The 212,556-nt window shown below is 54.1% G+C and overlaps 55 protein-coding genes and 5 non-coding genes across 60 annotated transcripts; 24 read left to right on the top strand and 36 right to left on the bottom strand.

Moving 5' to 3' along the window:
• Window positions 1-2,898: 2,898 nt before the first annotated feature.
• Window positions 2,899-4,209, bottom strand: BZA05DRAFT_386829 (uncharacterized protein). Its single transcript, XM_051482519.1, has 2 exons — window positions 3,184-4,209; window positions 2,899-3,131 (listed from the first exon to the last, which is right to left on the bottom strand). The coding sequence occupies exon 1, from the start codon at window positions 3,848-3,850 to the stop codon at window positions 3,575-3,577; it is 276 nt and encodes a 91-aa protein (XP_051342942.1). The 5' UTR covers window positions 3,851-4,209; the 3' UTR covers window positions 2,899-3,131; window positions 3,184-3,574.
• Window positions 4,210-12,177: 7,968 nt separating this feature from the next.
• On the bottom strand, window positions 12,178-14,532 carry BZA05DRAFT_386826 (uncharacterized protein). Its single transcript, XM_051482518.1, has 2 exons — window positions 12,963-14,532; window positions 12,178-12,910 (listed from the first exon to the last, which is right to left on the bottom strand). The coding sequence occupies exons 1-2, from the start codon at window positions 14,330-14,332 to the stop codon at window positions 12,343-12,345; spliced, it is 1,938 nt and encodes a 645-aa protein (XP_051342941.1). The 5' UTR covers window positions 14,333-14,532; the 3' UTR covers window positions 12,178-12,342.
• Window positions 14,533-14,662: 130 nt separating this feature from the next.
• On the bottom strand, window positions 14,663-16,561 carry BZA05DRAFT_386824 (26S proteasome subunit RPN7-domain-containing protein). The gene is made up of 5 exons (XM_051482517.1): window positions 16,421-16,561; window positions 16,320-16,364; window positions 15,981-16,261; window positions 15,148-15,909; window positions 14,663-15,097 (listed from the first exon to the last, which is right to left on the bottom strand). The coding sequence occupies exons 1-5, from the start codon at window positions 16,485-16,487 to the stop codon at window positions 14,867-14,869; spliced, it is 1,386 nt and encodes a 461-aa protein (XP_051342940.1). The 5' UTR covers window positions 16,488-16,561; the 3' UTR covers window positions 14,663-14,866.
• Window positions 16,562-17,823: 1,262 nt separating this feature from the next.
• BZA05DRAFT_t33 lies at window positions 17,824-17,908 on the bottom strand. The gene has a single exon. It is a non-coding gene; the product is annotated as a tRNA-Arg (tRNA).
• Window positions 17,909-18,798: 890 nt separating this feature from the next.
• On the top strand, window positions 18,799-19,575 carry BZA05DRAFT_441605 (uncharacterized protein; the record flags this gene model as incomplete). Its single annotated transcript, XM_051486679.1, has 1 exon — window positions 18,799-19,575. One exon carries the CDS (start codon window positions 18,799-18,801, stop codon window positions 19,573-19,575), a length of 777 nt encoding a protein of 258 aa, XP_051342939.1.
• Window positions 19,576-21,024: 1,449 nt separating this feature from the next.
• On the bottom strand, window positions 21,025-22,706 carry BZA05DRAFT_386818 (uncharacterized protein). Its single transcript, XM_051482516.1, has 4 exons — window positions 22,521-22,706; window positions 21,851-22,458; window positions 21,374-21,782; window positions 21,025-21,279 (listed from the first exon to the last, which is right to left on the bottom strand). The coding sequence occupies exons 2-3, from the start codon at window positions 22,433-22,435 to the stop codon at window positions 21,495-21,497; spliced, it is 873 nt and encodes a 290-aa protein (XP_051342938.1). The 5' UTR covers window positions 22,436-22,458; window positions 22,521-22,706; the 3' UTR covers window positions 21,025-21,279; window positions 21,374-21,494.
• Window positions 22,707-23,656: 950 nt separating this feature from the next.
• BZA05DRAFT_t47 lies at window positions 23,657-23,742 on the top strand. The gene has a single exon. It is a non-coding gene; the product is annotated as a tRNA-Arg (tRNA).
• A 500-nt stretch (window positions 23,743-24,242) lies between these two features.
• Window positions 24,243-24,708, bottom strand: BZA05DRAFT_441602 (uncharacterized protein; the record flags this gene model as incomplete). The annotated part of the gene is made up of 2 exons (XM_051486678.1): window positions 24,243-24,483; window positions 24,566-24,708. The coding sequence occupies 2 exons, from the start codon at window positions 24,706-24,708 to the stop codon at window positions 24,243-24,245; spliced, it is 384 nt and encodes a 127-aa protein (XP_051342937.1).
• An 810-nt stretch (window positions 24,709-25,518) lies between these two features.
• On the top strand, window positions 25,519-25,590 carry BZA05DRAFT_t48. The gene has a single exon. It is a non-coding gene; the product is annotated as a tRNA-Arg (tRNA).
• A 2,430-nt stretch (window positions 25,591-28,020) lies between these two features.
• On the bottom strand, window positions 28,021-28,106 carry BZA05DRAFT_t32. The gene has a single exon. It is a non-coding gene; the product is annotated as a tRNA-Arg (tRNA).
• Window positions 28,071-29,877, bottom strand: BZA05DRAFT_368237 (ankyrin repeat-containing domain protein). Its single transcript, XM_051481583.1, has 2 exons — window positions 28,710-29,877; window positions 28,071-28,660 (listed from the first exon to the last, which is right to left on the bottom strand). Exons 1-2 carry the CDS (start codon window positions 29,750-29,752, stop codon window positions 28,450-28,452), a joined length of 1,254 nt encoding a protein of 417 aa, XP_051342936.1. The 5' UTR covers window positions 29,753-29,877; the 3' UTR covers window positions 28,071-28,449.
• Window positions 29,878-30,037: 160 nt separating this feature from the next.
• On the bottom strand, window positions 30,038-36,014 carry BZA05DRAFT_163169 (putative AAA family ATPase). Its single transcript, XM_051479109.1, has 3 exons — window positions 35,922-36,014; window positions 32,690-35,797; window positions 30,038-32,633 (listed from the first exon to the last, which is right to left on the bottom strand). The coding sequence occupies exons 2-3, from the start codon at window positions 35,733-35,735 to the stop codon at window positions 30,499-30,501; spliced, it is 5,181 nt and encodes a 1,726-aa protein (XP_051342935.1). The 5' UTR covers window positions 35,736-35,797; window positions 35,922-36,014; the 3' UTR covers window positions 30,038-30,498.
• Window positions 36,015-38,929: 2,915 nt separating this feature from the next.
• On the bottom strand, window positions 38,930-40,964 carry BZA05DRAFT_332123 (calponin homology domain-containing protein; the record flags this gene model as incomplete). Its single annotated transcript, XM_051480629.1, has 2 exons — window positions 38,930-39,739; window positions 39,789-40,964. The coding sequence occupies 2 exons, from the start codon at window positions 40,962-40,964 to the stop codon at window positions 38,930-38,932; spliced, it is 1,986 nt and encodes a 661-aa protein (XP_051342934.1).
• Window positions 40,965-45,272: 4,308 nt separating this feature from the next.
• BZA05DRAFT_163144 (uncharacterized protein) lies at window positions 45,273-46,132 on the top strand. The gene is made up of 2 exons (XM_051479108.1): window positions 45,273-45,498; window positions 45,626-46,132. The coding sequence occupies exons 1-2, from the start codon at window positions 45,372-45,374 to the stop codon at window positions 45,949-45,951; spliced, it is 453 nt and encodes a 150-aa protein (XP_051342933.1). The 5' UTR covers window positions 45,273-45,371; the 3' UTR covers window positions 45,952-46,132.
• A 180-nt stretch (window positions 46,133-46,312) lies between these two features.
• Window positions 46,313-48,053, top strand: BZA05DRAFT_441598 (uncharacterized protein; the record flags this gene model as incomplete). Its single annotated transcript, XM_051486677.1, has 3 exons — window positions 46,313-47,622; window positions 47,684-47,881; window positions 47,939-48,053. The coding sequence occupies 3 exons, from the start codon at window positions 46,313-46,315 to the stop codon at window positions 48,051-48,053; spliced, it is 1,623 nt and encodes a 540-aa protein (XP_051342932.1).
• Window positions 48,054-48,962: 909 nt separating this feature from the next.
• BZA05DRAFT_415677 (uncharacterized protein) lies at window positions 48,963-50,022 on the top strand (the record flags this gene model as incomplete). The annotated part of the gene is made up of 6 exons (XM_051485329.1): window positions 48,963-49,037; window positions 49,078-49,150; window positions 49,477-49,601; window positions 49,712-49,755; window positions 49,859-49,880; window positions 50,005-50,022. The coding sequence occupies 6 exons, from the start codon at window positions 48,963-48,965 to the stop codon at window positions 50,020-50,022; spliced, it is 357 nt and encodes a 118-aa protein (XP_051342931.1).
• Window positions 50,023-50,633: 611 nt separating this feature from the next.
• BZA05DRAFT_471098 (L-cystine transporter) lies at window positions 50,634-52,017 on the bottom strand (the record flags this gene model as incomplete). The annotated part of the gene is made up of 3 exons (XM_051487942.1): window positions 51,634-52,017; window positions 51,182-51,580; window positions 50,634-50,993 (listed from the first exon to the last, which is right to left on the bottom strand). The coding sequence occupies exons 1-3, from the start codon at window positions 51,721-51,723 to the stop codon at window positions 50,634-50,636; spliced, it is 849 nt and encodes a 282-aa protein (XP_051342930.1). The 5' UTR covers window positions 51,724-52,017.
• A 252-nt stretch (window positions 52,018-52,269) lies between these two features.
• On the top strand, window positions 52,270-57,389 carry BZA05DRAFT_163105 (uncharacterized protein). The gene is made up of 5 exons (XM_051479107.1): window positions 52,270-53,384; window positions 53,439-54,480; window positions 54,536-54,703; window positions 54,765-55,603; window positions 55,655-57,389. Exons 1-5 carry the CDS (start codon window positions 52,531-52,533, stop codon window positions 57,180-57,182), a joined length of 4,431 nt encoding a protein of 1,476 aa, XP_051342929.1. The 5' UTR covers window positions 52,270-52,530; the 3' UTR covers window positions 57,183-57,389.
• Window positions 57,390-58,675: 1,286 nt separating this feature from the next.
• Window positions 58,676-60,117, top strand: BZA05DRAFT_415674 (uncharacterized protein; the record flags this gene model as incomplete). The annotated part of the gene is made up of 4 exons (XM_051485328.1): window positions 58,676-58,709; window positions 59,011-59,131; window positions 59,185-59,591; window positions 59,651-60,117. The coding sequence occupies 4 exons, from the start codon at window positions 58,676-58,678 to the stop codon at window positions 60,115-60,117; spliced, it is 1,029 nt and encodes a 342-aa protein (XP_051342928.1).
• A 2,322-nt stretch (window positions 60,118-62,439) lies between these two features.
• Window positions 62,440-63,560, top strand: BZA05DRAFT_162973 (Cupredoxin). The gene is made up of 2 exons (XM_051479106.1): window positions 62,440-63,001; window positions 63,064-63,560. The coding sequence occupies exons 1-2, from the start codon at window positions 62,660-62,662 to the stop codon at window positions 63,406-63,408; spliced, it is 687 nt and encodes a 228-aa protein (XP_051342927.1). The 5' UTR covers window positions 62,440-62,659; the 3' UTR covers window positions 63,409-63,560.
• A 164-nt stretch (window positions 63,561-63,724) lies between these two features.
• On the bottom strand, window positions 63,725-67,446 carry BZA05DRAFT_368219 (tRNA synthetases class I-domain-containing protein). The gene is made up of 5 exons (XM_051481582.1): window positions 67,225-67,446; window positions 67,103-67,171; window positions 66,851-67,039; window positions 64,587-66,787; window positions 63,725-64,538 (listed from the first exon to the last, which is right to left on the bottom strand). Exons 1-5 carry the CDS (start codon window positions 67,247-67,249, stop codon window positions 63,846-63,848), a joined length of 3,177 nt encoding a protein of 1,058 aa, XP_051342926.1. The 5' UTR covers window positions 67,250-67,446; the 3' UTR covers window positions 63,725-63,845.
• Window positions 67,447-68,002: 556 nt separating this feature from the next.
• Window positions 68,003-68,735, bottom strand: BZA05DRAFT_386777 (60S ribosomal protein L29). The gene is made up of 4 exons (XM_051482515.1): window positions 68,508-68,735; window positions 68,350-68,434; window positions 68,261-68,291; window positions 68,003-68,195 (listed from the first exon to the last, which is right to left on the bottom strand). The coding sequence occupies exons 1-4, from the start codon at window positions 68,551-68,553 to the stop codon at window positions 68,160-68,162; spliced, it is 198 nt and encodes a 65-aa protein (XP_051342925.1). The 5' UTR covers window positions 68,554-68,735; the 3' UTR covers window positions 68,003-68,159.
• On the bottom strand, window positions 68,736-72,736 carry BZA05DRAFT_386775 (uncharacterized protein). Its single transcript, XM_051482514.1, has 5 exons — window positions 72,583-72,736; window positions 72,086-72,513; window positions 70,533-72,034; window positions 69,955-70,492; window positions 68,736-69,897 (listed from the first exon to the last, which is right to left on the bottom strand). The coding sequence occupies exons 1-5, from the start codon at window positions 72,698-72,700 to the stop codon at window positions 69,130-69,132; spliced, it is 3,354 nt and encodes a 1,117-aa protein (XP_051342924.1). The 5' UTR covers window positions 72,701-72,736; the 3' UTR covers window positions 68,736-69,129.
• A 319-nt stretch (window positions 72,737-73,055) lies between these two features.
• On the top strand, window positions 73,056-75,402 carry BZA05DRAFT_441591 (CASP C terminal-domain-containing protein; the record flags this gene model as incomplete). The annotated part of the gene is made up of 3 exons (XM_051486676.1): window positions 73,056-73,221; window positions 73,287-73,454; window positions 73,517-75,402. The coding sequence occupies 3 exons, from the start codon at window positions 73,056-73,058 to the stop codon at window positions 75,400-75,402; spliced, it is 2,220 nt and encodes a 739-aa protein (XP_051342923.1).
• A 179-nt stretch (window positions 75,403-75,581) lies between these two features.
• BZA05DRAFT_162764 (4-aminobutyrate transaminase gata) lies at window positions 75,582-77,673 on the bottom strand. Its single transcript, XM_051479103.1, has 4 exons — window positions 77,236-77,673; window positions 77,136-77,149; window positions 75,891-77,050; window positions 75,582-75,804 (listed from the first exon to the last, which is right to left on the bottom strand). Exons 1-4 carry the CDS (start codon window positions 77,512-77,514, stop codon window positions 75,761-75,763), a joined length of 1,497 nt encoding a protein of 498 aa, XP_051342922.1. The 5' UTR covers window positions 77,515-77,673; the 3' UTR covers window positions 75,582-75,760.
• Window positions 77,674-81,904: 4,231 nt separating this feature from the next.
• BZA05DRAFT_423979 (Metallo-dependent phosphatase-like protein) lies at window positions 81,905-83,115 on the top strand (the record flags this gene model as incomplete). The annotated part of the gene is made up of 4 exons (XM_051485890.1): window positions 81,905-82,084; window positions 82,204-82,605; window positions 82,668-82,967; window positions 83,020-83,115. 4 exons carry the CDS (start codon window positions 81,905-81,907, stop codon window positions 83,113-83,115), a joined length of 978 nt encoding a protein of 325 aa, XP_051342921.1.
• A 3,355-nt stretch (window positions 83,116-86,470) lies between these two features.
• On the bottom strand, window positions 86,471-89,517 carry BZA05DRAFT_162614 (cellobiose dehydrogenase-like protein). Its single transcript, XM_051479102.1, has 4 exons — window positions 88,986-89,517; window positions 88,283-88,931; window positions 86,819-88,221; window positions 86,471-86,757 (listed from the first exon to the last, which is right to left on the bottom strand). Exons 1-4 carry the CDS (start codon window positions 89,172-89,174, stop codon window positions 86,527-86,529), a joined length of 2,472 nt encoding a protein of 823 aa, XP_051342920.1. The 5' UTR covers window positions 89,175-89,517; the 3' UTR covers window positions 86,471-86,526.
• A 2,177-nt stretch (window positions 89,518-91,694) lies between these two features.
• BZA05DRAFT_433635 (major facilitator superfamily domain-containing protein) lies at window positions 91,695-93,610 on the top strand. Its single transcript, XM_051486271.1, has 2 exons — window positions 91,695-92,810; window positions 92,863-93,610. The coding sequence occupies exons 1-2, from the start codon at window positions 91,772-91,774 to the stop codon at window positions 93,408-93,410; spliced, it is 1,587 nt and encodes a 528-aa protein (XP_051342919.1). The 5' UTR covers window positions 91,695-91,771; the 3' UTR covers window positions 93,411-93,610.
• Window positions 93,611-93,732: 122 nt separating this feature from the next.
• On the top strand, window positions 93,733-95,333 carry BZA05DRAFT_386754 (oxidoreductase; the record flags this gene model as incomplete). Its single annotated transcript, XM_051482513.1, has 4 exons — window positions 93,733-94,098; window positions 94,155-94,286; window positions 94,344-94,841; window positions 94,899-95,333. Coding segments are annotated over exons 1-4 (1,022 nt in total), but the record flags the coding sequence as incomplete, so codon positions are not given.
• BZA05DRAFT_386753 (uncharacterized protein) lies at window positions 95,334-96,563 on the bottom strand. Its single transcript, XM_051482512.1, has one exon. It carries the CDS (start codon window positions 96,511-96,513, stop codon window positions 95,584-95,586), a length of 930 nt encoding a protein of 309 aa, XP_051342917.1. The 5' UTR covers window positions 96,514-96,563; the 3' UTR covers window positions 95,334-95,583.
• Window positions 96,564-99,079: 2,516 nt separating this feature from the next.
• BZA05DRAFT_441584 (uncharacterized protein) lies at window positions 99,080-101,048 on the bottom strand (the record flags this gene model as incomplete). Its single annotated transcript, XM_051486675.1, has 3 exons — window positions 99,080-99,298; window positions 99,373-100,508; window positions 100,592-101,048. The coding sequence occupies 3 exons, from the start codon at window positions 101,046-101,048 to the stop codon at window positions 99,080-99,082; spliced, it is 1,812 nt and encodes a 603-aa protein (XP_051342916.1).
• A 10,422-nt stretch (window positions 101,049-111,470) lies between these two features.
• BZA05DRAFT_162420 (uncharacterized protein) lies at window positions 111,471-113,462 on the bottom strand. The gene is made up of 5 exons (XM_051479100.1): window positions 112,751-113,462; window positions 112,443-112,698; window positions 112,312-112,381; window positions 112,132-112,257; window positions 111,471-112,073 (listed from the first exon to the last, which is right to left on the bottom strand). The coding sequence occupies exons 1-5, from the start codon at window positions 113,294-113,296 to the stop codon at window positions 111,551-111,553; spliced, it is 1,521 nt and encodes a 506-aa protein (XP_051342915.1). The 5' UTR covers window positions 113,297-113,462; the 3' UTR covers window positions 111,471-111,550.
• Window positions 113,463-113,817: 355 nt separating this feature from the next.
• On the bottom strand, window positions 113,818-116,969 carry BZA05DRAFT_162398 (uncharacterized protein). The gene is made up of 5 exons (XM_051479099.1): window positions 116,804-116,969; window positions 116,326-116,744; window positions 116,065-116,269; window positions 115,908-116,012; window positions 113,818-115,853 (listed from the first exon to the last, which is right to left on the bottom strand). The coding sequence occupies exons 1-5, from the start codon at window positions 116,876-116,878 to the stop codon at window positions 114,000-114,002; spliced, it is 2,658 nt and encodes an 885-aa protein (XP_051342914.1). The 5' UTR covers window positions 116,879-116,969; the 3' UTR covers window positions 113,818-113,999.
• Window positions 116,970-117,499: 530 nt separating this feature from the next.
• BZA05DRAFT_386739 (uncharacterized protein) lies at window positions 117,500-118,027 on the top strand (the record flags this gene model as incomplete). The annotated part of the gene is made up of 1 exon (XM_051482511.1): window positions 117,500-118,027. A coding segment is annotated over exon 1 (247 nt), but the record flags the coding sequence as incomplete, so codon positions are not given.
• A 199-nt stretch (window positions 118,028-118,226) lies between these two features.
• On the bottom strand, window positions 118,227-119,509 carry BZA05DRAFT_433629 (uncharacterized protein; the record flags this gene model as incomplete). The annotated part of the gene is made up of 4 exons (XM_051486270.1): window positions 118,227-118,596; window positions 118,651-118,920; window positions 119,003-119,103; window positions 119,272-119,509. The coding sequence occupies 4 exons, from the start codon at window positions 119,507-119,509 to the stop codon at window positions 118,531-118,533; spliced, it is 675 nt and encodes a 224-aa protein (XP_051342912.1). The 3' UTR covers window positions 118,227-118,530.
• A 413-nt stretch (window positions 119,510-119,922) lies between these two features.
• Window positions 119,923-121,664, bottom strand: BZA05DRAFT_386736 (uncharacterized protein). The gene has a single exon (XM_051482510.1). It carries the CDS (start codon window positions 121,472-121,474, stop codon window positions 120,296-120,298), a length of 1,179 nt encoding a protein of 392 aa, XP_051342911.1. The 5' UTR covers window positions 121,475-121,664; the 3' UTR covers window positions 119,923-120,295.
• Window positions 121,665-121,960: 296 nt separating this feature from the next.
• BZA05DRAFT_368201 (mitochondrial carrier domain-containing protein) lies at window positions 121,961-123,481 on the bottom strand. Its single transcript, XM_051481580.1, has 2 exons — window positions 123,142-123,481; window positions 121,961-123,085 (listed from the first exon to the last, which is right to left on the bottom strand). Exons 1-2 carry the CDS (start codon window positions 123,234-123,236, stop codon window positions 122,101-122,103), a joined length of 1,080 nt encoding a protein of 359 aa, XP_051342910.1. The 5' UTR covers window positions 123,237-123,481; the 3' UTR covers window positions 121,961-122,100.
• A 7,887-nt stretch (window positions 123,482-131,368) lies between these two features.
• BZA05DRAFT_471078 (uncharacterized protein) lies at window positions 131,369-132,377 on the top strand. The gene is made up of 2 exons (XM_051487941.1): window positions 131,369-131,788; window positions 131,858-132,377. Exons 1-2 carry the CDS (start codon window positions 131,519-131,521, stop codon window positions 132,143-132,145), a joined length of 558 nt encoding a protein of 185 aa, XP_051342909.1. The 5' UTR covers window positions 131,369-131,518; the 3' UTR covers window positions 132,146-132,377.
• A 5,874-nt stretch (window positions 132,378-138,251) lies between these two features.
• BZA05DRAFT_386713 (uncharacterized protein) lies at window positions 138,252-140,016 on the bottom strand. Its single transcript, XM_051482509.1, has 3 exons — window positions 139,359-140,016; window positions 139,142-139,258; window positions 138,252-139,005 (listed from the first exon to the last, which is right to left on the bottom strand). Exons 1-3 carry the CDS (start codon window positions 139,964-139,966, stop codon window positions 138,732-138,734), a joined length of 999 nt encoding a protein of 332 aa, XP_051342908.1. The 5' UTR covers window positions 139,967-140,016; the 3' UTR covers window positions 138,252-138,731.
• A 2,804-nt stretch (window positions 140,017-142,820) lies between these two features.
• On the bottom strand, window positions 142,821-145,133 carry BZA05DRAFT_162244 (putative hexose carrier protein). The gene is made up of 6 exons (XM_051479097.1): window positions 144,926-145,133; window positions 144,825-144,860; window positions 144,406-144,672; window positions 143,846-144,335; window positions 143,404-143,792; window positions 142,821-143,326 (listed from the first exon to the last, which is right to left on the bottom strand). Exons 1-6 carry the CDS (start codon window positions 145,007-145,009, stop codon window positions 142,970-142,972), a joined length of 1,623 nt encoding a protein of 540 aa, XP_051342907.1. The 5' UTR covers window positions 145,010-145,133; the 3' UTR covers window positions 142,821-142,969.
• A 458-nt stretch (window positions 145,134-145,591) lies between these two features.
• BZA05DRAFT_332152 (amidase signature domain-containing protein) lies at window positions 145,592-147,582 on the bottom strand (the record flags this gene model as incomplete). The annotated part of the gene is made up of 6 exons (XM_051480631.1): window positions 145,592-145,755; window positions 145,816-145,909; window positions 145,971-147,011; window positions 147,094-147,198; window positions 147,252-147,275; window positions 147,337-147,582. 6 exons carry the CDS (start codon window positions 147,580-147,582, stop codon window positions 145,592-145,594), a joined length of 1,674 nt encoding a protein of 557 aa, XP_051342906.1.
• A 280-nt stretch (window positions 147,583-147,862) lies between these two features.
• Window positions 147,863-149,297, top strand: BZA05DRAFT_162247 (uncharacterized protein). The gene is made up of 2 exons (XM_051479098.1): window positions 147,863-148,338; window positions 148,404-149,297. Exons 1-2 carry the CDS (start codon window positions 148,121-148,123, stop codon window positions 149,059-149,061), a joined length of 876 nt encoding a protein of 291 aa, XP_051342905.1. The 5' UTR covers window positions 147,863-148,120; the 3' UTR covers window positions 149,062-149,297.
• Window positions 149,298-152,662: 3,365 nt separating this feature from the next.
• Window positions 152,663-153,254, top strand: BZA05DRAFT_415650 (uncharacterized protein; the record flags this gene model as incomplete). The annotated part of the gene is made up of 4 exons (XM_051485327.1): window positions 152,663-152,899; window positions 152,936-153,053; window positions 153,109-153,136; window positions 153,200-153,254. 4 exons carry the CDS (start codon window positions 152,663-152,665, stop codon window positions 153,252-153,254), a joined length of 438 nt encoding a protein of 145 aa, XP_051342904.1.
• Window positions 153,255-155,340: 2,086 nt separating this feature from the next.
• BZA05DRAFT_471073 (Intradiol ring-cleavage dioxygenase) lies at window positions 155,341-156,719 on the bottom strand (the record flags this gene model as incomplete). The annotated part of the gene is made up of 5 exons (XM_051487940.1): window positions 155,341-155,670; window positions 155,758-155,906; window positions 155,961-156,036; window positions 156,102-156,244; window positions 156,389-156,719. 5 exons carry the CDS (start codon window positions 156,717-156,719, stop codon window positions 155,341-155,343), a joined length of 1,029 nt encoding a protein of 342 aa, XP_051342903.1.
• A 3,410-nt stretch (window positions 156,720-160,129) lies between these two features.
• BZA05DRAFT_348047 (uncharacterized protein) lies at window positions 160,130-161,140 on the top strand. The gene is made up of 2 exons (XM_051481224.1): window positions 160,130-160,761; window positions 160,827-161,140. The coding sequence occupies exons 1-2, from the start codon at window positions 160,172-160,174 to the stop codon at window positions 160,951-160,953; spliced, it is 717 nt and encodes a 238-aa protein (XP_051342902.1). The 5' UTR covers window positions 160,130-160,171; the 3' UTR covers window positions 160,954-161,140.
• A 1,597-nt stretch (window positions 161,141-162,737) lies between these two features.
• On the bottom strand, window positions 162,738-164,843 carry BZA05DRAFT_441568 (uncharacterized protein; the record flags this gene model as incomplete). Its single annotated transcript, XM_051486674.1, has 2 exons — window positions 162,738-164,179; window positions 164,231-164,843. The coding sequence occupies 2 exons, from the start codon at window positions 164,841-164,843 to the stop codon at window positions 162,738-162,740; spliced, it is 2,055 nt and encodes a 684-aa protein (XP_051342901.1).
• A 941-nt stretch (window positions 164,844-165,784) lies between these two features.
• BZA05DRAFT_386682 (uncharacterized protein) lies at window positions 165,785-166,866 on the bottom strand. Its single transcript, XM_051482508.1, has one exon. The coding sequence runs from the start codon at window positions 166,429-166,431 to the stop codon at window positions 165,979-165,981; it is 453 nt and encodes a 150-aa protein (XP_051342900.1). The 5' UTR covers window positions 166,432-166,866; the 3' UTR covers window positions 165,785-165,978.
• BZA05DRAFT_162081 (uncharacterized protein) lies at window positions 166,551-167,692 on the top strand. The gene has a single exon (XM_051479096.1). It carries the CDS (start codon window positions 166,768-166,770, stop codon window positions 167,494-167,496), a length of 729 nt encoding a protein of 242 aa, XP_051342899.1. The 5' UTR covers window positions 166,551-166,767; the 3' UTR covers window positions 167,497-167,692.
• A 9,487-nt stretch (window positions 167,693-177,179) lies between these two features.
• BZA05DRAFT_386675 (uncharacterized protein) lies at window positions 177,180-177,967 on the bottom strand. Its single transcript, XM_051482507.1, has 2 exons — window positions 177,438-177,967; window positions 177,180-177,366 (listed from the first exon to the last, which is right to left on the bottom strand). The coding sequence occupies exons 1-2, from the start codon at window positions 177,664-177,666 to the stop codon at window positions 177,284-177,286; spliced, it is 312 nt and encodes a 103-aa protein (XP_051342898.1). The 5' UTR covers window positions 177,667-177,967; the 3' UTR covers window positions 177,180-177,283.
• Window positions 177,968-186,010: 8,043 nt separating this feature from the next.
• BZA05DRAFT_441565 (uncharacterized protein) lies at window positions 186,011-186,670 on the bottom strand (the record flags this gene model as incomplete). The annotated part of the gene is made up of 3 exons (XM_051486673.1): window positions 186,011-186,060; window positions 186,114-186,232; window positions 186,300-186,670. The coding sequence occupies 3 exons, from the start codon at window positions 186,668-186,670 to the stop codon at window positions 186,011-186,013; spliced, it is 540 nt and encodes a 179-aa protein (XP_051342897.1).
• Window positions 186,671-191,503: 4,833 nt separating this feature from the next.
• On the bottom strand, window positions 191,504-191,611 carry BZA05DRAFT_t31. The gene has a single exon. It is a non-coding gene; the product is annotated as a tRNA-Leu (tRNA).
• Window positions 191,612-192,348: 737 nt separating this feature from the next.
• Window positions 192,349-192,963, bottom strand: BZA05DRAFT_317251 (uncharacterized protein; the record flags this gene model as incomplete). The annotated part of the gene is made up of 3 exons (XM_051480399.1): window positions 192,349-192,445; window positions 192,498-192,709; window positions 192,763-192,963. Coding segments are annotated over 3 exons (510 nt in total), but the record flags the coding sequence as incomplete, so codon positions are not given.
• A 944-nt stretch (window positions 192,964-193,907) lies between these two features.
• On the bottom strand, window positions 193,908-194,597 carry BZA05DRAFT_386671 (uncharacterized protein). Its single transcript, XM_051482506.1, has one exon. The coding sequence runs from the start codon at window positions 194,319-194,321 to the stop codon at window positions 194,046-194,048; it is 276 nt and encodes a 91-aa protein (XP_051342895.1). The 5' UTR covers window positions 194,322-194,597; the 3' UTR covers window positions 193,908-194,045.
• A 930-nt stretch (window positions 194,598-195,527) lies between these two features.
• Window positions 195,528-197,286, bottom strand: BZA05DRAFT_161968 (uncharacterized protein). The gene is made up of 2 exons (XM_051479094.1): window positions 196,497-197,286; window positions 195,528-196,297 (listed from the first exon to the last, which is right to left on the bottom strand). The coding sequence occupies exons 1-2, from the start codon at window positions 196,899-196,901 to the stop codon at window positions 195,746-195,748; spliced, it is 957 nt and encodes a 318-aa protein (XP_051342894.1). The 5' UTR covers window positions 196,902-197,286; the 3' UTR covers window positions 195,528-195,745.
• A 2,588-nt stretch (window positions 197,287-199,874) lies between these two features.
• On the top strand, window positions 199,875-200,255 carry BZA05DRAFT_332234 (ParB/Sulfiredoxin; the record flags this gene model as incomplete). Its single annotated transcript, XM_051480639.1, has 1 exon — window positions 199,875-200,255. The coding sequence occupies one exon, from the start codon at window positions 199,875-199,877 to the stop codon at window positions 200,253-200,255; it is 381 nt and encodes a 126-aa protein (XP_051342893.1).
• A 781-nt stretch (window positions 200,256-201,036) lies between these two features.
• Window positions 201,037-203,623, top strand: BZA05DRAFT_441560 (uncharacterized protein; the record flags this gene model as incomplete). The annotated part of the gene is made up of 3 exons (XM_051486672.1): window positions 201,037-201,351; window positions 201,488-201,975; window positions 202,066-203,623. The coding sequence occupies 3 exons, from the start codon at window positions 201,037-201,039 to the stop codon at window positions 203,621-203,623; spliced, it is 2,361 nt and encodes a 786-aa protein (XP_051342892.1).
• Window positions 203,624-204,053: 430 nt separating this feature from the next.
• On the top strand, window positions 204,054-205,359 carry BZA05DRAFT_161981 (uncharacterized protein). The gene is made up of 3 exons (XM_051479095.1): window positions 204,054-204,328; window positions 204,413-204,806; window positions 204,869-205,359. The coding sequence occupies exons 1-3, from the start codon at window positions 204,208-204,210 to the stop codon at window positions 205,314-205,316; spliced, it is 963 nt and encodes a 320-aa protein (XP_051342891.1). The 5' UTR covers window positions 204,054-204,207; the 3' UTR covers window positions 205,317-205,359.
• A 440-nt stretch (window positions 205,360-205,799) lies between these two features.
• Window positions 205,800-206,475, top strand: BZA05DRAFT_386608 (uncharacterized protein). Its single transcript, XM_051482505.1, has 4 exons — window positions 205,800-205,932; window positions 205,982-206,020; window positions 206,075-206,190; window positions 206,284-206,475. Exons 1-4 carry the CDS (start codon window positions 205,911-205,913, stop codon window positions 206,335-206,337), a joined length of 231 nt encoding a protein of 76 aa, XP_051342890.1. The 5' UTR covers window positions 205,800-205,910; the 3' UTR covers window positions 206,338-206,475.
• BZA05DRAFT_386605 (Sin3 associated polypeptide p18-domain-containing protein) lies at window positions 206,476-207,697 on the bottom strand. The gene has a single exon (XM_051482504.1). The coding sequence runs from the start codon at window positions 207,340-207,342 to the stop codon at window positions 206,653-206,655; it is 690 nt and encodes a 229-aa protein (XP_051342889.1). The 5' UTR covers window positions 207,343-207,697; the 3' UTR covers window positions 206,476-206,652.
• A 748-nt stretch (window positions 207,698-208,445) lies between these two features.
• Window positions 208,446-210,326, top strand: BZA05DRAFT_423966 (uncharacterized protein; the record flags this gene model as incomplete). The annotated part of the gene is made up of 5 exons (XM_051485889.1): window positions 208,446-208,499; window positions 208,568-208,612; window positions 208,734-208,881; window positions 208,936-209,004; window positions 209,059-210,326. 5 exons carry the CDS (start codon window positions 208,446-208,448, stop codon window positions 210,324-210,326), a joined length of 1,584 nt encoding a protein of 527 aa, XP_051342888.1.
• Window positions 210,327-212,556: the final 2,230 nt, after the last annotated feature.

Raw genomic sequence — 212,556 nt, 5'->3', positions numbered from 1 at the left:
CATGATCACCGACGTCCTTACAATCCACGTCTACATACTCCTCCAACCCGTCTGACACATCGTTATATAGTTAAGCAGAGGACGAACCCCTCCGTAACATACATATCATGCACATGTACCCACCAGCGTTCGCCGTCATCTTCCTCCGTGTTTCAACGTTTTTTCCTTTCTTTTCTTCTTCGCGTTGCTGACATCGCCGTTCTATAGAGTGCTCTAGTGAGCCACCATGCCAGGCTAGACAAGGCGTCGTCGTCTTCATCAATGACGGCGATTGCTGACACCGGGAAAACGAGCGCCGAGAACCGAGCGCCCGAGCGGTCGTTTTCTCCCTCAGACTAGATATCGGTAGACAGAAATCTCGTTGCAACGGCGACACGGCACGGAGGAGGGTGGCCGTCGAACTGCGGGCTGATCTGGATTTTGGATTACATACGCAAACTAACGAAGATGGAGTCGGGACACGCAAAAATATGTTTCCGCCAAAGCATGTCGGAGTTATGGAGCGGCCTTCGTATCATCCACGATTCCACGTGGAGCTACTCTGGAATAGTAAAGATGCAAACCGAAGAACTACTCTGTGTATTCGGGCCACAGATGATTCGGTGGGGATGTATGAGGTATGTACTCTACTCTACATACATTCGGTCCCCCCGCGGTGTTGTCTGCCACCACCATGAGAGGAGAGATATCTAGGGGATCAGATAAGATAGGATGAAGGGCTAGCCGGATCAGGTGGTTCCGAACGTTGTAGGCAGCGGAGGAGAGCCATGTTCGATGGCTCTTCGAAGTTGAATAGAACCTCAACTTCTCCATCATCCTACATACTCGCCATTTCCCTTCCAGGGCGACATCACGCGGCCCCCGCCAGGGAACCGAAAACTGCGAACCCGAGAGCTCTCATAGTATCTACCGAGTTTGGTGCACGTGATCTGTCATCACCATCATCATCACGATCAGAGACTGAAACACAAGCATAGGCAGGCAGTTAAACGGGGATGCAGACCGTCACCGTCACTGGCATACATAATAGTATTCTACATAACCATCCATCTCTCCATCCGTATGCTAGTTACCAACAGAAATCTGATCGGAAAGGATCCCACCAGAGTACCGTATCTGAAGCGGGCCCTTTCGAGATCGGCCATATCCATATCGACACCAATTTGTTGTAACATAGAGTATGACTGGCATCATATCATTCCCACCGGCTTCTCCGAACGTGTTGGTTTTTTTCTTTTTTTCCTTTCTTTCCCTGTTCATCTTCTCTTCCAAATTCCCAATTGCACGCACGCGGTGGCTAACTATGGGTCGGGTATTTTTAGGCACGATTATTTGCATTCTGAACTGAGCTCGCACCAGGCGCCCATGGAGTCGACTGGTAGTTACTCGACATAACCAGTTACCTACGGGTGGGCGTGCGTACGTGCGTTCTGCGTTCCGTGAGGCTGACACCCACTCGTCTAAGTGGGAGATGGGAGATGAATTTCCGCGGGCGATATCTAGGTAGAGTATCTAACTACCGTTGAAATCGAGTTCCGAGCCGGTGGAGTGGAGTGGGGGGAAGGGAGGAGGAGGATCCGGATCGCTACGTAGGTAGCCTGCGCTGCGCTTGAGCCCCCTCCACAATTGGCCAAAGTAGCGAAAAAATAATAATCAAAAACAGGGGAACGGCCAGGAGGATGGATGGATGGATGACTGCAGTCGTGTCGAGTTGCTGTGCGGTAGGTTCAGGTTCAGGTTCAGGTTCGGGTTCGGGGGCCCGCCCGTAAGTTGGTTGGTTGTTCCACTACGGTACTGGGTATAACATCCTCCCAGCTGGTTGGGTGAATCGAGCTCCAGGCGGCTGGACCCTGCGGCTGGAAATTGCGATCCGCTGGGGGGTGGGAGGGGGGAGAAGGGGAGGGAGGGGGGAGAAGGGGAGGGGGTGGTAAAAAAGCACCTGCAATTTGGATCCGGCCCGAAGCCTTACGGGGGGAGCCTATCGAGAGTGTGTGTAGTATCGCGAATCCGAAGCCCAGCAGCGGGCTCAACTCAATTGATCAATCAAGCACCAGGTCACGCAAATCCACTCCACTCCCTCCACCCCACTCAACTCTACCCTGCTCCAGACACAGACGACTACGGTACGGAGCGGCAACTGCGAAGTCCACTCTCAGTCCCACTCCCATTAGTCTCGACTCTCCAAAGCCCGGCTACGGACTATGGCCCGTATGTATGGTATGTGCGCAGACGATCCCCCTCCCCCGGGTGCCCGGCCAGACAGGGCAACGCCGACCTGACCTTCCTAAATCACATTCAGCCGGAAGCCTGCCACACACACAAACCTCAACTCTAGAGCACCGTACCGTACGCAGAGTACTGGCATGGAATGCGACCAGACCAGACTCTAACTGTTGCGGACGTCGGTCGGTCGGACGCTTCCTCTTGTGCGGTCGCGTCGCGATGTGCTGCCATGCCATGGCGGTGGCTTGCTATTGAAACCGCACGAGCTTCAGAGCTGGTGGGGGTTGCAGGTGGGGGGTTGGGGGTTGGGTTGAGGCCTTCCCTTCCCTTCCATTCCATTCCAGCATGGAAGATGTGCCGGACACAGATAACTCTACTCCAGAGCACCTACCTGATCACCTGGTTTCGGAAGGCCCGGGTTTCGGAACGACTCCTGATGCGTTGCGATGCGATGCTCAGGCCGCTTCGCCAATCTGTTGGTATTCTGCTCGAACGGCGGTTGTCTTGATAACCAAGGTACCAGTACTGGTGCTTACACCTCGAACCACCGAGGACGGATAATCGCCGCTCGCTCGCTCGCTGGAACTAATGAAGATTGTGATCACCGGTGATGGACTCTCTCTCTCTCTCTGATGATGATTATGATGATGCTGATGATGATGCTGATGATGATGCTGATGATGATGCTGATGATGATGCACGGCGAATGTATGCATAGGAACACCGCACATCGTTTTAGGGAGTTTACCTTTTACTCCAAACTCTACTCTACGTACATACATACGCGCCTCCTTGTTTGTGGGGAATCGGAGCTTTTCACGTGTGGTGGTCTCGATGCACGATGCAATCGACGAGATCGGCTAGTTAGCCGGATGAAAACAAAGCCGTCACTACCTACTAGGACTTAGGTAAGTTCGTACTAGGTACACGACGGACGGGCCTGACGTTTGGGGTGGGCAGCCGCTGTTCCACGGTTCGCAACTACCGTACGGTAGTCTACGGTACTTTACTAGTTGCGCCGCGCAGCTGCGCAGGTGCGGCGGCGGTAGAGTCACGATACCTCCTCACGTGCACCTTACCGTATGATTAGTACACCGGTACTGGATCCGATAGATAAGCATCCGAAGGCAACGAATCGATCTCCTACCTACCATCCATCCACACATCTCTACATATCCGCCAAAGGGACTACCTACCAACGTGTTCGTCGCCGTGTCTCAGGTCTCCGTCGTCGCCTGGAACCATCTCGTTCTCCACCAGCCATTCCCGCACGTGCGCTCCGGCCGTTTGCGTGATCGCAGCCTAGCTTTGCTGCACGGCTATCATGTATCTACTGCTAGTATGATAGCTATTACCGGTAGAGATCTCCCACGCGCCAGCCTTGACTCTTGACTGTTGAGCTTGTTGGAGTGGGGTGGGGGGAGTCGTTGAGGAATCGTTGAGGTATGCTACATATCATACCTGGTATGTACATGCATACATAGGGGAGTGGGAGTGAGCACCGCGCTACGACGGCGGCGATGAGGAGGAGGAGAAAGAAGAGGAGGAGAAGATGGAGGAGAAAGTCCAACAATCGGGACAATGTTCTCCTTCTCGACCATTTGCCGAAGGCCCGAAGATGCATCATGAGGGTTTTAGATACGGGAGGGTGCCGTACTACTACCTAGTATATGGTACCGGTAGGTAGTGTGAGGTACATACCGTTACTATGTAACTAGAGTACCAGTAGATATGGCAGTATCCGTCCCGCGTGCTCTTTGGCACGGAAGAATACCGTACTGCTAGTACAGGTAGGCATCGTTACTTTGTCCCGCGTGCTCTTTGACGAGAGTTGAAGCATGGTTACCGGTATGTACTACGGTATGGTACTAGGTATACGATGATGGTCCTGAGATTCTCCTCGTCCTGACCATAGAGCACGCTACATAGAAAGCCCTTCGGAGATATACTTACGCGGCGCATTGCTTTTAATTTTTAATATTTTTCCTCCAATTTTGTGGATTCGGCGCCCGGAACATCACCCGAGAACCACGAACGCCTGGCTCTAGCTTGCGACGGACAATACGTAATGTATGGTTGGGGACGCCTAAAATAGGAGTGAAAAAATGCCCAACTCCACCCTCGGTTTAACTCAACCACAACACCCAGTAAAATTAAAAGAGCTCTATAGCACGATAGAGAAAGGGTTATAGTAGGTCGCTATAGAAGTAAAATAAAAATGAAAAGCGTGGTGAATTAATTTAAGCGGGTTGAAAAAAACTGATTTGTATGGGGAGGATTTTGGAATGTCGCAAATGATAGCATGCATTAAGGCTCTAGCGCTCTTTTATTTTCTTCAAGCGACAATACGAGTGACAGATATTGAACCTTAATCCAGGCCTTGGCGCCGATTGATCCTTGCTCACCCCAACTGAGCTCGCGCATGAGTGCTGTTCGACTTGGACCTCCTCAGGACACACGCAAATAGGTCAAAAATGGGGCCATACGGCCCAAAAATCTTCACAATTACGAGAATTACTTGCTCTGTATTCGAAAAATTGCCTGCGCCGCACTTCTTGACCCTCATTTTGGCGTAGACACACTTACTCACTCGTGATTTGTCAGCGAAATGAATGTCGCATTTTACTCCGGTTATAGGCGTCCCCAACCATAGGCACCCTTTTTTTCTTTCTTTTTCTTTCGTTCTTTCCTGTCGGCAGCTGCTGGAGGGGAGCTGAAATGGCGCTTCCGGAGCTCACTAACTAACTGACTTAAGCACCTAGTAAAGCCCTGTAGGTTCGGCTCATGGATCACCTCAAATCCGGGGCTCAGACTACAGGCCAGGGGGGGATCAAATAATCGATGCTGAATGGAGCTTCCGCCTGCACACGTCAGGTTTCCATACCACGCCCACCCTCCCCCCCCCTTCCCCGGCGGGTCGCTGATAATTATTGACATCTGCTGCTCTGTGCGACCCCCTCCACCACCGTTGTCAACGTTCGTGCATAATGAGCTAGTCTCGAAGCGCCGATATCTAGCGAAGCCAATACTCTGCACAGCTCTGCTCTCCTCTGCCTGCGCTCATGAGGCAACTTACTCTACCACTCTACATACTTGCCTGCCTGCCTAGCGAATTTTGTGACCAAACCTTTTTGCTACATACCGCACATACCGTACCGTACTCTACTCTACCTAGAGGGTACCTACCGGCTCCTGGGATTCATCATCATTCGACGGATTTTCTTCGACCGCTGATGCCCGAAACTTGATATCTATGCCTGATTGGATCTGATCGCGGAGACGGTGTTGCGTGTCCGAAATAGGTCGCTGATTCTCGCCATGTCCTTGCCCTTGCCCTTGCCATGCTTGGCAAGGCTCGTATCGTGTCGTGTTCGCCGTTGTTGATTGTTGATCATCGATAGCTGAGCTCCCCGAGCTGAGCTGGTGGGTGCCCCGTGTGTCGTTGTTGGTGGTGATGGTGATGTTGGTGGCGGCGACACTGCGACAGTCGGTTGCAGGTTCCACGCAGGCGCACGGTTGCATTGCAAACACGGCTCCTCCGTGATGTGATGTCGTGTTCTCGACACCCTCTACTCTAGATAGGTACTCTGGATACACAACGGGGAGCCTCAGACCGAGTCAGGATGTGCACTCGGACTCTCTAACGGTTGCTCATTTTCGGATAAGCGCGCGTTGACTGGGGGGGAGATGGAACAGCCAGATGCAGATGCAGATGCAGAAACAGAAGCTCACATCGAAGCCCGTGCTCGGTTGATAGTGGTGGTGGTGGATGGCTGTGAGTGATGCACCGTGTAAGCCCGGCCAACCAGACGAAGCCAACGGTTCGCACTCCACAATCACAATCCGTAATCCACATCCACCATCCGGCCCCTCCCCCTTCACCCCACTAGATGTGGGGCCTAACTAAGCACGTAAGCGCTCCAGCAGCGGTTAAGTTTTGGGAGTACCCAGTATTATGCGCAACCCACATAGGTAGTCATGGATGCTACTCTACCAGCCCAGCGCTGGGCGAAGTCCAGAGTCCGGAACTCGATGTCGGCCCCATAGGGCTCTCGGTAAGGTCGGACAACCGGACGCTACTAACTATACCTAGAGTAAGCAGTAGTAGACCTACATACATATCTACCTTTCCGAACTCCGTTTTCCCAATCCACTTCGCGCCAGTATGTAGTTGGATCAAATAAAAACGTGGCGGAAACGTGGGAATTGTGGGGGGAAGGGGGGCGGGGGGCGGGTCTCGAATAGGGTATCTATCGTTATGTGGTTACGGTACCGCATCTAGGTATGAAGTTACCGGTGAGAATCGAATCGAATCGATCGGGATGATGACGACGACGGGCGGCGGGCGACAAAGACGACGCTGGGTTGGGTTTGATGTGACAGCGAATTTTCCTTTTTTCCTTCTCCAACGCATACAACAACTATACTATACCTACATCATACGGTCGATGCGATCTGAACCTTCCGACGGACGGCAGGACGACAGAGGACGGACGGACGGACGACAGCGGACGGACGACAGCGGACGGACGGACGGACGGGACCGCCCCTCTCCGCCGCGGCCGCCCCCATCTCCTCTCCGCCATCTGCAGCCCGTCCGAATCGAAAGGGCTTCGAGATCCATGAGAGGGGTTTTTTTTATTACATGCCTGCGACTCTGCGACTCTCCTGCGACTCTCCTGCGGGATGATCCATTTGCCCGGACTTTCAACGGCGGCGGTGATCATGATCATTAGAAAAGCCGGTGCCCGGGGAAATAAGCATCGCATCTCATGCAAACGACAGGCGACATACCCAGGGAGGCAATACATTGACCGGTTCGCGAAAAACGCTCAACCTTCCATTAGATATTGGGGGGCTTTGGGGGCCGTTAGACGACGACGACTCTGCTTCGTATGTAACTCGTTTTTTGCCACCTATAGATGGATGTGTGTATGTAGGTAGAGTAGAGTGCTCACCGCGATCCCCCGGTGACGATCGCGAAATCCTCCGAGGCTACATACATACCTACATACCTACATACGCGCGCTTTCTCCTGCGCCGGCACAACTCCGAGGCTACGGCTTCGGATCGGAGTTGTAGAGTGGGTATGTGAGGCCTTCTGCTGTTACGTTCCAGAGGGTTGCCCCTGCCCTCGCAGTCTCGCACAAACATAGTCCGATTCCGAGGAGCCTTGGTTAACTAAGTAAGTAACTTAAGACTATGGCTAACTATGGCTGATCCATGATCCATCTGCCGCGTTTGGTTTTTAAAAACAGTTCGGGTGGGTGGGTGGGTGGGTGGGTGGGTGCAAAGATGTGCCGAGTGCTGGCGCATGTTTCACCTGCCTGGCACAGAAAACGGTAGGTGGAAACTTGAGACGCATCGAACGGTGTTCTCCGCCTATGTAGGTAAGATGTAGTTACCTGCTCGTGAGCCAGTGAACACCAGTAGCAGGAGCAGTATGTAGCAGCGGTAGCAGCGGTAGCAGCGGTAGCAGCGGTAGCAGCGGTAGCAGCGGTATTGCACCCCAAAGAGACAGCCGGCTGCACAACACCACCGCCGCCGCCGCAGCAGCAGCACCGTACCCGTCGGCGGTTTCTGGATCTTTCTTAACTACCTGCCAACCTGCCTGCCTGCTTACCGCTTCACACCAGCTCAGCCCAGCTCCGTTAGGCCGCAAGCCTCTCCTCCCCCCTCCCTTCCCTTTTCACGGCACTTGTGGCCTGTCGAAGTCCCTCGAGCTCCCTGGGGCCTGCACCCCACTCGCTCGCGTCTTCCTCCCGCTTTCCCTTTGCTTCCTTTTTCTATTCATCTAGGTGGAGTATCGCCGCATTTTGGAGAGTTAGGTATGATACTCTACCTCGCTCCCTTCGCTTCATTTTCCACCTATGCCATACGCTGCCGCTGCCGCTGCGCCGTCAGGCTCAAAGTTCAAACTCCGCTGGGCGTTCTGCACACTCAAGGATGTCCTGGAAGCTCCTTACACGGTTACCTGCGTATGACTGTAAGATGTATCTATCTACTGGGTCACTGCCTGCTTGCCTGCTTAAACGTACACGCGCCTTGCGTGTGCAGTGTACTGTGTGCTGCACTGACATTGCCGTTGCCGAGCCCGCCGACGACGACGACTTTTCCTGCGCGGTTTCATTTACCGTAGTTACTTAGAGCATGACATGTAACTACGGCCGGTTGGCCGGCTAGGGTAGGGTGAGTGGCCATGGCTATCAGTCAGAATACCTATCCCTTGATTGGTCGGTCGGTCCGCCGGTCGGTTTGGCTAGCTGGGCGGCGGGAGAGCGTCTTCCGGTACATACATACATCCTACATACATCCTACATACCTCATATCATACATACCTGGGCGCCTGGTGCGAGTCGCGAGTGATGACTAGTGCCCGCTACAATAGGCTAGCACACAAGAAGCGGGCGCCGGGCGGGTGAGTGCACTGCACTGCACTAACTACTACTAGTATAAATAAGTAGGATGTATGTAAGTAAGAGGTAAGGACTTGCTGGCTTGGTTGAATCATCTCTGAGTCCTTTCGTTTGTATGTAGATATTGTACATACATACGCCGAATTCGGCATGATTTACACCGCTGCGTCCCTAGGGTACAAGCAATGCGCTAATCACGCATTTATTGCACCCGGATTGTCGCAAAATGCGTTGCACATCGGTTTTTGACAGATACGCACTGTGATAATTGCGTTGTTGCTAGTAAATGCGTGAATTCTGCCAAAGCTTTACTCGCAGGTGACATACTGAGGGGGGACAAAAAACCTCGGCCGGGCAGGAGTGTAATTCGTACGGCGCCACACCATAATTCGTGACCATTCACCACGCCAAAAATTGGGCCTGTGGTGGTTACGACTATTGGTGCAGTGCCGGACCAAAGGAAAGCTTTTGTATTGGTCTTTTTACGTACAAGTGTCATCCGGAAAGCATTGGAAGAGTCAATCAACCGAAGTAGTTGGAGTCATTGAGGGTATGACTCTAATCAATGATCACGAATGACTCTAGTCATTGAAGGAATGACTTTAGTCAATTAGCAGGAATGACTCCAGTCACCGAGTAGGAATGACCAAGTAAACCTGCGAGACTCGAATAAAAACCCAACCTCAACAGTCTATTGAAGTTTATGTCGACAGCGCGATGATTTTGGCCTTCGCGATGCGCATCACGGTGATGTTGGAGTACTCCTGTCTACCTAGGTAAACTGCCGTAGTCTGGTCTCCTCTCGGCGCCGCTGTAGAGTAGGTATACGCATCGGCACTCCTTCTCCTATGTGAGGACATTGAAGAAGCCTCGTTCATGAGTAACTATTCAAAGGGCGAGAAGGTAGAGGGGGGGGGGGGGGGAGAACCTAAATTTCCGGCTGTGAGTAGTGTATAGGTTTAGAGATCCTTCGACCGCCCGCCGCGCAACCATATGCGCGTCCACCAGACCGTATTTGTGCCAACATCTCTAGGCATCCAAAGTTTGACACCTCCTCTCTCTCTCAGCATCATCATCATCTACAGAATAGACGATCAACCTCTACCTCATCCCTCTCTACATAGTACCCATTTCAACGAGAGCAACAGATCCATGGCGAGGATATTAGGTTATTTAGTCTTGCGAGGGCTCTTTTGTTGAAGCACCGGCGGCGGTAGGCCACCGTCGCTAAGTTTGTGGCCTCGTCACCAAGAAGTTAAGCTCGTTATCACACCGTGTCCTTTTGTACATAGTACACTCTCTATTTTACTTCTGTATCATACACTGTCTTTACATGAGCGTCAATACATCCATTGGCATCAATATCTTTTGCTGATTCTTCTCCAGGTCGACCGGCGTGACGAGGATGGGGAGCACACACAGGTGACAGTGGAGAGAGCACACACACAAGAGAGACCAGAGATGGGAGGTTGGCCGTCTATTAGATAGATGATGATCAAGAAGAAGAGAATCTTTGGGTGCCGACTTAGGTCCCCCTCCTCATTTGGTCAACCCGGCCATGCCCACCAAAGTTGATGCCCACTACTACCACATTCGTTTCCTCTCGCTGACAGCTCCTCTCACAGACAGCTCCTCCTCTCACAGACAGCTCCTCCTCTCACAGACAGCTCCTCCTCTCACAGACAGCTCCTCCTCTCACAGACAGCTCCTCCCCCACTTTCTCCTCTCGCCTACAGCTCCATCACCACTCCGCCACAACAGTGTACAACCCCCGGCGAGAAGGAGTTGTGTAGTGTCCCCGGCTGGAAGAGTGTGGGAAGACCAAAGGTTGACAGCCAGCGCAGGACAGCAAGAACAGGGACATGGATGACTACGGCACCAGCGGAAATGTGCTATCTGCCGAGACGGGTGGGGTATGGTATCCATGATGGGAGAGTCTGCTATCAGCGGCGGGGAGAGTGCGGTATGCAGCGAGGCAACTGTAGGAAGGCATAGGGGGACAAGGCACATATGGAGTATTTAGTATTATAGATTAATGCAACACATTTGATAACACTGCAAATTACCCAAAAGAACGCATTATACACCAGCCCATTTTGCGACATCGTGGAATCCCATTTTGCGACACCGTGGGCTGCATTTTGCGACACCGTGGACTACATTTTCCGACACCGTGGACTACATTCTGCAGCGCGTTTTGCGACATCGTGGACTACATTCTGCAGCCCATTTTACGACGTTAACGTATATCTCGGCGACTACGCATTCCTTGTACCCTAGGGCGTAGATCTGGTGGATCTAGTGGACCTAGTGGGGGGGGGGGGCTTGTGTGGTGTTGATTACACACTACTGCTGCTGTTAGTATGCAGAGTACCGCCGGTCTCACCGCCGGTCTGCAACCTGTCACTCGCCGCTCTCACCGCACTGGCACGGCACGACACGGTATGTACATACTAGAGTGCCTAGTAGCGGCTGCCGTAGCTGTGGCCTCAGTACATACCGGCCGAGCAAGGCTTCCGAGGACCGATAGTTCTTGCAAGTTACTCGTCGCGATCGCGAATTGTAGCTAGGTAGGTACCAAATTTGCACGCCCCCGACGCCCGTATACAGGCAGGTAGGTACGTAGTTACATAGGCACACACGATACGCCGGTACGGTACGGTACGGTACTACGGTTCACCCACTTTATCTATGTAGCTATAGTAATCATCGGCAGCCTTCGACGCATGTCGATGTCCTTCGCAATAACCAGTAACTAGTACCTACTCGAGTAACCCCCCGTGATTCGGGAAAAGATTCGGGAAAGCAAAGCCCCCAGATGTCTACTGTCCGCCGGCCGGAATCTGACAATCACACGGGATCACTCAAATTTACCGTTCCGTTCAGTGAAAATGTCGATATTTGCGCCCAAAATCCAACGATCGCGCAAGGTCTGGGGGTTGTCGCTACGTCACAGCAATTTCAAGAACGACTGCATCATATTTTCTGAATCCTAGGGGTTGAGGGCAGGATTTCATGTGGTGGTGGGGGGGGGGGGCAGTATGGTCGTGAAAAGCTGTGAAAATCACGCGAATTTGCACTTCTGTGTGGAAAGTGGGCCTTAAACCATCCTCACAACCACCATGAGATAATTGAAACCCTTTATGGTATCTAAAGAACAACTATATAGTTATAGTCCTAATCTGGAGTGTTGGTGGTGCGACTGGGTGGGTGGAGGAGTGGCCATTTCTGAGACGATTTGGAACTCTAGCGCGGTACGATCCATAGGATAGTATTTGAGCTCGTAGCTTGCAGCTTGGCTCGTTCCTTACATGGCTCCTTCTACGGCGGGCTCCGATCATTGCTAGAGAGTAAATAACGAGTGACATATGGTGGAATTGATATTCGATAATACGTCGTTCATTCTGCGTATCCTGCTCGTTGGTTGAAGGGATTTACTATACTGTCCTTCACATTGCTCGCCGTGACTGCCGACTAGACGTGAACGTTCAGAGACGGGGATATTGAGAGAAAGAAAGCAGGATGTAAAAGTAAAATTGTCCATGAATTCTTTTCTGTAGCTAACCCGCAACATCATGCGCCATGACTCACACTATCCCACCTTTTGTATTTTCGAAAACCGCCAATACTTAATCCCACAAGTGCAAATACTGTAGCAACCCCGTAACGACCAAAACGATTCTACCCCCATGCTCCGGCGCCTTCACAACGGTCCCCAGCGGCCATCCAACGCGCCAGTCGCCCTCATGATGCCCGCCCTACCCATCAACTCCTCACGGCCCTGCACCCACATCCTCGTCTTCTCAAACTCATACATGACGCAGTTCCTGCGTCCCGCCCTCTTCTCGCCAGTACCCACTTTCCTTCCGACGAAATCGAACTCCCAGACCCCGCCCTCCACACCCGCAAGCACCTCCCCACCGCCAGGGGATCCCGAGGCGAGCGAGTACACGGGCGATTCCCGTATAACAGCGTTGCGGGTGTTCCGGTGCGGCGTGTAGCGGTTGCCGGTCGAGCTGTGCAAGTAGGTTGCCCAGCCGTGGGTGCGCTCGTCGGAGCTGTTGTTTGCGTCGAAGGATGGGTGGTGCAGCGGGGAGCTGTAGGCGCGGCCGCCCGGCATGCGGATATCGAACACTTTTAGGAGACTGTGGCGGGCTCCGCCAGCGATGATCCTCTCGCGTCCGATCGGTAGCAGGGAATAGATCTTGGAGTTATCGATAGGGTCGAAGAACTCGGCTACGTGCAAGTCTGGCGAACGGAGGTCGTGGACTCTGCGGAATGTTAATCCACGGGAACCGAGAGGTGGAAAGGATGGAAACCTACAGTGTGGCACCGGTGTACCATCCCGTGATGAACACATCTGATTTGGCTCTGATGTCTGGGAAGGGCGCGATGGGATTCACTGAGGATGTCTGGCAGCCGACACAGCCCGAGGCATCGTACTTGCGTAAGAGCGTCAGTCCGGTCGGGGTGATGCTGTAAATAGCGAGTGGATCCTCGCTGCTCTTCCCAACCGCGAGCAAACCTGGCGAGAGCAGCTGGGTGCTCCATGGTTGATCTTCAGTCGACCATGTCGTGATTTCGCTCGCGATATCCACCATCACCTTCCCGCCACCCCCACCACCACCTTCAGGTGGTAGTCTATGCAGCGCAACAAGATCATTTCCCAGCACACTTGACACCAAATCCCCGAGCATACTCGCATTTCGTACCTGCTGTCCCCTAGTATTGAGGGACATATCGACCGCCACGGAGCCCACGCCACCGGCCGTCGCATCCGGCGTCAAAAGCCTTATGCACGACATCGTGCCGTTAGCTCTTCCGACCAGCGCTCTGGCCTCATCTCCGTTCGAATCCGCATCCGAAAATAGCTGCATCGCCGTGATATCGTCTTTGCCGGCCACGTGCGCCGCATCTGCATACACCCACCACTTCTCCTTGACCCCTCCGCGGCGCCTAATCAGCAGATCCTGACCGGCGCCCATACCCAGGGTGTTGCCCACAGCATGCAGCACGGGATGATACCCGACACTCTGCTTCCCGTCCTTGACCTGGACAGCCGCTGCCCAGCGATGGTACTGTGGCGCGGCAGGCCTCCAGTGCGCACCCTGGGCAGCCGCGCCACCCCTCCAATCCCCGCGAGTATGCCTCGCGGCATAGAACCTCAGCGGCTTCTGGATCAACACATCAGGATCCAGGACCTCTGCGACGAACGCGCGACGGTCGAAGTTGTGCGACAGCAGCGTCAGCTCCTGCGCGTGTCTCTGCCAGAACTTTGCGTCCGCGGCGACGGCGGCGACGGCAGCGACATCTTCCGGCGGCGATAGCGTGGCGTAGATCGACGGAAACCGGGCCTGCACGAAGATTTGCCAGCCGTGTTGGCGCGCGACGAACTGGTGGAGCGTCCGGCAGGTGCGGCTGAGGGCGGCGAGGGAGGACGCGTCCGGGATGTGTGCGATTACCGCGTGGAGGAGGTCGAACGGGAGGGTCGCGAGTACCGGCTGCGGCTTAATGGCGGTTGTGGTCGTTGGTTGGTTGGCTGGTTGCTTGTTGTCCATGTATGTCGTGTAGAGAAAATCGATTTGAAGGAGTTTGCAGGAGATGTAGGAGGTTAAGAATACGTATCTTCTGTACCTCTTGATAACAAAGGTGAAGAAGTAGGCGAGCAGCAGGGCTGCAGTCAAGTGCGTCATGGTCTGTTTGGTGCATGATGACAAAACACAAATCTATTTGTGGGGAGGGAGGGGGGGAGTCACAATCAACTGGCAACTTTGGATGGCTTCTGCAGAGCATATTGACTCTCGGGTGAGAGAGCTTGGAGAATCAAGGTCTGTTGATCGGTAAGTTTGGCGATCTATCTAGCTGCCGCCGGGCCGTACCGACAGTCAAGGAGCAGGGAGTTTTACCAGGTAAACGCACAGCGGAGAGCCGGATGATACGAGAACAATCCACTAGACTGCCTTTGTGGAATGGATCACCGCTGAAGCGCAGGTATCACACCGTCACTCAAGAATGCGTCAATCGCGGTTAGTGATTTAATTGCAATAGTCACCCAGCCAATTCTCCATTCATGCAACATTAAAAACAGTGCAGATGCCTCATGAAAACAACCCAGAAATTGTGGCAAAGGCAAGTTATGACACAGCACGACACCAGAAACATCAATCATGAAATGAGCCTTTTAACCTCCAAGTAAAACGAAACGCCCGAAAACCCCGCGGACCAGCCTATGTGAATCTCTCTAAGAAGCCCGGCGGCCGACTGCCGATAGCGCGGCCACCCTCTTGGAAAGGCATTCCTGCGTGATTCTGTCCTTTCACTCCTTTGACTTCCAGCCCCGCGCGCACCATGTTCACCCTCACCAACTTAAGCCGTGCTGCCCGTTCGTAGTTGCGTGCCATCGTAAGGGTGTCTTTGTGTACCGTCGCCCGCATGTCCGTTTCCTTCGCCACGAGGAGCTTCGTTTGTTAGTAAGAAGACCCCGGGAACGAAACATAGAACCACGTACTCTGTTTTTGGTATCAATCCGAGCATCCAGGATTCCTTGGCCAATCATGCTCACCAGCTCTTTCTCCAGTTGAGTCTCATTGGTATCGAACGCTTCGGCCATGCTTGCCAAAGTGACGCACGAAAACGGGATAAAGTATTGTACAATACTCTTGGATTGGATGATATCGTAGAGCCACTTCACGTGTCGCGTAAGGTGAATATCAAGTAGGTAGTCATTCCTGTACTCGTTTAGAATCTGTAGACAGTTGCTGTATTTTGCCGTGTAGAAGTATGAGATGGCATGACGGATTTGCGGTTCCAGCTCCAAGAAGGATCGAAAGTTACTGTTGTCAAGAACCTCTGCTTTGAGGGTGCTGCGGTCCATAGACGCTAGAGCGCACAGACCACCGTATACTGCGACATCGTTGGCCGAGATAACCTCGTTGAAGCTATTACCTAGTGTCGACGGGCAATCGAGGAAGCATCTTGCAGCGTCCAGGTAGTGGCTGTTACTGAGGTTTGCCAGTCCCATGGCGGCGGCAAGCTTCGGTTTGAGTTCCTCTTCCTCGTCCGGCGTCCTCTGAAGGTTCCCGATCTTTGAAACGTGGGACTGCACCGACATGTAGTTCCCCTGCTCAACACAAACGCGGATGATCTGAAGTGACATGTCGAGGACGTGTTTGGGAGCCGTACAGAAGTCGCGCATGCGGCTGTACGACTTGAACGCGTTAGGTAGCTCGCCCGAGGCGTAGTAGTGATTGCCTAAGTCTTCGTGGCCCATCTGCGCAAAGATAACCCGTCAGTTGCCGCATTCACAGAGAGAGAGCATGGGATCGGAGCGCTGAAAAATACCCTGATGCTTTCTTTGATCAAGTTATGCTTGTAGCTCTTCAACGCCGCCTCCATCTTTTCCGTCTCGGCCGCAACCTTACGTGTAGTCCTATCCGCCCATTCTTCATCCGGCTTCGCATCGGGATCGTTCGGAGCGATCTTCTGTAGGAACGAGACTGCAAGCCTGTAGCACTTGACGTCGGAACCTTGCTTGAGGAGCTTGATGGCGATCTTCACGGCTTCGACCGAGAGTGGGACAGAGTGCGTGGCGATATGGATCAGACGGCTGATTTGCGTACGGCCTGTAGTATCAGATACATCAGCTTCCAGCAATGGGGATGATGTTCGAGGGTGTCGCACCATGGTAGTTCGCGATGTAGGTCTCAAGGTCTAAACGTGGGGCGCCTAGTGGGGTTAACAAGACCTTCCCAGGCATAGAAAGAACAGATGAAGAAAGGTACCATGAACAACGGTATGGTTTGCAGCTGCCCGGCCTTCGAAGTAGGCATTTATTGGGTCGGACGACATGATTGGGGATGGAGGGAGGTGAGGGTGTGCTGTGGTTGAAGGTGCTTGCTCAAGCTGCGTGGGATAATGGAGGTTGGCGGCTGAAGATGGGTAAGCTAAGCTAACGATAAGATACATAGGATAGGGCCGGTGACCGGACACGTGACTTAAAGGTTCACTAGCAGACGCTGGACGGTGCTCGGGTGACAGAGAGTTGAGTGGATTCAATTTGGAATTTGAGGTAACCGAAAGTCGTCTCAACCCCTCGATGCTATTTCCGTGAGTCCATAATACCTAACAGCAGTCCTAAACATCTCTTGCACACTGTCGAGTAGGTATTTGAGCGGTAGATATTTGAGCGGTAGGTATTTGAGCGGTATGTAGAAGTATGATGTAAACTTTTACATACAAGGATGTTCTAACTCGTTACTCTGGAGAAACATGTTCTTAACTGCTCTCCATACCAGGACCAACGCTTTCACCGATTGGGACACCCTCCTGAACATGGCTACCGTACCAACATCCTCCACAGGCTTTGCGACTACAGAATCTTTCATAGCAACTCGAGGAACATCATGCACCTTATCTTCTGCTCTCAGTTAACTACCAAGGGTGTTTGTCGCCCGCATCCTCCTGATGTCTAATACCCGCAAGGATCCCTTCTGCCCCAACTAATGGACCAAGAAGAATGAGGAATCATTCAAGGTGGAGTTGCCTACCCGACGACTGATAGGCGAGGCCTCACCGATTCCGACCCCCCGTATGTGATGATGTACTAGCCCACTGGGAAATGCTGTCGGGATGCCATTCGTTCTCAGGACTGCTCTATGTGGGGATCGGCTCAACAAGATACGAGCCAGTACCGGGCTTAGTGACATGACAGAGTACCGGAGAAAGAGCACCGGTCTCGCTGCGGCCTTTGTACAGATTTGTCTCAACCAGCCTCGAACGAACACATCGGATGCTAACGAATCACTAAACTCGAACTTTCTGTTTGCAAAATTGCTGTACAGTGGCACTCTGACGATAAACGGAGATCACATGATCACACAATGCTAGCTCCCAGGCTTTCAATAGCTCTTCGTGACTACAGAAGAGTATCTCCCTGGACCACCACCGCCGCAATATAAACTCAAAGTCTCTCAGACGAAGGAAAAGTTTAATCTCCACCGGATAACCGTCGTCCGGAGGTTTCTTCCCTTTCCTAAGGCTCCCAAAACCGCCTCAAGGTCATCCTCTAACACTTTCCCCCTGGAACGGGGGTCTGGATTCTCACTCACAAAGTCCTTCACGTGCTCGTCCCGTCGCCCCCCACTAAAACACCAAAAAGATACATATTGGAACTGATGAGATCATATGACCACGGCAGGGATCGAACCTGCAATCTCTTGATATCGGAGTGTTACTCGTAGTCAAGCGCCTTGCCATTGGGCCACGCGGCCAGTAATTGTTTGTCTTGAGAGCATATTGTTTCAACATCAATTTGGATTTGCACGGTAGCTTCGGATGGTTGAGGTCGGTCATAACTTTCGGGGGGCGAGGCAGGCGGAAAGTTCCACTAATCGGAAAACCCCGAAGCCTACTAAGAGCTCACCAAACAGACCCAATTCTCATAAGGAGGCGAGGGACCTTACCAAGAAAGACGTGATCCGAAGCGGGCATATGTATACAGGCCGTGAAGCCTGAATATCCATAAGCTTGGGGACGGAATGGATCTATACGGGGTTTGACGCGGTCTTATCCCGTGTACGTCGCTTTTCCAGGGAATTTTCACAAGCTAGCACTCGCATGCGAAGTGCATCGCGAATATACTTTGAGTGTGAAAGGCTGAAGGTTTCTGGAGCTAGGCTTGAGTTCGAAAACGTTCCAAGAATAATAGCACCAAAACTTGCTATTCACGGCTGCTCGTTTGAAGGTTTGCTGTGACGGGAGTTCACGCCCTAACTCACATCTTAACTTACATTCCGCCTCGACCAACATCTCTCTTCAACCCACAGCTCTCCATCTTTCTCTTCAATACCTCTTTCTACCTATATCTCTCCTCAACCAACAACTCTCTTCGACCCACAACTCTCCTCAATATCCCTTTCGACCCACAACTCTCCTCAACCAACAACTCTCCTCAACCAACATCTCTCCTCTACCAACACTCTTTGCCCCGACCCATACTATCCACTGGCACCGTCGATACACTCGACTTGGATTTAGAACCTTGACTGCAGAACAACGCGCAGTGTACGTACATGCAACTTCCTACTCTGAGGGTTTGGACCATCGCTAACAGTAACTCCAGCTTTCCGAAGAACACATCCCCTGGAGAGCGGTGGGCGACATGAATCCCATTATCAAGAAACTTCGCGCCATGCTGGCCTACATAGCCAGTACGCCCTTCTACCGATTTTTCCGCCGGCTTTCCCGTCGGCGTCCCGCTCCATGGGAAAAAGCAAAGGCTGCCCGCGACGCTGCCTTCGCCAAGCAGACCGACGACAGCGTTGAAGCGCCTAATATCCGCGGCGCCTCTCTCGATAGCCAGATCGACGACAGCATGAAAGGCATTTCTATCCGCGACAGTCCGCCACCAGAGCCCGCCGACAGTCACCCGAACTACACGGAGGATGTAACCTTACTGTGCCAGGCAGACCCAGTCTACGCCTTCACCGCCACCACTACCACCACCACCACTACCACCATCAAACAACTGCCCAACCACTACCACACCTTCCACAAAGAATACGTACTTCAGCGCGTCGACTACGTCCTCATCCTTCCGCCAACAATTATTATCACGCCATGCGAGGACAACGATCCAGAATGGGTAGAGAGCAATTACCCGTACGAGCCTCCCATCCGGGGACTCCTGAGTCGGAATTGGGGAGCACGGAGGCATGAGACGTCGTGGCAGTATACGGCGTTCTGGGAAAGACAGGAGAGGTTGTCGCGGTCCCAGCAGAAGAGGCTGGATCAGAAGTATGGTGTTGGGATGAGAGTTGCGAAGCAGGCTGGGGAATTTAAGACCAGTAAGGGGGATGATTGTTACTGGACCGATGATGACGACGAAGATTCGGATGATGAGGATGAGGACGAAGATGATGAGGATGAGGAGGAGTAGGGCCAGGACGAAGATGATGATGGGGTGTATGTATCTGCTGGGGGTGGAGTACCCCTTGGAGCTTGAAGAGAAGCAATAAGGAGCATATACCCTTGAATCTACGGCCATCTCCTGGGGGTAATTTTTTTCATTCTTTTTTTTTTACTTAGGAATATAATTTAGTAATCTTTCCCACTACTGTTGTCTCCGCTGTCTTCCCCCGTGATCGTTCCACCTGAACAGAGGCTGGAAGAAGGTTTTCGTCCTGGACCACATGGCAGACGAGTGCCCTCAGTAACCAGTCGTTGAAATAATCAGGAGACCAAAAAAAGCTAGCTACCTCATTCGTTCCTACGAGATGAAAAGAACCCCTATCCCCGACTATTAACCATAATATGTACATTGGCCAACATCAGACCTTCCCTCTCAGAGCGGCCTCGCGCTTAACTCCTGGACAGTGCCTTGCTTTGACGGATCCAGCTCATAAACGCCATGTCCTACTCCGGCCTCGGGGTCACCCTGACTAATCTTCTGCTTCCCGCCACGCTTCCACGGTCTGAACATCTTCACCGCAAACGTCAGGTACGTGAGGTACAACACCCTTTCGCGAGTGACTGGAAGTCAGCAATCAATTGCCAGAACTCGCACCCGTGCCCGTACCCCCTCGGAAGGAATTCTCACAGCACTATAAGGTACCCAATGAACCGAGTAACATTCGCATAAGTAATTACACCGGTGCCGTAACTGGTAATATAATTCACCATGGAGACACCCGGCCAGAGTGAAGATTATCGCCAGCAGGCTCCATATCGATGCGATCGATACCGCGTAGGTGGGCCGTAGATGGCATTTAAAGAAGAGGATTAGGTCCAGTGCCGAAAGGAGGATGAACTAGATCTGGATCGGCCATCTGTGATTACTTTAGCAACCTATGTATCTACCTAGGGAGGGAACATTTGGCTAGGGAAGAGGGAAAATCGCACGTGAAAACATCAATGAAGTAGCCGTGGACCACTAGGTTGACGCCGACGGTCCCCGATGATTCTCCAGAGGATGCGGATGGGATTGTGGTCTTTCCAGCGCGGATCACCGACAGCCGGGTTTGAGACGAAGACGTTCTTGATGGGCATGGTTTTCGTTTCGTTTAAATTGATCGTGGGAATCATCTGTGGTGTGTGGGGTCGGGAACTACCCTCCTTAAATATGGCCTACACGACCGCCTTGACGACGGGTAGATGCATAGCCAATGCCCCCATGGATCTATTCGGGGAGCGGGATCGAATGGCGGTCTGGCAGGTGGTCACACCGCATAGTGAGTATTCGCTTGGGTTCTCCAACCGCGTGAAAATTCTTCAGCCGTGTCTCACAAACCCCACCTACATGCAGCACTTGAGCTGCCGTCCAATGGGGAAATATATATGTACCGGTACGTAGCTCAAACGGTGGTACTTACCGGTAACTAGTGCAACAGTTTCGACTCCGTCAAGAGGTTGTATGTAGGAGGCTGTTACTATTACCGGGGCACAATTCGAATATTGAACCAACGCGCCATGTGCATTGCGCATAAGCCAAGAATACAACAGCACTTCCAAGTTCCCCACCTGCTTGGAAGATGGATCCTCCCATTCAAATTTCACCGACTCTTTTCCCCACGATGACTACGGGTATTATGCAAGGGTTTCGTACTGGAAAAGATAGGAAGCACCGGCGTGTGACGGGCCGCGGGTAGGTACTCGAAAGCCAAGGGACTTGGATGATCGCTGGCTTTTGTCTTTCCTTTTTCGAGTATATATTTCTTTTTGCTGACAGGAGTGGCAAGTCGGATCATAGCCACACTAGCCGGATTGGGTGGCCTCGAACGGTGGAGGTATCATAGCTTGTGGCAGCAGAGAGCTAAGATGGCTCTTCAAAGTTGAATAAAACCTCAGCTTCTCAACTTCTCATTCATCTTCATTTTCGCCGATCCTTTGCCGCGCTACTTTATCTTCTCTCTTTCTCTTCCTACCTTCTCCTCTCTCACCAACATAGACACACACACAATCTTTCTGTCCACAAACACACGCACACACTCTACCTCTCTCTCCACCGACCTTACGCTTCGAACACACCGTCAAGATGCCTCGTGCAGAGAAAATCCCCAAGATTCCTAGGTAGTCGTCCAGGATCTCAGAGAAGCGGCAGCCACGGCAGCCGCGGCCGACCACCAAAGCCCAAGAGTTCAAGGCCGAGTAAGAATCACACCCCGCCCTCATCCTCAGTCTCCGCTGACCAGAATTCTCTTACCAACATCTTCAAGAACCTCGTGCTTTTTGCCGTTATTAATGGTTGGTGGGCTGGGGCCGACACCTACCATCTCCATCGGGAGCTTCTCGTGGGGCGTTGTCCCTACTTCGCCAGCCTGCTGTCGGCAGATGGTGAGGAAGCCTCTGCGTATTCCGCGAGGCTTCCCAATCCCGTCTCGTCCAAAGTCTTCGAGGCATTCGTGGGGCTCCTGTATACTGGAACCTACACGTTTCCTCAAGGCGCCACCAATCAGCTCCTCTTGCACGCGGAGCTGGCCATGTTTGCAGACGAGATGCTCATGGCCGAGCTCAAAGACGTGGCAACGAGGAACATCTCTTCGGCGCTTCGGCGTCATGCCTCTGGAGCTGATTGGGAGTACGAGATTGTTTTGTTGTTGGCCTACGTCTACGATGAGACCGAGGACGAATACGCCGATGGGGAAGCATGGCCAAGCCGCAAGGCCAGTCTCCGCGACATTGTCACGGAGCACTGCGCTAGGAACATGAGTGCATTGTTGAAATGCACCGTGTTCGTGGCGTTGGTCAAGGAATTCAGGGAGCTGGCGCACACCCTGTTGTTGTGGCAGACGCGTATACATCGCACCGATGACTCGGATACTGAGTGAGTTGAAACGAAAGTCCCCCCCGGTGTGCGTTATACTGATAGTGTGGTTACATGAATAGGTGGTGATCTCGGGAAACCCCCTCACCTTTTTTCCCCTTCTTTTTTCCCATAATTCGTCGATATACTATTGTTTCTTTTTCCTTTTCATTTTCATTGGCTTTGTTGGTTCATATTTTATCTACTGGTTCCTTGGTCTACTGCGCTCGATTATATCTTACCTAGACTTCCATTGCTGGCGTTTCTTCCTCCAATATATATTTGGTATTTTGTTGCGGCCCAAAAGAATGATTATGTAGTCACGTTACCAAGCGTTCGACCCGAGTCTTTTCCGCTGCGATCGGCGTCCGCAGCTGCTTCACCCCTTCTGAGGATGGATTCAGTCAATTGGATGCAATTTGATCGAGTCGACAATTCAGCGGCCGAGCTACACCACCCATCACTCATTCAAGAAACCCACTGAACGAAGTTAAAGCATGATGATGCAATTCGAGTACAGTACACCCGTATTCTGTAGGGTCTAGAGTGTTCTATACCTACGATCTGATGAGGCTACTCCCTTTGGATGGCCTCGGTTTTCAGTTCCAGTTTTAGAGTAAAATTCAGTTCCCCGTCGGGACACCGAATACCGTACTGTTCGGTTTCAGTTTCTGGAAAACCTTGAGGTAAACAGAGTGTTTGGCAGTTCTCAGTGTACTCGGCCATAAGTCTGAATAATAGGCTTCACCGGAACTTTAATAGCAGACACATTGCAGTCCCGCTTTTTTCTCCATGGTTGAAGTTAAAATACGGTACTGAGTGCTGGTGAAGAAACTGACCTCCAGAGGTTAGTTCCCGTTTCATCGCCGGGGCCACACAGTTTCGGTTTTTTTTCCTCAGTTTTTGTGCCATATTTAGGCTAAGATGTGGTGGTTGCGGGGAAAGCTTATTCGCTTCCTGGTTCGCGTTATGTAGATATCTAAAGGCCGTCACCACTCCAACTAGTGCACAGTCGTAAAAACCTTTGTAGAACAGCCGCCAGCTCGGGCGGCTCCGTTGACCCAACTGCAGCACTCATATTCTGAATCTATCGAACCGCCATGCATTCACCTGCCCCACGCCCAGACCGCGTCTATGGCCAACCCCAAGCACCTGCCCACGGCTGCTATGTCTAGCTTAATACTCTAAATTTTCCAGTTTCTCGGAGGCAATCATCACAGGCCGCGTGGCCCAATGGCAAGGCGCTTGACTACGAGTAACAACTCCGATATCAAGAGATTGCAGGTTCGATCCCTGCCGTGGTCATATGATCTCATCACTTTTTGTGAATATCTTTTTGCTCCTTCTGGTGGCTCATCAGGCATTATCTTTTGGTGTTTCCTCTCCATGGCTGATAAAGATCCTTTATTCTTTTCGATCACTCGGGTTGGTTTTGGAGCCTGATGAAGTCTGCAAAAACAGCATTCGCGGGCACTACATAGAGAAAATCTCGAAACCCCCCATTCTCGCCATTAAATAAGAAAATAATATCAACCCAGCATTAAACCTTTCTCGCTCAGAAGCCCCCGGCACCCGCCTCACGTACAGCGCCCTATTGCAATGGACCCAACCCCTGAAAAGAGGGTCCCTCTCCCGTCGCAGTCATCCACACTTGTCTTCTGTTTCCCACCACGCTTCCATGCCTAAACGCCTTTACCGCAAACGTCAAGTACGCAAGGTACAACGCCCTTCCGGCAGGACCAGAAGTCAGTACTTGCCAGCCAGTATCCGTACATATGTACGCATACCCTTTGGATGGAGAAAACTCACAGCACGACCACGGTAACGATCAACTGGACAATATCCGAATACCCTCGCGACGTGTGGTCGTACCAGAGGCACGGGGCAAAAAAAGACATACGGTAGGATGCCCAGCCAATACAGAACAGCGCAAATACGATCCATATCGATGCGATCGATACCGCGTAGGTGGGCCTCAGATGCTTCTTGAAGAAGAGGATCAAGTCCAGGGCGGAGACCAGGATGAACCAGCATAGGAACGGGGTTCTATGGTTGGATTCTCAGCTACTACTCAGGAGGACTGTCCAGGAATGCGGGGGGTGGGGGGTGGGGGTGGGGGATATCGCACACTAGGTTGATGTAGTAGCCTTGGATCACTAGGCCGATGGCAGAGGTGGCGATGATTCCCCAGAGGATGCGGATGGGATTCTGCGATTTCCAGCGAGGGTCGCCGACGGCCGGGGCGGGGACGAAGACGTCTTTGAAGAGCATGGTTTTCGTATCGGTGTATGTAGATGATTGTGAGGATTGTGGGGATTGTGAGGATTGTGAGGATGATTCGTTATGGGGTCAGGAAGCCACCCTTCTTAAATACAGTCCATACGACCGCCTTTTGACGTCTAGAATAAGATCACTGAGCAGTCTGCTCGTGAGAGGGGAGCGTAGAACAGATGGGCGCAGCATTGCTTGAGCTTCACGGGTTCCACCAGAGTCTCTACTTGTGCCTCACATTCTCCACCCAGGACTGCGTTGCCAAGTGCGCATTCGCATGCGATCCGATCGACTGGTAAGGTTTTGGCAGTGGATACAGTGCCTACGATATCGTCTGGCAGTGGTAGCACTGATTCAGGCTGCCCACAGTCCACCACAGGCTACGGTCTCTGAGACGGCGGGATCTCCGCGCCGATTGGGGCCCCGCGGGATGGTAGGAGATCACGGGCTTTGCAGGCAAGGTGTCCAGAACCACTCAGGTGGCGGAGCGAGTGTTCTCATGTGTTTCCAGGTGGTTTTTATACTACATTGTTGATTTACATGCGAACATTCGGGCCATGGGATGGCGTGAGAGTGTGTGCTTCACTCCGTTGATGGCTGCCACCTACTATGTATGTGCAGTCGCACAATCGTGAAAACTTTTCGGCCACGGTCACCAGCTCGGGTGGCTTTCGTCAATTTGATTGCCGCATGCGCGGTCAACCCCCCACCCCTCGCCAGACTGCGCCTACGGACGATCCCCAAGTGTCCATCCAAGCCATATCCGGCGTAGTTTGCTCAAGTGTGTTAATTCTGAGAACAAACATAATCGGCCGCGTGGCCCAATGGCAAGGCGCTTGACTACGAATCAAGAGATTGCAGGTTCGATCCCTGCCGTGGTCACTCAACATGAGTGTGAAAAATACCTTTTTGCCTTTTTTATGGGCTCCAGAGATATCAAAATGTCTTCAGTTTTCTTCCAGAAGATTAACGGCAACTTTTGCTGGTTCGGTCTCGAGATTCATATTTTCTCACATGCCCAGCTCCATGCATGCATGCTTGCCTACCAGATTGCGATCAGAAAGCGTGGGAAAACAAGAGTTACACTGCAAAATGAATAGTGGTAGATGTGTACATTTGTAGATGGGAACTTTGCAGAGTATGGTGGTGCGGAGAGGAGAGCAGAGCACAGCGGCGGCGAGATGAGAGCGGAGTGCAGCAGTACAGAGCGGAAAACATAGCATCGCAGTATAGACAGAAGTACGCCAGTTGTCGGTCTCCCTTACCAGGCCCTCCGACAGTGCGGTGACACTGGCCTCACGGTGATATGCGAGGGCCTGGTAGGGAAGACTAACAGCTGGTGTACTCCTGTATATACGGCCGTGCTCTGCTCTCCTCTATTCTCCTCTGTGCCTCTGTACTCAACCCTCCTCTCGACGCCGTTGTGCTCTGCTCCATTCTCCGCGCCGCTGTACCTATTCAGCTCTCCTCTCCTCGCCGCTGCCATATTCCGCTCTCCTCTCCCCTCCGCCACCACCTCAAATAGAGGCGCTCTGCCCGGCGTGGCCGCTGCCATTTTCTGGAAAATTTTGTTGCTCATGAATCGTTGTATATATGAAGTATGTATAGAATATGTACAATCATTCTCCCGAAGAATTCTTACTGAGTCTATACACACTAGTCAAACCGCTTATTTCCCGAGTAGTCTACTTTCGCTTAGCCCGCCTACCTGTGATCTCAGTTTGCGAAAGGTCTTTTTCGAGATCATTTGAGGGCTCGGCACGTTAAGAACTCGCCTCAGCTAGATCCCTCAGGGAGACTACCATCGGATCAATTGTGTTGCCACAGATACCTGCTCTACGATGTTCACTGTCTGGAGGCTACTTGAAGAGGATTTCGAACAGCGGCTTCCGGATATTCGGATTCTATTTGTTCCATATGATTCACACGGCCTGCAACTCTTAATCAAAGACGTGGTTGAGAAGATTCCGTGGTTTCAGATCGTCAGTCAGGGAGTGAGAAAGGTTGTGTCCTACCCCTATCGCGTAATGACTGAAGCAAGAAGCGAAAGATGTTTGCCGTAATGATGTAGTTGACGGCCTCGAAGAATCGCATACTGAAGATGTGCACCGCGGAAGTAGGACACAACCTTTCTCACTCCCTGACTGACGATCTGAAACCACGGAATCTTCTCAACCACGTCTTTGATTAAGAGTTGCAGGCCGTGTGAATCATATGGAACAAATAGAATCCGAATATCCGGAAGCCGCTGTTCGAAATCCTCTTCAAGTAGCCTCCAGACAGTGAACATCGTAGAGCAGGTATCTGTGGCAACATAATTGATCCGATGGTAGTCTCCGCGGGTAATAACTCCCAACTGCTCTAGGATCCAATTGGTGTAATTGCGTGCAGTGAGACTACGACTGCCAACATCTTCTGCCCTGTGAAAAAAGGTCAAACGACCGACATTGACGCTCATGCTAACGATACGATGCTTTGTGATGTCGGCGCTTTCGTCGGTGATGATGTTCAAGGCTCGTCCGTCTAGCATTTCTTCCACTTCGCGGCGCGTTCGTACTCCTGGCGAGTAGTGTTCATCGCATCGTCTGCCCCGCAAGCATTGCACCCCATCCGTGGGCACTTCAATCCACCCAGCCATCAGCTTTTGATTTCGCATAATGTCAAGCACCCCTATTAGAGCATATAGGTAGGTACCTTGAGGCCAAGCTTCATGGACTTGGTAAAAGCTGCAGCCACATCGCGGTTGGACTTGGGGTTTGGCATCTTCCTCAGTGAGTGTAGTGAATGGCAGAGATTTCACCCCACCCGCCGTCCGCCGCCCGCCGCCTGCCGCCCGCCCACTAGTATCGGCCATGATCGACCGGCCATGGCGGAGTCATGCGGATGGCGCAGTGTGGCGTGTGGCGTGTGGGGAGCTTGGCAGTAACATTACTGCCAAGCTTACATCGTTACGTGGACACTTTACCGTCACGGCTCATACTTTACGGTAATCCGGCATTCCTACAGGGAGTGCGAAAGAGCATTTGGGAAACGGTCATGTGATGGCGAAATTGTTTTTAACCATGCGTTTCTGCTACTGAGTGAAGCTGCGTGACCACGCCGCTGCCGGTCAGCAAGACGCAGCGTCGGACGTTTGACCGACACTCGAGCGGTGCACGGCGATTTCACGGCGGAGACAAAACCTGGGTTTCGGGATTCAACCTATCGGCCTCCACTAGCGTCCGTGAAGGATATCCCGCAAAATTCGTTTCGAGCACCAATACGGAAGGGGAAACACCGAAAAAGAAATCCGCAGGAAGTGTTAAGATCATATGACCACGGCAGGGCTCGAACCTGCAATCTCTTGATATCGGAGTTGTTACTCGTAGTCAAGCGCCTTGCCATTGGGCCACGCGGCCTGGGATATACCATGGTGACCCTGCTACACAAATCGTACCAAGCATCCTACGCAACCCGGCGGAAAAAAGCTAAGTACCCATATATCTACGCCTCTCCGCTTCAACACACTCAAAGCAATACGAAAAGACAAGCAAATAAGCAAACAAGCATGCATTCCGTGATTCGCCAGTACGCCGCGCACTCAAAATATCAGATAGGCCAAGGTAAGGTTTACATGGAAAATAGAACATAGGAAAGGAAGAAACTCGCCAGCCAACCGAAAAGAATAATAATGTGCTCTGTCTCTCCGCGTAATGCGATAGTTGTACAAAAGTCAATGTAGATGTAGGCGGGTGAATGATTTCAAGAAGAAGGAACCGCTGGAACTATGGGATCGGCCGCTGTCGTATGCAGGGTCAGAGTGACGTCTGGTAACATCGAGGGCTGTTTGTCTGCCGCATCCGTCATCACTGAATCTTCATCTTCGGTCGCTCCATCCCTCCTCGGCAGGGAACCGGTCTTCCACTTCTCGGCGAATTCGGTCAATCGAGTGGCCGTGTCGGTATGAAACAATCTACAAAGGTCAGCCTGTACTCATAATATCTATAGCAGAAGCACCTCACCCTTCCAGAGCCCTCTCCACATTTGCCCCAGCCTCTAACAGCAGCCTCAGCACACCCTCATGCCACTTGCCATCCACGGCCAACCTCAGCGGCACCTCCGGCCCAACATTGACTTCAGCTCCCCACTTCAGCAGATGCTTGACGACCTCGACATGACCCTCAGCCGAACTACAGCCGAGCGGAGTCCATTCACTCTGATCAATCTTGGCATCAACCGACGCTCCATTCTCCAGCAACAACTTAGCGACCTCGGCATGTCCGAAATCCGCCGCGCCATGGAGCGCCGTGTAGCCATCATCGACCTCGTTCTGCGGGTCCTTGCACATCGCATCGACCTCGGCGCCGTGCTCGAGCAGAAACTTGCACACGAGGTGATGTCCCTTCTTCGCGGCGGAATGCAGTGGCGTAACCTCCGTCTCACCGCGTGCCATGATATTCGCATTGTGCTCGACCAGCAGCTTCACCACCTCCAGGAACCCACCACGGGCGGCATAGTGCAGCGGAGTTCGCCCCGCGTCGTTCCGGACCTGGACGTCGGCGCCTGCCTCGAGCAGCACCTTAATGAGCTTGATGTGACCGCGGGACGCCGCACCGTGCAGGCAGGTTTGGTCGGCCATCGGGCCGTCGCGGAAACACAGATTGGGTGAGACATTGTAGCGGTGGATGAAGACGGAGGCAACGTCGGGATTGCCGTTGATTGCGGCGTAACGCAGCCCACGGGTGCCACCGTTTTCGCGGAGCGCTTGCCGGTAGAAGTCGGCGGTGCATAGCGAGTTGAGGTGTTTGTTTGTGCGCAGGAACGCTGCCCGGTCGCTCAGCGACAGCTCGTTGGCGACAAGGATGACGATTTCGTTGGGGATTTGAAGCAGCATTGGTGGTGTGTTATGGATGGTGGTAGTGGGGGCGGGAGTTCCGGAGTCAGAGCCACTGGGGATGAAGGTTGTGGAGACCATAGGGAAGCTTCTAGCGACGGCGGGGGTGGTGGGATCAGTAGTAGTGGTGGTAGCACTAACGGTAGTGGAGACCAAGGGAAGGGTCATCATTGAATCCAGTTCCCTCGCTAGTTTTGAAGCATGAAGCTGTCTTAGCCCTGGATAGCTGTGAAAGCTGATAGCTATCGGCCCTACCGGGTAGGTACCTGGTATGTCGATGGGATGCTCTGGAACGGAACTACTGGGCCTCTAGTTGGAGCTCTAGTGGGGGTGCCATCGCTAGGAACGAAACTTACCCGGCGTTCGTGTGATTAGCCATCACCAACCCACATCGCAAACATCACCAAATCCAGATTACCGATCATGCAACGTTAGAGTTCACCACAATCACATGTTCGCACCAGTTAATTGAACAAAATACAATGACCGAGAAGTAGAATAATCATACTGTCACACACACGCCCCCCTCAGGGAAGCAACTTGAAGCTCTAGCTATCGAAATACCATGGCTCGCAAAACCCAATCGCAGAAAGTCAATATCTGGGGGGAAAAAAAGTCTGTACCCATTAGTCAAAAACGCATGAAAAAAACTCCGGGAAAGATGTGAAATATACGGACAAAAAATCAACGGCCAGATTAACGATACAAGGTCCCTCCAGTTTCCCCAGTACGAAAATTCAGACCCCCCGAAAAGATGGAAAGATGAAGAAAAAAAAAAGAATACAACGCAAGTGGAATCGCAAATAAGTTTCCCAACCCAACGGACAAGTAGACAAATGAAAGGAAAAGTACACAGAATACGCACTCGCTCAAGGCCCAGAATTTTTTACAATGGGACTCCCAACTCATGAGCCGGACTATTCGAAGCTGCCACTAACAGCAAGCGTCCTCTGCAGAGACTGGATGTCGCCATTGACCTCGTTAAACACTTCGAGGGCCTGTCTGGCCACCTCCTCGCGGTTGTAGTTGGTGCGGGATTTCCAGACATAGTCCATGATCGCCGCGTTGACCTGCTCGAGCTGCTCAACGTTGTAACCGGAGGTGCCTTGCGTGAGTTTCTTCTGCACACCCTCCATGATAGCAGCCGAGCATTTCAACATCGGAACCGGGGGCGGAGGGATCGGCCAGACCTGCGACGGATGGGGAACCGAGGCGGGCGAGGAGTCCGTCTGCGAGTAGGGGAAGATGGGTCCTGTAGCTTGAGAAGCAGGTGTCGAATGTGCGTAGCCCTGAGAACTGTGCTGACCCTGCGACGACTGGAGGACCTGGGTAGCAGGCAACTGCGAGTCGCCTTTTCCAGGAATGCCGAAATCGCCCCATTGCTGCAGTTGATCATGCGAGTCTCCACCGTAGCCATTGCTGTTACTCTGCGGGTTCGAGTGCGGCTGCGAGCCAGTCCCTGCAGTTCCATCGGATGTGCGTTTGCCTCCAGAGGTAGTAGTCGAAGCGTCATTAACGATCACCGACAAGTCCGTCGTAGCCACAAGCGCCACACCAACGATGCCACCAGGGCCAGATCCCATCTGCGTGAGTTGAGTAGGCTGACTGGGTGCCATCATCGGACGATGGAGAGGCGGCGTATGATACAGGGAGAAATTCGAATCTCGGTTCGATTCCGGAGGGTGAGTGGTACCGCCAGTCGCAGCAGCGGAAGACGCAACATTAAACATTGCTGAGTCGTCGAAACCACTCTGCTCACCGAAGAGCCCGCCGACGGGCTGCTTCGGAGCAGGCGTCTTGGGAATCACGATCGGGGTCTCGTGAGGCATTCCAGCGATTGCGGTGCTTTCGGAGTTGCTCTTGGATCCCGGACGACTACCATTTCTGCTACCAGCCTCAAGCAACTTCTGCTGTTCGCCGAGTGCAGTCTTCTTTTGCTCCGCTCGCCTCTTCTTCTCAGAGGCTCTCTGCTTCTCCCTCTGGTACATATCCTCGCACTGGCCAACAAAAGCGGTATCCATCTCAATGTCCGCAATGTAAACCTCAGCATTGGTAAGCATCTCGTTAGCCTTGCGCTGGTTTTCCTTGTCCCCAACGAGCTTTGCGTCGTGTCGGATGCGTTCAACATCCATCAAGAACTGTCTCGGGGTAGAGTAAAATCCATTCGAAAACCTGTCCTCGATGATGTCTAGGTCCATGTTGTAATAGACCTTTCCCGTGAGGGTGTCTTCGACTCTTAGCACATTATCGGCATCCTGGTAGGGCCGGAAGCGCTCTGGCTGCGCAGGAATATCGGATTCGACAAGCGACGAATTGCCAGCCGGCGGGTCCAGAATACGTATTATGACTTCGTGCTCGATAACCGGCTTCTTGAATCGCCTATACTTCTGCTTCAAGTTCTCCATCAGATTGTTCAATCGGAGCTTGAGATGGTTCTTCAACTGGCGGTCCCGGAGAGCAATGGCTCGCTTCTCGTCGTCGGTTTGCTCACGCTTCGGGGGAGGCGAGGCACGCTCCAATTCAGGAAGCTTTCTCTTCTTCCGGTTCGTTGGATCTTGCGGGAAATCACGAGGCGACTTTCGGATGTGAGACATGACCTTGTCGAAGTACAAAAACCTAGCGCCCTCGTCTGGCCGCTCAAGCTCAAACCTGTCACGCTTAGAGTAGCCAAACAAATCCCTAGTGAGGTCTGGATCAAGTTTGTCCACCGGCACCTCAGAGATACCGAACAATAGAACCCTGTCGTTGGGAGCAATGGACTGCAGAAGCCCCTTGAATGCTGCGATCGCGGCCGCCGGCAGGGTGCGGTACCACACGTCCACATTCGGAATGAAGATCACACTCGGCTTGTGTCTCTTGATCTCCGTAAAGAATTGCACAAGAGCTGTCTCCGGGGTCCGAGTGGCATCGCTCAGCAACGTGGCGAGGTCAAATGACTGAACGTGGACCTTCTCCATGAAATGCAATACCGCCGCAGCGAGGTATTGCTGTCCCAGGCCAGAGGTACCATGAATCAGCAGTCTGGGACGATAGATGCGGGCACTCTCGAAGTCTGAAGAATCATTAGCATCGCAATCCACAACGGTGAGGCGGTGAACTGCTACTTACTCTCCATCATCATCTCCCGTGCGAATCCCTCCTCCGCATCCAGAACATCGTCCTCGTATTCCGCTTCCTCCAAAGGAGTCAGACGCTTGAATTCCGGGAAGATACCCTTCAGACACTCCTTAACACGTTCCAACTGTTTGGAAAGTAGTGGCACGACGTGTTCCGGCAACGGCGACGCACCGGAAGCGGTCGACCGTTCCGACGAAGGAGTAATCTTCCTTAGCGACATCATGAAATCTCGTGCCGTCACGATAACACTGTGCGGATCGACCTTAAGTTTATCCAGTGACTTGTAGATCTGCGGGTACGTGCGCTGCATAGCATTCAACGCAGCCTCGGTACACAGTGCTCTCAAGTCGGCACCTCCGTATCCTTTGGTGAGCTTTGCCAATTGGTCCTTGAACTCATCGGCTAGTGGCGGTTCCCATCCTTTCGAATGGATATCAAGGATGGCTCGCCTCGCCTCAGTAGTCGGCAACGGGAAGTAAAACTCTCGATCAAAACGCCCGGGACGACGAAGGGCAGGATCCACGGAGTCGGGCCTGTTCGTTGCGCCGATGACAACAACCTGACCTCTCCCGTCCATACCATCCATGAGCGCCAGCAAGGTCGACACAATGGAGGCATGAATCTGTTCCTGTTTACTGGATCGTACCGGCGCCAATCCATCGATTTCATCGAAGAAGATGATACTTGGCTGGTTGGCCCGTGCTTCGTCGAATAGCAATCGTAGCTGTCTCTCTGCCTCTCCAACCCACTTACTCAGGCAATCGGCACCTTTGCGCATGTAAAACGTGACCTTCTTGCCATCTGCTCCAGTAAAACTGGACGCAACGGCTCTCGCCAACAGAGTTTTACCAGTTCCCGGGGGACCGTGGAACAAAACACCGCGCGGAGGTGTGACTTTCTTGGCCTTGAAGATTTCGGGGTACATCAAAGGCAGCATGACCATCTCCTTCAACTGCTGGATACGATCGTCGAGTCCACCAATGCTGTCGAACGTAACGTCCGGAGAAATACCGAGAGGATCCGCATCGGCCAAGGCATTCTTTGCCGATTTAGTGACCTTTCCGAGGTTGGCGGGGGCACCAGCTTGCAAAGCATCGGCATTGTGAGTCTGAGCGACGGCAGGCAGTAATCCAGGCGCATGCGCTCCGGTTGGAGTCATTCCCGACATGCCACCAAGCCCAGTACCTCGACCGCGTCGGCGAATGGCTTCTTCGTCACTGCTGTCAGAGTCAATGTCTACAGGCGCTGTATGGCGTCCAAAGAACGGCACAACGTCGCCTCCGAAAGGGCCGTTGGTATCGAACAGACTCTTGGAGTGTGAGAGAGCATTGCCAGCCCTGCGCTTCGACGGAGTAGATGTCCCAGCATCATTATCGTCCAAAACAGCCGCCATCTCGGGTCGGAGAATCCGGTAATCCACCTGTCCGACACGACGTCTGAGACGCGGTTCGGTAGCAGTCGCACTCTCGTTCCCAGAGAACTGTCTGCGTTGGGTTCGCCTCGGTCGCTTGGGAGATGGTTGGAGATCTTCAAGCTCTTGCTGAAGCTCCGCCTGGGATTCAGGTTCTTCAGATCCCGGGCCTCTAGCCCGTTTCCTGGAACTCCTAGCGTCCGAGTATTCTCCATCCTCGCCCGAACTGTTTGCTTTTTCCTGGGGTTTGGCGGCAGCGCGAGTCCGCGATGACATGCTGTCGTCCGACTGCTCGGCCTCCTCGCCTTCCTCATGGTAATCCTCGTCCTCGCTTCCGGCCTTTCGACTCGTTGCGCGACCAGCTCTCTTGGCACCCCTTTTCAAGCGACGAGTAGGTTGAGAGTCCGGCTTTTTGGACTTCTCGACACTGCTCGTAGGATCACCAGCCGAGCGCAATGTTCTAGGAGAAGGAGTCGAAACTGGGCGAGAGGTGGCCGCTCTAGTTCGAATTCGTTTTGTAGGTCCGTCATCTTCATCTTCGTCGGCCTCGTGACCCGTATCATCTCGAGATATCGATTCCCCGACCTCAGCAGCGGCGGTAGTCGTCTCGGGTACATCGTCTTCCTTTGTTTGGTCGGTTTGGCTTTCTTGTGCTTCAACATCACCTTGCTGTTTGTTGCTAGCACCCGTGTCGTCATCACCTGATTCTTCGTCCGCGTTCTCAACTTTTTCAGGCACTTCCTCATCCTGTTCGTGCTCCCTAGATTCTTCAACGGAGCTCTCTTCAGGGATATCCGAGGGAGCAGTGGGTTGCAGGTTGCTCAACACGACGTGCTTGCCGGAGTTGCTGAAAGCGGCCAACGGTACGTCTGTGTGTGCCAATCTGCCCGACCTCCTCGAAGGCTCAGCGCTAGCCCCACGACCCCGGGTCGCCTTGTACCCTCCCATAGGACCTTTGCCTCCCACGGCCGGCCGCTGGGACTGAGTCTGAGACGGAGTCGCCGCAGCCGCAGCCGCAGGAGTCGCAGAAGTAGCCCTCGTTACCCGTCGTGTGGGCTGCGGCCCCTCAGGGTCTGGCGGATCCTGCGTCTGGGCAACGAGTCTAGACTTGTATTTCAGTACAATGATCGTCGTAGGACCAGTACCGGGTGCTTTGGCTGCTGCTGACCTCCTGGGATTCAACTCTTTATCACTATCGGATTCCCCGTCATGACTATTAGACTCGATGGACTCGGAATCGCTGGATTGCGCCATGACCGTAGCGTTTTTCTGAGCCTTGAGGGCGGCACCACGTCTCGGTCTACCATTCCGACCGATCGCCACAGGCTGTGTGGGCTCCTCCTCCTCCTCGGCGTCTTCCTCGGTGAGTATCTCCGACAGATCCGTGTCCTCGATATCGTCCTCATCCTCTGAATCGTAACGATTGGTCTTCTTGGGCTTTCCGCGACCTCGCCCCGCACCGCCAGCTGCGCCCTTCTTTTTGCCTGACGGCTTCTTCCCCGGCGTCTTGCGCGACTTTCGCGGACTACGCTCGGTCACCGCGTGATCGTCGTAATTTTCATCATCGGAATCGGACTTTAAAAGGTCCTCGGTCGTCACGTCTCTCTTGAGAGTGCGTTTCGGCATCGTGTATATTGGTGTGTGTGTAGGAGGGGGTTATGTTCGTCGCTCGATTAGACCGTGCGCGTCTGTCCGCCCAGAAGCCAGAAGTTAGAAACAGCTTGTCCGGTGTCCTTCCTCCATCCCGCCACGCCAACTGTCGGTCTCGACATTTCTCGACTCAAACGGCACGGGAGTGGGTCATTGTCTTACAAGGAATTTGATGTTACTTGAGTTCTCTCGACGCGTAAAAATGTGGAGCGGTGTTGGTCACTTTGGCAGCGTTGGTGGCGCGTGGAGCACGCGACTCGAGCGCGTTGGGAGGTTGGTGGATTTCGAGGGCGGTGATCGAATCCGAGAAGGGGAGTAGAGGGGGAGAGGTCTGTGTTGGGTGGCGGCGGGTGACAGCCAAGTGGACGACCAACACTAATAGCAGCTGTCCAGACAAACCATGAAGGTAAACTATTTTTCTGCGTGTAAATAGAAAGCCCGAGCAGTTATGATTGCTTGTTTCCAAGAGGTAAGAAGAAAGAAGCGAAGACGAGGAGTAGATTTGGTGATGAGCGAGTGTGTGGGTTGAGCGGATCCCTCTGTCAGAGCGAGAAGAATACGGTGGTTATTGGTGGTGTGTGTGGTGAGCAAGACGCGGCTGAGCAATCATCCACCCCATCCTCCGCGCCAAGCCACAAAACACCGCATCACCAGCAGAAAATCAAGAACCGAATCCACGGTTCCAGCCCGCTTGCAGAATTATGCTTAAATTCTCCGAGAGACCCGGACAGCGGGGCATGCCTCCAGGAGGTGTTCCTGCAGCATCCCACTTCTGCAATCTTTTTTTTTTCACAGCAAAATGAAATCTTGAGCCCCGCGATTTATATCCACCCAGCGAGCCTCGCAGCGAGAAGCAGCTGCGTCTTCTGCGTTCTCGATGATCTGTCTGTGCAGAATTGTGGTGGTGCTCATTCATCCCAAAGTCATCTCCAATTCGATCGTAACGTTTCCCCTGGAAAAGCAGATCTAGAGATTGTGGCCGTTCGCTTGACACAGAGCCGCATGCTAGAACCCACGTGACTCTCATCCGGGTAGGACCCGGTCCCATGCATCTCACTCGTATCGCCACCGATTGCAGAATCTGACGATACGGATTTCGTCCATGAAATCGCAAAGAACGCCTAGAAGAGCAAGTATTGGTATTCGAACCCCTAGAGAAAGAAAAAGAAAAAAATCATGAGGCATCTGCAGAGCAGAATGAGACCCATGTGCACCAAAAATCCTACGGAACAGAAGAAAAAAAGAACCATAAAGAAAGGAATCCGTACACCAAAGCGCCCACTGGTATTGTAACCAAACCAAAGAAGAAAAAAGAGAAACAAAAAAAAGAAACCCAAATCCAAACATGCGATTACTCAAGCCTTCTGCTGAACATCTCCAAAAACGGAGAAGAGTTGCGTCAAAATCTGCGACTTTGGCGTATCCACCGCCGCGCCTCTCCTCCTGCCAGTATTCTCCACATCCTTCAATGTAGTCATCAACTTTTCCGTCCACTTCTTCTTCGCACACAACTTGCGTCGAATGGAATCTGTGGTCGCGAACGACACCAGTATCCTCATGGCGGTCAGAAGAAGCTCGTACTGCGGGGTTCTCATGCTTGCCGTCTTCAACGTCTCGATGCAGTGAAGAATGACTGTGAAGATATCCTTCCCGCTTTTGCCAACTTGTCGGCCTGCGAGAACATTGCGACAAGAAGGCACGCGGGCGACATTTGCGATGGTGTCGATGGAATGAGTCAAGGTCCGCACGGCGGCTGCCATAGCGGTCTTCTGCACTTGCACGACCGAGGTATCGATGCAAGCCAAAATAGCAGCGAATCCGACTTCATCTCCCGCGACTATCACTGCGCACTCCGAAGATATCCTGGTCTTGCTCTCTGCAACATAAAATCGTTAGCTGAATTCGCCTCATGTACCGGAGGATAACAAACCGAGTACTGCGATTGCCCTAGCAAAAAGTGCCTTCTTCTGGACCATCTCCAAAGCCTTCGTGGTTTGGGCTCCAATGGTATCCTCCTCCGCAACCTTGCCATTCGAGATCTTCTGGATTCTCTTCCGAATCACACGGAGCCTAGGACCCGACTCCTTCCTGACTAGATATCCTCTCCAAGCACTCTGGATGACAACCGCTCGCTCTCCGAGACGGTTCATCCTGACAACCCAAGCCCTGGCCCTCCAAGCTCTCTGCAAGACGACCGCGGCCTTCGCAATCCGCTTCTTCTCGAGATATCGCATTTTGATCAGCGAGACACACGCAACCATGAGTTGATATTTCGCAGACAGCTCTCGGGTCAACACTGTCTCACGCCGACGCTGCTGTACGAATATAGTAGCGCTTCGAAGACGAACGTATTCAGCTCTGACCTTCCGCATCTCGGTTAACCGACGGTACCAAAACTGAATGTATCGGATGTCGACAACGCGGTCCACGCATTGGAGGCGAATAAGTTGACCGCGAGCGAGGCTTTGTAGCTGAACCACCGACCAACGAGTCTCCAAAAACAGTTGCCGTTCCTTCTTTGATCTAATGTAGCGCCTGAAGGCTCTCTGGATGCCTATTGTAGCAGCTCTTTGGAGCAGGTATGCATCTCGAGCTTGTCGTCCGACGATGACCTTCTTCCAGACTGCTTCAATCACCTTCACGCTCCTCTTCAGCCCATGAACGTTGTTCCTGGCTAGGATACCACGAATAATAGCCTGAACGCCGACGATCGCACCCTTCGCCACGCCAATTCGCTCATGATATTTCGCTTCGCGAACAGCGCGCCACCTCCGCTGTATAGCTGCTGCCGCCCAGCGCGCATCTTCCAGGGCGCGACGAGCCAAAACTCCACGGCCCAAGGATTGGAATGCAACCGTCGAACGAATCAACAACTCGATTTTCTTGTGAACATACTTTCGGAATGCTCGTTGAATGGTGATCGCCGCGTTCCGCTTGTTGATGATATCCGCGCAGTGGTGAGCTAGGATTACAAGTCTGATGCGTTTGTGCACATTCGCCCGAAAGACTACGTTGCGGTAGACTCGTTGAATCATCGTTGCAGCTCGCTGTTGGATCGAGGGTTGTACGAGCCTAGAACACAGATACGCCAATCCGGCGACAACAAAGTCTTTGGTGAAGACCCGGCCGCCATTGTCCTCAGTTTCAAACAAGCCAGCTAAAGAGAGTCATTAGCACAGCCGATAAATAACTTCAAGTTTAGGATAATCACCGAAATAAGAGTTGCATCCAATTCCCCGGAGCTTGATCTGTAGCGAAGCGGCAGGACCACTCTTGGCGTACGAAGGAAGGTATCGCTCGTACTCGCTCACAATGGCCGTGAAGACCTTGCCATCGGCAAAGCTAGTCGTGAGATTCGTGACGACAAGCCCATGCTTAGCTGCGATGCACGTCGCCCAGTTCTTCAAGAGTCCGACGTAATCCCGAGAATCAGAAACGACGTCGTTAGCCCTGTCTGAAGATTCCTTTGTTTCCAGCCGGGCGGTTTCGTTAATGACCGTATTCCAGTCCAACAGCAATTCAAGCCCCCATTGGCTCAAAAGACCCCATAACAATCCAACCGTCTTCTCTCGGTACCCATCGACGATGTCCTTTGCTTCGATGCGATGAGGCTTTCCGCCAGCGTTATCCAAAGCCGACAGCGCAAGATTAACGTTGTGCATTTTCTGGACACGAGAGGTGGCTGGATGCTGCAGATGGAGAGACAAGGGCCAGTCATCCTCCTCGTCGTCCTGCTCGCCGGATAATGATTGTCGTCCTTTCGAACGCAACAGCACCTCTGCCACTCTAGTGAGACGGATACCATCTCTCATGTCGACTGCGATGTTGTCAATCTTGTAGTCGAACTCCGAAAGCGGGTCTTGGACGGCCTCCAAAGTGTAATTGAGATGGCTCATTGGCTTGGATATATCGCCATGGGAGGGGATGAGCAACTTCGAAACCGCTCGCAACACCTCCAAAGAAGATTTCAGCGTTGATTCCTACTTTGTTAGTTAAGCCTGTATACACTCCATGCATTACGAGACATACCTTCTTGAAGAGACACTGTCTCCCGAGGGCACCTCGTGACTTCGCCTTATCCAGCAATAAAATAAGCATGAAGCTCCTGAGAATGGTCCGTCTGAGCATCCAAGCTGGAGTCCCTATATCCTCATCCCCCTTGGCGTTTCCTCCTAACTTGACACCCTTTTTAGGCACCTGAATCGGTTCAAAATGGGTCGAGAGGATATCCTCCGAGTTTATGAGATACCGGTCCATGTATGTCTCCAAAACCTTCTTCTCCGACTCGCCCGGCATAGCGTACGCAAACATCTCGCGCCCCACTACAACCTCCAAAGCCGTAATCAAGACGGACTGATCGTAGCTCTTCATGAATATCTCCAAGAATTTCTCTCTCGCACCAACATCGGTACCCCAGCCACTGGCTACGGGGAAACTATTTTTCGGCGGAACCCGAAACGTCCTTGCCACCGAGCTTCCGCTGAGCACATACTGTGTTATAGACAGCGCACCATACAGCAAGCTGGCATGAACACGGCCGTAAGTGAGGGGGAATGGCTGAGCAGAGTACATCAAAAGAAATTCCTTCCTCAAGGCTAGTCTCTTCTTGCCGGTCGGTGTGGGAGAGAATGTCGCGAGCAGATGATTCAAGAGCTGTGACACCGAGGACTCCTGTGCCGAAAGCCACGACTCCTCGTACATCTCACACCTTTCGATATCCTCCGCGAGAACTGGATCCAGAGGACGCTTCTTGGCCGGGTTAGGTTGGTATGAAGTGGTGCCTGGGATCAGGAATTCTGAGGGCGGCAGAAGATCGTTTTCTTCCTCCTGAGTGAGCCCCGGAGGCGTGGGAAGAGATGCAATTGATTTTTTGGCACGCTTCCTCAGTCGCAGGGTGCCAAAAGAATCGGTATAGGTACTACTCGATTGCGAGGTAAATGATGAGCCTTCATCGAACGAGATATCGTCGGAGTTCCGCTTCCTCGATTTGTTGGGATTTTTTGGTACTGCCGTAGGCGCGGGTGGTTTGACTGGAGGTGCAGCTTTTTGAGCTCGTCTGCGAACTGGATCATCGGATAGCCGAACTGATTTCCTCGTGGGCGATTTATCCCACTTATCTGCAGCACGTTTTCGGGTGTCGCGTTCGGTGGGCTGTAAGTTTTCCTTGCCACTATTGCGATCCCTCGCTCCACCGATCGGAGCCATCGTCTGGCGAGGCTTCGTGGCAGGCATCATGGTCAGTCGCTTTGGCGGTGCCTTAAGCTGTTTCTGCTCTCCTCCAAATAATTGCTTCTCCACTAGCTTGACCATCGGTGAATTCCGGGCCTTGTCGATGAGAGCTGTTGGTTTTCCGACTGCTTCATTGCTTGTGCGAGCTGGACGGCTCTCCGGTAGTGGTGCTCGTGCTACATCCTGAGCTGCCGCTTGCTCTAGGTTCTTCGCCTTCAGTAATGCACTCACTCTCCGACGAGAAGGCCGCATCGCTCCGAGTCCGCCTATCAGAGATCGTTGAGGCTGTTGCTGAAGCGCACCCTGTGGTCGCCGTTCCGGTTCCTGGCGATGCACTGGAGCTGCCTGCTGATCCTCCGTCGATTTCCTACCTCCTACCCCCGCATTCGTCTTCCTTTCCTTCTGTTGCGGCAGCGGTTGCGGCTCGTGGCGTACCGGCGGAACATAATTCGTGATCCTCCGCGGCGGTTCCTTGAGTCCCTTTCCCTCCCTCTTGCGCGTGTCCCTATTAAGGAACGGTTCGATGTCGGGTAGTGCTACGGTGAAGTCAATGTTCGCGGTGTTGTCGTCGTCATCGCCGGAGAGAGCGTCGCGGTATATGTTGAGAGGAGAATTCAGGAAGGAATTCACTGAGGTGGTCCGGACCGGACACGGTGTGCCATCCTCGTCCATTATTTTCGGCATTGTGCGACTTGCCGAGGAGTCGCGATCGATGGTGTCGGTATTTTAAGGGTTGTGGCAAGAAGCAGGTGGTGGCGGTGTGGGTGTTGTTGTTGGTGTTGGTCTTGGTGTCGTGAGCGTCGTGCGTGTCGTGCGTGTCGTATCTAGCGGTGTTTGTTGCCCGTGGGGTTTCGTGAATGGGGAACTTTGATGATCGTTGTAGCGGTGCTTGTTTAGTGCTAGCTCTCGGTTGCTAGGGCGACAGCCGGGATCACCTGCGCGCACCCCTTGTATTGAGGTTTCACGTGCCGTAAAATCTGATAAGAAGCCCGGGAACCCAGCTCCATGAACTGTAATCTAGCCTCTGCTTCAGTCGGTCTGATGCGGCTCCGGAGCTACCAGTCTAGAGATGCCAAGTCCACCAGCGATACTCTATTCATAACTCGTCACTCCGTCGATCGCACAGAATCAGCAGCCGAAGCCGGGCACATCTGTGAGACAGGAGACGGGTGCACATGGACCTAGATTTCGGATGGAGACTTTCGCCAACGGCCACACCGGGATATATAATCACTTTGCAGATGCGCCGGCCTATTCTTGATGGATCACAAAACTACCATCAATAAGCCGAAAGCATATGAATAAAGGATAAGATGCATCATCTAAAATACGGGCCCCGCTGCACCGCACCACACCGCCTTGTTGGTAATTGCAATTGCTGCATCGTGTCTATTGCCTTGTCTACACGCCGTACCTACTTTTGGAACTCGGAGCCACTCGTCTGAACGCCCGGATCCGATGGGCGCGCGAAACGAACGAACGGTACTGGTCAAGTGGTGGGGAGGATAGAGTAGTGGCTTCTTCTGATTCTTCCATGGGGCACTTCGAGTGTTTGGGCCGCAGACCGACCTGCGCGCACTACATAAGTCGGATTTTCCTGGTGAGCTGGGCCACACACCAGTAGCTGTCACGTCAAATTTTGTAATATCCGCACATATCCAAGTATCCAAGTATCCACCATCCCTACACAGCACAGCACTGCGTTTGCGAATCCCAGGCCTCGAGACCCTGCCCGGTTTGTCGTTTCTCCTAGCACTTTAAAAGCTACTTAGAAATATGCGTTCAACGGGCACCCGTTTCCCAATCCGGGATATTCGCCGAGCAATAACGAAGGATCCCTAACTTGACATGAAGCAGCCGGCGGCGTTCGGCAGCTGAGGAGGAGGGAGATACTTCATACTCCATACAACCCCGCATGATCCCAATGTATAGTCGTCGGCCCCGTACCTATTCGGAGATAGATTGAGTGGGGTGAAAACCGATCATCATACCTATCTTGACTCGCCAGCCGTCGCTTCCTTCACCCCTCGCGTTTACGGCCACTTAGGCTGCGCATAACTCCATGTAGCCCGCGTACCTTGCTTCCTCGAATATGTTGACCGGATGAAGTTTATGGGCTAGGCATCCACCTAGACCGGTATATGCGCTACGGTGCGGTGAGGTGCGGTACTGATGGCAGTCAGCCCTATCCAACAATGATGAATCTGACGCATTCTGTATCTTACATATCTCTGACCGAACCGTTTTTGAAACCTTGATAATTCTCCGGAGAGCTGTAGTTAGAGTACATAACAGGCGCCGCACCCGATGAATAGTACTATACGGCACACACACCGCACATCCAAGCCGTTCAGGATTTCTCTTCATGTCTCCGTGAGCTCAACCTTACCATGCGGCAAGCCGGGGCCAGGGGGGATGATGGACGGATGACACGTGAGATTGGAGCCGAAGAACTGCCGAATCAAATGGGCCGGTTGCTCTCTTGCCCCCCTCCCACTCAGCCTCACGGCCACGGAATCGAAATCGTCGTTCACCTCGCATCGTTCCGCTTTCGCTTTCCCAGATAGCTGGAGGATCTGTTGACTGGAAAGCCGTCGTCTTGATCGTTGCCCGAGAATTCGACCGTGGGCCCGTCTGTGAATCGAGCGGAATATATTTCCCTATATACTTCATGTACAAGGTAGGTGTACTCTACTCCATGATCCATCTACCATGCACGCCGGTGGTGCTGGACCACCTTGCCTCGCGGCGACTAGACGGTCACCACCATGACGGCGGTTTCTCTTGATCCCCCGCCTTCATCCTTGGAGCCTCAATAACCCGCATGTGCCTCAAACATATGCACTACTACGTACTTGCATTGTACCTACGTGGGGTACTCTCGAGGGCATGAGGGTCGTTTGGTGCTAGTGTAGCTGTTGCGGACGAGCTGAGAAGACGGACTGGAGATTGAACAGACGGTCAAGACAGAGGAACGGACATGGCCGCAATATAGAGCTTGATCTTGAGTAGTTATAGGGGTTTAGTTTCTTCTTCTTCTCCGTGGCATTCGTGTGCTGTGTTGCTGTACTGTTTGCAGTTGTGCTTCTAGGTTGGAGGATCAATACAATTGCACAGCCGCACAACCGCACAATCGCACAATCACATTGCGAATCAGACGCCCCGACTGCCGTGCCCAAGCGGGGCCATGGTGAGGGGAACCGAATGAGTGAGCTCGAGCACGATGAGCTATCTAGGCCGGTAGGAAGCTATTGTAATTTGGCACCTTAGAACTTATTTTGAGCCGCGTCCCACGCAGATTCGCAGGATGACCAGGCCCACCTAGAGTACTCTAGTTACTCCACAGCGGATTCGAACTAGGTAGGTTTTGTATGTAGCCATCCATCTCACTGGGCACCACCACCACCGCAGCCCCATAACACCCGCTCCCCTCCCCCTTCCACCACCCTTTCCTCCTACATATACGACGACAGGCAGCTGTAGAACAACTCTCTCACCTGGCAGCTCACAACCCCCCCACTTCCGCCTTCCTTCCCCTCCCCCCCTTTCTCTCTCCGAAGGCCGTCAGGGAGCCTTCTCAGAGTCCCTTGGGTGACTTTTCGTGTTATTGTTGTTATCAAGGCTGCAGTGGCTCGCACGGGCTGCTGCTTGCCAAAAACAACAAAAACTCGCGCCTAGTCTGTCATTTTTACCACTTGCGGATAGTCTTGGTCCCTATTTAAGTAGGTAATTGGTTACCCCCTCCAAAAAAAAACACACCCAACCCTCAAGCAGCGGTCGCGGCTCTGCTCTTCGACCTTCAGAGCCTCAACCCGCCCGCCCCATCGAAAGGCGAATCACGACCTGCAACTAATACTTAATCCGCACCAGAAATCACCAATACACACAAAAGGAATAACAGAAGAACTTGTACCCCACCCCCGATTGTGCGCGCGCTCAGTCGAGCCTGCCGACTGGAAACCCATCCGAGTTTTCCAGTTACGCGATCGCAGGAGTTCGTTCCAAACTTCAACTTCAGCCTCCTTCGACAGATCCCCGACACGCCTTAGCCTCCCTCCATTTCAGGCCTTCGCCACACGGTCCTCGGTAAGTTGCCTCCATGAATCCTCGCTCCGTTTCCATCACCTCCCTTCGCTCGTCGCTCGTTCGATGGTTCGCTCGGTCGGCTGTTCGTTCGTAGTACATGCGCTCGTTCGTTCGTCCGTGGCGTCCCTGTCTTTCGTGTCGTTCGTGTCGTTCGTTGCGTTCGATCCCCTAGTCTTTTCGCGGTCGCTGCGAGCCTCACGCACTCTACATAAGCGTTGATTTGAGATCTGCTCGCTTCATGCCCAGAGCCTCAAACCAGCCGCATCGCATGCTCGCACCGAGAGTGCTTGTACTCTTATGGAACCACGTCGTCAATTGGCTGCTTTCATATCACTTTTTTTGTTGGTTGAGCTGCGCGCTATGGCAAGAGACCTATCGCCTTCGCTGTTGTTTCTCCTGCGCTGGCCGCCCCTCCAACTCGTTGGTACTGAAACAGCGAGCGGCTGTCATGCTTCTTCCTTCTCCACCTTCACTACCCCCACCCCAAAATCTGCCTACGACCGGAACGATTGCTGAAACAGTGTGCTAATTGTCGTCCATGAGCTTTTCAGATCATTCATCGAGCCTCAGCGTTTTCTTCTCTACTGCGTATTCCGTCCAACCGCTTCCACACGGCCCGCACTTCTTAGGTCAGCACCAGCTTTCAGCTCGTCCACGAACCTCCATCCGCGGCGGGGGTTATTATCAGGCAGTGCTTTTCCCACTCGGCGCTTTCTTCTGCACTTCGCCTCCCTCCCACGGACTCGAGCGACAAGCGGTGCCACCGGTATCCCAGCTCTCCCAATCTCTTGCAACTACCTCGACTGCCTGTCGCGGTAGCATTCGGTCAGATAGCTCCTCACGAGGCTACGGTTACACAGAGCAACGATTGGGCTGACTGAGATCTCACCTGTCCAGTCACTGTCTACCCGAAAGTTGGACGTTCCTACAACGTCCTTCACTCCTCCACGACGAGTTCACATCAGAACCACCCCGCAAATTCAAATACAGACGAGAGCGAAAGCAGTTTTTTCGACGATTTCAAGGATTTCAGAACCGCAAAAATTTCCGCCGCAAAGACCCACAGACGCGGTTCCATCAACTCCGACTCAACGCTGTCGCCCGCGCCAGAAAAAAGACACGGGCTGGCATCACAGGGAGACGAAGTTCTCATCTCTTTTCTGGCTCCTGAGCATCCACATATAGCTCAATTGGCTGGGCAAGTCGCCTTGCCCTGCCTAACCGATAGTGACCACGAGATGGGAGAAGGAGGTACCGGCGGCGGCGCCGATACGGGAGACATAAATAGTCGCAGCCCGAGCCCGCGACCGTCAGATCTGGCAACCCAGCCGGCGAAGAGGGAGGGGGAGGATATCGTAATGACAGGGAGCGACAGTGATCAGACTCGGTCTGAGGGAGGAGAAGGTGGGATGACTAAAGCGAAAACCAACGGTGCGGAAGCGGCGTCGGAGGTCAAGGAGGATGGAGATATAACCCCGGCCCAGTTGGCGGATCCGCCAGTAGATCCGGAGCTTGTGAAACAAGGACTCTCGGAACAAGGCTCGAAGGAAAGTGTAGGGGGTGTTGCGGCTGATCCCATGGATATGGGTGGTTCGGAAACAGTGGGAGATACGGCTGCAAGCCTTGTTTCTCTTGCTGGTGGTGCTGTCAGTTACCTGTCTGCTGCGCAATCGGCAGGCAATGGTACGGGCTGGGGGCCGCATGGACTCCTTCCGTCGTCACCGGAATCGCCAAACAAGCGCTTCGGGCTCAGTTCGTCGCCGCTACCATCAATGATGATGGGTCAGGGCTCATCTTCGCCCACTGCAATTCGAGACGGTAAACACACCACCTTGCCACCAATCAACTCCATTGCAGATGTGCCGCTCAACTCGATTGATGTTCTAGCCGAGTTGGCCACCAAACAGGAGTCGCCGCAGCAAGGTGGCTGGAAAACCGGGAGTGTTGCTAGGACAGCTTTCCCGCAAGTCCAAGCGAATCTCCAAATTTCACCGTCTAACAGACCACCGGCGACAGCTCCCTCCCCAGGGTTACCGACTCCCGTCAGTTCCGAAGGAACACCGCGACCAAATTTACAACACATGAGTGTGCAACAACGTCAGCACGTAATCATGGCTCCGAACGAGACGTACTATCCCCATCAACAACCCCACTATCCCCCCATCAAGGATGCCTCGGCCAGCCCTAGATCCGGATACGCTGCTCAGCCTGCTACTCCTACATCGGATAATGCCAATCTGTTTGCCCGTAGTGGATTTGCTGGACCAGGTGCCGAGGGTCGGAGGGTGTCAAACTCGTCTGAATTCCAATACAACTCGGACCAGGCGACTCCTCAGGGACCTAGTACGGGCGAGACCATGGGTTCTGCAGCCTCGGAGGACACTATACCGCAGCAAGCACAACAACATCGGCAGCAACAATCACCACCGGTAGGCGCTCCACGCAATTCTAGCGCGAGAGGTTCGTCGGGTCCGATGGTTGCAGGGGGATTCAAGTGCGAATTCGAGAATTGTCGGGCGGCTCCGTTCCAAACACAGTATCTTTTGAAGTAAGATCCTTTCCCTCCTTCCGCGCGAATATTTGTACTCAGTCTCTAACCAACTCTCTAGCTCACATGCCAACGTCCATTCGTCTGCGAGACCCCACTACTGCCCGGTCAAAGGATGTGCTCGGGCCGAAGGAGGAAAGGGTTTCAAGAGGAAGAACGAAATGATCCGACATGGTCTCGTTCATGACTCTCCCGGCTACATATGTCCTTTCTGTCCTGATAGAGACCACAAGTACCCCAGACCGGATAACCTTCAGAGGTATGCTCAACCGCGTAAAACAGCCTTGAAGACCGCATTCGCTAACTCCAGGTATAGACACGTGAGAGTCCATCACATGGATAAGGACAAGGACGACCCTTCGCTCAGAGAGGTGCTCGCGCAACGCCCCGAAGGTGGAAACCGTGGCCGCCGACGACGGATGGCCCAGTAGCCCGCTACTCCTTCGACCTGGCCACCTGCGACATACCCCTCATTTTTTTCCCAAACCTATCGAGCGGGTTATGAGACAAATCAGGGCCCGTCTCCCAATATCAATTGCTGTTTATGGGGTGTCTAGGGGTTTTTTCTTGTTTGCTATCAGTCCACCCGACTAGCGAGTACACATCAGCGTCGGGCTCTTGTTTCTTTGGGAAAAAATGTTCGCAACGGTCGTTGGGGTTTAATAACCTTTTTCCTCTTATTTCTTCCTTCTCCAAACCTTTTTCCATCTCTGCGGCGTAGTGTGCTTCAGTCTTTTTTCTGCTTTGCTTGCTCTACTTTTTACCTCTGTTTCCCGAATTTGCTTTTCACCGTACGGAGTTTTCTGCTTTTTTTTCTCCTTCTTCTTTTTCTTCTTCTGCTGCTTGTCGTTGCTCTACTCTACTTAGGTATTTCTACTTCTACTTGATGGGGGGCTGCTTGCTACTCAACCGGGGTTTTAAAAGCAAAGAGCTTGCAATGGCAGGATTTGCAATTTGCATTTGCAGAATAAACACTTGGCTTTTCGGACTTCATACCTACATCTTCACATACTTCATACACTTTGCAAATGTCTCCCGTCTCGTCCCGTCTCGTCTTGTCTCGACTCCCGTGCTTCGGATGGGATGGATGTGCATGTGCTGTGGAAAATACTTACCTAGCAAGTAAGTAAGTACAAGTAAGTAAACAACACCCGGCAAGTAAGCACCATATGTACGGCTGCTGCAGCTTACGCCCCACCATCCCTATAGCTACCTACGGCGATAAGTCAAAGTGTATGTACACTGTAAGGCGTAAGGCGTAAGGCACGCCGTGTTAGTCGTGCTGGGCGGACAGTAGTGTGGGTGGTGGTGGGTGGTGGGTGGTGGTGGGATGGTACATAATGGCCTGGTGGGCTGGTGGGGGCGGCGGGGGTAGGCTGTGGGAACTGTGGTGCCGACTGGCTGGTGGGAGGGGGGTAGTTCGTAGACGGGGGAGGACGGCAGACCACCGTCCAGCAAGCGGAGATCTTACGATTTCCGTGGGCGGACGACGGCAAACTTGTCCATCCACCATCCAGATCGGAGCATGGTGAGTGAGTGAGTGAGTGAGTGCTTCGCAGGTTCGGTTTTTTGGTTTGAGACGATGCTCTGCCAAGTGCGAGTGAGCCTACAGGCGTGGAAGACTTTTGATCTTTGACCAGGTGGACGTACTATGTAATGGTTCAAGAGTGGGAGGGGGCGGGAGTGGGAAGGGGAGAAGGGGAGGGACGTGGCACGGGTGTGTGGTAGGAGGGAGGGAGGAGGGATCAGATTTGATTTGAGTGCTTATCGCGGAAGGCATTTTGATTTTGTTCGGGGAGTGTGTGTGCTTGTATTCTTTGAACGGAAACACTGGATACTGGTTGGTGGGCATAGCGAGGCGGATGGTGACGGACCACTCCACGCTCCTCCTCGTCTCCACCTCTCATCCAAGCCAGATCGGAAGATACACAGACACAGACACAGATACACAGGGGGGTGTGGACCGTATGGACCGTGTGGTAACTGTGGGAGTGTCGCCAATTTAGAACGGAGGGGAAAACTGGCAGACTTGACCTGACTTGGTTCTGATCTTTCTTGGTTCTGACTTCTTGACCGTCTGGTTTGACAGGATTGTTTGATACCCGATAATCATGCCTACGGTAACGAACTAGCGTAGGTACCCAGTTTTTGCCCATTGCCCAAACGAGCAGGACCGGACGGCGGACGACGGAGATCTTTTGAGCCGCGGTATATAGACTGTTGAGCTTGTACATAGTGTGGATGGGGGATCCCCCAAGGTGGGTCGAGTGTACTTGTGCATATATATATGGCGAGTTCAGCTGGCCGCTTGCATATGCGTCCGTAGGTTTTGTGATTGTGATTGTGATTGTGACTGTAACGATCCATGGTCTGCCATGGCAGGTCTGGTGGCAGGCCTAGACTGAATGTGGGGCATCGTAATTGCGCTGATGAAGGCTGAAATATAGTTGAAGGGTTGGTTCGTATGAAGTAAAAGGAAGGACGTCGATGGTGGATGGAACTGTATGTACATACAACGAGGGTAGGGAAATTATATCGGCTGGTAAGAATGTACTGCTTTGATCGGTGCCTGTGTAATTCTCCTCCCACCGGCGATAGGAAACAGCTGATGTCAAGCATTAGTAATGGAGGATACAGTGGAGATATGCGGAACTGTGGCATGTTGGGCTTTGACAGCTGTGATGCGTTTGAATGTACTGGTACCATGGTGTATCACTCGGCTTCTAGTGTACGAAGGGCTGTGAGATAACAGTGGAAGGGTGGTTGCCGCACTGAGACAGTGACTCGAGCTATGGACGGGAACGGGAGAAAATGTGCGCCGTCATAGTCTAAGGAGGCTGAATGAGAGTATGATCAACAAAAAAAAACCTGAAGATACACAGTTCACGTCCATCATCTTCCAAGCACTCATGTTCGCTCGACACGTTGTCTCCATTGTAACAATTTACCAGAGCACCCATTTCCATCGCCGCCTGGTATAATCTTATCGCACATTCCAGTCAAAAGTCCCTCTACACAGTCGCATCCCCACGCTCCTCCTGGGCCAACAACCCCCTCCTCTCCCCCTCCACCTCCTCCCCCTCTCCCTTGACTCTATAAAGCACGTAATGCTGCCACATAAACGCCAGGTCAAAGCCCATCGCAATCAATGACAGAAAGAACTTGACGGGGTTTCCGGTGACTCCCGACCAATCACTCTGCAGCGACGAGTCCAGCAGTAGCTGCAAGAGCGACAGCAGGCCGCCTGAGAAGTCGAGAAGGATGTTTTCGATCGACCACCCCACGGTGGATTTCCGTAGGTAGTTCAGCCGAAATTGAGGGGTGTATTTGAGCAGGCTGATGGCGAGTTTGAGGGTTGTTAGCGTGTAGACCTGTGTTTGTTAGCATAGGACGTCACTCGTTGATTGACATTTGTGATGAGGTGGAGTAGCGAAGTCGTAAATGTATGTGAGCGCTCTGGCTGTAAATAAGAATATTGGTTGGGAATATCCATCCGATAGCGCCTTGGAACGGGTGGAGCAGGATTCAAAAATCGCAAAGGAGAAGGAAAAGTACTCACCACGTCAATCCACCCCCAACTGTCACTGTCTACACAAGCGCAACTAATCCCTACAACCGCGAAGCACCCTGCGACAAATGCCTTCATAGGCCTCGACATTTTCTGTGTCGGATGCCTCTCATATCCCCACAGACTCGTCCAGAACTGCGACAACGTGATCATACTGATCACCAACGCATGCGCCGCAAACGCAAGATCATTTCCCCGCACCGTCGGCTCCGGCGCATCGGGGTGGCGATCGGCATATTCTTTGCGGACCACAGGGAAGAAGAGAAATGCGATACATGATACGGTGTAGCAGGCGAACCCAACCACGTTGAGGACGAAGTAATCGAGTGCGAGGCCTGTGACTGAACGCCGTTTTATGTTGCTGAGGAGTTGGGGGTAGAAGGATATGCCCTAAGGGATGTTAATGGCGTCGCAGGGAAAGGTGGAGCAGAATGGACATGTACCCAGCAGAGGACGTAGGACCAGCCAAGAACGCGCGAGACGGCGTGCGCCAGGACGGTCCACTGGTCGGGCTCTTGAGATGGAGGCGACATGGCAGCGTGGAGCTTGGGAGGGGGTGGCGGCGGATAGCTCGGGATATCCAATCACGATGGACTATTGGAGAACAAAGACGACTCGACAGATCGATAGCTCTGCGATCTCTCTTTCCAGATCTCGGGGATCGATTGTTACCGGCAGGCAGCTGCAGCTTGCGTAGATGCGGTGACACGTACTTACAGCACGGACAGAGGCGCAGACGCGGGCGACTAGGGAGTCTAGAGTGGGGCGGGTGTCTCTGCTTGCTTACCGATCTAGTGGAACGATCGCCCCTCGTCTAGCAACAGAATGATGGAAGATGAGGATGACGAAGGCAACTCTGATCGATATTCCATCTGTCTCCTCCACTGTGCCAAGGCCAAGAAGCGAAGCCTGACGCGGCTCTTTTCGCAAACAATCGCCCTCGCCAGACAATCAACCCGCCGCCTAACCGCCGCCATCGCACCAGCCAAAAGCAAAGCGCGACGCCCCCCCTGCTCCTCAGCCACAGCAAGCTTGCTCTGAGCCCCAAACCCAACCTCAACTCGTGCCAACCCCCTATCGCGAAAGAGAGAAGAACCGAAAAGAAACTCCGTACCGACACCAACTATACCCTACGTACCGACACAAGAGAGAGACGGAGCAGGAGAGAAGACGACAGGCGAATTCCAACTTAACTTGTGCTCGTGGGACGTGTCGCTATCGCTTTCACCCCTACACAACTCTACATGACCGGCGCCTGCACCGCTTCTTGACTGGACGTGTGAAGGAAGCCAAAGTCACGTCATCCTCCGCCGCCGCGATCTCCGGAACTCGCTGCAGCCATGACTTCGAACTCGCCCAAGACAACGCGTACGCCCTCACAGACTCCCGTGCGCGGCCGAGGACGCGGAAGACCGAGACTGTACCAGCGGGGAACGAGCACTGCGTCGAGGAGGAAGGCTAGCACGCCTGCCCCGAAGACGCCGGAAGGGACTCCTACTGGTCGTCGGCGAGGGGGAGGAGGAGTGGGAGGGTCCGGAGGGACGTACTCGAATGGCTACAGACCCGGGGGCGCTGGTGGCGGCGGACGCTATCTGCACCCCAGCACTGGAGAGGAAATCCCGGCTACGGTCTACAGAGATCTTATAAAGAAGATGAAGAGCGAGGGAGGAGGGGGAGGGAGCGGGGGAGGGGGTACTGTTGCGCGGAGAGCTGCTGCGGCCATGGCGCAGACACCGGTGATGCCTCTACCCAAGCCGCCTCCAGTGGGTCCAGATGGTGTTTACAAACCACGCGAGGAGCGCAGCTACACGGAGTTTCACCCAGGATTTGATGTGGATCAACCGTTGCTTGTGCTGCATGCGCAGGAGGTGGATGGGGAGAACTACAAGCCGCCGGTGTTGCCTGATGGGACGACGAAGACGGTTAAGATAGTCGATATAAAGGAGGAAGAGGAGATGCGGAAAGATATGGCTCCTGCCGGATCCATCAAAGAGGAGTCTCAAGGTGAGCGCAGTGCCTCGATTGCAGGCAGTGCTCCCTCCGAAAGCTCTAGTCATCGCGCGCGCAATACCACAGAGGATTATAACACAAAGAAGTCGGCAACCTCTCCGGTCTCGCTCACGTCCAATGGTGTATCTACTGCTACCCACACCGACTATGATCCCGTGTCGGCTACCAGCAGCAGCGCCAACAGGCACGTTGATCTGTTCCCATATGGATTGACGAACGATTTGCCCATTGATCCTAGCCTTACAGCATTGACACCGCCCCCACTATCGATGCTGGACCCGGCTCTCTCGGTTCCCATCGATCCGGCATTGTCGGCTCCAGATGCCCACCCGCCTCCGGCTCAAACACAGACGCCGGCTGCAACCCCCACCGACGGACCGCTGAAGGACGAATCCGTTACCTCTGCACCTACCCCACCACCAACTACACCGGCTGCGCCGGAGGTCGTACCTTCTCCTACCAAGAGGGGTTTGAGTGATGTGCCTACACTTGCATCGCTTCGTGCGCACCGTACAACGGCTGGCAAACCACCACCCCGTGCTCCCCCACCACCGTCCACTCGGAAGCCAAGGTCGCAGAACCAGAGTCAGAACCCGCACGAGAAGCTCCATTTGCGCGCACCGTCTTTCCGCCAGATCCAGTCTTTCACATTCGCTCATCGTGGATTGGGAGGCAGTTCTGGCAGCGGCAAGGGACCTCACAAGCTTGGTGGCTCTCAGCCCTACAATGAAGCGCCGATGTCAGACAAGATGATTGCCATTGGCTATCAGCATTCGACGCACTTTGAGTGTCCGCCGAATTTGATCAGAGACCAGCCGGACGTCACAGTAGACGAGGAACTCAGCGGGTTGGGACTCGACGTGGTGGAATACGACATGGACGAACAGGATGATAAGTGGCTCACCAACTACAATTCTCACCGAATGATAACCGGCGACGATCTGGTCGACAAGGAAATGTTCGAGTTTGCCATGACCAAGATCGAGAAGGAATGGGTCAACCTGGAAAAGAAGATGCCAAAGATACAAGCCAAACCACATGGTGTCGGGATGTCGAATAGGCGACGGAGTTCTGGCAGGGCTGGCGAGGAGGACGACGATGAAGGAGCTGAGGATAGCAAGTGTGCCATCTGCGATGACGGCGAGTGCGAAAACGCAAACGCGATTGTCTTCTGTGATGGGTGCAACCTGGCTGTTCACCAAGAGTGCTATGGAGTACCATATATCCCCGAAGGACAATGGCACTGCCGAAAGTGTCAGCAGATTCCTCGACAGGTCGCTGTATGTCTCTTTCCCTCTCTTTCGATTTGCTCGGGACCAAGCTAATATTGTAAAGCACTGTGTTTTCTGTCCCAACATCGACGGCGCATTCAAGCAGACCAACACGAACAGATGGGCACACCTTCTATGTGCGATCTGGATTCCCGAAGTTCGGCTTGCCAATCCATCGTTCATGGAACCTGTCGAGGGTGTTGAACTGGTACCGAAATCGCGATGGAAGTTGGTGAGCATTGTACCTATAGCCTCGGTCTGAAGGTCCCTAGCTGATATCGCTTATTTTTCAGAATTGCTACATCTGCAAGCAGAAAATGGGCGCCTGCATCCAGTGCAGTAACAGGAATTGCTTTCTTGCATTCCATGTTACTTGTGGACGTCGTGCCCGACTGCACATGAAGATGAAGAACACCAGTGGATCAGGAGCTCAACTCGAGTCGTCAGGCTTAAAAGCGCTTTGTCACAAGCATGTTCCGCCGGATTGGAGAAAGGAAAATGAGGTAGATGCTGCTACGGAAGACGCCATGAACTACTATGCCAACAGCTTCACCGGACGCGAATGGGGCGATTCCCATGCGGCTGCCATGGCCAGATCGGGCGCTTCGGGAGTTGGCGATTTCGCACGAGCTATCCATAAATCGGGCGACAAGCGGAAGCATGAATCCGAACAGAGGACAGTATGGAAACTTCAATCGGGGGCGCCAGTGATACCGGTGATTATCTTGGATGTCATCATCGATTCTCTTGTGGACTTTGGGATCTCAAATACCAAGAATTTTGCGGTCGAAGCTTGTAAATACTGGACTCTGAAGCGCGAAGCTAGGCGGGGTGCTAGTTTAGTCCGAAGATTCCAGGTGCAGGCCGATAGTAATAGTTTTACTTCGTCAGAGGTCATCCGGAAGAACTATGCTGCCCTGGGACACACTCAAGGCGGCAAGAAGCTGGAGCGCCGACGAGACTTTTCTGGAAGTCTTGAAAAGGATCTAGTTGGCATGATTGGTGTCGTGAAGGCAGTCGGCACCGGGGAAAATTCCATGCTCCGAGAGGCGGAAGTTCTCGGTGCCTACTTCGATAGGATGTACTTTCCGGAACTTCCTCTAATGAGAGAGGTCCTCGATGGAGCACAGAAGTAAGCTTTTCACCACCCCTTTGACAGTCACAAGTTGCTAATGAACAGCAGATTGGACCAAGAGACAATATTCGAGTATGGGTTCGGTCTCATTCGCGATCGCATTGAGGCCAGACTCTATCCCAACGTTTCCGCGTTCATTGCCGATATGCGGTCCGTGCTGCGCTCTTCGAGTACCGATCCACACCTCGAGTTCGACATCCGAGCCAGTCGTTACATCCAACCACAACTGCCGCCTTCTTCACGCTTGCTCAACGAAGAAGATGTCAAGACTATTGGTGGCAAGATCATGGATGCGCTGGAGCCTTCCTTCAAGAAGGCTTTGAAGAAGCAAGAGGAGCTGTGGGATGAGATGGCAGAGCGACCGGCAAAACGACCGCGGTTGTTGGAGCAATTCAACGGCACGCTATTCGACGTTCCTGTCAACGGCACCGCCGGCTCGTTACCAAACAGCCCATCGCTCCAGCTCGTTAAGGAAGCCTTACCGGAGCCACTCAAGAATAGGACCTCAATATATGAGCCTTTGAATCTGCCGAAAGGTGGCACAATCATTGGTGCTCTCGCGAAGACCGTGGCAGGAGAATGGATAGTCGGATCCATCGACACCGTGTCTCAGCCATGGCAACCCAGGGACCACAGCGCCTCCGTTACGGAGCTTGACAACGAGCCCTCGACTTTGGGAAATGGCAAATCATCTTACGGCTCAGTACTGGCGCCTGAAGTTGCGAGGTCCCCTTCGGCCGAAAATCCTAGTGGGGTTTTGCCAGACAAGCCTGTGGATAGTTCAATTGTTGACGAAGATCATGGAATGGAGGACGCACCTGCGGATGAAGAGATGGAAGATGCACCTGGGGATCCCGATGACGAGTTCTTGCTTGATGTACCGCCGACACCGGTGCCTACCGAACTCGTACCACCCGTACGCATGCCGGTCTTACCTCTGGATCTCCACGATGAGGACGCAGAGGGTGAAATTGACGACGAAATGGCTACGCAGTACACTGTCACCTCAGAGGTTCCAGAAGCCATCAATCCGGCGCCGGCCACCACCACCACCGCAACCACTACAACCACTGCAGGCGGCGCAACCGGAAACTTGTCTGATGTTGATGACAGCATGCATGACGGGTTTGCAACCGACGACGATCTCCTCGGTGGATACCGAGGCGAAGATCTTCCCTCGCCGCTCGGAACGATTCTCGGCTCCTCCGCTGTCGTACCAACATCCACCACGAAAGCGGCTGGCGCTGTTGCCGCTTCCTCCCCACCACGCTCACGCGGTGCACAGGCTCGAGATCCGATGATAGATCTACCGGACCTCCCACCGAACAATGGAAGCAGCACAACCGCCACCGTGGATCTGGAGGCACTTAGTAACACTAGTGTCCTCAGCGACTACCCGGACGATCTCGACGAGAATGCAGATGTTGGCGTGGGTGCGGGCTCGACCGGCGACGAGAATAATGAGGGCGAGAATGAGAACATATCCCCACCCTCCAGGAGCCGCAAGTCGGCCAGGGAGACGAATGGTAGGTTCGGGAACACGGGAGCGGGAACCTCGAGGAAGAAGAGGCGATAGTCCTTTTCCTTCCTATTGCTTTGCTGTGATTTGTACCTATGCTCCTTTTCATTTTGTTCGATTGGTGTTCTTTTGATTCTTTCTCTTTCTGGTTTAATTTGGAGTGAGACTGGTGAATACTTTCTTCTCGTGGGTTTGATTTTCTGGGTTCTGCTATTCTTATCTGTCTACGAAACGGTGCCTGTACTTTTTTCCTTCCTTCCGATATGTTCTTCTACGACTTCTTTTTTCTTTGCTTCAGGGTTTTATTCTTATTTGGTATGGTTTGGGATACGTTCTTGCAGTGTGATTGGTTTTCGGTGTACGCGGTACCAGTAGAGAGCGGGACTGGGAGGGGGTGTGTTGGGGGGAGGTGGAGAGGGAGGAAGTACAAATCTATCTTATGTGCTCAAATAATGCTCACGATATGAAGAATGAAGAGGATTGATATTTGTAAGGTGTACGACTATGTATTTTGGTCCTTATGTCAGTGGACGATACCGGTGGACAGTCCATCTATTCACCGACAAATGTCCCCATCTGTGAACTATATGAAGCATCTAACGTGTTCCATTTCCGCCGCCGTTGCAGCTTCCTCGAGTCACAAGGAGGCCAGCGTATCGTACTATACAGTGTCATTCACTAAGACCTCTTTTTGCCATATAAATCGATCATCTGGCTTAGGCCTGAAGTCATCTCCATCGAAACCCGCGGAGTGCCGGATCGCGGCGTGGGGTAGGCGGAGGCGGGAGTTGATCGACGCGTGGCGGTTTGCGGCTCGCGCTGAGGTTTTAAGCATACTAGAGTAGCAGTTAAGGCCACGGCTTGTGGAAGGATATCCAATCGATCTTATCGCTGGCCAGCCTCGCGCTTTTACTCTGCTCTGCTCTTCTCTGCGGCCCTCTCAATTCAATCCCCACGACAAGAAGGTCCTTCAACTCTCTCAACTTCTACGAGAACTGCCTCTGACTCTAGTTATTCTTCGCTCTCTCTCACTAACTCACTCGCTAAGATACCTGTTCACTGTTACTCACACTTTTGCCCTCTTTGATTTCTTAGCTCGGCTTGTTTGTTGTTCACCCCTTTTGGGAAAGGGCTAGGCAAGGCACTGTGCTGGGTCTTGGCGCAGAGTCGCCTCGTCGTCGTTCGCGCTTCTCCCTTTTTTCTTGCCACCAGTCCTCATCTCCTTCTTCCTTTCAACCACCATCACCATCGGACAGCAACTCCGAGCACCACCCTTTCTCTCACTACCACCGTCCTCCATCCCCCCACAACCATCGCCAACAACCTTTGACTTTGCTTCTGTTGTAGCCCCTAGGTTTTGCTCGTCGTCAAACCAGACGTTCCGTTCTCTTTGTAAGTTTTGCTTTCCTTCGAAGGAAACTCCCGGTCGCGTAGAGGCCGGTTGTCTTCGATTTCAATTTAAAACCACGAACTCTGCTTACACTCCTCCCCCCTCTCGAACAGGATAGTTCAACCCATCGCATTTTCGACAAACTACATTTGCCTCCATGATGGATTACGAAAACGAAAGCCGCGGCTACGATGGTAAGCTTTCCGACGGTGATTACCCCCACTCCTGTTCCATATGCTCGTCACGGGCATGAGCGCGCACGCACACCTTGTCCCCCATTTTACGTCACGATTGTTGCGTCAATATTACCTCGAGATTGAGTCCTCCATGGAGGACGCCGAGAGCCTGCACTGCATGGATTGGCAACTTCATCATTTCCTTGTTCCGAAAGGAGTGGCGCGTTGGACATCGAGCAGCCCTGGCTTGGAATCCCCTGACGCGTCGCACACGCACATGCATAAACACTTCTGCACAGAAAGCTGACAATGAGCTTAGATGGTGAGCCTCGCGACCAGTATGCTAGGGACGACCGCTCCATGTCTCCTCGTAGACGCGAGTCCCCTCCTAGACGGGACCGCAACCGCAGTGCCTCTCCTGGAGGTAGAATGGGTGATCGGTTTGTCTTACACTGCCTCTTTGCGTATACAGTTTGCTGACTTGATATAATAGCGCTGGTGCTGAGCGCGAAGATCGCCGTCCTGCTGGCGATGACGTGTCTAACGCGTCTGACCGTGGTGGTGACCGTCGTGGCAATGGCGGTGCTGCTGATGCCGCTACTAACACTGGTACCAACCTCTTTGTCACTGGTATTCACCCGCGTCTCACTGAGGACGACGTCATGCGTCTCTTCGCCAAGTATGGAGAAGTCGAGAAATGCCAGATCATGCTTGACCCTCACACTAAAGAGTCTCGCGGATTCGGTTTCGTCAAGATGTCGACCCTTGAGCAGGCCGATGGAGCCAAGGAGGGACTTCAAGGTGAATCCTTTGAGGGTAGGACCCTGAGCATTGAGAAGGCGAGACGTAGCCGGCCCAGGACCCCGACCCCTGGAAAGTACTTTGGACCCCCGAAGCGAGGTAGATATCTCCCGTCATGGACCAGTCCCACGATGTACTCTCAGCTAACTTGCCAGCAGATGATTTCCGCCGTGGACCCCCCGGTGGAGGAGGTGGTGGTGGTGGGCGTTTCGGTGACGACCGTCGTCCTCCCCGTGGTGGCCGTTACTACGATGACTACGACCGCCGTGGTGGAGGAGGTGGTGGTGGTTACTCTTCCCGCTACGATGACCGTGATGCTGGCGAGCGTCATTACCGCTCTCGTGACAGCCGTGACGACTACGGAGGTCCTCGTGGCGTTGATCGTTATGCTAGCCGTGAAGACAGATATGGCGGCAGTGGCGGTGCCCGTGGCGACGACAGGTACAGCAGCCGTGGCGATGATGATGACCGTCGTGCTCCCCGTGAGTCTTTCGCTTACGGTGACCGTGTTAGCGCGTACCCTCCTCGTGGTGCTCCACCTACCGATGCGCCTCCCCGCGCACCCGAAGGCGGCAGGAGTTATGGAGGTGGCTACGAAGACGACCGTGCCGGCTACAGGAGATAAATCGATGGTTGCGGCGGAACCTTTTGCTAACCATCATAGTACCGGACACTTTGGGGCGGCTTTTTAATACTTGTCTCCATGTGCTTTGATCGTCGAGCTGTGTACCCCTCTGCAAAATATGTTCAGTCCACAACCATTTTCAGCAAAAGTTTCTTACCCCTTCCTCGCTTGTACTTCTTAATTTGGCTTTCCTTTTCCTTGTCCTTGTCCTTGATTTCATTCCCACCTTGTGTGCTTTCTGTACTTTTTTTGTTTCATTTCCTTGTTTTTACACGCGGCGACGGCATTGGCGGGGATTTTCGACTACGGTGTGGTGGGAAAGGTTCGGGTTTTCAGAAGATCAGTTCAGAAGGCAACGTTTATCAGAGTCAGTCAAAGCGGAAGGAACACAAAACACAGAAAAGAAAACAATGCACGACTTCGGTGGTCTCAGTCTCTTTTCCTTTGGATTGGCAACTCTTCACTCTTCACTCTTCACTCAGTCGCTTCACTTCACTTCACAATCGCTTCGCGTCACGCTTCGGACTTCTGCAAACAAATCATACAAACAATAGGACGATGGTCGATTTCTTTTCAGATGCAGTAATTTTCGTTTCGTTGTCATATCGCCTTCGAAACAGTACGGCCCAGAAAACAAAAGCCATGGTTCAGTATTTCGCTCGCAAGCACGGCCAATCGGCAAATCGTCTTCGTCTTCCATGGTGTCGCCATCTCAGTATTTCAGTATCTCAGTAATCCAACTCGTCTCTTCTCTACTTTCGCCTGCGACATGATATCAAACAAACAATCGCTGGCCATGGTCCCTTCTCGACTCGCAATCGACGGGACTTACTGGTCGAATGTTCCACCATTAATCGCTGAACTAAGGGAACAATTCAACTCAACTCGTCTTGCCTGGGCAAGCCTCGGCCAGCAACCTCCAAAGTATAGCGGTTCACTGGAAGACGGTGACGCCTGGCCTGGCCTGGAGTGGCAGCAACTGTTATGGATATCATACGAACTACAATCGGATTACCTATACTGTTTGATAGGGTGCAGTTGCAGCTGCAGACGGGTGGAAATGACGGGATGTGCTAACGGGTGGACATGATGAATGGATGGGCTTGGTGGTTTGTGTTACTCGGATAGAATACTATAGAATACCTACTACTTGATACATACAGGATGCAGTTCGGGAAAGTTGATTGTGATGCGTGCGGCGCGATGCGTGATAAGTGAATGTAGATGTACATACCGTGAATGAGCTGTGAATGTTGTCATCTGGATATCTCGGGGCAAGCGATGGTCATACCTACCTATCTATCTGTTGATAACTGTTATTCTACTTAGTACTGAACAACCCCAAAAACTTTACATACGACCCAAAGCTCCAAAGCTGTACGCGGCCATACCTACCTCACTCTTGGCCATGTGACAGCCGAGCCCGGGGAAGTGCAGGATCCTGTAGGTACCTATTCCTCTGGAGTATGCCCCGTCTAGATACCTATTCAGGGGGAGAACAACACTTCCCTCTTTCTCCTCTAAACTCCTCCAACCCATATGTACACCCGGAAGTCGGCACCTCGTCGACGCTCGTCGGCATGTTATCCGGTGTTACCGTAGGTATGTAGGTACCCTCATGTTTCAGCATTCCACCAACCAACCGGATGCATTCGTGGTTTCCCCCTTGGTCATGATGCACTCGTGAGTCGTGGCGAAGGGAGGGATGCATAACTCCAGTCTCCAGCGACCCCGTACGGTGCGGTGTTGTGTAGAATGTGTCAGCAAGGTTCTGTAGCCATGGCTAACTAGCCGCTGGTGGTTGTGGTGGGGTGTAGGTTGTACCAAACTCTCTCACATGCTTGCATGCTTGCATGCTCGAAGCTCGAAGCTCGAAGCTCGTCCATGCAGAAGTGAAACTGAAACGTCGGTTTCGATTCCGCTTCACACACGCCGCAACACCAACACCACTTCGCCTACCAGGCATGCAGTATGTACTCGGACCCGGACCCAGACCCAGCGCCACGCAAAAATAACCGACCAACAACAACTGGTAGCATACGCTCTAGGTACTCGATGCACCCTCAGCCATGAACCCACGACTGCTCCCGGGTGGGGGTGAAGGTGAGGCGCCCATGGTTATGGTCGTACGGAAGGCGTGCGAGTTAGAGTCGAACAATCCACGGTTTTGAAATGTTGTCTGTCGTGCGGATGGAACAGCGTGTAACGTAACTGCGTTCCCTTCAGGCTTCGACGTCTATTATTGTTATTTCTGATCCTTATGCAAGGTATTTCGAGACTGTCGTCCCGGAGAGCTTGTCTCGGACGCTCCAGACCTGGAGATGGTTGGTGAGCGTGCGTGGGAATGGGAACGGAGGTGGGTATAAAGTGGCTTCGTCGTCGATTATTGGAATTCTTCAGACAGACAGACAGATCATCACAAGCCTCCTCATCCTCATTCTACACATACACCTACACCTTGTCCACGAAACAATAGAAAGGCAGACAGCAAGAACACTCCTCCCTCCCCACCACATCCACCACATCCACCACACCAACCAGCATGCATTTCCCCACGACCACCCTCGCACTCCTGAGCGCCCTGCTCTCGCTCAGCAGCCTAGCCAGCGCGCAATACCCCTCCGCCGCTGCCTCGGCCACCTCCACCGCGCCCGCCAGCGCCACTTCCGGCGCCGTAACAATAGTCCGAGTATCTAACGCGCAGGGCGCCTTAACATTCTCACCGTCGGAGCTGACAGCGCCTGTCGGCTCATGGGTCGAGTTCCGCTTCTGGCCGCGCAACCACTCAGTAGTGCAGAGCTCATTCGACTCGCCGTGCGCTCCACTCGCCAGCGGCAAGGGGATCTTCACGGGCTTCCACTCGGTAGCGGCGGGAACGACCGACGTAAGTTTCTTTTTGCCCCTCTGGCGGCCCTGGGGCGAGCACGAAGCTAACGGCGGACCCAGTTCCCGACATACACGATCCAGATCAACGACACGAAGCCGATATGGTACTACTGTTCGCAGGGCCAGCACTGCCAGGGCGGCATGGTCGGCGTGATCAACGCGCCCGCGGACAAGAAGCTCACCACGTACGTCGCTGCCGCAAAGGCGGCCTCGGCCAACCTCTCGCCGTCCACGGGCCCCTTCGGCGGCGTCAATGGCTCCTCGAGCACCAGCGAGGGTAAGGATCCCTCCGCGAGCGGAAGCGGATCCGCCGCGCAGCCGAGTGCGACCGGTGCGGCGGGTAGGGCCCAGGTGGGCGCGTGGGTTTTGGCCGCGGCGTTGGGGGTGGCTGTGGTGCTTGTTTAGATGGTCAATATGGGGACGGGGCGTGGGTACTTACTTGCATGTGCGCTTTGATAGCGACTTGGTCGGTTTTCGGAATTTGTACAGGCGCTTGGGTTAATAAAACATGATTTGCTTGTACTTTGTGTTATGAATGGATGGATACGTAACTCACCATTGTTCTCCCACTACTACTGCTCGAGTGATCACCAATGTCTTCAGCATATCGGTCAGTGGGCCTCACAGTCGCAGCAGGTTCGATACCGAGAATTTCACGATTGGGGCTACACTAGGTGGAATAACCAGAGCGAGTGCTTCATATTGTCCACGTCACGTTTAGCACTGATGATGGGACACATTTCATTGATTTGACCTCGACCAGACATGTAAAAAAAACCCCACGAAAGAAACCCCCAAATCGCCATTTTTTTACCCCGTCTCTCCATCTAAACGCATGTCTACTACGCCTTGAGCGTCTCAAACATAGCAATAAGCTCCTCCAGCGTCTTCATCTTGTGTGTCGCATCGTTGAGCTTCTCCTCGACCTCCTCAGTCTTCTTCGCCTTGAGCGCCTTCTCGAGCTTCTTCTTCGCTCCGTCGACGGCCACTAGATCCTTCTTTTTCTTTGCAATCAACGCGTCAACATCGGTACGTCCCGTGACAGCGAGGTGCACGGAGCACTTTGTCGAGATGGTCTGTGCGTAGCAGCCGTGGGGGATGCTGCCGGAGGCAGAGGAGACGGCGGTGACGGAGTCAAGGCCCTTGACCAGCGCCTTAATGCTAGGAATCTGCGATTCAATAGTGGCGAAAGTTTCGTCATCCGAGGCTTGAATGTAAAGCTCGGCCTTATCATTCGGAATCTCACACTGCGCAGTCATTGACCGGATCTCTCTGGTGATCTCAAAGATCATGTCGTAATCCTTCTCGACCTTTTCGTTGTCCAGATCCTCGCGGAACACGGGATAGGCGGCCTTGCAGACGGTGCGCGTCTTATCGCCGGCGCGCCGAGGGAGACGCTGCCACAGCTCTTCGGTCACGTACGGCATGAACGGGTGGATCAGGAGAAGTGCGCCCTCGAGACAGGTGTAGAGGGTGTCTTGCGCGGACCGCTTCTGCTCGGGGGTTCCCTCGAGGATCAGTGGCTTAGAGTTCTCCTACGCAGGCTTAGTATATGGCTATTAAATTATAAGAAGGGTCCGTACGATGTAGACATCGCACAGCTCTTTGAGCCAGTACTTGTGGACGGCCTTGGTAGCATCCGAGAAGTTTCTCTCCTCGAGGAGCTTGTTGACCTTCTGCGCGGCCGCATTGAACTTGTGGAGGATCCAGAGCTCGACGAGACTCTCCTTGCCAGTCAACTTCGAGTCTGGCCTGGGCTGGTAATCGTCGCCGAGACGCATGAGCGCGAATTTGGTGGCCTGGTACATCTTGTTACAGAACTTCCTGTATCCTTCAACGACCTTGATGTCCATGTTGATATCCCTTCCACCGGTGGTGTAAGCACAGAAAGCGAAGTGCATAGCGTCACTTCCGCACTGCGGGATACCGTCTGGGAAGGCGGTCTTCTGGTATTGCATTGCGCGCTCGACTTCCTTCGGGTCGAGGTTACCGGTCAGGAGCTTGTCGTGAAGCTCTTTGAGCGGAATTCCGGAGATGAGGTCGAGCGGGTCGACGACGTTACCGAGGGACTTGGACATCTTACGGCCTTCGGAGTCGCGGACGATGGGGTGGCAGTACACCTCTGTGAACGGGATCTTACCAGTCATCTTGATTCCCAGCATGATCATGCGAGCTACCCAGAAGAAGAGGATATCCCAACCAGTCTCGAGAACCGAGTTGGGATAGAACTTCTCCATGTCCGGTGTCTCGTTGGGCCAGCCAAGGATCGAGAACGGCCACAGACCACTGGAGAACCAGGTGTCCAAGACATCGGGATCACGCTCAAGGTGGATCTTCTTGCCCGGGAACTTCTCCTTCGCTTGCCTTTCGGCGTCCTCGAGAGTACGGCCGACTACCCATCGCTCAGGAAGTGCACCGCATCCATTGACCTCCTCGTCGTCCAGGTAGATGTAGTAAGCCGGGGCCTGGTGACCCCACCAGAGCTGACGCGAGATACACCAATCCTGGATCTTCTCAAGCCAGATGAAGAACTCCTTCTCGGGCACTTCGGGCCTGATCTTGACCTGTCCATCCCTGACAGCCTCCATAGCAGCATCGGCCATGGCCTTCTGGCTAACCCACCACTGGGGCTTCATGACGGGCTCGATGACATCCTTCGACTTAGCGCAGCGGGGCACCTGCATGGGGTTGTCCTTGGTCTCGACGTACAATCCGAGCTTGGTCAGCTCCTCAATGACAACCTTACGCGCAGTGAACCTGGGCATTCCGTTGAACTTCTCCCCACAGGTCTCGTTCAAGGTACCGTCATCGTTCAGGATGTTGATGAACTCCAGCTTGTGGCGCTCTCCGATCGCGTAATCGTTGGCGTCATGGGCGGGGGTGATCTTGACACAACCAGTTCCAAACTCCTTGTCGACGTAGTCGTCTCCTACAATGGGGAGTAACCGGTCAACGAAGGGGTGCTTGGCCTTCTTGCCGATGAGGTGCTTGTATCTCTCATCTTCGGGATGGACAGCAATGGCAGTATCTCCCAACATCGTCTCGGGACGAGTGGTGGCAACAATGACCTTCTCCGAACCATCCTCAAGCTCGTAGGCGAACGAAACAATGATACCGAACTCGACCTTCTCCTCGTAGCCGGGGACGGAGAGGAGGGTTCTTCCGGTAAGCTCCTCGTTCTCGACCTCAAGGTTAGATAAGGTGGTCGTGAGCGCGCAACACCAGTTGACAAGCCTGTTGGCACGGTAGATGACGCCGTCTTCGTGCAGACGGACGAAACACTCGACGACAGCTTTCGAGAGGTTCTCGTCCATAGTAAACGCCTCCCTGTTCCAGTCGTACGATGCTCCCATCTTCTTGAGCTGGTTCTTGATGCGAGTGTGGTACTCCTCCTTCCACTCCCACACCAAGTTGGTAAACTTCTCACGACCAAGATCATGTCTGGTCTTCTTCTCCTGCCGCCAAAGAGTCTTCTCGACAACACTTTGGGTACTGATACCGGCATGGTCGAAACCGGGCACGAACAGCGTTGTCTTTCCCAACATGCGGTTCCATCGAATCAAGGTATCCTGGATCGCGATTGTAAGGGCGTGACCGATGTGCAGCGCACCGGTAACGTTTGGTGGGGGTGCGGGAATGACAAAGACACCCTCGGGCTTGATCTTTCCATCCGCCGTCAATTCGGGCTCAAAGAAGCCCTCCTTCTCCCACCAGTCGTACCAGGCCGACTCGACGACGGCTGGGTTGTAGGATTTGTATGCAGGGTCATCGAGGGACTTGAGGACTGTGCGCAAAAAAATCGTCAATGACCCACCCCTCTCCCCTCCCCTGAAAAGCTAGAACTCACTCTTCTTTTCACCCTTCGGCGTTTCCTCAACGTATTCGGGTACGGGCTCAGCAGCCGCCGCCTTCTTCTCCTTCTTCTTCTCCTTGGCGGGATTGGTCGTTGCCGTAGCCGCCGCCTTGTCGGCCGCGAGTTTCGCCTTCTTTGCGTTGAACTTTGCTAGCTTGTCGGCCTTTGCGCGCTCCTTCGCCACTGTGTCGGGGTATAGTCAGTCAATGTGCCCTTGGTTGTGAGGGTTTTCGTGCCCCCACTAACATTCTTTCTCGGACTTGGGTTTCTCGGGAGCATCGCCAGCGGGAGGAAGGAGCTCTGCAGGTGTAGCCTCTGGACAGGAAATTAGAAAGAGTCAAGATGACAGTCAAGAATGGAGCGCTCACGACTCGCGGTCGGATTCATCGCCATGGTTGATGACTTGCGGGTTTTTGAGTGGTGAACTTAGCGGGTGTTGAAGTGGGGTGGAGGGGCACGTCTTAACGCGGGGCAGAGATGGGGATCGCTGCGCTTGACTCAGAAGGTGTTAGAGATATGAGGATAAAGAGTCAACGGCTGGGTTTGTACTATATTTGGGACGCAATAATTTCGGCCAGACCCACTCGAGCATCACATTGAGATGGACATCAAAACGACAGTTCGATACACTGGTTAAATTCGGTGTATTCAATTTAGTCTATAGAAGTGGAGGTATCTCGCTGATCGAGACCATCTGTTTACAACATCAAGCGAAAACCGAGGTAGCTCTTGGAAAGGAATCGAAAAGCTTGAACTCAAAAATATATGTATCGGACCTTAGGTACGCCATCCCCCAACTATCAGGAGGTGGTGTTCGTAGGGTACGAGTGTATTACTCTTGGCACGATAGAATAAATTCCTTCAGCACGCGTAGGTAGGGTTCCTTCGGTGCTGTACACACAAATGCCTGACTGATTGGAGAGTCACTCTTTCCGCCTTCCACCTTCATTCCTCGCCCATTCTTTTTTGGGTCACTGGGCATCTCAGACAGCTTGTCATCCTCCAAACACAGCTTCCATACAAGTCGGCAGCCAGCTGGCGAAGGCAGGGCGGTAATCGGCAGAAACTGGTGGTCGTGATGATGAATATTCGTCGCAATCGACATCGTATGCAAAGCACGTCCATTCACAGCGCGTCGCTAATGTCACCGGGATTGAGAAAAGAAGATGATTCTCATGTCGTGCGCGCCCAGTAAACCCCCAGATTGACCGAAATTTGCAAGAAACCCCCGTGTATGAATCGGAAAACGACGACGCTGAAACACCTCTTCCCTTTTCCACCGCTCACATTAGATATGGAATATCTAAGCGGTCTCCCGCTTGCCGTCCTTGAACTCCTTCTGTAGAAATTGTCAGCTGCTATTCCGGAATCGAGGCTGTGGTGTCGGTCGCGGTGGAAACGTACGATGGCCTTCATGGTGCCGTGGAGAGCATGTCTAGTTTCACCTCATCAGCCAACTCCTCACTGCAGTCCCGGATGCGATAAAAACACACCTGTGGTTGCGGCGGAACTTGGGGTCGGTTCCCTTCAAGCTCGGATAACGGAAAGTCTTAGGCTTCTTGATACCGTTCCTATGGGCTGTATTTCGGTCGTACACATCAGCCCGCGATCTCCCTGCGCCCCTCTATCCTCCGCAATCGGTCGAGCGTACCCTTCTTGGACTGGTTGTGCTGGGACGAGTTCTTGGATTTGGCCATCGCGACGGTATTCGGATTGTCGAGAAATGGGGGTAGGTTGTCGGCGTTTGTTTTCGATCGGTCGTTAATTCGTGAAGGCCGGCGGGAAATCGCTAGACTTGGATGACGGGGGGCTTCCGCCGTAGTTTGTGTGGGTGCGGGTTAGACAAGTCACAAACCCTAGTGTGTGGGTGTTGTTGGGCAGAGCCGCGCACGGAAAGCATGAAGTCTCACTCGAGAGATTCAAAGCACGTCTCCTTGCCTTAATTCCGTTAGCCCAAAGCAACCGGCTTTGGTATGCAGTGGCGCGGAACGGACTGTGTGCTAGCGGAGTTTCCACCTCGATCCTTTGCAGAGCAGACGGGAAATGCTAGTTAGTTTGGTTCGCCATCGTCTACATAGTACGGCTGTATGCGAAACGAATTGATGTTCTCTCTCTCGTCAGTCCAAAGCTGTTTCTTGTGTCCTCTGTGGCCATCAGAATGGCAATCAGTGATAGTCCTCTCTGCCCAAAAGCATCCTATATTCCCTCCATCTAGACATGAAAGAAACGTTCTCCAACTCCCAAACGCCCAGAAAATAATATGCACACATCACCTAATTCCCCAAATCAACAACGGGCCCGATCTCATCACACTGTCTAACAAACTCGGCCTCAACCCGAAGATTCTTGCTCCTCCCTATGGCTCTCTCGATCTTCGCCTCAGCCTTCTCTCTGACTAGCTGTCTGAGCGCCGTAATCAAGAACCCACCCACAATATCAATACTCCAATCGTCGGGAATAACACTCAGGACATGAGTAACATCCAACCAGCGCCCGAATTTCTCGAGTAGCTGGCTGGTTTGCTCGATCCTTTCGTTCATGTTCTTGAGTTTCAAATACTCGTCGAGCAGGACGGCGAAGAGCTCGCTTTGCTCTGCACGGTCGGTGATGACATTTCGGGTCTGGAATATGCTCAGACCGCCAAAGAGGCAGTAGTTGATCGCGGTGTCAAAGTCTCGAAGGTCGTGGGTGAGGAGCTTTAGTGCGTCCGTGTGTTTGGATTCGCGGCCGTAGAGGATCACCATTTCTGGTACGAGGATTTCACGGTACTGCTTGATAGACTCGGAGACTTGGGCGATATCATAGCCACTAGCACCACCGAGGAGCTCAAGTAGTCGCATGCGGTTGTGCCACCACGGTTCGGAGCCGGCTGCTGGTGAATTATCGACGATGAATTCGTGATAGGTGGGTTTAGGTGTGTGAAGAGCCCGGTAAGATTCATATGACGTTTGGAGGGCTGTTACCGCCGAAGGGTCGACTGAGAGCGTATGAGTAAGATCGTCGAGGTATAGGAAGATGAGCTCGTTGGCGTGAGCTGTATTCTGAGGTGCAGAATTGAGTTAGAATCTTGTATGCGGTAGGTGCTGTGAAATCTCTACCTTTTTCTCGAGAACAAGATATTCAACATACGGTCGAACCGCTTCAGGAGCCCGTGCACGTAGCATCTCAAGCACCTTTGCGGTTTCAAATTTGACTCTCGCTTCCTCGGCAGCGAAGACCTGGATTCCCAGCACGGCATTACGTGTCGCAAGCCAGCATCCAAATTCTTCTACGAGCTCTGGGTCCCTCATCTTGAGCAGATAATTTTTGACCCTGACTTCTCCATTCTCAAACTCGCCGGAGGTGTCTTCTCCGTCGAGTATCCGTCTCCAAGTGTCGAGTACACCTCTGAACATCTTCGCCTTGGAGTAAAGAATGCTGAGAACATAGAGTCGCCCGAAGGTCTCGAGGATAGAGGCCGTACCAGCGATATCGTCAACACCGGCATCGATGAAAGCGTATAGCTCCGCCCGAACATTGCCTTCAGGGACTACAGTCTGTCCCCTATCGACCAAGTACTTTTCTGAGTCCAGCATCAGCAGCACCCTCAGCATCGCCGCATCAACCGTTGAGAAGACCTCCTTCTCATCAGCCACACTGCCAAACCCTTTCTTGCTCCTCCACTGAGCGAGGGTACCGCTTCAGTAGCAGCAACACGTCTCTAGTGAAAGCGCTACCCACTTCCTTCGACTCCTTCAGGTTCATGAACACCTCCTTCACTCCACCATAAACCCATACTCCGCCGTCCCCTTCCACTATATCCTCCTCAAAGGCGTTACCAAAAAGAGCGACAATAAACCTAGGATCGAGCGCACTCTCTATTAGTGCCACCTCCACTTTTAGAATTTCATCGGCTGTGATATCGGCGGTTTGCTTTTGCGTGATCTTTAAGAGTTCCCCAAGTACCAGTAGCCCACACTTCTGCCTAACAAACGACACCTCATGGAAACTTGTCTCGGAGTCCGGCTCCATCGATTGCACTTCATGAAGTACATGAAGCACTCGTCGCACTCTAGCAAGGATGCCATCGAAATTCTCATCGGAAAAGTTTGGAAGGCGCGAATTGAGCCGTACTGATAACGGGCATGGGAGTAATGTCCACACTTTTGGTCCAGCAAAGACAACGACCCTGCTTTGTACCGTGGAGATACGTTGCGCTATCACTCTTTCCTCCTCATTTCGCTTTTGGTCGGCCGGAGATTCGCTGGGTGCGCCATCCACGGGTTTAAGCGGTACACGAACGAGTCGAAGTGTCCTCCCAGCATCGGCTACTATTGTGCCATCCAACCCAAGCACTTCCTGCAGCTGCACCTCGCCTTCTAGCGGTATAGTCCCCTTTTTGTCCGCCTCATCGAGGGAGCTTTCATCCTCTAGATCCCACCGCTGCATATCTAAACCCTTGCCATGTATCACAGCAATGACCCAGCCACCTTGTACGATTAGCTGGTCAGGGTATCGCTCAAATTGTATTGTGCCTCTCGTTCCATCACCCTCCATATTCACAAATATCCCCACACCCGGATCCTCCGGGGTTGTACCAGTAGTCAGCAGGAATTCGCCCGGTGACGGCGATGCAATGTGTGGTTTTAACGCGCCCCTTGGTTCAGGGCTCTTTGGCGGAGGTGGCGGAGGAGCAGGCGAAGACACCCGAGACCCTCTGGATTGTGAGCGCCGCCTACCCGTCGGCGGGGCTGGGGACGATGTCCGTGGGGTTCCGGAGTCGGGAGTAAGGTGGCTTTGCCCTAGCCGGGAGGTTGGTCTGCGAGAGCCTCGCTCACTACCCCCAGGGGGTATGTTGCCCGCGCTCACGGATCTGTTATGGGTGACAGCCGTAGACCCCTCCCGAGTGACCGTGGCAGAACTGTTTCTTCTTTCCCGGACGGCAAGGGAGGACGCGCGCGGTGGATGGAGCTGTGAGCTGGAGTCCTCAGATGCTTCTTCCGCCGGTGGTTCTGTCGGTGGTTCTGCCGGAGGTTCTACCGGAGGAGCTGGAAGATCTGGATCCGAAGCCGTAGATATTGGGAACAGCGGTATCCGCTGGATATTATCGATATCGAGCATATTGTAATTCTGGTTCGTTGCCACGCAAGCGATACTATCGCGCCGTACCGCCGAAAGGGTATTCGATAGTGGTATGTCCTTCTCAATTATTAGCCCGTGTTGACGATGCCGCAGGTGCGCCCATGTAACCTTGACGAGTCGAAGCTCCTCGCCGATCCGGATCATTCGTATCCTGCTTTTAGCGAGGGCCATAACCAATTTTGGTCTTCCTTCACTCGATTCGGCACCAGGGCGCTGGTCCGCCTCCTCTTCGTTGAGGTTGAGACCACCGACATAGGAGACTTCTTTCAGTTTGGTGCCCTTGAATGCTGGTGAGAACTCTGGAAGCGTGTAGAATGTGAGAAGTCCGGTGGATGATAGCACTAGGGCTTTTGACACTGTGGGTAGAACAAATATCTGTTTTATGAACGGCTGGCCGGAGGTTGTAGGGGATGATTGAGGTTCCAATCGAGAAGCTTGGATATATACAGGCTTCGGAGATGCGGGATTTGGGGTCGCCGGAATGGAAACAAGATGGAGGATTTCATGCGCGGAGGTTCCCACGTATAGGTTGTTTCCTACGAGTCCACATCAACCGTGTTAACACCCCACTGTGATCGGAGCTTCATGTACACGGGCGAACTCACCCCAAGATTCAAGGCAGGTTATGGTAACATTCTGATGCGCCAGAGTATCCAACGGCAGATCATCCACCAGGTCCTGCAGGATGTAGGGCCCAACTGCAGTTGAGGTAGGCTCCGCCATTATATGTATCGTAGAAGTAGCGCTCGTGGAGATGTGCCAGGTTGGCGGGACTTTGAGATGTGGAGAGCTCTTTCGCTTGAGGTGATGATGTGCCGGGTAAATCCTTGTGTGACAGCTGTTCACGAGCCAGAGCTTCCCTGCGTCGTCGGCGTTGTTTGGCCTCTTCTATAGATGCGCAAGGTATCTCCATCTCTCTCGCTCCACGCTCACAGACCAACCACTCTCTCGCAATAAATTTCCTACAGTCCGAATACCTACATCATACTTCGACAGTGCAATAAAACCGTACCTATTCCTTTCCAACATTCCCAACTACACTGGAACTTCGACCAGCATAACTCCCCCGGCCTTCATAATGGCTTCCGAGCAGCAGCGACCTCGAACCTCCACCGATTCCAATCCCGCCAGTAATGTCGCAGCAACTTCAAATGGCGAGGCGCGAAATTCTACGGATGAAGCCGCTGCCGGCGGGGCGTCATCCCAGACGAGCGCATTCCAGGCTGCAATCAGCGCCTGGAGAAGTGAGACTACCTATGGCCAATTTAGCTCTCTATGGAGCGACGACTGACGGACTGCCATGATAAAGGTATTGATCTGACGCACCTACAAAAGTCACTCGACGCGACCGCCGGCGACATCGTAAACGGCCAACGGGAGAGCTTAGTGGAACGCAAGGAGCTCGCGCAGAAGACGAAGGAGTACCGGAAGCTTGACGACGAGCAGAAGAAGGAGGAATGGAAGGGACTACTGAAGTGTAGGTACTGGAAGAGAGGAGTGGTATGGACTGGCGACAACCCGGCTGACGAGGCTGCACAGCGTACCAGATCTTCATCGACCATCTAACGACGTCGAAGAAAGCTACCGAGACCTCATTCCTGGCGTTATATTCTACCCTCGCGGAGGCGCCAGATCCATACCCGCTTCTAGAAGCGACGATCGACTCGCTCGTGAACTTCTCGGATGTGCAGGCCATGACGAAAGATAATGCCTCCCTCAAAGCCACCGTAAACCGCCTTTCGAACCAGATCACCAATCTGGAAGCATCTCTCGCTGCCAAGAACAAGGAGCTAGAACGGAAGGAGAAGGAGAAGGGGGAAGAGTCGCAAAGGGTGGAGAAGGTGTGGAAGGGCGTGTTGGACGAGAAGACACGAAACTGGGAGGGCAAGGAGAAGGCTTTGACCGAAAAGCTCGAGCACCAGGAAACTGTGCTTAAGGAGATCAAAGCCAGCTTCGAGGTTGCGCAAAGGATGGGACCAACCAATCTAGGCACTGAGGACGGCTTGCTGGGCAAGGAGCGGTCCGCCGAATTGGAGATTGTGAATCGGGACCTCGAACGCACGACACTGCGCCTGGCCGAGGCAGAGGGAAGGAACGAGCAGCTGCGACTGGAACTTGCAAAAGCATCCAGCCAGGGCAACTCTGGGCCGGCCCAGGCAGTCGCCGAGGACGATTCTACCATCCTGCGTCTGCAACACGAAAGCGCCAACCTCCTCCGCAAAGTCAACAACGCCAAATCCGACCTCGAGGCACAGAAGAAGGAGGCGGAGCGCAAAGTTCGCACGCTGGAACGCACTATCGACGGCTTAGAAAAGGACAAGGACATACTTCGGGAAAAGGTGTCCAAGTGGTCCGACTATGAAGACGTCAAGCGCGAGCTCGAGATCCTGAAATCGATCGAGTTCTCCACCGGTGACGAAGACGATGATGTTCTCGATTTCTCGGCCCCCGCCGAAACCTCCCCCCACGACAACAAGAAGGAAACACTAGAACAGCTCCTCTTAGCGCGAAACAAGAAGCTAGGTAACGAGCTCACCGTCCTCCGCGTCTCCCACCAAGACCTCACTAGCCGCCTCCAAACCCTTCAACAAACCCTCGACGCCATCACAGCGGACTTCTCCACCTCCCGCGCGCTCAACCAAAAGCTAGAGAATGACCTGCTCAAGCTGCAGGACAGCCACCACCAACCCTCCTCCGCCCTCTCGGTAGCAGGAACCTACGTCTCCCGCTACCCGCAATCCTCGATCGCACGGGGCTCCCGCCCCTCCCCCACCTCCTCCATAATCGGCTCCCAATTCGACTCCCTCCGCACCGCCAACGACAGCACACCCACGCCCAACGCTGGGATCCTCCCCATGATCACCGCGCAGCGCGACCGCTTCAAGACCAAAAACGTCGAACTCGAGCACGCGCTAGCACAAGCGCACACCAACATCGCCAATCTGCGCGACGAAGTCGCCAACCTGCGAAAGGACAATCTACAGCTGTACGAGAAGACGCGGTACGTGTCGTCGTACGCCCGCGCACCGCCCACGAACACGGCGACTGCCACCTCCGGCTTCGCGCCGAACGGCGGCAGCGGAGCAAGCATCGACCGCTACAGACAGGCATATGAAGCTAGAATCTCGCCGTTCGAGGCGTTCCGTGGCCGCGAGAGCGCCCGCGCTTACCACCGCATGAGGGTGCCCGAACGTGTCATTTATAGCTTTACCAGGGTCATCCTCGCAAATAGGGTCAGCAGGAACCTCTTCGCGGCCTACTGCCTGCTGCTACATGTCCTCATCGTTAGTATGCTGTATTGGGCCGGCATCGGCGAGACCACCGGCGCGGCTACGGCGGGGTTGGGCGTGGGTGCGGTTGGCATGGCCGCTGCGGCGCCGGGCGGGAAGGAGTGGACGCAGGAGGGGTTTGATGGACGGTTGTAGGAGCGGGAGGATGAATGGCGGTGTATCGTATGTAATGATAGATGAGCGTATGTTTATTTCCTTTTTCCTTCTTCCTTTTTCCTTTTTCCATTTCCGCTACTTTTGCTTTTTTTTTCTTTTCGGTTTACGTGGGGGCTTTGAGTGATCGATGGATGGATGGGGGGGTGTTCCGGATGAATGGATAGATAGATGGATGGATGGCAATTCTGCGGACGGACGATATAATTCTACGACTGGTGGCAGAAGAAGTCTCACTACGGTACGGTACTCTACCGCGCTGGTGGTACAAAGCCAACAGGCGACAAGTTGGTGTAACAACCGTATTCCTTCACTCCAATCCAATCCAGTGCAGTGCGACTCATTTCTTGATCCCAGCCTCGATCTTCTCCAGCAGGATCTCCGCTACACGAACGGACAATCAGCATCGCCGTTTGCATACCAAACTTCATACTTCATACTTGAGATGGGAGGGAAGGGGGGGAACTCACCATGCTTCTCCGCAAACACCAGCATGGGCCTCAACCTGACCGCCGACTCGCCGGACCCGCCGACATTGACACCGTGCGTCTTCATGACCTTCAGGAACTCATCTCGCCGCGGGGAGTCCCACGCAATGAACGTTCCCTGGCCCTGGCCCCTCAGATTGCGGATTTCGTCCGGATACTTCTCCGCCAGCGTAGCCAGGCCGGCATACAGGAACTCCCCCGTGGCCGCGGTATGCTTGACCAGATCGAGGCGCTTGATCTCCTGTATGATAGCGCGGAAGATTATCGCCCTGGCCGGATCACCCATCCAAGTATTGAACTGTCTGTACGCCTTATTCGGTCTTAGCGCGGGGTTTCCGAAGTAGTAACCCGCGGTCTGCGCCTTCTTCGAGAACGTGACGAGATCCGGCGGTGTCGGGAGGTCCCAATGCTCGTGCGCCCAAAACCTGCCCGTGGCGCCCACGCCTGTCTGCACCTCGTCGACGATGAGGAGCACGTTGTGCTTCTGTGTGACCGCGCGCAGCCCCCGGAAGAACGCTGGCGACGCGTGGTTATCGCCGCCCTCGCTCTGCACGGGCTCGATCACCACGGCAACAACGGGGGCCTTCCACCCCGTCAGGATCTCCTCGACGTGCGCGAGGCAGCGCGCTTCCTCCGCCGCGTTCTCGGCCGTGAAGGCGGCGAGCGGGTATTTCAGCGCTGGGAAATCGGCCTGCGGCCATGGGAACGCGGGGATGTCCAGCTTGTGGATCGGCTTGCTGCGGGTTGTGCTGAGTGTCGCAAACAGCCGCCCGTGGAACGCTTTCTTGAAGCTCAGGATCGCCAGGTCGGGGCTGCCCGGCGCTGCGTTGTTCATGCTGCTAGACATCTCCTCGGCGGTAAACTCCGCCCCTTCCCCCCGCTCCCGCCGTCGGTAGTACATGCACGCCGCTTTGTACGCCGTCTCGTTGGCGTCTGAGCCGGACAGCGCGGTAAAGACTTGGTTCAGCCCCGGAGGAGCGACGGACAGGATCCCCGTTTTGAGAAGGTGCGCGTAATCCCCCGGTGGGAAATTGCCCAATGCCGGCCGGTTGATCAGGGAGTTGACCATCTCGGGAGAGCTGGCGGCGGATCGCAAAGCCGCGTTGTTATAACCTATCGGAATGGAGGCGATTTGGGCGTAGCTATATAGGGGGAGATCAGTTTCGTTCTTTCGGTCTTGAAATATATTGACTGAGCTGTGGTGGTGCTGGTGCTGGTGGTACTCACACATCCAATAACATCTATATCAATGATAAGCATCATTCTTTTGTGTATGTAGAAGTAATCGCATAGCATTGCATAGCACAGCCAGAAATAGAGTACCTACATTCCCGTCCAAATCCGCAACATAATTCCCCACGCTCTTCTCATAGTCACACATCATGTTGATGCTGCGTGTATCAAATATCTCGTTCAGCTCCGCAATTGCCGTCTGTGCCGCGGGGCCCGGGATCGCACTCTTTACGGATGGCCCCGAAGGCTCGTTCTGGAAGTAGCTGTCGACGGCGGAGCTGTAGCTTCGCGTCGTGGCCGTGGCTGCGGCGACGGCTCGCGCTTGGAGCCGTGCGCCGCCTAACATGCGCGTACTGCGGAGGAGGGATTGCATTCTTGCTGCTGCTGCTGCTGCTGCTGCTGTGGGAAGGGAGAGGGAGGCGAGGGAGAGGGAGGCGAGGGAGAGGGATTGGTGAATGGATTGAGGGAGGGAGGGATAGAAGGGGAGGGAGAACCGTATTGTACAGTGATGTTGTGTTGGTGCCAGCAATTAATGCTGACTCCGTTAATCCGTTCGTTCGTTCATTCGTTCGATCGTTCGTGAGCCGTAACAGGTTACCGGTATGAAGTAACCGTCGCTACCCAGCTGCCGGCCGGACATCATGTGCCGTATGTACAGTACACATACATAGGGCCGCACACATACAGTTACATGTTACATGTTACATACGACTGCCCCGTCGATCCCATCACATCACATCACATCAGCGGCGGACCGGTGGTAACCGGTTATCCTCGCATCTTCTCGCTCTCCGGCTCGCTGGTGAATTCCATCCCCCAGCTGATACTGATGCTGATGCTGATGCTGATGCTGCTTCACGAAACGGACATCCATGAGTAGTCAATCAATCTACATAGCTTAACCGGGCGGGTTCGCAATAGAGTTGTTTATATGATACAGACCGACCTAGTTAGTCAGTGATAGTTATCTCCACGTGACATGCGGGGTTACGTTTCGGTTGGAGCATTGGCCAGGCGACTTGCGAGACGAGAGTCAAAGCCGGGTGCCAGCCGGCTGGTCGTGAGTCGTGACTCGTGAGTGGGTAGGCCACCCTGGCATATTTTTAGAACCGAGCGTGTTACTGTTCGCCTTCGGCGTTCGCATGCGACTTCTGCGTGCGGCTTTTAGTGGGGCGAGTGGGTGGTGGGTGGGGCGGACGAGTGAGGTCTCATGATACATAGGCCGTTTTCAACGGTGGGGCGGATGGGCGGGCGAAAGGCTGCGGAGAGATATTGAGGATCACCAGTCACTATAGTAACTACGGTCTGGTGATCAGGCGTCAAATTTGGCTATGTACGGTACTCTACGGCGTGCACGGGGAAGGCTTACGGTGGTGATGAAGTCAATATCCATTCGCTGATTCCGCGTGTTGTGGGGCTGGATATGCAGGTTAAGTTAGGTACATGTACGATGCGATACATACACTGGCACTTGGTTGCTTGCTTGCGCAATTGCAACGGCGCGCTCCCTCGCGCGGGCCATGGTTGTCTGTCTTCTGGAAATCGGATGGATGCGGAAACGGGGCAGTGGGGAGTAGAGTACGGTAGGTAGTATGTATGTATTTGTTTTTTGTCATAGGTAGGCGTTTACGGTTACGCATGGTTAACCTCGAAGCTGTTGGTGCGGCGAACATCAGGAAAGCGCAAAAACGCACCCGGAACGATCCTGGCTACACACTGAGCTGAGCTGAGCCGGCGTGTCCAAGGCGGCAACCGAAGGGAGGATGCACCCCCCCTTTAGTGTCCCAACAGGAACTTTTGGCTTACTGCTGTCTGTGACATGTGTGAGCAATTCTGCGGGTGGGTTCGAGTCAGTCAGTCGCCGCTGATGTTGCGGGGGGGAAGAGGCGGAGGGTGAGGGGTGCAGTGAAGCCATGGGGAGCAGCAGCAGCAGCAGGAGGAGGAGAGAACAGGAAGGGAAGGCAAAGGCGCGATATTTGCGTGCTGGGATTGGGGTTGGAATAGAGTGCTTGTGAACGGACTCTAGACTCGAAGCTGTCGTGCATAAAGGTGTGTACGGATAGCCTGTAGATCTGTGGGTGGTGGTGGTGGTGGTGGAGGAGGTGGTGGTGGGGGGTGGGCGGGAGGGAGGCAGGATAAAGGAAAGGAAAAGGAGGAGGGAGGGAGGGAGATAGATATGATAAAGTATCGAGATAGAGTAGATACGGACGGGGGAAGGGGGACGGGGGACGGGGAGACAAACGCCAGAGTTACGGTACGTGGGGCTGAAGCAGTTCAAAGTACCGGCATACCGGGGGTAAGCAGCAGGAGCTGGACAGTGGTGAATGTGGAGAAGACGAATGGATGAGGCAGAAGCAGAGGAAGAAGACGAGAGGAAGTCGAGAGGAAGACGACGAGAGCAAGATGTGTGCGAAGATGCTTCCGATGAACGGTTTGGCTGATTGAAAGAGGACACCATTGGCTGCGCGCAGCAGATCGTGAACGATCGATTGAATGAGTGACCGGTGAGTGATCGGATGGGTGAACGATATTGAAGCCTTCAACTATTCGTGAAGACTCGCGAATCATCCGTTTCCAGTGTCTCTCTGTCTCTCACTTGCCATCTCCGGGAATTAATCGTCCCATTTGCTGTCCCTTTGCCCTTCTTTGAAGTCGGGACTCTGTGTTCTCAGCATCATCACCACCACCACCACCACCACGAACGACCACCACCACCAGCATTATCCGCCTTACCTCTTTCTCCTCTGCGGCCTCACACTTGCCCAGGCCCCCAAACAAAACAACTCCCTGTAAACCCTCTCCTACTCCACCACCACCTAAGCCTCCCTAATCCCGACCGTCGCAATCTTCAACCACCACTACCACCACCACTGCCACCACTACCACCGCTACCACCACTACTACTACTTTACACCACCGCTAACCACTACTGCAAACCAACTACAACCACCACCACCATCCGTCTACTGCCTACCACTTCCACTTTCACTTCCACAGAACCCAACAACCCTCTTCGCCCCATCGCCGTCGTCGCCGTCGCTGTCACCACCAAAACAACTTCAACTACTACTACTCAACCCAGCTTCATCGCTTGCTACTTCTGCCTCCGTGCCTGCTGACCGCTGCTGCCTCTGCTTCTCCGCCTTGCCAACTTTCATCTCGAAACAAAACAACCCGCATCATTCACATCCGTCCGTCCAGTCCGCAACGCCCACCACAACCTTCACGCTCTTCTCGGTCTCTCTCCCTTTGCAAACTGGGCAAAGAAAGAATCTCGCGATCAAAAAGTAGCTATTTCTCCCTCTCTTTCGCTTGCTTCTCACTCTTCCCACCTTTGTTTTTCCCATTACCAAGCCAGAGCGCCCCGCAGGAGCAGCATACCTAAGAAATAGGCCGCTCTGTTTCCTGCTCGGTCGAGTTTCGTTTCGCTGTGTGAAGCGCCGCCTTGTTCTGGCTGTCTTGTCCTGGCTTGCGCACACCACACATAACCCACACACGCCTGCTGCCAACAGCTGCGTCTTGTCACTCTGGTGCTTGCCCTCCTCCTCGATCATACCTCTCACTCCATCCTCGTTGTTGTTGCTGTTGCTATTTCGCCCTTTTACTCTACCCCCGTTGTTATTGTTGGTGTTCAACACTCATCCCCCCCAACCCCCAAACTCCGACCCCCCTCCCTCGTCCTCATCCTCCTCCTCCTCGCCTCTCCCCTCCTCCTCCTCCCACTCATCATCGACCTCTGCCCCCTCTTTCTATCCAATCACCCTCTCCCAAAACTGCCACCACTACTGCCACCACTACTACCACTTACGACCCGCTACGGTTGTTACTACCTTACCCTTTACCCCGTGTTTTCTCGACTGCTCGTTTTATTCCATTCACCCCGCGCTGCTTTCCCCCTCGATTCGTCTGCTGTCGATCATCGTCGGCTCGGAATCCGTTGCTCACGACTTTCCCAAACTTCTAGTTACTCACTAGTGTTCTCAGTCTTCGTCAACCACACTTCGGACTCGTTGAGACTGTTATCTGTCGCCAGCTGCTGAGCGTAAAGCTACTGCTGCATCGCCTTACGAGCGAACCGATACCCCCTCCCCCCGTCCTTGCACTGCAACGAAGCAACCGCAACAAGAAGTCACTGCAACAGACCTCGATTTGATCGGCTCCCGCATCAAACCGATACATACCAAAAACACACAGCACTTTCCAGGATCGCGAGCCAGAGCGCATAGAGCAAAACAAACCGAGGTCGCATATCTCGTTCGTTGCTGTCGCCTTCACAAGCACCCCATCACCACTACCTCCAAGGGGCAAATCCACGCCGCCCTTCATCGCAATCTGGTGAACAGATAACGTACTTTAATCAACAAAGAGCATCTTTCATCACCTGGTACTTCTACCCCTCTCCTGTTTTCATCGATATTTTATTTTTTTCGATTTTTTTTGTTGTTGGTCGTCGACTTCCTCTCCCCGCCAATCGGCCATACTCATTACATTCGAAAATGTACAAGCGTCAACTTGAGATAATGCGACGCCCGTTGCTGTTCCTGGTCAAGAGGCTAGCAAATTCTTGGATCGACTTTTTTTAGTGGATGAGGAGGCGGCCTGAACTCAAACTGATTACGCGTGACGGACCAGATCTACTCGTTCCTGCAACAACACTACTCTCCAACCTCCACCGATCTTCCTTTCCTTCGTCCCATCCTCCCCCCTCCTCCCCCCACTCTTTCCCGCTTTTTACCCCTTCCTTCGAGACAACGCCGACTGCCATGGCAGACCAGACGGACGTCGATCTCGACTCCATCATCGACAGATTGTTGGAGGTCCGCGGAAGCCGCCCCGGAAAGCAGGTGCAGTTGATGGAATCGGAGATTCGTTTCCTCTGCACCAAAGCGAGGGAGATCTTCATATCGCAGCCGATCCTGTTGGAGCTGGAGGCTCCCATCAAGGTATTCCCATTGATTTCCGCCGAGCCAGGAATGAATTTTTTTTCCCTCCAACTGTTGTCTGAGGCGGCGCAACGGCAACGTCATGATCAATTGCTGACCAGTGCAACCCAACCCGATAGATCTGCGGTGATATCCACGGTCAATACTACGACCTGCTGCGACTGTTTGAATACGGAGGATTCCCGCCCGAGGCGAATTATCTCTTCCTCGGTGACTACGTCGATCGAGGAAAGCAGTCCCTCGAGACCATCTGCTTGTTACTCGCATACAAGATCAAGTACCCGGAAAACTTTTTCATTCTGCGGGGAAACCACGAGTGCGCATCCATCAATCGTATCTATGGATTCTACGATGAGTGCAAACGGAGGTACAACATCAAGCTGTGGAAGACGTTCACCGACTGCTTCAACTGCTTGCCCATCGCCGCCATCATCGACGAGAAGATCTTCACCATGCACGGTGGATTGTCTCCCGACCTGAACTCCATGGAGCAGATTCGCCGCGTCATGAGGCCTACCGATGTGAGTTTGAGGAGGATGCGCTTGGAAGAGGAAGACGCAGGCAGCTGACGGATTCGTGTTAGATTCCCGATTGTGGACTCCTCTGCGATCTCCTCTGGTCCGACCCCGATAAGGACATCACTGGATGGAGTGAAAACGACCGCGGTGTTTCCTTTACCTTCGGACCGGACGTAGTGTCTAGGTTCCTGCAGAAGCACGACATGGACTTGATCTGCCGTGCCCATCAAGTCGTTGAGGACGGATACGAATTCTTCTCGAAAAGGCAGTTGGTCACGCTGTTCTCGGCTCCTAACTACTGTGGAGAGTTTGACAATGCTGGTGCGATGATGAGCGTGGATGAGAGTCTCCTCTGCTCGTTCCAGGTATGCCTAATCCCGTTCGGCCACGGAAGGTTTCAGGCTAACACGTGCACAGATCCTCAAACCGGCCGAAAAGAAGCAGAAGTACGTCTACGGTGGCATGGGATCGGGGAGACCGGTCACTCCCCCCAGGAAGCAAAAGAAGAAGTAAACGGGACGCACGGATATCTCTATCACCACGATTACAGGTTTAGGTGGGGTACAATCGGTGAATTGTATTTCATCACCATGTTCTTTCGCAGATGGTTGTTTTCGGTTTACGGTCGAGCGGCTTGTACGTTGTGGTGGTGGTTAGAGGGTATTAATGGGGTTTCTTTTTCTTACTTCTTAACGTCTTTTACAAGGGAAAAGCAAAAGATTGTTCATCATGTTGGAACTCGTACGGAAACCCGCAGCATTGGATGGAGTGGGGGAGGACGGTGTTGGATGGGGATGTTTCGTGTCCTTCTTTGAGAACAGGAAGGAGTTTGGAAAAGGGATATCATTGACTATAGGCAAGGGGATGGGCATATTTTTCGTCTTCAGACCCTTGTGCGTGTTGTGTTGCTTTTCTCTCTATTCTTTATGCTTCTCTCTCGCTCTCTCTCTATCTCACTATCGGCGGTGCTTCGTTCTATGTGCTTCCCTCTGCTTTTTTTTGTTTTTTTTGTTTCGTGTGTCCGCCCTTTTTTCTTTCCTTTTTTCCGCTTTTTTTTTTCTTCGTTCTCGTTCGGTTCTGTTTTTGTGGTCATCGTATGTGCATGTGTATGTGTGGTGTGCACTGTGTGTGTGTTGTGTGTGTGTGTGTGTATGTGTGCGTGTGTGTGGTGGTGGACGTGTGTGGTGGACGTGGTCTGTGTTGTGATGATGACGATGCTACCTACCTAACTACCCTCCCCCTCCCACTCCTACTCCCCCCGCGACTACCGTGCCAACTACCTATACTACGATACGATACGCTATACGCTATACGAAATCAATGACATGGTTGATTGATATGTTGTACGGCCATGGTTAAATGTGATTCTGTGGTGGGCTATGGGAGATGAGGAAGGTATGGCGGATGGCGAAGGAAGCGGATGGCGAAGGAGGCGGATGGCGAATGGTGAATGGATGGCGGACGGGTGGAGTAGAGTAGTTAGTTGCAGCTCGGGATTGATATCGTATCAATGATATATGGTAGATGTTCTATATTCGCAATCGCCTTGGGACCGATCGGCGCTGGGTGCGGCGCTGGGTGCGGTGCCGTGCGGATGGTGGGGAGGATGTGAGTCTCACTCTGGCCCTAGAAGCTTGCCCTGATGGATTGATGGATGGATGGATACCGGTAGATGGATCGGCCGATTGATTGCCGCCGAAGCTGGTACCCAAAGACTTTGTTGGTATGTTGGTATGTATAGTGGCTGAAACGGGTCGAAAACGGGGTCGGCGTCGGCTGAGGGGGAGGCTGAGGGAGAGGCTGATACTTCTCCATGTTCTCCTTACCGTTAACTATTTGCCCAGCGGCGACGCTCCACGGACAAGTTGGGAAGAACGAGCCAGCCTGAAACGACCCACCTACCAGCGTCGCGGGCCTGGTCCTATGCATAGAAACTGGATCTTGGACCGTTGGATGCTGTGCACAGTGCTCCACTTTTAAGCGCTGGCGGCTGGTGGTTGGATTCATGGAACCTGGGTTCTGGTTGCGAGAGTTGTCAGATACCTAGTAGGTAGACGCGTACATGTTTCCACCGTTCCCGGTGGAGTGTAGTGGAGGTGAAGTCGGAGAAGTATCGTATCCAGCTCCAGTGCGCCACCCGAATGCCGAACGCCGGGGACCCGGGAATGCCGGCGTGGCCAAGCCGAATATGAAACATTCAAGCCGAACAATAAAAATAGCACGATTCCGGCTCTCCCGGCCCGAGATCGGAGCCGGGAGAGCCGCAAGCGTGGTAGCGGCGACGAATGCGGCGAGTTCCATAACTATGATATAGAGGAGGTATGTACGACAGTACGAGTGCTTCCGAACGACGTATTATGAGCTCCTTGAGGCGCGGATGCGGGCCTAAAGGGGCGGTCTTGGGGATTTACATAAGACTTGGAGTCGTAAGCTGTCCGGCTTGCACAGTCGGATTGGGAATCGGCTTCCAAGTTCCCACTCCCCGCCCACTACGGACCTAGGTAACCCCGCCCTGTCCTGTCCTCCTCGCCCCCTTCCCCTCCTCCTCCCCTCATCCTCCCCTCCCCTTCTCCTTCCCCCGCCGACCGCCGTCGCCGCCGCAAGCAGTCCACCTTCTAGACCGGAGTAGCCATACTTTAACGTAACAGATCGCCGGGCAGTTCCACAATTTCAGTTACGCAAACGACGACGGCGGTGGGGCGGGGGGATGGGGGGATGGGCATCACTTTATTTCGTCCCATCCTGCTGCGGGTGATCGGGAATCGGGATCGGGGCATTTTTCTTTTTTTGGGGTTGGGCTTGGGTTTGGGTTTGCTTTTTCGAGGGCGGGGGGGTTGCTTTTTGGAAGTTCGTCTTTGCGTGATGGGTTTCGCTTTGGAGCGGTGGAGGCCGCGAGTGCGAGTGGGGCGGGAGGGAGGGAGTGGGCGGCGGGGATGTGGGAGTCCGGTACCGGAGGCATAGTTGCGCAGCCACGGTCTCGGTATCGATATTCGGCTCCACATTTTCATGCTATGATCTATCGGCCGTGGTGGTGGAGCGTGGGTGATATTCCATGATTCGAGCACGCTGAGTACCCAAGTAGGCGGTCAACAACTTGGGCGATGATCCATCCGTCTACCTATCCGAGGCCCATACTGTACATACGCCGAATTCATCCGATTGTGTCCGATTTGCTGGTGCCAGCTAGGTTGGAAGGACTCGTGGGCGGCCGCGGACTCGGACTCTGGCGGGAACTTGGAAGCAACACTTTACTATACAAACGATTACATACACACGAACAACGGAGATGGAGTGCTGATTGAAGATGTAGAACGTTAGCGATTTCTACGCCGCAGTAGGGGAAAAGATTGCTCTGTAGCGATGGGTACGAGAGCATCGAGGTAGCGGTACGGAGGAAGACTAGGTACGAATGGCGCCTAGTGAACATCACCGATCACTCGGAAGCCTCTGGTTTGGAGAAAAAGATAAACTTCCTCGTAGGTTTCCTGAGTCCTTGGTGGCGTTAAAGTCAAAACACTTGGGAGAAACCCCTAGCAGCCAGAGCGTTGGAACTTGGAAAAAGGTCGCATCATCATGGAGTAGAGGGCATGGGCATTCGGTGTTCAAGAACTGATCATCACAATCACAGCTCATTCAGACAATGCACGATAGGTATGCATAGATGAATAAACGATACTGTTACAAAAGCCCCAAACAATGAAGATATCTACAAAAAGAAACCACCGAACCAAAAGTCAAGCAAAAACGCAATGCACACACACACACCCCTCCCCCCCTCTCCCTCACACGCACTGGGAGTAAAACGTATTTGAAAACGTACAGGTATACGGCGACACACAAGCCGTGGCGCCAGTCCAGCCCTGTCCACCGCACTGACCATACTGCTCCGCCCACAACCAACGCGCGTTAGAAAAAAATCCTCGATTAGAAGGCACGGATGTGGCGCCTAGACGCGGAAGAAAGGAATCTCTTTACCCTGGCGACGACAGTGCTCGTAGAACTTGTGGTTGCCGCCGTGGTCGTGGCACTCGTCGTTGGGAAGTTCTGCAGCGGGATCGCCAGGATCTTCTTGACCGCGTGCTCGGCTGCTACGAGGATAGGCGCCGAAGGGTTCGTGGAGACATGACCGGGGAAGATGGAGGCGTCGATTACGTACTATGGAGGTCAATATTGGAGCTCATGGAGGAAAAGGGGGCGGGGGGGAGGGGACACATACGATGTTGTTGGTGCCGTAGACCTTGGTGTTGAGATCCACCACTGAGCCGGAAGTACCGCCGAGCTTAGTGCCGTCGTCAGTGCCCAGCCTGGCCGATCCGAGCCAATGGTTGCTACCACGGCTCTGGAAGTACGAGTCGACGTAAGCCTGGGCGGTCACACCCGACGCCGGTGAAAGCAGGGTGATGGCGGTGCCGTTGGCGTCGGTCCAGCCCTTGATGGCGGTGAGCATGTTATCGATGCCCTTGACGATGGCGGCCTTGTCCTGGCCGGTGGTGCCATAGGGCTCCGTGCCGACAGTCATGCCGAGGTTGCTCTTGATCGTGATACGGCCGCGGCTGGTCACTCCCGTGCCCAGGTACTGCGATATGGTGATCAGGGTGTCGCCGGAGTTGCCGAGAGAGCCTTCGGCACGCGCGGTCCATTGCATCTGCCGGGTGATCCCGTCGGTGCCGACGACTTGGTCGTAGAGAACGAGGGGAATACCCGGGGCCGCGGTGGAGAGGATTCCAGCGCGGTTGTCGAGGTAGGCGTTCTTGTCGGCCTCGATAGGGGTGTCGTACGCAGCGTAGAAGTCATAGGCCTTGATGTTGGGGTGCGAGACGACCATATCAGTGTTGGTGTGGTCGAGAACGTTGTAGCCGACGGGAGACAGAATCCAGTTGGCCGAGGCGATCATCGAGGAACCATCGGTGGACGAGCTCTTGACGATGTCGAGCATGTCTTTTGGCCCGATTCCGGAGCGGAACAGGATCTTGGCGGTTCCGAACGCGCCGGCGGAGAGGATGACCCTTCCAGTGGCCTTGACCTTGTAGATACCAGTTTGGCCGTTGGAGGCAGTGGCGTAGACCTCAACACCGGTGGCGGTGGCTCCGCTGCGGACAACACGGCGAACCATGGTGTCGGTCACAAGCTTGAAGTTGACCCTCTTCTTCGCAGTCCTGAGGTAGGTGGCCAGGGGACCACCACGCTCACCGTTGCTGAACATGAATGGCGAATGGCCGAAGGTCTTGAGCTTCTGGTTGGGGGCGGCGTTGATGCTTGCAAGTTCTGTCCATCCGGCCTTCTTCACGGCCGCTCCAAGGACCGAGTAGGTCTCCTGGATGTACCGCTTTCCGTCCATCGAGGGGGTGTCAGTGCCGGGGATACGGGCAAACATGCGCGCCTGAGCAGCCGCCACGTCCGATGCCTTCCACCCAGTGGGGAAGTTGTAGTCCCAGTCGCGATCCTGGGGAACGAAGAACATGCCGGCGTTAACAGCAGTACCGCCTCCAAGAACACATCCAGCCATGCGGTCAACATCATCACAAGCAATTCCAGTGCTGTCCACCCAGATCTCGTTGCAAAGACCAGGGATATCGAAGCGGGTGAGGTTCTCGGCTTTGGACCATTCAGGGGCGATCGCTAATACACTGCGTCAGCATGCTCTGTATCCGAAACCCGACGACGGCATGGATAGACTTACTTCCGCCATGTTCACCAGTAGAGGGAGGACCACGCTCGATCATGAGAACGGTCGCGCCAGACTCGGAAAGCCTGTCAGCAGCAACCAGACCTCCGGCACCACCTCCAACAACGATGTAATCGTACTCTCCTAGGACATTTGTGCTGGAAGGAATGGGTGCTGCCGTCGAACTAGAAGATGGGGCCACGGTGGTGGACGACGCCGGGGCAGTGGTTGTAGGACCGCCGACACCGGCAGCATCGAGCCAGCTTTGGTAGAGAGAGCTCTTCGCTCCGGCGAGGTTCATTCCGTACTGACCCATTCCGTTGTTGTGGTAGGGCAAAACCGTGTCGGGATCCGTCTTATCGGTCAACGCATCCAAACTGATGGCCCAACCCAATACTGTAAAGTCGGCAGTAGGGTCCCAGCTAGAGCCGGAATCCCAAGACATGCAGTTCTGGCAACGGAAGGTGTACTTGAAATGGGTGGTATTCACGGACGAGTACATCGTCGTGGCGGTGGGCCCGTCATAGACCAGAGGGTCAATGTAGGAGTCGATCCAGCGGAACGAGTGAACGACCTCATTTCCATTTGCCCATGCGACCAGAAGAAGGGAGTCCGTCATCGAGCCACGGAGAGAAAGACCCGACCAACCGGCTATGGGACCGACCTGAGTGTATCTTCGTCAGTTGAGTCACTGGAGGGCAGTGGATTAAGAACATACGATGTGTCCAATGAACTCGTCGGTAGGTGATGTTGGCAAAGCCATACCGAACACATATCCACCAGCTGACACTGTCGAGAACGACTGGTAGGCGATGCCAGTTTCGGAATCGGTATATGCTGTGGAGGACTGCGCAGAGGCAAGTCCCACCATCGCCCCAAGGGCGAGGAGACAAGACTTCCAGTTCATGATGTGAGGATTTTCGAGCTTTCCAGAGTCGAGTTTGCCGTCAGGTTAAAAAATTGGGAAGCAACACAAAAAAAATGAAGGACAGTTGGTTCCAACGTGGGGAATGAAAGGAATGAAGCACGATCTGGCGATGTGCTGGAAGAAGAGAATGTGGGTCCTGGCCTGGTGGGAGGCTTTGTGGATGAATTTTGAAAAAAAAGAGTGCGAGATCTGAGGACCTTATATTATCTGGAGTTCACGGTGGGGGATTGATATATTGGAGTTCGGGTAAGCATGGGCCCCACGATGTTGATGCCAAATTCGAAATTAGAGTACCTGACCATCAGACAAAACGCAGGCTGCAACTGCCCCTGCCATGCACCGTCATGGCGCGGAATAGTGGGCTAGCAGCTCAAGTGAGGTTGATTTGGCGGACATCTGGAAGGCTCCCGATTGGAGTACGGGTTGTCCGGACGGTACGATCCGACAGTTGCTGCCATCGACGTCGGCCAGGACGACCGAAGGTTAAATTCCACGGCCCTGCTGGGCCTTAGCACGAACACTGCTATCATTTTGTTGTGGCACAAAGGCATAGTGATGATGCTTTTCAAGCACAGCCTGCTGCCTCAGTTGTATATGGCTATTCCAACGCCTCTGGTGGAAGGAACCGACTCTATCGTCAGGCTCCGTCAGTAAGACTCCACAGAGAAGTGGGTATCGATCGAGCACGAACCCATCTGGAACTCACCGGCGTACTTCCCTCGCCTCTACTGTAAACGCCTCTTTCGTGCCGACGTAAAGGGCGGCGTGGTGAGGCGCCGCACACCGGCTCCTGGTGACGATTCCGAGGTAGCGAATAGAGTATCTGCCAGGACAAGTCTCCTGTAAATTGACCGTACCGGTTGAAAGCGTCGGTTTCGGGGGTTCTCACCGCCACTCCGGGACCTAGAATATTAGAACCCGGAAGGTCACTCTATGATTCCGACTGCTACTACCTAGCGTTTGTGGATGAATTGGACCTGGTCATGGGTCCCACGTCTCGCCAACGATATGTATGGCGGGTGGCGGTTAAACAACGTCGCTGCATTCGCCGGTGCCGGGATGGGCGCCAGTGCGTGGTGGTACCTTGCATGCTCATTCACCCCTAACAGAGATGACTGAGTAACCAGTAGATTGATGATGAGGACGACTGTTTCGCGGAGTCGTAGTCAAAACACAGTACCTATGCGCACACCGGACTCTCATGGGCGTTCACTCCAGCCACCGTGCGTATATAAGGAGCGCCTCTAGACACTGAGCGTCCGTGGCTTCGGGAGAGCTTTGAGAACGCCTCTGGAACAGGAAGGCTTGCACAGATCGGGTGCCGCCGACGGAGAGGGAAAGCGAGATAGCCAGCCACACACACACCCAGCGAAGCGCAGCCCGGATAGGCGGTAAATACCCCGCGCTTTCCTTAACCACCTACCCTACACTCGGGTCTTATTACTGCAGGTCCGATGGCATCGCGTAGCTTTTGGGGTTTGTTGCACCATGCGGGGAAATCATTATCTGGGGAAGCGGCCCTGCAAGGCACAATCCCCCCAGAGGTACTCCGAACTTGTACGGGCACGTGAACAGTGGCGGGCTCCAATCTAGGATAAACGGCCAGTAACCCCGATCGAATCCGCCAGTCTGGAAGCCATCTTCAAGGCGGTGGCAAGCCCTGGTGTCTCCAGACTTCGTATTCTCCATCCAGGCTTCGGATTTCTCATCCATAGCGAGAAGATTCGATCCCTGTAGATGCAATTTCTGCCCTCCTAGCTAGAATAGGCCACTCTGCGATGCATGCAATTCTCGAACCTTGACAGTCCAAGTAAGGCCCCCGCTGGGTACTTTCCTCAGGTACCTACATATGCGCGCGTTATATTCGAGGTTTATATGAGGCCTGATATTGCACCTACCTTGAGGCAATACGTACATCATGAATCTCGTATCAGACGAGGCTAATCAAGTCCCAGAAGGCTCAGTATGATATAGTAACACTGCCCGGAGTCGATGTCCATTCTAATACAGATGTTGGATTACCTACTCGTCCTAGGTTGAGCCGACGGTAATCAAAACCTCGCTGTCGAACTGCGCATGTGCTTAACTAGCACCCCCACGAGTTAGTCCGTTAGCATTAATGATTAGTTAGCATCAGCGGGAGCTCAAGTTCGGGCGATGTCAGTCTGCGAGTGTATGAGCAAAAGGAATCGTCTTATCAAACCCAAGAACAGATGGTGATAATCCGGCTTATCACTTGTAGAATGGAACCCAAGAACAGATGTTGATAGGTAGTCCGGCTTATCGAGTATTTGCAGAATAGATCTCAGAACGAGCATGAATGATAGCTGAGGAAATTCTCATGGTCCCGAAACAGCCGTTCATAGGCGTTGTTGAATTTGAATGGCAGCGTGAATGTGTTTGTTCGAGTATGTAAAGAATTGTATGTCCACGGCCGGCCAGGATCGACCTCGCATAACAACCCTAGCCACTCCCGTGTGTGCTGTGTCAGCTTCGTCACTACTGCAACTCTACTTGAAGCTCAACATAGCTCCACGCTCATTGCAACCTCCAGGCAACGCCCAGCGACAGCCGCAATGAGTTATCTGCTTCGTCGTCTCCCACTCTCACCAGCCGTGCGCCCCCTTCACGCGACAACCTACTTATTCGCCGTACCCCTATTCTCTATCGCCTTCCTCGTCTTCCTCAACAGCAGTCTGAGCTTCCTGCTCACGCACCTCTTCCATGTCTCGCCCAAGAAACTCGGTAGCATCGTCGGCACCCTTGGCTTCGTCGATGAGCTCGTCGCGATCTTTGCCGCGCCGATATGGGGCCTTATCAGCGATGGACGCGTCGGCACGCGCGGAGTAGCGAGCATGGGATACCTCGCGATAGCAGTTTCGTTGGTGCTTTCGGTGGAGCTGAAGAGCGTGTACCCGGGTTTAATAATCGGGCGGATCGTATTTTCCCTCGGTGCAGCAGCAGTGACAACGATGGTTTCCGCGATCCTACCTGAGATGACGAATCCTCCGTCCTTATCGGATGACGAAGCTTCGGAGTTAGTGGCGAAGCCTGCGCCGACGGGTCGGTTGGCGGGACTTGTAGGACTTTTTACGGGATTCGGCGCGTTGTTGGCACTCGGGCTGTTTCTCCCTCTGCCTACGCGCTTCTCGACTCACCCCGGTGTCACGCCTGGGGCTGCGGTTAAGATCTCGTACTTCATCGTCGCCGGTATTGCCGGTGTCGTTGCAGTGTGGTGCTACCTCGGCCTCCCGCCGCCTAGGAATCCTGCGGCTGGAAATACGTGGCACGATATCAAGACGTGGGTGTGGACGCGGATCTGGGGCGGAGATCCGGTATTCGTAGCTTCTCCTGAGGACGAGGATGGACGGCGGAAGGGAGCTGCGCAGGTGAGCGGAATCCGCGGCCTGTTGGTGGCGGTGAAGTTGGCATGTACGGATGGCCGTATCGGTGTGGCATATGTGGGTGGTTTCGTCGCGAGGGCAAGTTCGGTCGGGATCAGTCTCTTCATCCCGCTGTTTGTGAATCACTATTTCGTCTCCACTGGACGCTGTCAACCCACCGTTCCGGAACTATCGAAAGAAGAGTGTCGGAAGGCCTATATCCTCGCCTCAAGTAATTTTACCTCTTACTATTTATGCATACGGGGAAGCTGACGGAGATTTAGCCTTAACGGGTACGTCGCAACTTACCGCGCTTCTCCTCGCGCCAGTTTTTGGTTACCTCACCGACCGCCTCTACACCACGCCCTCTCTCCGCAATGTTCCGCTGATCCTCTCTTCCGTCCTCGGAATCGGATCCTTTACGCTTTTCTCTCTTCTACCTACGCCGACCAGCCCTTGGGCGTTTGTCTTCGCCGCATTTGCAGGCGCCAGCCAGATTGGTGCCATCGTTGCTTCTCTTGGCCTTCTATCCCGCGGAATCGTCGAGGTCGCATTACCAGGCGACCATCATGTGGTTGACGGAGCTGAGCAACCATTGCTGTCCGGTAGTGTGCGCCAGAATGACAAGACCAGAGAGGCGTTCAAGGGCAGCATCGCGGGCGTCTACAGTCTCTTCGGCGGTGTTGCGATCCTGCTGCTTACCAAGGTTGGCGGTAAGGCGTTTGACGGTACAGTTGGTGCGCCATTTTGGATGTTGGCTGGATTCAACGGCGTGCTTTTGGTTGTGGCGGTTGCGGATGGAGTTTGGACGTGGATTTGCGATGGGCGGTAATATCGAGGACTGTGGACGGAATTTTTGGAGGTTACGAGGGATATGATACGGTATACGATTGGCGTATGATACGTTTGCCTCATGCGTCTGTTTCTTTAAGGCGTTGTATGTTTGAGTTTTTCTTCTGATTTCTGGATATCCGCATGGAGATGAATGAGTTTTTGATAGTAGTTAATATACTTTTGGATAAGTTTACTTTGCACAGGCAGGCCAGCGTAGATCAAGTTAGCCGCGGTGCTCGTTATCGGAACGAGCCGTGAACATCTAACATAGATCTACAGAAAACTTGTCACCCGCGTGCTTCGCCATGTCGCAACTTCAACACCATACAGTCGATGACGTCACGGTGAATTCATCGGTGTCAACGGTCAATACTACCCAATTCGGCCAGCAAGGAAAATTCCACCGTCAATGACAAGACGATGACCTAGGTGGACACCGTAGGATCAAAACCGCCGGATTGTACCCATTTATTTAAACAAACAATGAACCATTGCCGGCATACTCCTCTTCCTCTCCTCTTCCGCACACTCCACACATACAAACCACAACTATTCCGCAGAATACCACTACTACCAACTACCGTACGCAAAACCACATATACAAGCTTCAGAATGGCATCCTCGCAGGCTGGAAAAGGAGGCGAGTTTAAGGCCAATGTTCCGAAGCAGGAGCAGCCGCTGCCGGGGTTAGTCACCTCCTAAAGTGCTTACTGTTTGTGGGCTTGTGCTGACATATGTGCAGTCTCGAGAAAGACATGGCTCCTACTTCCGAGTCCACCAAGCTTGAGGGATCCGACGGATTCGTCGAGTACGAGGGCTCCGGAAAGCTGAAGGACAGGGCCGCCATCATCACTGGTGGTGATTCTGGCATTGGGTGAGTTCTTCGATAATTTAGAAATAGAGATCGAGCTAACGCCTGCACCCCCACTAGCCGTGCCATTGCCGCCCTCTACGCTCGCGAGGGTTGCGATAGCACCATCGTTTACCTCCCGGCGGAGCAGGAGGACGCCGAGGAGACCAAGCGTATCGTCGAGTCCGCTGGCCGCAAATGCAAGCTCATCCCGTTCGACCTCGAGAGATTGCGGGACTTGCACGAGATTGTCGACGCGCACATGAAGGAGTACGGTCGCCTCGATATTCTTGTCAACAACGCCAGCAAGCAGGTCATGTGCGAAAACTATGAGGATATCGAGATCGACAATATCGAGTCTACGTTCCGCAGCAATATTCTTCAGATGATGGCGCTTACGAAGTTTGCCGTGCCGCATATTCCAAAGGGTGGAAGCATCATCAATACGACGAGTGTGGTTGCGTTCCGTGGAACCAGCTCCATGGTCGATTATGCTGCTACCAAGGGAGCGATTGTCGCCTTTACCAGGGCTCTAAGCAAGTCTTTGACCAAGAAGGGAATCCGTGTCAATGCTGTTGCGTACGTTCTCTGTCCTTTCTCTTTCTCTCACTCTTCACCTGTGCTAACACGCCAAAGACCCGGCCCCGTCCACACGCCTCTCCAGCCCGCAAGCCGTCCCGCCGACCAGATGGAAGGCTTCGGCAAGCAGAGCCAGATCGGACGCGCTGGACAGCCCTCCGAGATCGCCACGAGCTTCGTCTTCCTGGCATCGAAGGACGCATCGCTCTACTACGGCCAGATCCTCCACGCCTACCCGATGGGTGATTAGAGGGTGGAACAAACAAAACTAGAATTTCGGCGAAATCTCTATGGGCGTTTTCTGTTGATTTCTTTTCTGTTCTTTGGGCCAGTCTCCTTGTCGTTTGTACTGTACTTTAGCTGCGATGTGATGCGACAATCGATGTGAACATCACTTGATCGCTCGGTTTGTTGAGATAGTGAAGTAGCATCATCATTCGCCATTCGTTTGAGCATGGCGGGCATCGCGTTTTCCTCTCCAGGCGTGGGATTACTCCCCTAGATGTAGCGGATAACATCCCCATAAGTATCTAGATATTCTACCACTAATCTAACATACAAACGCTGTATACATCGAGTCCTTCCAGGTCGTTTCCACCGACTTCCTAGTAGCCAAGGCCCCCCGCCTTGGACAACTCGGTCATAATAGCGTGTTGTTTCCGGTATACGTAGGAACTTAACCGTTTGCTAAAGCCTATTCCGCGAGCGAAACTTACACTTTGTAACTCCCACCTGCGTACGCTCATATTCGAGCATCAGCTACAATCCCGATGCCTTTCAAAACCCCCTCTAATCCTCCGCGCTCCGTAAAGAACTCCCAATCCTCGTCGCGCTTGACCATCACCTCACCGGCAAGCACAGTGCCGTTGATCCCCACCCCCTCCCGTCCTCCGTCTTCCGATATCCGCGGCGCAAGCGCGATCCACTCCCGCGTGATCCCCATGTTGTAACTACACCCCTTCCCCCGCGCCTCCTCGCACCTCCGGAGCAGCGTCTCGTACGCCTCCACCACCTCCGGCACGCCCACGGCCTTCGGGTAGCGGATGCAAAAAGTCAAGAACGGAAGCCGCGGGTGGGACCACGCCTCTCCATCCCCCTCCCCCTCCTGACCCTCGTCCCCCGCGGCGCTTCGATCAAACGGCAACTTCCCGCGCTCCGCCGGAACGGGGAAGAACTGCACGTGTCTATGCGGCTGGCTCGCGCCGCTGTCGGGCCCGCTATTGAAGAAGCCGTACAAGCGCTCGCCTGTGGACACGTCCTCCCAAGTCCGTAGCACGGCGTAGACCGCGGCGAGATCCTGCGGGCGCAGCGGCTCGGTCTGTGGCTCGAACGTGGCGGTGCACAAAAGGAAGTGCTGCGGTATGATTGGGTAGCGGTTCAGGATCAGGTTGTAATCGGGGATGCTGGCGATTAGGAGGCCGCGCTGTGGCGGGAGGAACGGGTTCGCCTTCGCCTTCGGCTGAGACGAGGATGAGGAGAAGGTTTGGGGAGTGGGAGTGGGTTTGTGTTGCAGCGAGGGACAGAAGCGCGCGCGGTAGACGACATCGTTGATGCGCAGGTCGCGGGTCGCCGCGGACGAGGTGAAGATTACGTCGCCGGCTGCGAGCGCCGCTGCGTACGCTTTTGCAACGAGCGTGGGGAGGTTGGCGGGGAGCGTGGGGAAGGCGGGCATCAAGCAAGAGCTCTAGGTTTGTAGATAGCGGGGAAATCGGCTAGTGTGTTTTGTTCCTTGCGGAGAACCTTCACTGATTTGCACTCACTACTAGGGACGCTAGCCCGGCTGCAGCAGGCTTGGCACTCACGTGTGCTGCGTTTGTTTCAACTCCACGCCTTCCTCCAATCAACCTTCGCCTTTGGCATCATCACACGCCCAACACCATTTTCATCTCGCTTTCCAATTCATTTCGCCCACTTTAAAAAAGAGTTGATAAGGGGGCGATTTTTAAGAGATCCTCGAAATGCTTTCCCGACTCGCAAAAAAAACTGGGGACCTTGGGAATTCACTCGAGCGGAGCGCTTTCGAAGATCAGTCGACAATATTATCGCAACCGTGGCTGGACTCAACCGAACGATGGCTGCGCTGCGCTCTACCGACTCGAGCTACCGGTAGTGCGCATTCGGTAAATCACGAGGCAACTCATCGGCATCATTCCGTTCTGCAGAGGGCTGCTGTCGTCGGCTTCGCTGTCGTTGCTACCTGGTAACCCATTCACCACCTTATGTCAAACTGGCCTGAAGGTGAGTATTTTTGGGTGGCGCATTGGATGAGCGATGGACAGAGGTTTCGTGAAGGGGGAAGACACGTATGTACTATCAATGCTGTCTGTCTGGTGGGCCAGCTCGCTGACGCCTTCTCGAACCGGGTATTCTGTGAATAGTGGTGTGAATTATGTGTGGCATGGGAAAGAAGAAGCAGCCGGAGGAGAGGACAGGACAGGGTGAACGGAGGAAGGCTGTGTCCAGGAATGGGGTGGGGCAAGAGGGGATTCCGCGCGAGAACCGAACAACGAAACCGACAGCGACAGCAGCGACAGCACCACACAAACTGACAGTTTGGAATTGAGCCACCACCACCACCACCCCCGTTTGAGAAGCGCCATCCGGAATTCAAACCCCCATCAATTGTCGAATCCTGGACGGAGCCACGATATTGACCCTAGGTCAGTCGTCCGTTCGTTCGCTCCGTTCGCTCGCGTTCGCCGGTCCGTTGGTTCGTTCGCGCGCTGCTAAAGTAGATGTGTACATGCTACATATGTGGCGGGACACACCTGCGTGTCGTCAACGAACTGCATGGTGGGGTGGGGGTAGGAAGTTGTTTCGATCGGAAAAATACCTCGAGACAGCCAACAACCACAGCAGAGCCGCCAATGTCGCTGTCCCTGGCGGCGAGCGAACGGATGCTTGCATTCGACTCAATTCAATTCCAGGAATAATTTTCTCTCGCTGTCTCTTTCTCTCTCTCTCCGTCTCTCCCTGGCCGCGGGAAAAAAATATGGCGGAGAACATATGACGTTGCCAGTCGTCAAGTTACTCGTCCCTAGTAACTGAATTCCGGGGGTCCGAGTCTCATCAACTACGGTGCCGTCAGTCAGAATCGAAGCGAGCGACGTTGGCGACTGGCAATTCCCAGAAGGCCGGCTCTCGTCGTCAACTGGTCACAAAATGCGGTGCAAGAGCCGCCTGGCACTGACTCTGCAGCACGGCTTGTCGACGACGTCGACCAGCAGGATGCAGCCCGCAAAGCAAAAGCGACAGCGGAAACGGATGAAAGAGGATGAGAGCCAGAGAGAGAGAGAGCGAGAGAGGTGTAGGGTGCAGAAAGGGCGTGGTTTCGGTTTCGTTGCGGAAAATTAATTATTTTCCCATCGGATTGTGCACTCTTCGGTGGCGCCACGTGCTGCTTGACAGGTTGTCTCAATGGTCTGTCTCTCTTCTGTACGGAGAAACCCCTGGCGGTCGTCATCATGCTCTAGAGCCGGGAGCGAGTGACAGCTCTGTGGGGAACATCAAACGCCCGCCATGAACGGTACTCATCAAGGTACCCGCTCGCTCGCTCATTCATCACCAGGAAACAGAACTTTCGCGGCCAGGTAGAGGTAACATCAAGAAACCACAGCAGCCCCCCAGTCTATATTGAACGCCTGAAAATCTATGAACTGAACGATAGAAAGAAGACCAACTAACCTATACTTTTCAGTGCTCTCCTCCGCTCTATCTTCATGACATGGAGCCCGGCTATTTTTGGAAATAGTACCGTGCAGCACGCACAACAACCACCAACACCCTCCGACATGCAAGAAACCAGAAAACGCACAGCAGTGCAATCGCTAAACCGGGAAAAGACCAACCAAGAAATGCGAGATGCAACATCCAAAAAAACAAACCAAATAAAAAAGGAATTAAAAAAAAGAAAAAAAGAAGGATTGAACGAGGAAAAGAAGAAGAATGAGAATGGCCTCCCAAGAAAGAAAAAAAAAACTGTGGCACCACGAAGAGAAACGCCCCAAAAACTCAAAGAAAGCAGAAAGAAGAAAGAAGGGAAAAAAGGACAACTCCCGCCAATAAACGCCCTGCAACTCGCAGCCTGCCAACCCTCAATACGCCTCGCGTCAATCACACACCTCGAACACTCACTCACTCAGTCTCCACCACCATCCCACCGATCCACCTGTAACGGATTGACTGGGTCATTTTCCCCGCGCCGTTCGGGTTATTTCCTCCTTGCAGGTGACAACCAGTCACTCAGGCTTAACAGTGCGGTGCTTTCTCCTCTTACTGGTCTGCACACCCTCGCTCAACGGCTGAGCACGGCCTTCTTGAACCAATGCAAGGTACTGCTTCTTGCAGGTGCTGGACCCAAATTTGTAGCTGCCACCTCGCGCGACGATGTTGTCAGAGACCTGCTTCCACTTGATGTGTGGCAGGTCCGGGTCGACGATTTCCAACAGGAGTTCGATCTGTCCAGAAGGAAAAAAAGTCAATTAGAAACGGTTTCTCGAAATAAAGTTGGAGTGGTGGGGGTAATGCTCACATCTGTTTCGGCCCAGACCGGCTTCCGGAGGCGCTCGTTCTTGGGCTTCGTCAACGTCCTGAAACGTCCACGGAGCGTTGACTCGGCTTCCTCCAAGTTCAACTGGATCTTGATGGTCTTGTAGGACACACCCTGCTGCCGCAGATATACCAGCTGTGCGTCGGTCTCGTCGTATTTCTCGCTGGCGGGCACGCAGGCCGTTGGCGGGATGGGTTTCCGCGCACGGCGCGGGCTCGAGCTCGTGGTCGATTTCTTGGCCGACGGACGAAGGTTCTGGCCGCGCGAGTGGGGGTACGTGGACGACGATGAGTTGGCGACATCTGGCGATGACGATTTCGTGCCCATTGGGGTGATGGGTTCGGGGGACTCGCCGCCGGGAGAGGCCGAGGACTCGGCGTAGTAGGGCGAGCCGTTCTGGATCACGATCGCCGACATGTCGTCGTCCTCATCCGTCTCGTCGTAGTTGTCGCAGTCGTCGTCGCTGTCGTCGAAGTCATTGAAGTCTTGCTGCTGGCTGTGGTGGTGCTGGCCGTGGTGGTGGTGGTGGTGGTGGCTGGCGTGGCTGGCGTACGTGTATGCCGAATCGTAGTTCGCGGAGGGCGATTTGGGCATTGGGTACAAGGATTCCGGCGTTACCGAGCTTACACCATAATGTCCCCGTGGCCGGTCGCTCTGCGATGGGGAACGAGTGCTAGACGGCCTGTATGATGAGCCCAAGCTAGGATCCACCATGGCCGGCGAAAACCGCCCCCTGGAGGTTGTCGACGTGTAGGACGAGCCGGAGTAGAACGGGGGCCGGACGGGTGCTGGCGTTGCTGCCACCGAGCGGCTCGAGTCGTCGCCAGGGTAGTGGGTTTCGTTCAATTCGGGGAAGAGCTCGGTGACTGCTTGTCGAGCGGCGACGGCGCTGGCCTCGCTGCTCGGTGCGAGTTGCACGGCGGGCCCTCCGCGGGGACTCCAGCGGCTTTCGGCATCGGTGGAGCTCTCCGGATATGCCGATTGGCCCCGGCGCGAGTGGTGGTAGTGTTGTCCAGCTCGTGCCGCCCGCGAGTCGCCGGAATCCGAGTACGGAGAGTTGTCGAAGTCTTCGGTCGAATGTCTGCTGTACGACTTGGTTGCGTAGGTGGAATAGTGTGCTGTTTTTCCCAAGGGTCTCAAATCAGCATTCAATGGCGGGGGAGGATAGACGGATGTGAAGGAAGGAAGAAGTAAAACTCACCACCGGAGGAGGTTCTTCGGTCCTGGTCGTCTCTGCTCTGTCTTGAGTACCAGTATGAGGAGTCGGCATCGGACGCGGCGGCACTCAGCGGGTAGTGATCGTACATGGTGTCATAGTTGTCGTATCGGGGGTCCTCTTTCGAGGGCGAGACGGAGGAGGAGGAGGCGGCGGCGGAAGCGGCACTTTGCGGGCTAGCAACTCTTCTCTGGCTCAGCTCTGGCCTGTGCGAATAGTATGAAGAAGAAGGCTCAGGGGTGGCTGAGACTCTGGTCTTCTTTCTGGGCTGACTCGAAATCGGCGGCGTAGGAATTGACCGTGGGTCATTGCTACCTCCACCGCCGCCAGAACCACCGCCAACGCCACTACCACTGCCACCACCCGTTGCAGTGCCTTGTGGCCAGGGGGAATACTTCTGAGGCGTAGGGGCGTACATCGAGTAATGACCGGACTGGTACATGTCTATCCTGTCTGTGTTTCGGGTACGATAGGGGGGTTTGTTTGTGTCCGAAGTTCTATGCCAGAAACTGGTCGGGGTGGGTCGGTGTGTGGATGGGTGGGGTGGGTTGGATGTGTGGAGATCTCTGGGTTGATATGGGGGGAGAGTTCTTGTTCTTGTTCTTGTTGCTTCGGCTTCGAGCTCGAGGTTCAAGACACTTTGTTGACGGTGGTGGTGGTGGTAGTGGTGGGGCTGGCTGGATTGAAGGTTGTGTTTGAGGAGAAGGATATGGCGGGGTCTTTAAGAGTGTTGTTCGTTGTCCGTCCGGTTGGCTGGCTGGCTGGCTGGATGGATGGTCTGGATGGTCTGGATGGGCTGTCTGTCTGGCTGTATGGTCTGGATGGTCTGGCTGGCTGGATGACTCTGCTATTGACCTGTGGATGTGTCCGAATATTTCAATTCTGTGTTCCTGTCGAGGGTCCGATGAATCCCATTAAATGGAGGCGGTTTATTGCTGGCTGCTCTGCTCTGTCCTGTCCTGTACTGTCCTGTCCGATGGAGGGGCGACGAGGAGGAGGAGGGAAATAGATACATTCACACCTTATAGTTAGCACACACGGTGTAACTCCATAGCTACTACCTACTACCTACTACCTACTACCTACTACCTACTACCTACTACCTACTACCTACTACCTACTACCTACTACCTACTACCTACTACCTACTACGCTACCTAGCGGCAGGCCGATCCACCACACAGGGACAGCCACCGCAGCTCCCGGGAATGCGAGCTCGACCTACCACGATGGCCGCCGCCCATTGGTTAAAGCCGAGGATGGAAGGAACGCACAGAAGATCCAGGTGCACCCTCCCTCCCACAGTCACACACCCTTCCACTCCCCACCACGACCCCCGGTCAATACCCACCCACCCATCGCCCACCACACTACACGCAGCACGCTACACACATACCGTCATTAATCGGAAAAATAACGTGGTTACTGTAGGTGTAGAGTTGAGGTGTGTGTTTTACCACCCACTACCCACTACCGTACCTACCCTGGAAACTGTCTGCGGCGGCGGCGGCGGCGGAGGTAGCCAGGTAGGTAGCTTCGACGTAGTTACGGCCAGACGTACAGTACAGTACAGTACAGTACAGTACTCTACCGCACAGTACAGTACAGTACTCTACCGCACAGTACAGACGTAGAGTAGTAGAGTAGAGTACCTAGAGTAGAGTAGAGTGTGTGGTCCGAACGCGCAACTGTTCAAAACACCTATTTGCTACCACTGGCACTGGCACGAAATAACGCTATGCAATGTATCTGTTGGCAACAGAAGTGGTGGGTACGGTACGGTACGGTTGGGTTGTTGCAAACCCGGCACATATTGCTTTGCTTTGCTTGCTTGACGGTGCCACCACTACTCTAACTACCAGCGAGCGTCCCTTTTTTTCTTCGGATTTATCCTTTTCTTTTTCTTTCTTTTTTGTGGTCCGTTTTCTTTTATTTGCTTTTTTCTTTTCCGGGGGGAGGAGGACGGGGGTGGCCAGGGGGAGATCTGGCTGTCTCTGTCTCTGTCCCTGGCTCTGGCTGTGTCTCTGGCTCTGTCTCTGGCTGTGGTCTGGCTGTGGCGCCGATTGATACGTTCGCTGGTCGCTGGGAAGTTGTGGTTTGGTTTGGTTGCGGCGGGAATCTTTTTTCTCGTCTAGAGTACGGTACTTTGCTTTCCTGTCCTCAACTCTACGGACAGTGTAAAAGAATGGGACACAGAGAGATGTAGATAGGTGGCGGCTATTGGCCAGAGTACAATACAAGAGCCACCTCTAGAGTACCTCTACCTCTCCACGGCAGGTGCGTGGCAGAGAGCTCTTCGCACCAGGGCCGCTCCCATTTGACGAGCGCTCCCTCTCCCTCTCCCTCCCTCTCTCTCTCTCTCTCTCCCTCTCTCTCTCTCTCTCCCTCTCTCTCTCTCTCTCCCTCCCTCTCTCTCCCTCTCTCTCTCTCTCTCTCCCTCTCTCTCTCTCTCAAATAATAATTTCAAAAACGGCGAAACCGACAACCGACAAGCAGTTGTTAATGTTAACGCTGTCTGTCGCGGTAGGACCAGTAAACTAGCGGTCGGTCTGCGGTGGGATGTGTGGTGGGATGTGGGACGTCGTGGATGTGCGTCGTTCCACACACCACACACACACAACACAGGAAAGGGCCGGCGGTTTGGGTTGGTTGGGCCAACGCTTTTTCTTGTGGGGGTGTTCCTTTTTTCTTTGCTTTTGCTTTTCTTTTCATTTCTTTTCTGACTGAGTGGACTGGACCGCACTGCAGCAGCAGCAGAAGAAGAAGAAGCAGAGGAAGAAGAAAGACATCCCGGCAAAGGCAAAAGCTTCTAGAACATCAGTGGAAGCATTAAGCAGCAGGAGCAGCAGGTACGGCCATGCAGGTCGCTGCCCCTGTCGCTGTCCCGGCCTCAGCCTTGGTAAGGCCAGCCAACCGCGGCGCAGGACACGTTGACACATCACACACACACAGAGACACACCGCTGAACGACCATCGATCGTGCATGCGAGACGACGAGGAGGATTGACTAGGTCGGTGGGAAACTATGAGCGAGGGGGGGTCTGCCGGCATCCCCGCGAGCGGGTTCGCGGTGTGCTGACTGCTGAGTCTGGCGAGTTCTGTTCCATGAGGGGCGCGCCGGTCGTCGGTCGTTTGGCCCACGGGGACGACGATGCGAAGGTGGTTACTGCTGCTGCTGCTGCTGCTGATGATGATTACGGCCGTTGAGCAGGAGGCACAAGGCTAATCCCCCCCCCCCCCAAAAGCAAGGCTACATAAAAGAAAGAAAAGAAGGAGGGCCCGCCCCACCAGGGCCACCACCACTACACACAGTGGTGGGCCCGCACGGCGCATGCAGGGGGGACGGCGGAGGAACAGACAGAACACTTTCTTTCTGCACAGCACTCTGGCTGGGCTGGATGGGCTGGCTGGTAGGTAGGGGCTGCACATCCAGATTCCGTGCATTAGCCCAGAGGCACCGTGGCGTGGCAGCCCAGACGAACGGAAGCATGGAAGCATGGAAGGTCCCGTATTGTTTCTAGAAGCCTTTCATCTCTTCGGGTCAGGTTCAGGTTGCATGGTGGGATGGTGGGTGGATGCGCCGTCCACGCAGGCTGCCTGGTGACATGGGGACAGGGGGGTAGGGGGGAGGGGGAGGACGAAGTGGAGGATGGGGTGGTGGAGGATTGGGTGCGGGAGACGGAGGGGGAGGGCCGCCAAGAATTGCTGCTTCCTCCTTCGCCGAATTGCTTTTGGCAAGTCAGTCGGTGTCTATTGGATGGACGGGGGTGACAAGTTCTGTTCTGTTCGGGTTCCTGGCAAGTACTTCCCCCCCACCCCCCACCCCCCCCCCGTCGGTCTCCTACGCCGACAGCTGTACATAGTAGCAGCAGACGAGCCTTGCGGATAAAAAATCGCCGCGGAAAGAAAAGAAAAGTCCACGATCGATTCACCGTGTGTCCATAATTGGAATTTGGAGTCCGCCCAACCGAATTCGGTATCCGGTCAGTGGTGGGAAACGGGACAGGACAACAACGTTCATCCCCCCCCCCCCCCCCCCCCGCCGCTGGGCCATCGTCCAGGCTGCCCTTTCCGTCTCCTCCCGACCGGCTGACCCACTACGGCCTTCGGTGAGTTGAGGGAGAAAAGCGTATACTTTACCTACCTACAGCTTCACGTCGCAGTCGCAGTCGCAGTCGCGGCATCGCAACGGAAGCTCGATGTTTCGACCATCACACATTACGTGCGTCCATCTCAAAGCATTGGATGCCACCCTGTACAATGTACATACTGTACACACCTACATACGTCGGTTGTCGGACTAACTACTGCGGGCTGTCTGTCTGTCCTGTCGATCTCGTCGAAAGCTGAAACTCACCAGCTTTTTCTCCTCCCCCCCTTTGTCCACAGTCAACCACAGGAACCGGTCCACACCTACCCACTATACTCTATCTGCTGCATGTACCCGTCAAACATGGCTGCGCGCGATTGGAGCAAGGGCTAGAGGGGAGGAGGCGGCTAGAGATGGGCCCCCTTTGCGTTGCGTTGTTGTTCCTCCTCGAGCAGAGCAGAGTCCTCGCTGTCAGCCACATCGGAGGGAGGGGAGAACTCAACTCCACTCCTCGGGGTGATTCGAGGTGGCCCGAAGGTATGTACTGTTGTGTGGAACCCCCCTTACCCCCGAGGAGCTAGAGGTAGTTGTGGTATGTATTGTACCTGTTTGTCCGCTTGGACGGACTGCCGGCGTGACATCGGGGAAACCGATGCGATTGGCGATTGCCGGACACAGGAACACAGGAACACCCACCCTCCCTCCTGCGTCATCGATCATGGGCGCCAGAGCCAGGGCCAGAACCTAACTCAAAACTAAGGCTAGGGAGACGGATGTCCTGGGGATGCGGAGACGACACAGAGCGATCATACTGGCGGCCCCAGCAGCCGCCTCAGCAGCAGCAGCAGGTGCAATGCCATCCATTACCTACTCTATGTGTACCCTTGAGGACTAGGCCCGGTATGGCAGGGACATGGGCGACGGCTATTGACAGTTCGTCTGCAGGATGCATGGCATGCGTACCGTATCGTACCGTACATTCATCAGGCAGGTACCTACATACTCTGCCTACTCTACCTACTCTACCTACTCTACCTACTCTACCTACTCTACCTACTCTACGTCCGTGCTGTGTGCGATCTTGAGTGATTTTTCCTTTCCTTTCTCCTGATCGGTGGGTCGGTGGGTTTCTTTGGCACGCACGGAGGTGATCATGGCGCACAATCCTGGGGGCGGACTGGTCTGTTGGGACTGTCTATCTGGCTGGGTAGCTACATGCTTCTTGCATAGTACTCACTTACCTACATACATCCTACCCTTTGTCGCAACGTCCCGCCGTACGCCCGCCGTACGTACGCCCACCGTACGCCCGCATGCCAGGCTGCCATACCATACCATGCCATGCCATGCCATGCGAAGAACCACTTGCGGATCGCCCCGTCATCGGATAATCTACTGGGTCGGTGGGGGGGGGGGGGGGGGGAGATCGTTTTAGGCCCGGGACGGGACACCTTCCGTACGGTGGCCCGGTGGGTGCATGGCAGCCAGGTACTTAGTTTAGCTAGCTCGTTGCGGGAAAAATTCCGGCAGCCTTGTGCGGTAAAGGTGAAGGGTGAAGGGCGGCCGGCCGGGAAAGGCAGCAGGGGCAGCAGGGGCAGCACAGGCAGCAGGGACAGCACAGGCAGCACAGGCAGCAGACCATGCTCTGCTCTGGGAGGCAGGGCGGTCCATCGTCGTTTCTTGCACGATGGCGGATCTATCATCTGCTCGGATCAACGGTTGTGGCGTCAGAGAGGGAGGGGGAAGGCGTGAGTACTCCTCCTCCTCCTCCCGTCGGCGTGGCACAGCCTACGGGTTGATACGGCACTAGGTACTCTACTCATCCATGCTTTCCCACGATGCTCCGTCCCGACTCCCAGGTGGCTTAGACCTCGCCATCCGTTTCGACCGTGCACGGGCACGATCCAGCAACATCCAGCACCAGACAACCAGACAACTAGACAACCAGACAATGAAACATCTAATCAATGAAACTGGTGATCGCCGACAGGGAGCCGGTATGTCGTCGTCGTCGTCGTCGTCGCTGTGGTGGTGGTGGTGGTGGTGGTGGTGGTGGTGGTTGTCCTCCAGACACTGGTGGTGGTGCCTGGTGGTGAGCCACTTTCTTTCTTTCTCCCTTCCTCTCTTCCTTCCTACATACAGTACTCACGGACCACATGTTCCCGACGGCGGCGGCAGGTTGGCAGGTTGGCAGGTTGATAGTTAGTGATAGGCCTCGCCTATCCTATATCCTATATCCTATCGAGAAAGAGAAACGCACGCACAGAGTTGCCACATCATCCATCGTTGACTAACTGACCTACCGACTGACTGACTGACTGACTGACTGACTGACTGACTGAGTGAGCGAACACGTACTGCGTTTCGGTTGAACGCCGCAGTGCCCAGTGCCATAGAGTACCGACCGACTGGCTGGCTTGATCACACTGCCGCACTCGCACTCGAATCGAATCCGGGCGGGTTTTTCCCTGGGATGGCACAAAACTATTCGCCATAGTCTAGATAGGCTGCATGCGAAATAAAACAGGAAGATTTCTCTCTCTCTCCTAGGATAGCACGGGGAATTCAGTCTCGGGGCTACCCCCGAAAGTATGCATCATGTAAGTAAGTAAGTAGAGTATGAAGAGTAGATGTATACTAGGAATATACTAGGAATGCTGGCGGCGCGCGGGGGATTTCGTGCAGGGCCCGATAGTATGGTAGGTAGTATGGGATCGCCAGTAGCATCGCCAGCAGCATCCCCCGGCGAAACAGATCTAGAATCCATAGAATCCATCCGTGGCGGGTTTCGCGATGTATGGGGGCGGGGCTCCACTATTGGCTGGTTTGAACATACGTCGATCGTTCTCTTGTCTCTTCGGGCAGGGCGTGATTGGTCGTGCTTGCGTGATTTGGGTGGTTTGGGTGGCTTGGGTCGTGCTGTGCAGACTGACGAGCTGGGGAGTGTCGATACACGCGGAAACTTCATCCATAACCACAATTTTCACATTCTGACTTTTGCTCTGGATACACTACGGAGTTCTCGCTCTATCTCCCGCAGGAGTACAACACTCTTAACGACCACGGAGAGCGAGGCATCCAGGGCTATCACTGCGAAAGGTCTCACGAGCTTTATCCTCCGCAAATCATGCGAACCTTCTCACATCAGAGTAGTTACTGTACAGTCAAGGGGGTAAAACAAAATGGTAGTGCTCACGTATCTTTAAGAAAATGCTAGTGATATCGTATCAGTACGGTCAAATACGTTTTTTTATGCCGTGATACGATATCAATATGCGTCCAGCGGGAAACAACTGGCGGAGAAACGGGGGGGGGGGGGGGGGTGTGAACGGGTAGACATTGCCATGATCTAGATAGGTCGCACGCAATCAATGAACGAACGAGAAAAAAAAGAACAGCGGGAAACAACGTTTTTCTTACCTCCCCGCCTTGAACTATACAGTCCACCAGCCACGGTACAGTTTCTCCTTTCCTATCCCTTTCGAAACATACAAAAAAAAGATGGAAGTCAAAATATCCGCCGATGATCCTTCCCCGCGGGAAGACTTCTCCCTCATCATCTGTCCCCTATCATCTGCCTCCTCCTCCCCCCTCCCCTATTCCCTAGATGTACACAGTATCTACCACAAGAGACGAGCAAGAACACGACACGTCCTCTCCGCACACTCCACGTTCCCCGTGGCATTAATCACCTTCGCATCTCTCACCTCTCACTCCACCAGCAGTATACTGCGCGGTTTCCTGACCAAACCCAGGACGTTCCGCCTTTCCCTCCAGCGGTGGTCAGTGGTCAGTGGTCGGAAAACCGCAACCATACGCAGCCACAGTAACAGCAGGCGGCCATAGGTGATATTAAACATAAGGCTACGTATCCGCCTACGCCACGCTTCGGAATATAGACTATAGTAGTTAGTAGTTATTAATTGCCGGCGGCAAGCCACTGGATGGTTGGCCCCTATGTACCTATGATGGAGCTATGATGGAGCTACCTATAGTATGGAGCTACCCAGCTATGGAGCTATGGAGCTATGGCTCGAACACCACCATCACTCGCTCGCGGGCGAGCGGGCGAGTCGACGGATACACGTTGCAACATTCAATATAAGGAATATAAGGAGGCGAGAAGGCGAGAAGGCGACAAGAAAAGAATCCAAAGCTGGTCATCAGATACTAGCCATATTTTCTGCGCGAATTGAGGACGACAGGCAGCCAATAGACACCAGTAGAGATACTGGTACTAGTAGAGTGTGGCTCTCGCACCGGCACGCGGGGGAGACGCTTGACGTCGTGGTCCAAGGCGCCGTTCGGAAAAAAATAATGATTCTATGTATTCTGTGGCAGAAGGCTATGGGGTACCGCAATGTCGGGACCACTAGCACTGGGGTTTTAATCATGTAGGTACTTGTGAGAGGAACATATGAGTGGTTACTTGTTAGCTGGTGGGGACACCTCTTGTTATGCATGGGAATTACGGCAAGCACGTACCACCGCCCACCGTTTTTTTGAGCTTTTTTGCGCCTTCATGTGGACAATTGTGATTAATTGGAGTACTGGGCTCACCACCTGTGGCTACATGTATCTTTCGATTTTAAAAAATTTGTTTTTGCAAATCGGGTTTCAAAGTACTCCACTATGTAGGCGCGACGAAATCTAGGTACTCTGACGGACGACTATTGAGCTTCATATTTTATATCTGTTTTTATTTCTTTATTTTTCCTCACCGGGGATTTGGGAAAGATGATGGACGTCATACTCCACTTCTACTATACATCGCATCACGATCACATGCAGTCATGCTTGTCAGAGATACAGTAGAGTAGATATAGTAGATAGAGATTGGTCTCTCCAGACAGTTGGACAGTTGGACAGTTGTGGGGTCCGAGGGGCCAGCGAGCGACTTCGCAGCATACTGCATGTACAAGTTAACGACAAAAAACACCAAAAAAACTGGATCCGGCCGAATTACGACGGTAAAGAAATCCTTTATAATAGGTGTGCCTGTAATTGGTTAAAAAACTGAGGTACCCACGGACCCACTCACCAACCCTCCCCCCCCAGATTAATCCAGAAATCGCGGTACACATATCCAGGTCTACTAGTCGTTACTACGCCGTGCGTGAGTCGTGGCCATGATCGATAGTCAACCCATCAACCATGGCCCCGGGTGCACTGGGTAGGATGCACTGGGGTGGGCCAGAAAGAAAAAAACTGCCGGCATGCAGGTGGCTTTTTTTCTCCGAGTGTGTAAGTGGATGGGGGGTGGTGGGCGGTCGTGGCTGCGAGGTATCGATCGCCGCCGCCGCCGTCGACCGTGAATAGAGTAGATACTGAGTACTTGGATAGCACCACCACCACACCCGGTGGGCCGGAGGTTCAACTCAACTCAACTCAACTCATTGACGAGGTTTACTCAATGCGGATACACAAAATAGAGTAGAGTAGAGGTGTTGGGTATTGGGTATTGGCTGTTGGGGCGTCCTTTCACCGGTATCCACATCGCCTGCACATACGCACGCCGCACGTACGCACGATAGAGTGAATAGTACAGGACGAACATAGTAGGATGGATGACGTTCAACGTCCAAAGTTTCGTAGTGGAAATACCGCCCAACCGATAGATTCCCCACTCACACCATCACACGGGGAAAGGCTGATTACGGTACTTTACGGAGCGGGCCGCTGGGGGGGGGGGGGGGGGGGGGGGGACTGCGTGTGTGATGTGTCCACTGGTGTGATCGTGACTTTGGTTTCTTCTTGGTGGGCGAAATCGAGGGCGAGAGGCACTGGGACAGTCCCGGATAGATATAGTAGATGCTGAGTACCTACCTCGTACATACTGGAGTAGCTCGGAGGACCAATATTTACTATACATTATACATACCTCATACGGGAGTGGATGACATGCCACCGCATAGCTTCCTACATACCTCCGAGTACATACCTCCGAGCGAGCATCCTGCTCAGCAAAAAAAAATACAGAGCATCTGCTTAATGTCAGAGACAAAACTGAAACGGTACATACGGAACACGGATGACATCCAGTCCCAGTCCGCACACTCCTCCAGCCCTCCAGCCTCCTTTCTTATATGTAGGGGGGAGAGAGAATCACTTCGACGCAAGCTGCACTGCTGCAGGAAATAAACGTGGTAGGCATGTAGATAATTGGATATTTTATGCCTATCATATGTGCCAGTGGCCACTGGCCACCACCTAGTTAACTCACCTCGCATGCGCCAGATGCAAGGTACTAGCGGTCTAGCAACCCTACGTGGGCGTCCCGGAAAGGCTGTACTCTAGTTAACCAGTTAGCGCAGGAGCGCATCTACATACACAACTAACGCGCAGACGAGACGAGACTTCTGACCGGCCGACCTTTTTCCCCCTTGGGGTCGCCGGTCTAGATCTGTATCTGCGGGCCCTCCCTGCAGCGACGGTTCGTCCAGTTGGGAGCTGCGAGGGAGCTTTTCGACGTATGTATGGTATAGACCACCCCCCGGTACGTATCGTAACGACTTCGATATACTCCGCTCCAGATCTCCAACGAGCCGACACGATTCCGCATATGTACCATGTACATATATACGAGTAGGTAGGGAGGTTGGGAGGTACTCTACGTGGTGCCGTACCGGTCGCAAAGTCGTATGTACTCTACGTCAGCTGGCCTGGACAGTGGAGGACGCCTGTGTACCGGGGGGTAAGGGCGAGGTAAGGTGTGGTCCGTGCTGGAGCCCTTTCCGCCTTTTCCGCCTTGCTGTTTCACGATTGGCCGGTCGGTCGGAGTTTTACAAACACTTCGTTCTCTACATAGAGTCTACATAACCGTTCACATGTCCACTACGTACCTAAATAGGCACCTAATAGAGACCATCCCCACACCCGCCCTCAGCCGCGTGATCATGGCTCGCGAACTTCCCGTGCGTTCCCTCGGTCCACTCCGCCGCCGCCCACCTATCCCTCTCCCTCGGCAGCGTCCTCCTCGGAAATCCCTCCAGACTCCTACCATACTTCGCGACCAGCCACGCAATGGCCTTAGTATTTTCCACCAGTGCTCCAAGGTCCAGATTCCTAACGGTATCGCCAGGCTGGTGATAGTTAGCATCATACGGCTCGCCGGCCTTTCCGCCAAAGAGCGCCGCCTCTTCGCGCGTCTTGATGCCTTCGGCGCCGGTGAATAGCCCGCCCGACGGGATGTTCGCAGTCAGGAACGGGCCGTAGTCGCTACGCCCCGTGAACGCGGTTGGGACAGAGGGCCGCCCCACTGAGGTGAAGTATGAGGTCAGCGTGTCCTCGATCTCGGCGCTTCCGGCAGGCCCGGAAAGGTTGAAGGCGCTGCCGTCGCCGTCGTATACGCTAAGTACGTAGTTGGGAGAGCCGATCCTAGGTGGCGGCGGTTAGTTGCGGTGATTTAGAGGGTGAGAGGGCGAGGGGTAGTTACATGTCGGAGTTTATGTACATGGCAATCTTGAGATTTTCCTCTGGCGTCAGGTTCTCAACGTAGCGGTGCGCGCCGAGTAGGCCAAATTCTTCGGCAGAGAACCAGCAGAACCGTACAGCATTTTTGCTGTGCGCCCAATCAGCCGAGTGATACTCTATGAATAAGTACATAAGTACTCACAGTTTGAAATCCTTCAACTTAAGCAGCAGCTCCAAAATACCAATCGTTCCACTTCCGTTATCATTTATGCCTACCGGGCTGTCAATACATGTATGCGTACCTACCTATATCCGCCGGCGAAGTAAACTCACCAGGGCCCAGCGGCACCGAATCCGAATGCGCGCCTACGACGACGACCTTGTTGGGATCTCCGCTCTTAGTCTGGGCGATGACATTGTACGAGACACGGTCCTCGGCGAACGAGTCGATATCCAGCTCGCCGACCAGCTTCTCCCCCGCTGCCAGTTGCTCAATCAGCTCCAGGCCGTCGGAAAGCGAGATCGCCCCCGTCGGCACGATGTTGGGCACAGAAAGGAGGCGGCCATCGAGGACGGTGCCGGGGACGCTCTATAGCAGCGGGGAGTCAGCACCGCACCGGACTAAGGGGGAGGGGACGGACGTTGTAGATGATACAGCCCACGGCGCCGGCCTGGAACGCCAAGTTGCTCTTCTGGGTGACCGTGCAATTCCCGCGCATGAACAGCACGATCTTCCCCTCAACATCGGGCGGATAATCATCGGCAGTACACCCCTCGCCTCGCACTTGCGCCAGCAGCGCCTTCATCCCTCGAGCCCTCGGCGAGCCGCGGGATGGATAGAACAGCACGTCCTCGCCGTCGACAGCGAAGGACCCATTCGCCGCCGCGTACCGCTCCGCGAACGGCTGCAGGTACACGTCATATGCGCCGGTGGCGGCGACGAGGTCGTGCACGTAGTTGATCGTTGCGTTGTGTCCCGGCCCGCCGAAGCCGCGGTTGCCGCCCGCGCCGCGCGCGAAGGCGAAGGAGCTGAGCTTGTGCGCGTGTGAGAGGAGCGCACTGCGAGTCAGCTGCCGCCGGAGCTTGGAGGAGTCGACGAGCGGCCGGGGATCCTTTTGTCCCAGGGCCGCTGGGAAGGCGGAAAGCAGCAGCAGCAGCTGGAGGAGCGGGAGCGCGGGCAAGATCATGGTGGCTTCAAACTTGAGGTGGAGGGAATGGGAAAATCGCAGCTGGACGGGGTTATAGCCGTCTGTTTATCTACATACAATTGTTCATCGGAGGGGAAAAGGACCGGCTGGGTGCGCGGGAACACACCAGCTGGATGGCCCGTATTCATGCAAGTAAACGTTGATCTCAATCGCACTTGCTCCCATACGGCGGCCAAGATACAATGGCCGGTTCCGCATCTTGATATGGCGAATTGGAAGGGAGCCTGCACTTGATACACGGATCCTGTGTAACATATAACGGCCATGTCAGGCACGAGCCAGTCGGAGATCTGCCGAATCTGGAAGCTGTGGTCAACATCCTAGAAGGGCCCAAGAAATGTACGTCGGCTGCGGGCAGGGCCACTGCAAGACGAGATAGGGTCTGGACCGGCGGATGCGGTCGCGGCTGTGGCTGGGCGAAAGCGTGGGGGAGTGAGATCGCTGATAGCCGGACTTATTGATCTTCCGTAGCCATAGTGATCTTCTTGATATGCAATCAATTATCGGCGGTGGTCGCATGGGCACCGGCGCCATGCCACTCCGAGTGACGGAGGCACAAAATCAGCATGGGTATTGGAAAGACAATCAAATCGGTAAGTACGGGTAGACACGGCTCGGCTTTGTTTAATTCCTAAGTCCCTATGCAGCTGAATGGGATGCTCGTGCTCATTCCACCCCGAGCTCACTCTTCTTCGATATCATCATCATCGAGGTCCATCTCCTCGCCCACCCATAGCGTTCCCTCGCTAACCACGGTAATCTCCCACGGCTCACCGCCCTTGCTCCCCAGCCGCTCCAGAACAATTATATACCCGCCATCAATCCATTCCAGATGCGTCTTTGTCGTCCTGACCCCCATTGGTAGATCCACAAACGCGCCGCCTCCACTCTGTGCCACGAGAGCATCCGCCTCCACCTCATGCGGCTGGCGAATAGCTCCAAACACCGTCAATTTAATAGCAGCAACACTCCTCGCTTTCACCCACAGCCCCATGAACCGCCCCACATCCATGGGCCAGACCAGTTTGGTCCTTCCGGGCGGCCATACTCCCTTAACCACTGTTTCGAAGCACCCGGCAGTTTCGGAAGGGAGCTCACTAAATGTGGCGGTCGAAGCTGTGGTGAGAAGAGTGATCTTAAATGCGCCGAGCTGTCCCGACTCGAAGGTACTCGCGACGACGGTGTATTTTCCCGGGGGCAGGTCGGATGTCGTGGCGAGAGCGGTGGAGCGCTTGTATTCTCCGCTCTCGGCCACGATTTCGCGAGTGGTCACCGCGGCCACTCGCTCACCCTTGGAGTACACCAGTTTCACGTGTACTGGGTGTGGCGAGGGTGTTTCGAGGAGCAGGGCAAGGCTGGCAGCTTGCGTAGGTAGCGTGATCACGAACTGTGGGTTCTTCGGGTATTCCGGAGAGTGGGCGTTTCCGCCGGCCGTGGAATCGGTCCATGCTGAAGAAAGCACCAGTGAATATGGGTATGTTTCGGCAACGGGATTGATGGTGAGCGTGGACAATGAGTATATCATCAGGGAGAAACTGTGGGTGGTGGGTGAGAGGTCTTGTGATGATACCGCGAGTGTATAGTTTTCGCCTGCCGGGAAATTGTCGAGCGACAGGAGAGTCTGTGGCGAGTCGACGTACGGAGTACGATGAATACTAGGAGAGGATAGGTAAACCCGTCGTCCAGCTGCATCGAAAAGGTAGAGCGAAATGAAGCCGTTATTAATCACTCCTTCGTCGGCAGTATTCGATAGACCCAAGTGGCGCGAGAGAATGATCCATACCGGCCCAGCAGTGGACGAAGGATTCGAGATGGAAAACTGTGGGTTTTGGCCAAACGAAGTTTCGGATACCTTTGTGGAGAGATCCCACGAGAAATGTGATTCATAGAGCCTGGTGAAGAGCGTCGGGTTCCAGTTCAGATATAAGCTTGCGAAGTTTCGAAAAACATTTTCCAAAGATATCCAAAAGACGCCGGGTTGCAGTGGTTCCCTAGAAGGCAATGCATCTTTGACGTCTTTCATATCCAGCCCATCCTCCGACGAACATGGACTCGGTGCATCGAAGTCATAAGGCTCATCTTTTTCATCGTCGTCATCCGTGGGCGCACCCCTCCAGACCGTTCCCTCGGACCACGGATTCTTGACCAGCATGAACCTATCACCATCTTCTTCCTTCATATCAAGGACAGCATAATCGTGTTCACCAATCAAACCCAGCTCCGTTTCCTCTCGCGTCGTCAAACGGCCGGTCCCCAATGTTATCAAAACGTCACCAGTAGTCCAAGCACCCACCATCCGTCGCCACAACGCACTGAGTACCACTTCATCTGACTGGAGGAACACATGCTCCGGAATCCATCCCGTTAAAGCCAGTAGATCAGTGCCTGAATTTGAGCCTGGAAAATCATAGCCTCCCATGATTTTAAGGTATGCCTTTTCGATGAGAGCGGCAGCGAACACCGTAGGGTTTCTACGACAGGTAACGTATAAGGATCGGTCGGACTTGGAGACGGGGAGATAGTCGTCTATTATGACCTACACCAGTATGAGTTATATGATTTCCGCAGTGTTGGATAAAGCCCGACCGACCTTGCGGTAACACCCATTGAAGAAGAGCTTCACTATGTACTTTCCGGAGGGGCTGACCACCGGCCGTCCTTTATCGTCTTGGGGGTACAATATATTAATAATTGTCTGTCAACTGTCAGCACTCCCATCCAATTCTCCAATAGCGAGAATAACACGCCTGTCCGAACCCCTTCTCTTCCCTCCGAACGCCGGAGCACAAGCTCGCAACAACCGAGCAGTCGGTGATAACATCCTGCGTAAGATCTACGATTTCATCTTCCCCGGGCAGTATCCTCGCATTCTCACAAATCTCATGTGGCCGCTTCCAATCGTCGAGTATAGTCTTTTGCAAATCTGATAACTGCAGCATTCCTGCCGGGTCTCTCCGCACAGTCAGCCACATCCGCCCACTCCACCGCCGCCTCGAATCTCGACTTACTGAAACGGCGCACCCGCAAACTCTGCTGGCGCCGGTGGTCCCTTCCACGGCGGAAACACCCCGCCGTTGATTTTACTCGACTTGAGCAGCACCGTCTGCTCCTTGACGCTTAACGCCCTGGTCACCTTCGGCGTCGGCCGCTTCCGCGGGGGTCTGCTCGGTGGCTGCGACGGCGAAGCTGCTAGGCCCACTTTTGGCTGTAGCTCCTCCCCCTTCGACTTCTCCCCCGCGATCACCTTCTTCCACCCCTCCGCCTTTGCCAGCACCGCGGAACACTTCCGATCCAGCAGCTGCTTGTCTGACTGCTGCGAGGTCTCGCGCCCCGCGCGGATGTAGAGCTCGGCCGCTTGGATCGCTGCTTGTAGTGCTGCGGAGCAGTTGCCGTCTGCGTGGAACGCGTCGGCGCGGGATTCTGCGGCCTGGACTCCGTTAGGCGTGAATGGCGGTGGTAGAGTAACGCGTGCTGGGAATTACTCACAGCTGCAAGACGAGCTATAGAGCTATTGTGCGCGGTCGTCTCTTTTCCCGGAGCGGATTTCTGGACGGAGGCCATGGTGGGAAAACTCGAGTTCAAAGGCTGTATCTAGGTGCGGAATGCGGGGAGTGGGGAAGGCTTGGGAACTTGGGCAGTATGTAGGTTTATGACGCTCGTGGTTAAACTCTATTTGGACCCGTGCACACATGGTAATACCCGTTGTTACGCCCAGTAACTACGGTAGCTACGAGCCGGCCCGGCGCAGGACAAGGGAAGGTCACGTCGCGCCCCCGCTTTCGTAGGTACGGCAGTGGGGAGGGCCTGGATTGATTTATCAAGGTAGAATGCTATGATCAAACAAAAAGAGGCCCGATGTGCGAGTCTTCTGCAACCCTCTCTGCGGAGTTGATCATCAATATATTGCCAGTATAATCTTGCACACGACCAGATTCTCCACTCTCATCCATATCTTCAGGCAATGGACATACAGCAACAACACCAAGCATCCTCAAAGCCTTAAAACTACCATTATATAAAGTTGCATACACTGATACCATGTGACGAGAGCACAATAATCTTTAGTGAGAGCAAAAGGTCAGAAGTAAGTCTGAAGAAAGAAGTTCAGAAAACGCCTTACGTTTGAATATCAGGAACCGGCACGGCGTCATGATTCATCAACTTGAGGTAACCAAGTACATCCGCATCTCTTGTGTTCAAACCTCAACCTCGGTTCCTGTCCATGTGGGTGAGGGCGTTGCATTGCGTTGGGAGTCGCTTCCTTGCATTGGATGAATGAATCATGATGATCGTCACGATTGGCTGCTTCTGGTCCACCTATTGTAGTGGTCGCCCACGATGTTGCGCAGCATCGTCGAGAATAGATCTGCGATCACCTCTTCCTCAGGACCGCGCTCACGAACCGGGTTGGATTGCTTCGGTCCCACTTCTCCGGCCCGACGTAGCGTTCGCCGAGAATGTGTTTGATAGAAATGTGCCACCGAGGGCTGAGGTTGTGATGTGCCATTGTAGTTGTCGTTGTCAAGTAGTGTGAAATCTACGGGAGGAGTTGCAGACTTATAGTCGTCGGGATTGAAACATCAAACGTTCCAAGAAGTGCAAAGATAATCACGGAATCGGATGGAAGCTCGAGCAAGTTGAGATGGTCAAGATACCTAGTGGATGCTTGGACTCTGCTCATAGTGAAGCACATGAGAGCACTAAATCGTAATGCTGGCCTTTGACCTCAAGTGGGCAAGTTGTGGATCAAATCATCCTTTAGCACTCGCCGCGAACTTCCAAATCCCAGCATGCATAGTCCAGTGCTCCCACAGAGCCACTGCAAACCTGGAAGCCGTTGAGACACTCCGTTTCACCGTGACTGAGTTCAGTCACGCTCCCAAGGCTGAGCGGCGACACTTCACGTATTCTCCATCTCACTCTCTTCCTTACACGGAAATGATGATGATCCTTGCATGCCCCAAAACCTAGATTCCAACATCCTCTACAGTCTGTATTTCGTGTATCTATCGTTCTAACCGTCGAATCGGCCCGGGCCATCGCTCTGCAATCAACGGCTACGCGCACCTCGCGCGCGTCGAGTCGGCGCCTCTATGATGCAGCCCAGTTGCAAAGACACCCGGGAGTGTAGTAAGAGTGCCGCGCATGCCAGCCCGGGTGTCCGAGACTGGCCAACTTCTTTGTGTTCCGTTCCGACTACGCAGCCATCTCGCTCACCCCTTCAATAGTCTCTCCCTCAGCACGCCCTTCTCCATCTCCATCTGCTGCTCCGCCCAACCCTTGCCCATCATCAGCCAAGTTCCGTCTCTCCGCTGAGGGAATGGAATACTCACAATCGCCTCCTTCGCACTCTTCAGATCCCCCACCACGCTCTCGAACAGAGCCTCGACTTCAAACACATTCCGTCCCGGCTCCAAGTCTGGCGGGGGCTCGGCCCCGTCGCTCTCGCTTGCCCGCCGGCCGTCGATATTCCTAATCACCGACTTTGCCTCGCGCAGGGCACGCAGGGCGGCAAGCGACTGCCGCAGCGATTCCTTCAGCAGCTCTTCTGGATCGGGCCAGTGCGCGTCGGTTGCCACGACGGGATGCAGCGAGAGGAGTGTCTGTTGCGCCGTGTTAGTTGGCAATTGATGGGCGGACGGGGAGAGTGCTCGCTTGAGAGAGAGGGGGGAGGGGCTGCGTTACCATCGCCTGGGCAATGCTGTCGAACGTCTCCGTCGTGTCGTTGTGGTCGGGCTCGGCGACGATCGCGGCAGCCTGAGACATCACCTCGTCTTCGTCACGTACTGCGGAGTCCATGTGTGTTGTGGTTATTGTGGTTGTGGTGGTTGGGGGATGTGTGGATATGGTGGGGTAATGGTTGTTGCTGTTGTTGTTGTGGTGGTGGTCGGGGCCGGGGTCGGTGACAACACGCTGTAGCAGCGACGCTGCCCCAACAACGCCGGTTGTTGTACCTGCGGGTGACGCCATGATGAGGCTGCGACGGCGGCGGGCCAGGGACGAGGTCGGCTTCATGGGACTAGTCGGTGACGAGACGGGATTTGTAAATGCCGACGACGAGGAGGACGCTGGCGACGGTGGAATGCTGTACTGTTGCGGATACGGGGTGTGTATGGACCGTCGCTTAAGACGGGGCGTGACGGGGGCGGGTACGCGGAATTCGAAGGTCGGTGGGCTAGCAGGAGGGTCCATTGTTTGATAGAGGACAGTGGGATCAAGAGGATTCTGAAGAAGTAGTTGTGGATTTGTATGGAAGGTTGCGGTTGTGGACACGGATGGAGAAGAAGCTGGGAGCTGGGGAGCTGGTGGAAAGCTGGTTGGAGGGGGAAAGAGGTGATGCCGGCCGGCGGCTAGCCTGGAGGCGATCCAGGGCGCTCGATTGGAGATGTGTGAGCTATGGCCTGCAGCATGGCGAATATGGAATCTCTACTCGGAGGTCCCTGTTGGCCGGTGCGGCACAGCATCATGATTTCACGTAAAGAAGTGCAGTTTGTTGGGCTTGCCCAAGGGCGATTTCGAAATCAGGCGGGCGTTTGGAGTAGGTACTATTAGAGTGCCTGCCAATCGTAGGACCTTTGACTCCGATTCTCAACGGATTTCTTCAGCTCAGCATAGGTGGTCTTCTTCACGAGAGGCCGTGACGAAGGTGAGAAGCCGGTCAGCAGAGCTCTGTTTAGCATTTGCACTTTCTACCTCCGCTCTCCGACTCCGGAGGGCAGAAAGCGGAACGCCGTCGGGCACACTGGACCTGAATGATGTACCGTATCACCCAAAGAATTATGCCCCCGCTCTGTCTGTCTCAACAGCAAATCCGACTCGGCCGTATATAGTTTATCGACTCCAGGCATGAGACTCGGGCAGCTCGACATGGAGTACTCTATACCCCACCGAACGAGAAATATCCCATCAAAATCACAGGATCCCCTCGCAAATGCAAAACTCCCACTCTACATCCCAGTAATCGAAAAGGCCTCCCTTCTACTTGTTCTTCATCTCCGTAAATTCGTCCACACTCACCTCGCTCCTCCTCACCTCCGCATCCCTCCCTCTCTCCCTCGCAATATCGATCTCTTTCATCAGCACCTGTTGAGCCTCCTCAATCCTCTTCCTCATCTGCCTCAGGATATCCTCCCTATCCTCCCTATTCTCCCCCTTCTTCGGTCCCTCCTCCACATACTGCTTCAACTGCTTCTCGATATCTGCCGCATCCTTCCCGGTAGCCAGATGTTTCCGATACGTCTCCTCGCTGCCAAAACACATACCGTATCCGTCGCAGTAGCAAGCGTACTCGCTCGGGCAAACCGTGGTGGTTCTGTTGTCTCTATCCGAGAACATGTAATGCCAGAGATACTCCATAATCCTGCCGGAGTACCGATCGACCAGGTCTGTATGCAGCAGCCACTCGCGCCATTGAACATACTCCTCGCGGGTATTCCCCCGGATCCTGTCGCGGGCAACAACAAACTGAGCGCAGCACGCGCTCGCCAGGGTTTCGGGCAACCTCACGCCGGGGAAAAGCTTCCTGAACTCGCGGTGGAAGTACATTTCCTCGCCCTTGTCAGGGGTGTAGCGGCTGTTGTGGGGCTTGATCCACGAGGGACAGCCGGGGTCCCAGTGGCACCGCAGGTTCATGAACCCGAGCCGCGCTGCCCGGTGGTAGTTCAGCTCCCGCAGCATCAGCGCCGTGCTGAGCATGTGCATGTCGTTGTTGTGCCAGGCGATGTTGGACGCGTGCGTGAACACTACGAGGTCCGGCAGCGTGTCGTAGTGGTTGATCAGGTACGTCAGGTAGGTCATGGCTTCGTTGCCTTTGTTTTTGGGGACGGTGAGCGCGCCCGGCGGGAGCGTGGATGAGGAGGTCGTGGGGACGTGGTAGACCTTGGGGGTGAGTTTGAGCCATGGCGGGAGCGCGGAGAGCCACGAGATGTCGTCTTGTGGCGTGCACGGGAGGACCAGGTGCTTAGTGTAGTTGTCCGGTTGGAAGATGCTGATCCCCCGTGTGAAGCCAAAGTATTTGTATGCTTCATCGATCGTTTCTTCGTGAACAGTAGTGCGGGGCGAAGGCGTAGGTGGTGGGCGCGCGGGAAGGTGATAGAAGAGGTAGAATGTTGCCGCTAGGAAGAGGATGAGCGAGAGAGTGCGCCGGCGGGGGGGCATCGTTATGGAAGCTGCCGTACGCGGCTGGGTTCGGATCGGAGACGACAGGCTATCGACAATTCGCTGTGAGAGACATTGGTCGGTATATAGTAAGTCAGGCAAGCTTCAGGCCGGGAGCATATCTCGTGTTCCAATCGCGCCGGCGCAAGGTAGGATGACGCACAATTGCTCAACGTTTCGTGGATGGCGTGTTACGTTTGCTTGCCTGGTCGGAAGCTGGTGAAACGAACGCGGGGACCGGAGCAGCCAATCTATTACGCGCTGCATGCGTAGAAGTAAGAATGGCTCTCCGAGCACGTGTAATGGTTGTTTACGAGTGATAGCAGTGCTTTTGTGACCGCGACACACGACGAAACATTCTCTACGCAGATCTGTATCCCTTATCCTGTCCAAACTGTCAAATTCTACAAGATCGACCAGTCTATATAAATAGAGTATTGAAATGTAGATTCTCCGAGACTATCAAAAACAACCCCCCCCCCCCCCCCCAAGAAAACAGAAACGTGAAGAAAAAAAAACAGAACGAAAAGGTATATGCATAGTCTACAGCTTAGATAAGAAGGAGGGAATAGGATAAAAACGCAAGCAAAGGTGGAATGCCGTCTCTGTACCCATTAGTCGGTCCATCATACACTGTCGACAGTGCTCTTAACCAAGAGCGCCGCCTTCTCGGCAATCTGCTTCTCCCGCATTTTCAGCAGTCCCCGGTACATCAACAAAAAGCTCAGCTCCATCCTCTCCTTCGTCATCATGAGGAGGCCTTGCACCATAAGTCCCTTCATAAGTTGCGGGCCGATACCCTTGAAGAGACCCAGCGCGCCCTCGTGCTCGATGATGAACTTCATCACCTCAATGAACCCCTTGAAGGGCTTTCCCTTCCTCTCCGGTGGTGGCCGAGACTGCAGTCCCACCTTGGCGACGATGAGTGGCTGCGTAGCGCAAGTTGCGACAGCCTTCGACATAGCGCCCAGCAGGAACGATTCGAAAGGCGACAACCGGGCCTTGTTGGGGTAGAGGACCTCCTTGAAGCGCTGGTAGGAGCCGTAGGTGATGGCGGGGTTCACAACGAGCACCAGGGACGCCTTCAGTCCTCGCCAGAGGCCCGACATTCCATCCTCGGCGATCACCTCTCGGGCCGTATCCATCAGGCCGACGTACGGCGCATTGATCGGACGGGTCTGCTGCCTGGTGGTGACCACAGCAACGGGGATGGTGAACAGCTGTGCGAGCGCGCCCGCCACAGCGCCGAGCAGGAGCTCCGTAGCGGTGCCGAGATTCGACGTCGCGTTGGTGCGCTTGATGTACCAATTCCGCACAAACGTGTACCAGTAGAAGTAGGCAAAGTTTGTGGAGGCCACACCCAGGAGCGAGCCCGCCATACCCGAGTATAGCCCGGGAATACCCGCTTTCGCGACGATCTTGAGGATCGCGTCGAGCGTCGAGTCGTAATGCTCGTGTTGTTCTTCGACGATGACGGCGGCGGCATCGGTCTTGTCCACCGTGGCGTCCGTGTCCGCGTTTGCACCTGCTTCTGCATCTTTGGCGACGCCGTTGGTGGCCGCGCTCGGGGACTTGCGTTTCTTGACTTGGACTTGGAGCTTGGTTTTCACACTGTGAATATTAGCTGTGTCTGTTGCGGGAATGGAGTGGGGAGAAGAATAGCTCACATGTCCAGCGGGTAGACAGCGGCGTTCGCCAGCACTGCGCCAGTCGCGCCGGCGACGGCATATCCCCACGGGGGAAGAGCAGCGTGTGATGACATTTTTCGCTGTCCGTCGAAGAAGGATGAGGAGGAGTGGAGGAGAGGGTGATATGAACCGGAGTTATAGAAGAGGTAGAGGTGAGAGTAAGTGATGGCAGGTGCGTAGATCGATGGCTATGGGTGGGTACTGACAGAAAGTATAGACGCCACGCAGTCCGGAAACAAGGAAGAACTTCGCGCTCTCTTTCTGTTTTTTTTTTATAGATATGATTATGCCGATACTCATCACGGTTCCTGGGGGAGGGGGGGGGGGTGGTATTGCATCACTATCATTTTTGGGTGCTTTCTTCGGTGGTGGATGGGAGCCGACTGTGCCGAGGCTCCACACGGTAATGAGGGATACACAGGCTTTCACCCACTGCCATCTGAAAGGCCATGGCACTGGCACGCTGCACGCATGATGCCAGCAGTGATTATCAGTGGCTTGAATGCCGCGCCACACGCACAGACTCAGATTGATTGATTGATTGATTGTTCATACAGCATGGAACCTGAAGGTTATGGCCGATAGAGATATCTACAATACAACATTTTGACAAAGAAATTCCACCACCAAATCCATACAGAAATGACAAGCCAAATCCCTTCGTCTCGCAATATTTTGAAAGTGGGCCTCCGAAGAGGCTCGGGTTGTCGGTTTTGCGCTGTAGCGGCGTTTCGTAGCCCTCCTCTTCTCCAAAAGATACCTCCACTCTGTACTACCCTCAACATAACCAGTCTAGCGCACACGGCATGGTGCTCGAAAGGAATCGTCGTCTCGGGGTTTGCGTAGCTGTCAAGGCCGGGGCCCGATGAATAGCAGCGAAGATATTTGGATCGAAGGCGGGACTGGCAAAATGCCGCTTGTCATGGTCGACGTTGTCCTGGGCCAAGCCCTGAGCTCTCCCCCTGGAGTTCACTCTCCTCCCCGCCGTCGCCGTATCGCCTGCTAAACAGGCTCTCCTAGAGTGATAAAATCGATGATGATGTGCGGGGAAGCGATGGCGAGACTTCTTCAGAGGTTTGGACGTAGCACCCGTGGTGGTGCAGTTCTCCGGCCAGGGACCGAGGCTCGATTGATCTCTATCGCTTCATGCTCATCGTCGTCGAATTCGTCGGTCGGGGTACTCAGTCCGCGGTCGGAAAGAGTGCACAGACTCAGAGGCTTTACCCCACCTCCGCCTTCGGTGCATGGCATGCATGCCACCCAAGGCCGCGTTGCGAGCTCAGCCCAGGAGCTGGCGCGTGCCTACAGCTAGAAGCGTCTCCTGCCCAGCAATGAAGAAGCCGAGAAAACCCGCCGCTGCAGTGGCTATCAGGCCGATAAGGTATCGCGATTCGTGAACGCTGAAAGTCAGAGTTGCCCCGAGGATTTTGCAGCTGGGAATAACAGGAGCTCAACATCGGATTGGGGCTAGATAGCGGACACGTGATAGGTGCGACGCGGTTGTGGTCGGAGTAGCTCCCCCCAGGGCCCCCACATCTTCTCTCCGCACTGTCGGTAACCTCTTGAACTCCTGCTATGGCTTCTTCTCACAACGCATTGACCGATAACAATAACAGGAAGACAGCAAAAGAACACGATATCTCCGCCCTACACCGATCCTAAATAGCTGCAAAGTTGCAAACACGTCTCAGAGAGAAGCACCGAAACCACTTCCAAAGTAACCCCGCGCTCCTGCAATGCCTTCCCAAGCCCAGCAAGCATCACGGAGAGCACCAGTGCTGTGCCTCCTGCCGCAACCGCCTGCTTCGCGAACCCGCGAACCCGCGTGCGCCATAGCTCCGCAGGAAAGCAAACAGCGCCCTTTCCGAGACATTACCGATGCGAGCCTGGAGCATTGCCGCGGCGGAGCCTGGATACCTGCGTCAGTGACGGGGCTAAAGGATTCGGGATACGCGTGCAAACCAGCAACGATGCCGGCCTCGCCGAAGCCGAGCAACATAAGCAAAGCGTTCAACGCGGAAACCGCCAGAGGGAGTAGCACCCAAGGATTCCTAACTGCATGGTCGAGCACCGACGGGAGAAATCCGACTGCCCTGGTAACGAGAGATTAGAGATCCTAGTCGTCGTGCTCCTGTATCTGCTTGTTCTGCGTCATGGTGTGCGCTTGGTTTGCAAAGTAGACGGTTTCCACCGCGGGCCGAACAGCGATATCGATGTATGCTTTCCCAGCGGAAGTGACATCTTCCAATGCAGGCTGAAGGGTGCTCTGGTAGTAGGCTCCTCCGGCAGCAATCGCGGAGGCGATGCCGTCAATCACCCTTCCGAATGCGGATTGGAAGTCGATATCAATCGCTACGGCGGCCCCGCACGCAAGGGAGATAAGTAGGAAGGGGCGCATAGGTACTATGGAAGCGTGGGATTGTTTGGTTGAAGATATGAAGGGTTGGAGTCGAGTTAAGGAATGTGTTGTCCACGAACTGCGTCAGTACGCAGGTGGAGACACTGCAGCAAAGTCTTTCGGTGGGTAAAGGAACAAGCAGACGGGGATGGAATGAGGTTCCAGCGGCACAGTTTGTGCTAGAGATTCAAAGAGAATGTTCAACGAGGTGGAAAAGGCAGCGGTACTGCCAAATCAGGATTCCGGAGGAGGAGAAGCCAGCGAGCTTTCTGAACTGGCGGGCGGGGCAGGCCAACAGAAAATCCCGGAAACAGGAATGGGCTCCATACCGGCGACCCAACATGAAGGAAGGCCCGCCGGGACGAGGAATCCAACCAATGCAGCGACCAAGCTACATAGCACTTGATCTCCTCACGGATACGGATATCGGCAAATCGGTCCCGCTGTGAGGCTTTTTGTTTAATCGTGTTTTCATTCGGACCTTCGGAAGGCGGTAGGGCTACATACATAAGTGTCGGAGTGTGTTGTCGGAGTAATGAAATGACGATGATGATCCATTATTGCGTACATACATCTCATATCCTTCGCATATTCGCCAATTTCAATGCAGTGGCTACTTCTTGAATTCTTAGTTATACACCTTCACAGCATAGCACTCAACGATATGTTGAATGTGCACCACAGCCCCTTGGCTTATGCAGCTGAAGAATGGTGTCAATCTCTCGACCCCTCGCCTGGGGGTTCTGACGGCTGGATCGACCTTCTCTCTCCAGACCTAGGGACAGCGGAATGACCTAGGCCTCACTTATGCTTAGGAATTCACGGATGCGATTTCAATCCGGTGGAATAATGGTTGGAGGAATGGGATCCATTCTTCGATCGTGACAAGTACGCGGCCATAAAGTACGCCTTTGGTTACACGCGCTGCTCAGGAACGCTCATTCATAATTCCACTCCTCCATCTAGTATTCTGTTGCCACCCTTTTCTCCTGGCATTGTCTCTATGATATGTATTTGCCCACGAGACTTACCTATCCCGATCTTGTTCAATTATGACGGAAGGAAGTCAATTGCTGCTGGTGCACACACCTGGAGGATGCGGTATATGGATGTGCTTTCCCGCATGCCCGCAACTTTTCTCCCTCGCCAAAGAGCTATCCTGCCTATTTTTTTCTGCCTGTGGTGCGATCTTTGGCCGTCCTCTCGGTCACTAGCAAGGAGAAAACAAAAGAACTCTGAGAGCAAGCACACTAGGTATGATGATCTAAAACCCCCAATGACAATAGTTAGAGAGGGAGGGAATGATTAACATAATGGTGACATAAAGGTCTTTGCGAGGCAGGCACGGCTTCCGCCACCCGTTGCTAGTCGGAGAATCTCTTCCCAGTGCCTCTGGGCCTTGATTGGCCCGCCATAAGGTCCTTCGGCGGTGTTCAGTCGCGGAAAAACAGAACAGTTTTCACAGCTTCCACTGATTCTATTTGTTCCACTGGTTTCACTGTTTAACCTGCTTCCTACGGCGGTCAAGACTCAAGACCGTCCGTAGAAAGAGGGGAAGTGTTGTAAGCCACATTAGGCGGTAGAGAAGTCGAGGTACCTATATTAAACCACAGAGTTGAAGCGTGCAAGGAAAGGACTAACAATACGGCATAGATTTCTTCGAAAGACAGGCTCTGCTTCCACACCCAGTGCACAGTTTGGATAGGGATCGGTGGCCGCACACTGACGTTCGAGTACTGAATCCTGCCCGGACCGTTTCTCGGCATCGACTATGGACATGTCGGATCGCAATCGGATATCCGTTTCTGGGAACGAGACGAGAATGCCGCCGTTCGTTGACTCAATCGTTCTGACGCCCCCCGAAGCTGCTTCTTCAATCAGCGCTATCTACGGATTTACGGCGCACGGGCAACCTTCAGGAAGCTTTGTGGATCCGACATCAACCCCCAGGCTTCATCTGGAATATCGGCGAAGACAGCCAGCGCGCGTCCTGATTCGGCTTGACCACCCACATGGCGCACTATTGGGTGTTGTCGTCATCCTAGAGCGGATTTTACTTCCTACAGGCGTCTTCAACACCGGCAAGGAACCGCCGTCGACTAGGCGGAAGAATGATCAGCAGCCACCTGATCCCTCTGGAGAGTACGTTGATTCGGTATGGTACCTGTTTGCGAAACGTAGCGATACTGCTCCGTACTGACAAGTATCGAAGGTGTTGGATAGAAAGCGGATCTCAGTGCTCGTACTGTTCATCTCTGGACCGGAGGTCCTATATATATACAGAATCTCGAGTCTCTCCCATAGGTCATGGTATAGCATACCGATGACGATGCGTGCTGGTACATTGTTGCCGTCTACCAGCATTGCTGCAACCGTCATCGACCCATTCCGAACGCCCAACTCTGACAGAAGGAACCGCCGCCGACCAGGCGTCGCCTTCACGGCCGTTATCGTGGACCCAGCTGTGACCGAGCACCGCTCCCGAAACGGAATCCACGAACTGTACGCCGCGTTCGGCCCAGCAGCGACCCAGACTTTCACCAATGTCGGCAGTCCCACCCTGCTGGCTTTCTTGAAACGGTAACGAGACCCTCGCTGGCCGGGAGTCCGCACGATTTTTAGGTGCCTAGTTCGACCCAAGACGCAATCAACGTTGGACACGGACAGCGAGTGAGATCCCGTTCACACGGGGTGTTACTAAGACAAGGGCAGACAACACAACTCTCCTGTGGTCCGACCGACTACGAGGTGATCTTTCGATCCGGTTTAAAGGCCGCCCTGGGTCCTTATCCTCCCCGGTCAGGCTGCCGTTACTAGACTCTTTACACCTTCAACGAGGGCAACGAAATCCCTACGAACATCTCGAGTGGCAAAACAACCTGCCAGATGAACTCACCGAGTCTACTGTACACTCACAGTCACCAGCCGCTATAACTTCAGGTTAGGCTGTGCGAGTGAGTATTACGGTGCCACTATTACTCGAAACACCGCTCGCATGAGTGAGTAGGTACCGTGCCACTATTACTCGGATCGCCGCTCGCATGCCTGGCGTACGGAGGAACAGAGCACCGAAACCGACGGGCAACAGTCCGGTTACTGCCTGTCGGAGTGGGGGGGAGGGGGCGGTGGTTATATCGTGCTGCTGGTACATACAATAACCGTTAGCCCTTTGTAAGCTCCCCCAGTTGATGTGCAGGCCGCAGTGCGTGCACTCGAGTGGAAGCCTGGGAGGGGTGTTGCGGTCAGCGAATAGATAGATATGAGAGTCTCACCGCTGAACCTACGCACTTTCACTATGACGTCGCCGTCCGGGCCTTTTCCGGGCCTTTTATAGTTCTCGTCAGAATCTCGTGAAAGGCCTCAGCTGTGACTTCAGGCCCTGCGACTTTACTGCTGATAGTAGGTAAGCAGTTACTAACCACGGTGCGGTGACAGTCCACAGTCCAGTCCACAGTCAGCACTGCGCGCACACACGTCCGATCAACATACCAGCTAGGTAGGTACTTACCTGCTTACCAAGTACTTACTCACTTATGCAGCACCAGTCACTTTGTGCGAACCGGAGTGACAGTTCGAGATCCCCAGTGCCCAACCGCATTCCATTTATGGATCCTCCGACTAGTCACCCGGATAAACGACTTCCGGCCCCAGCTCTTAGTCACCGCACTCACGCACTCACGCAATATATACCAGTATGTAGGCCTCCCATACTCGAGCGCGCGCACACACGGAGCGCAAACCTCATGGGGTCACGGACAGCCGAGCGAGCGAGAGTGTCGAAGGGTTATTAATCATCATTCACGTGCCAACTCGTACCATCTTAACTATCGATGCAGCTGCCATCAGGTCTCTATTTTAGAGTTTCGCTACAGGATGCAAAACAAGGTGCTGGGCCTGACGTTACTATAACTACTCTACTCTACTGCGCAGGCAGATGGCCGGGGTGGTGCGCGGGGGGGGTGGGTTTTTTTTATACAGTTATTTACGATTATGCAGGCCATTCAGCCATTGCGTGGGGCGTGGGGTTGAGCGCCGTCCGCAACTGGGGGTATGCGGCTAGTACCCTGCGGATTTGAACTGGTGTAACCATCACTGATACTCACCACCACAGCAGAGGATGATGGAATGGCGTCAAGAGAGATGGAAACAACCAGAGATTCATGCTGTGAAGTCATGGGGAAGTTGGAACGAAGCCTCTCCATTCTCCATTCTTGCCACTGCCAATTGCGCGATCGCAACATTAGGGGATCGTCGAGATGGTGAAATCACTTTCCGGTAGAGTTTGTGGAATGTGGCCGTACCGGGTATATAGTAGCACCTGCTAGCGCCTGCGCCTTGTCGAGTGATAGCTCATATGTGGCGGTGCAGGTACTTTTTCCATGTAGCCGCTCGAACACAGTGAGAATAGCAACAACACCACCGTGAACACCCCTCACTAAGCCCTTTGCTCCATGTTGCTCCTCATACCGCGCACATACCCACACCACCACGCCGTCATATCCAGTGGACGGAAAAAAAACCAAGCCCCACCGCCTGTTCGGCCATGTGAACATTCCCATCATCCCTTGTATGATGCCTACTATCCTGATTCCTGCTGGCCAGTTATCGCGTCCCCGCCCCTTGCAGCTATGTATGTATGTATGTATGTAGCTGGCAGTTCGGCTCGGCCCGCTGCTGCTGCAGTGCTGCTTGCCGGGTCCCGTGCTACCTACGGACGCAGCTACGCTCACTTACACCTCCACCTGCACTTGCGGTTGGTGGGCGGTTGGTGGGCGGTTGGTTGAAGGGCGGGGAGCCTTGAGAGTCTAGTCTCAGTTGAGACGGACTGCTCTACTAACGGGGACGAGAGGGGGGTACAGTTATGGCATGCTGTGTGGCACAGTGGCAGCGCTTAGGTTTTTAATGTAGGTTTGTATGATACTCGCTTGGTGGTGTTGGTGGTGGTGGTGGTGGTGGCTTGGTAGCGAACCGGCGACGGGAGAGGTAGGTACTACTTAGTACTAGGCACTCCTAGGTGAAGGATTGGATGTGTGTGCGTGTGCAAGTGAATCACCACTCACCGGGCGGAACATCGCCTCGCCCCGTGCTCGTGGTCCTGGTCCCGACGTCGTGGTTGTGCGTGTAGGAGTTAACTAGTTTGCGTACCCAGTTGCGGGCAGCACATACTATACATACTTGGTTTTGGTACATGATACATAGTACATACCGCTGGTCCATAGACCCATAGAACATGTTGCTATGTCATCGCGCGGGGAATGCGCCGACTCCGAGTAGCAGCAGCAGCAGCAGGATTATGGATGGATTATGGATTATGGATCCCCCACTTCCCGCCGGTGCGCACTGCGTCGATAGAGTACCTTGGTGCTAGGTAAGCAGAAGCCACCCCCCCCCCCCCCCCCCCCTCCCCCCCCAATATCCAATATCCATTCCGTGCGCAAAGGATTAGATGTAATCCGGATTCCTCAAGCCCCGAGAATTCCCCGAGCCCCCCGTCATATCTACTGTATCATACGGACCAATACTTGAATCGGGCTCCGTTATCTGAGTGCTTACTACGCTGGTGTCGACTTGCGAACACTCTGAAGATCCCAACACTATCGGACACCACTGTGAGGATTGTGAGGATTGTGCTTGGTGTTGGTGGTGCGCCTGTACGACCTCTCCTAACTAAGCCTTCGTTCCAGAGGTCGGGTGCGGTGAGTCTGCAGTGGTAGTGGTAGAATGGGAATAAGTACTTCTGCCTACATATATACATACAACCGCCACTGTCCAGTGTGTGCTTAAAGACTTCTGCCTGCCCAGTCATCAGTGGTTACAATTTACACAAGGCTCCAGACAACCAACCAACCGTATATACACACAACTGAATCTGCATCTTCATTCATCAGCCAGCCTCGTCCTCGTTAGTCATCGTCTTCACCGCCCCCAAATCTCCATATACAAATAGCCCACGCCAATATGGACACCTTCTTCGCCGGCCTTGGCTTCCCGCTTCTGGACCGCACCATTCACCCACACACGCACTTCCAGCGCCTAATCCAGCAGCGCGGCTGGGCCGTCGGCTCGCGGAACCACCGCCGAGCGACCGCCGCATTCAACGAGGCATTGCTGGCCACGTTCGCGGAGCGCTTCGGCAACGACGCGAGTCCGCCCGTCGAGGTGTGGCAGCGGCTGTGTGCGGCGCTCGGCGCTCGGACCCTGCCTGAGACGGTGACGCAGTGTAAGAAGGTACGTGCGTTCGCGTGAGAAGGTGTGTCTGAGTTTGTGTGGGCTAACGCGGTCTGGTGGGTGCACCAGTTCATCAAGCGCACGCACGTAAACCTGGTGGACCTAATGGCTGGGGCGGATATCCACGTGTTTAGGAGTAAAGAGGAGCTCATTGAGTATACGAGAGCCACTGAGAGGTACTTTCCGCGGAAGATGGCGAAGGAGCGCGGTGGTGGGCTGCTCAGGTGTCTGCTGAGGGAGATGCCCGCGGCGGTGCTGGAGCAGACTGCGGCAGAGGAGGAGGTGGAAGAGGTGGGAGAGGTGAAAGAGATGATGATGCTGGTGGTCGGGGAGGCGTTGGAGGGGCTCAAGATGTGAACGGATATGGGCTTGGGCTGAAGCTGTGGTGGAAATGTTTTGTCCGAATCATCGGGGGTGAGGGATGAGGGGCTGGGTGATGGGCTGTGACCTCTGCTCTTGTTTTTGTTTTTGTTCTTGTTCTTATTTTTGCTCTTGTTTTTTTTTGCTTTTTTCGTCGTTGTTTTCTTTTCTTCGGCAGCGGAGTTTTTGGCTGTTGTAAAAAGGTTTCCTATGTAGAATGATTTTTGGGGATTTTGCGGTTATAAACTATGGTCTTTTCCTAGGTACGTTGAATATACTCGTTTGGCCGCACTGGTTCGGGTTTCTTTTTTGTGTTTCAATCGTCTGTATTCGGCCGTTCGGGGCCGTTCAAGGCCATAACTGTGGGTGTATTCCGCGCTGATCGATGTTTGTTTTTGGTTTCATCATCATAGCATTCGACCTTATCAGATCATGGCTGTACTCGCGCTGATGGGTCGTACCAATGGCAACCGAATTAGAGTACTTAGGTATAAGCTTGAGTACTATCCAGTGATGCTGCTATGCCGAGGCAAGGCTCGAACTCCAAGAGCAGTTTTACTCCTTGAGGGGAGGAGCCACAGTATCGCTATGACTAAGGAAACCCAGTCGCATAGGTACTTCTCAGAAGAATTCCGGAGAGCTATGTATGTACCGACTTCGGTGACGCTCTGCCTTCACTGGCTGAACCATACCGTACACTGGGGTGGAACTGGACGTGTGTACAGCCATGATCTGATAAGGTCGAATGCTATGATGATTAAACAAAAAACAAAAAAACCGATGACTTTTCGTGGTGACTTTGAAGTTGCGAGGGAAATTTGTGACCGGCTCCCGGTGGAATGTGCAGAGTGGCACACCAGCACGGGCACGGGCACGGGCACGGGTTGGCCAATGGTCGAAGGCCGGACGTTAGCTCTCCCCTCCCTCGCACTCTCGCCGCAAAAGCAAAAGCAAAAGACGGACGGACAACAAACACCGAGTGTGGGGGTCTGCAGTACCGGCAACATCAAGGCACTGCAACATCATGGCACAGCAACATCAGGGCACTGCAACATCACGACACAGCAACATCACGGCACAGAAACATCAAGGCACAGCACCAGGATTCCGTCGAAGGGGCCAGCAGATTGGTTCAGACCCTCCAGCACTAGACTACACTAAACGCGAGCGCCGCAAAGGAGCTCCAAGTATCGCCTCGACTTCACGGGGTGTCACTCGCTCAACCCGTACGCTTTGCCGGGTTCGCCACCATCGCGCGCAGATGTGACTTCACCTGGCCTCTCGCGCGCAGCTCACCCGGATGCACGTCTACCGAGAATGCTAGACATTGGGGGTATCCACCGCGTCGTCTCCCCTTTCCCCGTACCAACAGGAAGAGGCCACATCGATGAACCGACGTCTGTAGATGATGATCCGGATATTTGGGACGATCTCTCCTACCCCTCGGCACCCCACGTATGTCACTTCAGCGTGGGGCCGTGGCAATGTAAACCACCCCACCTAAGTATGTACCCAGAACGTGGCTCGCCACACAGTACACAGTACACAGTACACAGTACACAGTCCGTCCACCAGTGCCAGTTCACGGCAACCTGCATCACGCGGCTGCGACCTATTTGCGCCCACAGACCAAGAGTCCAGAACCCAGGTGACGCCGCAGCGATCGTCGATAAAAACAACACTTCCGCCAAGGCCCTCCCGTTTCAGGTTGCCTTACAGAAATTCTAGGGAACCATACATAACATATGTAAGCATATGGCAGGCTATATACATGATACATACATACATACATACAGACATAGATCGTATCGTGACGGACGTTCATGTGGTTGGCCGTGGAATGGCCGGTCACATCCGCCCTCGCCGGTATGTATGTAGGTAGGTGCGATCCTTGATGCTGGGGGAGGGAGGGAGGCCCTGCGCCCATGGACATTGGATTGGACACTGCTGCGCAACGGAGCTCCGGTTCGAGTCGGAGCTGCAGGAAGAAGGAATTAACGGTGATCAGTATATGCACCGGTGGTGCCCAGACAGACAGACAGACAGGGCGCCCCACGACTTCAGTAGGCCCTGTCTGACATGTATGTGTGTATGTACGACCGGTATGCACATGACGACAGCACTGCGCTTCACCGACAGAACGACACTTCGTGAAACTGCACGCTCCACGGTATAGTGTATAGTATAGCACTTCGGCCCACTTGCCCTTCGCGACGGTTTCTGCTGCCTCGTGCTGGCGGCCGCCTGGTCTGGCGAGATGCTCGAGACCGGAATAGAAATCGACACTCGACGGACACGGAACCAATGAGTCAATGACACCGTCGTCATCCGAATGCCTCGCCGGTCGTCCTGCTTCGGCTAGTTGCTCGACAGCCCTTCTGCAGCTAGACGCAGCTTCCGCTTAGCTATTGGCGGGGACGGGGTCACGGTGCTGTGGTGGTGGTGGTGGTGGTGGTGGTGGTGGTGGTGGTGGTGGTGATGGTGGTGCTGTTGTTGTTGGCGTATCATACATACGAACATACGATAAGAGTTTCCAGCCAGCCGTTTCCCCGTCCGCCTTCTTCCGCGCATCACCTGTCTTCTGAAGTGCTGAAGTGCTGATATGTGCCCTTTCGCAAGCTTCACGCAGCTCTTGAAGATTTGAGTTTTCCGCAGCTCAGCGACTGAATGAGTGACCGGGCAACGACGAGGGAACGCTCGGCGCCAAATTCCCGCCAGATTCTTCCGCCACCGCCTGCCTGCCGGTTCACTTGCCGATACCTGCACTGTTGCTGCGTCTTGACCTGACCAGACCAGATCCCACCAGTTACACGGCGCGCGCGAACTGTGGAGTTCGGTGGGGGAAATGATTTTATTTTATTTTATTTGCTTTGCTTTTTCGACGGCGGGGGGCGGGACGGAAGGAGGAGGAGGAGGAGGAGGGGGAATGTGATGTGATGTGAGCTCGGGTTGATGGATGGAAGTGTTGGAGGAGTCGAGTAAGTGGTTAGGCAGATAGGTACTCCTGAGTGCGCACCGTAGGTAGAGCGTGTGTGTAGAGCGTGTTCGTGTGTGTACTCTATGTGTGTGTGTGCTCGTCAAACTTCTTTGGAATAGATACCGGTAACCATCCTGCCCACGTCTGCGCGTATAACAGGTAGCAGCGTAACTACGATCCGCTCGTCATTCCCGATGGCGGAAGCCCGGCAGCCTGGAGCTGTTTGAGCTACTGGCGCATGACATCCGAGCACGTCGCCGTCGCCGTCGACGTCCGCGAGGCGAGTCTTCGCCTCTTTGCTGCAGATAACTACATGGTATCGCAATTTCCCCACACCTACATAGAGTAACTAGCCGCGGCTAAACCAAGGCCCACCGCCGCCCACCGCCCCCCAGAGTCGCAGAGTCGCAGAGTCGCAGAGTCCTAGAGTGGCGATCGATGCACCGCGGCGCAGGGCAGGCAGCGCAGGCAGGGCAAAACCTGTTTCTATAGTACATTCATTTCATGCGCTCACGCTGCTGCCGCCTGGTTAGAGTCCTAGACTGATCCGCGTCTATGTATGGTTGGCAGGCTGTCCCCCTCCCCCCTCCCCCACTCCCCCTCGCCCCCAACCAAGAGGTGCGCAGCACAGGTAGGTGCACCAAAACTCCCCACAATCACACCCGCTCGATAGTTTGGTTTGCCGCATTCCATTCCCAGAATCGAAATGTCTCGTTGGATCGAACACTGTCTCACTCAATGAGGACCCGGGATGGGGATGGATGGATGGCTACGACTCTACTCTACATACGAGCCGTCTCGCACCGTCCACCGCCGGTCAGCGCTGAGCGCTCCACGTTTACAGACCTGGACAGACCTGCTCGGACGCATCTTCGCCCCCAAGTTCCAAGTTCCAACACCCTCATCCTCGTCCACATCCTCACGCTCACCCTCATCCCCACTCACACTCATCCTCAGAAGGCTCCAGAAGTCCTCGTCCCCCCCCCCCCCCCCCCCCCATTTCCCAGCTGCCAACTGCCAGCTGCCACTCACTCACCCACTCACTCACTCACTCATGCACAATAGATACTCTTATAGGTACACTCCATGTAAGCCGGACTGCCCGGGATCGGGGAATCGAACGTTTGCAAACTCACCCATCACACCCAAGCACACCGGGCCAACCAAACAAAACAGAACAGAACAGCATAGCTAAGAGGTAGGCAAGTACGAGGATGTGCATGCTCACCTACCCTCACCCACCCTCTCCAGACTGTGCCTCACAAAGGAAGGGAGGAAGGAAGGGAAGGAAGGGAAGGAAGGGAAGGGAGGGAGGGAGGGAAGGAGAGGATGAGGCGGTGAAGAAGGATGAGCGTAGGGGAGGAACTAGGGGAGGTGAGAACAACACTTTATCGACTATTCCGTCGATTGTTCCTTCGCTCTCACGAGAGTCGCGGGCTCTGTCGTGGTTTTTGCACTACTCTGGTTACCTATGTGCGGAGAGTTGCATGTTATATATGTACGGCATGTACCGCGGGGAGTCGGAAGAGTCGGATTCACATGTAGTCGTCGTCGTCGGATTCGCAGAAACCATCGTCCGAGCAATCATCGCCGTCGTCGTCCGAGTCGTCGATTCATCGTCAGATGCAGAGTGCAGTCGCTAAGTGTAATCTTCCAGTGCAGTCACCAGTGCACTTTCCATGCGGCGCGGAAGACCAGAGCGCTCCGAAGCGCACTCTGAAGCGCACTCTGTATGTAAGAAGCATGTATGTATGTCGAGACGGTACAGCAGACGGAAGATCACGCTGCCCATTGCCCGTGTTTCCCGCGCTCGGAGAAAAAAACCGTTGAGTTAGTGAGCCGTTGTCATTGTCACGAGAAGTGAAGTGAAGTGAAGTGAAGTGAAGTGAAGTGAAGTGAAGTGAGGCGAGGAGAGGGTGATGGAGGGAGAGGTGAGGCCAGGGTGAGGACAGGGTGAGGCAGGGAGAGACAAGGCGAGGGAGGGGACGCACGCGAGCGGCGGATGCTTGCACTTTACCACCACTGTAGAGTACCGGTACTTACACGGTCATTTGCAAACCACCATCCCAGCGGTACCTCCAGTACCGCTTTCCCATCCACATCGCTTTCCCATTCATAGACCAAATCATCATACATAGTCGTCATGCGCCGCAGTAATCTCACCAACTGGCAACAACCCTCGCAGGCTCTCCACCCAGTCAGCCAGCCAGGTGAACCCTGCTCGCGAGTCGCAAGGCTATGTAGAGTATGTAGAGTAGAGTACCTGGTCCATCCCTCTCCTCCCCCTCTGCATCCCTCTCCTCCCTTCCTCTGCTCTGGACAGGACGGGGGGCCAGTCCATCCCTCTCCTCCAGACAGGATGTGCCGGTGCTCTCGAGGATGAGCCAGTCAGTGCACTGTGTTCGAGGAGGGGCAAATAAAAAGCAAACAGAAAACACCCCCGATCGATGATTGCGATACCAGGTACATAATGTATGCAGAGGTCGCTGTGGACACTGGAAGCATACCGTGTGGGTGCGGAGATTTTTTTCTTTTCACTTTCTTGCTTTGTCTATGAGTGCAGGAGAGAGGGAGAGAGTGAGGGTGGCCTAGAAATGGGTGCTCTTGGAAGGGTGCTCTTGGAAGGGTGCTCTTGGAAGGGTGCTCTTGGAAGGGTGCTCTTGGAAGGGTGCTCTTGGAAGGGTGCTCTTGGAAAGGGGTGGGAGGTGGGATGGAAGGGGGGAGGGTGAAGGGGGAGGGTGAAGGGGGAGGAGGGTGTTGGGTGTTGGGGGCTTCATCGAAGGGGAGAAGGAGGAGGGGAGGAGAATGGGACTGGCAGGTGTTATTGTGTCGTTGTGTCGTGGTTGCGTGAGAAGCCTGAATGGCGACAGCGATAAGAATGGACACATCAGGCGGAGCCTCGGAGGAGATGAGCGCTGAACTGACCCTCCCCTCCTATCACTCCTAGATTCGATAGGTCGAGCTGTGGGGAACGATGGATGGTCCTGGTGGAGGGCGACAAGTGTTAATTTGTTAAGTTGGGTCTATCATAGTAGATGTAGAAATGTTGAGGATTATTGTGATGGAAAACATTACTTACGTAGATGGCTTCACGCAAATCACCACGTTGATCGTCTCGCGACGATATTGAGCAAGTAAAATAAGTATTATAAAAAAAGTCCCAGTGGGCAAGTAAACTGCCTACATACATAACGGCGTCGTCATTCGCAGATCCCCCAGGCTGCCCGTCACTAACAATAACCGACCATCATGACAGCCATCGGTTGAACCAGCCAGAAACCCTCAGCCAGAAACCCCCCCAGTGCCCCACCCCCCTCATCCCAATAGACACCAAAGAAACCCTCCTCCTCCCTCATCTGAATACCAAGTAAACCGACGCCCAAACTCCCCCTCCGAAATCAGCCAGACCCTCCCGTTCCTCCCACATCTGCGCTGGCAGCCATCGAACCCAACCCACCGTCGTCGTCGAAAAAGCGATGTCCAAACAAGAAATAAAGTAGAGTGAAAACCAAACCAAACGCCAGCCAACAAGTAAGAAATATAAACCGTGTAAGAGGAAACCGCGAGCCTGACCTGTCGTGCACCCACACCCACACTCTCTCAGGATCACGCCGACACCGACATCGGCGCTGCCGATGCTGATGCCGACACTTCGAACGCGAACGCGCTCCAGAACCGATACCCCTCCGACTTCTTGCTGTGCGAGTCGTCTTTCGCCGCAGCGTCCACACTTCTAGGTGGATGATGGGGAGCGGGGGTGTCGACGGATTTCTTGGGCTCCTCCGCCGCTCTCTTGGCTGCGTCGACGCTTCGGAACCGCACCGCTTCGAAAAGCACAGTGCCGTTGAAGGCGACACCCGGTGCAAATGTGACGAGTACCCTGTTGTTTCATGTTGGTCAGCAACCGGCTTGTGGCCCCATTCGTTGGAGGACGAGGAAAAGCAAATAGCAAAAAAAAAGAAAAGAAAAGAAAGACAAAAGAACGAAAAACAGGGACGGGAAGCGACTCGACTTACTTCTCGTTGCCCACCATGTCGACCCTCTGCATGCTCTTCTTCCGTTCGTAGCCGCGCTGCGAACAGAGCTCACGCCCAAAAAACTCCTCGAACGTGAAGTTTGTGGCTGCCGCTTTGCTGTGAGACGGACGCTGTTAGTAACTAGGGGACATGGGTTCACTTGGGGTTACACAGGGCCAGTGAAGGGGGAGGGCGAGAGGGATGGGGGTCAGCTTACTATTTTGCCAGCTCTTCCACGACGTCTGCGACCTTCACACCGGCGGGGTTCTCGACCAACACGTGCGGATGGTACTTCATGACGTCCAGACGAAGTTCGGTTACGGCTGGCGACGTGGCTAGCTGCTTGCTCACAGCGGCGGACAGGAGCTTGCGGGGCGACTTGCGGACGCCGTATTGGGCGTCTGCAGCATCCACCGTAGTGTCGAAATGGAGCTGGGAAACCACTGGGTGCAGCTCGATGTCGGCCACGGGGACAGTGGGGTTGTGGCTGGAGGGGATGAAGGCATTGGTACGCAGCCGGCGCCTAGCCATGATCAACTGGTTCCAGAGGCGGCAGGTGTGGCTGGCCACGACGAGGTCCTGGCCGGGCAGGTACTCGAAGACCTCCAGGAGGAGGTAGTTTGGAAGCTCAAAGGAGAATTCCGAGAGGGCTGTATGGGGAGACATGATGGGTGTCGGGGGGATGGTGTTTTGAGGAGGAGGAGTGTGTTTTGGGCTGTCAAGGGAGGAGGAGGAGGAGCTTGGGGCTTGAGGATGTGAAGGTGACGCTGTGGCAGGCCTGGGGAGGGAGGTTTTATATTGAAAGCCCTTCCGGGTGGCATACATGGTATTTCTTGCACTTCCAGCCTCTGGACCGTGCCGTTGCGTAGCTGGGGGGGAGGGTGGGAGGGCGGAAGGGAGGAGGGCGGGCGTTCACTGTTGCTCGATGGTATGTGCAATACTGGAGGGCTGCGGCCGGAGAGCAGCGTCGCTCAGCGTCGCTCGACATCACCGTAAACAGGCATAACTGCTACCTTGAACCTGAAGGGGCTGCATCTGTTGGAGCAGAGATGATCCACCAACATCACTGGTCGAGGAAGGGCAGAAAGAAACATTGCCTCTGGATATGCACGGGTTGCATTAGACTTGAACCCGGGAGATTGGTTCATCGTTGTGGCTGACCCATGCAACCGGATGCCCACCACCCATCCCTACCCCCACCAACTTCTGGAACAAAATCAGGAATTCCACTGAGTGCCCTGCCGTGCCGTGTGGCATCCTGCCGGCAATGCTCGATCGTGAAGGAAGTCATATTGATGTGCGTCTCGCGATGATCCCTTTTGGACGTCAGAGCAGTGTATTGTTGGTGTCAGACGGAAGGAAACGTCGCCCACAACACCGACAACGCCCCAACATCCCCAACATCTCCAACATCCCCAACATCCCCAATACCCACAAACCCACAAACCCACAACACCCACAACACCCACAGCACCCACAGCACCCCCCCAACAACCCAACCCCCCCAGAGATCCAACAACTTGCCCGTCGAATGGGATGGTAGCCAATCACCGAGAGGTGTGCTGTGACAGATTTTGCACGTCATGCCCATCTTACAGGGCCGGCCTGCTGGACGTCGGCGAGTCTGCTCGACTAGATACGGGCCGCTGTCAGGCGTGGGGGCCAGAGACGACGTCCCCCGATGTGTGCTGCCCACATCCACCGATGCGAGGCCCAAACCACCGATGTGAAGTTCCAGCTCACCTCTGGCTCCAGCACTGCCCGGCAACAACAACTGCGAATGCAAACAACGGGGGATCCACCATCCACTGCTCTGGGGCTGGAACAATCACACTGCAGCTACCTACTCTAACTACATCTCCGCTCCTGTGGTGTTGGGTCGAAGCACACCCGCCGCTGCTGCTGGGATTCCCGCGTCGCTGCGGAGGCCCTGCAGCCTCGTCGAATGAATGTTTCCCGGAGTCTGGAGCCCGGCGCCTGGTGCTGCTGCAGTGTGCAGCGTCGGTACCTACTCTAGAGTTCTCCGCTAAATCAACTGGATCTCAGGTGAGATGTACCGATCATGGGATGGAAGCATCGGTGGTACAGACGGTACAGACGGGCATTGCATGACGCGCAGCCCCCGACGTCTGGGATCGAGTCTGGTATTGATTAGATCGTGGTGGACTTGCGACCCACAGGAACAGCAATAGCAGCGTCCCCCGCCCCGCCCCCGCCCTTGCCGGATGATAGCGCAGAGTGTTATGGATACAAGAATAAGTCAAACCCCAGGAGCGATCGCATGCGCGGACGTCATATGGTATGCCTGTTCGAGTATCCTAGATCCGGATCGCCGAGGTGAGCGGCGAGCCGAATGTCCTGTTTTCCTCGAAATCTCTCAGCTCGACGTCTCGGCGCTCGCTCGCTCCTCCGTAGAATTTGGAACCCGCATCCGATATAACACGCAACGAACGTCTGTGGCGCTAGTTCTAGCACGGCTCGCAACCTTGGCTCTGGTTGCAGCCGGCGCCGTGGGTTTACATATCAGAAACGAACGGTGGCAATGGAGCTGAACTGAGGTTTGCCGTGATATCATCGAGCCTCATCGTACCGATTCCAGAGGGTGTCTGAAGCCGCGCTGGCCAATCCTACAGGCGGCGCATAACACGATCTCCGGCTTCAGTTCTATATCCAATTCGGAAACATGTCTAACGATCAATATCGGGTCTCCGCCACCGAGGCTGAAGAGATAGGTAGCCTTGTCGGTGTCGAACCTCATCTCTCTGCCTGCCCATTACCAGCTCCCTTCTCACCCGAAACCTCCTCCTCCTCCTCCCTTCACCTCTGATCCAAAGATCCAAAGTGCATATACTCTACTCGGGACGAGCCGCCTCGCAGCGGCTTCACCATTGGCTGCGCGGTGCTGGATCACCGACTGCAGAGGAAGTTGCACTTTCGTAAAATCCAACCGTGGTTCCACTCGGCAATCGCGGCGACAGGGACGTGAGATTGAGATGGTCCTATACCGGACGCCGCACACCTATATCGCAGCTATAGATACTCGGGTCTCGGCCGACGCGGGCGGTGGCAAACGGAACATCCAGGATTGGTCAGTCGAGCTGCCGCCGAATCCTTGCATCGGATGTGAGGCGGTTGTCGGCTGCGAAAAAGACATTCACTTTAGATCCTGGCTGGGGGGATGCCGAGATAAGCGCGGCATGCTACATAGCCGGAGGACCACCGCGTATCCAACGAGCGAGCACTCGTTCACCGAGCGGGCGGGCGGCGGAGGAGGACCCGATCGCGGAACCGTCTCGCGTGTCCGTTACGACGATCATAATAATTGTTCTCGAGAACTAGTAATTGTGGCTGTGTCGCCCTGACGGTGAGGGGGGCCGATTGAATCTGGATTCAACCTACGGTTTACGACTCCGAGTGCGAGTCTGTGAAGGACTGTAGCCGAATTTCTGTAATAACTAATCCGGCGCTGAGGGAGATCATGTTGGGGGTGATGAAAGAGAAAAGTAACGGCGTTTCCAAGGGAGTGGGAGACACGCTGTCGATATGGTAACTATCTATTGTTCCCAACTTCCTCCATGGCGAATAGGTAGGCGTTCTGGCTGCGTTAGTTGGTAGAAATTTCGAACACCATTCAAGGCACCGGAGACTCATCCGCAGCCCGCTTATCAAAGATCGCAAGCAAATCAGATAAGTAATTATAGCAGCTACATAATTACGGTATTCGAGAAACTATTGAGGCCGATGGCTCGTCGGGTCATGTCTGCCAGGGCTGTAAATGAACGGAAAATGCACACTCCCGTCGCTCCCATCCCCTCCCGTCACACCCCATCATTCAACCTTATCCGCGGCGACGGCCTTCTCCTCATCCGGCGGGCCTGCGCCCACATCCATATTCACATTCACGGCCACGGCCTGGGTACCCTCATCTCTCAACTCCAACTCTGCCATCTCGACCTCGCGCACATCCAGCTTCTTCATGGTCTTGGCCACCTTGACGGGACTGACCTTGTCCACGTACGCGCGCGCAAAGACAATGTCGATCTCTTCCAGCGAACGCCCCGCTGTCTCGGGGTAGAAGAAGTAGATCACCGGGATGAACCCTAGGTTGAAGATCGCGAACACAAGGTACGTCTTCCACCCGATCGCTGCGATCATCGTCGGCGTGATCTGCACGATTAAGAAGTTCTGCGGGTATCGTAAGCGCGCCTGTCTCGTAGGGTGCGCGGGGGGAGGGGGGAGTGGGGAGTGGGGAGTAGACGCACAAAGATCCAGTTAGTACTCGTGCTCAGGGCATTCGCCCTAGTCCTCGTCTTGAGCGGGCTCAATTCCGCCGGATACAGCCAGGGCAGCTCTAGCCAGGTGGCGCCAAAGAAGATGATGAACAGGAACAGTCCGGCGGCGGCTCCCTTCGAGCTCTCGATCGTGTCGGGGATCAAACAGCCCATGGTGATCAGCATTGCGACCGCCTGGCCCGCGCTGCCGATCAGGAACAGGTTGCGCCGGCCCGCACGCTCGATAAACACGAACGAGAACAGCGTTGATATCGCGTAGACCGTCGCGTTGACCCCGCCGAGAACGAGAGACAGCGTCCGCGAGAGCTTGAGGGAGTTCTCGAAGAGGACGGGACAGTAGTAGATCACGGCGTTGCAGCCTGCTGCCACGTTACTATCTGCGTGGATTTAAAGTAAGCGGGAGGGAACATACCTCCGAGCTGCTGAAACATCTGACTGCTCGCACCGATAAGCATGCGCCGCAGATGCTGTCCTTTTCCGCGGGAAAACACATCCTTGAACCCACTAGACGCCTCAACACCTGCGACGGCAACGATGGAATCCATGATGACCCTTTTCTCCGTCTGCGTCTCATCATTATCCTCAGTAGTAGCATTCAGGGCAGCCAGGACCCTCTGGGCCTCCGCCTGATGACCATGATTCAGCAGCCACCTCGGCGACTCCGGAAGAGCCAGAACTCCGCCGATGAGGAGGACGGCAAACACGATCTGGAAGCCGATGGGGAAGCGCCACTGCGACGAGTTGTCGACGTACGAGAAGCCAAAGTCGAGCCAGTACGCGATCACAGTGCCGACGGCGATCATCGCCGCTTCGATGCAGATTAGCAGCCCGCGGTTGTGTGACTTGGACGTCTCCGCTTGCCAAATCGGGATCGAAGACGTGTTTGCGCCGTTGCCAACACCCTTGGTTGCCGCATCAGCATCAGCATCACAAATTATCACCCGATCCGCAGGGCCAGCAGCGGAAACTCACCGTAATGATCCTCCCGACGATAAACTGACCCAACTCCCAAGATCCGCGGAACGCGGTGATCTGTACGATAGTGCCCAAGATCATGACCACCGCGCCGAACAGGATACTCTTCCTTCTGCCCACGCGTTCGCCATACATCAGGGCGGCGATGGCGCCCGCGAAGCAGCCCAGCTCGTACACGGACGTCACGGTACCCTGGATGGTGCTGTGGTACTCGTCGCTGCCCTTGGTGGCCGGAAACTCCTCGTTAAACTTTTCGCCGGTGATCTGGGGTGCGTCAGTCGGCTACTGCTGCGTGCTGTTGGGAGGATCATGGATTCATGGCTGCGCTGGGCTGGACAGTAGTGGATAAGATAAGCATGACTTCCTTGTCTCTTGAGCGAGCAAAAGTCCCATAGTTAGAGGTGGGGGATCCATACAATACCGCTCATCACGCCTTGGTCGTATCCAAACAGCTGTCAATCAATGGTTAAGTCAGCCCAGTGGCCCATATTTATCGAGCAGTGAAGCCAGCACGCACCAAGAAACCGATGGTAGCAGTAGAAGTGATCGCAGCTCGGAGCTTCGCCCCGGACAAGCCGGCGTAAGTTGGTATCATAGCCATCTTTTTTGTTGTTTATTAAATTAGCCTTGGAAACAAAGTCAATTCAGATTCCCCGCATGGAGGAGAAAAATAGAATAGTCGTCGGTAAGCAAAAGATAGGTAGCCGTAGACGGAATAGTGAAAGACTGGGAGAGTTTTCTTCAAGCTCTGGGGGAGAAAACGAGGGTGTTTATAAGTAAGGAGCATGGCAGTTAAGCTCTAGGTTGTTTTGTTGCCCCGACAGCTTTCGTGAAGATTTGAGAGGGGGGATGGGGGAGATTTTTATCCGAGATCACTTGGACGGCTGCAGTGCTCGACTACCCGTGCTCTGGCGGATGGGCGGGCTCGGGCTCCTCCAGAAAAATGCAGAGAATCGCGGCCAATTCACCGTCGCACACATCGGTCATACGCAAGCAAGAAGTTGATCACGTCGCATGACCGGATCACATAGGATCAGCACGGGTATCGATTTTAATTCTCTCCAGACACCATCGATCACCCATTGGCCCTTCCAGCATGACGCAAGCTGTCTCGTCGCCGGTCGGTGGCATTGACCTGCGGGTATCGTCGGGCAGCTCGCGCCATTCCACCCAAGTGCTCCGCCTAGATCTTTGGCAACTGAGCGGCCGGCTTCGTGCTTGCAAAGCCCCGCAAGACCTGGTCGATCACCTGCATAGCGTTGCACAGTGCGCCATCGTCCCCCTTCCTGCCAACGGCCTGCACTGCCATCGGCGCTCCAAGGAATGAATCCCGAAATTCCGGATTCCCTATGTGCAAGGTCGATTGTTAGACACGCTCGACTGCCTACGGTGGTGTGGGGAACTTACAGAGCGCCCGGTTGGCATCGTCGAATCGCCCAAGCGATGGTGCTGCTATCTCCTCGCCGAGGTCTTTCTTGGTCACGGTGCGTACCGGAATCGCCTACGAGATGAAATGTTAGAAGAGGCGGAACCCAGAGAGGGGGTCATATGAAGTGGCTTACACCGGCAGGATAATCCACCAGATTCCAAACGATGGCATAATCGGGGCCAGCCCAGCCATCCTGTTTCGGCGTAGGGTGTCCACTGACCGGACACAGGACGACATCAAGCGGTAGCTTTCCTTCACCACGCTCCCAAAGCGTCTTTTGAAACACGATCTCGTGCTGCTCTTTCGCGTGGATAAGCTTGTAACTGTCGTCCAGAGCATCGGGCTTGTGGCCCTTGCGCTTCAGCCCCAGTTGGACGAGCCACGGGGTTGGACTTTCGCCGGTCGACTCCATGAGATTGAAGAAATTGTTGGTGGGGTTGAGAGTTATTAAGCCGAGCGTAGTCCAATAAGCGGCAGGGAACTCGGGGAGATCGATGACCTCCACATTATGTCCCGCGGCGGTGAGAGCCCGATCGACTTCACCCAACATCGTCACAACCGGGGGAAGAGGAACCACTACACCGTCGCTCTTGAGGAGACCAATGTTCAACCGCTTCTTCGGCGGAGTTTTGAAAGTGTACGGCAAGACCTGCGGATCGTGTCTCCACGGCTCCAAGCTCTCCAAAACCTCAAAGAACCACTTGCAATCACCCATGGTCCGCGCCAACGGCCCAGCGACAGTCGTGATTCCGCCATAGAAGTAGCCGGGGATCTCGATGGTCTCCGAGCCCTGGCGCGGCACTCTTCGAGAAGTCGGCTTAACGCCATAGAGCCCGCAGCAGGCCGCGGGCACACGGATGCTCCCGCCCATGTCAGTGCCCATGCCGAGAACGGAGCCGCGCATCGCAAGAAGAGCTCCCTCTCCTCCTGTGGAGCCACCCACATTCAGCGTGGTGTTGAGAGGGTTGAGGGTCCGGCCCCAGAGATAACTGTGAGTGTCAAATGCTAGCTGGCCCTGTGGTGTGGTCGTCTTGACGTAGAGAATCGCACCCGCCGAGAGAAATAGCGATGCGAGAACAGAGTGTTCGGTGGCGAGCGTGTCAGCTCGGGCGGAGATTCCGACGGACGATGCATAGCCCGAGACGGAAATGCAGTCTTTTAGGGAGATGGGGAGCTGCATAGGGCGTTTTAGCAACAACCCCTCCTAAGTCCACAATGGCCATATCATGATTCGGAAGAATTGTGAAAGTGCTAACCCCGTGAAGCGGGCCGAGTGGCTTTCCATGCTCGGCCATGTAGCGGTCCAGAAACTGGCCTCTCTCAATCGCTTCATCAAAGAAGATTTCCGTAAGGCAATTTGTCTGCACTTGATAAGCTTCAAACGACAATGGGGTTCTGAGGCAGGCAAGCTCACCAATTGCTGCGCAATCGCCGCTCTCTTTGCACATGCCACTCAAGTCAGCTACCTATGCGGGACGAACCGCCAGAGCGGAACAGACCTTGCAGAACGCAATTACAACCGCCTCCGCTTTCAGAGTCCCCTTCGCAACAGCCTCGACAATCCCTTTCGCCTCGTAGTCCTCGGTGATGTTCAGTTCCTCGGCAGTAAGGATTCCGCACTCCCGCGGCACGCCCGTGACATTGATTCGCGCGGGGTCAATGCTGGCGAGTCGCCATTCCTTCGGAATCTTCGAGTCGCGTACTTGACGTTTGCGGGCAGAGATCTCTTCCCACTTAGCAGGCATAGCGAGTTGCTGGCTGGTTGATTGAGTGTCTGAATCGTTGGTGTGCCTGAATGAGTTGCTTCTGCGGTTCCTGTGGCTTCATATGTGCAGATTAAATACCCGAGTGGTTGCGCGCCGACTAGACCAGATACAGAGAGATATGACTATGTGCGGGGTACCTAGATACGAGATCCATATGAAGCTCACCAACGGAAGATCGTTTGCCCCATTCCGTAGTTGGAGATGCTTTGATGCTTTCACAGCCACAATTCTGAGGTTCCAGGGGGACGATCACTAAACACCACCTTGAAGGAGCACCTACTGCATCTTATTCCAACTTCCAGATCATTTGGGGTACGGTGTAACTACTCTCCGATACCAGCCTCCATTGACTCATGGGGGAGGGGCGGTGGTGTTCAATGTGCCGGGACATCCAGAAGCTCGATTTCACTAAGCCGAACAGAGTTACAACGCGGCCTCGCTATTCACGCTAGCTCCCCCTCCACAACCCCCACGACGCGTCCCACTCACCACCGACTTCCGCGGCCCGCCTACATTCATGACGCCCCTCGCATCCACGATAACCTCCGCGGAGTTCACTCAACTTCTTACCCGCTACGCCAATGCCGTGATCGCCGCCACCCGCCCAAATGCCAAACCCGAGCCGGTAGCAACCCTCGACTCCTGGCGGCGTACGGAGCTCCCCGCCACGATCGCGTCGCGGTCCCCTCCACACATGACGAAAGCGGAGCTATACCGGCTTGTCGACTGCAAACTGTAATCCCCATCCGCTCCGTCCGGCTCGCGCTCCGGCCCTCAGGCAGGCAGCTAACGGCCTCCAGCAAACGCGGCAAAAACCGGCCGATACTGCGACTGATCGAAGGGAACGCAGAAGATTTCGTGGTATCCACGACGACCGCAGCGTTCGCCGGCGACATCCGCACGTCGTTCGCGACGCTGCTCGCGCTCCGGGGGGTAGGCCCCGCTACAGCTTCGTATCTCCTCGCTGCGCACAGGTTCCCGCACGTACCAGTGTTCAGCGATGAGGCGTTCCGCTGGGTCGTTCATGACGCCGACTGGATGGCAAAGATCAGGTACGATGCGAACGAGTATTGGGATTTCTACGAGAAGGTGCAAAAGATTGCCGCACGGCTGGAGGTGGACGAGGAGGATGTCGAGCGTGTCGGATTTGTGCTGGGTCGCGAGGCGCTGGAGAATGGCAACGGTAAAACTACGTCATCGTCTGCGGTAGCAGCGCCGGTGGCGGATGGTGCTCCTACGGCGGCGGGCAAGAAGCGGAAATCTGCGGCAGAGACGCGGGAGCACGAGGATGAATTCGCTGCAAACAAAGTTAAGGCGGGAGGGAATACAAAGAGGCAACGGTCGAAAAAAACAGCGACCACCACGGACCTCCAGCCCGAAGTATCTGCAGCCAGCACTACTCGCTCATCATCGTCACGCGTTCTCCGGTCCCGAAAGACGGCTGGAAACGGTGCATGACGGGGGATACTGTTGTTTGGCAGTCAGGTTTCCATTACATACCGCACATTTCTCCCTTTCTCCCGCAGGGTATTCTTGCTTCTTCTGCTTCATCTCATTGTTCCCTCGGTTTCGACCATGCCAGCTAAAGTCTTTTGCGCGTTGCGCACTCTATCTGCCGGGCCCGAAGAAGCATACATATGGTTGGGGACGCGTAAAATAGGAATGAAAAATGCTCGCCCCCCGCCTGGCTTTATTCAACGACGATACAGATAAAACATAAAAAGAGTCTATAGAGTGACGGACCAGACCTTAAAGCATCTTGCAACAGAGCCATTAGGAGTCTTGGTTAATTAGGTAGCTTGTGGGCCTTGAAGTCAGGCAGTTTTGTATGGAGAACCCCAAGAATGCCACTCAATAGGGAAATATGAACGCCACGTTAAGCTATCGGCGTTAGGTTTATCTCCTAAAACAGCATCACGAGTGACCAGCAATGAAAATTATTCGAAGACTTGGCACCCAATATCCCCTGTTCGCCCCATTGAGCTTGCGCAGGCGCCATTCGACTGGGAACACCAAATGCCGAGGATCATACACACGGCCCAAACATCTTCAAAATTACCAAAGTTTTCTTGCCCTAGATTTAATCAAAAACCGCCTGCGAGGCCTATCTTCGGGGGTTAATCCTCGGCGTAAACACCATTAATCACTCGTGGTTTGTCAGGCTAGCTGAATAGCCGTTGCACTGCCCACCGCAACTAGTCTCCAATCGTATCGTACATACATCATACATACCGGTATCATACATAATGTAGTGTACCATGCAGAAACACAGCATGGCCAGACCAACCGACCAACCAACCGACCGATGGATTGATTGGCGGGCCTCCAATACACCCACGAGCTATTTATCTGCTGGCATGCGCAGCGCTGCACACGTGAGCCACTCCGGCACCGTCCATCGCCATCCATCCCCATCCATCTCGAGCCAACCAGAATGTCGGCCCGAAGACACAGACAAAGACACAGACAGACACAGACAGACACAGGCACAGACACAGAAAGACACAGAAAATTTCCAACACAACAGGCAACCGCCCATGGCATGATATGGCAGCCGGGCCTCGCAGTCGAATTGAGGCGGACACTCAGCACTCACTCACTCACTCACTCACTCACTCACTCACTCCCCGGTTTCTCAATCCCAATCCTCGGAACCCATTGCCGATCAGGAATTGAGCTAGGTTGCTGTCATACGGATTCGCGGGAACAGATCACTAATCTAATCGCGAACGTCCAGTATCCAGTGTCCAGTGGCCACCGCAACTGCGGCGAATCTGCGACCAATGACATAAACACTCGATGCAGACGGCGAAAAAGTCCTTTGCGTCAGCGTGTCTCGTGAGTTCCCCCCCTCCCCCGCTCATCACGTCGTGTCCATATCACTTGCAGATGTTACTCTGATAATCTATCTACTGTACTCTCGCAGAATGGTGACATCAAGCAGCAGGAATTGGGGGGTAGGGGATGGGCGGGCGGGTGGGGGGGGGTGCGTGATAGCGTAGGTGTGCTATGGTTCGAATAAAAACGCAGAGCACTGTCGAACCTGCCCTGGAGCACGCGACACCGTTAGTTAGTTCATCCAGCATCCAGCCTCCAGCATCCAGCGACAAACCGCGCAGCAGTGAGGCGACCAACGATAGGCAGCCAATTCATCCACACTCCGGAAAGAGTATGTAGATATGCAGTTATCCATGATATTGGCGATTCTTCTTCAAGCATCAGACCCCAACCCCACAGGTGATTATGTACCGGGTTCGCCGCCGCCACGGGCGCTAAACGAATAAACGAATGCTCACGTTTAACATCAATGGACGATCGTTGCTGGATTCAGTTGGATTCGGTTGGACGCGAGCGTTGATCTGTGTGTCGAGACAATGGCCGATCGTTGCTGAATACGGTGGTTGTGAACGATGATCTGTGTGTCGAGACGACGACGACCGTCGACGGCCGTAAGCGTGCGGTGCAGCGCCGAGGTAGATATCCAGCAGCCCGACCGTTTGCAGTGAGGACACGATCGAAGACCAGGTGATGGCGGGCCCTCATCCTCCTCCGGCAGTTTGTACGTGCAGAGGAGGATGAGGATGAGGACCAGGAGGAGAAGACAGGCAGGTGGGAATGATCTCGGACCATAGCCATGCACTCGACTGCACCGCACTGCACCGTACTGCAAGATGCAGCCCTTCCGACTAACTAACCGCCTATAATTAGGAGTCATTCAGTGCATGTCGGTTCAAGGTTGCGCTGGGTCTCTGGGAACGGGGCCACTTGCCCATCGTTCTCTCTGCAGGAGTGTAGATATCGTGTGAATTGAGGTATATCCATGTGATCTGCGGGCGGCTGGAGAGCCTCGATCAATTGATGAACGCGTAAAATGCAGCCATGCACATACATACGAGACTGCCTATCTGCCTCACAATCCCACCCCACAGCAAGATGTGAATCCAAGCGAGCACGCGAGCAGACAAGCAGCTTGGCTGGCCCTCTTGTCCCGATCCGTGCACGGCCCGTTTCTCTCTCCCTCCGTTCTCTCCTGAGTCCGGTCAGTTTCGCTGACCTGAGGGCGACAGGAAGGGAATGGCTTCGAATCGATCCCACGTTATACCCTGAGGAGAGCAAATGCTTAGTTTACGTGGCCGGCAGATTCCCCCTCCCCCAAATGCGTTGGTCAGGCAGCCAGCACCTTTAAACAGACCCTCGTTCCCTCCCCCACAATTCAAAACATCCCCCATTACCTGCTACCACCACCGCCACTACCATCACCACCACCCATCCTAGACTTCGTTTCAGATCTACTACAGCTTTACAATTCTTTGGCCCTTGCATACGTGTCTGCGTCCCCTTCCACTACTACAGCGACATCATCGAATCGGCCTCATCACCATCCGCAATTCCCTTCCCCCGGCACTACCAGCGGAGCCATAACGATAGGCTCCAACAACGACAACCTACGGCCAGCGCCAATCGGCACACACAGCTACGTCAACCAAAAGTTGACAAGTATCGTTTGCCTGCACGGCCAGAGGTGAGGGTCCAACCAGATGCTGGCGATAGTGAAGAAGGGATTCAGGGCTGACCGCTAATTAATGGCCACAGCATCTAGTGTCGCGTGCCCACTTGCCTATTTATCTCTCTCGATCTCTCCACCCACACTCAGCCCAGCGGAAAGTCGGCATATTAAATAATCAACCGTCTGCCCCCCGTCACGTCAACCATCACCCACAAAAACATCTCCCGCTCTTAACGGTCTTAAATCCTCCTAAATCACCACCACCAACATAACTATAACCACAACCGCTGCTGCTGCCATTGTCACTATCACTCTTCCTCATTACAGAATCCCGTTCATCAAGAACAGCGCAGACGAAGCAGCAGCTACTTAGCAACCTTCGCCCTTGTCTCACACGACCACAATCCTTTGACGTGGTTACTTGTTCCGAAAGCTAGTCTAGTTCAACAGCACTACGGAAAAAACAGCGAGCCAGCCAGATCGAAGCTAAACAACAGCCTCCGCCCAACAAACTAACTTTACCATCCTTCCAAAGTTCTGTCCTCTTCCACAATGCTGAACGCCGCGGCATCCTTCTCCTCTTCTGCTACCAACATGCTAGGCTTCAACATCATCGCCACCACCACAAGAATGCCTCGCTCGGTACCACAGCTCCTGCTCTTTCTCGGATCGATCGGCGTCTTCACAACCGTCTGGGCCTCGCTTCGGCAAACACTCCAGAGCGCACGCGACGATGAGCTCGAGCGGACACAGAGCGAGGCCGAGTTCCGAGAGAAGTACGACTCGTGGGTCCGTGCCCACCGCGCTCGGTATGGCGGATACTAGGTGGGCAGCGACGGCGGCGGCGGAGGTGGTGTACCTATCGGCAGGGGAGAACCACAAGGACGTGTGGGGTTGGGGGAAGAGGGAGTAAGAGGGGGGACAACGAATCGAGGGATGATTGGTATGTTGCACTCCCCCCCAAATCCCCCCATTACACGTCCTAACCTCCATTGTAGGTTTCTCTTCCTTCGAAATGTTTCACGCGTACGTGTCTGCTTGGTGCTACTACTATTGCTATTGCTACTACTACTACTATGCGAGCGATAGCGCGTTGTTGGTGGGATCGAAGACCGCCTTTCTTGCTGGCGATATGGTTTCTTAGGATTTGGGAGTTGGGTGGTGTTTGTGTATGCGGCACATTGCGGCCGTTGGCTTGTCATTGTTTTCTTCTTCTTCTTTTTTTTCTTCCTCTTGGGATGTGGCCTTCCTTATTCCTTATCGGCACTGTATGGAAATCATCCCAGACTCTATCATGGTCTGGTCAATTGATGACCGAGATTTACATGATACGAGTTCGTTTGCTCGTGTGTCTGTTTGCTCGTGTGTGTGTGCCGGTCGGTCGGTTTGCTCGTGTGCTTTCGGGGCGTCAAGTGCTCAACAACCTACCTAGGTAGACGAGATACCTAGCTCCGGCTCCTGGTCTGCCCACTGCGCGACGTCGACCCCAAGCTGCAATCCCGACCCCAAACATCCCTGAGCAGAGCTACTCTACTCTACCTATGATCATGGTCATGTGTGTGACACATCCTCTAGGATCTACAGACAGGGGAAACGAGACAGCAAACAAAAAAGAAGAACTTCATGGAAGTCTAGAAGTCTAGAAGTCTAGAGGGACGATCCCCGAATGTTCCGTTCGGAGTGTGCGCCACGTGCCACTTGCGTTTTGGTTAGTTAGTTAGGCCCGGGCGACGAAGAACCGTAGAGTACCGTGTGTACATACCGTACCGCACTGTACCGTCCCTCACTCCGTCTCGGCGCGGGTGGCTTTGGCCTCGCTTTGACATCACGGGGAGTGGAGTGGAGTGGAGTGGGGTGCGGAGTGTGGGGCTGCGGTATGGCACAACTCCAGAGTCCAGGGCCGAAGACGGTTGACTGCCAAGGTGTGGATTACGGAGGTGCGACTTTCAAGGGTTCGATCGAGCCGTCTCCGGTCCTCCGGATGCACAGTTGGCTAGCTGGGTGTGTAGATGCTCTAGCTGTGTAGATACTAGTTGGTAGAGTACTAGGATGCATGTAGAGTACATAGCGGGTGGGCGAGTGACGCGGCGAGACGTCCCGTCCCGACTCCCGCCCCGTCGATCCGGCTGCAACTGTGGCCTGCGGCCGCAAATTCTAACCAGCGGATGCAGCTGTTGCTTGTTGCTTGTATGTAGGTGTAGCTGTAGCGGTATGTGGCTGTAACTGTCGCCGTACATAGCTGTCGCCTGTAGGCAGCTGTAGCTGTTGGTACGCATATGTACGGTATAGCCGCCCACGATGGCGGTTCCGCCGAGTCACGATTACTATCCTTAGTATGTATGTACTGCTTCATCTTCTCCATCTTCTCATGCTGCTGCTTCTGCGGCTTCCTCGTAGCTACTGCCGCCCACTCTACTCTGCTCTAGTAAGTCGGCTTAGGGCGGCGAACAGGTCTTCGATCTGAGACTTATGCGCTCACGTGCCCGTGCTGTGCCCGTGTCTGTCTGTGGCTGTGTCCGTGTCTGTGCTCGTTCTCATGCTCGGCATAGTCGGCGCTGCTAACTACCCTCTACGGTACCTGGTTGTGTTGAGTACGCAGCAACTGCCTGGGAATGTGATACATCGCACCCCGTCTCCACCCGCCATTCCTTTCGATTCCATTCCGCTTCATCCCGCACCGATTCGTTTCGTTTGCGCACTCGACCTCAGGGCGTCAGACCGTCGATGCATCGGCGCGAGTGCACTCCACGGACTGCCACGCCGCTTCTTTCGGGCTCGGGCTCGGGAGGGGGCCCGCGGGGAGGGGAGGGAGGGTGGGGGGAGGAGGGGTGGGGGGTGGGGGGTCTCGGGCGATGATCGATCGCATCGACGGGGGCGTAAGCGATTCTGCCAAGTACTCTACTCTACCTACTCTACAAAGGTTATCGGCTGGGCTGGGCTGGCTGGGCTGGGAGGCTACTGGTGTGTGGGTCCTGGGACTCTGGGAGAGGGGCTTCGGCTCCGGGACGTCGCGCAGCGCCGCGCTGATCGCTGATCGGTTCCCGAGGGTTCGTCACCTACTAGTACTCTAGATAGCACTGCGACTGCACAGCACGGTACGGCGCGCGACGACATCGGACATGTGGGCGAGACTCGCGAGAGATATAGTGTAGTATAGTAGGTACTCTATTCTACGCGGGTTGAGATACGGACTGACTACGGATAGGGACATGAACAAAATGGCTACGGACCTACGGTGCTGCGGTGGCATTCGCCGATGGCGACGGGATCCCGAGCGTACCGGATAGCGTGCCGGTGGCGGTGACGACCGATACGCCGGAGGGAATGGTGAACCCTGGGGGCAGGGTGAGCCCGGGCGGGAGAGTGATAGTAAAGTTCGGGGGCATGCTGAATCCGCCTGGGCCACCTCCACCGGGGAACGTCATCTCGAGGGGGTAGTCCATCTTCGCATCGATGCCTATGCTAAGGAACGCGAGCACGCCGTCGTCGAGCTCATCGCCCAGGAGCTGGTAGTCGGCGAGCGCATCGTACCCGGTGTTTTCCTGGTGGAAGATGAAGTCCTACGTGTTCTTGAGCCGGTTGATGGTGTTCTTGCTGTACGGCAGCGCGCTGTCGATTTGTGTGAGAAGCGCCTCGGGGAAGAACACCTGCCCGATGTGGGTCGTGTTGCCGCCGACGTACACACGCTTGCGCCGGTCGATAGCCCCGCCGACGTGCGCGGCGATGTGGATGTGTGTCGCCCGTCCGCTGTACCAGCCCGGGAAGGAGGTGGTCATGTGCATTATCTCGTGGCGATCTACGGTGGAGGTGTCAGTCCGGTCCCATTAAAAGGATCTGGGGGCGCCCCTACCAGTGGGGTGCAATCCCCGATTCAACGATTCGCCAACGGTCTGCTCCACCTCAAAGCCCGAGTACTTTCCAGTGGTCTATGTCCGCCAGTCAGTCAGCCATACCATACCATTCACCCCCCCGCGCTCCAAGGGTAACCAACATTGCAATGCCAAACATCAACCATAACGTTCGGAACCGTCTCGCACGTGTTAATATCGACAAACTGCAGATCGAGCAGCAGCGGCACGCCTCTCTCGCCCTCGCCCTTACGTATATCGCCGTGTATCAGCTGTTCCTTGACATCTATCCATCCACGCACGCATCAGCGTCGCCGCGTATCAGCTGTTCCTTGACATCTATCCGTCCACGCACGCATCAGCGTCGCCTCTTATCCCCTCCCCTCCCCCATCCCCCATCCCCTCCTCCAAGCTTCCAGAGTAAACCCACAATAAGGCCCAATCGTAACCTCCGGCGCCAGAATACACGGCTCGCTGCCGTTCCCCTGGAGCTTCGACATCGGGCGCGGGACGAAAGCGCGCTTCTCGACGCTACGGCGGGAAAGGTACGATTCTATCAGCTCCGCGCGCCGCGCGAGCCGGTGCGTGGCTAGCTCTCGCAACCGCAGCTTGTGCGAGCACCGCGAGAGCGCCGCGCGCGCGTCTAGGTGGTAAGCGCTGCGTCGAGCGAGCGCTAGGGGTGAGGTGGCGCCGTGCGCGGATACGAAAGACTGGAGGCTCAGGGCGAGGAGGAGGGTGGGGAGGGTGGGTAGAAGGGCCATGGCGAGGAGAAGGAGCGTGGGTAGGTAGGTGGGAGGGAAGGAATGGATGCGGTGCGGTGCTGATGATGGAGATGGAGATGTGGAAGAGGGTGGTTGATAAACACTTCTGCGTCCCCCTAATGGCTCTATCTGAAGCATTGCACGTTTCTGCTAGCATGATAACTACCATTACTACTATACGTCAATCAATATATCATCATACAATCCACGGTACGATAGAGCCCATTTTCCCACCACTCAGCTCCCCGCCGCCACACTCCACCCACCTACGGAACCAGCGCGACGCCCTAAGTTGGCAGACACCATCCTTAATATTTATTGCAGGACCCGCAACTGCTTTGACATATATTGACACTTGGCATTCCTTCCTGTGTCTTAATATCCTATGCATTGTTATGTGGTCGGGGAAGAAGGGGAGGGGAGCTCTGGTAACGGTTGGTGATCGCACAGCCGCGGTCGTCGGCCGAGCGTTGCGGATAGAGCAATAGCACGCACGACATAAGATCTTCCCCGTTTCCTCGTTTCCCGGGCGATATGGGTATGTATCTGTCGGACAAGGTTCCCGATCGTACCGGCGGCTCGGGCCCTGATTCCTGAAGGGGAGCCACTGGACTCTGGAGTGAGAATGCGAAGGCGGGCCGGCTGGACGGGTCCCGGAGACGAACGGCTGGCGGTAACGTTGCCGTTGCCGTTTAGGCACGTCTGGAAGCTGGTAGACGGCCGCCAGGCTCTACTCCAGCATACTACAATGCCAACGTTAAACCGAACTCTTGGGTTGCGTTTTCACATTGGGCCAAGCAGTGTCTACACAACTACCTACCCGAAGCACGTACCGAGGCATAAGGCTGCTGGGACGTTGATTCCCCCCACCCTCTATGTTTAGCCGCATGCGGGCATACTTACTTATTGACTGGACTAGAAGATATATTGCAGGCAGGATTGGGGGAAAAGTGCAAGTGGGGCCGGCGGCTGGCCGGTGTGCACTGTGAGAGGCGTGTATGTAGAGTGATGATCTGTGGGTGATGTGTACTGGAACTGACGACGGGATGGGAGGGCACACGGCGTGGTATTCTGTGCTGGTGCATCAATGATCTTGGCGGTGGTGTATGGAGGACGGACGGATATAATGGTGTCTCCCTCTTCCCTATGTGGTCACTGGTATAGCCGATTCCGTGGCGTCGCTCTTTGGCAACGGAGGCGCATCACTAACTATCGCTCCGGCGGGCTCTCGGTCTCGTCTTATGGTGACTTACTAGAGTAGGTACCTAAGGTAGCTCGTCCACTGACGCAAACCACCTACCATCTATGTGTTTAGGTAGACTACCTCACCTCACCGGCTATGTCAAGGCCCGGTGAGCTCGAATGCTCTGCAATGAAGCCAAAATACTGCTGCTGCTGCGCTATCTTTATCGTTCGTCATCAGATGCATTCAAAGTACACGGCATATTGTTCGCTTGCAGCGTTGTGGCAGAGTGTGTCCGTCGCGGGGGGAAACCACCACTTTATAAGCATCAAGTTCATATTTCCAGCACGGAAAAAACCCCCGCGTGGTCTAGTGGTCTAGGCCACGCAATCGGCAAGGGGAGTTGGGCGGAAGCTCCCGGTTCAAACCGGGGTGAAAGACTCAGCTCTTGGGGCTTCCAAGCTACCCACCGGGGGTGGTTTTTGTTTTTGTTTTTGTTTTTGTTTTTGTTTTTGTTTTTGTTTTTTGTTTCGGCGTGATGGAGGGAGCACTGGTTATATGGATATCACTCGGTAATATCACGTGATACGTTTTACGCTACCGGCTGTGGAGGAGAGAATCCACAAGAAGTACTTGGTTCTTGCCATGATCTTAATAATTTGCCTTAAGATCGAATGTATATACTCTAAAGACTGTTGGAATACTCGGTTAGAACACTATATCCGGAAACTTTCTTGGAAAGCTCGTGATGACCAGTGTCTTATACCAATGGGAACAGTAAGAGCACTGGCTAGCCGTAAAAGGGGAGCCGTGGCCAGATGACGATGGTTCTGTTATGCGGAGCGCGGAGCGATGGAGGAGTCATCGGCGAGAGGAAGCAAATGTGGTTAGTAGTGGGCATCGAAGTTGGTGGCAACCAACGTTGGCTGGCATGGCAGGGTCGTCTTCTTCTTAATCTTCTTCCTATTCTTATTCTTCTTCTTATTCTTCTCCTTCTCCTTCTTCTTCTTCTTCTCTCTCTTTCATCATCTACCGAATAGACGATCAACCTCCATATCTCCTCTTTCTTCTGTGTGTGCTCTCTTCTCGATCCGCCTCCGGCCTGGAAGGGTGTTGTCAAATGAGCCGTCCGCAAAACTGTCAACAGCGACAAGAGTGAGAAAACATCAATTTATTGTCACATACCTACGGCCTTTCTACTAGTAGACTATGGCGACCCTGCTACCATACCCCACCTTCCCTTCCAGCCGTCAACAGCGACAGTTCTAGACGACGTCACGTACGGCCGCCAACGGCCGAGTGATCCGAGCCGGGGGGTACGCTGTGGCGAAGAAACCGTTCCAATTGGACTCACCAATTCTGCTTGTCAGTGGCCACGTATGTTACGGGTTCCCACGCACGCTGGGGACTGCTCAGCACTATCATACCTACGCCCTCCGAGACCGTGTGAAACCCTGCCGTGACCGACTGAGCCACCGCTAGGTATCGACCTCCTCCGAGCCGCGAGCAATCTCCAGCACACCCTCCCTGAGCAAGCAGGACGTTTGCAGAATTTAACGGTGAGTCGACGTCGACGATGAAGCCGGTGTGCAGTTGGAAGGGTGCTCATATGGAAGCAGCGTTATGATTACTTGGAACTTCATCAATAGTCACAACAGGAGCGGAAAGAGTGCTGTACTCGTAGCACTTACGCTCCGCCCGGGAGGAAAAGCTCTTGCGACACCTACCACCGGCGAGCGAGACTATATACGGGCAACCATCCCATCATCCGCATATCCTCTTTTTTTTGTTTATTCATTGATTGCATGCGCACACCAAAGAAATAACACTAGGAAAAGACAACTTCCGCTCCCTCGACTCATCCGCAGCCCCAACTCGCCCCTGCCCCAACGCAGGTCACTAGTCCGCCTCGCCGCCTCCTGCCTCTTCATCAGGGGATGCCATGAAGGAAGGTGTGGGAAGGAACAGCGGGCGTGACCCCGGCTCCTCGACCTCAGCACCCTCCTCCTCCCCTCGCCTCAGCTCTGCCTCCCTTTCTTCCCGCTCACTGAGCTCCCACTCGGACACCTCGCTTGCTGCGTCTTCCTCAGCGGCCTCATCCGCCTATCCTCGAAAGCCGTTCCACATACCGGAGCTCGCATGATGAGTGACAATCCATGATCCGGAACTCATTTACCGAGACGACGCACTAACCTCGGCCCCGGGAGTCGGGCGCACATCAGCACATCACCAACGTCACGCACGTTCCTTCCTTCTTCCTTCCGCAACCATGTCCATGGCGAAAATATCCACCCCGCGGTTCCTGACATCGCTGCGCGCGATCCCGCACCTCCCACCGAACAGCTGGTACTACCTCGCGTCGGTGACCTTCGCAGTGCTGAACCGGCCGCTTGAGATCCCCGCGATCTACACTGCGGCGTCAGCTGCTTCGGCTGCTTCGGCGGCGGCGGTGGGGGGGTCTCCGGCGGCAGAGCGCGCGGTCCTCGACCGCACGCGCGAAGCCCTGCTCAAGGCCTCCGCCATCGGCGGCCTGCCCAGCTCCATCAACGCGCTGAACGCGCTCAAGGCCGTTGTGCCGCCGGAGCTGCTGGACGCGCCGAGTCCGACTGCGCGCGCGGAGGGCGTGCGTATGCACGCCGGCCAGATGCTGTGGGAGAGTATCTATGGAAAGGTCGGCCCGCGAGTCATGAGCGGTATGCGCAGGAGCTACGATGATCTCGGCACCGTCGCTGCGCTGGTATATGCGGGCGTCCTCGCTGAGGAGGCCGTGTTGTCGAATAAGGAGACTGGCTGGGTCCTTGTTGCGGGCCTGGTCACCGGTGGTGAGGCTTGGGCCGCGCAGAGGAAGGGGCATAGAAGGTGCGTGGCGGGGGTGGGCCGGGCGAGTGCCGCGGGGTGATCGGTTGCTTACGGGTGGTAAACAGGGGGTGCGTCAATAACGGGGCTACGTGGGAGGAGGTCGAGGCGGTCGAGACTATGGCGGAGAGGATCGTCGACGAGGTAAAGCGAGTATCGAGAGGAGAGGAAGACGAACTATTGAGGGCAACATAGACATGTCGGGATTGATTTCACTCGACAATCCGCATCTACATACGGTATCTAATTCACATATGGCATATGCATCTTCGCCTATGGCATATGCATCTTCGCCTATTCCCACACGTTCCCTTACCATTGAACATTGAAGCCTGACCGCTCGGGTATGTATGTACATAGAGTACCGGCACAATTGCATCCCGACGTGCGGTGCCGGAACCCACCGGCCACAGAGCACAGGCCACAGCCCTATGTACCCGCGAGCAGGGCACACCTACATACCTACTATACCAGGTATTATATCCGTCAACAACAACCGCGCCATGAATCTATGTAGAATCTAGATCTTACTCGATATACGTATGCCGATGCGCGCAGATGTACCTGCTCTTTGTGCCTACCCATGCACCTACCTCATACCTACACACATCCCTAGATATATTAAATATGTAAACCCGTGTAACCCCCCGGACCCGGATAGGGATTGCCGAGCGACTTTTCGGGACGCCCGATCCTGGCTTGGTCTTGTCTTGTCTTGTCTGGGGGCCGGGGGGACGAACATGTCTAAGTAGAGTACATTGTATTATATCTACCGAAAGCTTGTTAGTGGCGGGTGCGAGGTGTGTCACAGGCAGCGCGGGCAGAGCGAGCAGGACAGGCAGAGCAGGTGGAGTGGAGCGGAGTGGTGAGTGGACCAAAGCAGGTAGGGTAGCCAAAGCAGGGGCACCACCCCCCAGGCCCCCGACCCCAGGCCCCCCGGAACATCCGGTACGGTAGAGTATTACTCCTACTCCTACTCCTATGTAGAGTACGTTCATCCGCCTATGTGCCTACCGTAGAGTAGAGTAGAGTAGGTAGGTAGAGTATCTTTCGGCCGGCCGGCTGGCGAGAGATTCTCCGCCCCATGCCGCCATGCCGCGATGCGAATGGTCCCTCGTTCCGTCGTAGGCATCGCTCTACTCTACTGCTCTTCCTACTGCAATGATCAATCGCGCGCCCATTGGCGATGTTCCAGATTCTGCATTCTGGATCAGTTCTGTAGGCAGCATAGGTAGGTTAGTGGAAGCACTGAAGATCACTCAATCCGCTTTTGGGGGCGACGCGTGGTCAGTTGGAGTCTTGGACACATGAGGAAATGCTATGACATAGATGTAGGTATGGTCGGGAATGCAATGATGATTAAACCAAAAAAAAAACAGCAGAAGAGAAAAAAGCAGTGACATGAATTATGAACAAGACAGTGAACGTCGCAAAACCTGTCGTATGTAAGTACCTACAAAATCATGAATGATCACCAGACGATCTCACGATTCCCGCACAGTGCACAGTGCACACAATCACATCACGTCCAATCGTGTTGTGCTGTCCATTCGCATGAAAAAAAATGAATTGATTCCTAAAAACCCCCCCAAATAAATATCCGTAACCCCAAATGCGCCCAAACCCAATGCCAACCACCAGTCCACCACCACCACCACCACCGAGAAAACCCCCAATAAAACTAATGACACAGAATTCCGCCCAACCTCGCAGACTCCGCGATCGCAACCAGCAGCGAGCGAGTTAAAAAAAACAATACCATATTACATATCCCCATGCGTGCCCCAAAGGTGCAAAATAACTCCATCCCCCTGGAGTGCCCCTTTCCAAAAGGAAGTATCCAGTTAAAAAAAATCGTAAATCATCCAACTCATGGAAAAAATGAAAAAAGAAAGAACCAAAAAAAAGAAGAGTGAAAAATAACGCCTGGACCCATACAGAAATGGAAGGGACTAAAAGATGCAAGAGGAAGGTCCGTCTCATCGTACCCCTCCGATGAGGGGAGTCGCCTCACCGCCCCGGCTGGGTGCGGAATCCAAAAAGGCCTCAGCTCGCCGCAGGGTCCAGTAATCAAGGTCGGACAAGTCTCCGACTTCGGCGCGGACTTCCCATTCGGTGCTCATCATCATCTCGTCCTTGCACAACATCTTGGGGCCATCGTAGACTACTAGACACCGTCTTTTGGTGACCATGTGTTCTGGTGATGCGCCCCATCCCGCGGGAAAGTGCTTCTTCTTCTTTCTCCGCCTCAGAGGCTTCGTGATGGCGTTGCGGTCCCCTAGGCGGCTACTGCCAGATCCGGACCTCTTGATGGTCTTCGCCTTGGACCGAGTGGTGGGGGCCCGACGGTTCTTGTTGTTCTTTTTGACGGGACCACCGACGTATGTCTCGTCCTTATCCTCGTCGTCGTCCATCTCGTCGACATCTCCGAGCTCCTCGTCGTCATCCTCGTCATCGTCGTTGATGTGTGCAAAGTCCTCCTCGAGATCCTCGAGTTTGATTTGGGAGAGATTCATTTCGTTGGCGGCGGCTGCCGGCTCCTCTTCCACAACCTTGGAGAGAACGCAGTCGTCCAAGTGCTCGTAGAACTGCTGCGCGGTGGCGAAGGTGATGCTGCAAGTGCTGCACTTGCCGCTCGAGAAGTGGTTCGAAAGGTCGTCCTCTTGCAATCCCTTGCCCTTCGAGCTCTTCTTCTGTCTACCGTTCGGTGGTGTCTGCTCCACGTGGTGGACAGCCATGAGATGCCTCTTGAAGACATCTGCGCGGTTGAACGACTTCTCCATCGCCGAGCCCGAGCCGGGGCAGAATCCGCATACCATGGTGCCTTTGTAGTGAGTCAAGGTGTGGCGCTGGCAGTCGTATTTGCGCGCGAACCCTTTCTTCGAGTATTCACAGGTAGCGATAGGGCACTTCTCAGGTCTCTCAGCTAAGTGGGTGTATTGATGGGCGCGGAGGTCGCGGAAGCACTTGTTGCATTCGAGGCAGAGTGTTTCCTTTGCGTCCTTGGTAGGAGGATTTCCTCCGGCCGAGCCGGTAGCACTGTTGATGCTTTCCGAGGTGCTCTCCGCTCTTGCGTGTCTGTGGGAACAGTTGGATTTCTGAGAGGGCGATCGACTGGGTGGGTATCCCATCCCGCTGGGGATATACGTTTCCTCTTGCTCCAAGTTGTTGACGTGCGGGGATCCCATGGATCTGTGGGAGTGTACCGATCCGGTCGAGGGTCTTCGCGGCGAGTAAGGGATGTGTCTGGTGTACGCTTGGTGACCGGGGGTGAGTCTTCCGGTCTGGCTGTGTTGTCTTCTCAGGTTGGGGGATGGAGGGCCCGAATGCATCGTACCCCAGGTGGGAGAGCCGTACGGGGAAACGGCCGAGAGCGGCTGCTCGGCGGGAGGCGAATTGGACACCAGGGAAGGGTCTATGTCTGGTGAAAGGGTCAGCCCTCGTCGCATATGCGAATGAGAATGGCGCGTACCGGTGAAAGCAGGGTCGACGACACCGAAGCTGCGCAGGTGGTCTTCAACGCCGACGGGAGGGTTGAAGGGCGAACCTCGCACACTGCCAGCTTCGGAGCCCGATAGGCCACTCCCAGATCCATCGAAGCCGCCGGCGGACGTTGCGGGGGAAGCAGAAGGTGTCGTTCGGTACTCACTAGGATGAGGAAACTGATTCGCGTGATAGGAGAGAGTCGGAGGGTGGATCAAGACATCGGGGGCGGATGTCAACGACTCGGTCATGTAAGTGGAACGAGGGATATCGGAAGCCCCAAAGTGGCTGTAGGCCATGTGGTGGTCGAAGCCGGGGGCGGAGGAGGTTACGGGAAGCTCGTGTTCGATACCGGAGGTGCCGAGAGAGTAGAAATGAGTGTTCATGTTGCGGGCATCCGAGATGTGGGATTCTCCCAAGACGCCTGGGAAGGAAACGTCGGAAAGGACCTGGGGGAAAAGATTGCTGCCGGGGTGGGAGAAAGATGGTGTTCGATATGTAGTGGCATATATAGGATCCTCTCCGAAAAGCACGAAATCGCCGTGGTGCTGTTGCTGATGTTCCGACCCGGAAGACGTCGGTCTGAGAGTGTGAGCGGCCATGTTGTTATTGATATTGCGGTCGAGAGGCCGCTCCGACGAATCCGGTTACTCCAACCAAATTTCCAGGATGAGAGCCAGCTGAGATGGATAGCTTGTGTTTCGGCAGCAGACTGTCACACCATTAGCCTAGGTTCCGGGTTTCCCTCGAGAACGGCAATACAAGCACTCCCGCTTGACGTCAAAAACAAGGACAGGAGTTTACGGCTCTAACTGGCTGGTGCATTGGGAATATTTATGACAGGACGCTACGGCCTACGGAGGGGATAAACATAGCGAGGGAAGCACTAACCTTAGGTTCGTACACTGTCGAATAGTGGCTACTGGCAATGACGCTATCGGGGGCTCTGGTGAAACAGCAGTGGCAAGAACAATAAGAGTTATCGAAGCAGATATAAGAGATGTAGGGGCTTGAATATTCGTAGAGTCCAGTGTTGCGGTGAGGGCGCTCAGTGTGGATGGGGTCGCCGCAGTCTGCCTCTGAGTGTGCCTGCTAAGGGACGGGGTGGGACGCAAGTGAGATCAAACCCGACAGCGAGGGTGGTATTGATCTGGATCGTAGGGCTGGCTGGGGGGGTGGGTGAGGGATGAAGGCGGACTTATACCGAGTCAGATGGACGGGGCTACTGCTTTCTATATCTGTTGGGAGCACGGCGAGGGATCGGGGTGTGGGGAGAAGAAGTTTATGTAGGGTAGAGTAGAGCAGTAGTGGAACAGCGATTGGGAGGGAGGGGGGGGATGGCGCGGGAATTCGAGAAGCGTAGGCAGAACGACAAGTATAGTAGAGATTGTATATAATGTTGAGCAGTGTGCAAAGTTCTTGTGACACTGGAAAAATAGCGAGTTGGATAGATAGATTGGACTGTCTGGCACCACCACCACCATATTCACCACCACCACATTTCACCACCACCACCACCACCACCACCACCACCACCACCACCATATTTACCACCACCACATTTCACCACCACCACCACCACCACCACTCCGTCTTGTCTCGGACATGGTTGCCTGCCGGGATGTGCTCTGCCCTGCGCTTGTGAGGGATGGGGGGGTGGCAGGATGTGGTGGCCATGAAGATCCTGGCGTGCTGCGACCCCGAAAGCGGTCGAGACCAGCATCCCCTTAGCCATGTTCAGTGTTTAGGCGGGATATAGGCGGGCGGGCCACACAAGCAGAAGGTGAGGTGTGGGTGCGAATGGGTGTGTGCCTGCGGTTTCTGGGATGGGTTAGCACCCAAAGCCACGGGGCGATTGGACAGCCGATGCATGACATCAACCGGGCCATCCACTGCGAGACTGCGAGATGTTATGCTGGCATGTATGTAAAGGAGATACCGTCGAAGTGGCCCGCGAAAGGATCGATTCGAAGAGGCCGGACAGAACGGGCGGGACCACAGGGGGGAACGGGAAAGGAGTAGGAGGAGGGAGGGATTGAGAGAGGGGAGGGGGCCATTCTGTTGTCGATTTTTCCCCTGCCGGCCCGAGCACTGGACCCTGGCGAAAAGAGACGTGATGATGGTGGTGAGAACAAGCATCAGGCGTAAGTCTGTTGGCAGTGGCAGACATCGGGTATCCGCTGAGTGCATATACTTACACAAATGTAGTTCTGTGGCAGGGCTGACACGACAGCGGGGGCGAGGAGAAGGGACGGACGAAATGACCGCGTTGGCTCAGCACGATTAGAGTACTGTACTATACCTACACCGCATACACTACTAGATGCCAGCATATATCTCCTAGTTACCACCGTGCGTGCACACTCATACGCCTTACCCGTATACACAGTGCCCGAGTATGGAGGTGTGTATGAGTGTACTCAGTTGCTTGCTCTGACTGTTTCCGTTTCGTTCGCGCCGTCGAAAAGAAAAAAGAAGGCATGTCCGTGACCCTTCATACGGCTTCCCGCGCGCTCGCGCTGTCGAATGTCATCCGCGTTACAGATGGCCTCGGAGAACGGGAAGGTGGAGGCAGTGAGGGGGCGGGGCGCGAGGAGCGAGGACGAGCGAATTGTCATTGTGGAGGATTCTGTTCGGTTCCCGTCGGCAGCGCATCGGCGCATCGGAGCTCACCGCCACCACAAGCCACGACAAGCCACGAAACACCACACACCAAACGGCGCCGGCAGTCCACAGCCCCTCGGCTCCGCAGCAGCCACAGCCACAGCCCTGCCCAGTACCGCAGACCCCCCCATCAAAATTTCCAACCCCACGAAAATAGACTCCGCCGTGATCGATATTACTCCGCGTCGATTAGTCGCCAGGCACGGCCTACGGTACTATACACTTCGAAGAATCGAAGTTCGTTCCATGGATTCCTGGAACCCCATCGCGCACCCGACCGAGGCCATTTGGTTGCGGCGATTGAAATGCTGCACTTCGCTTGCCGGGCACGGTGTCGAGTACATAGAAATCCGCACCTCGACACGGACATCTGTCGCTCACCGCCCCAGATCCCCCCCATCCCCCCGGAGTAAGCAATTGATGATCGAGAAGGCTCCCGCCCGCACCAGGCGTGACACACCGATTTGCGATCCGCGCGAGCCCCTTTGCCTACTTGCTGCTTGCTCTGTTTCCAGACATCCTCCAAACCCTCCCCCCTCCCCCCGGGAGTCACCGTACGTACCCGGACGACTCCAACGCAGCGGCAACTAGCCATTGGGCCCCCCCTCAGATCCCGCCCTGTCGCCCCGCAGCGTCATTCGTGTCCCCACGCTCTCATCGGCTGCGATCCTCACTTCCTGTGTCTCCTGGCTGGAGCACCTCGAATACCTCGAACACCTCGAACACCTCGAAAACTCCTCCTCCTCCTCCACTCTACACACTCTACTTACTCTACTCTAGACCAACCCGTCCCGATGTCAAAGGAAGAACCCCCCGCCCACCCGCCCCGCGTGTTGGGGTTAGATTCGCTGGAGGGTCTGCAGCGTCCACGGCGGCGATTCGCCGACCAAGCATGCAGCTGCTTGATCGGGACGCTGTCGAACTGCTGTCTATCCCGATGCGGGATACTATTTTCTCGTTCCCGGCTCGTTCCAATGGCAGCGCTGGGTTGCGGTGTAACATCTGCGTGTGACGGCCGAAGTCGTCCAATCGCCCCCCAGGCTCCCACCGCCCAGTTACACCCACATCCATGCCTCGCGAGATTTTGTGAGACGATTTTCCGGTTTCACTGGCCCGCCCCCCTCCACCTCCCATTTCTCGAGAATGCGAAGCCTCGCGCGGCCGTGCAAACAAGCGAGATAGAGAGAAAGGCAGGGGAACTTGCCGCCACCAAAGGGGGAGCGGGGGGAGGCAGCCCTAGGCATGATCGTCAGCCGTCGTCGGTGTCTAACTGAAAGGATCCTTTGTTACAGGATGTACTCGTACACAACTACATACCAGTGCTGTCCCAGACTCTCTCCCAGTATGCCTCTGCGCGGGCGCGTCTTGCATGAAGCCTATCTTTACCCATGGCCACGGCCCACCCCCGCCACTCGCTGCCAGCAACTCCGTGGCCCACTCTCTCCCCACAACCCGGCTCAAGGAATCCCCAGAGTCGAGACAAGGTTGCGGGAGTAAGTCCTTGGATATAGGTATAACAGGCGCTGTTAAACATCGTCGTTGGATACCTAGACTGCGATACCCTCCCCTTCCCCCCGCGCCGCCGGCCTGAATGCGGGTCCCGTAGGCCGTGGCGTCGAGATCTGGAAGGCCGGATGTCCTCGCAGAGTCGCAGGACCCTCCCTCCTGCGTCAACGTTCGCCGGCAACCGTGACGACAACGGAGCCAGGTTTCTCGATAGATTGCCAATCAAGCCGACCCGCGAAGCCTTGCGCGGCTTCCTCGTCGCTATTCGTCAGTGTGGCGAGTCCTGGGGGTGGGAGCCTTCTGCGCACGCCTCTACTCTAAAGTAGAGTACCTACTCTACTTTCAACCGATATCGCTTGCTTGCTCGGCGCTCGCTCGCTCGCTGGGAACTGCGGACTACGGTATAGTTAGATACCGTATGTAGTACTCTTACATACTCTTACAAAGTAGCTTCTCCAAGGAAAAAGCAAACACGAAAACGTGCTCACAAGGACACCCACGCACCTTCTCCTTTGCGAACGCGCGCAGTAAGTAGAGTGGTTGGAGTGGTTAGATTTGCCACCCGCCCAAAGTTTATCGTATGATACTCTCTCATCGAGACCGAGCTTCCCCCCTTTGCGGCTTTGTGGCTTAGGGACTGCCCAATCAGTTCGCGGGGCAGGTCAGGGAGGGACCGCTGCGGAAAAGTAGGCTGGTGGGCTGGCTGGCTGGCTGGATGGATGGTGGCTCCCACATGATGCGGTACATCATGTGGAGGAGTTGCCACTAGTTGTAGTAGTAGTGGAAGCATGTAGAGATGTATCTGCCACCCTACATACACATACCTATCCGTCGTGAGGATCGTCTCCGCATACCAAGTACCTGTACCTAGCTTCGTATGTAGTCCACCTATCACACGCGCTCCACCTATCAAGGAAGCGAGGAAGCGAGGAAGTGAAAGGCAGATGGATGTCGGTGAAATAACAAGGCTGCGCAAGATTTGATGATGAAATTCCCTACAACACCAGCACCTACCAGCACCCACCAGCACGGCCACCTGTGAACGGCAGAACACGGAATCTCAAATGAAAGAAAGAAGAAAGAAAGAAGAAAAGAAACAGTTTCGAGAATGGCACGCAATAAGAGCAGGCACAACACCCTCTCATACACTTCATATCAGACTCATCATCGGGAGATGAAGGTTGGGTGTATACTCTATTTTCGACCTGATTGAATCCGGCGGGCGGGGTTGACCATTTACCGTTTACCGTCCGTCCGATGACTCGTTGGGTCGTTGAGAGAGAGAGAGAGAGGGATTTTTATTGGACCCTAACCGGCGACGAGCAAACCATGCGTAACACCCACCCACCCACCCACCCACCCACACACGCTCACACGCTCACACGCCCCCGCCATTCGTAGGGCCGTTCTTATTTATTCTTATTCATCCATCCACTGACGAGGCGCAGAGCACGCAGCAGAGCACGCAGAGCGGGCAATCGCGGTGCGGTGCAGTGCACACTTGCAGTGGAAAATAAACAAACAAACAGACAGGAAAGAAAAGAAAAAGAGAAGAAGAGGAAAAAGAAAAGGAAGAGCAGGAAGGAAATACAGAAGAAAAAAGAAGATATGGATGGCTAAGCAGGGTGCATCATCATTATCATCATCACCTTCGTGCCCGGTGCAGTGGCATAGACATGACTGGGTTCAAAGCTTGAGTCTCGAGGTGATATTGGAACGCTCGCGCAGTCGGATGGACTTCTTCGATGATTCTAAAGATGGAATATATCTATGATCCAGAAGTAGCACTTAGCAACGCAGCCAAAGGCCCAAAGGCGAGTCGGTGGCTGCTTTTCCGCTTACGAGGATCTGTCTTTAGAACTTCAGTCTTCTGCTCTCTGGCTACTAATGCGCTATACCGCCTAGGGAAACAAGATGCTTATGATGAGGTAATGCGTATGATGCTTATGATGCAGCAGCAGCAGCTGGCGATGATGATGGCGGGAGTCCCCATGATCGCGGGCCGGCTTCGTCTGGAGAGTCGAGACACGAAATGTGTGCGTGCCGTAGTAACTATGATGCATATTTAGGCTGGGCGTACTAGGCATACACACTGAAGATTGACAGCCTTCATTCTTTGTAATGCAGCCGTCGATGAGGGGAGACACTCGACACACTCATGGCCTGCAGCAGCAGCAGGGGGAGAAAGAGGAGTATGACTGCCGCAGATCACTGTGTTTGGCGGCAGACATTAGAAGTGCTGGTCCATCGTCGACGTCTTACCCCCGGCCCCCGCTCACAAACGAATATTCGAGCACAGCAAATCAGATCACCTAGCTGGCAGTTCTTGAATCTCCAGTGACCTCGTTGTCTATCTGTATTTCTGTCCGTTGGCCAGCCGACCAGCTGCAAACCGGGCTGGTAGGGCTTGTAGAACCATCGTCACGGATGTACCGTAAGAGTACGTTTATAGCGCCCTACCCAAAGTTCAAACGTTGTGAAATGGTTGGGTGATCTTCCTTCCTTTTCCTCCACCGCCTCCTACTCCTGCTCCGGCGCACACGCTGACCGATCAACCGACCTCCCGCCACGATTTGCCGTGCGTGGTTGCGTGGTTGCGTGGTTGCGTGGTTGCGTGGTTGTGTGGTTGCCTAGCCTCCCCGCCGCACCATTCGGCCACGATGGCAGATGCAGATAGATGCTTTAGAGATGTTTTGCACTCATGATCGAGACAACGTCGACAACGACAGCAGCAGCAACAACATTCCGACGTTCCAGATCCTCGGGCGCTGCAGGCATGCAATGCGCATTGCGATGTCGGATCCTCCGCCCCACTCTTCGACTCATCAGCCAGCGTGCATGCGTGCGGGCGTACGTGCACGGGAAGTTGACGTCGACATGCTACATATATGTCTACTGACATACAAGTAACAAAACCTCCTGGCGGTGAGAGATGAACTGCAATTCTGCAAGTCTGCAAGTCTGTAACCAAACCAAACCAGAGTCCTGGACTCCTCAGCCATCTCATGCCAGTGCCAGTACCTATGACTGCCTACTCCTCGCTAAAATGCAGCCTGAAACCCACGGGTCATGCCGGCGTGGAATCAAAATCATCGTGGCGGGACTTCCGACGAGTCAATGATGCAGGAGATGAGCGCGGAACGGCAGTAGTGGTGACTAGTAGGTACGGTACATAGCCTGCACCCGCCGCCGCCTCTTCTTGCCACTGGCGCGTGTGTCCAGGCGTATGTGTGTGTCACGAAGGCGCGGTAACTTTTAAGACACGACGGCTGCTGGTGGGGTGTGGCAAGCCTCGTTTACCCCTCGTATCGTACGGATTGTATTTATGCCATGCTGCACAAGTATCTAGCGTATGATACCTAGGCATGTAGTTGGGTTGCATCAGTATGTTTGTGGGTAGGTTTGATAGGCGGGTATGTAGGCTAGAGTATCGTACCCCGGCGTTCGTTCGTTCGTTCGTAGAGTAGAGTACCATCGTGCTGCGGCCTAGTTACAGGCCCTGCGCCAATCGGCTGTTGCTCAGAGCTCTGGCACGCTCAACTCGGATGAATCATAATCCTCCTGCCAACCATAGGTATCATACTCCACTTGGGTTCTTGCACGAAGAAACGGATGCCTCCAGCGACAGTGCGACACCGTTGAGGATTTCCGCCGGCGCCGATACCGGTACTCTGCTTGCTTCAGCCTTCCAGCCCGCGGACGCACGTGCTTACATGCCGTATGTAGCACACCGGAGTATGGATATACCGGTAGTAACATAGGCACTCGGGATTGTATGTAGCCATCGGTTGGCAAAGCATGCCTGTCATTGCCTGCCCGCCAGCGCGAGACCAAGCGCGGTACCTCTACATTCTTGGCGGTTCTTAGCCGATGTGTAGAGAAGCCTTGGATCGTCTGATCTGATCTGACTGCTACTCTACGATAGGTCCTACATTACTAGTATACACACAGGACACGACTGGAGTATATAGATCACTTGATTCAACACACACTCCTCAGACCTGCGATAAAGTACTGACTTACCTATCGACGCTGAGATCGTTCTGAGTACATACAGAGCGAGAGGATCCATCTACCCCACCAATCGTCGCCATCCGCGCCGGCTTACCTATCATCTCCAATCCTCCCATTCGACTGTGGCCGAGGTGGTCGCACGTATGTTCTGCAGACTGCGAGTCAGAGACTCAACGTAAGCCGCTACGGGGAGGGGGGGCGCAAAGCACTGCCCCATACGATCGCACATGCATCCGTGCATCCGTGCTTGGCCCATAGGGAAACACCTTAAATTTTCTTCTTCCTCTGACATGCATAAGTTAGCTCACGTATGTAGCCATAGCGCTCCACCCAACTTAATCTTACCGAGCCTGGCTTGGGCCCATCGCGGCGTGGGGTCTAGTTTGCTGGATGGGGCCGGGGGGTTCAGCTGGTCAAGGATCTTTGGGGAATAATTGCGACGACAACATCGCAACACCACCACCCACCAAAAGAGCGAGCGAGCGAGCGAGATTCGGCTCGTCCGATGGGGGGGGGGGGGGGGGGGGGGGGGGGGGGGGGGGCGCGCTGTACGATTGTTCTTTTTTGGGCAATGGCGACTCGGAGAGACGTAAACGGTTAAGCTGTAACTTGCTTCACCCAGAGGAGGAAAGAAGAGACGGTGTGTTTCGTTTGTTCGTTCGATTGCTGCGCAGCCTTAGCCGGGCCGTTCAACCCCCCGCCCCAGCCCATGACGTCTGCATTAGCTGGTCGGTTTCCAAAGCGCAAAGTAAGTTCGCCCGTTCGAATCGAACAATTAATCCCTCCGACATGTCGAGTAGAGTATCTAGAGTACATACCGTATCCACATACCCAGCTGGGACAAACGGGTACTTGTGTATACTCTAGCACAGCCGGCGCTGCGGATATTTTTTATTCCACAACAACGATCTCGATCACAGTAGGTCCCAAGAATTTTCGAAACAACGGCGATACACGGCGGGGTTTTCCCAGTTTCCTAGGAAGGGCACGGGCACTGACCAGTGGGGCCAGTGGGGCCAGTGGGGCCAGTGGGTCCGTAGGGTGGAAAACGACCCGACGATGCGGTCGATCACATGTATCAAGCCTTCTGGAAATGTTTATCGAAGCCCGCGTCGGCGTTGGTGTGCCAGGGAAGGGGGTGGGGCTCAGCATCACTCACATCGTGCGACCTGACTGCTGCTTCCGCGGGGCCAATCAGACGGCGTCCGTGTCGGTCGGCAGTGCGTGAACAGGTAGATATCATACATACCGCCGCCGGCTGATTCGACTACAGGTGAGGGGGAAAAACTAGCATAGCATACACAGCAACGTATGTGTGTATGGTATGCATTGCACAACAGGCGGTCGCAGGCCGCAGGTCTCAGCCTTATGGCCTGCAGAAGCTTACCTACCTGCCCCCAACTCACTCACTTCCTCACTCCCTCCCTCACTCCCTCCTTCACCTCGCCTCACCTCACCAGTGGCCACCCCGTCCCACCCCCCAAATGCTGACTGATTGACTAATCGACACACACCCTCCAGATGCTGACTGACTGACTGACTGGGTAATTGACACACACCCACGGTATTCGACTCCGCGTACATACTGGTTCCTTCCTTCATACGTCGGGGTCGTTTTGGGTTTGCAATCCCACTCGAAGATAGCTGTCATCCTAATCTGGAAGGGAGTGGGGTTGGGTTGGGTTAGATTCGATTTCGTATTTGGTGGGTGGGTGCCGGGTTGTGCCGCGGCCGCGACCGTATGTATGCACTTAGTTGCTCGCCCTTCCTTCGTCCGATGACTTCCAGGGCTTCGGATTGGCTTCCTTCCTGCTGGCAGGTATGTAGAGTATGGAGGTATGTAGATGACCGCGGGCGAATCATAGAGCCAGAGCGGTTGTTACTGTTGCTGCTGCTGCAGAGTATCGAGATTGAATTGCTTCTGTGGAATGCACCGGCCTTGTGTATGTACACCACATACATAACAGTATACATAGAGGTATTGGTAGTATTCGTAGTATCAATGTATCAATGTATCATATGCAGGTCGGTCGACAGCAATGGTGTTTATGCCGCTTCCCTCTACTCTACTCGCCTCTATTCGAACCAACCAAAGCCCAAAGCCTATGCATCGTCATCGTCATCATCCAGATGATAAGTACCTATCATACCTACCATACCATACACACCAAGTTATCGCAATCCAGGCCGCCGGGCCGCCAGGCTGCCACGCACAATCAACGGGAAAATAATACCGACTCGTCTCATCGAATCGATGGGCAGTCCTGGGTCGCCGGTTTCTTCTAGGAAGGCAAGTTCTGGATGTGGACGTCGTAGCCGGCCCATGTTCGTGTCAAAACTCAAAACATCATCCGTTTCGACAGTGAAGGCGTCCGTACATGAATAAGTGCGTACTAGGAGGGTATAACGATGTTGACGGTTACAGACTTGCAGTGGATATTATGATGATGCATCGATATCCTCCCCCCACGAGTGAGAGGGTGCCGAAACAACACACAGTCCTGCGATAATGAGAACCTTGGGTACGAATGTATGCAGACAACGATGGGTGGGGAATGCCGTGCGATGAACTGCATACCCTGCTGCCTACCTGTCCTGTCTGCCTGCCAGCCACGCAACAGTGCCCACGCCGGAACTCCTAGACTCCCACAGGCTGCTGTGCGGGGGGTTCCCTCGGGGGCCCACAAACCACTGTATGCAACGTAGGCACTTCACTTTTGCCATCCAGAGCAGGTATACAAAGAGCGCCTCAATGCGCATGCAATTGACTCTGGAAACAGAGTAGGTAGTCACTGCCTAGTAGTGTGGACAAAAGCGACGGGCCTGCGGGAGATAACCGTCCTGACTCCTGTTCGCGCAGTGCCCACATGCCTTCGCGAACACGCATGGTGTCTCCAGTGTCCACCGCCGCCCCCGCCGCCGCCTACACTACCCCTCCGGATTCTAGACTTTGGGATTGTCCTGATATGCTTCCTATCACAGAGTAGCCTTCTTCCTTGTCGGGCTCCTCCTGCTCCTGCTCATGCTCATGCTCATGCTCATGCTCATGCTCATGCTCGCCACCAAAGAGTTGTACAACCGATCGACTGCATTCCAGTCAGTCAGTCGAGTCAGTGCAGTCAGTCGAGTCGGGCGAATCACGAAATTCCCCACGGTCCCTCCCACACGGTCCCTCCTCTCCACGGGCCACACGCATATCAGGCCAGGCCACCATGCAAGACTCAAGAGCCGCCGCACAAAACCAAAACCAAAACCGCTGCCTAAGGTACCTATGTATCTAGATATCTAGATGAACCCAACCGGGGGGGAGGGGATGGGTGGGAAGACAAAAGCGGCGTCGAAGACTCGAAGACTCGACGCATAGCTATGCCGCCTAGCGGAACGGTAACGGTACCGGTATATGCGATGGGCTCAAGGGGGCGTCGGGTGCGGATAAGATTTACCCACATACATATCATACACATCATACATATGACCTGCCTGCCCGCCCCGCGTGTGAAGTCTTCAGATTCGTGGGCAATGGAATGGGCATTTATTACGTCGCTGCCGTCATCGGAAAGATCGCCGTATGTGATGCACGGGGGGCCCCTGAGGTTGGTGAGCGGGGTGCAGCTACATATGTGTCTATACATCGCCAGATGTATGTATGTACTCCATCGTAGCCTGCACTGGCTTCATCGAGTGGTTGGTATGATACTACTATGTATAACCATGCTTGGCCTGGACGGTGACGAACCGCGAACCGGCCGAGACTCCTCTGGACACATATGTACTCCAGAGTACCTACCAACTCGTATATACCCAGATATATTGTCAATGACATCGCAAGGACATGGGCCACGGGCGAAGTGGGTCGGTTGGGTCGGTTGTGGGAGCATTCGTGAAGAAGCCAAGTACAAATGTATGTAGAAACGTCTCTTGACAGTGTTGAAACTCTTCCACACACAGTAGGGAAGAGTACGATAGGTACGTATTCTGCCATGCATACACCACCACCCTTCTGCCCCGTCGGGCTGTAGTGGGCAGAGTACATGGCTACATACGGTACCTACTCTAGGCTCCAGACTCCGAGCACTCTGTCAGGTTACCTGCCAAACACGAATTTCGAGTGCTCCAGACTCCAGAGTAGAGTACGGTAGGTATGTACCCTCAACACACCCTATCTTTCGCGTCCGCGGCGGCGGCGGCGACAACGACGACGACGACGACGACGGGGCGGAAGATCTCCTCGATCTCTCAGAGACAGCACCGGACTCCCGGGGCCAACCCTACTTGCTTGCTGGCTGCATCGAGTGAGTCGACTTCGCTGACAATACTAGCAGATATGTAGTCTAATTATTACCTATGGGTCGCGGTAAATACTACCATGTAGTAATGTTTACTTTTCCCCCACTCCCAGTTCTCTTCCTTGCTGCTGCTGCTGCTGCTGCTGCTGGGGAGAAGATGCGGCATTTCCAGTGGCGTGACTGGCGTCCCTGGGCTCCAGATGATTGGTCGATGAAGCGAGTAACCACTTTATAGCAGCGACTCCCACGTTCCTGGGGCGCGGTGGTGCGGTGTTGCAGTGGTGCGCAGGTTTTTGGTTTTGCTTCTTTGCACTTGGCTGAGGAATAGCGGCAACGTAACTGGAGGGGGGTGGAGGAGGCGGTGGTGGTGGTGGAGGAGTGTTACCGTGGTACAGTGGAACTTCCCACCGGCGAAGATATATGCACCGCTGCAACAGAAGGTGGGGCGTCTGATTGAAGCAGAGGTGTCAAGAGAATAGTTATGTATGGCCGCGTTCCGTCCCTCGTCCCCCGGTCCAACGCCTCGCGCCCGCCGCCCCAGGCAGGAATACCGTATACATACCGGTATCTACCTACGGTATGTTTTTGTGGTGGCGGGGCGAGTAAGCACACACACACACGGGAAAGGGTACGGTATCTACTCTACATAGAGTGAGTGAGTATCCTGGCTCCGTTCACTTTGTTATTTGCTTTTTTATATTTGTTGACATGAGTGAGCGCTTCAAGGAGATGAATGAACCCGCGAGCCTGCCTGCCTACCTGCCTGCCTGTTTGCCAACTCCTTTCCCCTGCTTCTGAGTTCTTGACCCTTTTCTTTCCCCTTGGGCTTCCCCTTCCCCTTCACCGCCATCTTTTGCTTGCTTGCCGCAGTTACCAGCGGTGCCACTAACCATTTACCAGTGGCCAGTATGTAGAGTACTAAGAGCCAGTTGTTGTTGGGAACATTGAACGCCATGTTTCCGGGAGGAGATCCGTCAAAGCAGGCCCAGGGGTGAGTTCAAAACAAACTTCTCACTGCGCACGCCAACCCAAACCCCAACCATGCTTTGTTCGGAACGCGCGCGGGTGAAAAGGGCATGATATGTAACTATGGCTTGGATAGGATCTGACGGGCGAAATACATGCTCTGCGGTGTCTGGAGTCTGTGAGACGAGTGAGTCGTATGTAGACGGTTCGCTTGTTGAAGATTCCTGGGTATGATACCGGTACATATGGTTGATCCAATCCAGAGACGCAGTGTTCTCTACAGGAATGAGAACTTCACTGCAGTCACTGCCGTGGCTGCCTATTTCCATGCGAGCAGGGAAGTTGTCCAGGTCCAAGTTGAGTGGTGGTCACTGGTCAACTGTCATTAATCTGTGCAACCCGTGTTCCATTTTCTCCGATTTGGAATTTTGAATAGGCAAACCAGTGAACAGCCCGCAGGTCCGCAGGATCAAACAATCGGGCTGGGTATGTGGAGTATGAAATTAGATGGGGTCACGAACGAACGGGACTGCGGACAGGTTCCTCCCATGAACCCGCGGAAAATTGCGGTCCCACGGTTGTTTATTGTTGATCCGTGGGACTTCGCCGATATCCCCTCCCATCACTGCTCACTGCCATCCCCAAGGTTCAAACAGTATGATTCGCTAAATATGCAGATTGTGGAAAGGATATGTATATCTACCGGTAATACCTAGGGATGGAGACGGAGAAACGGGGGTAGATATGGTGCGCGCGGTTTGGGGTGCGCGGTTTGGGGGTGCGGGTGCGCAGTGTGCGCCGTGCGGTGTGCGGATGCGTTCGGGTTCATGGTGCATTGCCGTGGGTTTGCATCGTAATAGTATCTACCGTAATAGTACCGTATACACCATCTCCATACCATCACCATGCCATCTCCATACCATATCCATACCATCTCCATACATACCGTCCACACCTGCACCGGCTCCGTGTCTGCCTGGGAGCCTTGAACGCACCAGCGAGCGAGCGAAGGATTTTGGGGTTTCTTCTTTCTTGCATTCCCTTTTCTTCGTCCAAGGTCTTCGGCGGTGTGATGTATGTACGGTAGGTACTTGTGGTCGATCGCAGCACTCGCATCTTGTCCCCACGACGGGTAGAGGTTAGATGCGCTGCTCTGCTCTGTACTTCTGCTCTGCTCTAGCTAGGTATGCATATGGTACTCTACTCTCCTCTCCATCTGACCTGAGCAGTGAGTGAGCAGTCAGCGGACTTACTCGACCATGCGTGTGCTGGCCGTGGCTCGTGCTTGCAGCCCCAGTGCCCCAGTGCCCCCGTCTCGCTCCTTCGCTAGCCAACCAACCAGTGGCTGGCTCGAGGCGGTGCTGCGGCTTTGCTGCAAAGCTGCTTCCGCCCACATGCTCTACTCGAGTAGCTAGCGTTGTGCTTTTGCTTGTGCTCACAGCCACAGAATCGGCTATGATAACTACTAGCGTGAACATAGTTGCTGATAGCTATTATCTAGAGTAGAGTAACTAGTAGTGAGTGCAGCGTGCTGATGTAACTATCTTGAGCGATCCTGCATGCGCAGCAGCAGCAGCAACACAGCACACACCTCATCATCTTCATCACCACCGTCATCGTCATTCTCGTCTCGTCAAAGACGGAAAGATGGAGCGAGCGAGCGAGCGAAAGAAGGAGGAAGCCGAGCAGTGCTCGATAACTATGTGACTTCGTACGGTATGTAACCATCTGTCGAGGTCATCTCGGTGCGTCTGGGCACTGTGCCTGTGCCTCGGTATGCATGCATGCGTTCTGCCCGCTGGAGAGCAGGTATGTGTACATACATACATCTCTACGTACTCTACATACTCTACATACTCTACATACTCTACATACTCTACATAGGTAGATTGGTTAAGTGGTCGACACTGGAGGCTGGAGCAGGTATGCTGCTGCTGCTATCCGCGGGCAGGCAGCCTGGGCGCTGGGGAGGCTGGAGCACCGACATCAATGAAATCAAGGAACCGGACGCAAAATATTCTGCACAAAGTTCGAGCCACGGCCTGGAGAGTCGATGTGCCCTTCGCATCGGTGGACACGGTGGTTGCCAGCAGGTAAGGGCACGAGTAAGTATGCTGGGTATAATATCAGTGGGTATGACAGTAGGTACCACGGTCGTCGCCGTCGCCGTCGCTCGGGTCACACGCATCGCGCCGGCGAACACTACATATTTCATCATGGAGCAGGATTGGGTTGGGTAAGTTGTGACTATTGCGCGCCAGGTTCCTCGGCGGCGGCGGCGGTGGTGGCCGCAAACGGTAGCCGCAACCAGCGGATCCGGCGATCTCGGAGCGGACGGCCGGAGGAATGCTGGCTGCCGTCTCCGATCCGTCTCCGACGCTCCTACTCCGTGCGTGCGTTCGTGCGTGCGTGGTTACATGCTCGCCCCGGGCGCATGAAGCTTCGGGATACACACACATTAATTAGGCGAGGGATTGGGCGCGGCGGATGGCATGGGGATGTCAGGAACTCCGACCACAACAAACGTGGAAGGTACTGTCGATCAGCTTGTGCGGCTCGATGCGGGATTGTATGTATCGATAGGACCGGAAATCCGGGTCCGTCGGGTCGGAGGGCGACAGGAGGAGGCTGGAGTTGTATCGTCCATTTGGGTGACTCGAGTGCTGTGGTTTATTGGCTCGAGTCATTACGTATTGAATCAAGTCATTTTACTTTTTGGCTCGAGTCATGCGTTTTGTGACTACTCACGTCAAAGTCCATCATAGCACCCACCAAGGTTCAACGGCGCTACCCGTTTGTTGTTCCAAGCTTTTGTGTCTCCCAACCCTCTCCCCACATCTGGGGAGTGGGGTTAGTTTTCCATTGCGTCGAACCCCCCGGGCGAGTATGATGGTGCCGATTAAGATCTCAGCGTATAACTACTCCCGGATCCGGTACGGGGTCTCGGAGGTGAGGTGGTGAAGTGGTGAGTTGGTGAGGTGGTACTGGGAACTCGCTTCGTGGCGTGGCTGCGATCTGTCAATCCATTGTTCACTCCCGGCTGGGTGTCAAACACGGAACCTACCGTTTAACTATTGCGCCATATTGAGTAGCGGCGCTCATGAGCCGTGATTCGGCTGACTGTCGGCGAAAACTGGTTCCTTGGTGGATGTGGGGGGGGCGTCGACGGATGTGCGTGGGCGCATTGTTGGGGGTGCACCGGTGGTGGTGGTGGAGGGGGGCGTGACGGTGGTGGTGGCGGCCGCGGCGGCGGTATGTAGCGGTGGTGGTGGTCGAGGTGGGTGGTGGGTGGGTGGTGGTGGACATATATCCTGTCAGCAGTTGAATGGATGCGCGAGGCTTTATAAGCCCATCCGCACCGCACCTTACCCACCAGCCGCTCTTGGGAAAGACACGAGCCTTCCCTGGTACGGAACGGCGGGAGTGCAGTGCGGGGTTCAGCCCTAGAACAAGCACTATATACCCAGCACATAGGGCTGATGTCGTGACGCCGTGCATTCATTCTGAGCAGGGCGGTGTCCGCGGCGCTCTAGATGTGCGGCTCACGAGAGGAGCCTACCTAGCTGGTGCATATCGTTGGGCTGGGTGGACGTGGGGGAGAGGGGGGATAAAAGTGCTTTCAATTCGTACACTAGAGTATACATGTACCGAGAACACTATCGACATGCCGCACTCGAGCACGCCCGCCTGGCGCGGGGTGCCACCGCGCTCTGCATCATCGCGTGATTATAGCGATCTTGCTTCCGTTCATATCGGCAGCTCCTTCGTTAAGTGATGCGAATTGGGCGAGCGGCTGCTCGATGTCTGCGGGATCCTGCTGATATATCATATGTATGAGCGGAAGCACGTGGAGAAGGGGCCGCACGGGATAAGACACTTTCTGTAGGGCCATCTGAGATTCTACTTTCCGTAGGGCCATCTCTGAGATTCCACTTCTCGCTTCGATCCAAAGTAATCGGCGGTGCCGGTAGGTACTGCGCCGGTGGACGTCTCCACACCCACTGGACCCTGGACAGCAAAGTGAGTGAGACGATGGATGGGAGCCGACGTGATGACATGTGATTCCACCGCCCACTCCGTGAGGCGCTGGAATTTCAGGGAATAATTAACTATCCTCAGCCTCATCCTCGTGTGAGGGCAGGAAGGGCACATTGGTGAAAGTTAAGGAATCTCCACATCCCGAGTCCGGTTCTGCCCGTACAACTTGAGGGCCCTTACGTAATGCTGGAGATGCACCACAGCGACGACCGTTTGCAGTGGCGGCAGCAGTGGTATTGTGACTACATTGCTGAGCATTCGGGCTCACCGAGCCTTGAAAGTTGACAGCGCCGGCAAGGTGAGGTAGTCTACATGCATGAACGGTAGATAGTGGTTTGCATCAGGGGACGCGCTAACTATGCCCCATTCAGTGGGTGTTAGTTACGCCTGTCCCCGTCGCCGAAGAGCCTTCTCTTTCAACATTTCCGCGGGGTACAATCCTTACAGCAATAATGAATGTCCAATGCTCAATCGCATATACATCCCCAGTTCACATTCATGTCGTTGTCGACCAACGGCATGTACCCTGCATCATCGGTCCTGCGATCCACCGAGCATGATGCGGTGCTGACATATCGTCACATCAAATGAACAATCCCACATTTACACGGGCAGCAGAGTGATCTACATACCGGCGAAGAAGCGAAACGTCATGCCTAGGCAGCAGTATTACCCTCCACCAACCAGGGAAGTTGGCGGACGGCCGGGAGGATGCCCGCTTATCGCCGACCACAGACCGTTTGTTTTACCATAGATTGCTGGTGGCCTATCTAGAGTAGATCATTGCAATGTACACGCACTTTTTCCCGTTCACTGCCCGAGAAATTCGCTATCGGTTAGTCCGCGGGCGACTCGGCTCGTTGTGGCTCCTCCATGGATGCAGGTGGTCGCGCCTAACCGGTACATACCTCATTGCGAGTGACTCGCTGTGAGGGTATGTGCCGGAATATTTAAGTAATCGTGACGGTACTTTCATATTGGCATCCATCTAAACGCTTACTGGCTTCATCTCCGACGTCGACTCACCATGAAGTTTCGTAAACGACCTACTTGCTTAGGGGCGGTGTGTGGGAGATCGCTCGTGGCTCAGAGAAGGTCGACAGCGGTGGCTCCAAGTCGGTCACGGCGGGCTTTCACACAGTCTCGGGGCTGTAGGTATGACAGCGCCGTGCAGTCTCCAGCGTGGAGATACGAAGTGTGGGTGGTCACTGACAAACAGAAGGGATGAGTTCGATTAGAACGGTTTCTTCACTCACAGCGTACCCCTGGCTCGGATCACTCGGCTACGACCGAGTGATATCCGGCTAATGCTCCCTCCGTCACGCCGAAAACAAAAACAAAAACCATCACCACCCGCGGCAGGTGGCTTGGAAACCCCAAGAGCTGAATAGAAAGTTCTTCTACCAGGGTTGAACCTGGACCTTTCCCTCAACTCCCCTCGCCGATTGCGTGGCCTAGACCACTAGACCACGCGGGGTTTTTTCCGTGCTGGAAATATCAATTCGAAAATTATAAAGTGGTAGGTGCCCCCACGACGGACACGCTCCGCCACAAAAATACTGTCTACGTTGAACGAACGAACGACATGCCGTGTGCTTTGAATGGATCTGATGCGACGTCTTTCTGCGCTTGAACGAACGATAAAGACAGCGCGGTAACCATGGTAAGGCCAGCAGGTTATTCGCGGCGAGACAGTGGGTTTCTCGGGGCGGGCCAGTACTATATCCACAGCGAGGCTAACAGGATATTAGTCGTCACACAGCTGGCAAGAATCGTTATCCTTCGCCGTCCTTCGATTTCTGAAAGTCCCTGCAGTTGATGGATTACGGTACACGAGCTGATCTGTGTGCCTTTGAGGGGAAAATTAAAACTCTAGATGAGCCCTGTCTGCGATTTCCTTGCGTTCCACGTCATCCTCAGCCACTGTCACTACCAGGAGAGGGGGTGAGGACTAGTTTGTGATGGCAGACGGTTTTAGAGGTCGGAAAAATGCGAAAGCTGCCTCCCGCTTCCGCCGTCAAAGTCTTGACGGTTGGTTGGTCAGCAGTAGTGGTGGAGCCATTTTATTTCTTCACCAATCTGACGGTATGTATGATGATAACAGCGTAGTGTGGCTGATGCATCACTCATATAGTACTCCGAGAGTTTACAAGTTGCTTAGGTACGTATTTTACAGTAGTAGAAAGAGGGTGAAACCGTTACCGTACTTCTAGATGATGCCGTAATCTTCATCCTATTCTTTTTACCGCGACTTACATAACAAGAGTGGCTCGGGCCTTCGTTGGTGGCAACCATTGGGCATTGAGTCACTTTTGCAGGGTCTGACTGTGCGCGGCACGGATCGCAGCTTACGCCACACATCACTTTCCATAGGCTCTACGGCCCTTTAGATCATATCCGATACAACTTCTTCTTTCACAAACTTCGGGTGCTTGAGATTCACCCATGTTGCCTTACCCTACGGATCCACCGGTGGCTGGGCGGGCGTTTCGGGTCCGGATCGTCACCATGCGCTTCTAACGTCGGCCGACACCCCCCAGATTTTCACCACCGAGTAAGGTGGCTCTTTCAGTCGGTCGGTCGGCCGTTCGGGTAAGGTACATACTAAGGACGAGTGATGCTGACCCAGGTGAGAAATGACACGACATTGGCAATCTAGAACTATGGGAACTAGGTAACCGGAGACGTCTGCGGGCAGCATCATTGACCATAGCCATGTGACTAAAAGCGCGAACTAGAAAATATTGGCAGAGACAAGAAACCCGAACGTGAAACTGACTCTCAAGGACGTTGGCTCATATCTTGACGTTCGAGTGACATCATGTGTTTCTTTGTAGAGTCTCCCGAGTACAGTTCCAGCGACCGAGCAGGAAATGCCGGATTGCTCGCCAACTTGTCAGAGGAGGAGTTTTTTTAGAGATCAAGCCTTCTACAAGCAAAAAAATATCCTTCTGCCATAGCCACACTACCACGAAATCCCGATTTCTCATTCTCGTCTTCGAGACTCCTTCTCTTCCCCGGTCTCCTTTCCAATCACCAAAATCGCGCCGCTATCTACGTATCGGCCCCCAAAACGAACGTGGCTGGCCTTAACTATAGTACTCTGCATAGCCGAACGAGCCTCTCCACAGTCCAGCCACACTTGTTTCCGATTCTCGCTAACCACAGCCGTCGCCGGGGGGGGGAGCCTTAAAATTAGACGCGCACGGTATGTAGATATTTCCGTCCCCCGCGCCCGCGCTCTTGCCCGCGCTCGCCTCGTGGATCTACCTATGCCAACACGGAAATAAATGCGGTGACGGTGGATGTGGAGTTGAATTACAGTATTTGTGGTTCTGGAATCAAAGTCGGTGTATATGTAACTACTTAGATTTGTCATTAAGGGAAACGTGAGGTATCAGAATAGCATGAGGGATGTATATTGCACATACCGCGGGTCGGTAGATTTGCAATGCTCACGGTACACGAAAGCAATAAGGTTGCATGTATGTATGTCAGGCCGCGCAGGTGCGGGTATGCACAGCTTTGTCGGTCACCGGCAGGGCATAAACGCCTATGATCCCCACCTTGTCCCCCCGCCAAAATAAGCGCCACGGCCACCAGAATAACTTCAATCGTACATACTTGCTAATCCGCTCTTCTAGATCTCTACTCTACTCTAGAGTGGCAGACACCCACCCACCAAACCCAGGGATCAGCTCGGATCCATGCGGATACCGGGTTGCGCTCGCTTCTTCGGGGCGGTGCACACGATGACGGCGCCACAATGATGTGTCGGTTCCACCCATTCGTTATGCGGGTCCGAACCCCGGGCCGTACCTAATGCGAGATCCGCAAAACTACGCCACACCTACCAAGATCTCGAACACCCACCTGCGAATTTCGGAACCGACGTCGAGGTCTGTAGTTGAAACACGGGTTCACTCGCCCACGAATTACGGAGAAACAGGGTTTGGGTTTGGAAGAATTCGAATTCCATTGTATTGCATCGACAGATAAAACATTGTAAAATCAGAAACAAGCAAAACAAAACTCGGCATCCAATAGGAAAATCTGTTCCAAGTAACCAGCCATATCAATGGGGCTTAACCCCACCCAGCTGTAAACAGAAAAGGCAAAGACTGAAAGAAAACATAAGAAATTCGTAGGATCACGTTTCGCTCCACAGGTGCCTCGGCGCCCAGCTAGTCCCTGACATGGCTATGTCAAAAGTGAAGATTCCAGAAGCTACAGTGGCCAACGCAGCCCGGGTATCCCCAAATTGAACCATGAGGGATTGGCACCAAATGATTGGTTTACCAGGCCGGCGCGGTTGGCCAATGCCTCAGCAGCTGTTCCACAGCTCCTAAGCAGAATATCAGCATAAAGTCGGGATATAGTTGAAAAATGGCAACGTACTGGTCCACTCCTGGCTCAAAACATTCGCCAGTTCGGCAGCGTTCCTGGGATCGGGGTGAACACCACCCCACTGCGAAGGCTGGTAGGCTACCCTCTGTGCGTACACAGGAATCAATTGACTGCAAGCAATCAAACCCTGTCAGCTTTACCGGCCTGGTGAACCCGTGCCCGAGGACGAGAACTCACTCATTCTTGATTTTGGCCAGAAGGAGCCAAGCAAAGTTCCAGGACCTGCTGCTGCTGGGGTCGTTGAGTACCCGTGCCTTGGCATCCTCCAAGAGCTCGTTGCTGAAAGGATACTGCCTGGTGAGGCCGCGGAGCTCGTTCAGAAAGTTGTTCGAGCTCACGTAGTAGCCCCAGGAGTCGGTTATCTCATGGATGAGCTCGGTCGTAAAGTTGGGGAGCGTCGTGAGGACACTCTCGATTCGGCGGAGCTCAGTGAGAGTGTTTACTCGGCGGCTTCTCAGAGTCTGTCGCATCTGGTTGATCTCCGTGATGGAGATCACCTGGCTGGGGCGGGCCTGGTGGGAATAGTCGGGGCTGGAGTAGCTAGGCATTTCGTCTGCTTCTGCGGAGATTTCAACGAAGTTCTTGTTGAAGTAGTCGGTTTGGCCTTCGAGGACTGGGTGAAGATAATGGGGCTGTGAGGAAGAAGAACAGGAAGCTTTGGAGGATGAGATGGATGAAGGAAAAGCTGGTATGCTGGGGTATCTAGAAGACTGTCTGTTGTTTCCTCGACTGTTTGATGCCATTTCAAAACCCGGGTGAACCAAAAGTCTTATATGCGAGACCGAGATACTTCAGAGGCAGTATAAGCGTGGGAGAGGTAAGATTCCGGATTCGGAAAAGTTGTAAGACCTCAAGTGAAGACGGTAAGTTGGGTTGCCTCGATGATTCTCCGGAGATCTGGACGATACTGCTTGCATCTGCAGCATCTGTATAATATATGCTTCTCCTTCCCTATACGGTGATAGCATGGACTTGAACCGTACAGCTGTGGACTGGGGAATGATCTACTGAGCGTGCGGACTGACTAACCAAGCCGTAGGGCTCTGCTGGATAACATCATGAGCCCCAACAACCATGGCAGCGGATCTGATCAGTCAGTTTGTTTCGTAGGGGGTAGAACAACATCCCGGGATTACTCCAAGTCTCACGCCGAAGTTAATACGAACTGATTAAGATGCCCGCAGTTGCGGGCCTGTGTTCGTCAAGCCAAGCAAGCGGGGAATCAGGTGAGGCACCTCTTGAGCTCTGCGATCCGAGTGGACAGAGAACTCGAGTTCCACGGATGAGATCAGGAACAAGGGCCTCTAGGGAGAGGAGAGGGACGGCCTGATCTGCATAATCTCTTTTCTTTTTGATCCGGCAAGCAGAGGTGAGATTGGCTGGCGGCTCGAAAGTTTGTAGCTGTGAGACGTTAGCTTGGGCTGAGAGCTACAAACGGATAGTGGCTGGTGAGCTGTGCGCACGCCACAAAGTGGCCAGAACGGCCAATTAACAGCATGCTAACAAATCTGAAACGGTAGCATGGCCTTCTAGAATCACCCCTAATAGTGCCCAATGCGGTGCTATTAACAATCAATCCGTCGGTGAGTGGTGAGGCTGAGTCGAGGCTGCTTGTGCGACATGTGGCTGATGCACCATTTCTTCAACACCACGCGAACTTCGGATCAACACGGCAATGACTGACGCTATTATCGATTCCGTTAGTCACGGAACCTGGCCAGTCACGTTCCTCCGGTAGTTATGTATCAACTGATATGTACATCAACACAGTCTGTGAGATTGAGGTGGTAGCGATAGCTCGGGGGCGGCCTCAATGACCGACGTCGTGAATTTTAGGCCCTCCTCCGGGGGTACGGCCAGTCATACTAGATGATGCGTGTCTACTCCACACTTGATCTGGCGATAGAATTGTTAGGAAATCGCTGGAACGGAGGAACTTCCTGACATGCAGTAATTTCAAGAAGACGTGCATTCCACCCGTGGTATTACGACAGCATCGATCACTGAATCGATTATCGCCCCGAAGGAATCGGTTGATTCTGAGCATTGGTCGACCGGAGGAGTCACGCCAGATGGGTTATCATCCAGCGATGTCAAGAAGCCCAGTAGTTGACTGGCTAAGCTCCGGTGGACAGTCCGTGACACGATGACGAGGGGTTTCGCCGCTGGGGAAGAGAGCGTCACCGACAATCATCCATCGCATCGAGTCTGCCCGGGTAAAGGCGCTTCGAGGCTGCGTCTCCACTGACGCATGTTCCCTCCAGATATGCATGCGGTCAGATTAGCGGGTATCTCGTTTGGATGTACTTGAGCTCTAGTGTAGACTCCCCAGGCGAACCCGACATCCTTCGAGTTGACTTGGGCCGTGCCATAGCGTAAACACCTTAACGGACATAGTCACCTCGAGTTTGCACGTGAACATCTCTATGTTCAAGACCCGGTAAAACTCCAAGGGAGCTTCGCCGGTGGGCGGCCTACATAACTGGGGATGGTTGCCTCGAGGTAGCACAGCGGGGTCAAGGCGCCTGTCTATTTTCGGCAAAGCCCGGTAAAAACCCGAGTATGTTTCACGAGTTTCTTGATAGATCAAACGATCGAGAAAACGCCATGAGCAAGTTCTAGCCTAAGTTTCACCGGCGGTTGCGCGTGCGCGCGTCACCCAGGGCCAAAATTTACACGGCAATACAGACTTTTTATTACCTGGCAGATATGTGATATGTACCACTGCCTGGCTACCAGAAATCGGGCATAACAACGATAGGTCGCCGCTGTGCTGAATGCCTAACTCTATGCTCCATCAGCATTGAGCTTTCCTTGTATGTAGATGTTTTGCTCGGAGCTATCGCCGGCCGAAGTTTTCTAGGTAGTTTGGTGATAGCCCCATCGAACGGGAAAGGCTGGTTCTCTAGTGAAGTGCTTACAACCTCTGTGCCTAGCAGAATTACTCTACTTAGCCCCCATCCTGCCTTACTGATAGCGGTGATCACTTTCTTCCCTGCGGCAATCTTCTTGGTCTGGTCCAGCTGTTCCTCACTGCTCGTCTATGAGGATCTCGGTTGGCAGCCCGTAAGCAGGGCACCCGGCAAAGCGGGTGCACCAGCATTCAGCAAGGCGAGGGTGAATAATGAAGTTGCATGTCTGATGGCTGACATGTTCGTTCCTGGGGCAGATCGCTACTAGTCATGCTCAGAGCGTGCTTTATGGCCCCAATGGCCTGGTCTACAAGCGAGAACCCGACAGCCGTGCACACCAGATAGCCGCAAGGTAAGACGGGAGATGTGGGTGGGGAAGAAACTAGTCATTTACCGTCCGTGAGCTGCTCTTAGAGTCACAGAATCTGACGGTACATACTAAGTACTAAGTATCCCCGGTTCCGTTTCATGTCTGGTAATCCGGGAAGCCATCATACTGGTTTTCGACACATTAGACCGAGATGGCTCCCAAAACCTACAGGTATCGTTACTGCCCTGCACTGGATAGTCGACGGTGTATGGAGAAGTGCATTGATGACTGGCAATTGTTTGTAATATGTACAGCTGAATGAAGTCCCGCATCAGAACATACACTGTGCCCAGCAAACGGACGAATATAAAGCAATATATAATTGTGTGGTCGGTATCCATCACTGTGGATATATAGTGTGCGGTAGTGCTTACATATGGTTCTGGCGGAACATGGTGTCAACACATGGTAGCACTGATACCTCGACTCCCATTGGCCTCCGGAACTTGCCGTGTAATTATCAATGGGATCTACATACCAGCTGTCAAAGACGACTATCGTGCAACTTCAGCTCTCAACAAAGTCGTTTGATGCATATGATACTTGAGTTTCTGCTAGTAAGGTCGGTTGAAATATGGCATTGTCGACACGGATTGACTTGGATTGTTTTTGACTCCATGCTGACAGACTCACATGAGTTGAAAGTTCGTAGACTCGAAGATCGCGCATTATCCCAGAGAACTTCTCGCCTTGACTCATGTCTCGTCACTTATCTAAGGACATAGCTTACCTTGCGACATAGATTGTTAAGACGGCCTGAAAGGACTGGAGATAATCGAGTCACACACAATGACGTCCAAATCGAAGGTGGGCGGTGGAGCGGTGGGGCTGATGAAGTTGAAAGTGGAGTGGGATGGAGCTAAACAACGTAAAGACATAAAACCGGGCATAGGGCGGGCGGTTGGACTCATGATGACGGTGGTGATGGTGAACATTATGCAGACGTTGGTGAAGCAATTGAGCGGATCTACTCGCATCAGATGGGAGGAAAGTATGAGCTAAAGAGATATAGCCACCTTCTCCTGCTCACCGACCACTCTTATGCACCCTTCCCTCGCCTCCACAAGTCGACCTCGGTCCTTTAGGGTTTCAAGCTTACTGCATAAGATCAACTGTACCCTCTTCCTTCATGTCACACCACGCAAGCATGCACACACTGAATCCTGCCTCCTACTTTCCTTCTCTTCATCTGCTACTCTCCCTTTCCTGCTCCTCCTTCCCCCGTTCTGCCCTTGTCTGCTCCCCGCATAACCGCCCTCTTCGCTTTTCGATCTTCCTCGCCTACCCTCTCGTTTGACCTTTCCGGCGTGGCTCTATAGGGAAGCATTGTTTCTCAGTTAGTATCACCACATAATCTCCCTAGCGGGCCGTATCTAGGGCACACCGCCGTCTACCGCGCAATGGGTATTCTTAGCTGACATCGTTTTTCCTGCTGAACTGCTGGAGGATACTGGAGTGATTGGGAAGGAACGGAGTCTCCTCCCGTTCGTCAAGGGAGAAATTCCTCCTAAGTAACTCGCTGTTGCAGGGAATCCAAAACCCGTGGAAACGAGTGCTAGCCCAGGCATTGAGCCCTCATCGCACGGAGCTTTGTTTCACATTACATTCGGCCGTTCCCGGCCGTTCCCAACCATGACACCTATCTGTCATATCCCGTCTCCTCCAGGTTCCATTCGAGTACTCTAGAAGTCGCCTAGCGGAATCTCCGTTGCCGCCCGCCGCCAACGGCCGGATGACATAAGAACTTACGTGAGCGCACACCCGCCACACATCTTTGCCACCGTGACAGCTCACCTGCATCTCGCTCTTCCTCTGCAAGCTCCATCGCCGCAGAAGAAACGCAGTATAGCCGGGCAGTGCTTTCTTCCGCGAATAGCTCCGATATGTATATCTGAACTTCAGCCTTCCGCTTCTTTGGCTTACTAAACTCCCCGCCTCCGCGCCGGCGCTCACAACAGCTTGCAGTGGCTCCGCCATGCTACGCAGTCCTCGAAAAGATATTGAACCCTATTCGTACCGCTAGTCTACCCGCTTGCTGCGTTCGGGCTTGCCGACGGGATGCCGTGTATTCATGGTTCATGGGGAAAAAAAAGAAGTAGTGACAGGAGTGGGACTTGAACCCACGCTCAGTTTCCCGAACCAGGAATCGAAACGATTGTATTAAGGTGACCTTAACCTGGCGCCATAACCAACTCGGCCATCCTGCCTTGGATGTTCGAAGTCGGTAACGTTTACAGCTTGACTTTAATGAGTAGCTTCGCATGCAAGCAAAGTGAGATGGGGGACCAACAGAAAACACAAATTTTCACAATCTCCGGTTAGGAGCTTGAGATTAGGAGTCGTAAACATGTTACGGTGGCGGCCAGCTCGTGAAAGACAGCTGCAAACGCCCGGATGCATAGCGCCGGTGGAAAGCGGGAGCTTGTCTTGCCGGCGGGTGGGCGGCTGTTTACTGTGATTCAATAAACATTCGTTAGAGCTACTGTAGTAACGAGGTGGAATGGAACGGTATACTTTGAATGGCAATTGAGGGGATTATATAGGCTGCTCCCCAGTAAATTGTCCAAAGCCCCTGATGAATAAATGCCTCCATAACGATCACTCGGAAACTTTTATTTCATGAAAACGAGCAAAGATCACATACAGTTATCACATTCTAACACCACAAATTCATGCACCCTATTACCAGTAATCCAGCCAGCAGACCTATCTCGAAGAAAAAGAAAAAAAAGTAGAAACAACGCCAAAGTCCATATTACATTCAAACATTCTACACAAAAACCAACGCGGCCGCCAACACCGCCACCAACGCGCCAATCGCCTGGCCCGGTATCCTGAGGGTAGCCGCCGCACCTGTACCCGCACCACCAGTAGCAGTCGGCGACAACGTAGCGCCAGTACCAATGGGAATCGTTCCATTCGGGCGGCTCTCGTCCCCGGGAATGGTGCTGTTGCTTCCTCCGCCAATGCCGCTGGGGATACCGGTCTTTGGCACGACTGCGGCTGCGGAGACGTAGGAGGAGAGTTGTTTATCCGCGGGACTGTTTCACGGGTTAGCTAGGAAGGGTAAGGGGAGAGGAGGGGAATACGTACGGGTTGATAACTCCCACCATGCCGTTTTGACAGTGCTTGCCAGTGGCGCAGTAGAACCAGATGGGGTCGGTGCTGTTTATGGGAATAGTGAATACCGGCATAGTGGTGCTCTCAGCGGTGACCGGCATCATTCCGCTCCAGAACCCAGTGGTGTCCGCAGACTCAAGGGGCTGGCATGGTGCGTCGAAGCTACTCTGTGCTACGGAATGCGCCTGGTGGAAATGTCAACAGAGGGAAGTAGAAGCGTGAAGAGATGCGAACGAACCTGGGGCCAGAAGTGGAATTGGACCAAATCTCCGGCGTTAACGCCTTCCAGAGTGTCTGGGTAGAACTTGAGTGCACCGTCTTGATCTCCAACTTGAATGACGTGTGTCATGACGCTCCCCGGTGGCACTGGTACGGATGAGTTCTGTGCCGCTGTGACCTGGAGGAGGATGGCCGTTGCGGCAGTGGCGAAAGATGATCGTGAGAAACGCATGGTGTGGGTATTGTATTAGGGTGAAGTAAAACTCGGCTGGCGAGGTATGTATGAATGTGTACTGATATCTGTATCGCGACTGGCGCTTTGATGAAGGTAAGAGGTAGGAATCGGGCTGGCGATAACCTAGAGGAGCAAAGAAACAGAAGGGAATTAAAAGGGTAGCGAGAGGAAACCCATACAATGTGCACGGTATTGAAGAGATGAGATTGGAGAAAAGGAAAGAAACGAAAAGGAGTGCTGCTGGAGAGGTTTATACTCCCTCATTCATGATATCCAAGCTATGGACTGTGAAACTTAGGCGGCTGTGCAGAGTCTCGCAACTGTAACGTTTTGGTGTTTGATATTCTAGGAGATCTTCCAGGCTCGATCTTATGGAAGCTTGCATAAGCGCGATCCGTCGAACATGAGACGACTTGACGACATATATCAACATCTTTCCCGGCGAGCTCTTGATGAGGACTGGTCGAGAAAAAAATCCATATCCACCAGCGCAGTGCCGCCTTTCAGTCATCCCAGACGCTTCCATCAGACACTACGGCCATAACCGCAATGGAAATCGTCCAGAGACACCATTTGGCGGATAAATCGAGCACTCCAGCACCTGCAACCAGGGGTCCCAAGAGCCGCCGACAGACGTTTGATGTTGGTGTCACAATCTACAAATCGAACATCATGCAAGGATCACGACACCATCTACCCCAACATCTGACACGGCATCCAAAACTCCATTCGTGTGGTTCGCTAGAAGCCTCAGGCGCGATAGACCCTAATCAAGAATATGATGATCCTCAGAAAACATCGTTGTGACTCTTGAGACGCCTCGCATATGGAAGCAGAAGTCCGATGGGCGAGTGTGGAATCGTGATACCTGTCTGTCGCATCTGGAACGAAGAGGGCCACGTAGCATCACAGCGGAGAAGTGTACGTATGTACCTAGGTATGTGTATTCGTAAACCGTGAACGAGAACTCCCATTGCGCCTGATGACCGATCCCCAACCCTTTAGAAATCCAACATGAGCTGCGGCGCAGCCTTCTCTATATCCTCGACCTGTCGCCCCACCCCGGTTTAGCATTCGTCCCTTCCCTTTCTTCCGCCACACATAGCCCTTACCTCAAGAAACAGCGTTCCCCCACCGACAACCCTCCCGCCAACCTCGTCGTCTTCGTCGCCCTTGCGGCTCTGCGCCGCCCGCCAGATCGCTTCGCGGATGAATGTGCGGAAGTATTCGCCAAGCGCGTCGACTGCCGGTTGTGAGATGCGCGTCTTTTTGTCTTCCATGAATTCTGTGATTAGACGCTGAAGCAGCGCTGGAGGGATTCGGACTTCGTCGGTGCTGGACATAGTGGTAACTGGGTGGTAGTGGTGACTAGTGGGGAGGGTGCGACGAGAACTCGAGGATGCGTAGGGAGCTAACGGATGTAGTCGCGGAGAGTGGTCGTCGTAGAGGTCGAACTGGGGGGGAGACAAGTTCTCGGGCGCTGCGATGTTTGCGGTTGGTGGAGTAGAGTACAGTGAACCGGCAAGTGCCAGCAACGCGAGGCGAGGCGAGGCGAGACGCGATGATCACCGCGACCACACCACATGACAAGTTGTACGAGTGATACCCGAACGAGTGATACCGCATAGGATACCCCCCGAGACCTTAAGTGAATACGCTTCACATGCCTCGAGCATCTTTGGCACCTTTCGATACATGTACCTCCCCCCCAAAACCCCCCTCAACAGCAATTCACAGAATATCACTCACAATCTCGTGAAAACACCTACCACCACATCCGACCGTTCCGTTTGCACAACGTAGTACCACGAGCCGGAAAGCCTGTTTCCATACAACATCGTCGATACAGTGCCCTTGCCTACCTGCATTCCTGGATATTGGAATCCCGCAGGATCGCAATCTACCTATCGTACCGGCCACCGAAAGTACGTAGGTGACCGTTCGTACTCTAGATTGGTAGGGATAGTGCTGGAGGGAGGGAGAAACCGTTGTAGCCTTGTCCTATAGGTTTCATCGTCCTGGCGTCCGCACGTTCCCGTGGACTGTGAACCTCCACAACATTGGCAGGGCAAGAGGTGACGGAAGGCGGGGATGGAGATGGAGGAACTGAAGTTTACTTCCCACCCCTTTGCTTCACCACTTCAGCAAAACACAGCTTCTTTTGCACGGAGGATTCAAATTACTGAACCAAATCCTGGCGTTCTGTTGAAAACATACCGAGAGCAGGCTGGACGATATGATCATCACCAGTGAAACAGGTTGCGGAGGGGGGCACTTTTGCATATGGCAGTATGTACCCGAACTCCACGTATACTTAATTACCGTCCCTTGATATACACAAGTAGGTAGAAAACCTGCAGGCTCCCACCGAGCGCCGAACTGACAATCACCAAGTAACAGCCTCCAAAATGTACTCCGATGCCCCTCGTATAAGAAAATGAACCCTTCACGCACCAGCACCCATTACATGGAAAACGGAAAACCAAAACCAAAACGGATAAGCATTCCAGCAAAGAACAAAAAAACACAAACAAGATACAACTCCGTTCCAAAACCTCTCAAAAAACCATCGGAAAAATGAAATGGAAAGCAACAAATGAAGGGCAGTACAGAATCTGGAATAGTAATAGTCCTATTCCATAGATTGACAGATCACTCGTGGGCAGTTATTGTAAACTCAATTGGTGATACAACCAACTCATACGTCCCCAAAAGTTGACCAATAGACACTGTCAGATAAATCTCACAGCCTGAGCGGATGGTCTGACTATGTCGTGCCACGCTGCTGTTGACCTCGCAGAAACATGTTGAGCATGCTCATGCTCTTCTTCTGCATCCGATTGTACGGGCTAGTTGGCCGTCCATCGCTGTCCACTTTCAGTTCGGCGGTCGCCAGCTTTTCCGCTTTCTGTTCCTTTCTCGACAGCTGCCTCTTGATGCTCTTTTGTCGGATCATGTTCGCCTTCTCCGCGTACCCGGTCCTCTTGATCTCCTCCGTCTCCATAGTACCCAGGACCGTTTTCCCCCCAACAGCAAAGTTGGAAAACTGGGGATCCACAAACCGAATGTACCCACGGCATGCCGGAATAGTGGAATTTGACTCGATCCAATCTGCGAACACGGCAGCGTTCCGTCTGTTGACTGCAGGTGATATCATGGTGACTGAGGTGATTGTCATGAGATACGCAGCGTCAAAGGTTCCGCCGACCATCATGCAAGCGTTGTGATCCACCACCACACAGATATGCTCCGGCTCGCGGTTGTATCGAGTCGCGATCATAGCCCCAAGAATCATGGCGAATTGAAACTCGTCCTCAAGCTAAACAGGTTTCCAGCAACGGTTAGCTTTCTTTTTCATGGCCCGAGGTGTCACACGACATTCCGATATACTATCGCGGGGTTGACCGAATCCCAGCTTCGACACAAGCAAGTGACAAGCTTCGGAACGCAACCCAGCAGCGGCAACCCTGTGAATCCCCCGCTGAATTGGGTAGGAGGAAAACTGGGTATCAACTCACCACCATATTCGTCTTGAACTCAACACAAATACCGGCTGTCTGCGGTATCTTCGGCGACTGTCGCACTCCGAAGACCTCGTCGTAATACTGGACTCCCTTATTGGGCTTCCCCGAGGCGCTTCCCTTTCCGTTCTTGGGAGATGTGCATCCCGCTACGTCGTGTTCGATGTCTCGCATGATGAGGTCGATGTTCTGTTTTGGCTTCTGAGCTGGCGTCGGATTCTGGGTAGGCTTCAGAGTTGGCGACTGAGGTTGCAGAGGCTTAATCAAATCGTCGTCGTCGCCGACTTCAAACGAACGTGTGGTAGGCGCCGGTGAGGGCGGAATGGTAATCGCCGGACCGTACTTCGAGCCTGGATGCGGATGGCTGTTGATACCGGCGTTGGGGTCGAGTAGCTTTGACATTTTTGACAGCGGTGTTGTAATCGAACTCGAGATGAATGACCGCAGGGATTCTATACCTAGGGCCGACCGGTCGAGGAGAGATGATGGAGTTTCGTTGAAGGTTTTAGCTGAGAGAGGCGGCGACGAAGGTGAAGGTGGGGGGTGGGGAATACGAGACGAGGTCAATGGCGGGTGATGGTGGTTGGTGGTTGTGGGCGAATTGAACAGAGGCGGGCAGTCCAAGCTTTATCAAAAGAAGCCTCCCGACAAAGCAGTGCAATTGAACGGCAGCAAGGGACAACCTCTCTTCTATCTGTTTCTTGCCGACCTAATATTCTCCTCCGTCTCTCGCTCTCGCTCTCTCACCCCAACCCTCACCGCCTGCCGGTGGCGCCCGGGATGATCATCATTCCATGAAATGTTGATTGAAGTCTGGAATTGCGGGGGGCTGCAGCCACCACAAGTTCACCGTTTTCAGCTCAAGTACTTACATACCTCCTGTACTGCCCTCCTTTGCAGCAGTCGACTTGCTGTCGACTGCTCTCCGAACCCGAGTATCGATCCATTGCTGCTAGTTCAGACGCAAAGAAACGCAACCGCGCAGGAATGGTATCTGCCTACAGAGCGGCTCCGGGGCTGTGGGCCTGGTCTCAAAATAAAGACTGCTGGTAATTCCCGCTACCAAGCTCACCCTCTACGCACTCGACTCATCAGCAAAGCTTGGGACGAGTACATATGAGGACTTATCTTGCTAGCGACGAGAGAGTTGAGTTTCCAGTGCCCTGTCCATGCTCTGCGGCTACTGTGGGCTCGGCAATTTATATTGCTCCTACCTAGCATAGGACACTAACTAGATGATAACTCAACTACATATACTTCTTATGCGAAGAAGCCGCTCTCCCTTTCCGACGCCGAGCCTATATCCGTTGATCATCGGACATACTAGTCACTGTCGGAGAATTGCAAATACGAGTTGGCGATCGGTACGCACTGGGAAGGAATCGAGCATCCCCTTTCCGCCGCAGTGTCCCGGATGCCTCACCGAGATGGTATGTAGCTGCACCGAGCAACTGTCTCCTGGAAGAGATTATGAGCTTACCAGCGTGATATTCAGATTATTTAAAGCTCGGAAGCCAGCCGACGGACAGACATCTGACCCAGCTTACGTGGGTGAAATAAGTATTACTCGTACCTATTATTTCCAGATGCACTCTAATACACATGTGTTGTACGGAGGTTTTAGAAAAGTGCATTCTTTCTGATCCACGCTTTGCCAATATACCTCCGCAGATGCCATGTTTCTCCCAAGAGCTGAAGCTCGGCAGAAGCTCTTGCAGGCCAGCATCCAGAAATCGCTGCGTCACCAGGGAGATGGCGTGTGACAGATCAGATCCAAGTCAGCGGAGCGGCACGGAGAGGAGGTACAGATGAGCTGCGCTCGGCATAGGTATTAGGTACGTATCGTTCCTAATAATAAATCACAGATTCGATGCACTTTGGCTCTGCACAGATTCGATGCATGGCGCCTTCCACGAGGGGTTTTTTGTCTGTCTTCCCCTGAGCTCGATGGTGGATCTTTTCCGAACGGAGGTATCTATCATATTGAAGCTCTTTCTTCTTGTAGGTGCAAACCCTTTGCACGGTAACTAATCATTGCAGCCCTGCGATCATGCCGCACACGAGCTACCTACCTCATGGACACCTGCTTTGTTGCCGGAGTAATCGGTTTTGGATCAGTGAGCATGGAGGGCGTACGGCTGCTTACCGAAGGCATGCGGCCGAAAGTTATGATATCACTGCAATAACCAATTCATCTCGTGTGTGGCTGGTCGGTAGTAGCTCCAGGAGTTGGGGAAATCCTATAGGCACTTTTGTTGGGCAGATCCGCAGAGTATCGCAGAACACAGGTACCTACCGTATGTAGAGCACAAGGGACTCTACCCGTCGAACGCAGCCATCGCACTGGCTCCGGGAGCTATTGTCTGCCAAAGGTTCGCAATCGACAGGTTGGTGGAGCCGAAGGGCAGGCGAGTAGGTATTGCCAGTAAAGCGCTGCATGGCAGATGGTCCACCTACCACATCATAACTATCCCACAGCGTTCCCCGTGACCGTGTTGGAGTCTTGGAGATGCTGCGCGTGCTGCGGCTTCCTGCACGACATGGGCGGCCTGTCTTATCCTAGGGTATGATATTGCGACTGGCTCACTATATAACAATCGGGAATCGTGAGACCGCATCTGTCCCTTTTCCTGGGAAACGCCATGGGCAGTATCAGAAACAACCTTTCCTCAAGGCCCTCGCGACCGGCGATCACCGATTAGTAAGTCCTGAAGATTCCTCAAGCTCACGGATTCTGTAGGACTGTTCTGATGTTGTCTGGGCCTAGGAAATCGGACGACTTTATGTTCAGCTTAAGATGGGAGGTTGGATCCCGGTCCTCAGCTGATCTGCCTATCTTCGCCGGTTTCTGAATGCGACTAGCATGAATCTACGCATGCCACCCCCTAGAAATCTGCGCACTTGTAGGATCAACCTTGTCTCTACATGTATAATGGGCCTCATCCATCTTGGAGCACTTTTGCTTCAGAGATCCCTCCGGATTCTGGAGTTTAATAGAAGAATTAGATGTTCAAAGAGCGGCCTTTGTTCATTCCAGTCAAGACTGGCTGGCTCGGCTTCGTGGTATGAACGATCATGAAGCATGAAGTGAGGTCTCGCTTAGCCACTAGAGTGGCTAGTCGTGATCTAGGTACGTCATCCCGACCATGGCCGCACGATCTAGAACATCGTCGCTCACCAAGATGCAGGACTCGCGACTTGAGGTTGACGTTGCTCTTCTTAAGCTGTGACGGGACTCATTCCTCAAGCCAACGCATCCATCACCACCACCACCACGCTCTACGGACAACGGTCAGCAGCTCTGATTACAAGCCTTGATCTTCAGCTCTTGCGAATACCTAGCAGCAAACGTACGAACGTCCGAAACACGCCATCATGTTGGGAGGATCGCTTCAGTCACGAGCGCTCAAGACGCAATCCCTCCCACTCTCGTCGCTCCTCCGACCGATCCCGCCGGTGCTGGATAGCAAGAAAATCGATTCGATGGTTCAGACGTTAAGGAACGAAACGCCGGACTATATCCCGAGCCCTGCGCCCGAGGCGATAACGCCCGGAGAGCTGCCGCCGGTGGATGTGTTGCACTATCGCGCGCCGTCGGGGAAGGACTTTTATTTCGCGTTTGGCGGGTGCCATCGTCTGCAGGCGTATGAGAAGGCACAGGTGGAGAGTGTCGGTTGTAAGGTTTTGAAGGTTACGAGGCCAATGCTGAAGGTGTACTTGGGAGGCTCAGTCGATGCCATTGTTGGGGATGAATAATTACGTGTATTCCAAGTACCTAGATGATGATACCTGACCTGCGCGGGGGCGGCAGTGCGGCAGTGCGGCTTCGGCCTTATCTACATCTGGAGTCACATACCATATGACTCAAATTTCAAAGTGACTCTACTTTACCGTTCTCCTCAGAGAATCGCCTCCTTACTTCCGCCTAATGCCAGAACACAATGGATAACTACTAGTACTCTACTCTATTGAAGGGCAGTCTACCATAACACTTCTGCAGCTTTGTGAGTTCACCGCTTAACACCGCCACACAACTCCACGCCTTAGCTACAGCCCTTTGACCGTGACACTGACACCGCACGCAGCGATGTGTGTTCATTTCTAATTTACCTATCCACAGGCTGTTATAAAAGTCTCAAAAACCTCCCGCACCAAGGCGTCAAGCAAAGCGCAGACTGACAATCCTGTATACACGGACCACCCTGCGCCACAGCACCAGCTCTCGCCAGATTCGCCTACGCTAACACCGGTATATAGAGTACCGCCTACCTGCTTGTGCCACATGCGTCTGCAACGCCAGCCTGCAACATCAACCTCACGTAAACAGCTTGCGGAAGCTACCCCGCACGTAAGTTACCCCCATCAACATGCACATGTTCACGTAGATAACCCCCGGCACTAAGTAGGTGAGAGCGGTCACAGGTGCCTGAAGGAGACTTGGAGGTCCCTTGCGTGCAGGTCGTGAAAGGAGACGGGTACATCGAAGTTTGAGTGGTGATCGCCAATACAGGGCTGAGCCCGTAACTTCCAGACCACGATGGCGCGTTCGACCCCGCACGACTGGTCACTCGTGAGGGCTCCTGCCCCCCAAAGCCCGAGAAGGCTAGCGGAACCAGAGAGGACTTGGGGCAAAGTGAGCTCAACCAACTTCCCTCCTCCGAAACGCTCACCTTTCTCTTTGCACAGCGCCGAGTACATTTGGAGTCAGCGGCAGAAACAGATCGTCGATAGAGAGTTCATCCACGCATTCGACAACCTCACCCTTTCTGCGACCGGAACGCCAAAGATGTCTGACCTCTCAGGCGCCCTTGAAACGCTCGGAACGGAGACCTGGATGGATATCCTTGATTTCGTATGTTCAAAAAGAACCCAACCACTATCGCCACCACCACCATCACCACCACTCCCTCCACCCCCTCCACTCCCTCCTTCTCCCCCTTCTCCTTTCTACCCTCATCACCACAACTCATGAGACTAATCAATCGCAGATCGATTCACCTCAAGACTTGCTCTCCCTTTGCCGCACCAGCAAATTCTTCTACACTATGTGCATCGGACGGCTCTACAGGACGCTCCGTATCCGCTCACCATTCTATACCGGAGATCTGGCCTGCATATTCCCCAATGAGTTTGACGGGGACATGATTCCGTTCAACTTACTACTAAAACCTTCCCTATTCACCACTGGCACACAGATTCCATCAAAATTTCCGAGTAAAGACCAACTTGTGCAGTACATCTGGCATCTCGACATTCCACTTTGGAATGCGAAATTGTCAATGACGTCTCCACCGCTACCAGAGCCACGGCCTTATCTAAGTCCGAATTTGGTTCAGTATGACCTCCGGAGATGCTTCCTTCAGATTGGTGGGATCATCACCATAGCTATTGATAGAGTTTCCGGTCGTGGTAAAATTTCGATCGACCCATATTTGGCGCGCCTTCTTACGTCAATGTGCAATCTTCGAAGTTTCTCGTAAGTTCTGCTTCCAGTTCTTTCAGGTCTCCTCCGATATTGGGATATCATCCAATATTCCCTAGTTTCTGCTACTGACCGACCGAATAGCTGGTGCCCACTTCCACGACCTACCACCAAGGTGATCCCGCCCGTCTTGAGGTTGGACGATATTCTCGACCGAGGCTGGATCAACCCACATAATAGAGCTTTCCTCACCGCAGATGTCTGGAAGGAGCTCAAGAAGATGCCACGACTGCAGACTTTGACGGTCGATTTCGAGCACTCCGACCCTTTGCTCTACGAACGAATGAGTCCCGCGCTGCCTAGGCTCACAAACTACGTTCCAGCAGTAGATGGGCTTGTCGGCTTCAAGAACTTGGTGTCCCTCGACCTGCGTGGTGTCGGATGTGGAAGAACTAGCGACCTCCGGTTTCCCGAGATTGCGGTGGTCATCGCAGACTGTATTGAATCCGGAACCCTGCGGAACTTCAGTCTCGGCCTGGAGCTCTGGTGGTACTGGCTGATCGAAAAATACCTAATCGACGAGGAAAAGGACTTATGGGATTGGATTGAGGATCTATGGGCCAGGTGCTTCGGACTCGCACAGAGGAGGAGGGAAAGGATTGAATACAATATCCCGCCGGCATTGACGATCAATGTGAACATTGATTTCATCAGGACTTCCTGGCAGTTCAGAACCATCGACAACTACATCTTGAGGCCAGAGATGTTGGTGCAGATGTTTATACACAGTGGACACATCCTCGGGAAGAGCTCCTCGCTTCTGAGGAAACTCGGTCAGAAGCAGCTTCCGAATCTGCGGGTTTTGTTCTTGAAAACCTTTCTGATCAATGCCTTCCCCATCATCGCGGCTACCACTGGACTGCGGGAGTTGTACATCCTGAACCCAGGCTCAAACAACCGGATCCGGGCTGCGGCTTGTGGAACCATTAAACAGCGAATTTTTGCGTTTGAGGAATCGCAGAGACAGCCTGTGCAACGAAATCCGATGAACCGCATGATGGAAGTCTTGGTGAAAAACCATCTCAGGACTCTAGAAGTTCTCGTCATCGATGAACTTATACCAACGCCGTCTCGTGAAGGCGGCCTGAAGACTATGAGCTCACTTGCACAATGGAAATTCAGGAGCTCCAACATCAAGGAGCTAGGGCTTTGGCTGATGGGGCCATGGGAACGTATTGAGATGTTCGTCGCTTGCTTCCCCTCGTTGAAGTGCCTGCATCTTTTCAACCCCCAGGACACTTGCGGCAATCATTGGATTCCGTGGGTTCCTAAGGACGGGCAAGTGTCCAAGCTCGACTCATTTCTGCACACTCCGTACTATTGCAACGCATCGTCCATGGCCTACATAGTCGCCCGTGCTTGGGCGAGGGAGATAATTTCTGGCAAGCAAGCAATCGGCAAACCTCGACAGTCCGAGGCCACTCGTTGGATCGGAATTGGGCCCTGGTACATCCAAGATGACGTTGATTGGAAGTGGGAATGGGATGAGAATATGGCCCTCATGTACATTACACAATGGACGCGTCCAAAATTCTGTGGGACTATGCCAGGACAACCTAAAGTGGACAAAACGAGCCATAAATGGCTTGAGGACTCGAAGATGTGGAGGCTACTACAGGATTACATTCCTCCCAAGCCGTAGACTCTGTCTTTCATCGGGAAGCCTGTTCGACTGGTTCTTGCATGCCATGGTGGTAAGATTGGGCGGTTTGTGTTTGCTGAATGGTTGATTTTAGGGAATTTGCTACTGAATGGTTGGTGTTAGGAGATCTCGGGTGCCTTTCTTTTACAATGTCTTTCTTCTGCAATGTCTAGTGCTCGCTCTGCAACTGAGTTTCTTCCCATTACCCATGATGAGATTTGTTTCTTCAGTACTTTACCACTGCCGTGTGGGTTTATTTTTTTTGTGAGATACATGTGAAGCTGCGGGCCAGTCCAGATGGCGGCGTTGGAGCTGTATGCATTTCTGTACGAGTTTGGAAAGTCCGAGTGTCTGCATGATCTAGCTCTTAAAACGAGCTACTACCTTCACTTCCTCTTCCTTCTCCCTCGCATCCTCTCCTCCTCTCCTCTACTGAAATCTTCTCATTCTTCTTTCTTCTCGCTCTCGTTCCTTTCTACTTCCATCCCCAGTGCTCCCGTATTTCATCTCTATCACCGACTTTGGTCCGTTGCCCTTAACCTTCAAACCAATCGACAATCATACGCATAAGTCGTTCAACCATCATGTTTTCGTCCATTCTTCAGGTTCTCCTACTTATGGCTGCTCTGCCTTTTACTCTTGGAGAATACTATCGACTGGGAGGGGCTTGTGCACCGTCCTGTGAGGTTGTCTACAAGGAGGCCGGTCAGTCATACCTCCCTCCACCACACACACACTGTTCTTCCACATCGTACAATCCAAGCTAAAGCTGACTTCAAATATCTGTAGATATGTGTAAACTCAACAAAAACCCCGTGCTCTCCTTTGGTCCCCTCGGCTTCAACTCGTCCTGCCTCTGCGAACCCGATACCTTCCGCGAGAATGCTCCTGCCTGCATTGACTGCCTTTTCCGGGGTGACATCGAAGAAGGTTCACGGGATTCCCTTCTTCGTGGGATGGATGGCTGCACGAAGAGTCTTGAGCTCCCGGCTTGTCCTAATTCATGCCAGAACGTTACTGCATTGATGGCTTCTTGTGGCCAGGAGGATGCTGCGAGCTCGGCCGCTGCTGTTGAAGCTACGATGGTTCCTACTGAGGGTGCGATGGCTCCTACAGGTGGAGATCCTTTGGCCAACCCTGATGCTACGGCTACTGATGCTCCTACGCCTGTTGCTACCGAGGGGTATGATACCTCCTTCCCTTTGATGCTTTTTTATATTCCGGTGCTCATTTAATGTGTTCTAGTTCCGCTGCTGGGAAGCGGAAGAAGGTCAAGGAGGACTTCACTAAGAAATGCGTCTGCAAGCCGGAAAATCAGGAAGTGGTCCAAACGTGCTACGACTGCCTCAAGAATTATGATGTCAACGTGGCCGAGCAAGTGATCCTCCCAGTACGCCGATGTGACCCCAACTACGGTATCCAAGGACCTCTCTACCGTTACTCGAGTTTGCCGGGTGACGACGACGACGATTCACTTGGTGGCGTCAAAGGGGTAAGCCCGACTCAGTCTGATGCCAACCGCGCTCCGATTATACCTACTAAAGTACGAATTCCTCGGCCGGGAAAACAGAGGAAGAACCGCAAGCTCAAGAATTTCGCACCAAGTGGAGTCTCCGGGGTCTTTACTCTTATTTGGTGGATCGGTATTCAGATCCTTTGTGTGTTGGGCGCTATCGTGTACTTTATTATTTGAAGGTGTGTTTCTTCCCACTCTTCTCGATTTGACTGTAACTGATGGAGGGCATGCAGGATCGGATCCACCAGTGCCCATTATGTTTTCCGTGCCCTTGATGATGCTACGGATGTGCGTGGAATTGCGGGGCAACTCGGTTAAAATTCCTTAATATGCCCTTTTTGTGTTTGTTTTGTGCTTTCGATAGGCCGTTTGTTTTATTTGAGCTCGATTGCTCTATTTTTACCACATTGAGGAGACGGTTGTTTGTATTCTTCTAGATGAGACGGTCGACGAAGGGTGGAGGTTATGGTATTCTTCTACCTAGGTGAGACTGTCGACGAAGGGTGGAGGTCATGGTGGGATTGTTGATGAGGGGATGATACGTATTGGTTTACAATTGGCCACCCCCACCCCTTTCTCCTCTTTGCTTCAAGTTCGTCTGCATGAATTCGGACCATGAATCGTCGTCTGCCCTCCCGATTATCACTCGTTTCCGGCTACGTCCGGGTAACCCACCGACCCGCTTTCCAGCGTCGTCAACCAACCCGCGCCCGGCCGAACCGACCACTCGTCATTGCATCCACCACCTCCGAACTCAGAACCACCACCAAAATGGCCGGCGACCACGGAAAACGTATCCCTCCGCCACCCGCTCCGACTGCCTTCCGCTAACACCGTCACAGCAACTCTCCACGAAGACCCCGCCTTCGTCCGCTATGCCAGTACTTCCCCCCTCCCTCCCCCGGCTCAATGGGATGACGACTGATGCTGGGAAGCTCTGAATACGAACCGCTACCGCTACTTCCGCTGGACTCCCCGTACCGCCAAGTTTACATTCCTATATGTCGCCGTTATACCCACTGTCCTTGGGTACTTAGCGTTTGCTACTGATGTATGTGCTCCATGACGAGAGCGGGTGGGGATAGGAGAGGGGGATGAATTGTGGATGTGGATGAGGGCGGTGGCTAATGATGTGGGGGCATAGGGCAAATGGGAGTTCCGCGGAAAGAAGAGGGGTGATCCCATCAGGGAGTTCTAGAGCGCGCGATAAGGGTAGATTGGTGGAGGTGGGGGGTGCGCTGAAGGCAACATACGGTGCATACGGTACATACAGCTGCTGTCATGAATTGGGTGCAATTGCAAGCGCGCGCTGTAAATTGATCATCCAACTGAAATATTCTACACTGATATGGCCCCGCTCTGAAGCAACAAACGAATAAATAACGGAAACACGGAGGATGATACTGGAAACTAAGCCGAACTGAAACACGCTCATCGAATGAACATCCACTGCCATTCCAAACACAGTACAAGTAGCGATTAAGAAGTAGATGACCCCACAAGCACGCGTCTACTAATCGTGATATCTCCTCCCTCCACCGCCGCCGCCTCTCCGCCCCCCTCCGGAGCCACGTCCCATCCCCATCGGTGGGGCTGCAGTGCCTCCAAACGAATCCTCCACCTTCTCCCCACGTCTCCACTCCCCACTCGGCACACCACCAGCGCCCACGCGTCCCTCAAACCCACCCCTCGCCGCTCCCCTAACCTTAAACCCTCCGAACCCATTCTCCCTGCCCGGACCCAGAACACCGCCCCTACCGCCCGCAAACCCACCCCTCGCGCTAACGCCCCCATGGCCTTCCGGATAAACCGCGACGTCGATCCAGTCGCCGACAACAAACTGCACTTCGCTCAACGTCTTTTTCGCGGCGCCCTCGTCGCCTCCACTGCCACCCACGGCGCCCAGGTCCTTACTCGTGTACCGCGTGCCGCCGTGGCGCGTGTCGGCAAAGATGAGGCGGAAGCCGCAGCGCGAGCGCGGTGGGCACACGGCGGGGAGGGCGTCGGAAAGGAGGATCGAGAGCTCTTGTAGCGTGCAGTCTCGCCATGTGTAGATTTGGATGAAGTCCCGTGGTTGGCTGGTGCTGCGGAAGTCGTCCAGGCGGTGGAAGCCGCCTTGACGGTAGTAGAGGTGCAGTAGGAAGGGGGTGGTGCGCGCGCGGTCGACTTTGGTCGGCGGTGCGTGCGGGTGCGGTGATGACATCGTGGTTGTGCTTTGTTTTTTGGAAGGCACGACGCGGGGTGGGATGGGGAGAGGTGGAGGAGCGACGCTGGTGGTGGGATTGTCGTGTCGTGTTTTCGTGTTGGGGGTTTGTTGTCGCGAGTAGAGTTGGGAAGACGCAAGGCTGCTTGTCTCTCGGTGTCTCTTTCGTGTGTCGCGCGGCTCAAGTGAGACACACCGAAGGGGTGCACTAGTGCTTTCACGGAGGCTTTCCTTGGAAATCTTAGGGCAAAGGGTTTGGTTCAATCCATCGAATCGCACTCCGTGTTTTGGCTTTACATTCGTTTGTACAGCTCCGGTTCCTGAAGCGTCCAGTTAGCAGAAGACAGGAACGAATGTGAAAGTAGACTGCTCACTCTATGACCATCGCCACGCTTGTCAACCAAAACAGCCCCCGCCTCAACCACTCCCTCGTGAGCATGAGTAAGGAAATCACAACATGCTGGTTCAGGCTCCTATCATCGTCCAATCCAAAGTTGTTCTAAACATATCTGCCCGGTTCGCATTCTTGATTAATATTATTCGATCTAGATACCTCCTACTTCTTTACCGGAACCCAAGTCAGCAGAACCGAAATCTTACTCATATAAATCGACAAGACCACCCATGAAGGAAGAGGGCATCAGTATCGTCGTGGATAAGAAGGAATCTCTGTCTCGGGACCTGAATCCCCAGCCTCTATTGACATCTTCAGCTGGAAATCATCAGACTCAACTCAGGCTCAGTTCAGCCCAAGTCCCTGTCCCGATCAGGACGCTAGTCTACTATAGCTCGTGACATCCACGCGCCTCGGAGCCTCCCCGAAGATGGATCCCAATGCTACTTCTAATCCCGACCCCAATCACAACACCAGCAGCAACCAGCACAAACGACAACACTCTCCCACGCCCTCCTCCATCACCGACGACGAGCTCCTCGATACTCTGTTCGCACCGTGGTTAACACCGACATCCGAACCGGCGTTTAAACTCCCCCCGACACCGACACCGACGCCCACGATATCTCGTCTACCTGAAAGCGATAGCCGGAAGCGGCGCAGGATGAGCGGTAGCAGCGCGAAGGATGCTGGTGGTACCGATTCCAGGATGACGGGGAACTCGTGGTTCCCGGACATTCCGCGGATCTTGCCGCACGAGAAGGTAGGCCTCCGGCAGAATTTTGGAGGTGGATGGAAGAGCTGGTGAGCTAACTGCGCTGCGCGCAAAAGGTGTATCCCATACAGATAGGGAATCAGTTATTCCGTCTCAGGTATGTGTGGAATCTGGAGTGCTGCATTTTTTCAATTGCGCCGGGCAGCTGGGCTGACGCGGTGCGAATAGTGGAGCTTCGATATCGTCAGATGGTCAGTCGTGAGCCGCGCATCGTGTTCAAAGGCAGGAACTGAGAATTCTAGAGCTCCCTCATATTTCTCGCAGTTCTTTGAGCGGCAGTTAGCGACGATGGAGGATGGGCAGCAAATCCGCACGCTATATATCGACCGCGATCCGGAAACGTTCGGCGATATCGCAAGACATCTACAAGGTCGCAACTGGAACTGAGCTGGGATTGGAAAAGCACATGCTTATGGCGTTACAGGTTATCACATTTCTCCGAGAGACGGCCCGCATTTCGTACGGCTCTTTGCGGACGCTCAATTCTACAGTCGTTCGTGGTCCCACCATGCACACGTCTGCACGAGATATCACTGACTCTCCGTAGTGCCAAAATTAATCTCGCAACTGTTCGAATCCGAAATCTTCATCTCCATCGGCTCGCAACACTTCCAGATCAATCGTGACCTATTCCAAGCCCCCGGGAACTCACCCAACTTCTTCACTCTAGGCTTCGCCGTCTTCTTCTCCAATCCCTCCGAGATCTTCCCTGGGCTGAGTCGCGAAGGCCTGCTACGACCACCGTCGATCCTGCCTCCCGAAGTTCCCAACCGTTCAGCGGAAGTCTTTGCCGAGCTCCTCCACCTCCTTCGTGGGTATCCAGTACAAATCCGGTCAGAAGAGCACCGCCAGCAGCTCCTCCGCGACTGCAAATACTTCCACTTCAAAGGCCTCGAGCAGCGTCTGATTCCCCATGAAATCTCCTACAACCCATCTCGCGGCAAATCCGAAATTTTGATCCGCATCGAAGACATCCGGCCCAGCGGCGTCTCCTTCGTCCCTGACAGCTCCGAACCGCGGACCGGAGGGCCCACCTACACCCCGGGATGGGTCAACTACTCCCGCCCGTTCGTCGACGACCAACCGCGCGAACTAATCATCGAGATCATAGGGGAGTCCACACGAATAGACTGGCGCAATTCACGCGCCGAGTTCACCGGGATGACGAACCAGCGCGTCTCGGCGCTGCTGCAAGTGGTAACCAATAAACTCGGCCTCCCAGTTTCGCACGAGTACCCCATGGGGCTCAAAATGATCAACGACCGCATGAACGGCGCATCCTCGGGCCCCGCCAGCCCGGGGAATACTCCTCTGTCCGATGACAAAGTCAAGATCCGCATCGGCCCGGAATGCTACATCAATCTTGACGGCGAGGAGCTGTGGGACCGCGACGGCGTCCCGGTCGTCGAGCTCGACCACCACCAATATCCGCCGCCACCACCCACCACCACGGAGTCCGACAGCGACGCGGGGAGAAGCTCGCCCAGCATACAGTGGCCCTCGCCATCCCACAGTCGACCACCGTCGGCCAAGCCGCAACAGCAACCACCACCACCTCCGCCACCACCGCCACCGCTACCTCTGCAACAGAACCTGCCCATACCCCCGTCCCTCACCGCCAACAGCAAGAAGCGCTTAAAGCGCAAGGCTAGCATCGAGGACTCCCACGAGTGGATAATGAAACGTGGGCAGTTCCGGTTGCGCGTGCAGCAGAGTGGCGCGGGCAAGGGGATGGCCGCGATCCTCGTAGGCGTCAAGCTCGAGGTGCTGAGTGGCGAGTATGGAAGGAACTCGAAGAGGGGGTTTTTGACGTAAACCCGTTTGTGTACGCATATTTAGACATTCGTTTTATGAGATTATTTGGTTGTGGTTTTTTTTTCTTTCTGTTTTTCTTTCTTCTGTGGCACAGGTTTTCCCCCAACCCCGACCCCGACCCGTGGCCCTGCCCTGCCCTGCCTCTAACGGAGTGGAGTGGAGTAGGCTTGCGTTGCGGAGATCATTTTCTTTGCTTTTTTATGCATGTGTATCTATGTTGCGAGTCGAGTCGGGGAGGGGATGGAGAGGGGGAGGGTCTGGCATCTGCAGTGCATGTTAGGTACCGTATGACGCACATAAAGTCTCACTCGATATGTACGTTTTTTTTAAGGTACCAATCTGCGCAAGTGGCGTGATAATTGATTCATCCTGAGGGCTGGTGGAAGGGTGGAAGTTTTCCTGGCCACACTCCCACCAACTAACCGCCTGCAGCGCGGAGTGGGAGTTAGCTTTCATACTCTACACATCTCTCTTTGTGAAGAATCCCGTAGCTAGTATGTAGGAGGATGGTGGTAGGGGGAGCGAAGGACGCAGGGAGGGTGAGTCGGAAGGACTTACTGCTTACTGCTTGCATACATACCGCTTGGAGGCGGGTATCGGAATGGTTGTGGAAGAAACGGAAGATCTGTGTGATGGGGATGGGGACGGGGATGGCGGAAGGGTGGGGACGGCGGAAAGGTGGGGAGCACGAGTGAGGTCTCGGGTGAAGCGTGAGCGGGGTGAGGTGGGGCGGGGCGTCGGGTCAGAGCTGGTGGGGCTGGGATATGAGGTAGGTACCGTGGGTCGTGGGTGAGTGGTTGGTTGGTTGGTTGGTGGAGTTCCGGTGTGTATGTACCGTATGTACCGTGGTATGTATGTACCGTGCGTATGTGTGAACGTAGCGTATATATGGGATCTCACGATTTGTGATGATTGACACTGCCCAATCGTCAAGACCTAGCAGTCTACTCTACTACCCTACGTGTATCTAGATTCAATGATGCCGCCTACTTAGGTAGATTCAACATGATAGGTACATCTGGATACCTGTACATAACTACACACCAGCCGATAAACCAGATCAACCAGATACGCGAGCTCGCTCGTTCACTCGCGCACGGTCTGGACGAGCCCGAGCGCTGCGCAGCCAGCGCAAGATGCGATCCCCCCTCGTGATCTTGGCCAGGCCACGAGCTCCGCCTCCCTCCCTCCAACCCGGTGAGATGACCGTTCGGCCTCGACCTCAACCTTCGCCTCCAGCGCAGCACAGCGGCCTTGGTGGGGGATGCGGTCTCGGTCTCGATCTACCGTACAGGGGCGGGGTGGGGAGGGATGGGGAGGGATGGGGAGGGGTGAGGCTGCGCACGGCCCACGATGTGTAGCCCACGTGGGATCATCAAATACTAGGTAGAGGACCTATCTATGGACGGGGAACACCAGCCACGGCCCACTACTCTACTCGTTTCGTTGAGATGAGAGGAGATTCGTCATTCCGGACGTCGCGAAGTTCGAGCTCATGATCTGTATAGTACTCAAGTAGTAGGTATTCGAGTAGAGCTTGAACTTCGGGGACGAGCCGGAGATTCGACCGGATCTCCGGCTGCCCAAGTATCTACTCTGGAGTAGCTACAGGTATCTCCGCCCGACTACCGAAGCTCCGCTCCGCGACATTTGAGGCTTTCGAGGTTCGAGGTTCGCGATTCGAAGCCTAGATACCTACCTAAGTGCCTACCTCGCACATGATCTCTCTCGCGCTCCGCCAAAGCTCCGTCCATGCATGCATCCGAAGCTCTCTACATACCACCTACGTACGTGGCGGAATACCTACCTATGTTTCTCAGCCCTCCACCGGATCTCCCGGGTCGTGGCCGTGGTGTTTTGTGTTTGTAATGGTGTTAGGTCCGCCAGCCACGTTCCGCCAAGGTACGCGAGTCCGGCGGGGCGAAGTAGAGTAGTTAGTGCTGGTCTCGACCGCCCGCCGCCGCCGCGACTCGCCGCCGTCCTACTGTGATGTATCTAGGGACGACTTCCGTGACCTGCAACTCCGCTGCACTCGAGTCCACCAAGGGCGGTCAGTCGGCTGAAAGGGCGATGGGCGGAGGGGGAGGGTGGGAGGGGGGAGGGGAGTTCTTCCGTCCCGCAGAGCAAGTAGAGTATGTATTACTCAACACGATCGTTCGTTCCGCCCGGCTCGGATAAGTTAAGCCGGGTATGTCGAGTACCGTATGTATCCCTCGAATTCTCCGAGTGG

Source organism: Tricharina praecox, assembly GCF_024521635.1.
Source record: "Tricharina praecox strain CBS 144465 chromosome Unknown BZA05scaffold_3, whole genome shotgun sequence".
NCBI classification, from domain to species: domain Eukaryota; kingdom Fungi; phylum Ascomycota; class Pezizomycetes; order Pezizales; family Pyronemataceae; genus Tricharina; species Tricharina praecox.
Note: the sequence above shows the minus strand (reverse complement) of the source record. Positions and strands in the feature narration are given on the sequence as shown.

Bases quoted from the DNA above. Each gene is read 5' to 3' on its own strand.
- BZA05DRAFT_386777 (XM_051482515.1), bottom strand. From the start codon at position 68,553: ATGGCCAAATCCAAGAACTCGTCCCAGCACAACCAGTCCAAGAAGG. The intron at 68,292-68,349 runs GTGTGTTTTTAT...AGGTGAAACTAG, and splicing joins AAGTTCCGCCGCAACCACAG to ACATGCTCTCCACGGCACCA. The intron at 68,196-68,260 runs GTACGTTTCCAC...CAATTTCTACAG, and splicing joins ACGGCACCATGAAGGCCATC to AAGGAGTTCAAGGACGGCAA.
- BZA05DRAFT_386818 (XM_051482516.1), bottom strand. From the start codon at position 22,435: ATGTATACGCGTCTGCCACAACAACAGGGTGTGCGCCAGCTCCCTGAA. The intron at 21,783-21,850 runs CTTGAAGATGTT...TGTGATTCTTAC, and splicing joins ACGGCAAAAAGCACGAGGTT to TCGGCCTTGAACTCTTGGGC.
- BZA05DRAFT_162420 (XM_051479100.1), bottom strand. From the start codon at position 113,296: ATGATCTTGCCCGCGCTCCCGCTCCTCCAGCTGCTGCTGCTGCTTTCC. The intron at 112,382-112,442 runs GTGAGTTTACTT...ACAGCCCGGTAG, and splicing joins TTCGGTGCCGCTGGGCCCTG to GCATAAATGATAACGGAAGT. The intron at 112,258-112,311 runs GTGAGTACTTAT...TTGGGCGCACAG, and splicing joins AAGTTGAAGGATTTCAAACT to CAAAAATGCTGTACGGTTCT.
- BZA05DRAFT_161981 (XM_051479095.1), top strand. From the start codon at position 204,208: ATGTTTTCGTCCATTCTTCAGGTTCTCCTACTTATGGCTGCTCTGCCT. The intron at 204,329-204,412 runs GTCAGTCATACC...AAATATCTGTAG, and splicing joins GGTTGTCTACAAGGAGGCCG to ATATGTGTAAACTCAACAAA. The intron at 204,807-204,868 runs GTATGATACCTC...AATGTGTTCTAG, and splicing joins ACGCCTGTTGCTACCGAGGG to TTCCGCTGCTGGGAAGCGGA.
- BZA05DRAFT_386775 (XM_051482514.1), bottom strand. From the start codon at position 72,700: ATGGCGGAGCCTACCTCAACTGCAGTTGGGCCCTACATCCTGCAGGAC. The intron at 72,514-72,582 runs GTGAGTTCGCCC...GTGGACTCGTAG, and splicing joins AACCTGCCTTGAATCTTGGG to GAAACAACCTATACGTGGGA. The intron at 69,898-69,954 runs GTAGAGATTTCA...TCTGCACCTCAG, and splicing joins ATCTTGTTCTCGAGAAAAAG to AATACAGCTCACGCCAACGA.
- BZA05DRAFT_161968 (XM_051479094.1), bottom strand. From the start codon at position 196,901: ATGTCAAAGCTACTCGACCCCAACGCCGGTATCAACAGCCATCCGCAT. The intron at 196,298-196,496 runs GTGAGTTGATAC...AAACCTGTTTAG, and splicing joins AGTTCAAGACGAATATGGTG to CTTGAGGACGAGTTTCAATT.
- BZA05DRAFT_162247 (XM_051479098.1), top strand. From the start codon at position 148,121: ATGACGCCCCTCGCATCCACGATAACCTCCGCGGAGTTCACTCAACTT. The intron at 148,339-148,403 runs GTAATCCCCATC...AACGGCCTCCAG, and splicing joins CGGCTTGTCGACTGCAAACT to CAAACGCGGCAAAAACCGGC.
- BZA05DRAFT_368201 (XM_051481580.1), bottom strand. From the start codon at position 123,236: ATGTCATCACACGCTGCTCTTCCCCCGTGGGGATATGCCGTCGCCGGC. The intron at 123,086-123,141 runs GTGAGCTATTCT...TAATATTCACAG, and splicing joins GCTGTCTACCCGCTGGACAT to TGTGAAAACCAAGCTCCAAG.
- BZA05DRAFT_162614 (XM_051479102.1), bottom strand. From the start codon at position 89,174: ATGAACTGGAAGTCTTGTCTCCTCGCCCTTGGGGCGATGGTGGGACTT. The intron at 88,932-88,985 runs GTATGTTCTTAA...AGATACACTCAG, and splicing joins ACGAGTTCATTGGACACATC to GTCGGTCCCATAGCCGGTTG. The intron at 86,758-86,818 runs GTATGTGTCCCC...TGACCTCCATAG, and splicing joins TCTACGGCACCAACAACATC to TACGTAATCGACGCCTCCAT.
- BZA05DRAFT_163169 (XM_051479109.1), bottom strand. From the start codon at position 35,735: ATGCCGAAACGCACTCTCAAGAGAGACGTGACGACCGAGGACCTTTTA. The intron at 32,634-32,689 runs GTAAGTAGCAGT...ATGATTCTTCAG, and splicing joins ACGGGAGATGATGATGGAGA to ACTTCGAGAGTGCCCGCATC.
- BZA05DRAFT_433635 (XM_051486271.1), top strand. From the start codon at position 91,772: ATGAGTTATCTGCTTCGTCGTCTCCCACTCTCACCAGCCGTGCGCCCC. The intron at 92,811-92,862 runs GTAATTTTACCT...ACGGAGATTTAG, and splicing joins GGCCTATATCCTCGCCTCAA to CCTTAACGGGTACGTCGCAA.
- BZA05DRAFT_386826 (XM_051482518.1), bottom strand. From the start codon at position 14,332: ATGACGCACTTGACTGCAGCCCTGCTGCTCGCCTACTTCTTCACCTTT. The intron at 12,911-12,962 runs GTAGGTTTCCAT...AACATTCCGCAG, and splicing joins TGGTACACCGGTGCCACACT to AGTCCACGACCTCCGTTCGC.
- BZA05DRAFT_471078 (XM_051487941.1), top strand. From the start codon at position 131,519: ATGGACACCTTCTTCGCCGGCCTTGGCTTCCCGCTTCTGGACCGCACC. The intron at 131,789-131,857 runs GTACGTGCGTTC...TGGGTGCACCAG, and splicing joins CGGTGACGCAGTGTAAGAAG to TTCATCAAGCGCACGCACGT.
- BZA05DRAFT_386605 (XM_051482504.1), bottom strand. From the start codon at position 207,342: ATGTCATCACCGCACCCGCACGCACCGCCGACCAAAGTCGACCGCGCG.
- BZA05DRAFT_163105 (XM_051479107.1), top strand. From the start codon at position 52,531: ATGACTTCGAACTCGCCCAAGACAACGCGTACGCCCTCACAGACTCCC. The intron at 53,385-53,438 runs GCACGTTGATCT...CATTGATCCTAG, and splicing joins ACCAGCAGCAGCGCCAACAG to CCTTACAGCATTGACACCGC. The intron at 55,604-55,654 runs GTAAGCTTTTCA...AATGAACAGCAG, and splicing joins GTCCTCGATGGAGCACAGAA to ATTGGACCAAGAGACAATAT.
- BZA05DRAFT_162764 (XM_051479103.1), bottom strand. From the start codon at position 77,514: ATGCAATCCCTCCTCCGCAGTACGCGCATGTTAGGCGGCGCACGGCTC. The intron at 75,805-75,890 runs GTGAGTTCCCCC...CCGTTCGTGTAG, and splicing joins GGTGTTTGCGGAGAAGCATG to CGGAGATCCTGCTGGAGAAG.
- BZA05DRAFT_386824 (XM_051482517.1), bottom strand. From the start codon at position 16,487: ATGTCGTCCGACCCAATAAATGCCTACTTCGAAGGCCGGGCAGCTGCA. The intron at 16,365-16,420 runs GTACCTTTCTTC...TAACCCCACTAG, and splicing joins AAACCATACCGTTGTTCATG to GCGCCCCACGTTTAGACCTT. The intron at 15,910-15,980 runs GTATTTTTCAGC...ATCTTTGCGCAG, and splicing joins TGATCAAAGAAAGCATCAGG to ATGGGCCACGAAGACTTAGG.
- BZA05DRAFT_162973 (XM_051479106.1), top strand. From the start codon at position 62,660: ATGCATTTCCCCACGACCACCCTCGCACTCCTGAGCGCCCTGCTCTCG. The intron at 63,002-63,063 runs GTAAGTTTCTTT...CGGCGGACCCAG, and splicing joins TAGCGGCGGGAACGACCGAC to TTCCCGACATACACGATCCA.
- BZA05DRAFT_162081 (XM_051479096.1), top strand. From the start codon at position 166,768: ATGTCATCCGCGTTACAGATGGCCTCGGAGAACGGGAAGGTGGAGGCA.
- BZA05DRAFT_386713 (XM_051482509.1), bottom strand. From the start codon at position 139,966: ATGTATGCCACCCGGAAGGGCTTTCAATATAAAACCTCCCTCCCCAGG. The intron at 139,259-139,358 runs GTAAGCTGACCC...TCCGTCTCACAG, and splicing joins GTGGAAGAGCTGGCAAAATA to CAAAGCGGCAGCCACAAACT. The intron at 139,006-139,141 runs GTAAGTCGAGTC...ATGAAACAACAG, and splicing joins GACATGGTGGGCAACGAGAA to GGTACTCGTCACATTTGCAC.
- BZA05DRAFT_348047 (XM_051481224.1), top strand. From the start codon at position 160,172: ATGTCCATGGCGAAAATATCCACCCCGCGGTTCCTGACATCGCTGCGC. The intron at 160,762-160,826 runs GTGCGTGGCGGG...GGTGGTAAACAG, and splicing joins CAGAGGAAGGGGCATAGAAG to GGGGTGCGTCAATAACGGGG.
- BZA05DRAFT_386736 (XM_051482510.1), bottom strand. From the start codon at position 121,474: ATGCCCCCCCGCCGGCGCACTCTCTCGCTCATCCTCTTCCTAGCGGCA.
- BZA05DRAFT_162244 (XM_051479097.1), bottom strand. From the start codon at position 145,009: ATGGCTATGATACCAACTTACGCCGGCTTGTCCGGGGCGAAGCTCCGA. The intron at 143,793-143,845 runs GTATGTTCCCTC...ACGTGGCAGCAG, and splicing joins GATGTTTCAGCAGCTCGGAG to GCTGCAACGCCGTGATCTAC. The intron at 143,327-143,403 runs GTGCGTCTACTC...CGATACCCGCAG, and splicing joins CGAGTACTAACTGGATCTTT to AACTTCTTAATCGTGCAGAT.
- BZA05DRAFT_162398 (XM_051479099.1), bottom strand. From the start codon at position 116,878: ATGGCCTCCGTCCAGAAATCCGCTCCGGGAAAAGAGACGACCGCGCAC. The intron at 116,270-116,325 runs GTAAGTCGAGAT...GACTGTGCGGAG, and splicing joins TTTGCGGGTGCGCCGTTTCA to AGACCCGGCAGGAATGCTGC. The intron at 116,013-116,064 runs GCGTGTTATTCT...GACAGTTGACAG, and splicing joins AAGAGAAGGGGTTCGGACAG to ACAATTATTAATATATTGTA.
- BZA05DRAFT_386608 (XM_051482505.1), top strand. From the start codon at position 205,911: ATGGCCGGCGACCACGGAAAAC. The intron at 205,933-205,981 runs GTATCCCTCCGC...ACACCGTCACAG, and splicing joins GGCCGGCGACCACGGAAAAC to CAACTCTCCACGAAGACCCC. The intron at 206,021-206,074 runs GTACTTCCCCCC...GATGCTGGGAAG, and splicing joins CGCCTTCGTCCGCTATGCCA to CTCTGAATACGAACCGCTAC.
- BZA05DRAFT_386829 (XM_051482519.1), bottom strand. From the start codon at position 3,850: ATGATGCATCTTCGGGCCTTCGGCAAATGGTCGAGAAGGAGAACATTG.
- BZA05DRAFT_163144 (XM_051479108.1), top strand. From the start codon at position 45,372: ATGGAACCACGTCGTCAATTGGCTGCTTTCATATCACTTTTTTTGTTG. The intron at 45,499-45,625 runs GTACTGAAACAG...TGAGCTTTTCAG, and splicing joins GCCGCCCCTCCAACTCGTTG to ATCATTCATCGAGCCTCAGC.
- BZA05DRAFT_386682 (XM_051482508.1), bottom strand. From the start codon at position 166,431: ATGCACTCAGCGGATACCCGATGTCTGCCACTGCCAACAGACTTACGC.
- BZA05DRAFT_368237 (XM_051481583.1), bottom strand. From the start codon at position 29,752: ATGATGACCCTTCCCTTGGTCTCCACTACCGTTAGTGCTACCACCACT. The intron at 28,661-28,709 runs GTGAGGTGCTTC...TGACCTTTGTAG, and splicing joins GTGGAGAGGGCTCTGGAAGG to ATTGTTTCATACCGACACGG.
- BZA05DRAFT_386675 (XM_051482507.1), bottom strand. From the start codon at position 177,666: ATGGCGTTCAATGTTCCCAACAACAACTGGCTCTTAGTACTCTACATA. The intron at 177,367-177,437 runs CTTGAAGCGCTC...CAGGATACTCAC, and splicing joins CTCGCGGGTTCATTCATCTC to TCACTCTATGTAGAGTAGAT.
- BZA05DRAFT_386753 (XM_051482512.1), bottom strand. From the start codon at position 96,513: ATGCCCGCCTTCCCCACGCTCCCCGCCAACCTCCCCACGCTCGTTGCA.
- BZA05DRAFT_386671 (XM_051482506.1), bottom strand. From the start codon at position 194,321: ATGTCCAGCACCGACGAAGTCCGAATCCCTCCAGCGCTGCTTCAGCGT.
- BZA05DRAFT_368219 (XM_051481582.1), bottom strand. From the start codon at position 67,249: ATGGCGATGAATCCGACCGCGAGTC. The intron at 67,172-67,224 runs GTGAGCGCTCCA...TTTCCTGTCCAG, and splicing joins GATGAATCCGACCGCGAGTC to AGGCTACACCTGCAGAGCTC. The intron at 67,040-67,102 runs GTTAGTGGGGGC...ACCCCGACACAG, and splicing joins ACCCAAGTCCGAGAAAGAAT to TGGCGAAGGAGCGCGCAAAG.